This window comes from Coregonus lavaretus, assembly GCF_964263955.1.
Source record: "Coregonus lavaretus genome assembly, chromosome: 31".
In the NCBI taxonomy this organism is placed as follows: domain Eukaryota; kingdom Metazoa; phylum Chordata; class Actinopteri; order Salmoniformes; family Salmonidae; genus Coregonus; species Coregonus lavaretus.
The window spans coordinates 25,889,627-26,133,419 of NC_140018.1; the positions used below are offsets into that span (position 1 = coordinate 25,889,627).

A 243,793-nucleotide genomic window follows, 5' to 3' on the forward strand; every position below is an offset into this window, starting at 1 on the left:
CAATGACCAGGATAGTTGTGTTACCTTGGGAGAGGGGAAGATCAGTAAGAAAATCAATACTAAGGTGAGACCATGGTCGTTGTGGAACTGGTAAAGGTTGTAGCTTACCCGCTGGGAGGTGCCTAGGTGCCTTACTCTGGGTGCACACTGAGCAGGAGGAAACATACACCCTCACGTCCTTAGCCAAGGTAGGCCACCAGTACTTCTCGGTCAGGCAGCGCATTGTACGTCCGATACCTGGATGACCAGAGGAGGGTGACGTGTGCCCAGTAGATCAGACGATCACGGATAAGCGCAGGCACGTACTGCAGCCCAGCCGGACACTGCAGTGGAGATGGATCTGTGCATAATGCCTGCGCTATATCCGCGTCCATCGCCCATACTACCGGCACCACAATGCATGAGGCCGGGAGTATGGGAGTGTTGTCTCTGGGCCTCTCCTCTGTGTCATACAGCCGAGACAGTGCGTCTGCCTTCACGTTCTTCGTACCTGGAATGTATGAGAGTGTGAAATCAAACCGGGTGAAGAAGAGGGCCCACCTGGCCTGGCGAGGATTCAGCCTCCTCACTGCCCGAATGTACTCCAGGTTACGGTGGTCTGTCCAGACGAGGAAAGGGTGTTTCGCCCCTTCAAGCCAATGCCTCCACACTGTCAAAGCTCGGACAACAACCAGCAGCTCCCGATCACCAACGCCGTAGTTCTGCTTCGCCGAGCTGAGCTTCTTCGAAAAGAAGGCACAGGGGCGGAGCTTGGGTGGTGTGCCCAAGCGTTGGGATAAGACAGCGCCTATCGCTACCTCGGACGCATCCACCTCCACTACGAACGGTAGTGATTAATCTGGGTGAGCCAGTACCGGGGCTGAGGTGAACAGACCCCACAATCTACTGAAGGCCAAATCAGCCTCAGCAGACCAGCGGAGCCGGGACGGCCCACCCTTCAACAAGGAGGTAATGGGAGCTGCGACCTTGGCAAAGCCAAGGAAGTGCTGCACCTCCTTTACCGTGGTTGGAGTCGGCCAATTACGCACGGCTGAAATGCGATCTCCCTCCATCTCCACACCTGTGGTAGTAATGCGGTATCCGAGGAAGGAGATTGACTGCTGGAAAAACTCACACTTCTCTGCTTTGGCATAAAGATCATTCGCCAGCAGTCAGACCAGTACCTTGCGAACCAGGGACACATGCTCGGAGCGCGTAGCGGAATACACCAGGATGTCATCGATGTAGACCACCATACCGCGACCAAGCATGTCCCGAAACACCTCGTTCACAAAGGACTGGTAAACGGATGGAGCATTCATCAAACCGTAGGGCATCACCAGGTATTCATTATGCCCCGAGGTTGTGCTGAATGCTGTTTTCCACTCATTCCCTTCCCGAATACACACCAGGTTGTAGGCACTCCTGAGGTCTAATTTGGTTAAAAAAACGGGCCCCATGCATTGACTCAATCACTGAAGGAATGAGGGGAAGAGGATAACTAAATCGTACCGTCACCTTATTCAGTGGTCGATAATCAATGCACGGGCGTAAACCGCCATCTTTCTTCTTCACAAAGAAGAAACTTGAGGAAGCAGGTGAAGTGGAGGGACGTATATACCCCTGGCGCAGGGACTCGGTGACGTATGTTTCCATAGCCTCCGTTTCAGCCTGCGACAGGGGATACACCAAAGGTTTATCGCGCAATCCCCCTCCCGGTGAGGTGGTAATTTAGTGGCTTGCGTCTTGGAAAACGCGAGCGCCAGATCATGGTATTCGGGGGGAATGCACACGGTGGGGGTACCGTCTGGACTTTCCACCGTGGTCGCACCAACGGAAACACCTAGACACCTACCCGGACACTCACGCGACCACCCCGTAAGAACCCTCTGCGGCCATTAAAATGTGGGGTTGTGAAGGGCTAACCATGGAATACCTAAGACTACAGGGTAAGCAGGAGATTCAATAATCAAAAAAGTGATCTGCTCAACATGCGTCTCCTGTGTAATCATGGTGACTGGTACAGTAACCTCCTTAACTAACCCGGACCCTTAATGGTCGACTATCAAGTGTTCTGATGGGGAGTGGAATGGATAGGGGAACCAATGAAATGCCTTGACGGCGTGCAAATGCCCTGTCCATAAAGTTCCCAGCTGCGCCTGAATCGACTAGTGCCTTACACTGGGAAACTACCAGGAGATCGGGAAAGGAGATAGATAAGGTACAGTGCGCCGCAAAGGGCTCTGAACAAGTTTGGGTGTTCGTTACCTGGGGTGATGTGTGAGTACACTGCCTACCGCCTCCAGACCCAAAGGAACATTGACTGCGACGTGAGGTGGATTGTCCCTTCATGCCACCAGAGTGGCACTGTCGCTGTCCTTCTGCGCTCTCTCGACCGGCGGCTCCCCCCAGCTCCATCTGCTCGGGGTCAGAGTCGTCCGGAGTGGGAACGGGCAGACCCCTACCAGGACGTCCTCTGGCTGCTAGCAGATCGTCCAGCCGGATGGCCATGTCCACCAGTTGGGAGAACGATAGCATGGCATCACGGCAGGCTAGCTCCCGTCGGATGTCCTCCCTTAGGTTGCACCGGAAATGGTCGATCAGGGCCCGCTCGTTCCACCCAGATCCCGCTGCCAGCGTCCGGAACTCCAGTGCGTAGTCCTGTGCGGTCCTCGTCCCCTGCCTCAGATGGACCAGTCGTTCGCCCACCTCTCGACCCTCAGGCGTGTGATCGAAAACGGCCCGAAAGAGGCGAGCAAACTCCCTGTAGTCCTCCAACGAGGCACCTCCCTCGTTCCACACCGCGTTGGCCCACTCCAGGGCTCTCCCACAAAGGCAGGAAACGAGGACGGATACCTTCTCCCGCTCCAGTGGCGCCGGCCTGATGCAGGAGAAATACAACTCTAGTTGGAGCAGAAATCCCTTACATCGCGCTGCCGTCCCATCAAACGCCGGTGGCCGGGATATCTGGATCCCTCCAGGCGCTGGGGTGTAGGTGGCTGAATCCGGATGACCAGCTGGTCTCGATAGATCGAGTCCTCTCTTCTCCTGGTGTTGTACTATGTGTACTTACTATAGATTTGTTGTAATATACTGTAGAATGCTTATACTACACACTGAAGTATCTCTTAATCATGTACTGTAGTGCTTAGTTAGCACAGGGCAGGGTTCAGACCCATGGCCCCGAGCTTAGTGATGAGCTTGGATGACACTATGGTGCTGAAGGCTAAACTGTAGTTGGTGAACAACATTCTTACATAGGTATTCCTCTTGTCCAGATGGGATAGGGCAGTGTGCATTGCGATGGGGATTGTCACGCTCGTCGGGAACAGAGGAGGACCAAGGCGCAGCGTTGAATGCGAACATATTTATTTATATAATGATCACACGATCAAAAACAACAAAACGATGACGTGACAGTCAATGGTCAAACACAAACCAACACGAACAAGAAACCACAATGAATGAATGCCTAACGGCTACCTAAGTATGACTCCCAATCAGAGACAACGAGCTACAGCCGTCTCTGATTGGGAGCCACCCTGGCCAACATAGATATACAACAACTAGAACCAACACACATGAAAACTCACACCCTGGCTCAACATACTAGAGTCCCCAGAGCCAGGGCGTGACAGTACCCCCCCGGACTCCGACCGCGCCAACCAAATACCACAGGGGAGGGACCGGGTGGGCACTCCGCCTTGGCGGCGGATCCGGCTCCGGGCATGATCCCCACTCGCTCTCTAACCCCCCAAAGTACCCCTGGTCCGGTCTGGCCCTGCTGACCGGAGCTGGACTGCACACTGGTGGAGCGGATTGCTCTAGCTCCGGCGTGAAGCAGCTGACCCGTGCTGAACCAGGCACCAGTGGAACAGGCACGGGCTGTGTCGGACTGACGACGCACACCACTGGCTTGGTGTGGGGAGCAGGAACGGCCCGAGCCGGGCTGACGAAACGCACCCCTGACTTGGTGCGGGGAGCAGGAGCGGGCCGAACCGGGCTGACGAAACGCACCACTGACTTGGTGCGGGGAGAAGGAACGGGCCGAGCCGGGCTGACGAAGCGCACCACTGACTTGGTGCGGGGAGCAGGAACGGGCCGAGCCGGGCTGACGAAGCGCACCACTGACTTGGTGCAGGGAGCAGGAACGGGCCGAGCCGGGCTGACGAAGCGCACCACTGACTTGGTGCGGGGAGCAGGAACGGGCCGAGCCGGGCTGACGAAGCGCACCACTGACTTGGTGCGGGGAGCAGGAACGGGCCGAGCCGGGCTGACGAAGCGCACCACTGACTTGGTGCGGGGAGCAGGAACGGGCCGAGCCGGGCTGACGAAGCGCACCACTGACTTGGTGCGGGGAGCAGGAACAGGCCGGACCGTACTGGGGACACACACCACTGGTCCTACGCAGGGATCTGGAATGGGCCGGACCGGACTGGTAACACACCCCAGTACCTCTCGCCGTGCCTCTACACCTTCCATCCCCTCTTCGACCAGTGGCCCCCGTAACCTGGCGGCCTCCTCTGCCAACCCGCTGGGCCGCTCTGCCGCGGTCTCCTGCTGGCCCGTCGTCCACGGCGTTAGCCCCCCCCCCTAAAAAATTTCTGGGCGTCTCTCCTACCCGTGGACCAGGTCTCCATGTCCCTCGCCAGCCTTTCGCCCTTCTGCCTCCATGTCAAGCCCTTCTCTTCCTCACCCGGCTTGACCCAGTCGAGGAGGCGAAGGAGATCTGCTAGAGATCTCCCTGGCGATGGCTCCTGGACACGCTGCTTGGTCCAGTCTTGGTGGTTTCTTCTGTCACGCTCGTCGGGAACAGAGGAGGACCAAGGCGCAGCGTTGAATGCGAACATATTTATTTATATAATGATCACACGATCAAAAACAACAAAACGATGACGTGACAGTCAATGGTCAAACACAAACCAACACGAACAAGAAACCACAATGAATGAATGCCTAACGGCTACCTAAGTATGACTCCCAATCAGAGACAACGAGCTACAGCCGTCTCTGATTGGGAGCCACCCTGGCCAACATAGATATACAACAACTAGAACCAACACACATGAAAACTCACACCCTGGCTCAACATACTAGAGTCCCCAGAGCCAGGGCGTGACAGGGATTGCGTTATCAGTGGATCTGTTGGGGTGGTATTCAAATTGTAGTGAGTCTAGGGTGTCGGGTAAGGTGGAGGTGATATGATCCTTAACTAGCCTCTCAAAGCACTTTATGATGACAGAAGTGAGTGCTATGGGGCGATAGCCATTTAAATTAGTTAACTTTGCTTTCTTTGGCACATGAACAATTGTGGACAACAGACTGGGATAGGGAGAGATTGAATATGTCCGTAAACCAGCGGTACCCAAACTAGGTATGGAGACCCCATGTGGGGTCGCCTGATATGAAAATGGGGTCACGGATGAATTTCCAAAATCCTGCTAAAATATATATATATATATATATATATATATACAGTGGGGAGAACAAGTATTTGATACACTGCCGATTTTGCAGGTTTTCCTACTTACAAAGCATGTAGAGGTCTGTAATTTTTATCATAGGTACACTTCAACAACTGAGAGACGGAATCTAAAACAAAAATCCAGAAAATCACATTGTATGATTTTTAAGTAATTAATTTGCATTTTATTGCATGACATAAGTATTTGATCACCTACCAACCAGTAAGAATTCCGGCTCTCACAGACTTGCTAGTTTTTCTTTAAGAAGCCCTCCTGTTCTCCACTCATTACCTGTATTAACTGCACCTGTTTGAACTCGTTACCTGTATAAAAGACACCTGTCCACACACTCAATCAAACAGACTCCAACCTCTCCATAATGGCCAAGACCAGAGCGCTGTGTAAGGACATCAGGGTTAAAATTGTAGACCTGCACAAGGCTGGGATGGGCTACAGGACAATAGGCAAGCAGCTTGGTGAGAAGGCAACAACTGTTGGCGCAATTATTAGAAAATGGAAGAAGTTCAAGATGACGGTCAATCACCCTCGGTCTGGGGCTCCATGCAAGATCTCACCTTGTGGGGCATCAATGATCATAAGGAAGGTGAGGGATCAGCCCAGAACTACACGGCAGGACCTGGCCAATGACCTGAAGAGAGCTGGGACCACAGTCTCAAAGAAAACCATTAGTAACACACTACGCCGTCATGGATTCAAATCCTGCAGCGCACGCAAGGTCCCCCTGCTCAAGCCAGCGCATGTCCAGACCCGTCTGAAGTTTGCCAATGACCATCTGGATGATCCAGAGGAGGAATGGGAGAAGGTCATGTGGTCTGATGAGACAAAAATATAGCTTTTTGGTCTAAACTCCACTCGCCGTGTTTGGAGGAAGAAGAAGGATGAGTACAAACCCAAGAACACCATCCCAACCGTGAAGGATGGAGGTGGAAACATCATTCTTTGGGGATGCTTTTCTGCAAAGGGGACAGGACGACTGCACCGTATTGAGGGGAGGATGGATGGGGCCATGTATCGCGAGATCTTGGCCAACAACCTCCTTCCCTCAGTAAGAGCATTGAAGATGGGTCGTGGCTGGGTCTTCCAGCATGACAACGACCCGAAACACACAGCCAGGGCAACTAAGGAGTGGCTCCGTAAGAAGCATCTCAAGGTCCTGGAGTGGCCTAGCCAGTCTTCAGACCTGAACCCAATAGAAAATCTTTGGAGGGAGCTGAAAGTCTGTATTGCCCAGCGACAGCCCCGAAACCTGAAGGATCTGGAGAAGGTCTGTATGGAGGAGTGGGCCAAAATCCCTGCTGCAGTGTGTGCAAACCTGGTCAAGACCTACAGGAAACGTATGATCTCTGTAATTGCAAACAAAGGTTTCTGTACCAAATATTAAGTTCTGCTTTTCTGATGTATCAAATACTTATGTCATGCAATAAAATGCAAATTAATTACTTAAAAATCATACAATGTGATTTTCTGGATTTTTGTCTCTCTCACAGTTGAAGTGTACCTATGATAAAAATTACAGACCTCTACATGCTTTGTAAGTAGGAAAACCTGCAAAATCGGCAGTGTATCAAATACTTGTTCTCCCCACAGTATATATATATATATATATATATATATATACACATACACACACACACTGTATATATATATATATGATATCGTCTTTGTCTCTCAAAACCATTGTAAAAAAATCTAAATGAAAATTATTAAAATCTAAAAGTCAACCAGAGAGCCCCCTTAAAAAAGTCTGCACTTGAATCAGTCTCATGATGAATAGCTAGGCCCGCTACTCTATGAAACCACACACTATTGCACAGACTTTGATATCACCGGCCGCAATTGATATGGTGAAAACAATGTGTGGGGAGGCAGAGGCACAGAAACTCACATCAATACCTTTGTCAGATAACACAATACACACACTCACACCAGGGCTGGCGTTACGGGCCCTACTGTACCTCCTTGAATTGTTGATCATTTATTTGAACGAGACGCGCGCAGACAGAAAAACACATCAATCTCAGATAAAGCATCGGAGCGAGCGCCCCTCCGTCGAAATATGTGTAGACAATGTATATGATGCTGTCTGGACCAAAAGAGTATGGCATGTCATACTATTTCTGGCCAGACAGCATCCGATACATGGGCTTATATAATTTATTCCGCCACTGTGTGACAGTTGTCTTTTTGTAGTCACACTCATTTCAGGGTTTTTCTTTATTTTTACTATTTTCTACATTGTAGAATAATAGTGAAGACATTAAAACTATGAACAGTAGGGCACTCCTGAGTGGCGCAGTGGTCTAAGGCACTGCATCGCAGTGCTAACTGTGCCACTAGAGATCCTGGTTCGAATCCAGACTCTGTCGCAGCCGGCCGCGACCGGGAGACACATGGGCGGCGCACAATTGGCCCAGCGTCGTCCAGGGTAGGGGAGGGAATGGCCGGCAGGGATGTAGCTCAGTTGATAGAGCATGGTGTTTGCAACGCCAGGGTTGTGGGTTCAATTCCCACAGGGGGCCAGTATAAAAAATAATAATATATGTATTCACTAACTGTAAGTCGCTCTGGATAAGAGCGTCTGCTAAAATGACTAAAAAATGTAAAAAAATGAAATAACACATATGGAATCATGTAGTAACCAAAAAAGTGTTAAACAAATCAAAATATATTTTAGATTCTTCAAAGTAGCCACCCTTTGCATTGATGACAGCTCAAATAAACAAAGAGAAACGACAGTCCATCATTACTTTAAGACATGAAGGTCAGTCAATCCGGAAAATGGCAAGAACTTTGAAAGTTTCTTCAAGTACAGTCGCAAAAACCATCAAGCGCTACAGTGAGGGAAAAAAGTATTTGATCCCCTGCTGATTTTGTACGTTTGCCCACTGACAAAGAAATGATCAGTCTATAATTTTAATGGTAGGTTTATTTGAACAGTGAGAGATAGAATAACAACAACAAAATCCAGAAAAAAGCATGTAAAAAATGTTATGAATTGATTTGCATTTTAATGAGGGAAATAAGTATTTGACCCCCTCTCAATCAGAAAGATTTCTGGCTCCCAGGTGTCTTTTATACAGCTAACGAGCTGAGATTAGGAGCACACTCTTAAAGGTGAGAAGGTGACAACAGTTGGTGCGATTATTCGCAAATGGAAGAAACACAAAATAACTGTCAATCTCCCTCGGCCTGGGGCTCCATGCAAGATCTCACCTCGTGGAGTTGCAATGATCATGAGAACAGTGAGGAATCAGCCCAGAACTACACGGGAGGATCTTGTCAATGATCTCAAGGCAGCTGGGACCATAGTCACCAAGAAAACAATTGGTAACACACTACGCCGTGAAGGACTGAAATCCTGCAGCACCCGCAAGGTCCCCCTGCTCAAGAAAGCACATATACATGCCCGTCTGAAGTTTGCCAATGAACATCTGAATGATACAGAGGAGAACTGGGTGAAAGTGTTATAGTCAGATGAGACCAAAATGGAGCTATTTGGCATCAACTCAACTCGCTGTGTTTGGAGGAGGAGGAATGCTGCCTATGACCCCAAGAACACCATCCCCACCGTCAAACATGGAGGTGGCATTATGCTAAGGGTGTGTTTTTCTGCTAAGGGGACAGGACAACTTCACCGCATCAAAGGGATGATGGACGGGGCCATGTACCGTCAAATCTTGGGTGACAACCTCCTTCCCTCAGCCAGGGCATTGAAAATGGGTCGTGGATGGGTATTCCAGCATGACAATGACCCAAAACACACGGCCAAGGCAAAAAAGGAGTGGCTCAAGAAGAAGCACATTAAGATCCTGGAGTGGCCTAGCCAGTCTCCAGACCTTAATCCCATAGAAAATCTGTGGAGGGAGCTGAAGGTTCGAGTTTCCAAACGTCAGCCTCGAAACCTTAATGACTGCAAAGAGGAGTGGGACAAAATCCCTCCTGAGATGTGTGCAAACCTGGTGGCCAACTGCAAGAAACGTTTGACCTCTGTGATTGCCAACAAGAGTTTTGCCACCAAGTACTAGGTCATGTTTTGCAGAGGGGTCAAATACTTATTTCCCTCATTAAAATGCAAATCAATTTATAACATTTTTGACAAATGCGTTTTTCTGGATTCTTTTGGTTGTTATTCTGTCTCTCATTGTTCAAATAAACCTACCATTAAAATTATAGACTGATCATTTCTTTGTCAGTGGGCAAACGTACAAAATCAGCAGGGGATCAAATACTTTTTTTCCCTCACTGTATGATGAAACTGGCTCTCATGAGGACTGCCACAGGAAAGGAAGATCCAGAGTTACCTCTGCTGCAGAGGATAAGTTCATTAGAGTTACCAGCCTCAGAAATTGCAGCCCAAATAAATGCTTCACAGAGTTCAAGTAACAGACACATCTCAACATCAACTGTTCAGAGGAGACTGCGTGAATCAGGCCTTCATAATCGAATTGCTGCAAAGAACAAACTACTAAAGGATACCAATAATAAGAAGAGACTTGCTTGGGCCAAGAAACATGAGCAATGGACATTAGACTGGTGGACATCTGTCCTTTGGTCTGATGAGTCCAAATTTGAGATTTTTGGTTCCAACCGCCGTGTCTTTGTGAGACGCAGAGTAGGTGAATGGATGCTCTCCGCATGTGTGGTTCCCACTGTGAAGCATGGAGGAGGTGGTGTGATAGTGTTTATTTTTATTTTTTGGTATTCTTTCTTAAAACGGCATTGTTGGTTAAGGGCTTGTAAGTAAGTATTTCACTATACCTGTTGTTTTCAGCGCATGTGACAAAACATTTAATTTGATTTGTAGTTCCCGCTGTGAAGCATGGAGGAGGAGGTGTGATGGTGTGGGGGTGACACTGTGTGGGGGTGACACTGTCTGTGATTTATTTAGAATTCAAGGCACACTTAACTAGCATGGCTACCACAGCATTCTGCAGCGATACGCCATCCCATCTGTTTTGCGCTTAGTGGGACTATCATTTGTTTTTCAACAGGACAATGACCCAACACACCTCCAGGCTGTGTCAGGGCTATTTGACCAAGAAGGAGAGTGATGGAGTGCTGCATCAGATGACCTGGCCTCCACAATCACCTGACCTCAACCCAATTGAGATGGTTTGGGATGAGTTGGACAGCAGCGTGAAGGAAAAGCAGCCAACAAGTGCTCAGCATATGTGGGAACTCCTTCAAGACTGTTGGAAAAGCATTCCAGGTGAAGCTGGTTGAGAGAATGCCAAAAATTTGCAAAGCTGTCATCAAGGCAAAGGGTGGCTACTTTGAAGAATCTAAAATGTAAAATCTATTTTGACTTGTTTAACACTTTTTTTGTTACTACATGTGTTATTTCATAGTTGTGATGTCTTCACTATTATTCTACAATGTAGAAAATAGTAAAAATAAAGAAAAACCCTTGAATGAATAGGTGTCACCAAACTTTTTGTCAGCTTCCTGCTTCTCCTGTTTGTCTCCGGGCCTCTAGAGGTCAGCTGTGTTCCCCTCTGCCTTAGTTCTTCCTCGTGTGTCCTCATTAGTTTGATCCAGGTCACCTGTGCCTTGTTTTCCCTTTAGTATTTTAGCTGTGTGTTTTCCCCTTGTTTCTCACTTGGTTATTGCGTCCTGACTATGTGTCTCCTGCTTTGTCCCACCGTGTCTGTCCTAGTAAGCTGTTCGAAGTTATCTTTAGTTTGTTTTTCTCCCCTCGTGGAGTTGTTTTGTTTTGCCTCCTGTTTTGGAACATTAAATCAACTTACCTGGAGTATTGCCTTGGGTGTTTCATTTGGGTCCTACAACACCTCCTCTGTGGCTAAGGGGTAGTACCCCCAGCTTTCCACATCTGAGACCGGAGTTCTAGCCCGGCTTGTGACAGAATAACCAAGTCCCTCATGGACCCAGAAACACTCAGTTCCCAGGACCTGTTGGCGGTGATCACTCAACATGAGGCTTCTTTCCAGCGCCATGAAGCCGTTCTCAGCCGACAAGAGGAGCTGATGGCTAGTCATTCTCAACTCCTGGCCGAAATGATGAGTTCCCTCCGCCAGCTCTTTGAACGCCTCCCTGGTCCTCTCCCTTCCCCCAGGTCACCCCCCAGTGACGACAGGCCTTCTCGGTTGGCGGAGCCCCGACTACCACCTCCCACGCCCTTTTCTGGGGATCCAAGCTCTTGCCAGGGTTTCCTCACCCAATGCTCCCTCACCTTCGAGCTCCAACCCTCAAGTTTTCCCACAGACCGTTCCAAGATTGCCTACATCATTACCCTTCTTTCAGACAAGGCGCTCGCCTGGGCTTCTGCGGTGTGGCAGTCCCAGGAGGCCTGTTGTGACTCCCACGCTGCATTTGTAGAAGAGTTCAAGCGGGTGTTCGATCATCCTGTCAGTGGGCGGGAGGCTTCCAAGCGCCTACTGTCTCTCCGTCAGGGCCCCCGAAGCACGGCAGATTTTGCCATTGAGTTCCGGACCATAGCAGCAAGGAGCGGATGGAATGATGAAGCGCTGAGGGTCTGCTTTCAGGGAGGGTTATCTGAGCCCCTTCAAGATGAGTTAGCCACCCGGGAACCAGCTGGAGATCTCGAGTCCCTCATAGCCTTGGCCATCCGCCTGGACAATCGTCTAAGAGAGCGGAGAACGGCTCGCCGTCAGGTGTCTCAGTCCCAAGTTCCTCTGAGCAGCTCTGTTTCTCCTGTTTGGACTCCGTCATTCAGAGCTTCCCCGGCTCCTGAACTGCTCCAGGATTCCCCGGAGAGCATGCAGTTAGGCCGTTCCAGGCTTTCTCCCAACGAAAGGGAACGTCGCATGAGGGAGCGTCGGTGCCTCTACTGCGGGGTTGCCGGCCACTTCCGCTCCACTTGCCCCGAGCTTTCGGGAAACGCCTGTCCCCGCCCAGCTACAGGAGGGCTGTGATGGGGAGAATTAGAGCGCCTCCTACTAACGCTGTCCTGGCTATTCCAGCCACTCTGTCCTGGGGGGGCCACCAGCATCGGGTCCAGGCTATGATCGATTCCGGTGCCGCAGGTGATTTCCTGGATGTAACCTTGGCTAAGGAACTTAAGATCCCTACCCAACTACTTCCTCAACCCCAGGCAGTTACAGCCTTAGATGGCAGACCTCTGGAACCAGGAAAGGTTACCGAGGCGACTCAGTCCCTGCGACTTACCATCTCTCAACACCAGCAGGAGGAGACCTTCTATCTTATTGACTCTCCCGAGTATCCTATTATCCTGGGTCACCCTTGGCTATGCAGACATAATCCCCAGATCGACTGGCCTACTGGCACCATTCTAAGCTGGGGTCCCACTTGCCAACTCACCTGCATGCTTCAGAGTCCCTCAGCCCCTAGTACCCAGTTTCAAGAGTCTGTTGACGTCTCCCGAGTCCCCAGTGTTTACCATCGGTTCAAGGCAGTGTTCAGCAAGGCCCGGGCTACTGCCTTACCGCCTCATCGCACGTATGACTGTGCCATTGATCTACTCCCTGGGTGCTGCCCTCCTAGAGGTCGGATCTTTTCCTTGTCCTCCCCCGAGCACGCAGCTATGGACACCTACATTAAGGAGTCCTTGGCAGCCGGCCTCATCTATGCCTCTACTTCCCCGGCTGGGGCGGGCTTCTTTTTTGTTGAAAAGAAAGACGGGGGTCTTAGGCCTTGTATTGATTACCGGGGACTCAACAAGATCACGGTTCGGAATCGATACCCCCTTCCTCTCATGGCCACTGCTTTTGAGCTGCTTCAAGGGGCTTCCATTTTTACTAAGCTGGATCTCCGCAATGCTTACCATCTCGTGCGGATCCGGCAAGGAGACGAATGGAAGACGGCGTTCAACACGCCCACGGGGCACTATGAATATCGGGTGATGCCGTTCGGGCTCACCAATGCCCCCGCAGTATTCCAAGCCCTGATTAATGATGTTCTCCGGGATATGCTTAATCTGTTCGTCTTCGTGTACCTGGACGATATCCTCATCTTCTCGAGGTCACTGAAGGAGCATGAGGGGCATGTTAGCCGGGTTCTCAAGAGGCTCCTTGACAATCACCTCTACGTTAAGCCTGAGAAGTGTGAATTTCATGTTTCTCAGACTCAGTTTCTCGGGTTTATTGTCACTCCCGGGCACCTAGAGATGGATCCCAAGAAGGTCAAGGCGGTCCACGATTGGCCCACACCTGCCACGGTCAAGGAGGTTCAACGGTTCATTGGCTTTTCTAACTTCTATCGGAAGTTCATCAAGAATTTCAGCTCGGTGGTAGCCCCCTTGACGACGCTTACCAAGGGAGGAGGGACCAAGATTCACTGGGGTCCGGAAGCAGCAGGGGCCTTCGAGGATCTCAAGCGCCGCTTCACTTCTGCTCCGATTCTGGTGACCCCTGACCCAGAAAGACCTTTCGTGGTGGAGGTGGACGCCTCAGAGGTGGGGGTGGGAGCCGTCCTGTCACAGAGGGGTGCGGATGGGAGATTACACCCTTGTGCCTTCATGTCTCGCCGCCTGTCTGAGGCCGAGCGCAACTACCACGTGGGGGATCTAGAGTTGCTTGCGGTAAAACTGGCCTTGGAGGAGTGGCGCCATTGGCTTGAGGGGGCTCAGCACCCTTTCCAGGTTCTCACGGACCACAAGAACCTGGAATATCTCCAACAGGCTAAGCGGATGAACCCTCGGCAAGCACGATGGTCCCTTTTCTTTAATCGATTCCAGTTCCTCCTGTCTTACCGACCTGGCACCAAGAACGTCAAGCCGGATGTCCTGTCTCGAGTCTATTCTCCCGAGGTACGAGAGAAGCCCTTGGCATCGATTATTCCGAGGTCTAGGATCGTCGCACCTCTTCAGTGGGAACTAGAAAGAGGGGTACGAGAAGCTCTTGTCCATGAGCCCGATCCAGGCGGTGGTCCTGCCGGTCGCCTGTACGTTCCTCTCTCTGTTCGGGCCCGCGTCTTGCAGTGGGGTCATGAGTCGCCCTTGACATGCCATCCAGGCAGTGCTCGCACACTGGAGTTCCTCCGACGGCGGTTTTGGTGGCCGTCCATCAAGAAGGACGTGCAGGTTTATGTTGAGGCCTGCCCTGTGTGCAACCAGGGAAAGTCGACACGCCAGCGACCCCAGGGACTGCTCCATCCCTTACCTGTTCCTCGAAGGCCATGGTCACACCTTTCTCTGGACTTTGTTACGGGACTTCCTCTATCCCAGGGCAACACCGTCATCCTAGTGGTGGTAGACCGTTTCTCTAAGGCTGCCCGGTTTATTCCCCTGCCCAAGCTGCCCTCGGCTAAGGAGACTGCTGAGCTCCTCATGAACCATGTCTTCCGGATATTTGGTATTCCCCTGGACGTGGTCTCTGACCGAGGTCCCCAATTCTCGTCCCGGTTTTGGGGGGCCTTCTGCAGGCTTGTTGGGGCCACAGCCAGCCTATCGTCGGGGTTCCATCCAGAGTCTAATGGTCAAACGGAACGGATTAATCAGGATCTGGAGACCACCCTGCGGTGTATGGCGGCCAGTAATCCCACGTCTTGGGCCACCTATATCATTTGGGCTGAATATGCCCACAACACCCTCCAGTCCTCAGCCACCGGATTGTCCCCCTTCGAATGCCAGTTCGGTTACAACCCTCCATTATTTCCAGAGGAGGAGGCGCAAGTTGGTGTTCCCTCGGCCCAGCGCTTTGTCCAACGCTGTAGGCGGACCTGGAAGAAGGCCAGGCGTGCCCTCCTTCGGACCTCCCAGAGATACCAAAGTCAGGCTAATCGCCACCGCCGGACGGCCCCTAGTTTCCGAGCTGGTCAGAGAGTTTGGTTGGCCACTAAGAACCTGCCCCTCCGGGTCGAGTCCAAGAAGCTTTCCCAGAGATACATCGGCCCTTTCCGCATTGCTAGAAAGGTTAACCCTGTGTCTTATCGTTTGGTTCTCCCTCGTTCCCTTAGAATTAACCCCACTTTCCATGTTTCACTTATTAAACCTGTCTTGTCTTCTCCCTTTGCCCCCCCACGCAGACCCCCGCCACCTCCCAGGATCATTGACGGCCAGCCAGCCTACACAGTCCGCCGGATACTGGACTCCCGGAGTGTCCAGAACTCTCTGCAGTATCTGGTGGACTGGGAGGGCTACGGGCCAGAGGAGCGCTCCTGGGTTCCAGCCAGGGACATCCTGGACCCAGGGTTGATCCGAGATTTTCGCACCCGGGGGCCAGGGTGTTCTGGAAGGAACGTCAGGAGTCGTTCCTAGAGGAGGGGGTCCTGTCAGCTTCCTGCTTCTCCTGTTTGTCTCCGGGCCTCTAGAGGTCAGCTGTGTTCCCCTCTGCCTTAGTTCTTCCTCGTGTGTCCTCATTAGTTTGATCCAGGTCACCTGTGCCTTGTTTTCCCTTTAGTATTTTAGCTGTGTGTTTTCCCCTTGTTTCTCACTTGGTTATTGCGTCCTGACTATGTGTCTCCTGCTTTGTCCCACCGTGTCTGTCCTAGTAAGCTGTTCGAAGTTATCTTTAGTTTGTTTTTCTCCCCTCGTGGAGTTGTTTTGTTTTGCCTCCTGTTTTGGAACATTAAATCAACTTACCTGGAGTATTGCCTTGGGTGTTTCATTTGGGTCCTACAACACCTCCTCTGTGGCTAAGGGGTAGTACCCCCAGCTTTCCACATCTGAGACCGGAGTTCTAGCCCGGCTTGTGACACTTTTGACTGGTACTGTATATCTATACATCTATACATGCATATCTATCCTGAAAAAAATCTTTAAAACGCAACATGCAATAATTTCAACAATTTTACTTAGTTACAGTTCATTTAAGGAAATCAGTCAATTGAAATAAATTCATTAGGCCCTAATCTATGGATTTCACATGAATGAGTTTTTCCCACAAAAGGGCTTTATTACAGACAGAAATACTCCTCAGTTTCATCAGCTGTCCGGGAGGCTGGTCTCAGACATTCCCACAGATGAAGAAGCCGGATGTGGAGGGGCTGGTGTGGTTACCCGCGGTATGCGGTTGTGAGGTCAGTTGGACGTACTGCCAAATTCTCAAAAAAAAACATTGAGGCGGCTTCTGGTAGAGAAATTAACATTAAATTCTCTGCCAACAGCTCTGGTGGACATTCTTGCAGTCAGCATGCCAATTGCACACTCCCAAAAAATTTAGACATCTGTGGCATTGTGTTGTGTGACAAAACTGCACATTTTAGAGTGGCCTTTTATTGTCCCCAGCATAAGGTGCATCTGTGTAATGATCATGCTGTTTAATCAGCTTCTTTATATGCCACACCTATCAGGTGGATGGATTATCTTGGCGAGGGGAGAAATGCTCACTAACAGGGATGTAAACAAATTTCTGCACAAAATCGTCTGTGGTGGTCAGCAAACCCTCAATCTTTTGGCCCGTAGCCCTGCGTGGCATCGACCGTGCCACAAAAGTATGCTTAAGTGGCAAAGTCTATATCCAGGTTTATAAACACAGGGTCACTACAGTTATTGTTATTTGTGGGCGTAAACATTATTTTGAGTTCATTCTTTGAGGGGGGAGGGGGTTAATTTATTTTACAGTACACTTTCGTTTCTCTGCAAACATCTGAATAACAGAAGCGAAGGAAAAAGGTGTTACCTTAAATTTCAGTCCAAGGACGTCTAATGACTGTAAAACACCCTCAGTACTTTCCCATACTTGTTGGCAATACGTCACAACGATCGTACTCCTCACCCATCCTCCCTTTGTCTTCCCTATTCACATCTTCATCCCTCAGTCTTTCCTCCTTCCTCCTGCCCATCCACCTCTCAATCAAGGCTCTGAAGCATCCCTCATTCTTCTTCTGCCTCTCTTGGTTGATGTCCAGACCGTCATTGTCTTCAGGCCTTCCTTCAGGTCGAGCTCTATGTAGGCCAGTTTTTCCTTCAGCTATACAGGCTCTCCTCATAACAAATACCCATCGCAAAGAGCAAATATGAACACGCTGATTTTGCGGGTTTCATAAAAATGTGGGCTCATATCACGTACATTTCATAACGTACAATATTGGGATTTTTAGACATGGTTAACAACTTCCACATTCCATTGCATAGGCCTAGACTAAAGGCCAATTTATGCTTGTTCCAAAAATGTGGTCAGAGGCTCCATATGGAGGGTGTGACACAATTGCGGAGCTTCCAGAGGCATGCAGAGGCCAAATTGAGTTCCTTACCGCATCGCCATGCCCCTCCCAAATTTTGTAACAATGTGGAGAGCTCTGTATAGCTCCGCATTGACATGATTGGTTGACGGTAGGTGGAGGCAGTACATCCTGTAGAAAACACAAACTCACTTCCTTCACAACAGCTCTGCAGTGCTCCGCGAAGCACAAGAAGTATGAATGCCTTGACTTCTGCTGAGGCCATATCACTGTAAATGCTGCATGGCCAATGCAGACGTCGGATTGACCATGCGCCCATATGCACTTCTCTTTCCAGAATGCTCTCTCTCCTGCCAATTTGTGCACATTAATTGTTTAATATATTCATTGTGTAAATTGTTTGCCTTTGATTGTTAGTGTATATCAATTCCCCATTACATATATCAACAGTAGTACATTTATAATTAATTCCTATCATTTCTAATCTACACTGTTTGCAAACAATGATACTGGGAAGAATGGAATAATAATATTGAATGCATTAACAGGAATTACTGTAACCAAAGTAACAGAGCGCACAACCTATGCTACACTTATGAGAAACAAGTTTTGGTTTATTTCATTCCATTTACAAGTTTTGTCAATTTAGTCATTGTCTTTTGTTTAGAGCGCCACGCACGCATAGAAGTAGGCCTATAGGCTACCTGGCCTGCGCGCAGATGTAGGCATATAAATGTGCCCATTTGGGAATCTGATAGTATTTCTGATTGGCTTAGCGCACCACCACTGTGGAGCTTCTGAAAGTAATGTTTTCTTCTCCTCAAACAGCAAGCAAACAAAGTCTGTTTTTACATCCATTGAGAATAACAATAGTTCTTCAATGTATTTGAAAAATCTTTCCAGCTCTCTCCCTTTCGATAACCACTCAGCGTGAAAGGGAAAAATGTCATGCTCTGTTCCAGTGGAAACGTCATAAAATAGGCCTACCTGATTACTTCTTATCAGTGCTTGACTTGGACTGAAATAGGTTCCGGTACTCATTTTGGGTGCTGGTACTGTTTATATTTAGGTGCAGGAGCTCCACAACACTAATATTCTATAAGAGGAACAGGAGCTCAAGCAGTAGAAAATGTGAGGTGCCGGTCCTGCCCAAGTCAAGCACTGCTTCTTATCCCTTGCGCAAATAGCCTACAGCTGTGTCTGTCCCGAGCTCACTGGCACAGGAAACTCTGAGGGCCCAGAATATTTAATACAATGTTGCAAATTCGCTAGTGCAAGCTTCTTCGGGCCAGACCGAAGTAATAGTTCATAAGATGTTTCAAGTTTGTTGCAGAAAGGCCATGTGTACCCAATGTGATTTATAGGATATTTATTTTCATCAGGACATTTTCTACCTGCAGGCTGCAATGTTTTTATTTGTTGGCTTTATGTAGGCTATTTTTACACAGTTGGCAATGGCGATAGAAGTTACTTTTTCGGTTTGTATCATTTTCATTTAGATTTGGATATAATTTTGATTAACCACATGACAATGATTTTGAGATATGAAGACGTTATTATAAATTAAATGAAACTGTTTCACGGAAATGTGCATATGAAAACCATAACTGGCAAGCAGATCTGTAGAAATGGTAAGATAAATTGGCATACCACATGAGAAAGGTTGCCGACTCCTTGTGTAGCCTATTACCGGCAACTTCAGGAGAGGAATGGCAGAATCTGCGAAAGCCAGCAGGAGAATAGTTGGTCAGGTTACGTTTTCTTTCTTCTGGTTATCTAGATCTCTGGCGCCCTCTTGAGGCATGTCTTATTTCATTAAACCGTAAGTTTTAACCATTAGACCACCTTATTGCATTTAGCTGATTTTATTTAAACACATAGGGTGTCTATATATGGAAAAATACACTTTAAATATTTTGACCAGTCCGTGTTTCAGAGGATGCATGGCTCTCGACCTTCGCCTCTCCTGAGTCCGTAGGGGAGTTGCAGCAATGGGACAAGACTGTAACTACCAATTGGTTTTTGGTCGGGGACAGCCCTACTGTTAATACATCTCCCATCTGATGTCGACATCAGCAAACGATTTGAGGGCACAACTCCAAAAATGGTTAGTAGCTTTGACTGCATGCTGACAGTGAATTCAGACATCATTTTACCAGATTCCTATGAAGCAATACCCTATGAAAGTCCCGCCTACTTGCTGGTGCAAGTCCCATTTTCCTGAATTTGATGTCTGAGGTTTCAATAGTAACCAAGGGGGACGGGGCTTAGCGAAGGGTGAATTCCATCCAGGTCATCAGGAGGGATCAGCCTTGAGCAAACATTTCATAACTGCAGGTGGCAGTAAATCGCCAACCATGGCTTCATACCTGTTCAAATAATACATTACAGGTGGCAGTATGCACCCTTTTAGTTTGTTTACCAACTCATAGAAATAGTAGAAGAAAATTGACTACTTCAAAATGGAGATAGCCTCAATGGCGCTTCCCATGCTCTCACAGACGCCATAATGGAACACACACAATGGTGTGTCCTCTAACTATCTCTATGGGGCATCCCCTAAGCCAGGGGAGGCATAGCTCTGCACAAAACCTATTCTTTGGCATGGAATACTATTTGTAGATCAGTGATTCTACACCTCACTTTGCTCAAGCTGATCCTCCCCAATGCTTGGAAAAATTTAAAATTGGGTCAATTAGGGGCAGTTAAAGGGGAGAGTCGATGAAACCAACCATGGAAGTGTATTGTAGCAAGTTCAGGAGTAACCCCGACCGCGACTCGAACCTGGGTCCAGCGACTGTCAAGCCAAAACCTTTCCCATTAGGCCAAGAGGTCCAAACTCTTGGTTGCTGTAACAGTTACATTTTTGGCTTGACAGTTGCTGGATCCCGGGTTTGAGTCCCGGTCGGGGCTACCCCCCGAATTCACTACATTGACGTCAGAAGTGGGATGGCGCCCATCTGAGAGGCGAGTACATGTGAGGGGGCACGCTCTCCCGAAGGAAGGGGGTAGTGTCGTGACCTTAAGCCAACACCTAGCAAGCTCGTCAAGAGGTTCGGTCCTCTTGGCGTAACGGTTAAGGTGTTGGCTGCACCTGGGTTTGAGTCCCGTTCGGGTTTACCCCCCGAATTCGCTACAATATACTTCCATGGTTGGGTTCATTGACACTGCCCCTAAGGCTGCGTTTAGACAGGCATCCCAATTCTGATATTTTCTTCCACTAATGCAGATCAGCTCTGAAAAAGTTCTGATATGCTGCCTAATTGACAATTTTGTTTGCTGCAACTTCTGAGTCCATTAGAAAGGATCAGCTTGAGCAAGGTGAGGTGTAGAATCACTGATCTAGAAATACAGTGTGCTCCAAAAGTATTGGGAGTGTGACAATTTTTGTGTGGTTTTGGCTCTGTTCTCTACAACTTGGATTTGAAATGATACAATGAATCTTAAGTTAAGGGTATATTCATCCATATCGGGTGAACCGTTTAGAAATTACAACACTATTTGTACATAAGTCCCCCCCCCCCATTTTAGGGGACCAAAAGTATTGGGACAAATTACCTTATATGTATATTAAAGTAGTACAAAGTTAAGTATTTGGTCCCATATTCATAGCACGCAATGACTACATCAAGCTTGTTGGATGCATTTGATGTTTTTTTGGTTGTGTTTCAGATAATTTTGTGCCCAATAGAAATGAATGGTCAATAATGTATTGTGTCATTTTGGAGTCACTTTTATTGTAAATTAGAATAGAATGTTTCGAAACACTTCTACATTAATATGGATGCTATCATGATTACGGACAATCCTGAATGAATCGTGAATAATGATGAGTGAGAAGGTTAGACGCACAAATATCATACCCCCCAAAGAATGCTTATCACCCCTCGCTCTTATTGTTATGATGAGAGGTTAGCAAGTCTTGGGGGTATGATATTTGTGCGTCTGTAACTTTCTCAAATTAAATACCCTTAAATTAAAGCTGACAGTCTGCACTTTAACCTCATAGTCATTGTATCATTCCAAATCCAAAGTGTTGGAGTACAGAGCCAAAACAACAATAAATGGGTCACTGTCCCAATACTTTTGGGGCTCACTGTAGTATTCCCTGCAAAATAATAGGCTTTGTGCAATTTGCAGAGCTATAATAATATATAATAATAATATAATATAATAATAATAATAATATGCCATTTAGCAGACGCTTTTATCCAAAGCGACTTACAGTCATGCGTGCATACATTTTTTTGTGTATGGGTGGTCCCGGGGATCGAACCCACTACCTTGGCGTTTCAAGCGCCGTGCTCTACCAGCTGAGCTACAGAGGACCACACCTCTACCAGCTGAGCTACACCTCCCCTGGCTACACCTACCCCTACTAAACACACACGCACAACCAAACATTGATTGATTGATTGGAGACATCTTCTGTCAATTAAATAACATTTCCTAGAATCTTTTACCTCCACCAACACTAGTGCATAACGTTGGAAATAGCGGTAAAAGCAAAGTGCCTCAAAAAGTGTTTAAAAAGCATGGCTCATGACATCATCTTACTATCTATCATAGCGTTGTACATTAATTTAACATACAGATGTAAATCATGTAACCTATCGTAACTGGTTGTCAGCCTGTAAGGGGGTGTGACCAAAATATCCCTAGAGTATATAAACACCATCCTTCTAAGAAGACTGTGCTTGATTCAGCACCACTCTCACACCTGCACCTGTGACTACAGTAGCAACTGATCCGCTCTAACTTGAATGTCTTTTTGTTTTGTTTTTGGAAATGGATATCTCATCAAAAATGTTATCCAATGCTGTTCTGTTACCCAGAATATAATGCTTCCTGCACCTGAGAATCTTCAGTGAAGGAGCTCAAATGGCTTTAAAATCTTTTTGTTTTTGTTTTTGGTATGCTGGTCACCATTCTTGGGAATGGTGTGGTTATTATCTCCATTGCTCAGCTACACAGGCCAACTAACATGCTTATGTCTCTGGCACTTGTAGACCTAATGCTTTGAGTGACTGTGATGCCTTTTAGTACAATAAGAGCTGTCAAGGGCTGCTGGTACTTTGGAGATGCTTTTCGTTTGCTGCATTCTAGTTTTGATATGTATCTCACTTCTGTTAAAATTTTTCACATGGTGTTCATTGCCATAGATCGATATCGATATGATATTGTGCAATCCACTTCGCTATTCCACCAAGATTACTATACCAATTGCATGGCTCATGGTTTTTGCCAGTTGGGCCGTTGCTGCATTGTACTCCTATGGCCTACTATATTCAAAAGCAAATGTAAGAGGACTGGATCAATTCATTGTATCCATATACAGTGGGGGAAAAAAGTATTTAATCAGCCACCAATTGTGCAAGTTCTCCCACTTAAAAAGATGAGAGTGGCCTGTAATTTTCATCATAGGTACACGTCAACTATGACAGACAAAATGAGAGAAAAAAATCCAGAAAATCACATTGTAGGATTTTTAATGAATTTATTTGCAAATTATGGTGAAACTTCCGAACACTCGCGGCACAGTACGTGGCTCCGCATAACACGGAGCCTGCCCAGTCACACGCTTCCTAGCATGAGTACGGGGAGTTGGCTCTGCTCTAACCCTAGGCTCCGCCAACCACCCTTTTAGCCCCCCCAAAAAATTATCTTGGGGCTGTCTCTCGGGCTTCCTCCTCGGCCGGCACCCTCTGCGTTGCCGCTGCTCCTCTCTATAGCGCGCCTCCACAGTCTCCTCTCAAGGACGGCGATCCATTCCGGCCTGAATCTCCTCCCAAGTCCAGGATCCCTTCCCGTCCAGGATCTCCTCCCAGGTCCAGGCTGTCTACTCCTGGACACGCTGCTTGGTTCTTAGTTGGTGGGATCTTCTGTCACGATCGTTTAAAGATTCGTGGAACCAAGGCGCAGCGTGATAAGCATACATTTTATTAAACGATTAGACACACGACAAAACAACAAACAAACGATACGTGAAGTCTTAAGGTTACACCAAACAAACCTATACAGAACAAGATCCCACAACTGACTGGTGCCAAAAGGCTGCCTAAGTATGGTCCCCAATCAGAGACAACGAACTACAGCTGCCTCTGATTGGGAACCACCCTGGCCAACACAGATCTAAACGATCTAGAACTAAACATAGAAAAACACAACATAACCCAGAATATACACACCCTGACTCAACAAATAAACGTCCCCTGAGTCAGGGCGTGACAACAACATATCAGTCATAGCAAGAAAATATTATTTCTGTAACTGTTACTGAGAATGTTATTGTAAACTAAACTAAATTATAAACGCAACATGCGTTTAAAGATTTTACTGAGTTGCAGTTCATATAAGGAAATCAGTCAATTTAAATAAATGCATTTGGCCTAATCTATAGATTTCACATGACTGGGAATACAGATATGCATCTGTCACAGTTAACTTTAAAAAAAAGTAGGGGCATGGCTTGAGCAGGGGGACCTTGCGTGCGCTGCAGGATTTTAATCCATGACGGCGTAGTGTGTTACTAATGGTTTTCTTTGAGACTGTGGTCCCAGCTCTCTTCAGGTCATTGACCAGGTCCTGCCGTGTAGTTCTGGGCTGATCCCCCACCTTCCTCATGATCATTGATGCCCCACGAGGTGAGATCTTGCATGGAGCCCCAGACCGAGGGTGATTGACCGTCATCTTGAACTTCTTCCATTTTCTAATAATTGCGCCAACAGTTGTTGCCTTCTCACCAAGCTGCTTGCCTATTGTCCTGTAGCCCATCCCAGCCTTGTGCAGGTCTACAATTTTAACCCTGATGTCCTTACACAGCGCTCTGGTCTTGGCCATTGTGGAGAGGTTGGAGTCTGTTTGATTGAGTGTGTGGACAGGTGTCTTTTATACAGGTAACGAGTTCAAACAGGTGCAGTTAATACAGGTAATGAGTGGAGAACAGGAGGCTTCTTAAAGAAATACGAACAGGTCTGTGAGAGCCGGAATTCTTACTGGTTGGTAGGTGATCAAATACTTATGTCATGCAATAAAATGCAAATGAATTACTTAAAAATCATACAATGTGATTTTCTGGATTTTTGTTTTAGATTCCGTCTCTCACAGTTGAAGTGTACCTATGATAAAAATGACAGACCTCTACATGCTTTGTAAGTAGGAAAACCTGCAAAATCGGCAGTGTATCAAATACTTGTTCTCCCCACTGTATGTACATGACTGGGCATTCAAACATATCTGTATCTATTCATCATCATCATCATCATCATCAATAGCTTATACCAGATCTTTCTCATATTTTTGTTTTACATGTTTTGTGTCATCGGGAAAAGCCTATATCAAGCCTTGATACAGTTTGGAAATCAACTTTAGAGGTTTGTCAGACTGCCTTAAAATAGCATCTGGCTTGTCCAGTGTTTGCTGCACAGAGAGAAAAGTGTTGTATCTGCAAAAACTCACCTCAGCGCCGTCACAGACTGGCCTTCCCTGGCTGCCTGACCCTGCTGAGACCCCTGTCACCATCTGATCCTCCTAAGATGAGGCATGACAAAGAATTACCTTGGTGTATATTTATACATTATATTATCCAAGAATAGAATCAATGGTTTCATAATTGAAATTATCATTATTCCCAGATCCCAGACTGTAGCTTTAAGCTTAAAATGCTGTCCTGTAGCTACTGTAGGTCTACCCATCAATTCAAGATGGAACTTTGTATTATTAATATACTGCTCACATGAGCTCCGTAGACTGGTCTTCCCTGGCTGTCTGACCCTCCTGGGACCCCTGTCACCATCTGATCCTGCTAAGATGATGAGTTTAGTGTTGTATACTGACTGTGCACTAGAGGGCTGCATTCCCGCGGGATGCCTGCGGTACCTGCGGGTCCTGACAGAGATCATTTGGGCGCGGTCCGCATTTTTCATTCTGCGGGCGGTCAGACAAATTATTTGGAAACAGTCCTCTTTCTGCGTTAGCCTACCTATTGTATTAAAAACATATATTTTTCGCATTATTCACACGCTTCAACTTCAGTATCCTACCTCTCCAAGTTGGGCATGAGAGTTCAAGTGCGCCTAGTATGTGTGGTCTCATTGAAATAGAGTAGGATACTGAATGGGCGGAGAATCACCCAGAGAATCACGTGACAGTTAACTTAAATATGAAATTATCTTAAATATGATTAGACTGTAGTTTACTACAGTGTCTGTAAATAAACATTGATAATGGAAAGAAGTGGAGGGCGCTCAACCAACGTGAGTCGAAGTGCAATCAAAAAATGTAACCATTGAAAAGGAAAAGGCACAACGCACACATAGGTTAGGCTACTATGGTGAGCGAGCGTTGCGCCTTTTCGTTTTCAATAAGTATTGATTACCCATTTATTTGTCTCTGCCTGCAAAGCGTCCTCCTAAAAGGTAGGCTATATCATATAGGCCTATGCAAAACGTAGCAAGTGTCGCTGTCATTATTCTTGCTGCTTCAAGGTCAGTAGCCATACCTGCGAGATCAGGTGCGCGTGTGCTCTCAATTAAATAGAGTAGGCTATAGCCTATGAATGGGCGGAGAAGCACGGGGCAGTTATCTTTCCAAGGAAATGTACTTCCTAAATAGGCCTATGATTAGGCTATAGTTGAACAAATTGCCTAGAAATAAATATTGATATATTTCTCCATCTGAAAATCTTCCCACTCCTAAAAGGTAGGCTATAAAAATTGCTCAAGAGAAAGTGCAAGTCTCTCCAACTCTGCTCTCTTCAAACTACATCTAGCATATTGGCTGATATAGCCAGTAATACAGATAGCCTAATATACTGTTAGATGCATGTGAGAATCTCAGGTAATTTAACCTTATCTTTGCACATTTGACATTGCCAATAGGACGCAAAATTGCTGGGATCATGGCTGGCAAGTGAGGTGCGTCACATACGCCTAAAATAACATTGCGGGGCTGCGGTTGGGTTTGGGACCAGTACTAGCCGTAGCGGGTGGGAGAAAGCCAGTGAGTGCTGGCAGGGTGCGGTATGAAAAGCTGCAGGTGCAGGCGGTATGAGGAAATTGGTCCCGCTCAGACCTCTACTGTGCACCATGACAGTGAAGCCTGTAACGTTAGAGCTGTTTATTACTGTGTCAGTGTGAAAAGTAGGGAATTAGCTAGGGAAACTGACAGCTCAATAACATTACATGCAATACTGACTAATAAAAACTCACATTGCGCTGAACGTTTTTTGGGGGCCGATGGTTTCATCGTTTGATTCAGGTCGAGTGTGATTTAGGTAAAAATAATAGCTAACATTAGCCAACTTTTGGCCAGCTCTCTCTAACGGTACATCAACTGTAGCTCAGTTGTAGGGCGGCAGGTAGCTTAGTGGGTAAGAGCGTTGTGCCAGTAACCGAAAGGTCGCTGGTTCTAATCCCCGAGCCGACTAGGTGAAAAATCTGTCGATGTGCCCTTGAGCAAGGCACTTAACCCTAATTGCTCCTGTAAGTCGCTCTGGATAAGAGCGTCTGCTAAATGACCAAAAATAAAAATAATAATAATAAATAGTTGGTAGAGCATGGCGCTTGCAACGCCAGGGTTGTGGGTTCGTTTCCCACGGGGGGCCAGTATGAAAATGTATGCACTCACTAACTGTAAGTCGCTCTGGATAAGAGCGTCTGCTAAATTACTCAAATGTAAAAGTTAATTTACTTCTGTTGAAACGGGACTAACCAAAGGCTACAAAACATTTCCATACAAACAACAGCCATTAGATAGTAATAATAGCCACCTGACAGATACAGTAGCTAGCTAGAGGATAGAGCTGACCTGGCTGCGGTAGCTACTAGCTATCGTAGCTAATTCATTCACCTCAGTCAAGAGGGGATGAAACATTAGCTAACGTTACTGTACATGTCAGTTACAATAATAGCTCAGCACTGCGAATAAACACTAGTTTCGTTTTCTGTTAAGTTAAACAGCAGTTACATCAGCATACTCTGCTTGCTTTTACAACTTGTGGAAAGAGCGCAACACATACACACTTAACTATTTTCAACTCTCCTGTGCTAGTCCAGCCAGCCTTCCATCTATCAAAATGGCTCTGATCTTGCGTTTAGCCTCCAGCCGCTCTGTGGTGTCCACGTGGTCCTAAATCCAGCCAACCGCTCGGAGGCATCCGCATGGTCCTAAAGCACACAGCAGCCACTTATTTGTATCACATTGCAATGATAAAACTGGGGGGGACTACAAAAATGCAATTTCAGAATGTGGGGGGGACATGACTCCAGTGAAAGTTTTGTCCCTGCTGTTTTATCATTGGTTCCAAAAATGTCTTAATCTCATTGTCACATTGAAAATATTTAATACAACTCCTCCTATATAAAATGTATTTACTACTACTAGGACATTGTAAAGCTACATCACTAGTATGTGTGAACAGTATGTACCTAATTTATTGCAAACAATTTACAATGTTTCATGATGGCCCTTTTTGGGAATTTACTTCCCAGATAATTGCTTTTATTGGATTAATGTCAATAACATGTACTGTATGTGGTATAGTGGTATATATATATATATGACATTGCCCACCTTTGATAGTGTGTTCAAGCAGGCAAACGATGAGACGCATTTGAGAAACTTATTCTGCACACTTTCATTCTACTGCTGTCAATGTTTGCCTGGTCTTTTCTGTCTAACAGTGTTTGACTTATAAATCCTTAAACTATTTTATTAACCTTTTAATGTACCGTAGAATAAAGTGTAAAAAAGGTCATAAAATGTTTTTTTTTCCTTCTTTTTTTTTTACTCAATCTTCTTTGGGTTAATAGCTGATGTTGAACCTAACAGTTGCGGGTACCCTGTAAAGCAAAGCAGAGCAGATCATGTGACTGAAAAGCATGACACACAAATAAGGAAGCAGAGTGCAGGCGGGGCAGACTGTCAAGACAGAACTAAGGTAAACGAAACATGGAAAACAAGTATTTAGTCTACCCCGAAATTTACCAAAAGTAATGTTTGGGCATGTAATGATTTGGAAATGTCAACAAGCGACAATTAAGCTGTACCCATGCGACCTTAAAGGAACGCTAATGTTTATAGTCTGCGTTCACAAACAGTTGCCAGCAGTTGTGCAACTGAAGAAACAATGTATTTTTACCTCTGTATGGGGAAGTATTTACTTTATATAAATTCACATGGCTACTTTACAATTAACGTCTATTGCGTTTGTTGAAATGTATATGATGACATAAGTCGCAAAAAGAGAGGTTATTCAGGGTTCTGCATTTCCGCATTTTTCTGGCCTTGTTAATCAGGTTGATCACCCACGTGGGTATGCTCCTAGAAAACAATGAGGAGGCGGGACTTGCAGTGCATCAAGAGTAAAACATAGATGCGCGCAAGCAGTTTGGATGAAATGATTGAAATACATGTATGTGCCAGTATATTAGCTTGTGCTATAGGTGCCCTCCCACTGTGCAAAAACGTGTTGAATCAACGTTTCCACATCATGTATACCCAAAAGTCTATGTGATGATGTTGAATCAACGTGGAAAACATTGGATTTGTAAAAAGTTGTCAACGTAAGGGCATTTCGTCTTTTCACCCAAACTTTTCAACCAAATCCAATGACATGGTGACATTTTTTATTGTGTTCACTTTAAATTCATGTTAGTTGACAACTCAACCAAATATAGGCTTAATCAAAATTAGACTTTGAACTGAGTCTGCGCCTTGCCTCTTTTGAAGGCCTATCTAATCTGAGTGGAAGGCTGATGAACTTAAACTAAAACCTCTTGCAGACTGTACCGTGTACATTAATTTGTTTCTCTTACAGACAGCCTATTATTAGTATGTTAAATATTCATGAATACAATATGTAGGGTTATTCATTTTAAAACAATTTGATACAAGCAAGTAGGATTTTTACCACTTTGGTGACAGCACTACAGTATGTCTAGGGGAATGAGTGTACATAATACATAAAGCAGGTGGAGTGAACTGAAGCTGTGTGAGTGACTAACCTACAACAATACTTGTAACATTTTATATTTCAAAGTCTTAGGGAGACTCCCAATGCGTCAACCATGGCCTACCAGTACGGAAAAGTGCAGGACCCAAATGTGCTTACTCAGACGATAATCTCCAACATCCAGAAGATAACACAACAAAGTAATTGATACATATGGGCAAACTGTGCACACAACATGTAAATCAGTACACAAGTTTGGTCATATCCTCTGAATTTAGTAGGCCTGTAGGCTACTATACCTCTCATATGAGGCCTGGTGATTGACTCAAAAGTATTAAAATACCTGTACATCATATTTTTCTTTTGATAGAACTTTCGAATTGAATAATTTTCCTATGGAATGAACACACATACTGTCATTGTTTTGTGTCACAATATTTGTGCCCTGTTTCTACCAGCATCTGAAATACAGAAAATAGTGAATCAGTTGGGAACACCACAAGACACAACTGAGCTCAGACAGCAACTGTGAGTTCCGTTCTAATCAGAAGAGGGCTCTTGTAGTGTGTAGCTTTTACATTTTATTACATGCTGGTATGTGTATTTCTATGGAATGTTATCTAAATGAGGCTTTTGACTTTTCAAATGTAGGCAGCAGAAACAGCAAAATGTCAACCACCTTGCCAAAGAAACAGACCGATGTATGAAGGAATTTGGCGCATTGCCTGTCACAACTGAACAGGTACCGGTAATCAACTTTTTTGTATGGTAGCTTCAACTTAATTTACAACGAGCAACAAAATGTATAATAATTGTGTGCACTGCATGGAACTTGTAGTGTAATGCCCAATAGCAGACATAATGTTATTCATACAGTAATGTGAAAACAGCCAGGTGAACAGCACCTCAGTGCTCATTGGTCACATGTTAGGTGGGCGGGCCTGTGCTGTCCAAGCTGGTCCCTGGATGACCTGTTCCTGTTAATCAACACAAAAAAATTGCAATAGTGCCCTCTGTTCACTTGTTATGAATGCATGTCATTAAACAGCACATGTCGCCATCTACAGGCAAGCATTTAAACCCTGCAATATAAAATAAATGTACATGCTGTTTTTGCATCTTTTATCTTAGCCACCTGTCTTCAAATTTACCCTGCATAATCAATGTTTTACTTCTATGACACATTTGAGATTTATAAATTGGATAAGAATTTATTCTCAATGTAATTCTTTAAATAATTAACACTTTTTCATTACATTGTGTAATGATCTATAACAGGAAAGTTTAAGGTACCCTGTTTTATTTATATATTCAGCTGGTGCGCTATTCTTAAGCACATTAGGCCTTTATTTCCTGTTTTTGTAGTTGTGGCTTCTTGTTCAAGGAAGGCCCAAGGCACACATCATGAGCAGTTTTCCTGACAGCACATATCCCACAATGTTGAAGGAATTTGTGCTTGTGTGTGGTAAAGAAATAAATTATTGCATTCTTGTAAAGCTCATATGGCTGGAACGCAGGAATAATTCAGTTCTTACAAACATCCACAATGTTTTTCAATACTGTCTTGGATGATTAATTTCGACAATGGAAAGAAAAGTCTATGTTTAATTGCAAACACATTCTAGTTGTATTTCTTGCTAAAAAAATGAATATAAATGTGTTTAATAAGATGTTAGTATTTCACTTCTGTTTATGTAAAGTAGGGCATAAGGGTCTGAGACGGAAGTCCTAAGAATAATTCTCAATCGGTTTAAATTAGAGTGCTATGACACAGTATCATGTACACTGTACAGTATGTGATGTTTACTCATTTGTTTACCTCTCTTCTAGCGCCAGAGAAAGATCCAGAAAGATCGTCTTATCAACGACTTCTCCAATGCACTGGCCAATTTCCAAAAGACACAGAGACAGGCTGCTCAGAAAGAGAAGGAGTTTGTTGCTAGAGTCCGTGCCGAGTCCAGAGTGTCGGTTAGTAGTCAATGCTTTACACAAACAAATCAAATTGCACCTGAAATGAGAGCGCATCAGGCTGACTGTTCTGTCCCCCCTTCAGGGTGGCTTTCCTGACGACAGCTTTGGAGGAAATGGAAACCCCTTTGAAAGGTCAGAGTTCAGCATTTCAGTCATCTAGGTCTTTTGAGTCACGTAGTGCACAGACATGCTGCACTAAACATACTGTGCAAGCTGTCTAAATACAACCCAATGTTTGTCCCCACATAAAACTGCATGCCGACAACAGAGGAAAGAACCGCTGTAGACACACATAATCCTGATTCAATTATTGTTGCCTACAGTTGTGGAGGATGTAAACATCCTCTTTTCTCAAAACCACAACAGTCGAGATAATATTTATTTGGTCTATTAGGGTTTAGCTCTATTTTTAATGTCCTATTTTGTGACTATATAGGGTCAACCTCTTGTTCTACTATGAATTGCTCCTCTGTACCCCCTAAAGTCGATTGAAGCGCCACAGCTTCAAACGGTGACGTCAGTTTTAATCTTGAATAGCTCCCTGAATGCTTATGCTAGAGACTTACCGTTTCTTGTAGAGCCTGCAGCTCAATCCCCTCTTTCTGCCATTATAACGTTTTCGCCTATTCCATGACATGGGGCTTGTGAAAGCGGCCTTTTTCTACACATGAGCGGATCCAGACAAGAAAATCATAATGAAATCGGCTGTAAAACCCGAACCATGTGAGCTACAAACTAATGCCGCATTCAAAACAACTGGGAACTCGGAAATCTCTGACTTCCGACTTCAGTGCATTCAAGACAACTGGGAACTCAGAAAAAAAACTAGCTCCAACTGGGAAAAATACTCGGGAACTCTGACCTCTTTCTACACCACTATCGAAAAGGTAGACTCTCACGATCACGACAGTGTTGGTTGTTTTGCTCTACGACATCCACACGCTTTACGGCAGTTGTCTGAACCTTTTGTCGCGGACATCCTGACTTCGAAGAGGTCTTCTCACAAAACCGACTGTCCAGACGGAACCGTTGGAGCTACAAACTAATATGTCACCAATAAACGAAAGGGGAGACTCTCATGAACACAAAGGTTCTGTTGATCTGCTCTAAGGGGGGAATCTGAAGGTAACCCATGACCGGGCTGTACAAATTGCAAAAAGTGAATATGGGGTAAAATAAGTTTTGTTATCTCTCTCTGACACTTCAAAACCTTGTTCCTTTATGGTTTATTTTTTATCTGTCTGTTTAGCCATTTATGAATGTGTTATTCAATGCGTTGAGGCCAAATTAAATGTTTCATCAAATAATTATATATATATATATATATATATACCTACAGGGGTCCTAAAATTCCAAATCAAATGGCTAAATTATACATTTTATGACCATCTTAAAACAATTCCATATGTTAGCTTAGTAGATATTGTGATCTAAGGGCTTAGACCTACAGGGGTTTTAACCATCAAATGAATGTTCAATAAGAAAAACCCACAGTTTACTATTCTCTGACTACTACTAGTCTGCTTGTTTATCTAACCATCTACTTTAGTGTTATCATGTCAGTCTATACAGGCCCTTCAGGCCCATCTCTCTGGCCCAGCCTGACAGTGGGAGGTGAGTGTTTGCTTTGGGTGGTTGACCACGTGTTTCCCATGTCTGACTCTGCAGTGGAGGGCAGGTCCAGGTCCAGTCACAGTCCCAGGAGGTGGCCATCACCGAGGAGGACCTGCAGCTCATCCAGGAGAGAGAGACTTCCATCAGACAGCTAGAGGTGACAGCACTCACCTATTGTTACTCATAAACAATGTGCAAGATTCAGGGTTGAATTAAGATTTTGTAGGAGGTCTATCGTTCCTCCAAATTACATTGGTTGCCTTTCAATTAATGTATACAGGAAGCCATACAGTAAGCACACCTTATGCTATCCTGCAAATCACACTTACATAATGGATTTATATCCAGTCTATTTAATTTGTTATGTTGTCTGTGTATTCAATGCTTGGTTTTACTTTTTTTCAGTCTGATATTACAGATATAAATGAAATATTTAAGGACTTGGGAATGATGGTCCATGAGCAGGGTGATATGATCGGTAAGCATCCATGCAGTCATTTACACCTCTAGACTTCTGAATACATCAGAAACTCTTCCACTTTCAAAACATTGACAACATTCTGCATGTTTAGGAGTCTTATTGGAGAAGAGTCTAACGAGTGTTCTGGGAACAGAGGATGACAAACAGCTACGCTACGCTACACACACACACACACACACACACACACTGAAATATGTCCCACAACACTCAGAGGATCAATTCAAGGTGTTAAAACTGACATCCTCTGAGAGTTGAATCATCGTCATGGTGTACAACAAGTCAAAAGTAACAGTGTTCTGAAGTAAACATCCAACTTGTCTGCAAAGTTAAGAAAACATTAAACCTAAACTGTGAACTTCTGTGAGAGGATGACCCTTTCACTGTATTTTCTTATACCCCTAGACAGTATAGAGGCCAATGTCGAAACTGCCGACCTTCATGTTCAGAATGCCACCCAGCAGTTAACACAGGCTGCAGACTATCAGGTAGGTAACATGAAAATCATTCTTGAATAAATACATAATTATTCAATGAAATTAGTTAAATAAATTATTACAATGCTGAATCAAATCAATTTGCATATTACATGAAGTGTTTCTTCTGACCCTTTCAGCGCAAATCTAGAAAGAAGATCTGCATTCTCATTGTTGTTCTGGTTGTACTTGCTTTTGTCATTGGTTTAATCATCTGGGCATCAGTCAAAGGATGATGATGCTTTTCACACACTCTTTGGTCCTGGCATTTTAATGATTCGTTAGGACTAAGTTTGAGTAAGTCTAAGTCTCAAGGCCATTGCTTGTAAAATGAAGACAAAGACGACAGATGTTTCGTACATACTGTCACTTTACTATACTGAACAAAAATATAAACGCAAAATGTAAAGTGTCGGTCCCACTTTACAGAAATAAAATATCCCCGAATTTTTCATTAGGCACAAAAAGCTTATTTCTCTCAAATTGTGTACACAAATTTGTTTACATCCCTGTTAGTGAAAATGTTTCCTTTGCCAAGATAATCCATCCACCTGACAGGGAGAGTGCAATTGGCATGCTGACTGCAGGAATGTCCACCAGAGCTGTTGCCAGAGAATTTAATGTTAATTTCTCTACCATAAGCCGCCTCCAACGTTGTTTTAGAGAATTTGGCAGTACGTCCAACCGGCCTCACAACCGCAGACCATGTGTAACCACACCAGCCCAGGACCTCCACATCCAGCTTCTTCAGCTGCGGGATCATCTGAGACCAGCCACCTGGACAGGTGATGAAACTGAGAAGTATTTCTGTCTGTAATAAGGTGGGGAAAAACTCATTCTGATTGGCTGGGCCTGGCTCCCCAATGGGTGGGCCAGACTCCCAAGTGGGTGGGTCTATGCCCTCCCAGGCCCACCCATGGCTGCGCTCCTGCCCAGTCATGTGAACTCCATAGATTAGGGCCTAATTAATTTATTTCAATTGACTGATTTCCTTATATGAACTGTAACTCAGTAAAATCGTTGAAGATGTTGCATTTATATTTTTGTTCAGTATATGTAGATTATATTGAAATTAAAATAGATTACTTTTTAAGGGAACTTTGTGTCAATGTGCCATTGTTGGCTGCTATTTGCTAAAATAATCAATCAGTAATGAATTAGTAATGTATAAACTCCTTAAATTGTATATGATATAAAGAGTATGTTATTTTGGCATCTAAATACTGTATGCTATCTGCAGACACACACTGAGTAAATAAAACATTAAGAACACCTGCTCTTTCCATGACATAGACTGACCAGGTGAATCCAGTTGAAAGCTATGATCCCTTATTGATGTCACTTGTTAAATCCACTTCAGTCAGTGTAGATGAAGGGGAGGGGACCGGTTAAAGAAGGGGGGGGGTGTGTAACTGTTCCTTGGACCCATGCTTTTGTGTCCAGGCTATTGCCGTTGTCATTCCTGACTGTATCCTGAGATATTGAAATCATGTTTTCATTGATTGTGAACTAACACTATAGTAAAAAGAATACACACAGAATAGACCCGGAATAGGCTTGTGTGATACCTGCTGATTATTATGGACCGTAGCCTTGTCTATGCACTAGAGGTCAAGGTTTGTGCAATACTAAACAATATCTTGCATCACTTTCGCTGTAAGGTTCCTCAAAGGAATGCTGCCTCATTCTTCACTTTATGAATTTGTGTTTAATCTCACAAAGACTCTCACTGAATGATTAAATATGTATGGATTATACACGTTTTTTGGACCTTTGAATGTTTTTGCTGCCTCAAAAATTTTATATTTTTTTTATACAGCTGTTTCCGTTTTCACTTTCTTCAATAAAAAGCAGTGCACCACTAGATGCAATGAACTCTTAAAGCTAGAATACGTAGTTGCTACATCCATTTTTGGACTTATAAATTAATGACATACCCTTTGATTCTTGAAGAATATAACTTATAAATGCCTAATGAGATTAGTTCAACTGTCATACCCCATCAGAACCCAAAATGTAAGCTTATTTTACTTTTTAGTTGTTGTTGAAAGAATGTAAACGTAAACATGGTTAAAACTATATCATGGATGGTCAGTCCTTGCATCCATACCTCTGTCTATTTGAGAGTGGTTACATTTCTCCAGCCCCATCCCTCAGCTTTTTTACCAAAACTGAGGCAGGGTGTCCGCTTTGTTATTGTTTCAATTAAGGATTCTAGCTTTAATTCCTGGCTTCCCTTTTCCCCCTTCTGACCTTCGCATACTATATTAATTCAGTGTGTTTTGGTCGTACTTTAGGCTACAAAATGTTTTATCTGCCTTAACGTTTTAATGGTAAAGGTAACAATCAAAAGTTGAAATTATGTTTTTGAACTTTTTGATTCTTGGTTATGTCCATTTGTATATTTGAATATTTATTTCTGAAGAAGGAAGCTTTACTGTACAATATACTAATTAAACCTGATTAACGAGCTATATAAGTGAGAATAAAAAACCTGATTTGTGTACTCAATCTCATATGCTTAATTGCATTATTCTTGTTGAACGATTTTTACTTGGCTACTTATTTTTTTAAATTTGCATATAGGAATTCCAACACATTTTCCATTTTATGCAGTGGGTGATTTCATTTCCTCTCCTCATCTTGCATGTAGGTGTGTTTCTGAAGGAGGGACAGTTCCTGGAAGTTTTGGCAGCTTCTGCTTGTCTCACTGCAGTCAGTCTGTTGACTGATGGCTGCTTTTCTAGTTCACCAAACACCAGGCCTACAGACTGGATGGCACTGATACATTTAGGAGAAGTTCAATTTAAGAGACTTAAACCACAAAATATATGACATGGTGAGATACGAGAAACACAGGCCTTCTGTATCTTGTATTATTTTGTATTAATGTAATACTCTTGTTTTCCTTCCTCTGTAGACCTATTCTAATTTAGCCAGAGTTTTTGCTTTGAGTTTTTTAGATTTTTTTAAAATCTCAGGTTGGTATTTAGGCTAATAGTCTATTATGTCCTTACATGTTCAGAGATTATCCATCCAGTGTCTAATTAAGCAATAAAGGCCGAGGAGGTGTGGTATATGGCCAATATACCATGGCTAAGGGCTGTTCTTATGCAGGATGCAACGCAGAGTGCTAGGACACCGCCCTTAGCTGTGGTATATTGGCCATATATCGCAAACCTCTGAGGTGCCTTATTGCTTTAATAAACTGGTTACCAACGTAATTAGAGAAGTAAAAATAAATGTTTTGTCATACGCATGGTATACGGTCTGATATACCACGGCTTTCAGGGCTCGAACCGCCCAGTTTATAACTATACATTGTGACCAGGCACCCTGTTGCAGCCATACGTAAAAATGTATGCACACATGACTGTAAGTCGCTTTGGATAAAAGCGTCTGCTAAATGGCATATTATTATTATTCTGAATTGATGTGCTTGTCACGCACCCATTCTGTACGCTCTGTCCTGTAAATACAGGCAGTTAAATGTATGTATAGCCTCTATCACGGTCCTATGCTGTACTGCCGAAAGCCATAGCCACCTGTATGTACAACAAACACCTCAGGTAAGGCCTGACCACAGAAGTAGCCGTGTGGGACGTGTCTCTAAAGATCAAAGGGGCCAGCACAAGTTTCGACAGTTGTAGTGAGAGAATGAGAGAAGCGCTGCTTCCTCGCAGATGGGTAAGCGTGCTAGGTCGCCGCGCACAACTGGCAAACCAAACACATAAAGAAACGTCAATTTATCTAAACGACATTCAAGGAGACATTTTATTTTGTTTGTAGTTGTTTTTTTTCGTCAATGTTCACAATGTTACCCGCGAAATATCGTAGTGCCCTAGTTTTCTTCACAACGTTTTGGTTTTACGGAACTTTTTCCCACGGGACCGGATTTAGACATTCAACTATCTTGGACCCTCATGGGAAATACCATCTAAAGTGGAGGTTTGACCGGAGAACAATTACTTTTGAAATAGAAGTGGAAACGAGAGGATATATAGGATTTGGTCTATCTCCCAATGGTGCAATGGCGTTGTCGGATATTGTCATTGGTGGAGTCACAGATGGAAGACCCTATCTACAGGTATGCACCTGGGTTTTACAGAATGAAAGTGACGCAGCTAGGCCTATACCTTGCTTTTTATCACGAGGTGGGCTACTTTCACTGAAATTGTAACATTGCATACATAGGCCCTACTTCAGTTGTGCTGCTATAGGAAAATAATGATTTATATTACATTTATGTTGAACTATTTCCCCATGGCTATTTGGGTATACTGTGGGTGTTGAAATAGTCCTATCTAAATCCTGATTAAAATAGATGAAATAGTCATTGAGGGTCTCCAAATTGAACTTCTAGTGACATCTGTTATTGGTTAGGTGTAACTAGGTATGGTAAACTGTTGTGATGCACAGCCAGCCACTCATGGCTTAACTCCAACAGGGTAAGGGGTCTGGATATTGCTACACATCACAGGAAGCTCGCTCTGCCTCAGGGATCAAGGATCACATTTCTGGCAATGATGCCACACAATCTAAAAGAACCCCTGTGGGTGTTGAAATAGTCCTATCTAAATCCTGATTAAAATAGATGAAATAGTCATTGAGGGTCTCCAAATTGAACTTCTAGTGACATTGTGTTACCAGAAGGAGACGGCAGCTGTAGTTTTGTGCCAATGTTGTTGTTGTTTGCCCACCGTAGTGGAAAATTGACATACATATTTACATGCTAGGCTTGGCAGTGACTGCCAGACACTTTCCAACAACAGCCCCGTTTATACCTGGTGCTAACATGGGTCCTGTGTCCTGAGATCTTGTCAAATTTCTGATTGTGCCCACATTTCCAGATATATGTCTACACATGGTATTACAATGTGTCTCATATCTGTCCACTGTGTCCGCATTGTGACCAGAGTTCCTGGTCCATCCCTGTATGCAAATTATTTCACAGCTATTCTTTCGAAATAATATTTATTTATTTATTTATTTTAAGACACATAGTCAATGATGCCACCTGTCAATGATTTTAGATGTTTCACTGTCCAGATCCGTCTACACTTGTAAGATATCCAGACACAATTCCTGACTACCACCGGAGGTGTTCAATGCCTGACTAATGCATGCCTGACTACCTCCGGATTTGGACAGGAAGATCTGATCACAATCAGATCACAATGCGTCTTTTAATCGACTACACCTGTCTAAAAATGTGGGGACAATCAGAATGTGGACAAGATCAGGACAAAAGACGCTACTACCAAGATGTTAGTACCAGGTATAAACGGGGCTCAAGACAAATTAAGTATAGTAACTATGGTAACAGTCGTTATCCTAGCTACAGTAATAGTACAGTATTAAGCAAAGTAATGCACATTTGTTGTTTACAGTGCTCTTTCAATTGTGTCATAAGAACACTGGTTTTCCCCAAGTTTAGTGATTTACATCTATGTATGTATATTTAAATTGAAGAGCTTTCTTATCCCCTCCTTAATTTTTTGTTCATTACAGTATTATTGCAGCCAAAACAGTTCTGTTTTATCCGGCATGCTTTCTACAGGATTACTTTGCAGACGCCAAGAGAAAAGTGCAAAGAGATGTTCAGCAGAACTACAGGCTGGAATATGGCAGGGAGAACAATACACATACTGTACTGGCTTTCAGCAGGGACCTCCTGACCTGTGACACAAATGACAAGGACATCACGGTACGTGGGTGGTGGAAGTGTTTTATCTATGGGAAATGTGGGTGTTGTTTGTGTGTTTAAATGTGTGCTTGTGTATGGGGTAAGGTGGGTGGGCGTTTTAGTTTAAATGTCAGTTCATGCCCGAGGTGTCATAGTACTTCTTACAGAATGTTAAAATTGAAATTAATTTATAGATAATAGATGTGTAATATGTGCTGCCCAGGAAAGCACAGTGAGAGTGATATGGGCCTACCACATTGAAGATGTGGGACCGTCAGGACCGATGTATCATGGAGTGAACAGGGGGAGGAAGAGTATGCGGCTACTCGACCCAGGAATGAAAGCTAATATTCCCTCTGGGGCCGACTTTTTCAACTTGCAAAACATAAACGTAAGTGTGACAGCTGGAGAAGAAATCACCATCTCTTAAACAAACCTGATACCACTTCTAGCTTTTATTACTTCAGAGGGACTTTTCCAACTCTGAGACCATATTTGCACTGTGTGAGATTTAGTCACATTTTATGACGAGTAAATATCAGTCTCGCTGTCTGTTTGTTTCTCTCAAGATAGGTGCCAGTGCCATACAAGGACACTACCTACTGGTGTCAGATATTTAAGATCCAGGAGGTACAGAAGAAGCATCATATCATTAGAGTAAGTACACACTTGGAAATCATTGAGCTATATTAACAACACAGCAGAAAAACAATAGCAAATCGACAACAGGCTTTCACTTGAGGAAGTACTCGCCTATAGTTCAGTCATCGCGCAGCCATCGTGTTTACCTTTCTCTAAAGGCATCTCACCTGGATAATTGGAGTTTTTATTAGTCTGCCTGCCTCCGTCTTTCATTGCTGTCGTCTGAAGTATGTTCTCCCCTGTGGGGAGCTTTCTCTCACTTCTGAGGTGAACCTGCAGCTTGTTTTCAACTTGAAATTGCTAATGTGTATTAAAAGAGCCATTGTTTTAATTATATACCCCAGACATAATTGAACAATTATGAAACCAAAAGGCTTCAAAGCACACTTGATTAAAGGAGGTAGCGCGTACAATTTAGAATCAAAGGTATGGTACGATGACACATTGATCTGTCATAAATACCAAATGTGCTCTTAAAACTAAAAACCAAATGTGCTCTTATGTTTAACTACACTGCCTTAGCTATATAATGTAATATGGAATAGTGGTACTGTATCACGTTATCATTTGTCACATCACTTACAGTAGGGCTATTCTGTCAAGTCAAACACTGTTACACACAACAACAAAAAAAGGCAAATATTGAGAGCAGTAGAATGTGCAAAATATATTTCTCAAATGCTTCCATTAAGTTATCTCTTTGAACACAGTATTCAAGGTAAGCATGTCATTGCTTCTTTTGATGTTTCCATGGCTATGGCCTCTTTGACTTTAGAATGCTTGGACGGAGCAAGAGTTCAAAACAAAGAGTCTTCAGTCATTAAGTGAACCAGAGCCAGAAAGATATAAATAGAGCTACCTCCCTGTTCTCTTACTCCCCCTCCAGCACACAGCTTACTGTACTGTACATGGAGCTGGCTCTTCTCTTCTGTTCTCCACTCTGCCACTCCGATGATGACAATTAGAGCATAGACTGAGAAACACCAGCACCATTCTAGCTGAAAAATATGCTCCAGTGGAAAAAAAAGTGTGGAAAATCCTAGCCTTATTAACAGCTGTGTGGCTCAGAGGGTCTCTGATTCCACTATACATAACACACGCTGTTGTTGTAAGATAGCCCATATATTGTCGTGAACTCTTATTTTAGAGAGATCATTGCATGACGAAATAATGTAAGATACTAAAAGTGTTGCTAGGACACAATTAGAGTGAAACTGAAATCATTTGGTTATCCAAATGCCACGTGGGAGTCAGGCTGTTGTCATTAAACATATTTTTCCATCCCAGATGTTTTCATGTGCGTGTGCATGATGTGTGAGTCAGCGAGTGAGATGCAGTATGTAAGACATCTGTTTTTATGTGTGTTATGAATAGGACTGTCTCATCCAATTCATCTGTGGTCTGTAAAGAGACATTACTGTTGTTCTTTTTTGGGTTTTAAAGCATTTAAACAGAAGTTTAAAAGAGCCAGTCTCATTTTCCCTGTGCACGCCTATCCTGACACTTAAAAAAGCCCCCATTCCCATGATATATTCTCAGTCACGGTTTCTCTCTCTACCCTCTGCTCCACCTGCTTCGTCCCTCTGGGGGATTTGGTCTTTTACCACTCCACCCTCTATTATCTTGGGCACCGCAACCTCAACTCCTGTTTAGCTGACTCTGACTTTCAAGACTTCCTGAAAACTGTCTACTTGACATGCGTATTCTAGTTTGATAGATGTATTCTATTCAATAACGTCCTCTATTCAGAGAAAGCGGCCTATAAAGTGTTTTATAAAGGCAACATTTGTTACACAGTGTAACAAATCGTCTAACAAGAGATACGCTTTCCCCCCTCTTTCATGGCAAAATCTCAACCTCTGACTTAGACTACGACGGCTGCTTCCACCCTAAATAATAACATTTGAGAAAAAGTAAAAGGAAGAATGTCTAAATATTTATATGGTGGTCATAGGCCAAGCTTTGGTCTAATGTCCTGCTGATTTGAAAGGAGGCCTCACAGTATGATGTCACAGTTTGCCCAGCAGGCAGCAAGCTGCTTTGCTCCGAATCGCAGTCCAAACTAGAGGCCCCCATTGAGGAACAAATATTATTTTTCACTACTTTCATCCTAAGGTGAGCAGGGCCAACCCAATCCTGTTTATCCCATCTCATGTGTATCCTACGGTTAAGAGCAATAGAATTGAGGTCTTTTAAGGCAAGTGTAGGCAATTAAAAAGAAGCCAACTGTGGTTAGAATACATTAAAATGTACAACTTCCCCTCTTTCTGTTTACAGATTGAGCCTTTGATTCAAAGGGGCCACGAAAACCTGGTTCATCACATTTTGTTGTATCAATGTGATAGCAACTTGAATGAGAGTGAGCTCGATGCCAGCCATGAATGTTACCATCCAAATATGCCTGACTCATTTCTCACCTGTGAGACGATAGTCTTCGCCTGGGCCATTGGTGGTGAGGTGGGCAATTGTTTTCTATTTGTAGTGGTTTTAAATTCAGTGTTGTAATACATTTCATAAGCTACATGTATTTGCATGTATCAGAGGGATCATGTAAGCTTCCTTATCAACATGTTCAGTATGCCTCTCAATCTACCCTTACAGGGGTTCACCTATCCACCCCACGTTGGTCTGTCCATTGGCACAGCAATAGACCCTGTCTATGTCCTGATGGAAGTCCACTATGACAACCCAGCCCATCAACAAGGTATAATACACCAACAAGGACGCATCATGTTACATCATGTTACATAAACAATGAATGTGGCTTGTCTGCCTTGGCCATTGTATTTGTCCCTTTCACCCATTCACAGCATACACATTTGTGTGCCAAAGTGATATCTACAGCACTTTACAGTGCAACAGTCAATTACTCTGTTAATCATAATGTTACTGTTTCCTTGTCAGGAGTGGTGGACAGCTCTGGCCTGCGTCTGTTCTACACCCCAGAGCTGCGTCAGTATGATGCAGGAGTGATAGAGACAGGTGTGTGGGTCAGTCTGTACCACATGCTACCTCCAGGCATGCAGGAGTACGTCTCAGAAGGACACTGTACCCGCGAGTGTCTGCAGGAGGTAAGACAGCCAGCTCTGGTGGTGTTTTTCAATCTGGTGCGATGCCAGACATTCCCATTTCACTAGGGAACAACAGGAGTCAAACATCCACTGTTAAATTACTGTTATGCTAGATCACCTACAGTGACAAGCCTCTGTTTTAGTCTTGCTACGTTCCCAAAACAGTGATCATCCAAAAGTGCAATTTAACTAAAAAAGCACTGACTCTTTGCTCCCCCTTCAGTCCCTAGGCAAGGAGATGCCCAGCGGAGTGAGGGTGTTTGCTGTTCTGATGCATGCCCACCTAGCTGGCCGCGCCATCAGAACCAGACACTTCCGGGAGCAGGAGGAGCTGCAGCCCCTGTCACATGACGAGGAGTTTGACTTCAACTTCCAGGAGTTCCAGCTGCTGAAGGAAGAGAGGCTGCTGTTACCTGTTGGTACACTGCTATACTGTTTACCTGACATGTTAAGTAGTGAAGGAAACATGGGAATATAAATCTACTGCTTGAGCTTCCCCTGCAGGTCTAAGCATGTTTACCTCACCCTCTGATGAACAGTAAATATTGATTATCGCATTACTTTGATCCACCTACATAGATACAGGACATAAGTGGAGGTTCATTTAGTTTTTTCTTGCTCACTTATTATGTGAAAAAGATTTCATACAAACGGCTGTTGCCTACAGCCGTGCTAAAACCACAGTAAATCGCACCTCGTGTACTATTGCTTTAGTGTTATATTGATGTTGTACTTTATGACAACGCCATTCTGTTTGATGTGGGGTTCTAAATTCACAACCAAAGAAGAGCCTTGATTTCAATCTGCTTTCCTTTCAGGGTGACAATTTGATCACAGAATGCAAGTACACCACAAAAGGCAGACAAAACATGACCTGGGTAAGAATGCACTACTCACAATCCACATGGATAAATGAATACTTATTTTCCCTGCTGTCTCTTTTTTTGCTTTTTTGAAACTGACCTGTCAGCCCTGAAATGGTGAATGCAGCACATCCTTAAGATGTGGCTTCTTCCTAATGATCTGTTTTTATGAGTTTACAGAGATCACAACATTTTTCCATGTGTCCTATTTTTCCTCAGGCTGAGCCTATTTGAGTCTATTTGAGCTCATGTTTCTCATCTGTCTGCGTGTCTCTATGAGTTGATGATTTGGTTGATTGCAGGATGGGACAATAGTGATCATATTCACGCTGACTTTATTACACAACCCTTTAGGATAGAGCTATGGGATTATTGCTTTGACTTCAACGTTGCCATAAAACAGACACAAAGCACATTGTTTTGAAACATTCTTATCTTGAAGAATAATTATATTGAAGAACACTATCATTCATATTTCTCAGAATTAAGGCAGATAATTTATCAATAGAAAGAGTGTAGGCTACTTGAATGGCATGGAATGGAATGGAATTTAGTTTTATGTATTTACCGGTTATAGGAATGAGTTGTGTTTCCCTTGCATGAACCTCTTGGTTGATACTTTCAGACGTATGTGTTAAAGGCTGTCTGTTCTTGGCTGAACAATCTGTCTGCAAATACAGCCCCAGGACCACAGATGGAGGATCTTGGTTATATCGCTGTTTGCAGCTACTGGCACTGTTTCTTACAGACACATCAAACGAACAAATTACTGATGACTACAGTCGTAAATCGGGGCTCGTTTTCTTCTACAGTTACTCTCTACTGTTCAGGAGAAAAAATGCTAACTCGTTATTCTGGAACAATATCAGACAGAATTTTTATCCATTGTTATGATTTTGTGAATTCTGTGAATTCGTGCCAATTATTTTCCCCGAAATACACATTGCTTGCCATTACGACTTTGTCCAGCACATGGCGCCACAAAGCAATGCTTTTGTGTCTGCTCCGTGTTAGAAATAATACACCCTGAAGTGGTACTTAAAGGGATAATTCACCCAAGTTACAAAATGTCATATTGGTTTCCTTACCCAGTAAGCAGTCTATGCACATGCTATGACACTAAACCATGCTTTGGACATTGGATATTTTAGCATTTGTGGCACAAATGGGTAAACTATCTACATAGTCTCATTCTCATTTTTTCAGAAACAGATTTTCATGATTTCTTAGTGGCTGTTAAAGCTGATGATTGTTACAAAGATATAAATGTATTTGTTGACAAATGTTTCTGTGGAGCTAAATAATATAAAATAGAAGTGTAACGTGGTAGTAGTAAAGCATAGTAAATGTTACCTTTAATTTAGCTGTTGTATTGGCGTTTAATATTGAGCAAACTGATTGCCTCCCAGGCTTGATTTCTTGACTATCTTCCTCTGGTTGTTTCCCCAGGGTGGTTTGACCACCAGGGATGAGATGTGTCTGTCCTACCTGCTCTACTATCCCAGAGTGAACCTGGCTAGGTGTGAGAGCCTCCCTGAGATCACCGGGCAGCTCAAGTTCATTGGAGTCAAAGAGATCCAGGTCCCTGTCACGTAAGTATAGGGCTGTATACTGAAACTGCAAAACCCATGTAGCGGTTGAAGTTGGAATCTGCAACAACAATTGGGGAAGATACTTTTGAGGTGAATCGTTTCTCTGCCTGGAGCACCTTACAAAGGTCAAAGGTCATACAGCATGTGTTTTCAGGGAGAAGTGATGTTTTCAATTAGTTACTGCATGTTATACAGAGAGGACATACATACATTTGCTCAGGCCTGAGATAGAGATTGCAGGCCTGAAAAAGAGATTGCAGGTCATTAGAAGGAAGGAATATGGGATATAATCCTGAAGAGCTCGTAGTCACACTAGCCCAGTGGGGTCAACATGTGGAACTGAGCTGCAGCTGAGAACAGTGATACTCATTGTCCTGTTTTAGGCTGTTGTGTTTTGCTTTAACAGTTAGCATGCTGGAATTTGACAGCAAGATATACAAAACAATAGTTTTCCACACTATGTTTTTGCTCTTGCATTCCATTCATTTTGTTCAAAATAACATAGTTTTCATCCAATTAAATTAAACAATGCACAATAGTTGCTGTGAAAATAATTGTTTTGCCATTAACTTTGAATTTGTTTGCTTTATGCGCAATAAAATGAAATCCTGAAACATAACGTCATTCTACTTCATATAATGATTACATGACATAGAAGTCAGTTAACAGTATGTCAGTAAATACAGTAAACACAGTTCAACATGTTCCTTAACCTGATACTACGTATTGTAATGTGTCCATGTTGTCTCCTGTTCCTATGCCCCTGATTGGTAGGTTGTGTAAGGGAGACCTTGGCCCTGAGAATAATAAGAGGCCTGGAAATGAGAGCCTATTTGATGGGTTGGGCTGCTGGAGTGCGTTTACTCCTCCTACTACTACATCGGGGCGCACCTCCTTTTTATAATAGTTTTTGTTATTTTTACCCCTTTTTCTCCCCAATTTCGTGATATCCAATTGGTAGTTACAGTCTTGTCCCATCGCTGCAACTCCCGTACGGACTCAGGAGAGGCAAAGGTCGAGAGCCATGCGTCCTCCGAAACACGACCCTGCCAAGCCGCACTGCTTCTTGACACACTGCTCGCTTAACCGGAAGCCAGTCGCACCAATGTGTCGGAGGAAACACAGTACAACTGGCGACCGAAGTTAGCGTGCATGCGCCCGGACCGCCACAAGGAGTCGATAGAGCGCGATGGGACAAGGACATCCTGGCTGGCCAAACCCTCCCCTAACCCGGACGACACTGGGCCAATTGTGCGCCACCTCATGGGTCTCCCGGTCGCAACCGGCTACGACACAGCCTGGGATCGAACCCGGGTCTGTGGTGACACCTCCTTAGACCACTGCGCCACTTGGGAGGACAAGGAAGCAACTCCTTTTGTTCTCATCTACAGGAATGAGGAGGTTTTGAATAGGTCAGACTGGCTGCTCTAAACAGATTAGGTTACACAGCTCTTTTTTCCATCCGAGAAAGCCTATGTGCTCTCCAAGAAACCTTGACGTGAAGATGAACGCTAACCTTCTGTAAACACAAACAGGCCTTAGCAGGAAACTACTAAATGTCCCACTTCCCGTAACGTCTACCTCATTGAAATGCTTTGGGAATGATTTGGTTAGCAGCTTTGCTCTTTATCCTTCTGACCATACGTTTTGAATAATGTACATGTATAGTTGAAGTCGGAAGTTTACATACACCTTAGCCAAATACATTTAAACTCAGTTTTTCACAATTCCTGACATTTAATCCTAGTTAAAAATTCCCTGTTTTAGGTCAGTTAGGATCACCACTTTATTTTAAGAATGTGAAATGTCAGAATAATAGTAGAGAGAATGATTTATTTCAGCTTTTATTTCTTTCATCACATTCCCAGTGGGTCAGAAGTTTACATACACTCAATTAGTATTTGGTAGCATTGCCTTTAAATTGTTTAACTTGGATCAAACGTTTCGGGTAGCCTTCCACAAGCTTCCCACAATAAGTTGGGTGAATTTTGGCCCATTCCTCCTGACAGAGCTGGTGTAACTGAGTCAGACTTGCTCGCACACACTTTTTCAGTTCTGCCCACACATTTTCTATAGGATTGAGGTCAGGGCTTTGTGATGGCCACTCCAATGCCTTTGTTGTCCTTAAACCATTTTGCCACAACTTTGGAAGTATGCTTGGGTTCATTGTCCATTTGGAAGACCCATTTGCGACCAAGCTTTAACTTCCTGACTGATGTCTTGAGATGTTGCTTCAATATATCCACATAGTTTTCCTTCCTCATGATGCCATCTATTTTGTGAAGTGCACCAGTCCCTCCTGCAGCAAAGCACTCCCACAGCATGATGCTGCCACCCCCGTGCTTCACGGTTGGGATGGTGTTCTTCGGCTTGCAAGCCACCCCCTTTTTCCTCCAGACATAACGATGGTCATTATGGCCAAACAGTTCTATTTTTGTTTCATCAGACCAGAGGACATTTCTCCAAAAAGTACGATCTTTGTTCCCATGTGCAGTTGCAAACTGTAGTCTGGCTTTTTTATGGCGGTTTTGGAGCAGTGGCTTCTTCCTTGCTGAGCGGCCTTTCAGGTTATGTCGATATAGGACTCGTTTTACTGTGGATATAGATACTTTTCGCACCAAAGTACGTTCATCTCTAGGAGACAGAACGCGTCTCCTTCCTGAGTGGTATGACGGCTGCGTGGTCCCATGGTGTTTATACTTGCGTACTATTATTTGTACAGATGAACATGGTACCTTCAGGCGTTTGGAAATTGCTCCCAAGGATGAACCAGACTTGTGGAGGTCTACACTTTTTGGCTGATTTCTTTTGATTTTCCCATGATGTCAAGCAAAGAGCATTGAGTTTGAAGGTAGGCCTTGAAATACATCCACAGGTACATCTCCAACTGACTCAAATTATGTCAATTAGCCTATCAGAAGCTTCTAAAGCCATGACGTCATTTTCTGGAATTTTCCAAGCTGTTTAAAGGCACAGTCAACTTAGTGAATGTAAACTTCTGACCCACTGGAATTGTGATACAGTGAATTATAAGTGAAATAATCTGTCTGTAAACAATTGATGGAAGAATGACTTGTGTCGTGCAAAAAGTAGATGTCCTAACCGACTTGGCAAAACTATAGTTTGTTAACAAAAAATGTGTGGTGGTTGAAAAACGAGTTTCAATGACTCCAACCTAAGTGTATGTAAACTTCCGACTTCAACTGTACATCGACTGATATATTGTGCATCAGCAGGTGTACGGGAAACATTCTACCTACTTTCATGTACTTACTGTACATTCCTCTTCTGTCAAAGGACCTGGCCTTTCATGATCAAGAGCCCAAAGAAGTACAGCAACCTCTCCTTCACAGAGGCCATGGACAAGTACAGGTGGTCAAAGAAAAGAGGGAAGTCCTTCAATGAGATGGTTCTACAGCTGCCCATTAACGTGCGCTGCTCCAAGTGGGGTCAGGACGAGTGGTCGGTGAGTGTTCTGTCAGAGCTGGGGCTGAGGATCAGACGGCTGGGGCTGGGGCTGATCTGGTGCTATCAATTATTAGTCACTGACGGCAATATGTCATCCACAGGGAACCAATGAAATTGTGCCCTTTCACTCTTTTGGGATGTTGATTTATATTAATTTGGTTAAGTTATTTGTTTAATTTGACTGTATAATATAGTGAGGGAAAACAGTATTTGATCCCCTGCTGATTTTGTACGTTTGCCCACTGACAAAGAAATGATCAGTCTATAATTTTAATGGTAGATTTATTTGAACAGTGAGAGACAGAATAACAACAAAAAAAATCCAGAAAAACGCATGTCAAAAATGTTATAAATTGATAAATTGCATTTTAATGAGGGAAATAAGTATTTTTCCCTCACTGTATGTATTGTGATGTATATGCTTGAATGTGCTTTGGATAGTCATCTTCCTCACTGTATTTCATAGTTATTCATATTTCCCTCTCTTTCTTTTCCCCTCCAGATTCAAGGGACGATAGTGTCACCACCAGAGGTGAAGTCTGAAGTCAAGCCTCCCTCCATGGTGTGCCGTTCTGCCTCAGAGCCACACAGTGGAGTGGCTCTACTCTTTACAATGTGCCTCACATACTCCATGGTCCAGACCTGTTTAAGCCTATAGCCATTCCACTGTGTGAATCACACCACACACTCTCTCTCTCACACTGGCTGTGGAACGATATAGCCTTGGTCATCCATCAGATGGGCTAATGTTCACATTGTGGATTGTTGGGGGGTTATTGTCTAAATATATATAAAACATACTTTTTTATATTCTGTATGTCCAAGAGTTAATAAATAACATTGTTTAAAGATTTGTATTTTGGAGGTAGTAGTATTAACTATGGTCAAGATGGTCAAGTTTAGGTTGGTAGTTATTTATGTTGAGTATAAGAACCCTTTTGCTAGTATTGCCCATGACATATTCTCAGTGGTGGAAAAAGTAGCCAATTGTCATACTTGAGTAAAAGTAAAGATACCTTAATAGACTCAAGTAAAAGTGAAAGTCTAAAGTCTAAAAAGTATTTGGTTTTAAATACAGTGCATTTGGAAAGTATTCAGACCCCTTGACTATTTCCACATTTTATTACATTACAGCCTTATTCTAAAATGGATTAAAGAAAAATAATCATCATCAATCGACACACAATAGCCCATAATGACAAAGCGAAAACAGGTTTTTAGAAATGTTTGCTTATTTATATACACTACCAGTCAAAAGTTTGGACACACCTACTCATTCAAGGGTTTTTCTTTATTTTTACTATTTTCTACTTTGTAGAATAATAGTGAAGACATCAAAACTATTAAATAACACATATGGAATAATGTAATAACCAAACAAGTGTTAAACAAATCAAAATATATTTTATATTTGAGATGTGGGGGGGGGGGGTATACAGAAGATAGCCCTATTTGGTAAAAGACCAAGTTCATATTATGGCAAGAACAGCTCAAATAAGCAAAGAGAAACGACAGTCCATCATTACTTTAAGACATGAAGGTCAGTCAATCCGGAAAATTTCAAGAATTTTGAAAGTTTCTTCAAGTGCAGTCACAAAAACCATCAAGCGCTATGATGAAACTGGCTCTCATGAGGACCGCCACAGGAATGGAAGACCCAGTGTTACCTCTGCTGCAGAGGATAAGTTCATTCGAGTTACCAGCCTCAGAAATTGCAGCCCAAATAAATGCTTCACGGAGTTCAAGTAACAGACACATCTCAACATTAACTGTTCAGAGGGGACCCTGTGAATCAGGCCTTCATGGTCTAATTGCTGCAAAGAAACCACTACTAAAGGACACCAATAAGAAGAAGAGACCTGCTTGGGCCACTTAACACGAGCAATGGACATTAGACCGGTGGAAATATGTCCTATGGTCTGGAGTCCAAATTGGAGATTTTTGGTTCAAACCCGCCGTGTCTTTGTGAGACGCGGTGTGGGTGAACGGATGATCTCCGCATGTGTGGTTCCCACCGTAAAGCATGGAGGAGGAGGTGTTATGGTGTGGGGGTGCTTTGCTGGTGACACTGTCAGTGATTTATTTAGAATTCAAGGCACACTTAACCAGCATGGCTACCACAGCATTCTGCAGCGATACGCCATCCCATCTGGTTAGGGCTTAGTGGGACTATCATTTGTTTTTCAATAGGACAATGACCCAACACACCTCCAGGCTGTGTAAGGGCTATTTTACCAAGAAGGAGAGTGATGGGGTGCTGCATCAGATAACCTGGCCTCCACAATCCCCCGACCTCAACCCAATTGAGATGATTTGGGATGAGTCGGACCGCAGAGTGAAGGAAAAGCAGCCAACAAGTGCTCAGCAAATGTGGGAACTCCTTCAAGACTGTTGGAAAAGCATTCCAGGTGAAGCTGGTTGAGAGAATGCCAAGAGTGTGCAAAGCTGTCATCAAGGCAAAGGGTGGCTATTTGAAGAATCTCAAATATAAAATTTGTTTAACACTTTTTTGGTTACTACATAGTTGTGATGTCTTCACTATTATTCTACAATTTAGAAAATAGTAAGAATTAATGAAAAACCCTGGAAGGAGTATGTGTGTCCAAACTTTTGACTGGTACTATATATATATATATATATATATATATATATATATTATTATTATTATTATTATTATTATTATATATATTTTTTTTACCTCATTATATAGGTATTCAGAACCTTTGCGATGAGACTTGAAATTAAGCTCAGGTGCATCGTGTTTCCATTGATCATCCTTGAGCTGTTTCTACAACTTGATTGGAGTCCACCTGTGTTAAATTCAATTGATTGGACATGATTTGGAAAGGCACACACCTGTCTACATAAGGTCCCACAATTGACAGTGTATGTCAGAGCAAAAACCAAGCCATGAGGTTGAAGGAATTGTCCGTAGAGCTCCGAGACCGGATTGTGTCGAGGCACAGATCTGTGGAAGGGTACCAAAAAATGTCTGCAGCATTGAAGGTCCTCAAGAACACAGTGGCCTCCATCATTCTTAAATGGAAGAAGTTTGGAACCACCAAGACTCTTCCTAGAGCTGGCCGCCCGGCCAAACTGAGGAATCAGGGGAGAAGAGCCTTGGTCAGGAAGGTGACCAAGAACCTGATGGTCACTCTAACAGAGCTCCAGAGTTCCTCTGTGGAGATTGGAGAACCTTCCAGAGGGACAACCATCTCTGCAGCAGGCCTTTATAGTAGAGAGTATCTCAGACAATGAGAAACAAGATTCTCTGGTCTGATGAAACCAAGATTAAACTCTTTGGCCTGAATGCCAAGAGTCACGTCTGAAGGAAACCTGGCCCCATCCCTACCGTGATGCATGGTGGTGGCAGCATCATGCTGTGGGGATGTTTTTCAGCGGCAGGGACTGGGAGACTAGTCAGGATCGAGGGAAAGATGAATGGCGCAAAGTACAGAGAGATCCTTGATGAAAATCTGCTCCAGAGCGCTCAGGACCTCAGACTGGGGCGAAGGTTCACCTTCCAACAGGACAACGACCCTAAGCACACAGCCAAGACAACGCAGGAGTCTCTGAATGTTCTTGAGTGGCCCAGCCAGAGCCCTAACTTGAACCCGATCGAACATCTCTGGAGAAACCTGAAAATAGCTGTGCAGCAACGCTCCCCATCCAACCTGACAGAGCTTGAGAGAATCTGCAGAGAATGGGAGAAACTGCCCAAATACAGGTGTGCCTAGCCAAGAATAGTCGAGGCTGTAATCGCTGCCAAAGGTGCTTCAACAAAGTACTGAGTAAAGGGTCTGAATACATATTTAAATGTGATATTTCAGTTTTTTATTTTGTATACATTTGCAAAAAAATCTAAAAGTCTGTTTTTGCTTTGTCATTATGGGGTATTGTGTGTAGATTGATGAGGGGGGAAAAACAATGTATTCCATTTTAGAATAAGGCTGTAACGTAAAAATGTGGAAAAGATCAAGGGGTCTGAATACTTTCCGAATGCACTGTATATCAAAAGTAAATGTAATTGCTCAAATATACTTAAGTCTCAAATGTTAAAAGTATGAATAATTTAAAATTCCTTATATTAAGCAAGCTAGACGTCACCATTTTTCTTCTTTTTTAAATTTACGGATAGCCAGGGTCACACTCCAACACTCAGACATCATTTACAAACAAAGCATGTGTATTTAGTGAGTCCATCAGATCAGAGGCAGGAGGGATGACAAGGGATGTTCTCTTGATAAATGTGTGAATTGAAAAAAAATTCTGTCCTGCTAAGCATTCAAAATGTAATGAGTACTTTTGGGTGTCAGGGAAAATGTATGGAGTAAAAAGTACATTATTTTATTTTACAAGGTAGTAAAGTAAAAGTAGTCAAAAATATAAATAGTAAAGTACAGATACCCTAAAAATCTACTTAAGGAGTACTTTAAAGTATTTTTACTTAAGTACTTTACACCACTGCATATTCTTCATAAAGCCTATGATTTGTGGATACATCGCCCTGAATTTAGGCCTACAATATAGTCCAAATACCAGTAAAATTCTCCAGACCTGATTTAAAATAATTGACAAGGCTACATAGAAACATAGAAATAGATGGTTTCCCATTATCCTGTGGCAGCTCAGGGTAGTTTCAGTACTGTACGGCCACTGTTACAGCCTTGGTCTCCCTGGTACCGCTAGGAACATCTCTCCTTAAGGCCGCAGGGCTGCCAGCACCACTAGTCCGACTTACAGCGATTATTCTGACTGAGTAACTCCAATGTGCCAATGTCCCATACAGTCGCAAACAGTGCGAAAAGGAAGGTCTCGTTCTTGCTTTTCTGTTAGGAGTAGTTGGAGAGAAGAGTCATGGAAGATGGAATATTGTGTTATTTCCAGACCATGTGGATGACATTGGATGAATGGATGGACATTTCATCTAATGGATACAGCAAGATACATCAGTGGGATAGGGACAGGAAAAAAAGGTATGTGAATTATTAGATTACATGGGACATTTATGAAAATGTATTACCATCATTGTCTTTTAGTAAGTTATTGAGTGTTTTGTTTCTCTTTGTGCCTCTAGTCAGGCGTGGATTACTATGAAAAGGCAGTTTTCTTAATGGGGATGGACTTTGAATTTGCCACCATCTGCGGTGTGGGACTGATGTGTATTGTTTGAGAGAGTCATGGGTGAAAACATTACCTTTTTCCCTGATGGGCTACCTCTCTGTCTGACAGTTCTTCTATCTGTGTTGTTCTATGAGTCTGTGTCAACTTTCCTTTCTGTGTCTGTGGTGCATTACATAGAGGTGATACCATAGAATACTGACAGTATGAGATAGTATCCATCCACCCTCTCTCAAAACTGGCAAATCAAGACCACCCATATTTAAAAATGGATTTTATTTATTTATACCAAAACCAGAAATCCAAGTTAATTGATGATTCCCTGATAGTCATAATGGTCTGTATGCACTGAGGTGACCTTTTTTAATGTTTTCACCCCACGGCAATCGAATTAGCATAATAAGAACATCTCCATCAAAATCCGTCTGTTTAAGCAGTCCTTGACATTTTTAACAATGGTACATCCACAGCTGAGAATACTGCAGAAATGTGAGAACATTTAACAGTTTGAGGAGCCTTTCAAGAGCAACCTGTTGCATAGTCCCCTGTAGCTCAGTTGGTAGAGCATGGCACTTGCAACGCCAGGGTTGTGGGTTTGTTTCCCATGGGGGGCCAGTATGAAAATGTATGCACTCACTAACTGTAAGTTGCTCTGGATAAGAGTGTCTGCTAAATGACTAAAATGTAAAGTGAGAAGCCATGTAAGAGCATTGCAAAGTTGTTTGGTTTTCCTGACCCTAAGTGCCCTTGTCAAATGCCATGGGACATGAAAGAGGCACTCTAAAGATGAGCATGTTTAGAATAAAATATGTGGCTGTGGTGCATCAGAGTAGTTTGTGTAATCTGTCCAATGATGTTGTTAGATCAAATTCAATTTACTCCTTAGGCTACTTCCTCTGTTGCTACAACTACTATTACTACTATGACTACTATGACTACTACTACTATTACAACTACTACTACTACTACTATACTGAATGTCAATATGTCAATGTTACACAAATATAATTACCAGTAGCTGATTATTTTCATTCACATGACATCAAAGCTAGTCCTGCTTGGGTAGCAACATAATGCTTTTTTGCGTCCATATTTTCAAGATATCAATTCCATTCGCATCCAGCAGAGGTCAGTATTCACTAGCAAATTGCTGCATCTCGTTCTCAAACCAACACAGAAATAGTGTGAGCATGTGAGGACATCCCTATGACTAGTATCTCAGTGTGATACTGTGATCTTGTAACATTAAAACATTGCAGACACTGATTTTCCATAGTAAGCCTTGTAATGTATGTATAATTTAAATCCATTATCAAAAGTATGAAATCTCCTTTACGTCAGACTGTGTAATACAAGGATCACTGCCACATTTCTTTTTTATTAGGAGCTCTATCCTGCACTGGGTGTGACTTGCTGACTAACCTTTGGATATGAACACACTGATCCCTCATAACATATCCATCCTGTACAGTATGTCTCAGCCCAGTCTCAGACACAGACAGACACAATCTCTCTGTCTGGGAGCTGCATGGAAGCTTTTGTTTCAAATTCGTGGTCAGTCTGCAGGGGCAGGAACCCTCCGCTGAGTCATCTGAACCTGTGAGGTCGTCACTCATGTTTGGGAGACCATTGGTTCCTCTTCCTGTAACAGAGAGATTATTATTGAGCCCAGAGGAGGGTAGTGAGAGAGACTCAGACCACTGTCATTTCTCAAGGCCTCACAGGCTGCTGTGGGTAGTGTGTAAACACACCCATCTGGCCAAACCACTTGGGAATGACCTTTTCCCATCCTACCCCCCTCCTTTCTCCTTCTCTCTTCCTCTCCTCCTGTCCTTCAACCTTTTACAGCAGCAGACTCACAGTCAACAATTGGCACTCCCCGCAAACGGCATTCAAGCCGCGGAGACCTGCTTATATAAGACAAGAAGACTGCACAAGTCTCCTACTACAGAAGGTGCCATTTTCTCCTGGCTGGCTGGAGGATATGGATGGAAACGAATGTCGAGGCCTTTCTGAGGCCTGTTATGTAAAGTCCTGCTTTGATGCTGCTCAGCACAGGATGAGGCAGAGGCAGCAGGGGAATTGAAAAGGACATAAAACTCATTCCTCACTCAGGCAATATGAGGCCAGGAGAATGGCAACACAAGCTATGTATTTACTACAGACTTAATCAAAAGCACACAGTGTAGGCTATACTAGAGAATATTTATTGTTTGTTTGAATATCCATCTGACAACACATATAACATTAGGCTTTTGGTGTTGTTTATCTAATTCAAACAAACAGTAAATAAAACTGTCATAATTGCACATAATAATATTTCACTTCTGACCAAAGCAGACTCCCAAGACCGTGTCTGATGGATTTATAGATAACATTGAAGCCCTTGAAGTGGGCTTTCTAAGAATCTGATTCGAGTCCTCAGAAAACCTTGATTTTTCTGTCCTCCGCCCCTGGTCTTTGTTGTCTCTGTACATTGCTATGGTTTTTGTCCAGAGACTAGAGTCTAGTCTGGGTACCATGGTTTCCTCATTACTGGAAGCATGCCATCCTGCTATATAAATAGGATATGATGGTCTGACAACACATTGACCTACATTTTATTGACAAAAAACAGAAGCCAAACCATCTTTAGTTGTCCCAACACCAGACACTATCACCTAATACTGGCCCTGTAAGAGTACTTACATATTCTCAGCCACTAGCTAATAGCTTTCAGCGCCACACTCCACATCTGCAACAAATACGCTCCAAATAAAACTCTGACTACAGAGCTGTGTAAAATCATAAATGTTGATTTAGATTTTACTTGATAGGACTATTTTAACAAGAATGCCCCAAAGGAGATTCCCATACATGTATGTTTATGCAGGTGGTATATCATGAAACAAGCACATAGGCTGAGGTTCAGCTTTTCCACTCACTTCTCTATAAAGTAAACTTAGCAAACCTATTTTTGATACACAGCTGCCCTTAACTCAAAGACAAGAGATGTAACACACAATGGGCATGGTCTTTTCCATAGCCAGAGGGTTTTATATTTGGGTTGGCTGATAGGATACAAGCCACACCAATAACTGGCCAATGGGAAGAAAGAGGGAGCTGGTTTAACCAACCACCAGTCTCTTGGTTGAGCTGGGTAAGGCTAAGGATCCAGGCCCAGGGCCCAGAGAGGGGTCTCCTTGGGAGTATCTCAATTACATACTCCTCGCGCCTTTCTCCTTTCTCCTTCACAAAACCCATTGGATGAGAAAGCCAGAGGTCCCTCCCCTCTGACCTTCTCCAATGGTTTTTGAGGAGGCAAGAGAGAGTAGAGAGGACGCAAGGAGTGTGCAATTGCGATTATCCCCTTGTAAATAGAGGGTTCTGGTTGAGTACCACACGTGAGTAACAAAAATACTCCATGTCTAAACTGAGTTATATTCACTTCCATCATATATCTCACTTTCAATTGATGAGCATAGGGAAATAGCCAGGTGATTTATTGTATATTCCAATAGAAAATAATCTCCATTCCTAAGCCAGATGACCTGAGTGTGTTATGCTGACAGTATTTTTAGGCCTTGCTAAAGCCCACGGGAAATATATCTCTTTATTTACCTTTTCACAAGCGGGAGGAAATAGCTGCAGACCAGCAGCTACAACTGTGTTGGCATCGTACATTCCTGCTCTGCCCAAAAAAGTGGCCCCCACTGGTAATACCCATGGCCCCATGAAAATAGAGCCTCGCAAGAACACATTCCGACAGATTCATCGAACTCCCAAAGGAATGTAAACTTTACTTTGGAGCTGGTCTGTTGTTCATGCTGTACTAGATCTATGTACCAAGGAATGTTGTATTTGCTATGAAAGTGTGCACTGCGATGGCTGCTCTGAGAAGGCATATTTGAAAAAACGTAATAAATAAAGATGAGATCTCTCTGTGCAACTGGCAAGTTTTAACATAAAACCACTTTATAGGAAGGCTTCGGTATACCAGTAAATATTGATGTTTTGCAACGTCTTCTAGCGATTTGTGGCTGTTGGCCAATAGTTAAATATGGCCCTGGTGTTTTTCAACTGAAGTCACTCTCCCAGGCAGTCTTTGAAGTTGTTGGTCTGCTCTCAAAATCGGACAGAATATTTCATTTGGCGGGTGCGGTTTTGGGCTAATATATTTGTTTCACGTCAATTGCACGCCTGGCCTGACAGCCATCACGGTGCAATTGGCGGTAATGAAACGCTGGAGAGCATTAGGACAGAAAACATTCCCCGACATACCCCATATTGCCTTCTAATGCATGACAGGGACGCATATTTGTTTTCTAAAATACACAGACAAATGTTTGCACAGGACCAGTGGTATTTTGATACACGTGAACAGCAGAGAGGCAGTTAAATATTCAATGAGTACTATGGGCCTCCAGTCATCACAGGACACAAACAACAGCCAGGCAGCCAGCCACTCACTGTCCAGAGCATTTTCCATGTCCACCATGATCAAAAGTGCACAGCAAGGTTGACCACATTCCACTGTAGTCTGTGAAAAACCAGAAACATTTGATCTGCCAGTTGCGCACAACATGGCTACATTGTGTCCTGTCACGATCTGCAACAACAGCTTTCCTCTCTACTCCCTACCCAGGACCAGCCTGGGTGAGTACTCTGTACACCGTTGGCAGCTGTGTTTTCCCCTTCCGTTAGCGACATTGAAAAGTGAACTGCTTTAGTTGAGTTAGGGTTAGATGTGTATTTGAAATTCATATTTGCAGGACAAGGTGCACTCTTGAGTAGAGTCCCATGTTCCTACTTCCTCCTATAAAGGTTGGATGTGGCTAAAATGTGGTTGAGACCACACAAATGCCACAGGATGCCAGTGGTATACAGGATGGTGAAAACACGGTGAGGCGAAGGTCTCATAAACAGACGGTTGTAGTTCAGCACTCCTCCCCAGTACGTTCTCAACCGACGTTGCCAAAGAAAATGAACTAGACTATTACGAGTTATCTACATGGCCTGAGTCTGTTACCGTGACGACAGACTGTGTTTGTTGTTGTAATTACACGGTACAGTAAGGAAGGGAAAACATTGATCGTCGTATAATTGGAAACTTCACCCTTGACCCTGTACTTCGGTTGTACAGGAACCACTATTGAGCAACCACACAAGGTTGGTCTCACAAATCATTTCCACTGCAACCAGAGAGAGACCCTGAAATACAGGAGTGATAAAACATTTAATTGTGACAATAAGATTTAAGATTACGTGGGCCCCTTTATAAAGCTATAAAGCAGGACTGTGGGTACATTGCTTGTACATTAAGCAGATCCCAGACCATTCCTGACTGCACCATGAATGCAAACCTACAGGGGTGGGTGGGATAGGGGTGGGGTGGGACAGGGGTGGGGTGGGACAGGGGTGGGTATGTTGGATGAGTGAGAGGCCAGGGGTCAGGCCATGGTGTCTGGTCTGGGCGGATGAGGAAGGGAAGAGAGTTCCAGTGCGTCCTCCCATCTAGTGCACATCCGTAGCACCTAGCCGACTGTAAACACCACGGCTGCAGCTGTCAAAATGAGACCCACAAAACATCCCCCTGGTTGTACACCCTCTATTTGTTCACAGGCCACCGTTACTTTCGTCATGTCACACTCACTGAGATACGCAGACGTTCTTGAGTTTTTCCACCTGTGTGGTTTGAGGGGATATTCTGTACTATTATAGTGGCAGAGGTGATCAATGTTAGATTTCCACTGGATTTGGTTATTTTACAACCTAGCTGTGGAGGGATAAAAAAACGTCAGTTACCGACACTAGGACTTCAACCTACTGTAACCCAAAACTATTTACAACAGGTATGTTCATTCACCAATAGGTTGTTGCTCTTCTCAAACCAGTTTGAGCTGACCCTCTGCAGGACATAGCCCCACATCATCAAAATATATTTTTAATCAAGTGGTCAAAAGCAATTGCACAAACATTCTAAAGTAGCTTACGAAAACACCCTCCCAGACCCAGGGAAGAGAGAGGCCTTCTTCTGTCGGCTGGAATTCATACTAGGCCTTCTTTCCACATTTGCCATAACACAGGATCTCTTTGTAACTGCCCGGCAACCATGCGGTATGGTGGAACTCGCAGGAATTTGGGCTGTTTTTTATGAGGAAAGCACAAGTTGTTTGTTTTCCTTACAATGTTTCAATATAGTTCACTTTAGGTATATACTGTATGTGTAGATTGCATGTATGTTTGCATTAATATACATTGACCACACAAAACATTAAGAACACCTGCTCTTTCCATGACATAGACTGACCAGGTGAATCCAGGTGAAAGCTATGATCCCTTATTGATGTCACTTGCTAAATCCACTTCAATCAGTGTAGATGAAGGGGAGGAGACAGGTTAAAGAAGGATTTTTAAGCCTTGAGACAATTGAGACATTGATCGTGTATGAGTGCCATTCAGAGGGTGAATGGCTCAGTTGGTAGAGCATGGTGCTTGCACCGCCAGGGTCGTGGGTTCATTTCCCAGGGCCACCCATATGTAGAATGTATGCAAGCATGACTGTAAGTCGCTTTGGATAAAAGCATCTTCTAAATGGCATATATTATTATATATATTACAAAATATTTAAGTGCCTTTAAACTGGGTATAGTAGTAGGTGCCAGGCGCACCTGTTTGTGTCAAGAACTGTAACGCTGCTGGGTTTTACATGCTCAACAGTTCCTGTGTGTATCAAGAATGGTCCACCACCCAAAGGACATCCAGCCAACTTGACACAACTGTGGGAAGCATTGGAGTCAACATGGGCCAGCATCCCTGTGGAATGCTTTCGACCTTGTAAAGTCCATGCCCCGACGAATTGTAGCTGTTCTGAGGGCAAAAAGGAGGGTGCAATCAATATTAAGAGGATGTTATTAATGTTTGGTATACTGAGTATATAGCTCCCTTGTACATGTGCACATTTTAAGCAAACACCAACTTCACCTGTTTGAACTGGGATCAAGTATAAATAGGAATGAGAGACTTTATGAACTTTTTTTAATCAGTAAGTGGTGTTTATGTTTCATTTAAGATTCCAAATGAAGCTATTGGAACGAATGAACTTCTCCTCCAACTGGCTGGCACACGGATGAGAGTAAATTATAGCAAATTTTAAGTCATGACTGAATTTAAAATAGCACAGGTTATTTTCAAGGTATGAGGGAACATTTTACTTCTCATCAGTCGTGTGACATAGGGCCTACTTTCGGTAAAGCGCTTATGTGTACCCCTATATTGTTGATGTGCTCCTGCCATGCAATTAAACAGTGGTAGCTGAATTCAAACTGGAGAGTGGGCACATCAGAGTGTTGGGTTGCAGGTTTAAGTTCAGGAGTTAAGATTCAACAAATGTTCTAATGAAAAACAGCATATAAGCCCAGTTTCTCAAACTCTTATTTTTTATATTTCTATTAAATCGTCTTAAAGTTCCACCATAATCTGCCCCTCTTTCAATCATATAGACATTGCCTAAATAACACATGGAATGTTCCAGCTTTCCCCCAAAGTAGCAATGATGCCCGTTAACTTACAGAGGCTTAACGAGAGTAATTCAGACTTATCCCCGCTAGGGGTTTTAATGCTCTGTTTCCCTGATCTAACACTGCAGGACCAGAACAATGTGGCTCTGTCCCAAATGGCACCCTATTCCCTATAGTGCACTTCTTTCAATCAGAGCCCTATGGGCCCTGGGAAAAAGTAGTGCACTACATAGGGAATAGGGTGCCGTTTGAGACACAGCCTAGCCTGTAAATCTTGGACACGAGAAAATGATTAGCGGCGCCTGACATGCTTAATGCGGATCACTCACTGCCAACCAGGGCATTTACAGGCCTGGGCAATAGAGGCCCTTTCAGAGATCAATGCTCTGTAGACGCTCATTAGCAGCACCATTAGCAAACAGTAACCCCAAATGAAGGAGCACCATGAGGTAGCTACTTATGGTGCTCTCATAAATTAGATTGGGAAATATTGTCTCTGCTCGATTGAGAATGTACAGAATATACAATGTGGTCATATATACATTGGCCATGTACTGTATGTGGTCATATAGCTTTATGCCCATATGCTTTTTAGGTTGCTGGGTTTTTTTCTTAAATGCAGCAGCTCTGTTGGGAAGCCTGCATAGTGCATACTGTAGCTTGGACACTCTGAAAGAGGTTTGGCTCCCTATCAAGTGGCCTCAAATTGCCAGTTTCTTGAGTAGAACATTTCGCAAATCAAATAACATCACTCTTAAATGATCAGCCAGCTAGACTAGTCTAATGATTAACTGCCCATCAGGGCTGGAATATGCATGCACTCAAAAGTAAACAAGGTGAACTTCTTCAGTTTTCAGAAGAGCTAACATATTGAAGAGATCCCAAAAGTTTATATAAGAGGCTTCCTCCCCACATTTGTTTGGCTTGTGCAACGCGGTACCAGTTCCATGGACACTAACAATGACATCACTGCCATTATCTTTGGGTTCATGATGAGGGAACAGTAGAGAAATTAGATGAGGTAAACAAGCTGTCCCCAGGGCGCTGTAAGACAGCTCTGTTTACAGTACTGCACCGGGATGATTACTAGGGGGCTAGTAATGCTTGGCTCAAATAAACCATAATGCATCCAGAGGAATTCAAACCTTGTCTTCTTCTGAGGTGAGGCAATGTCTTGGTGAGCTCATCCTCTGAGTTTTGATGCAGTGTTGCTATTAGAGACTGGCTGGCTGGCTGCACGTTTCCTCTTTATCTTATCTCCGGGCCCCAGTCCTGTGGCTGTGTTGTGCTTGTGTTACACTGTATTACCTGAAATACCAGTCATAGTCATAAACAAGGCCAAAGTTAGACTAGACTTCATCACTGGCACACGTGAGACTCTGGCCACCACATGAGCTGCATTCGACCCTCATTTGTGTGAAGAGAAAACACTTCATATAGGATAAAGCCCTCTTTAGAGGTTGTTTTTCTCTTTTCAATCCATTGAGAGTGACCTGATGTAAACTGGCCTTATGGCAGGGCAGTTAATCCTGTGAACAACGTGGGGCAGGAAAAGACAGTGTTGACCCCAGGCAAACACCAGCGGGCTACACAGCCCCTGACCCAATGTTGAAACATCCCATTCTGTACAAACAGTTCACACTTTTACAGAGAGAAAACAAATTCTCCCCAGTCTACCGTTTCGTTTTCCGAAGGGGAGGAATTTATCATGCTGAAAACATATCCTTCAGCCTAGGGTCCGTTTGCACATAGGGGTCATGAGTCACTCACGACTGGGGTCATTGGCAACAGAAGAGTATCTGGACTGGCCAGGCAGCGCAGCCATTTATCCTGCTACTCAACGTTTGGGGGGATATAAATGTCAGTGCGAGCCACAGAGCGGCTGAAGAGCTTTTGTCAGATTGATATGTTGACATATAGGTGGTGGGCCGAAGCCAAAAAACGTGAAGTTGATCGATCCCCGTCGAGGGAGGAGCAGATTTTTTGTATATGACAGTCAAACATTCTTGTGATGACTATATAATTTGTTGGCACCTTCAATTCTTGTACATTTTCTCATAAAAAGTATATTTCAACATTGTCTGCTCAGGAAAATTTTACGAAATGCTATATAAGACAAATAACTGTTTTCAAGTGCACTTGAAATATGCAGCATGTAATACAAATTGTCTTTATCATATGAAGAGTAACTCCATTGACCATTTAGCCAATTTATTGAAAGCTATCCAATGTTACAGTTTGACAACCCAGCCAGCTACTGTAAATGTCCATTTGTGTTTCATTAGCTATCTCTCTGTCAGTGAATTACATTTTTGAATCATGTTTTGGCATGATTATATGTCTCATTTCAAGTAACTAGCTGCAGGCTTAAAGAAACATTCAATCATATACTTTGCATAGAAACCCAAATAAAAGCGTGTAGATGTGTGTGTGTGTGTGTCATGTATGCTAGAATGGAGGTTTAAAAACGACAGCTGCATATACAGTACCAGTCAAAAGTTTGGACACACCTACTCATTAAAGGGTTTTTCTTTATTTTTACTATTTTCTACATTGTAGAATAATAGTGAAGACATCACAACTATGAAATAACACATGTAGTAACAAAAAAAGTGTTAAACAAGTCAAAATAGATTTTAGATTTTAGATTCTTCAAAGTAGCCACCCTTTGCCTTGATGACAGCTTTGCACACTATTGGCACTCTCAACCAGCTTCACGAGGAATGCTTTTCCAACAGTCTTGAAGGAGTTCCCACATACGCTGAGCACTTGTTGGCTGCTTTTCCTTCACTCTGCGGTCCGACTCATCCCAAACCATCTCAAATGGGTTGAGGTCGGGTGATTGTGGAGGTCAGGTCATCTGATGCAGCACTCCATCACTCTCCTTGGTCAAATAGCCCTTACACAACCTGGAGGTGTGTTTTGGGTCATTGTCCTGTTGAAAAACAAATGATAGTCCCACTAAGCGCAAACCAGATGGGATGGCGTATCGCTGCAGAATGCTGTGGTAGCCATGCTGGTGAAGTGTGCCTTGAATTTTAAATAAATCACAGACAGAGTCACCAGCAAGGCACCCCCACACCATCAAACCTCCTCCTCCATGCTTCACGGTGGGAGCCACATATGTGGAGATCATCCGTTCACCTACTCTGCATCTCACAAAGACATGGCGGTTGGAAACAAAAATCTCAAATTTGGACTCAGACCAAAGGACAGATTTCCACTGGTCGAATGTCCATTGCCTGTGTTTCTCCTCTGAACAGTTGATGTTGAGATGTGTCTGTTACTTGAACTCTGTGAAGAATTTATTTGGGCTGCAATCTGAGGTACAGTTAACTCTAATGAACTTATCCTCTGCAGCAGAGGTAACACTGGATCTTCCTTTCCTGTGGTAGTCCTCATGAGAGGCAGTTTTTGATGGTTTTTGCGACTGCACTTGAAGAAACTTTAAAAGTTCTTGACATTTTCCAGATTGACTGACATTCATGTCTTAAAGTAATGATGGAATGTCGTTTCTCTTTGCTTATTTGAGCTGTTCTTGCCATAATATGGACGGTCTTTTACCAAATAGGGCTATCTTCTGTATAGCATGCATGAGAGCATCAGCTGTTCCAGATTACTATGTGATCACGCTCTCCGTAGCCGATTTGAGTAAGACATTTAAGCAGGTCAACATTCACTAGACCGCAGGGCCAGACGGATTACCAGGACGTGTACTCCGAGCGTGCGCTGACCAACTGGCAAATGTCTTCACTGACATTTTCAACATGTCCCTGACTGAGTCTGTAATACCAACATGTTTCAAGCAGACCACCATAGTCCCTGTGCCCAAGAACACTAAGATAACCTGCCTAAATGACTACCGACCCGTAGCACTCACGTCTGTAGCCATGAAGTGCCTTGAAAGGCTGGTCATGGCTCACATCAACACCATTATCCCAGAAACCGTAGACCCACTCCAATTTGCATACAACCCCAACAGATCCACAGATGATGCCATCTCTATTGCACTCCACACTGCCCTTTCCCACCTGGACAAGAGGAACACCTACGTGAGAATGCTATTCATTGACTACAGCTCAGCGTTCAACACCATAGTGCCCTCAAAGCTCATCACTAAGCTAAGGACCCTGGGACTAAACACCTCCCTCTGCAACTGGATCCTGGACTTCCTGACGGGCCGCCCCCAGGTGGTAAGGGTAGGTAACAACACATCTGCCACGCTGATCCTCAACACGGGGGCCCCTCAGGGGTGCGTGCTCAGTCCACTCCTGTACTCCCTGTTCACCCATGACTGCATGGCCAGGCACGACTCCAACACCATCATTAAGTTTGCAGACGACACAACAGTGGTAGGCCTGATCACCGACAAAGATGAGACAGCCTATAAGGAGGAGGTCAGAGACCTGGCCGTGTGGTGCCAGGATAACAACCTCTCCCTCAACGTGATCAAGACAAAGGAGATGATTGTGGACTACAGGGAAAAAAAGAGGTCTGAGCACGCCCCCATTCTCATCGAGCCTATTCCCGCAAAACACCAGTCTCAACGTCAACAGTGAAGAGGCGACTCCGGGATGCTGACCTTCTAGGCAGAGTTGCAAAGAAAAAGCCATATCTCAGACTGGCCAATAAAAAGAAAAGATTAAGATGGGAAGTCTGAGATATGGCTTTGTCTTTGCAACTCTGCCTAGAAGGTCAACCTCCCAGAGTCGCCTCTTCACTGTTGACGTTGAGACTGGTGTTTTGCGGGTACTATTTAATGAAGCTGCCATTTGAGGACCTGTGAGGCGCCTGTTTCTCAAACTAGACACTCTAATGTATTTGTCCTCTTGCTCAGTTGTGCACCGGGGCCTCCCACTCCTCTTTCTATTCTGGTTAGAGCCAGTTTGCGCTGTTCTGTGAAGGGAGTAGTACACAGCATTGTACGAGATCTTCGGTTTCTTGGTTATTTCTTGCATGGAATAGTCTTCATTTCTCAGAACAAGAATAGACTGACGAGTTTCAGAAGAAAGTTATTTGTTTCTGGCCATTTTGAGCCTGTAATCGAACCCACAATTGCTGATGCTCCAGATACTCAACTAGTCTCAAGAAGGCCAGTTTGATTGCTTCTTTAATCAGCACAACAGTTTTCAGCTGTGCTAACATAATTGCAAAATGGTTTTCTAATGATCAATTAGCCTTTTAAAATGATAAACTTGGATTAGCAAACACAACATGCCATTGGAACACAGGACTGATGGTTGCTGATAATGGGCCTCTGTACGCCTATGTAGATATTCCATAAATAATCAGCCGTTTCCAGCTACAATAGCCATTTACAACATTAACAATGTCCACACTGTATTTCTGATCAATTTGATGTTATTTTAATGGACAAAAAAATGATTTTCTTTCGAAAACAAGGACATTTCTAAGTGACCCTAAACTTTTGAATGGTAGTGTACGTTTCATGCATATACATTCGAACAAAGAACACAATCACAAATAGTGTTTCACCATTTATTGTGTAAGTAGACAAATAGCAAAGGTGTCTCAGGCAGTATTTGAAGTATCTAAATATAGTGTAACCTACCAATCAATGTATATCAAGTGCCGTGGAGAACACAATCTCACAATGTTGCAGTCCAGAGATGAGAGCTTTACCATCTATGCCAAAAGCCTGGACCTCTGATGTCATCAACTCATGCTTTAGTATTCCCCTTTTTCTCTAGGAGCATATCAAAAGGATCCCACCCTGGTCACTAATGTAGCTGACCGATGTAGAGAGAGAGAAGTGCCTTAGCAAATTGCAATCTAAGGCTTGTGTAGTATAGAGACGAGAACTCTACCATCTATGGCAAAAGCCTGGGCTCCTGATGGGGACAATAGAATTATCCCCACTGCATGTTACAATAGTAAAATGATCTGTTTGTCACGTTAAACTGATTCTACATTGAATTTAGTCTTCGAGATGGATTCTACATTGAATTTAGTCTTCGAGATGCTCAAACAAGCATGTGTGTCTGTAGTTGGTGTTCTTCAACTCTAAAATGCACTAAACTGTGTAAGACAAACCCCACAAAGAAAAGACAACAGGCAAATGCATATGTCGTCTCAATGTGTACAGTACCTTCAGAAAGTTTTCGTACCCCTTGACTTATTCCACATTTTGTTGTGTTACAGCCTGAATTCAAAATTGATTAAATATACTTTTTCTCTCAGCCATCTACACACAGTACCCCATAATGACAAAGTGAATTTTTTTTTTTTAGAAATGCCTAGACTTGAATCCCATTGAAAATATGTGGAAAGATTTGAAAATTGTTCTTCACCGCCACTCCCCATCTAACGTAACAGAGCTTGAGAAAATCTGCGAGGAAGAATGGGAGAAAATCCCCAAATCCAGATGTGCAAAGCTGATACAGACATAACCAAGACGATTCAAAGCTGTAATCGCCGCCAAAGGCACTTCTACAAAGTATTGACGCAGGGGTGTGAATACTTATGTAAATGTGATATTTATTTGCTAAAATGTCATTATGGGGTATTGTGAAGAAAAAAAAGTATATTTAATCCATTTTGAATTCCGGCTGTAACACAACAAAATGTGGAATAAATCAAGGTGTATGAATACTTCTGAAGGCACTGTAAATAGTGACAGCAGGGCTAGTTCAAACTGCAGGACTTGGTGAATAGATCATGGGAGACAAAAGTGAGAGACAACAATGAATAAAGATGCTCAAACAAGCATGTGTATCTGTAGTGGGTGTTCTTCAACTCTAAAATGCACTAGACTGTGTAAGACAAAATCCACAAATAAAAACGACAACAGGTAAATGCATATGTCGTCTCAATGTCTAAATAGTGACGGCAGGGCTAGTTCAAACTGCAGTAGAATGGGTCTCACAGGTGAGTGAATCAGCCCATGCTTGCTGAATATCACTTGGTTGATCTCTTGGAGCAGGACACAGGAGAGCTGAAGAGATAATCTGAGACAAAAGTGAGAGACAAGAATGAATCAAATAAATCATCACAGCAAAGGAATGTAGTTTGTGATCTAGAAAATGAACATCCTGACAGTCTGAGGCAGTGTGCTCTGCAATCATCCTACTCCAACAATTGACAGGGATAATGTGGGATAATGTATTATTTGTCAGTATGAATGAAATTAGTGGGTCCTGCCTTGATGACTGTATTATATTTTCACTACTTTTGTAGTCTTAAATTATCACAATAAATTGATAGCTAAAACGCTCCTTGTCCTGGAATGACATGCTAGCTAGTGATAAAGCTATCTACTCCTGCTAGCTAGAAACATATCTACTTGTTGTAACTAGCTAGCAAACTAGCAAACTAGCAAGCTAGCAAGCTAGCTACATTACTAAGGTTACTGTGTTCTAAGTTGGGAGTCATTTTACAGCTTGCATTGATGGTATCACGTTTCTATAACTAAATAGTTAGATTACAAATAAATAAAAAAGACTTTACCTGATAGTTTGTCGGACAGAGATCTCTCTCTCTCTCTCTCTCTCTCTCTCTCTCTCTCTCTCTCTCTCTCTCTCTCTCTCTCTCTCTCTCTCTCTCTCTCTCTCTCTCTCTCTCTCTCGAGTTTTGGTCTAGACTCTGGCCTTTACAATACTTTTTCCATCACAGACTTTACAGTGCATTGCTTTTTTCCTTGAAAAATCTTGAAAACGTTTTTGGAGTAGTCTATTTTGTTTAGTTTTGTGTTCATAGTCGAAAGCATCGAGAGATTAGAGAGAGACCAATGCACATTCTACCCCACAATCTATTGTGCAATCCGATAGAAAAACAGTATGCTTATGACGTGGTCAGGGGGCTGTTACAACTGAGTCTTTATGTCTTGTCATTCATTTTGGTGTATGACACACCACATAAATCACAACTATAAAATGCAACATATGCAGGGTGATTTCCGCCTGACCCTAATGATCTCATCAGAATACCCACTCCATGACATCACAGATGTTTAAAGAAGCGTCTTAATCTACTTCTGATACTGTCCAATATAGATGCTAGGCTACCATTATTCTGGCCACAGCTGCTCCAGAGAGCTGGTCTTACAAAAGGGCCATACAACTCTGAACTATATTTATAACTAGTCAGGCTTGTTTGGTATCCAAGACACTCTTCAGTGAGGTCCGCAGGATGGCTCCATGCAGGGTGCTCATCATGAATGCTGTTTTTACTGAAGATCGTGAATGTGTGTGGCTGGCATGGGAGGGCGAGACACTACTACCTCCATGCTTTGAGACCTCCGTGCTTTGTTTACAGTACCTGTTGCTTGGTGCTCATAGGCTGCTATAGAACATAGTCAATAATAGGATAACATAGAGCAGGCCCCCCGGGAACCAATAATACATTTGGAGAGGATGATGTAAAATGGATTTATGCTCCTTATTGATGTAACAGCCCCTTCTCTTTGTTTTCTCTCATATTTTTATCTTCCACGGTCTTCATTTAGAAGCACATCTCCTGGATGGTCCTTGCAGTCTCATTTCCGCAGACCACAGGGGCCTACGTCAAAACCCACACATACATACCCTCGCAGCCCCACATTCACACACCCTCGCAGCCACACACAGACACTCACTCAGACACACACACACACACTCACTCTTTGCGCAGAAACACTTGTCTCCCTGCGCTAGCTGGCAGTGTGGAGACCAAATCTCCTTTGCGTCATCATGCCACACACAGACTGACCCAAAATGATGTAGGGCCCGGGCCGCGAGCAAGGCAGACAGAAAGACAGCCCTGTAAAGCAGGGCAACCCAAACACACAGGGTGTGGGCGTACAGTCAGTGGTGTTCCTCTCTGCCAAGGACAGGCTGTTCACCACAATCAGGATGTAGAAAGGTGGTATTATGGACATTGTTATTTGAATTTGTACTATTAGCCTCATACACAAGTTGTACATGCACTCTTAGAAAAAAGGGTTCGAAAAGGGTTCTTCGGCTGTCCACATAGGAGAACCCTTTTTGGTTCCAGGGAGAATACTTTTTGGTTCCACGTAGAACCCTTTTGGGTTCCATGTAAAACCCTCTGTGGAAAGGGTCCTTACATGGAAACCAAAGGGGTTCTACCTGGAACCAAAAAAGGTTATTCAAAGGGTTCTCCTTTGGGGACAGCCAAAGAACCCTTTTAGGTTCTTGATAGCACCATTTTTCTAAGAGTGTACTGTATCGATTATGATGTACAGTAGCTAATAGTGAAATAACCTGCAACAGCAGCCCTTGTAGTTTACTTCTGTTGATTAAGTTCATCTCTAATGCAACAGCTGCCAGGGAGATAAGCATCATTAGAGTGTGCAATATCAGAAGGGGCTGTACATTATGCAAGAGAGAGAGGCCACGCATAACAGGCAGGTGGGGGCTCTGATCCAAATGCTGCCGCTGACCACTGAATCGCCTCACACATTGAGTAAGACTGAGCCACATTTCTATGACCTACATATTTAAATTATAATGGTAAACCTGCCACCTGCTTTGAACATCAAGACAGGCATAATGAATTGTATTCTTAATGCAATAAAGGTCAGAGGTCATTATTGTATTCCCTCACTAGAGAACCGTTAGTCTAATCAACATCACCTTGCTCTATTGCTCTGTCCATAACTTATCATACACAACCTCCTTAAAACTGTTCTAGGAATGTTCTCCAACTGGTTTGACATTGGGAATGTTCTCAAATAGTTCAGAAAAACTGTTTTTTCCTGTGGTTTTAACAATATTTCCACACTATGAGGTCAAAATAACTCTCTGAAATTGTGAAAATGTTGATAATGCACTTTTTGTGTAAGAGCTGTTAAAAAAAAACACCTGGAATTTCAGCCTGTTCGGGTGGGATGTAATTTTTGTCTGCCACATGACGTCACCCGGCAATCTGATTCTAATAGACCAATGAATGTTAATTGTTTATTTACATATTCCTTCCTAGTTTTGGTGCTGGTCCCGCCCAAAAGCAACAGAGATTGTGCAGTATGGCTGCCTTTGCACTGTATTCCATCCAAACAATCACTTTGTTTGATTTGGCATTGATTTATTTTTCATAATCAACTGTCATTCTGCTAATTTTCTCATCGATGAAACATCTGAATTGAGTTTGTGACCACGCATACTTCACAGAAGAGGCGTTTCCTAACAGAAATATACAAATACATCCTACAACAAGCCAATAGGATCTCACTAGCTCTTGCTTGGCTTTGCCCACCTCCTTGCTTGTTATGCCCACTATGCTTAATTTGCTCCCGCTGTAAATGACACAGATTAACTAACAGGTTAGTTATAAATATCTTTGGTTCTACTTGTTACTCAATGGCATTCTCTGAGCCGTCATGTGCTGATAAAGATTTTGTTTAATGTGCATTATAGTGACTTGGAAAAATGATTACATTTCATTAGTAGGAAAACCTTTTGTCATGTTGTCAGTTTGACTTTAGATGGCGTATAACTTTAGCTAGCTAGCTAACATTGAGGTACAGGACCGGATTTGAACTAACTAACGTTAGCATTCCTAACTAGACATTTTTGACTACATTTTCTAGCTATGGCAATTAACATATCTCTAAAGTAAATTTGACGACATAATAATGATGGCAAAGTTGTTTCCTACTAATGACTTGCTTACTTTAGCAATGTCATCGTATTTCCAGGCCAATATAGTGTCTCCTCAGTTAATGTTAGCTAAATTGCTAGCTACCAAAGTCTGCAAGCTAACTAATGGTATTTAGCCTGTTGATTGTTGTTCAAGCTGCAGTCAGAGTCAGTCACCCAAAAACGGACCAACGGTAGCCTACTTGATTTAGCTTGTGTCTTGTCTTTTTTATGTTCATGTTTTCTTTGATGACTGTACAAAATAAAATGCTCAAATTGACAATCTGAAGAGTAATTGTCATTAGGTATTAGTGCAAAAATGAACTGACTTGTGATTGGATTTGTAGCTACTAGCCAGCTGGAACAAGAGAGAGGGTAGCTATTATTATTATTAGCTAGCTAGATAACTCATTAGCTGTATGTTTATCTGTGATATAATTCCTAAAAAATAGTAAGCCTTCTGGCTGTTGCATGCAAGAATGAATGTATAACTCTTATGATAGATCATATGACTTATGAAAGCTCAGGGTGGAGGTCTAGCTGGTTTGACTTTGCTACAGGCATACATTATTATATTATTTCAGTTATGGACTATCAGATATGAAATTACGTTACGTTTTCTCAAATGTTAGAGTAGAAACCTTTGGTTTATAAAATGTAACGAATTCCCGTCCATTCATGATCCCGTTTCTTATGTGCTAAAGGGTCATCGCTGACGAAGGCCTGCAGGATGAGAAGGACCATTAGGTCATGGACTTCTTGGAGGAAGATGCTTTGATGAAAAGCTACTTGGTGAAGACTAGGACAAAGAGTATGAGACACAAACACATATACACACACACACACACACACACACAGAGACAGCACATACAGGTGAACATCGACTGGCAGAGAAGCAGCTGAACTGGTTCCCCCCCTAACCCTCTTAGATTGCTGCTGGTGGCTGCTGTACATAACAAGTTGTTGGTGCAGGTTGTAGAAATGCTAAACCCTGGTCCCAGATCTGTTTATGCTGTCTTGCTAACTTTTAATGTACAGTGCATTCGGAAAGTATTCAGACCCCTTGACTTTTTCCACATTTTGTAACGTTACAGCCTTATTCTAAAATTGATTAAATAAATGTTTTCCTCATCATTCTACACACAATACCCCATAATGACGAAGCGAAAAGAGGTTTTAAGATTTTTTTGCACATTTATAAAAAATAAAAAACAGAAATACCTTACTTACTCTGGCTTGAGAAAGTATTCACCCCCCTATGGCATTTTTCCTATTTTGTTGCCTTACAACCTGGAATTAAAATGTGTATCATTTGATTTACACAACATGCCTACTACTTTGAAGATGCAAAATATTTATATATGTGAAACAAACAAGAAATAAGACAAAAAAACAGAAAACTTGAGCGTGCATAACTATTCAACCCCCCAAAGTCAATACTTTGTAAAGCCACCTTTTGCAGCAATTACAGCTGCAAGTCTCTTGGGGTATGTCTCTATAAGCTTTGCACATCTAGCCACCGGGATTTTTGCAGATTCTTCAAGGCAAAACTGCTCCAGCTCCTTCAAGTTGGATGGGTTCCGCTGGTGTACAGCAATCTTTAAGTCATACCACAGATTCTGAATTGGATTGAGGTCTGGGCTTTGCCTTAGCCATTCCAAGACATATAAATGTTTCCCCTTAAACCCCTCAAGTGTTTCTTTAGCAGTATGCTTAGGGTCATTGTCCTGCTGGAAGGTGAACCTCCGTCCCAGTCTCAAATCTCTGGAAGACTGAAACAGGTTTCCCTCAAGAATTTCCCTGTATTTAGTATGCGTGTCAGGAAGGATGGGAGGCCACTGGTGCTAATCTTAGAATAAGTATGTGATGGAATCTCCTGACTAGGGGGCAAAATGATACCATATAGGGTGATACTATTGTGGTTAGGAGTGACACTCAATAATGGTTGGCAACTGTTGGATATAATTAGCTTGCCTAACAGTATATAAACTGAGAGATTTTCTATGTATGTCATTCAGATAACGAGGGGCAACTCACGTGCCGTTCGTTATGCTGAATCCGGTACTGTATATTAAATACATTGTATCAACTCTCCATCTAAGTGTTTAACTATCTTATTGCATACTGAATTACTTGATGCCAGATAAACTCATCATAACAATATGTTTGGGGAATCTTCCACATGCCTTTTGGTGAACACCAAACGTGTTTGCTTATTTTTTTCTTTAAGCAATGGCTTTTTTCTGGCCACTCTTCCGTAAAGCCCAGCTCTGTGGAGTGATTTAATGGTGCTCCGTGGGATGTTCAAAGTTTCATATATTGTTTTATAACCCAACCCTGATCTGTACTTCTCCACAACTTTGTCCCTGACCTGTTTGGAGAGCTCCTTGGTCTTCATGGTGCCGCTTGCTTGGTGGTGCCCCTTGCTTAGTGGTGTTGCAGACTCTGGGGCCTTTCAGAACAGGTGTACATATACTGAGATGTGACACTTAGATTGCACACAGGTGGACTTTATTTAACTAATTAAAGGTAATTGGTTGCACCATATCTTATTTAGGGGCTTCATAGCAAAGGGGTGAATACATATTCACACACCACTTTTCCATTATTTATTTTTTAGAATTTCTTGAAACAAGTTATTTTTTTATTTTCACTTCACCAATTTGGACTATTTTGTGTATGTCCATTACATGAAATCCAAATAAAAATCCATTTAAATTACAGGCAACAAAATAGGAAAAACGCCAAGGGGGATGAATACTTTTGCAAGGCATTGTACATATTCATGCACCACTTTTAGAATTTAGAACCTTTGCTATGAGACTCGAAATTGAGCTCAGGTGCATCCTGTTTACATTGATCATCCTTGAGATGTTTCTACAACTTGATTGGAGTCCACCTGTGGTAAATTCAATTGATTGGAAATAATTTGAAAAGGCACACACCTGTCTATATAAGGTCCCACAGCTGACAGTGCATGTCAGCGCAAAAACCAAGCTCTGAGACAGGATTGTGTCGAGGCACAGATCTGGGGAAGAGTACCAAAGAAATTCTGCACCGTTGAAGATCCCCAAGAACACAGTGGCCTCCATCATTCTTGATTGGAAGAAGTTTGGAACCACCAAGACTCTTTCTAGAGCTGGCCGCCTGGCCAAACTGAGCAATCGGGGGAGAAGGGCCTTGGTCAGGGAGGTGACCAAGAACACGATGGTCACTCTGACAGAGCTCCAGAGTTCCTCTGTGGAGATGGGAGAACCTTCCAGAAGGACAACCATCTTTGCAGCACTCCACCAATCAGGCCTTTATGGTAGAGTGGCCAGACGGAAGCCACTCCTCAGTAAAAGGCACCTGACATCCCGCTTGGAGTTTGACAAAAGGCACCTAAAGACTCTCAGACCATGAGAAACAAGATTCTCTGGGCTGATGAAACCAAGATTGAACTCTTTGGCCTGAATTCCAAGTGTCACGTCTCGAGGAAACCTGGCACCATCCCTACGGTGGCAGCATCATGCTGTGGGGATGTTTTTCAGCGGCAGGGACTGGGAGACTAGTCAGGATCGAGGGAAAGGTGAACGGAGCAATGTACAGAGAGATCCTTGATGAAAACCTGCTCCAAAGCGCTCAGGACCTCAGACTGGGGCGAATTTTCACCTTCCAACAGGACAATGACCCTAAGCACCCAGCCAAGATAACGCAGGAGTGGCTTCGAGACAAGTCTCTGAATGTCCTTGAGTGGCCCAGCCAGAGCCCGGACTTGAACCCGATCGAACATCTCTGGAGAGACCTGAACATAGCTGTGCAGCGACGCTCCCCATCCAACCTGACAGTGCTTGAGAGGATCTGCAGAGAAGAATGGGAGAAACTCCCCAAATACAGGTGTGCCAAGCTTGTAGCGTCATACCCATAGACAACTCGATGCTGTAATCGCTGCCGAAGGTGCTTCAGCAAAGTACTGAGTAAAGAGTCTGAATAGTTAATGTGATATTTCCGTTTTTCATTTGTAATACATTTGCAAAATTTCAAAAAAACTGTTTTTGCTTTGTCATTATGGGGTAATTTGTGTAGATTTATGAGGGGGAAAACTACTTAATCCATTTTAGAATAAGGCTGTAACATAACAAAACATGGAAAAGGTCAAGGGGTCTGAATACATTCCGAATGCACTGTATGATAGTTACCATAGCAGTTGGCTTGGCTATACATTGGAGTTGGCTATATAGCACAAACAGATCAAAGACCAAGCTAACATTTAGCTGATTGTCAGAACCGAAACAATGAAACTTCTAAAAAACTACTAAAAAAAATCATTGCTCCCAGAAAAACTTTCAAGCATAGTAAAACATTCTCAGAACCTCCCTGCAACCTCAAAATGAACATTCTCAGAATAGGCAACATTTTCCCTTCCGTTTTCAGAACGTTTAAAAAACGTTCAGTTGTACCGGTCAGTCAACGTAAGGCTTCGTTCCCAGAATCAATGGGAAACCAAAAACACATGTTCTCACAACTGTCAATGAACCAAATGTGGAAGCTAGGATAGTTCTGTCTGTGTGTCTTTTTCTTTTGGAAGCAACAGGTGCACAAGACTAAAGGCAACAAACACCCCAAGGTATTCTGCAGTGCACAAACAAAAGTCTGCAGTAGTATGCTTCCCTGCTGAACAGGCCCTCCCTTGTGCGTGTCATGCCCCCTCTTGTTTTCTTCAAGAACAAGGAGCCAGAGCCAGGCCAGCAGACAGGAGATGTGTCCTGTGTGGACTTTTTTATTCAGAACATACTGTTGCAAAGAGAGCCAGATCCTGGCTGGCTCCCAAGAGCCAGGGTTAGTATATTTTAAAAATAGCTAAGTTTAGATTCACCCCCTCACATAGAACTAGCCGTTTATTTTTCTCTCTCTCTCGCTTGCCATCTTTTGCGATAATTCGAGGAGTGGTCTCTTTTGGTTTTTACACACAGCATGATTGGCATACATTACACTGTATTGGACGAATTAGCTCACACAAGCTAGTCTTTGATGTATATGATGTGTTAGAGGGTGTGGAGAGCTAAGCTAGATGTTTTTAAGGGTCTCCGCCAGGGTAATGCTTTGTAATCTCATATCTCAGTGTTGACCCCATTGTAAACCTCCCTCCCTGAGCAAAGCTCTGCTACTGCCTGTCTGTCATAATTGCAGTATAGCGAGCTCTTGGGTGGACCTTGAACTGCACAGTTCCCGTAAAAGGAGGAAATACCACCTATGGGCAGTCCCACTCAAAATGCCCCGCACCTGCAAAAACATAATGTGCAATCCGCTGAGTGCAGACGCCCTGTGAATACCGGCAAATCACTTGTGCATAATATACTTATTTTGGGGGGGAGCACAATTTGCACACACACACAAGCACAGAGAGCAAAACTTTTTAGTCTTTCACACATTCACACATCTTGTTTTCTTTGCCTGAAATCAAAAAGCAAATCTACAATGTCCCTTCTCCCCCTGCCCCAGACTCTATAGGCAAGGCAAAGGGATAGGCTAATAAGCAAAATGGTGCTTCATAGGCAAACATCTCTGGTGGTGGCCTCTGGACTGCCTTGTCTTGCTGTAAATGCCAACATATCTGCACCTCAGCACCTGACCACACATGTTTTTCAGGCCCAGTCTGCCAACTGCTGCCTGGCCTTCCGGACTCATTTACACTACCTACAGTCACATCAGAGACAGAAGAAAACATCCATTAAGAAGAATACACCGACTACCAGGATGAATGAAAGAGGAAATAATTGGAACAACATACTGTAGCTGAAGCATGTGGCATGAAATAAAAACTTGTGGACCCATTAATGCCCAACAACTCAACATGGTCCTTGGAAGCAGTTCTTTTCGTTGGTTTACTTCCTCACCTTTTAACACTGAGATGCTTGATCAAACCATGGCTGAATATTTTAGCAAGAAAAGAATGATCTGTAGTTTGTTAAATGAATCCTGACTCCTGAACTAGGAGGTTAGGGTGTTGTTTTATTTAGATGTTTTCATTTTTATAGTGTGGAATATATGTATGTTTTATAGGGTGAAAGCAGGTGTGAAGATACACATAAGCTGTCTATGTTTGTTCATGATTCCTTTATGAAGGAGAGGGTTACAGTATAGCCAAATGTGTTCTTAAGAATGTGTAGTGAAATGGAGCACAAAGAGCTACAAAATACATAAGCTTGCAATTACCATTCCTTGGCAGACCTGCACTTTTAATGTCTGGAACCTCGACATAAAATTAAAAGTGTATTACTTTTTTTCATTGATTTGATCATGCTTTGCTTTTGTTTTCTCTTATGTCTTTCTCCTCAAGGCCCACTGTGACCAATTAAGGTACTTAGGTCTGTCTGGTTTTATTTCCAAAGTCTCCTTTCTCTCTTACAGCTGCGATTGGAAAACTCCCCACTGCTCGCAACATTGCCAAGTAACTTCTTTATTTTACTCATGGCAGTGGGAGGACTGGAGGAGGCTGTGCTCCGACAGGTCTGGAGAAGCATACAGATTGAGGTGGGATTCTGGGGGAAGGCGTTCCCCCACTGAGCGCCATGCAGCCAGCGCTGCTATGGGACGTTCTCACCCACCCAGAGGAAACCAGTGCATGTACCAGACCTCCAGAACCACCTTTGTCCAAATGATCAACCCCTGGCTGACTGTGTCTGTGATACTTTCTCTGGGACCTCTTTCCCTCCTCACCATTTCTCCTTCAGCAACACCTCGCAGGGCAGGGAAGGGTAGCTAGCTAGTCGTCCCTTTGTGGCAGCTGGTGGGTTTATGGTGAAATAAGTCAACATGGCTTGGCGAGTTGGGAAAAGGGTTCAAAGAGCCTTTTGTGTTTGCGCCATGACTATCGTCATACCGCACGTCACTGAGGAGAAGTTAAAGAGAGGCTGAACCCCTAAGAGAAGTAGCACCCTCTGGGGAAAGGGTTCTACATGCAACCCAATAGGGTTCTACCTGGAACCGAAAGGGTTCTACCTGGAACCAAAAAGGGTTCTTCAAAGGGTTATCCTATGGGGACAGCCGAAGAACTCCTTTAGGTTCTAGATAGCACCTTTTTTTCTAAGAGTGCACAATATTTGGTGAAGGGAAAACCAAAGACCAAAATGACTGCAGTTGCTACAGTGACAATACACATTGGCCTTGGTCTATAGTAACAACAATACATCTGAAAATGGACAATGAAAATTCATCATCGCAGCATGTAATTATCCTTTTGTCACTCCAAAGGAAGTAGGATAATTTATCAATTGAAACTGAATATGAGGATAGTTTCCAAGACCCTCTTTAAAGCCTCTATTAAGCTCATTACCCAAAAGCCCTTATGTCCATTCCTCCACTCAAGCGTCCAACATGGTCAGATAAAGCACTGTACCAAGAGCGGTTTCTAATCTCAGCTCCTCCAGTTCCAGAGCATTCCTTCCTGGGCATCCCCAGTGTTTCCCTTTCTCCTTTGACATCATGACCCTTGAGAGAGTGGAGTGGAGCAGGCTGGAGGCTTCAGACCTGAACTGCCCCTGATGGACAGCTATGTGCCTCCTGCCTACTGTCTCCTGGAAATTCCTCCCTGGATTAAGAGTTCTCCAGGTCCCCTAAACAGAGCAGCCACCGTCGCCGCAGAGTTCATGTGAGAGAGGTGTTGGAATGCCTGTCACTTTAGCTGCATTCACACGCCAAACAGGACACCTCTCATGGCATCGGTCCAGCGAACAGTCCCTCACTGTGCAATCCCAGAACACCCCACAATCAGGCCTGTATTCCGCATACCAAGCCAGCACAGGCACGAGCTAGCACAGGAACGCTGAAGCAGAAACAGTTTAATTATCACACTATTTGAGGTATTTTGGCTAAAAGAAAACGGTTTGTGGTTTTGATCGTTAGTAACCTGGACTGGTCTAAGGACTTCAAAAGACTAGCGTGACCTAGGCCAAGATTCAATCAGATCAAGCATTAACCGGCGATAGCCGACACCCGCATAGCTGATGTTTTGGCAGTGTCCGAGGTGGAACTGCATTGGAGCTGTCAAATCGTTGAGCAGCTGCTCTTATGATCATTGTGACAAAGCCACACCCAGAGCGAGAAACTTCAGAGCGAGAAAGTGTAGGCTATATAGAAATAATGATGCTCAAATTGAAAATCAGCCTAATCGAGGTGTAGATTACAGCTCACATTCCAGTGTTCGAACTTGTAAACAAGGCTACATGGGATTTCTGTTCATGCAACTACTTGAAGCCAATGGCAATGTTAGCTTTAGGTATAATACCGGGAGCCGCTTGTGGATTTGACAGCTCTAACATTAGCTATGTGGATGTCAGCTAAAGCGGATCTGATTGAATCGGGCCCCTAGAAGAATTTAAGAGTTTATTTCCAATACGCTATATCCACAATTTTTTTACATTTGTGTTTTTTCATCAGAAATGATTGCTAATGAATAACTTCATGTGTGTGTAAAATATTACTGTTCTCAGATTTTTTATTAATACATTTTAGGTGTGTATGAATTTATTTAATTTTTTTGCAAAATGCTATATATCTATTGTTTAGCTGGATGTTCATATCCTATATATTTGACTGTGATATGTGGTTGTCTCACCTAGCTATCTTAAGATAAATGAACTTACTGTAAGTCGCTCTAGATAAGAGCATCTGCTAAATGACTAAAATGTCAAATGTTTTACATACAGATCTCATATTACTGTATTGAATTGTTATTTTAAACATTTTTTAAATTGTGATGTCACAAATGTATAATTTGTACATTTCTTAAAATTAAATAAAAAGCTATTTGTTACATTTAACTGTGTAAAACCTAGCAGTACTACTTACAGTGGGGAGAACAAGTATTTGATACACTGCCGATTTTGCAGGTTTTCCTACTTACAAAGCATGTAGAGGTCTGTAATTTTTATCATAGATACACTTCAACTGTGAGAGACGGAATCTAAAACAAAAATCCAGAAAATTACATTGTATGATTTTTAAGTAATTAATTAGCATTTTATTGCATGACATAAGTATTTGATCACCTACCAACCAGTAAGAATTCCGGCTCTCACAGACCTGTTAGTTTTTCTTTGAGAAGCCCTCCTGTTCTCCACTCATTACCTGTATTAACTGCACCTGTTTGAACTCGTTACTTGTATAAAAGACACCTGTCCACACACTCAATCAAACAGACTCCAACCTCTCCACAATGGCCAAGACCAGAGAGCTGTGTAAGGACATCAGGGATAAAATTGTAGACCTGCACAAGGCTGGGATGGGCTACAGGACAATAGGCAAGCAGCTTGGTGAGAAGGCAACAACTGTTGGCGCAATTATTAGAAAATGGAAGAAGTTCAAGATGACGGTCAATCACCCTCGGTCTGGGGCTCCATGCAAGATCTCACCTCGTGGTGCATCAATGATCATGAGGAAGATGAGGGATCAGCCCAGAACTACACGGCAGGACCTGGTCAATGACCTGAAGAGAGCTGGGACCACAGTCTCAAAGAAAACCATTAGTAACACACTACGCCATCATGGATTAAAATCCTGCAGCGCACGCAAGGTCCCCCTGCTCAAGCCAGCGCATGTCCAGGCCCATCTGAAGTTTGCCAATGACCATCTGGATGATCCAGATGAGGAATGGGAGAAGGTAATGTGGTCTGATGAGACAAAAATAGAGCTTTTTGGTCTAAACTCCACTCGCCGTGTTTGGAGGAAGAAGAAGGATGAGTACAACCCCAAGAACACCATCCCAACCGTGAAGCATGGAGCTGGAAACATCATTCTTTGGGGATGCTTTTCTGCAAAGGGGACAGGACGACTGCACCGTATTGAGGGGAGGATGGATGGGGCCATGTATCGCGAGATCTTGGCCAACAACCTCCTTCCCTCAGTAAGAGCATTGAAGATGGGTCGTGGCTGGGTCTTCCAGCATGACAACGACCCGAAACACACAGCCAGGGCAACTAAGGAGTGGCTCCGTAAGAAGCATCTCAAGGTCCTGGAGTGGCCTAGCCAGTCTCCAGACCTGAACCCAATAGAAAATCTTTGGAGGGAGCTGAAAGTCTGTATTGCCCAGCGACAGCCCCGAAACCTGAAGGATCTGGAGAAGGTCTGTATGGAGGAGTGGGCCCAAATCCCTGCTGCAGTGTGTGCAAACCTGGTCAAGACCTACAGGAAACGTATGATCTCTGTAATTGCAAACAAAGGTTTCTGTACCAAATATTAAGTTCTGCTTTTCTGATGTATCAAATACTTATGTCATGCAATAAAATGCAAATTAATTACTTAAAAATCATACAATGTGATTTTCTGGATTTTTGTTTTAGATTCCGTCTCTCACAGTTGAAGTGTACCTATGATAAAAATGACAGACCTCTACATGCTTTGTAAGTAGGAAAACCTGCAAAATCGCCAGTGTATCAAATACTTGTTCTCCTCACTGTATATCTCTGCGAGTGAGGCAGATATATAGCCTTTTGCAAAAAAACATGATTATGAATCTCTCTAATGAAACCATCAAGTGACAGTTTTTAAACAAATACATGTCTGTCATTGAACAACACCATGCCATGATTAGATAGTGAAAAAAACACACCAATCTCTTTCATAATTTCTTTAAACAATAAAAGCTAATTTACCAACATTTCTGAAAGCGTTTTGGATTACTCCTTTGTATGACCATAGGCATGACTTTCTAAGAATGCATAATTTCACACATTGTAAAACCCAACTGTAATTAATCTGTCTGTGAAGGAATTTCAGAATATCTGCTGTCTGCAAAAGTGTAGTCTCGTGTAGCAATACCTCCAAATTCACATCGTTGTCACGCCTCCATTGGATTAGAGAAGCCTGGTTCTTGACGAGGCTAGCAAAAATGTTATGTAAGTTAAATGTTCATCCTAATAATGATCAACCAAATGACTTCACTTTTATCTTGACCAAGTTTATTGCTGATGATGCTAGCTGCAGTTACGCCATTTGTTTTTACTCTAGTGATTAGTCTGTACTGACTTTTTTAGTATCTGTCTGTATATCTCCTTGTTCTTTTTTTGTTTGTCTCTCCACTGGGACTGAGCCAGCTGTCTGGTCATCTCTGGACTTGTACCCCATTCCTCCACCATCACCTCTCCACTTGGCTGTCTGCACATCTGGGCCTAGTGCCAGCGTGTCTCAGGGGCAGGATCAGTGCCACAGGCCGGCAGGCCAGCACAGGGCGTATTTCGTCTGCTACCCACCCCTGGGCCTGGGCCAATCCCGCATTCTGCTTCCTCCTGCCCTGGAGGTCCCCTGCCATTCAGTAGTATGTCCTCTACTGCAGGGTCACTTTATCCTACCTCTTATCTAACTTATGATATATTGTAACTCCTTTGTGTTGATTTCTCCAAGGATTTTAAGCCTGTCTTAAGGATTTAAGCCTATCTTGAGTGGGCATGCTGGGGAAATGACATAAATCTCATCCATGTGTGGCTGACTGTGTGCGAAATAAGAATTGTTTTGGAATAAAACTTTGATATAACTGCAAACATTCCATGGCAATGTATTCTTGTCCGGGTGACGATTGAACGTCCTCCACCACAGTTCTAACTGCTGTAATTAAAGAGCCATTGCAGGATGGCTTGTCTCTAATCATGAACAGAGAAGTCTGTAGATATACATATAAAATACAAGACACATGGAGAGTCAGGAATAGAAAAAGCCTAGAAAAATCCCAGTAAATGCATACTTCTATCATATTTTTTGTTATTTGTGATAATTAGTAAGTAATTATTTAATTGGGATAAATTAGCTGTCTAATTAGATATTGGGTCTGCCTTGGATATGGTTTTCTTTGATCCAGATCGTGTGCAAGTGCTGAATGGTGTGTTTATACTGCCGGTGCAGCAGGGCTATCAAGGGCCTCCTCAACTTTCAGGACTAGATTTGTGGGGGCCTTCTGCGTGCCCTTTGACTAACAGGTGATGTCATATACCTGCTCCCTGAAACCAAAGCATTTAATTCAATCCTGTGGACACACTGAGTATTATTAAAAGGCATAAATTGTATAGTTTCTCCGGGCCTTGCAGAGAAAATACCTGTCAAAATATGTTGTGGTCAGAAAGTAGGTCTGCCACATAGGACAGACTCTCTTTTAACACACTATCTGTCACACGACACGCACAAGTTACATAAGCCTGTCACACGAGGCCCATTGATAAAATTTACTGCAGGCAGAAAGTGTCCGTTCAGGCCTGTCACATTAGAAAAACAGTGCGGTTGAAACATTGTTTTAAAAACGACCAGTGGATGGGCCCAGTGTCTGTACAGCATGACTTCTCCTAACCGAAACCACATGGTTTATAGTAAATACTCTCCATGAAATAAAGGAGGCCCTCCGCTCTGATAGTCTGGGTCCCACAGGCTGAACAGTGGAGCTATTGTTAAATACATGAGGCAGACTGGCTGGGGTAGGAGTATGACAGACAGGTGACAGACACTCACCATGTGTTGGGCAGTTTTAAGCTCAGACCCCCAAGTGAATCACTTCCAGACAGATGCGTTTCAGTGGTTCATTCATTACCCCAGCAGCCAGACAATGAGACATCCAGGTCAGTGTCCGTTAGACTCATCAGGCTTCTACCTCCGTGGTTCTCCCCTGTCTGCCAAGGATGTCCAGATTCCAAATAGGACATGTCATTATGTGCAGCTATTTAACAGCTCTTTTCTTATCACAGATAAGCAAACCATGTCATTCAAATCCATCCTTATGTTCAAGTTCATTCCTGCTCTTATCCTTAATGGAAGTGCCACAGGTAGTTTAGTGGGGAGGATTTGATTGTACCCACCGCATAGGGTGAACGTTACAGTTGAGGTAGAGGTATTGTTCCTGTCTCAGGTGATGCATGTTTATTTTATAGTTCAGTGTATCCAACCATGTCTCTGAATGACAAAGGCCCTTAAAATTACAGGCTAATTTTAGAGCTCAACTGGTGCATGAGCTTCCTGTCTAATGAGAGATGAGGGAAAGAGTTACAGTATTTTTACAGTTCCTAGGGGATGGAGACTGACAGAGCCGAGGATAGCAGTACTATGTATTGTCTCTGTGTTACTGCCTGTCTACTGGTGTGGTCTCATGGGTTCTTTATATAATCCTCCACCACATGACTCCTCCGGGCTCAGGGGGAAGTAGAGGAGCATCGGAACAATTCATTTATATCTGGTTAGATCTGTTTATAACACTGTCTGAAGACTGCCCAGATCCCCTGGGATAGAGCCAGGTTGCATCCCAAATGACACCCTATTCCCTATATAGTGCCCTATGGGCCCTGGTCAAAGGTAGTGCACTCTATAGGGAATTGGGTGCCATTTGGGACACAACTCTAGTTAATGTCTCCATCAGAGCTATAGGGACTGTATCAGATCATCTGGATCATATGATCTGTACCACTCTACCGTGCCAGAGCAGCAAGGCAGCCTCAGATGACCTAGTTTTTTTAAATTATTTGTTTTAGTTCTAGTTCAAGTGTTAGTCTGGATATTCCACTGATATGTTCCAGATATCACACTGTAGTCTATTCTGCCTGACAACTGATCTTTTTAAACTTTTCTCCTCTTTAATCACAATGTTCTGTGCCCGTTTCACGAACGTACTGCAGCTGCTGGCGAACAAACGTAACAGAAAACATGACCTTCTTTTCCCCCAAAATGTACAGTATATTACAGATGTGAACACTTTGCACAGTTCACAGTCATTTTAAAGTCAGGCAGGCAGTGAGTTTTCATCTCCTAAATGATTTCCTTTCATTTATCTATGACCCAATTATATAATGAGCCTTCAATTGTGTGATACACATCAACATCTGAGAGCAGCTCATGTTATTCCAGGCCGTTCCAAGAAGGAACACAGTATTTCTCATTCACATTCCCATCTTTCAAGTGTAGTGGAGGAATGTAATATATATAATTATGCAGGGAGTGGTTAGAGTATGCCTGCTCCACAGTTCATACATAATTTTCCGCTCAGAATAACGTTGATTAAATGTCAAATTCATTTGGGTATGAAAAGGAAGATGGATGGGGATTATTTTTGTGTGAAATACAGAATCCAGATTCATTCAATTTTCTGGGTAATTTAGTCTGAAATATGGAAATAATGACAATTACAGTAGGAACCACTTCCGGCTACCTTATACTTTTTATTCTAAAATAGGTCGTTATACACAGACTTATGCAAGTCTGTATTAATTTTTCTGGTTGCAGGCATTTGACTATGATGTTGACTATACAGTATTTGAATATAACAAACAACTGAACTAAGCTTTCATTGCTATGTTATGGCTGACAAAAATAATATTTCTTGAGAAAGAATGAAACATGAATGTATTTCATGTAACATCCAGAAGTTTCAGACTAAATGTTTTGGCCTGTAGTTGCAATCCTGATCATAGTTCTGAGGAATTTGAGCAAAGTCCAAAAATGTTCGACTTTCTAAACACCCTTTGAAAACTGTGTCAGATGCCCTGTTTTTGACAGATCATTTTGACAGCTTTTTTTCCTCGTCATGACTTCCTTCTCATCCCACTGCAAGGTTCCAGCTGGAAAATGGTGTGTTTTCCTTTGAGCATAGAGTTCTGAAATATTTCCATTGTGAACATTTCCATGTTTTTGAGTGCTGGAATTGCGAGAAGGTATGTTTTCCAAAATATCACTGTCTGTGGCAGAGCTTTTATGATCTACCATTTACCATGTAGCAAATGGTGAATAGATAGGGCTTTGGTTATTTCTATCATTTGTTGACGGAAACCAGTTTGGCAATCCTAAAATAGCCTAAAATAGGCCTACATCTTGAATTTGGGCAGATTCTACATCAAACCGAAAGTTGATTTTAATGTAATAAGCCCTTTAGTACAGAGTATATCACAAAGCCTGTCACTTCAAAGTAGGCCCCAACAGCTGTTCAAAATCACATCTGATGGAAAAATTGGGGGGAAATAGTGGCGCATTAATGCCTTTAGTTTGCATATACATCCATTTTACAAGGTCTGGATTTCCCATATATTATTGGTCTAAGGTTCTCCAAAAGTATAGAGGAAAAATACTTGAAAACACTTGGACTATTAGGTCATCTCCATTTACTGAATGTCATAAATCACATTGAGTCAGTAAAGGCTCCCATGGAAAATATAATTGAATAGTACAGTAAGTGAACTGTGGAAAGCAATCTACATTTTGAAAATGGAATTCAGCTAAATTCACTAATAAAGTGTTTGCTCAATGTCTACTTGTTACTGGTCTAAGTGTGTCTACGTGTTATTTGGCATTTGACTTTAAAAACCTTTTGGGTGATGTTTAGTTCATTCCAAAAAATATAACTGTTATTCAGTGATGGAAACAGACCATTGTTCTTTTCTTTTCCAATCCACCTCTCTCTCTTTTTCCACATTATTTTAAACAACACCTGATACCAATAAAATGAGATGTGTTCCTCCCCATGCTACATAAAAGGGAGAACTGGACATTTCACATCCACAGTTCAACCAAGTGAACTGGGAGTGGTCCACACTGGTATGTGAGTCTGGCAACAATTAAAACACATAACAACAACCCAACTATACCACAACCCATACCTCTCAGACCTTGTCCTATATGGCACTGACTAACTGCATTATGAAAAATAAAGTTTGGCCTTGAAACTTCAGTGAGATGGAGTTAAGTTCCTGGAGCATGCTTAATTTGTTTGTGCCCCTGAAAAGGGGGGTTATTCTCATTGAAAAATTCATTGGCATGTTGGAACTCAGATATCACCAATCCCAGTAAATGAAAGTTTATTTGAACCACTGGGAAAGTACCAAGTGTTCAGAAACCTCAAGGAGCCTGTGTTTCACTGCAGGAGCCAAAGGTATGACTTTAATGAGAAAAGACCACAGCACACTAGTTTTGTACAAGTCTGCTTTGGACAGATCTTTAAGTAAGTTAGCATATTCCAATAGCTAGATAGCATGACTACCCAATATTATGGAGATTATATGGGGAGTTTTTTCCATATCTTTCACTGAGCAATAATAGCACTTTGGTATTGTCACAGGTGTGATAGATGATCAATCCCAGTCACTTTCTGTGGGTGGCCTGGTAGCAAGTGTAGTCAGTCATGGTCTTCTGCTGGCGCCTCCTTTGGTCATGGCAGGTTATTACAGTAAAACTGTGATAAACCCACATAACCATATTATGTTTCTTTATCCGAATAGCGCCTATGAAGTTGGTTACCTTTATACATTCGTTATACAGTAGGCCTACTGAATTATTTTTTTATACCAAACATATCAAAAATGCATACAGGCTATCAAAACTGCACACACAAATATTACTGTACCAAAATGAGTCATTGGATTACTAAACTGGCAAAGATTTTTATTCTAACGCCCAATAATGACATGAATGTGCTTAAACCAGAAGCTACAGTAGTGTGAATGCTGTTGTTCAAGACTAGAAGAAAAAGTAATGATCCCAGACAGTATTAAGGATCAGCAGGTTTTTCTCCTGATGTTTGATATTTGCTGAAAACCGTGTCTTGCTGAGATTTGCTGAACTGTTCTTCACAAGTCTCTTGATTAACCAAGGCTATTGTGACCACATTGAAGGTTTGCATTAACACCTTACTGGTACCACCCTCAAAACATACAATCAGTCTGTCTGAGAATTTCTCTTCAGACTCCAAAGCCCTGTTCAGCTCTATGAGGCCATAAGGTCTCCCATGTCTCGCTCACACCAACGCCTACTGACTCAGCTCCTGTGAGCTGGGGCCTGGATTCTGCTAATCAAAGAAGTCCAGATGGGTTGGTATAACTGAAGTAGGTCAATCAAAACTCATTTGCCCTACATTTAGGTCTTGAGGCTCTGCTGAAAAGTTGGATGGAGGGCTGTTTTTCCATCTGCTCCTGATAATCTTACGTTGGATATTTTTTCTCTTGGGTAAAATAAGCAGAGCTGGTTTTCTTTGTCTTGCCTGACGCATGATGTAATGGTGTTGTCGTGATGGCAGCTGTGATTAATGGCAGAAGGCTGGGGAGCCTCAGACATGTGGTTCCCTGGATCCACACCAGGACACTGTATCTATCCTGTAGGGCCCTGAATAGTAGACATAAATCTGGGGATCAGGCCATGTTCTAATTGCTGACCTCCAGTGTTATAAGGACTTTTAAATATGGGCCTTATTGTGAATATTTACATTATCTCATTAACCGTACCTAATCGAAAACTCCAAAACGGTCAACATTTTTACAGAAATCCAACCCTGACCTGTCAAAGGTCCTAATAGCCTGCATAACATTCCAAGGATTAAAGCCCTTCAACAGATAGACACTTTTGTAATAACTAATTTAGCCAAATATAGCTCAATCTGCCTGTGTTTATTGGACATGCTTATAAGTACAGCCCTTTAATACCGCAAGCAGCTGATTAGCAGGACATGTTTTGACCACAGAGAGTTGGAAATAAACAGGAAGGTGAGTAGCCAATGCCATTGCATGATATGCACTGTAATGCTTCCCGTCTTAGAAAATATGTCTGCCACAAAAACAGTGTGAAGCGTGACCAAGAATTCTAATCTAAGCCATTATCTGTATCCACTAGCCAAAATGTCTTCCTCTTGAGTTTAAAGTGCCACCTCAGAGAGGGCATGTTACAGCCTGATAAGAGTTTCAAAAACTTCCTTGTACTTGACTTCTTATTAGACTCCAAGGACCACTGCACATGCCACATTCTCCCTCTCACTAAAACAACACAAAGCATATCCCTCCCAATCAGAGGTATTACAACTGAACTGACAGACTTCCATTCAGTTCAGTTATAATAACTTTCATTGGGAGGGATAGAAAACAACTTATTCCCCTCACTTCATTAAATATTTCTTAGAAATATATACGTCTCATCTCTGCTGAGGGTATACATCCCAACGAGAATACCTCTTCCAAAGTACAGTATGCCCTAAGTATACGGGTGAAAGTTCCTAGTAGTTGTTGGCCCTACTAATTTACCTCACAAAAACACTACGCAGACTTTGGCTCCCTGAGAAGGCATTTATGAGAATGTCCCCAGGCGGGTGGAACTTGACAAACAATTTGAAACAGCACTGTTAATACATCTGTCAGGTCACACTGAGACCAGCTCCCGTAGGTGGAACTCGACGTCCAGTCTCCAGACAGAATCCCCTCTGTAGTAGAGGTGTCATTTTCCCCTGCTAGCCACAGCCAGCAGCATGAGGTCATCCCTCCAGTGCCAGGAATTGTGTGGCTATGATGTCACGGGGTGCTCCTAAGGTGGCCAGTTAGACACCCCCGGAGCATGCCTGTCAGGCAGAGGATGACCACTGTTTACTGCTCCAAGTTGAATGCCTTGTACTGGTGTTTTGGAGAGTAGATGTGGTTGGAGGGAAATATTGGCTGGTTGGTGAGACACTGAAACGTCAATGACCAACAGACACACTGGCTACTTCACAAGCTACGGGCTACTCTCTTTCCTTCTAAATACTGTAGTTTAGACATGAAAGCTGTATTTTATTTGTTCTACTACAGTATACCAGTATGCAAAATATTACATAAAACGTATGTTGAATAATACATCACGCGGATGTTCAAATACTGGTAAATATTATTTAAAAACATCAGTCATGGTCTATTGGTGACCATTTAGCAAATAAATATGAATGTCCTTAGGTCCAGCCTGAGACTTGCCGGCTGATACAGGAAGGGAAAAGCCACATGAATTTACTAGATATATGCAAAGCTTTGCTTTTAAAAGTCTAATGAAAGAAAAACACTAGGTTTATTTGAAGTTTGAGGAGAAAGTGAGGTAAAATTGGACAGGATGGCAACCTATCACGCTAGCATGCAACACCTGTTTTCGAAAAAAGGAAAACTGTAAAGCAAAGTTTTAGTGGTTTCTCTATGAGTTTAGGTCAAATTGACCTTGGCACTATATCAGACAAACTAAACCCATTTCACTAACACCAATCTTTGTATTCAAAGAGTTTAGCAGGAAACCAATTAGTGAAGGAATGTAACTACTTGCCAAGGCATGAGGAGGAACTGACATTCCAATTGAACCTGCTCAATGCTGCGTATCACTGTTGGCCCATGAAAGATGTTTAATTGCTGTTTGGTTTCATGGCTTCCTCTCCTTTTCAGAATTGGGGAAAATTAGCAGAATAAATAAGAGGAAATGGTTCCGTCCTTAGCCACCTCTGTTTACGTAGCCCCACCACCAGACTGAAGTTTACAGCCGGTCAGACATGAAAGTGAGAGCCTTGTGTTTACCGCTGCCTAGCTGCCTGTTGCTAGCCTGGGAGAGTTTGTGGAATTGTGCCCTGGGTTCTAATCCAGCAGCTGAGACTGACGGGTATGAGTGCAATCAGGCAGAGCAAAGCAAAGCAAAGCAAAACAGAATGCTGTTTGATTCCTGGGGACAGGGGAATCGGACAGGGGCCAACTTGGATGACTTGTTAGTGGGTCAGTGTGCTGCAGGGCCAGGCAGCCGTCTGGCAAACATCTCCCTTGTTGTCACAGGAGGTTAAGTTACTGAAGGGGCCTAATTAAACCTGGGTACTGTCTTCCATAACACAATTAGCAGAGTACAAACAGCAGCAGCACCATTTGAGTGATAACATGATGATCTGTGTGTGACACAGGGTCATCTGTGTGTGACAAGGACTCTTACATATAAAAGTCTGCTGTACTGTATACTTCAGCCATCCTTGGTGATGAACACAATGTCCTCATTAGTGGTCTGGTGAGGACATTGCAAAAGACAGCTGGTTTCCACTCAAACTTCCTTTTAAAGGAACGTGACAAGCTTGTTGGAAATTGCAGAACCTTTGAATGCGATTTAATAGCCAGTGTGGAACAGATATTAAAATGTAATAGAATTTTTGAGGTTTGGTTTCCCTGCCTCCCAATGTCTCTAGCAGTGGTCCAACTGATGGGACAAGGCCAGACTCTGGGCTGGTTTCAGCCAGACCAACCACAGAGAGAGCCTGGTGGAACAGTGTAAACAAGACACAAAACAGAACATCTGGGGTAAACAGAAACTTTTGCTGTTGATCTGCGTACCTACTTAGTTTTTACCTTGGGTTATTGGAAATCTATTCATACAAGTACATGTATTGATTATAATAATAATAATAATAATATGCCATTTAGCAGACGCTTTTATCCAAAGCGACTTACAGTCATGCGTGCATACATTTTTGTGTATTGGTGGTCCTGGGGATCGAACCCACTACCTTGGCGTTACAAGCGCCGTGCTCTACCAGCTGAGCTACAGAGGACCACTATTATGGACCACTATTATGATCATTCTCAAGTATATTCTCAAAAAGTATAGGTACTGTTGTTTTGGCATCTTCTTTAACATTGGTTGCTCAATGAAAGCTATTGATTCAATCTTTCCATTTTGTAAATTCAGTGAACTGTGCACAAGTTGTGAATGCTGCAGATGAAAACAGCTAGAGTAGTGTTGTGTTTATTCTGCCTCTTAGGTAATGGCCTAATCTGATTGGGTCAGTCTGTGCTGCAGGAAAGACATGAGTCATTAATGTAATATTCCTCACTGAGGACAGAGACTCAGCCCACTTCACCACCAGACTAGATAGTACGCACAGACAGGACACTGATTACTATACGCTCTAGTTAACTGTTTGTTTGCTATAGTTTACCTCAAATTCATAATTATTTTCTATGTTGTTCACCTCTTGTTCATCTTTTCAGAATAATTCCTTTTATATATGGTTGCGATGTCAAAGGTCTCCCTATTAATATCATGTACAGTTGAAGTCGGAAGTTTACATACACTTAGGTTGGAGTCATTAAAACTCGTTTTTCAATCACTCCACACATTTCTTGTTAACAAACTATCGTTTTGGCAAGTCGGCTAGGAGATCTATTTTGTGCATGACACAAGTAATTTTTCCAACAATTGTTTACAATTTACTGTATCACAATTCCAGTGGGTCAGAAGTTTACATACACTAAGTTGACTGTGCCTTTAAACAGCTTGGAAAATTCCAGAAAATGATGTCATGGCTTTAGAAGCTTCTGATAGGCTTATTGACATCATTTGAGTCAATTGGAGGTGTACCTGTGGATGTATTTCTAGGCCTACCTTCAAACCTAGTGCCTCTTTGCTTGACATCATGGGAAAATCAAAAGAAATCAGCCAAGACCTCAGAAAGAAAATTGTAGACCTCCACAAGTCTGGTTCATCCTTGGGAGCAATTTCCAAACGCCTGAAGGTACCACGTTCATCTGTACAAACAATAGTACGCAACTACAAACACCATGGGACCACGCAGCCATCATACCACTCAGGAAGGAGACGCGTTCTGTCTCCAAGAGATGAATGTACTTTGGTGCGAAAAGTGCAAATCAATTACAGAATAACAGCAAAGGACCTTGTGAAGATGCTGGAGGAAACAGGTACGAAAGTATCTATATCCACAGTAAAATGAGTCCTATATCGACATAACCTGAAAGGCCTCTCAGCAAGGGAGAAGCCACTGCTCCAAAACCGCCATAAAAAAGCCAGACTACGGTTTGCAACTGCACATGGGGACAAAGATTGTACTTTTTTGAGAAATGTCCTCTGGTCTGATGAAACAAAAATAGAACTGTTTGGCCATAATGACCATCGTTATGTTTGGAGGGAAAAGGGGGTAGCTTGCAAGCGGAAAAACACCATCCCAACCGTGAAGCACGGGGGTGGCAGCATCATGCTGTGGGGGTGCTTTGCTGCAGGAGGGACTGGTGCACTTCACAAAATAGATGGCATCATGAGGAAGGAAAATTATGTGGATATATTGAAGCAACATCTCAAGACATCAGTCAGGAAGTTAAAGCTTGGTTGCAAATGGGTCTTCCAAATGGACAATGACCCCAAGCATACTTCCAAAGTTGTGGCAAAATGGCTTAAGGACAACAAAGTCAAGGTATTGGAGTGGCCATCACAAAGCCCTGACCTCAATCCTATAGAAAATGTGTGGACAGAACTGAAAAAGCATGTGCGAGCAAGGAGGCCTACAAACCTGACTCAGTTACACCAGCTCTGTCATGAGGAATGGACCAAAATTCACCCAACTTATTGTGGGAAGCTTGTGGAAGGTTACCCGAAACGTTTGACCCAAGTTTAACAATTTAAATGCAATGCTACCAAATACTAATTGAGTGTATGTAAACTTCTGACCCACTGGGAATGTGATGAAAGAAATAAAAGCTGAAATAAATAATTCTCTCTACTATTATTCTGACATTTCACATTCTTAAAATAAAGACAGGGAATTTTTACTAGGATTAAATGTCAGGAATTGTGAAAAACTGAGTTTAAATGTATTTGGCTAAGGTGTATGTAAACTTCCGACTTCAACTGTAGGTTGCCCTATTTTGTCTGTTCTATATGAAGAAGTAATCTAGGTTAGTTGTACGTTTAGATGTATTGAGTTAAGCTGTCAGTTAATGCTCTGACATGGTCTAGTGAAGTACACTAGACCAAAAGCTTGGCCCACATCTCAAATTAAATATGGTCCCATGTTTATCAAACCATTCTGTGATGACAAGTTCACGGTATTGTTATCGCCTGGGGCCTAGTCCTCCTCTCTAACCCTATCCCAGTAGGGGGTGTAACCAGCCGTGAATAGATGGTTTAGCTGACAACGTCACGAAAACGGTGTTTATGCTTTAATGGGGCAGAAGTCTGGATGGCCAGATCGCTAGCAACAATGATAAGAAACTGCCATGTGGGGAATCGTAAGTGGCTCGTTTCAGCTAGTTTCATCTTGTTCTTGATACCATGTCTTGTTTTGAGGTGTTTTGATGGATTTCATGTCAATGCTAATATGGCAAAAATTCGCTAGCTAGCTAACCAACAGCTGTAACAATGTATTTGAGAGACAAGTGCTCATTGTGCAAATGTATTTATGTTTTCAATAAACATTGGAGACAAAATATAGTTTACATGTTGTCAAAAATCTAAGCCAATCCTGTCTGTTTTGCCCCATAGTTGCGCACGCGTCAGTTTTGTTGCTAAACAACCAACCCGTCTATTCTCTTCTTTTTTGTTGAAAACTGCTACTGAGCTGTCTCCTGCGGCTCAGCTTGGTTGCCATGGCGAGTGTGATGTGGGCATTCCTGGGGTGCTTGTCTTGGCAGTGGGGCGCTGGCCAACTGCAATCCAATGAATGAGTGCTTTTCAGGGCCCTCAGCCGTTAGACTATACCCACCGGCCACAGGTATCTTCAGGAATGCGTGCAGTGGTGATAAAAATATAATTCAACTAATAAAGACAGCAGCTGTTGATGGAGAGGTTGAAATTGAGTCCTCAGTTGGCTGGCTTCAGATTCCTCATTCTGCTGCAGGTGGTATTCATCCACACCGCAGGTATTTCACTAGCTGGCCTACTAAGGCCATACACAAACTTATGAAACATCAAGGGACTAACTGTTTATTTTATCACATTGCATTGTAGAAGAACTAATGTACTGTGGGGTCATAATAATCAACTGTAACACCAAGTACTGTAATGTATTAGAAAAAAGTGATTGCCGATTTCAGACAGGTCACTCTTGGCTCTAAACTAGGCCAAGCACTGTTAATACACTACATGACCAGAAGTATGTGGACACCTACTCGTCGAACGTCTCATTCCAAAATCATAGGCATTAATATGGAGTTGGTCCCCCCTTTGCTTCTAAAACAGCCTCCACTCTTCTGGGAAGGCTTTCCACTAGATGTTGGAACATTGCTTCCATTCAGCCACAGGAGCATTAGTGAGGTCGGGCATTGATGTTGGGCGATTAGGCCTGGCTCGCAGTCGACGTTCCAATTCATCCCAAAGGTATTCGATGGGGTTGAGATGAGGGCTCTGTGCAGGCCAGTCAAGTTCTTCCACACCGATCTCTACAAACCATTTCTGTACGGACCTCGCTTTGTGCACGGGGGCATTGACATGCTGAAACAGGAAAGGGCCTTCCCCAAACAGAATCGTCTAGAATGTCATTGTATGCTGTACCGTTAAGATTTCCCTTCACTGGAACTAAGGGGCCTAGCCCGAACCATGAAAGACAGTCCCAGACCATTATTCCTCCTCCACCAAACTTTACAGTTGGCACTATGCATTCGGGCAGGTAGTGTTCTCCTGGCATCCGCCAAACCCAGATTAGTCCGTCAGACTGCCAGATGGCCAAGCGTGATTCATCACTCCAGAGAACGTGTTTCCACTGCTCCAGAGTCCAATGGCGGCGAGCTTTACACCACTCCAGCCGATGCTTGGCATTGCACATGGTGATCTTAGGCTTGTGTGCGGCTGCTCTGCCATGAAAACCCATTTCATGAATCTCCCGACGAACAGTTCTTGTTCTGACGTTGCTTCCAGAGGCAGTTTGGAACGCTGTAGTGAGTGTTGCAACCGAGGAGAGACGATTTTTACGCGTTACCCGCTTCAGCACTCAGCGGTCCCGTTCTGTGAGCTTGTGTGGCCTACCACTTTGCGGCTGAGCCGTTGTTGCTCCTAGATGTTTCCACTTCACAATAACAGCACATACAGTTGACCGGGGCAGCTCTAGCAGGGCAGAAATTTGACGAACTGACTTGTTGGAAAGGTGGCATCCTATGACGGTGCCACGTTCAATGTCACTGAGCTCTTCAGTAAGTCCATTCTACTGCCAATGTTTGTCTATGGAGATTGCATGGCTATGTGCTCGATTTTATACACCTGTCAACAACGGGTGTGGCTGAAATAGCCGAATCCACTCATTTGAAGGGGTGTTCACATACTTTTGCATATATAGTGTATGTTTACATGCTGTCGTGAGGTAGTGGCTGTTAAGCTTATTTTGTTGTCAAAAATTATTTCCACTTCACACTTGAAAGGTCCAAAACCTCTCTGCATAAAGGTAATCATGTTTCAAGTGAGTCTCTCGGCACCACACCCCGGCCTTTAATGACCTTCTTAGTTCTGCTATGATGTCTGCTGTGTAAAGATGGGCAGAGACGGAGACAGATTCATGGACAAAGCCCTCCTAATGACCTGAGTCCTGGCCAGGAGACAACAAACAGCAACCTGCATAAAGGGGCTGTGGAATGTTCCATTAACTCCTCTGAAAGACAAAAAACATACAGCAGAGTAGTCTGGAGAAATGCTAACATTGGGAGTGTAGGGGTGGGGGTTGGGGAGAAGGGGTGCCAGAGTGTGGGGTGTCTAGGCCTATATTTAGAACTCTGTACTTTGCTCATGACACTGTTCAAACCATTCTCTCTTTGGATTCAATAAAATCGTGGACTTCCAGGTCCCCATATGGGTTTCACAGACATTGGTAGGAGGCCAGACGGAGAGAGACAGAGAGATGCAGCAGACCAAGGCTCCTCATTCCCTGTCATTACCATGGTAGCCCCCTCAGATGGCATGTGTGTGGCAGTAAATCACTGTGGATGAAAATATTTTCTGCTTTTTGTTGAATAAAGTTCAGCACCCTGGCACTTCCCTGGTTTGGCCTTTCTAGTCTAAATAGCCCGTAATTTTCCACAGCTTTTTATAGACAATCACATTTATCAAATCCATTTCCACTTTCCAGCCACTGTCTTTCAGCTGGATCCTTTAGCCCCCCAATTATATTAATTTGTTTCATGCTTTCAAAGGAAATTTGATTTAGCCATTTCTAGTCTGTGATTTTGCTCCATGACACGAATGATGTAGTAAGGTCCAACGGTCGGCGAGAGTCTGGGCTATGAATTACCTCAGTCAGCCTTGGTATTTCAAAGAGCCAGAAACTGTAGCCCTCATAATTAGCAAATTTTGACATCTCTGCCACATGTTCAGTTTAAATAGTGGTGGAGGGATGGTCAGTTTGAAGTTTCAAAGCAGGGAACATTCCAGGAGCTCACTGCCAACTGCCAATTATAGAATTTTAGGTGGAGATGGTGAGGTGGATATGGATATGAAGGCAAATAATCTTTGTTCTTGTTTGCTTTAGTGTTCAGTAAGTTTAGCGTATAGTTGTTCCCAGACACTTTTGGATGATCAACCTTTCAACTAAAATAGCATGTCTGATTCTTTTCATCTTTGATCAGATTTTTCAGTGAACAGTAATGCTATGTACTGTAGGTCTGAAAATGCATAGGCTACTTATACTAGGACAATCCCTGAAAAATGTGGTTAAGATTAATACCTTCCCCTTCTTTTTGCTGAATAAATGACATATTCATCAGAATCATCTTGTGTTCTATACTCAATCATATTCTCACTAATGTTGGCCCAGTGTACACCTTAACTTGTAATATTTAACTCATGTTTATAACTCACTCATTACCCTTAGTCAGTATTATGGTGCTGTGTGTAAAGTACACTGGGTGTTGGAATATTAGACATACAGGCTGTAGCCTTTCCATCTGCACATGTTGATGTTGGTAAAGCACAACAGGCTTCTAGCTACCTGAGCACTTGGAAACTGAGCTGAGCAAGGCCCCACCTTGCCTAAATGGGGAAACTGGAAAATTCAAATTAAAAACATTGCCTAGCTATTCCATGTTTAGAAGTAACTGTAATGGATAATGAATGATGGCAATGAAGAGGAAATGCTGAGTTAACCTGTGTGTTCAGAGGACAGAGGCACTGTACAGGGCGTTCTGTGACATCACCTCAGCTTACACCATGGCCAGAGAGCTACCTGTAGAAAACTCTCCAGTCTCTCCCTATGAGGAGCTTCTGTGGAGCGTCTTTGGGGAATTCCATCGTCACAGGGCCCATTCTGGCCTCTGGTGAGGTCATCCTATTCCTTACTGGGAGATGATCGGAGAGGACGAAGACGGCTTGAGGCAAATCCCATGAGGAATGCACTGCAACAATCTCACAGGAATGCTATGCTGCTGTGGCTGAAAATACACCCTCTCTGAAAAACAGAAGGGATTCCATCATGGGGCGCTCCGCCCTCACTCCGCCCTCCAGTCAGAGGGAGACCCAGTCCAACTGGAGGCTCTCCATACCACTATAGCAACACGTGGGTGTCCATTTGCTAATGTGTTTATGTTATTATTGCAGTATTATTCCGCACAACCACTGAAACAATTGTAATAATAGGAGGGAAAGCAATTGGGGGCTATAGTGTGTGACAGTAATCAATGAGTTTCCCCCATCTCTAGAAGACTTACTATGATTGCACTAAGCTTGAAATAGGTTTTGTTTCCCGGCAGCAGAAACAGAAGCTCAGTTGTTATATGAATCATGAACAGTATGTTTTACCCTAAAGTAAGTGAAAGCAGATTAGTGTCTTATTAAAGGAATCCAAAGAACATCTGGGTAGGGTTACTGCAGTGGGGAACTGTGAGGGCCTTCTAGGCCTTCAGAGAAGGATATGTAAAACATTTATATTTTGTTTAATTAAATTTGGTTTTAAATTCTATTTAATCTTTTCAATAATTTTTATGATCATCTGATTTCATCTTTTCAGTTTGTGTTGGAAAGAGAAGGGTTAATACTGAAGAGAAAAAAATATCCAATCAGGATTTTTCTGTGGTGGCTAGGCCTTCACAAGCTGGACAGAAGGCCTCCGCCATTCAACTGTATTAGAGCAGAATTTTGGAGAGACAGTGGAATGAACCAATCACATTTTGACTTGCAATGGGTGGGACCGTTTAAAAAAGTGTAGGCCAGTGGCAGTTTTCCCACGCTAGTAGCTAGCTTGTGTTGTAGTAGTGTGCCAATGGCGATGACGGCTGCAGCAGGTGTTATCAACTTCAAGGTGGATGCTGTTGCTAAATTGTTAGCATCACCCTTTTCAAGATTAACTTTCAAACTTTGTTTTCAAATTATCATAATCTGTAGCCTCTATGAATCAGAGAGTGGAAGACTCCTCTCTCTTCTCTAACATGTAGGCTCACTTTTTGTGAACAGTCCCATCACGTCAGACTGTTGAATAAACTTCATTTGAACGTACTTTACCTGTTGTCCGCTGATTTTGTCCTTATGTAGGAGGTAATCTGAGAAAAACATATCCACAGATATGTCGGTTTGTATTTTCAGTTTGTATTTTCAATGCTAACGCAGTTCGCATGCAACTTGCGCAATATGTCAACAATTTAACCGAAGCACAGACCATACGTTGTCCCACGCAATCAGCACTTCCAGATGTTTGCAAGGGAACGCGCTTTGGTCGACAACGTTCGGTTACATTCGGCTATTGTTTGCATATTGTGCATCATGTGAAATGCATCAGGAGATGGAAAATACAAGCAACAGAACCTACCAGTGCCGCAAAAAGTCAGATAAACAACATTTTCCTGTGGTTACCCTATCTCCACTTCCTACTGCTAAAACCAACAGCACGGACAACCGGTAAAGTATATTTAAATATCATTGGATTCAACATTATGGCTTTTGCATCTTTTTTACAGTGACTTCTTTCAGAGTGATATCTAGAGAGCAACCATGGTAACAGTCTGATGTTTAGACAACATCATCTGGTGAGTGCTATCTCTGAAAATAATGAGTGTGAAACATTGTTGCATTTCCTTTATGTCACTGGTTAGTGTGATGAACGTGATAAAAGATTTGCAATGGGAAGTAATAGCTGATTTGCTCATTTCATTTTGGAAATAAAATGGCTGTGTTTTTGTATTGTTATGATTGGGGCCTACTGGAGTGAATGGGCTGCTTATTCTTGAACATTATTTGATGCTGTGTGTGACTTAAAATCAAATCAAATCAAATTGTATTTGTCAAATGCACCGAATACAACAGCTGTAGACCTTACAATGAAATGCTTACTTACAAGCCCTTAACCAACAATGCAGTTTTAAGAAAAATAAGAATGAAATAAACTAAAGTAAAAAATAAAAGAGCAACAATAAAATAACAATAACGAGGCTATATACAGGGGGTACCGGTACCGAGTCAATGTGCGGGGGTACAGGTTAGTCGAGGTAATTGAGGTAATATGTACATGTAGCTAGAGGTAAAGTGACTATGCATAGATAATAAACAGCGAGTAGCAGGAGTGTAAAAAAAAATGCCAATGCAAATAGTCCGGGTAGCCATTTGATTAGCTGCTCAGCAGTCTTATGGCTTGGCGGTAGAAGCTGTTGAGAAGTATTTTGGACCTAGACTTGGCGTTCCGGTACCGCTTGCCGTGTGGTATCAGAGAGAACGGTCTATGACTAGGGTGGCTGGAGTCTTTGGCCATTTTTAGGGCCTTCCTCTGACACCGCCTGGTTAAAATGTCCTGGATGGCAGGAAGCTTGGCCCCAGTGATGTACTGGGCCATACACACTACCCTCTTTAGCGATAGACTTCTGTCTATCGGCCGTGTCTATGTGTTTGACCAAAACTGTGCTCTCCTTCAGCGCCATGGAGTGCACAGGTATTACGGTTGCTGTCCTTTCAGCACCAGGAGCCTGTCACCTTTGATGTGTCTCTGCTGCTGTTGCTATTGGTCATATGTGATTGTGGTGTTAGGCTACCATAGGTTATGTAAACAGTGGTTTTTGTTTTGCTGATCACATTATTTTATGCTGTGTGTCACATTTGTGTCCGTGCCAGTTCTATCTATGTGTGAGCGGCAGCCTGAAGTGTGGCCAGGCCTGTTTGATTCATTCATAATGTCATCAAAAAGTATTGCTCCTCCTTCACTAGAACTAGAATGGTCTGACTATAGAAGATACAAAGTAGGCTATTGGAAGATGTTTGGTACCTCAGAAGGCCTAGGTCCTATAGTCACGGTTCACCACTGGGTTATTGTAGATGATCAAACTGTTGCTTTTAAGCTTAAAACAGATTCTTAGGTATTTGTGAGTCAGAAATTCAATTTTGTACCTACGTCTTCTACTGTGTTGGGCCCACCTATTTTTAGTCCTAGTCATCCATTCATGGTGGAATTCAGGACAATATTTATAATAAAGGGCAAAGGAAATGCTAGATGGTAAGATGGTAATAAGCTTTGACTAGTACGCTACTTGTTTTCTCACAAGTTTATGTCTATAATTTACCAAGATAATTTTGCAGTTGTTTAAAAAACACATATTTCTGAATAATGTGGAGAGCTGGCACGGCTTGTCAAAGACATTCCATTATTAGAAGGCAATAGTCCATTATTAGAAGGGAATAGTCATTACCTTTCCTCATATCATTGATAAGACAGCCCAGTCCTATTTCAACTAACTGTTTAGTTGACATTCTTCTTTTGAATTTCAGATGAGAAGCTAGGGACATTACTAATAGATACAGTGGCTTGCGAAAGTATTCACCCCCCTTGGCATTTTTCCTATTTTGTTGCCTTACAACCTGGAATTAAAATGGATTTTTGGGGGGGTTGTATCATTTGATTTACACAACATGCCTACCACTTTGAAACAAACAAGAAATAAGACAAAAAAACAGAAAACTTGAGTGTGCATAACTATTCACCCCACTCCCCAAAGTCAATACTTTGTAGAGCCACCTTTTGCAGCAATTACAGCTGCAAGTCTCTTGGGGTATGTCTCTATAAGCTTGGCACATCTAGCCACTGGGATTTTTGCCCTTTCTTCAAGGCAAAACTGCTCCAGCTCCTTCAATTTGGATGGGTTCCGCTGGTGTACAGCAATCTTTAAGTCATACCACAGATTCTCAATTGGATTGAGGACTGGGATTTGACTAGGCCAATTATGTGACTTCTGAAGGTAATACATATGCACGCACCACTTTTCCGTTATTTATATTTTATAATTTTTTGAAACAAGTTATTTTTTTATTTTCACTTCACCAATTTGGACTATTTTGTGTATGTCCATTATATGAAATCCAAATAAAAATCCATTTAAATTACAGGTTGTAATGCAACAAAATAGGAAAAACGCCAAGGGGGATGAATACTTTTGCAAGGCACTGTATATAAAGGCATAGATTACTGTTTTCAGAATGTTCTCATATGCAATAAGAATGATTCAATAGAAATCCAACCACACACTGTCACGTTCGTTTAAAGACGGGTCGGACCAAGGCGCAGCGTGATATGCGTACATGTTTATTAACGATAAACACACGACAAAACAACAAAGGAAACGAAACGTGAAGTCCAAAGGTACAACACAACAAACCTTACACGGAACAAGAACCCACAACTAGACAGTGCCAAAAGGCTGCCTAAGTATGATTCCCAATCAGAGACAACGAGCGACAACTGCCTCTGATTGGGAACCACACCGGCCAACATAGAAATACAAATCTAGAATATTCACACCCTGACCAAACTAGCTAGAGTTCTGTAGGCCAGGGCGTGACACACACTGAATACAATTTGACTTGAATATATTATAAATACAAAATAATCAGGCACACAAATACTATCATTCACAATGTAGAAATACAAATATAAAGCCCCGGGGCCTGCCGAGTGGCGCAGCGGTCTAAGGCACTGCATCACAGTGCTAGAGGCATCACTACAGACCCGGGTTCGATCCCGGGCTGTATCACAACCGGCCGTGATCGGGAGTCCCATAGGACAGCGCCCAGCGTTGTCTGGGTTAGGGGATGGTTTGGCTCATTGCGCACTAGTGACTTCTTGTGGTGGGCCGGGCACCTGTAGGCTGACCTTGGTCGTCAGTTGAGCAGTGTTTCCTCCGACACATTGGTGCGGCTGGCTTCCGGGTTAAGCGGCGGGTGTTAAGAAGCGCGGTTAGGACGCATGACTCGACCTTCACTTCCCGAGACCGTTGGGGAATTGCGGCAATGAGACAAGATCGAAAATGGGGGTAATAAAAAATAAATAAATAGAAAGCCCCCAGGTATTAGAGTCCTAAAACATAGCTTAAACATTGGCGTGAATTGTAGCTCAATTAATGTAGAATGATTCAGCAAATGATTGGGAAACCCAATGTTACTCACGGTACTGTAGCAAACCCCTGAATTAATCATTCCAAGGTTGATGCCTATTTGTAATCCATGGCGGAAAATGCCCTGCATTCAACAGAAGAGATGTCCAGTGTCATGAAAGAAGTCCTCGGGTCGTCTCAGAACAAAGCCTTCCTCTACAGCTCCCAATCTGACAAGCTAGGCTAGCTCCCGTTGAAGCAAGGATGCCATACACTCTCCACAGCAGGCAAATTCAGGTAAGTTTGATAGATACAGTGGGGAGAACAAGTATTTGATACACTGCCGATTTTGCAGGTTTTCCTACTTAAAAAGCATGTAGAGGTCTGTAATTTTTATCATAGGTACACTTCAACTGTGAGAGACGGAATCTAAAACAAAAATCCTGAAAATCACATTGTATGATTTTTAAGTAATTAATTTGCATTTTATTGCATGACATAAGTATTTGATCACCTACCAACCATTAAGAATTCCGGCTCTCACAGACCGGTTAGTTTTTCTTTAAGAAGCCCTCCTGTTCTCCACTCATTACCTGTATTAACTGCACCTGTTTGAACTCGTTATCTATATAAAAGACATCTGTCCACACACTCAATCAAACAGACTCCAACCTCTCCACAATGGCCAAGACCAGAGAGCTGTGTAAGGACATCAGGGATAAAATTGTAGACCTGCACAAGGCTGGGATGGGCTACAGGACAATAGGCAAGCAGCTTGGTGAGAAGGCAACAACTGTTGGCGCAATTATTAGAAAATGGAAGAAGTTCAAGATGACGGTCAATCAGCCTCGGTCTGGGGCTCCATGCAAAATCTCACCTCGTGGGGCATCAATGATCATGAGGAAAGTGAGGGATCAGCCCAGAACTACACGGCAGGACCTGGTCAATGACCTGAAGAGAGCTGGGACCACAGTCTCAAAGAAAACCATTAGTAACACACTACGCTGTCATGGATAAAAATCATGCAGCGCACGCAAGGTCCCCCTGCTCAAGCCAGCGCATGTCCAGGCCCATCTGAAGTTTGCCAATGACCATCTGGATGATCCAGAGGAGGAATGGGAGAAGGTAATGTGGTCTGATGAGACAAAAATAGAGCTTTTTGGTCTAAACTCCACTCGCCGTGTTTGGAGGAAGAAGAAGGATGAGTACAACCCCAAGAACACCATCCCAACCGTGAAGCATGGAGGTGGAAACGTCATTCTTTGGGGATGCTTTTCTGCAAAGGGGACAGGACGACTGCACCGTATTGAGGGGAGGATGGAAGGGGCCATGTTTCGCGAGATCTTGGCCAACAACCTCCTTCCCTCAGTAAGAGCATTAAAGATGGGTCGTGGCTGGGTCTTCCAGCATGACAACGACCCGAAACACACAGCCAGGGCAACTAAGGAGTGGCTCCGTAAGAAGCATCTCAAGGTCCTGGAGTGGCCTAGCCAGTCTCCAGACCTGAACCCAATAGAAAATCTTTGGAGGGAGCTGAAAGTCCATATTGCCCAGCGACAGCCCCGAAACCTGAAGGATCTGGAGAAGGTCTGTATGGAGGAGTGGGCCAAATCCCTGCTGCAGTGTGTGCAAACCTGGTCAAGACGTACAGGAAACGTATGATCTCTGTAATTGCAAACAAAAGTTTCTGTACCAAATATTAAGTTCTGCTTTTCTGATGTATCAAATACTTATGTCATGCAATAAAATGCAAATTAATTACTTTAAAATCATACAATGTGATTTTCAGGATTTTTGTTTTAGATTCCGTCTCTCACAGTTGAAGTGTACCTATGATAAAAATTACAGACCTCTACATGCTTTGTAAGTAGGAAAACCTGCAAAATTGGTAGTGTATCAAATACTTGTTCTCCCCACTGTAGATCGAGTTCTTCAGATAGATAGTTCTTGAGATGTAAAAGTTCAAGCTCATCAACATAGTGTCCGTCTCTCACAGCTCGAGCAGAATGACCCATTTGAGTGACTCAAAAGTCCCATGCAACAGCAAACCCCGAGTTCCCATGATTGGCCCAAAAACTTCACATGGCTTCTTTTTGGCTAAACCAAAGCAGTTTACTTAAGTTCAGAGCAATGCAAAGGTCAAAATAATTAATAGGATGGCCCATTAAAGAATGATTAACATGTCGTTTCTTAGAAACGTACACATGAAAGTAACACAAGTGTTTGATGCACTGCAAAACAACATAGGCTCAGCAACTAAAGCTGTATTAAAGGTAGTGTTTTTAATACACGGTTTTAACAGGGTATGACACACATAAATTGTCTGGAGGCAATATGAATTGCTTCTATCCAATCCCATTTACATTTTACATGGCGTGTCTTTTCTGGAAGGACACAAAAATAAACATTGGGAAAATGAAAACAGAGGGGTTTTAGACCACAGAATGTCCAATTCCATTTTAATCATAGATAAGATCTCTGGTTTGGTTAAAAATACAATCATCACATAGATGGAATACCTCAGAGAGAACATTTGTCATATGAACACAGTCACGTCAACTGCAGACAGAACAGGGCTTTGTCCCAAATAACACCCTATTCCCTTTATAGTGCACTACTTTTGACTAAGGCCCACAGGGTGCTATTTGGGACAAAGACTTGAAGTGGAAATGGAAATGGAGAGAACTGAAATAACACTGCACAGACAATTACTCCTTGGCAGAATGTTTAATACACTGATGTAGCTAGCTATGTGTGTTAGTTTTTTTTGTACTGGGAACAATAAACCACAGCAATTCTTTTAACCACAACACCCTCTTCCATTGACGGAATGGGAAAGTTAGTCACATGGTCAGCTCTGCTACATCCCACAGTGAAGTACATATCTACTGGGTACTTTATTTACACTGAATGTGGAATCCTTTCCATTACGTCACCAGTTCTTGACCTTTGACCCTAGCTAACTTCTTCCTGTCACTCCAACATTAGCACCCAATCACTTATCCCAAATTGGACCCCAATTGCACCGCATGTGGAATGTTGAATTTGGAATACTTGCCATGCCTAAGCTTGAGTTTCAGACCCCTTTTAGCCACCAGTGAAAACCAGAGAGCATGACATTAAAGGTTAACAGACCTTAAAGTATTTACCTATGCTCCATTGAGTGAGGAATGTCTTGGGGAGAAAGGTGCACACCAGCAGGCTGAGGGGCTGAGAGAGAGAGAGAGAGAGAGAGAGAGAGAGAGAGAGAGAGAGAGAGAGAGAGAGAGAGAGAGAGAGAGAGAGAGAGAGAGAGAGAGAGAGAGAGAGAGAGAGAGAGAGAGAGAGAGAGAGAGAGAGAGAGAGAGAGAGAGAGAGAGAGAGAGAGAGAGAGAGAGAGAGAGAGAGAGAGAGAGAGAGAGAGAGAGAGAGAGAGAGAGAGAGAGAGAGAGAGAGAGAGAGAGAGAGAGAGAGAGAGAGAGAGAGAGAGAGAGAGAGAGAGAAGAGAGGAGAGAGAGAGAGAGAGAGAGAGAGAGAGAGAGAGAGAGAGAGAGAGAGAGAGAGAGAGAGAGAGAGAGAGAGAGAGAGAGAGAGAGAGAGAGAGAGAGAGGAGGAGAGAGAGAGAGAGAGAGAGAGAGAGAGAGAGAGAGAGAGAGAGAGAGAGAGAGAGAGAGAGAGAGAGAGAGAGAGAGAGAGAGAGAGAGAGAGAGAGAGAGAGAGAGAGAGCACTAATGAGAGCTCCAGGACAACAGCCTAAGACAGGGAATCTGATGCTAATACACAGCTAAGTCTTACCACACACAGTGGTTTATTAAACACTGCCCTGTGGAGGGGAGTTCAGTTCATCCAACACTGCAATGGAAAGCCACACCACACTGTTATTGATTCAGGAAATCGAGCGCATTTTCAAATACGAAATTGCGATAAGCTGCAACTATTTGACACAACGGGGTTAAGGAACAGGCAGCCTCTGCTTGGCCACAAATTAATCTGTGTTGACAGACAGGGTACATTACCATTCCACACACCGTCCAGCGAGAACATTTACAGACAGTACAGACCCTGAGGAGCGCATACTGTACTTTCTGCTCAAACCACGGTGGAAAAAAGGGAAAGACAGATGCTGCTAGTGAAGATTCCCATATAAGGCCACGCTTCCTCCCAGTCGGTGTATGCATGCAGTAATAGTATGTCTGGCGCAGCCGCACATTCCTCCAGCTCTGAGTTTTCTCTTGGAGTTTTTCATTTCCGATTCGGTGGCTGGTGAGGAGCAGGGCTGCCTTTCATAAGACTGAGGTGGAGAGTCTGGGGCTTGTGTGATCCTTTCTTCAAAAATATACAAACCCCAGAGTCTAGCCGCTTTCCTGCAATCCTCAAGTCTGCTCAGTGTCTAGATACTGATGGAGCAAAATAGAATCCCACACCAGGAATGTGGCACAACTATGCTTTAAAGTCCATAGACTAAACCTTATTAGTGAGGTGAAAGCACAAAAAGTATGTGATTAAAACCAATGAATAGAACTTATGAGAGTCTGTTAACTAGACATGATGTGGTTTTATACTGTACAAACCCCCTTTCTTAAGGACTTGTTGATTAAATCCCAATACCTATGACTTATTAGACTTAGGAAGGCTATATATATCATACATCTGTTTTTCTGTGCAGTATGTTATTTTCCAAATAGAAAAACAGCCCTGAAGGTGTAGAGGGATTTTATAACGGTACTCTTTTGTAACGGTGACTAAATCTAGCCCTGAACTACACTACAGCCCTTCCTTTCATAATAAAATACAACTGTAATAATAGGTATTTAAAGTCTTTGAAGTCACTAAGAGAACAGTGAGGCAGCTATCCCAATAACATGGGAGGTTTACGGTCTCTCTCCGGGATAGAACACAACCGCCGATTACACATAAAAGGGAAAGTTGAGGGATAGTGCCAAGAATGCACTTTTATTTTGATATGTGACAGCACTTTGGTTTCAGACAGGAGGAATGAGATATGTCGGGGGGGGGGGCAGGAAACTAGGAAAGAATGCCAAGAATGTCCATGTTTGTCCAGGACTCCATTCAGCCATTGGCACGTCACTGCAGCCCTGGGTGTATAAAGGCAGGGAGAGCTCCTAGCTTCAGACACAGAACAACTCCTCATCCAAGAGAGAGCTACAGCAACAGCTCTACTACTGAAGCTAAACTCTAGCTTTAACCAAGATAACTACGAGAACTTAACTGTGAAAGAACCAGAACGAGAAACTTCTTAACAACGAGATCTACTCGATCAGACGACAAGCTCCCTGACTACTCGCAAGAGACTAGGGAAGACTTTTGAACAACCTGAAGACTTATTTTTGTCTAAGACAGAAAAAAACAAAGAAAAGCAAAATGTCTGCTGGAATGAACATGAGACTGATTTCTTTCTTCTGCTTCACTCTCTCCTACCTGGTAAGTGCAAGACCCTTTTACTGAGACTGTCAAGTAATATGGGAACTGTATTGCTATGTCTATGTACCATGTACCAGACAGACAGCCACGAGCTATCAGCATGTCTAGCCTATTACAACAGCAGTTGAAATGTAAATAGATATATTTTGTTAACACAGTTACAAAAGGCTGTATGATGCCCTAGCTCTTGGGGCTGATGAACTGTAACGTTAGTAGTTGTTGTTACCATGTGCTCAGGGTCTAACCGGACTCCTATCTCTTTGTCCCTTAGGCTGTGGCTCAGGAGTGCAGTGGGCAGTGTAGTTGTCCTGATGTGCCCCCCCAGTGTCCCCCTGGTGTGAGCCTGGTGCCCGATGCCTGCGGCTGCTGCAGGGTGTGTGCCAAACAGATGGGCGAGCTTTGCACAGAGAGGGACATGTGCGACCCCCACAAAGGACTCTTCTGTGAATTCGGCTCCCCCATCAACCGCCGCATAGGAGTCTGCACAGGTGAGTCACTCTCAACAGGCTTCTTTGTGGTTTGAATACACTGACTCTTTGATTATTTTCCTCTGCTGATGTTTGTGTGACTGGAGATGTGACAATCTCTTCTCCTCCTCTTCCTCCCACAGCTAAGGGTGGTGCCACCTGTGTGATGGGAGGGATGGTGTACAGGAGTGGAGAGTCCTTCCAGAGCAGCTGTAAATACCAGTGCACGTGTCTGGACGGTGCCGTGGGCTGTGTGCCCCTGTGCAGGATGGACATCCGCCTGCCCAGCCCTGACTGCCCCATGCCCCGCCGCGTCAAAGTGCCTGAGAAGTGCTGCGAGGAGTGGGTGTGCGATGCCCCCCAAAACTCAAATAGCTTTGTGGGCTCTGCTCTCGCTGGTGAGTTTCAATCTTAGACACATACAGTTGCCTACATTCTAATTATATAATCTGGTCAACTTTTGAGTTTAGAGATAGAGAGTCTAATGTCACTTCCCCTTCTTTGCCTGCAGCTTACAGAGAGGAGGAGACCTACGGGCCTGACCCCTCCATGATGAGGGAGAACTGCCTGGTCCAGACCACTGAGTGGAGCGCCTGCTCTAAGACCTGTGGCCTGGGCATCTCCACCAAAGTAACCAACGACAACCGCGAGTGCCGCCTGGAGAAACAGTCCCGCCTGTGCATGGTCAGACCCTGCGAGTCCCACATGGAGCAGAGCATTAGGGTAAGCACATTCTTCAACCACTACCCAACCAACCCTTTCACTACAACAGACAAACCTCCTCCAATCAATAGTAAAGGAATGGTCACTAATTCTTGTTTTTTTTACGCTTTGCTTTGCTCTTACAGAAAGGAAAGAAATGCATCCGCACTCCAAGAGTGTCCAAGCCCATGAAGTTTGAGATCTCTGGCTGCACCACCACGAAGTCCTACCGCCCCAAGTTCTGCGGAGTGTGCACCGATGGTCGCTGCTGCACCCCCCACAGAACCACCACCCTGCCCATGGAGTTCAAATGCCCCGACGGTCAGGTCATGAAGAAGCAGATGATGTTCATCAAGACCTGTGCGTGCCACTACAACTGCCCCGGCGAGAACGACATCTTTGAGTCCATGTACTACAAGAAGATGCTGGGAGACATGGCGTAAACAATTACATCACCAAAAAGCAAAAACAACGAATGACTCTTAACTTGAATCCAACAGATATCCATCTCATCTCGCAGCACAACATTTGTTTGTCTTTTGGGTTGTAATTTTCTATATGCGTATATTCAATATGTATGAGTGTATTGATGGATGTTTAGGGCCACTTGCCCTAAAGAGGGGGGAAAGACAGGGGGCTGCTCTGCGGCCCCAAAAAGAATACTGCACTATAGTTCTACTATGTGACAACCTATGTTGTTGTAACTAATTGGCTGATGCCATGTTCCCCTCCCCCTAAACTGTGGTGGGCACCTAATTAACTGGGCTGTTTCCAACCTCTGAGCACTTGCAGTAACAAAGGGTGAAGACTTTCAACCCCAGTAGGGAAACTTAAATCCTTTACCCACCAGAATACTGGTTGAATGTGCCCTTGTGTATAGTTCACTGTTTGCAGAGCCTAACTGTTGCAGTGTTAATGACAGGTCATGGTTCAGACCATGCTGAAAAACAGCCGTCCTTCCAGACAAGGAGCGTAGTGTGCATGCTTTGAGGGTTTGCCACAGCACTGAGAAAAGAGGTGTTTGACTTTGACTGACTGATTCAGGTTGCAAGGAAGGAATCAGTATTTTGTCAAAAAAAAGATTTGTAGCTTCATTCCTTTTTATATTATTGATGCTGTAAATATTGTACATATTGTTGTACAGTTGTTTAAGTTAATTTAAACGTGTTTTTCTCTTCCTTCAATATGTTTAATGATAGCTTATTTGCTGGGTTTGACTGTTCCTGTGACAGTTTTGTGTACTATTTTATTGAGAAGTGTGACAACAAATTTACATGTTTTCACTTTTGTAGTTTGGAATAAAATATATTTTTTATATAAACATGATGTCTTCCTCCCTTTCTTTGTTTCACTCTTTCGGCTTTAAAAGGTAGCCTACCCTACAGAACTTCATCTACTCCCCTCATCACACCCAAATTATATCCTGAACTTTACCATATGAAATCAACCACTAATAAGTTAGCACATGTTTACACAGAAGTTAGGTGTTCCCACGTTCAGTTCAACAACAGCAGTCAAACCACTGAAATTCCACTCCATTTGATTGTGTGCGTTCCAGGTCCAAGCTTTGTCAGGCCACCCAGTCTCTAGTAAGGTGTAGTCTATGTGTCACTTTTTAGCCACAAATAATACCAGCAGAAGACTGCCAGCCCGTCCAACACGTTTTTCTAAAGCCCTCTTTTCTCTGCCCTGTGATGCGTGGATGGAGCGGTGTGCTGCCTGTCCATTTACACACTAACCAGACAGCAGACTAAGGAAACAGACTCTGGCAGGGTCTGAGGAAAAGAGCAGTCTAACTGGCAGCCTTGTGCTTTAACACTCACTATCAGTGTCCCGCCACTGGTAAAACTCACACCACACTGAACTAGGCCTGGTTCAACATCAAAGACAACACAGACACATATATGATGGGGATCGAGAAACGGGACTTACCTCACACCAAAGGATAAGCCACAAAAATATATACAGTAATTGGCTGATTAACACAGTGTAAATCATTTTCCTGTCACTGAGTAGCAGGGTCTTTGGTTGTTTTCCAGACGAAATGAAAGAGCCATTGGGTCTAAAACCTGTAAATCCACCCAGACGCTCCACAAAGGGCTCTTTTCATCTGCTTTTTTTCATCATAAGTCTTGACTGAATTTAGACTTAGTCTGGCTCATGTTGTTGTTGGGGGGTGACTACAGTGTGAGACATTCATATCAACAATATAGTGTGATATGTTTTATTAATGATATTGAGGAGGCTTTAACTAGTTGAATGTGCCTCTGAAGTTATGCCGGGTTGGTCCTGGTCGGGCCCTGGATGGGAGACCAGATGCTGCTGGAAGTGGTGTTGGAGGGCCAGTAGATGGCACGCTTTCCTCTGGTCTAAAAACATATATATCACAATGCCCTAGGGCAGTGATTGGGGACATTACCCTGTGTAGGGTGCCGTCTTTTGGATGGTACATTAAATGGCTGTCCTGACTCTTTGTGGACACTTATACTAAGAATAGGGGTATTAACCCCAGTGGCCTGGCTAAATTCCCAATCTAGCCCTCATGCCACCTAATTATCCCCAGCTTCCGATTGGCTCATTCATCACCACCTCCTCTCCCCTGTAACTATTCCCCAGGTCATTGCTGTAAATGAGAATGTGTTCTCAGTCAACTTACCTGGTTAAATAAATTACTTTGAGAACATAGGACATAAGCTACTTAGATTATCAGATATCACATCAGGCCAGATGTGTACTCTACAACTGGTCACTGGTTGATAAGCAAAAGTACCCACATCCCTTTAATTGTACCTCATGATTTGAATAAAGTGCTTCACCTGTAGTAAACGTTTTCCCTCCAGAATTATCTTCCTTGTACACTGCCTTCTACACTTCCTACATTGTCCCTGGATGCTGGGTTTAGAATGAACCTGTACTGCCCCCCAATGTATATCCAATGACCTGGTGTATTCATTTTGACACATGCAAGGTTCTTCAGTTTTTGTCTCAGTTGTGATGATGACAGAGTCAACCGTTGTAATAAAATGCTACCACCAAACTGTTTTGTTTCAAGGGTCTCTTTGAAGCTGAATGCAACTAAGGTAGCAACATTTGACAGGGGAGCTATTTTCAAATCTTATAATAGTACCACACCAGTAGGCTACTCTGACCACAAGGGGTCCCCCTCTGCCTACATGAGGGTATAGCATGAGGAAGAAACTAGTCTAAGGGAAGATTGAGGTGCAGGGAAATAAAGTAATTAATGGAATGTAATACAAAACCAAGTCTGTTTATTTGTTGCTCTCAATACGTATATTTTGCGGGAATTTCTGGTTGAAATTAAGTGTTATTATACATTATACCAGTTTAATTTTATTGCATGAGCTATTGTCATTTCTATCAAATCTAGTTAGGCCTAACACATTAAAAACGTATAGGCCGACACATTGGTGCGGCTGGCTTCCGGGCTAAGCGAGCAGGTGTTAAGAAGCGCGGCTTGGCGGATCATGTTTCGGAGGACGCATGCGCTCCCGAGCCTGTTTGGGAGTTACAGTGATGAGACAAGATCGCAATTGGATATCACGAAATTGGGGAGAAAAGGGGGTAAAATTACACACAAAAAATACAACGTATAGGCCTACACATATAGACATCTGAAATCTAGCGTAGGGCAGGCTATAACAAATTCTAATTTCACAGCCAGTGTGCCTCCGCCATAGAGCTACACACAGCTATAACCAAACCAAACCTTATCTGTCCCAAATTAACCTCTAGATGGCGGCAGCATGTAGGAACCAAAACATTGGGAGGCTTTATTGAAGAATTACATTAGGTACCCACAGAAGCTGGCCAATTTATGTCAAATACAAAAGGGTTATATGCTTGAAATTGTTATCACTGTATATAGTTGAGATTATTGAATAGGTTCTCTATACAATCTATAGATTATCTATATCATGGCATGAGTCCTTGGGAGCCCAGTGGTTGCTCTACAGATCCTAGTGTTATAACGCCTCTGGGACCTGTTTGTGATTTGTGTATTAGCCAACACATCAAAAACTTCAATCTGAGTTATAGGCCTATTACCATTTTGAGATTAATTGCAAATCATTGACACTGCGCATGCTGTAAACAGCTGTCATAGTGGTTAGTACTACTATTACATAATGTAACATGTTGGTTTCAGGCCACACAATGTAAATTGGGAATTTCCCAAAATGATGGATAGGGCCTATTCCCCAAAGGTCAGGACAAAAGGGTAAGGGCAACATTATGTGGATTGAGCCTATGACCATGTTGTTGTCTCTTTAAAGCCACACTGTAAGATCTGCATACCGTCAAAGAGTGGGCCACCAACAAAATACAAACAATGGAGCAAGTGTAATGTTCACATACAATGCAAATACTGTAGCACTAGATTACTGTGATGTACAGTAAAGACATCCCATGAGGGCAGAATTGTTTTTTTTTGTTTTTTATGATTTTAAGCTGCAATTTGTTTACAGTACCCATATGACAACAAATACATGAACAATTGATGGATGACAAAGTCAGGGTTGGCCTATTTTTAAGTAATGTACCTTCAATTCAGAGGGAGGAGCATAGGGGGACAGGCTCATTGTAATGGTTGTAATGGAATCAATGGAACAGAGTCAAACACGTTGTTTCCATGTGTTTGATTTGTTTTTTTCCATTGATTCCATTCCTTCCATTACAATGAGCCCGTCCTCCTATAGCTCCTCCAACCAGTCTCCTCTGCTCAAAATCAATGAGTATGACTCATTAGTTAAAATTACTGGAAATATTTCTTACTGGAAAATTGCAGACTGTGGCTTTAAGGGGAAATACGCTCCAACTGTTCCAAATATGGTCATGTCACCACCCCGTAAACAAGGCTCAACCGCCAGCTACTGTGCGTGAGCCTGTGCTGGAAAGATAATAGTGGAAATAGGGCAGGGTCCAGTGACTGGACATAATATTCGCGTTGGCATTAATTATTCTATGTGCATGATTTCTAAATTATAGGCTATTCATTTCGCGGCTGCACAGATTTGGTCAGCAACCCCGATCTGCTTTCTAGGGCGATGGATCAACCGAAAACAAGCTCATGAGGAATTTGTAACGACTGAAACCTGTGTTCCTGCGCAACTTCGGAAACCATGTGGAGTCGATCTAGAGACGCGCAAGAATGTCGCAATTGAGTGGTAACTGTTCCTTTCCATAGGATCGTTAGTTGTATATGAGTAGCCTATGTGTCGTGACTTCACAGTAACAGTGTCTGTCAATGGTGGTAGTGCGCACTATCTTGGTTCATGATCATTGCAGATTGCACAATTTCATGCGAAACCAGAAATAATTTACGGGAGGTGGACCCATATCACCAGACTGTTGTTTACCTGTGTTGAAATACCTTCAAATATTATGCACATTTTCTTTGCGTGACTTGTGCATAGAATGTCTGTGAGGAAACGTGCGTAATGTTGACTTTGGGTGTTTGGAGATGTCGGGCAACTGAGCATCTATAACAACACAGAGGGATTGTCAAACAAAACAGACTTTGAAAAACAATGAGTCAAGATGAAGGGATATCCTTGTCGGTCCCCTCCTTTGGTCCTGGCTCGAACACAGAGGGTGCCCGCGGGGGCTCTGCTGGCTCCAGGGAAGAGAGTGGCAGCAGTGACCCCATCCCCGCAGCCGGGACATTCTGGCACGACTCCGTGGTCAGCGGAAGCATCAGTCCTAGTACCCTGAGCTGTCCGATGGACAGTGGCTGCTTGTTGTCAACGGGGAACTGTAAAAACAGGGCTGTCACCGTGGCATATGTCGTCAACAGCGAGCTCACTCAGCTGCACACCGCAGAGAACATGGCCCTGCATTGCCTGAAAGACGCGTGCGAGTCCGTGGGAAGTAAACTGGAAATCATACACTTCGGGAAGATCGACTTTGGAGAGACGTGTGTGCTTGACCAGTTCTATAATGCAGGTAAGCGGTGATGATGACATGCAAAGTGCATGAGATGGGTTATTGAATATGTTGCCCTCAAACTATCAGAACCAAACCATATTGACTTTTGTCACTGTCTTTTCTTCTGAATCAAACCCTAGACATCAAATCCCAGCCTACAACACATGACATAGGGGACATTCATATATTCACCAAAGGTAAAACAGGTTCACTACTGTTCAATAAACATTCCTGTGGATGGGAAAGGGGCTACGGTGCACATTAATCCACATGCCACACCACTTGACTCACTCTAATGGGGCTTCCATTGTGGTTGCAATGAGCACACAAAAAACTGCAGATAAGATTTTTACATGTCATGGTTTAGAATCATTACATTAACCTCCCCAGTTTACATATTTATTTCCACTACCTAGCCTATAGCCTACCCATTTGTGTTAATCTGGAACACATAGGGCACTGGAGAGTCTCAACAGGGGAATTTCTAATTTGCTCCACAAATGTGCCTCTAGAAGTGAGCCTCCTGAGCGTCATGGATTGTTCTGCTCAGTGTGAGCAGAGGTTCGAGTTTCCATTAGACTCCAGAAGTGAACTGAACCTTTTGTCTAAAGCACTTTTCCTCCTTTTCCCATATATCTAAAAATGTTCTCTTAATCCCAAATGGAAATGTGTTGTTGCCTAGTGGGGCTTCTTAAAAGTCAGGTTTTCCACACCTTGTTATTGGATTTTCAACATTGCAGAACCATTTTTATTTTTGTAAAGATACGGCATGGACAAAATTATTGGCACCCCGGAGCTAGTACTTGGTTGCACAGTCTTTGGCCAAAATAACTGCCCAAAAATGCTTCTTGTAGCCATCAATGACCTTGCTGCACGTTTCTACTGGCAATTTGGCCCACGCTTCAGCAGATAACTGCTCTAATTCTCCCCTCCACCGACTGCTGTTTTCAGCTCTCACCATAGGTTATGGATGTGATTCAGATCCGGACTCTTCGCTGGCCACTCCAGAACAGTATTTTTTTCCCTCTTGAACCATTCCAGGGTGCTTTTGATGTGAGTTTGGGGTTATTGACTTGCTGGAAGACCCACAACCATCAACAGATACACCGTTTTTGGACACCGGGTTGAACATTGCACTCCAAAACACCTTGATAATCTGCTGATTTCATGATGTCTTGCAGTACCAGAGGCAATAAAGCAACCCCACAGCATTATCGAACCCCCCCCCCCCCCCCCCACCCCCCATGTTCTTTTCGTTGAATGCTTCATTTGGTTATTGGTAAACATAGGAGACCCCACTGCTGAAGGAGACACAATAAAGCCTGATTGAACTTATCAGAAACCCACCTAAATAAGACTAAATCATAGCTCTTTGGCAATACAGATCAGCACTGTGTTTACTGACGACCAAATGAAGCATTCAATGAAAAGAACACCCTCCCTACAATCAAAGATTTGGAAGGTTTGATAATGCTGTGGGGTTGCTTTGCTGCTCTGGTACTGAGGGCTTTGAATGTGTGCAAGGCATCATAAAATCAGCAGATTATCAGGTGTTTGGGATTCCAATGTTCAACCCAGTCCAAAAACATGAGTAACCATTGAAGGTTGTTGTTCTTCCAGCAGGACAACAACCCCAAACACACATCAAAAAGCACCCAGGAATGCTTCAAGAAGACATTTTTTTATTTGAGTCATTTAGCAGACACTCTTATCCAGAGTGAATTGCAGGAGCAATTAGGGTTAAGTGCCTTGCTCAAGGGCACAGCGACAGATTCTTCACCTAGTCAGCTCTGGGATTCAAACCAGCAACCTTTCCGTTACTGGCCCAACACTCTTAACTGCTAGGCTACCTGCTGCCCCAGAAGAGATGCTGGAATGTTCTGGAGTGGCCAGCAAAAAGTCCAGATCTGAATCACATCCAAAACCTATAGCGAGAGCTGAAAACAGCAGAATTAAAGCAGTTTGCTGCTTAAAAGTGGTCAAAATTGCCAGTAGAAAGGTGCAGCAGGCTCATTGAAGGCTACAAGAACCGTTTGTCTGCAATTATCTTGGCCAACCCTGTGCAACCAAGTACTAGCTCTGTGGAGCCAATCATTTTTGTCCATGCCATTGTTCTTTATTTAGTCAATTAAAATCGTAAACTTAAGTTTACAAAAATAAAATTGGTTCTGCAATGTTGAAAATCCAATAACATTGTGTGGGGACAAAATTATTTTTTGTCAACTTATTTAAGAAGAAATAGGGAATGATTTAAGAAAAGTGCAAGGGTGTCAATATTTTTGGCTACAACTCTATAGGATGATAATGCAGTTGTATCCCTGATATGCATAATATACACTGTAATAACACTAATTACATATTCTCCATGATAATATTCCATAATAAAATAGGGCATGTTCTATGTGTTGTATAGACTTAGCTGACATCACAGCTAAAAAGCTTGTTGGTTGTCATAACATAACATTGTTGGTTGTGTAATCAGAACTCAACTTTTTTTTGGGCTATTTTCCACAGGGCGCCTCTGTGGATTTTCAGTATAATACACACGGGAGGTGGAAAGCAGTTCCCAGAAACCCCTTTTGTATCTGTTTAAATAAACACAAGCTTTATTGAGATGACTGACAGAAGCTCCCTATAGATTGCCAACTTCTTTATCGTGTTCCTACAACAGGACATTTTAGGCATGGAATCATGGAACACAAGGAACGAGAAAAAACGAAAACTGTTGTATACAATGAACTAGATGTCTGTACGCTTTACTCCTTATTTGGGAAAGTTGAACTACCATATTACCACATTCTGAATGACAGTCCTGACCTCATAAGAAGGGAGCATTCACAGAACATGTAAATAAGTGCATCAGGAATGTGCAGGTGGAAGCACATTTTCACAGTACATCAAATAGCTGTTCAGATTCGCATAAAATGTTCACATGTTGTGACCTCGCTGAGTAAAAGCAGCAGTGGCTATTGACCTAACCCCATCAGCTCAATAGATAAAGGTCAAAGCACACGTTCATCCTAATGAAGTGAGCCAGTGGTATTGACCGGTGTTTCCCAACTCCTCGAGTACCCCCAACGGTACACATTTTTGTTGTAGCCCCAAACAAGCACAGCTGATTCAACTTGGCAACTAATGGTCAAGCCTTCAATTAGTTAAATCAGGTGCGTTTGTCCGGGGCTACAACAAAAATGTGTGCTGTTGGCGGTACTGGAGGACTGGAGTTGGAAAACACTGGGGTAGGCTACTGTTAAAAAGGGGTCATGGTTTTAGTCTTTTTAGGGCATCAAAAAACAAATGGATAATGTTTTGCCTTTACTGTATGTTGATACCCAGAGGACAACACTCTTGCACTGACTGCCACCTGTAACTGTGCTGGGAAGCAGTATAAGTCATAGCTATGGCATGCAGGAAAGTACCGTCATGCTTGATCATTATACCACATTTCAGTGTAATTTGGATGGAGCACAATAGTGTTTAAGAGTCCATGGTAATTCCCGAGAACAGTATTACCATGGTATAAGTGTTTGTTTACCCCTCAGCTAAAGTGGCTCCGCTGTGAGCTGAACTGAACCATTGACTGTCTGACTGTGCAAACTAGATGACAAGCCTGTACACAGTGTCTTCTCACACCAGGGACGCAGTGTGTCTTCCATTCAGTTGCTCTAGTGTTTGTCCTTTTGAGAGTCTGTATCCATGACATCCCAAATCCCACCATGTAAATCTCTGTAGAAGAAAGTCTGGACGTTTCACCCACAGTCTCTCCTCATTTCAGTTTGTCCCAAAAGGAAGTACTGAACTGCAGCACCATATCCCTGGAGGCTCTCATAAAGGAAACAGTTGGACTGTTGTGATGTACAGAAGACCTCATCTGGAGGGAACAACTCTCCCCAAACGCTGTGGTATCACATGAGACAAAAGATTGAATGTAAAATCAAGAATGTGTCCTTTGATAGAGAATTCTATTTTGGAGATTTGTCTATAGAGTATAGACTGGATTCAAATGTTATCAGTCACTCAACATTACAGTATAGGCCTACACACACCACGTTCAGCATTGTTTTGATTGTCAAAGGATTCCAGCACAAGATCCCACATGCACTCTGGTCTGACCTGAAAGCTGGCTGGTAGCTGTCATTGTCTGCTCCTATTGGTTGTCTACTAAGTTGTTTATCCATACTCATGTGTACGCTGGCTGCCCATGTGAGCTAGAGAGCATCAGATCAGGAGAAATTGGATCACCAACCACACTACTTTCCAGGGAATCCAGTCTTTACTGGAAAGGAAGAGAAAAATCCATATGTTCCTCAGAAAAAGTGGTGTAGAGTGTTGGTTGATCAAAGCACTCTGTCAGGTTTTATCAGCAGTTTTGGTATGTGGTGTTAGGTGTGCCAGCAACAGTTGGCAGTAGGGCATGGGAGTAGTTCTGACCTGTAGACGTTGGCAGGGTGTGAGATTGATTCAGATTAATGGCGGCATGATTAGGCAGTCAGCATCTACTCTGGCTGGTCATGGCCTCCTATATCGATATTCACACGGAGATAGGGATTATCTAGGCACAATCTACAAAGCATGAGGATTCATATGAATGTATTGCATTTAGCACTTTTCCAGGTGCTTCAAACAACTATTGCGTGACCTCACAAAGGTGGATTGGTGCTGTATTTCGTTATTGCCAGGTGATCTCTTTCTATATTAGTATCCTTCATGTTAAATAGGATTACGTTGAGACATCATTCATTTGACAGAAAACAAACCCCTCTAGTTAAAATAAAGTGCTCTTGTTAAAAACAAGTTCTGTTTTGTTTGTTTCTTTAACAAGAGGCCAATCAGGAAGTTTAAGGCAAATCTTGGCAACGGGCACTGTAGTGACCAGGCAGCTCCTTGTGTTTGTCAGATTTGTTTCACATTCTGTTCTTACACTTTCCCCCTGGGCCATGGCACTCACTACTCACTCTCTGAAATATGCTAGTGTGAACAGAAACTAAACTACCAGAAGCCGAGGATTCCTTCTACCAAAGGCCCTGGTTCTACTGACAAGTTACTCTCCTCTCCTGTCGGGCTGAGGTTTGTCTCTTTCCTGCATATTGCACTCATTTCTAAAGTAGTATTTCTTATTTTTGGGCAGGGCTTCCAAACTGCTGATTAACCATTGTAAAAGTGCCCTGCATGCTTTCCTATGGCTGGGTGTATTTATAGAAGCATGCACGGCATGCACTCTCAATTTAAACACCAATATGGTGTCTTATTCCTTGGATTGTTTTTGTATAACAACACTGAACCTAATTTGGTCACTTAAGCCTCTTTTAACTGTTTTGGTTTCATGGGCAAACAAACCTGATATGAAAATAACAATACACGTCTGAGTGCTTGAATTACTTCCTAGGAGCAGCTAGCAACACTGGATGCTGTGTGAATTCAATATTAGTCCCATTGATTTTTCTTGACTGACTGTAGGACATCATGATGCACTGATAGTTCCCTCTTCAAGTCCGCTTCAATTTGACTGCAGGGAAACATAATGGCATGTGATTGGAGCACACTCGGCAGATAGAGGTCTCCAAGAACATGAACTCTGCTGTTCTTGGAATTTTGGCAGAGGATGTTCACATTTCTATGGGCTTAAGTCACCCCTGGCCCCTTCTTGCACGGTCATTACCAGACACAAGGTCCTATTGCGTCTTTGGGGAAATGAAAACTGCAGTCTGGGAAACATTCATTTCCAGTGGAGACTAGGGACCGTCATTCTTCCGATATGGGGTTGTTCCGTCCTGCGTCCTCCTCAGTACGGCTGAGCTCCAGGGAAATCCATTTACACTGGTGCGCTAGTAAACGCTTCTCTTTCCTCCTGAGTGATAACGGGAAAGTACACATCATGGATGGCTAGACAGTGATGTCTTCACTCAACACTGTCATAGTTTGATAATAGATGGATTATCAGTGAGCGGAATGTGCTGAGAAATGAATGATTAAGCTTCAGTCATTCAATCATCCATCCAACATGGTGTGATGCCAAATGCTCGAATTCTCAGCAAATGCCTGAGAATTTTCTTACTACAATCTGAAATAAGTATGATTACATTCTCAAGTGTTCTCATCTTGTGTATATCTCGCTGGCATTTATTCACTGTGGGTGGTCAAAAGATATGCTTGAAGTAGAGCTACAGGAAGTTAAATATGTGAATGAACTGTTACAGTTTTCTTGCCTGTCAACATTATTAGGTACACCCATTTAGTACCGTGTCAGACCACTCTTTGGCATAGAGTAAAAGAGGGAACCTAATCCCTCTGGCCTTTTTCTGATTGACCAGTAACACTCCTACAGAGGTATAATAGCCATGGGTGGAGGCCACAGTGACAGGCGGAGTGTCTATAAACCCAGTCTAATAATGACCCCAGCAGCTCCAGGTAGCACATAGCATAGCTTCCCCTCTAAATAAACCTTCCTTCATTCCCCCCCCCCCGTCACTGCTACTACTCTGTGAGGGCTACTGCTGGAGTCAATTTAGTTTTGTCCGCAGTGGCGGTGATTCCACCAGTAGTATAAACTGGATCAGAAAGCAATCAGAACGCATACTAGCCTACTTCTGTCTTGTTTAGTTTTTCCCCACCTCATTTTGGTCCAAAGGAGAGTTGTATAGGCACAGTATAGTCAAGCCAGAGGTGACTGATCACTCTCATTGTGTGTTTACGAACGACAGGCAAGGGGTTACAATGGGTCAACATAATTGACAAAGCAGCAGGTCCCCAAGAGAATGACTAAAAAGGACTAAACTAGAGTGCCTCTGGGGCACTGTTATTAAAACACCCATCATCAGAAGGACATTTAGGAGGCTGTTTTTCTTTTCCAGCTGTTTTTGTGTATCCTCTCTGGCTAGGTTAGATTTTTTGTCAGTTGTTGGTGATTTTCTTTTGGGTTCGCCAAATGATTTAGTGTTGTTCATCAGAATAAGTATCAGTAAATGTGCTTGGTAAGAAGAAGAGGAGCATCAGTCTCAGTCTCAAGTATATGACGGTAGGCCGTCATTGTAAATAAGAATTTGTTCTTAAAGGTTAAAAAAAAAAAAAAAGATTTTTACCGAGAGTCACGACTGCAGCAGTAGCCATCAAGTTCAAAGAACAGTTAAGGACACAGTGTATGAATAAGAGCTGCAGTCTGTTCTCACCCCATTGTTGTGTCTGTGCGTTGTTCTGAGAAGTGAAATGAAAAGTGATCATTTCTGTCAGTAAATGGATAGACGTCAGAGAATAGTACTCAGTAAAAGGCAAGGGCACCAAGAACTCACACATTGTTCCTCCACTATTCCCAGAGCCTCATTTCCTCCTTCTGTTTTGTTGTTCACTGTTCTGTTCTTTGGAAAAGATAAGCAGTGGGGGAGATGTGAGAAATGGGCAGTGCCAGCAAAGGGGGGGAGGGGGGGGGGGGCAGATTATGACATCTCATGTGTCACAGTTGAGGCACTCAGGTTTTCTACTTCCAACCTTGTTTTGAGGATTCAGATACAAGGACTTACGTACATGGCCCACATCGCTTTTGTGTGCAGAGTTGTTTATCACCAGCTATTCATGTTTGGAGAGTTGGCTTGTGATAATTGGCTAGTTTATCACCACTAACACTTATAACCAACCCATTAATGCTACATCTATTCACTAAACTCAAATCAATATTTACTATCTTATCCCAGCACTCTTAAAACAGTACTTTTAAAACACACAGTGCCAGTACAACTGTGCATAATGGAGTCACGTGTTCAGTACTGTATCATGCCTCACCAGACATCTCAGTGTTGGAACTGAGGAGCTCTTTAGTCAAAGAGGCCACTCATGTCTCCTCTTACTCTCTACTACAAGACTCTCATTCTCTGTGTCTACCACATTTTCCATATGTCTATATTTTCCTAAATCATCATTCAAAGAAGCCCTGCCCTATGTACGCTAATATTTTCCCTGGCTCATACCTAATCCTATACAAAGCAGAAGTTTCCAAGGATAGCGCTGTATGTTCCCCACCCATTTCCTCATAGTACTCCAAAGACACCTATAACTTCTGTGCAGATGGATGGCTACACTACTGGTATCAAACATTTGCACTTCTCTGGCCTTTTCACATGAACATATCTCTCAAATGTAATATTGATGGGGCCCCTCTGCTAGCGGATAAATGAGTCCCATAATATATTATTAAATTTCCTATTGCGTATGTCTGTATCAGGGACTCAGTCTCAATCTTTTTCGGCACTGAGCAAATTTCTGGTCTGCTGAGCGCAAACTTGAACCTTGTGAAAATTCTGTGCAACTTCCAGCATGCGTTTACTGTGAACACTGAGGCTGTACCCGCTTTAAGTTACAGTTTTAACAGTGGCCATGTAGGCTACTGTGGCTATTTGATCATAATGTAGGCCTACCAGAGTGGCCTATCATAAAAAACTATGGAGAAAATGCATCCCATAACATTTTAACACAGAAATAGCTGTTCTATCATTCAGCCTACAGTAGCAGCCAATGTGTGGTGTTCAATGTAGGCCTACATTTCATGAGACTTTTGAAAAAAACATGCAGGGCTTGACATTAACCTGTTTATGAACTTGTCCTTCAGACAAGGAGGTGACGGAAAATGTTGTTGTGTTGTTTGATGCAAGAAACCACTTTGCAAAATAAAAAGCATTATTATTCCCATACCATTATTACAGATAATCAGACAAATTATGCTACCCACTGCCTATTGGCTACTTAGCTTATTCAAGCCTGTCTCAAAATACAACACTGCCCCTTTAAGACAAAAAAAAGCTCTTTACCTGACTGTCTTTTCAAAGATGTCTAGAAATGTACACGTGTTGTGCTCTTGTAGGAAGCAATCACTCCCCTATTGCTGACTTCAAATGATCTATAACTGGGCTAATCACTCACTAACTAGCAAAGGGTATGAACAAAATATACACGTGGCTATTGCTTTGCTTTGATCTCAAAACAAGCGCATCTACTCATGACCACAGCTGTAAACACAGTCCAGTTCAAAGTAAATGGCACAGATCCATATATGGCAATGGTCTATTTGCATATAGGCCTACTGCAGCTCTGATTGGTTATGTCGCACCGGTCTGTGTAGAGGGTTCATATCTAGGTTTCCCTCAACGTCAAGTAGCTCCACCTGTTGGGAGACAATACTGAATTACTGTAGGCCTACACACGTGTACAGTACCAGTCAAAAGTTTGGACACACCTACTTATTCCCGGGTTTTTCTTTATTTTTACTATTTTCTACATTGTAGAATAATAGTGAAGACATCAAAACTATGAAATAAAAAAAAAAGTGTTAAACAAATCAAAATATATTTTATATTTGAGATTCTTCAAAGTAGCCACCCTTTGCCTTGATGACAGCTTTGCACACTCTTGGCATTCTCTCAACCAGCTTCATGAGGTAGTCACCTGGAATGCATTTCAATTAACAGGTGTGCCTTGTTAAAAGTTAATTTGTGGAATTTCGTTCCTTCTTAATGCGTTTGAGCCAATCAGTTGTGTTGTGACAAGGTAGGGTTGGTATACAGAAGATAGACCTATTTGGTAAAAGACCAAGTCCATATTATGGAAAGAACAGCTCAAATTAGCAAAGAGAAATGACAGTCCATCATTACTTTAAGACATGAAGGTCAGTCAATACAGAACATTTCAAGAACTTTGAAAGTTTCTTCAAGTGCAGTCGCAAAAACCATCAAACGCTATGATGAAACTGGCTCTCATGAGGACCGCCACAGGAAAGGAAGACCCAGAGTTACCTTTGCTGCAGAGGATAAGTTCATTAGAGTTACCATCCTCAGAAATCGGCAATTAACTGCACCTCAGATTGCAGCCCACAATAAATTCTTCACAGAGTTCAAATAACAGACACATCAACTGTTCAGAGGAGACTGTGTGAATCAGGCATTCATGGTCAAATTGCTGCAAAGAAACCACTACTAAAGGTGTTGGGGTGCTTTGCTGGCGACACTGTCTGTGATTTATTTAGAATTCATGGCAGATTTAACCACCATGGCTACCACAGCATTCTGCAGCGATACGCCATCCCATCTGATTTGCGCTTAGTGGGACTATCATTTGTTTTTCAACAGGACAATGACCCAAAACACACCTCCAGGCTGTGTAAGGGCTATTTGACCAAGAAGGAAAGTGATGTAGTGCTGCATCAGATGACCTGGACTCCACAATCACCCGACCTTAACCCAATTGAGATGGTTTGGGATGAGTTGGACCGCAAAGTGAAGGAAAAGCAGCCAACAAGTGCTCAGCATATGTGGGAACTCCTTCAAGACTGTTGGAAAAGCATTGCAGGTGACTACCTCATGAAGCTGGTTGAGAGAATGCCAAGAGTGTGCAAAGCTGTCATCAAGGCAAAGGGTGGCTACTTTGAAGAATCTAAAATGTAAAGTATATTTTGATTTGTTTAACACTTTTTTGGTTACTACATGATACCATATGTGTTATTTCATAGTTTTGATGTCTTCACTATTATTCTACAATGTAGAAAATAGTAAAAATAAAGAAACACCCTGGAATAAGTAGGTGTGTGCAAACTTTTGACTGGTACTGTACATCACTTCCTCTTAGATTGTTATGAAAGTGTGTGACAACAACGTGATCTCCCGGGGCCAGAACAGAGCCTTTAAGACGCAGTAAGAAGAAACCACTTCCTGGTGGCATTTATATGTCCTTGCTGAGTGGGAGGGACTGCTCTGTGCTCTTGCCTGGGGGGACTGGCCCTATGATAATTAACATTTAGCTAAAACAAGACAGGCTGTCTCCACTGGGACCTTGTTTTTGAATCACTATACGGCAGCACACACACCAGAATGCACATTAAAATAGATTGCCTGTTTGCTTTGATTATCCCTGTGGCATTGGCTGTCTGTGTGGATGTTTGGTTCTTAGTAAGTGAGACTAGTGTTGGGTTTGTAGTGGACTGGAACCCAGGTATTACAGTGAAAGGGAGCTCCATTGGAAGGGATGAAAAGCTCTATGCTAAGCTATATGTCATGTGTATGTTGACATGGAAGGGGAAACTTGGAAGCACATGAAAAGGTGGGGTGGGTCTGTTAAATGTTATCTCTCTGGAGAGCTCTGTCATTACAAAACGCTGCAGCACTGTTCTAGCTCAGTTTTGTTTGTGCAGTTATCAGTCAGTGGGAGCTACCAGAGGGACTTCTGGAAGAACCCCACCCCAGGCTTACTACCAGACAATGTTATTTTGGCCTTTTCTTTTGGAAGATTTAGTGATGTCTCACAGTCTGGTCTAAGAAGGACCATTTGGGAAAATGAAGTCCAAAATAATTGTACAGGCCATTATCGTCTCATCAATATGATTTTATATGAAACCTAAACAAACTGTGGTAAACTAGACTTAAAATATGTTATACTACAGGCCTAGGTACAGTTGTTCAGTGTTAAAGGACCAGTGCAGTCAAAAATGTGATTTTCCCTCTGTTTTTATATATATTTCCAAACTATGAGGTTGGAATAATACTGTGAAATTGTGAAAAGGATGATAATGCCCTTTTAGTGTAAGAGCTGTTTGAAAAGACCGCCTGAAATTTCAGCCTGTTTTGGTGGGATGGAGTTTTGGCCTGTCTGGTGACATCACCAGGTGGTAAATTAGTTAATAGACTAATAAGAAAGAGTTCCAAACCTCTCTGCCAATAACAGCTAGTTTTCAGTTTTCCCCTCCCCACTCAGACCACTCCTAGACAGTCCTAGCTAAATTCTTGCTTGAGAAATTGCTCTTTGCTAAGAAGCAATTTTTGTTTGACCATTTAATTGAAAACAGTCACAGTAAGGTACTTCATTGTTACCCAGAAATGATTTGATATTGAGATAAAAACGACTACATTGGGCCTTTAAGCCTACTAACAGGCCATCTCTGTCCCTCCCAGACATAGCTGTGGTGGAGATGACGGATGCTTTCCGCCAGCCCTCCCTGTTCTACCACCTGGGTGTGAGGGAAAGCTTCAGCATGGCCAACAACATCATCCTGTACTGTGACACCAACTCCGACTCGCTACAGTCCCTACAGGTAAGCGGTGTGGGCATGCTTGCGCGCACACACACATGCCTGACATAAACATATCTGCAGCCTGTTATTTTCTCATCACTTTGTCCACACATTAATCATTCATGTTCCCACAATATATTTAATGTAATAAGGCTCATCAGGTTAATGACATTTTTTACATTTTAGTCATTTAGCAGACGCTCTTATCCAGAGCGACTTACAGTTAGTGAGTGCATACATTTTTCATACTGGCCCCCCGTGGGAAACGAACCCACAACCCTGGCGTTGCAAGCGCCATGCTCTACCAACTGAGCTACAGGGGACTACGGTATATGTAAAGGAAATGCTCCTTCACTAGACATTGGACTCTTTTAAATGTATATGAAGTTATTTATTTAGAGGGAGTCATGTCTGAGAGGTTGATTTTAGAACAGGGGTGTCAAACGTACGGCCCGCGGGCCGGATCAGGCCCGCAAACGGGTTTAATCCGGCCCGCGAGATGATTTAAAAAAAAAAAAAAAAAAAAAAATGTTTTATTTTTTTATTTTTTATTCAATAAAATAAACTGCTGTTCCAATTGCGTCCACTGGATGGCGCAATAGCAATTGTGTTAAGCAAGCAAACTGTTTATACCGGGGCAGAGCAAGTAGGTCAAGCACGTGCAGCCAATGAGCTACTTTGTTTTGCCCGCGATATTTATTACGGCTTCTACTTTTAACATTATGTGCTTTGGCACCCTCATTGCCCCAATATGTCTCTGTCAAAAAAGAGAAAAGTGGACGCAGAGTGTTCCAAGAAAAATGGTCATCCTATTTAATCACGGAATTGAATGGGAAAGCTGTATGTTTGGTGTGTTCAGAGCATGTTGCAGTGCTGAAAGAATATAACCTTCGTCGCCACTATGTGAGTCTTCATGCCGACAAATATGACAACTTTCAAGGACAGCGGAGATGAGAGAAGGTGAATGAACTGTTGGCGGGTCTGAAGAAACAGCAGTCTGTGTTTACTCACAGCCGAGACATCAGTGACGCTGCAGTGAAAGCTAGCTACCTCATTGCTAATGAAATCGCAGTTGCTTCAAAACCATTTAGTGAGGGTGAATTTGTAAAAACATGCATGATGAAGGCAGCGGAGATTGTGTGCCCTGAAAAGCGGCAGGCTTTTGCAAATATCAGCCTGACAAGAAACACAGTTGCAGACAGGATTTCCGATCTTTCAGTGGATTTGGACAGCCAGTTGAAGCAAAAAGTAAAGTCATTTATTGCGTTTTCGGTTGCAATTGATGAAAGCACGGACATTACAGATGTTGCACAACTGGCCATTTTTTCATCCGCGGAGTTGATGACACATTGACCGTCACCGAGGAGTTTGTGGAGTTGGTGCCGATGACAGATACAACGACTGCAGCTGATATTTTTACCGCACTCGTCGGTGCGCTGGACAGGGTCGGAGTGGACTGGTCCCGCGCTGTCAGCCTGGCTACAGATGGTGCGCCCTAAATGATCGGGAAAAAAGCAGGCGTTGTGACAAAGTTCAGAGAGAAAGTGCAATCTGCAAATGGAGGACGTGATTTTTTGACTTTTCACTGTATTTTGCACCAGGAGGCTTTGTGTTGCAAGTCATTAAAGATGGATAACGTCATGAAGGTGGTCATCCAAACTGTTAATTTCATCCGATCCAGAAGCCTGAATCACCGTCAGTTTGACAGCCTTCTCAGAGAGAAAGACCACATCTATGGCCTGCCATACCACACTGAGGTAAGATGGTTAAGCCGAGGTGCTGTGCTGAGGCATTTCTTTGATTTACGAGAAGAAATTGAACAGTTCATGGAAGAAAAGGGCAAACCAGGGTTAGAATTTCATTCCGCAGAATGGATGCCGGACCTTGCATTTATGGTGGATGTTACAGAGCACCTGAATAACTTGAACAAACAGCTGCAAGGGCGCAACAAAGTTGTCACGCGGTATTATGACAGCATACGTTCTTTCAAGTTGAAGCTGTCATTGTGGGAGACGCAACTTGCCGGTGGTGATGCAGCTCACTTCCCCTGTCTGAAAAATGTGTGTGCGACCCAACATGTGGCAGACATGAAGCGGTTCAAAGATAAAAATAACGGGACTGTTACGGGAGTTTGAGCAACGCTTTCAGATTTATGTATATGTTTTTATGTTGATGTGCTATTGTTTTTAATTGTTTTTATTTTATTTGTATATTTAACCTATTCTTGACTCTGTGGTTCTTGCACTTGTTTGGGGAACAGGATTTCATTATTTTTATCTACATTTCTGCCTGAGAAATGACACCCTGATATAGTTCTGTGATCTGTGATATACTTCTGTGAATCACTGAGGCATTGTGTGTTTGTGTGTTCTTTGTCCTCAGAACTTTCAAATAACTTGAGGTGTTTTATGATTAATAGTGATGTTGTGCTTTTGGACACTGTCCTCAGGCTCCAGCTTTATGTTTATATGTTTTTATGTTGATGTGCTATTGTTTTTAATTGATTTTATTTTATTTGTATATTTAACCTATTCTTGACTCTGTGGTTCTTGCACTTGTTTTGGGAACAGGATTTCATTATTTTAATCTACATTTCTGCCTGAGAAATGACACCCTGATATAGTTCTGTGATCTGTGAAACAGTTCTGTTAATCACTGAGGCATTGTGTGTTTGTGTGTTCTTTTTCTTTAGAATTTTCAAATAAACTTGACGTGTTTTATGATTAATAGTGATGTTGTGCTTGTACTATTTTGGACACACTGTCCTCAGGCTCCAGCTTTATGTTGTATGTTGATCGTATTAAAACAAAGAAAACAATCTGAAGTTGTTGTTTTTAAGTTATATATACCATGATTTTTCCGGTCCGGCCCACTTGGGAATAGATTTTCCTCCATGTGGCCCCTGAGCTAAAACGAGTTTGACACCCCTGTTTTAGAACCTTTGAATTGCCAAACCGTTTTGTTGTTTTATCTTGCTCATTTTGCACAAATGTAGTTTTTTATTCTCTGTGTACTTTTTAAGCCTTTAAGTGCACAAGGTCACAGTCTATATTTAGAATATGAGTGTGTGGGGAACATGTAATAGCTGTAATTGCTGTTGTGTTGTAGTGACAGGTAAACACATTAGTGATTTGTTGGTAGGAGATGCATTAGCACCTAGACAGGGTATGGTGTGTTTCATAAGATATTAGGGCTATGTAAAAATAGCATTTGACTGAAGAAAAAAATCAACACACACAATTTGGTTTAATATTGCACCCCTTTACCTCTGTTTAGCCCTCTAGTCTTGTAAAAGAGAACATTGATGACAGGGAAAAGTGTTTATGACCAACTGACTCATATCCTGGCAATTAAAGGCCCAGTGTACTCAAAAATGTGATTTTCCTGTGTAATATCTATACTGAACAAAAATATAAATGCAACATGTAAAGTGTTGGTCCCATGTTTCATGAGCTGAAATAAAAGATAATAGAAATGTTCCATACACACAATCATTACACAGGTGCACCTTGTGCTGGGGACAATAAAAGGCCACTCTAAACAACTTCAGTGGGCAAATGCTCACCTTCAGTGGCCACTGGCACGCTGGAGAAGTGTGCTCTTCACAGATTAATCCCGGTTTCAACTGTACCGGGCAGATGGCAGACAGCGTGTATGGCGTTGTGTGTGCAAGCGGTTTGCTGATGACAACGTTGTGAACAGAGTGCCCCATGGTGGCAGTGGGGTTCTGGTATGGGCAGGCATAAGCTACGGACAACGAACACAATTGTATAGCGATGGCAATTTGAATGCATAGAGATACCGTGACGAGATCCTGCGGCCCATTGTTGTGCCATTCATCCGGAGCCATCACCTGATGTTTCAGCATGATAATGCATGTCCTCATGTTACAAGGATCTGTACACATTGACTGATTTCCTTATATGAACTGTAACTCAGGAAAATCTTTGAAAGTGTTGCGTTTATATTTTTGTTCAGTGTATATATTTCCACACGAGGTTGGAATAATACTGTGAAATTGTGAAAATTATGATAATGCCCTTTAAGTGTAATAGCTGTTTGAAAAGACCGCCTGAAATTTCATTTTGCTAAAACCTCTCTGCCAATAACAGCTAATTTTCAGTTTTCCCCTCCCCAGTCAGACCACTCCCAGACAGTCCTAGCACAATTCTTGCTTTAAAAATTGCTCTTAACTAAGAAGCAATTTGTTAGTTTTTGATCATTTTAATTGAAAACAATCACTGTAAGGTACATAGTTGTTACCCAGAAATGATTTGATATTGCGTTTTTTGTTTTTTTACGGCTGCAATGGACCTTTAACCTTCGGCCCTGAGTCTGTCAGGCGATGGATGCATAGTCGAGTTAACATTAGCCTAAACTGGTTTGAAAAGTGAGAGAGCCTTGCAGCCACATGGGAATCCCCTATCAATGACCACCAACAACAACACACAGGCATGCAAGTAAGAGAATGGGGAGATTATGGTTTCCTGTGGGTATAAATGCAGAAACCAAGACACCCCACACACTCCTGTAACCTGCTATGCTCTGCTCTGACACTGTCATTGACATAAAAAAGCATTGCAATCTTTTGAAATTGTCGTAAATTCCTCAAAGAATAAGTAATATTTTACAAAGTGTACCCTAACATAAATATTCTGCCTGTAATCTTGATAAACTATATCCTCCATCTCCACCCACCTACATACACCCTGCAGTAATAAAAATAGGACTTTCTGTAGTGGTTTTAACATATCACTATCAGCCTGCAGTCTTCAAACTGAAGGTTAAGAGTAACAATGGCTGCTGTGTTAACCGTTATAGATTGTTTAGAATAGCATAGGAACCTTCATTAAAGATACTCCATTGTGTACAAGTGCTGAGGTTCAACCTCTTTTTAAAGTGCCTTTTACCATATCTAAAATGTCCATGGTTGTTTGCTGGCCCTTAGCCTACACACTATGGCACTGCAAAATGAAGTGCTAGTGCTAATGTATCCGCATTTCTACTGGTTTTGTTTGCAACTGCAGGAGTCCAATTATAGCTTGACTTAAGGATGGCTCTAGTAAACTGTGACCAATGTAATGTTTGTGATTTTCTACATCAGCCCTGCGAACTCACTTACTCACCACAATGCAGTATTGACATTTCTCTTTTTCTCTTGCAGGAGATTGTTTGCCAGAAGAACACTGTAAGTACACAAACTAAACACTGTGTCTCTCTAGTTCTAAGTTGTTAATGGCACACCTCTCTTGTCTCTTCTTTCTTTCACCTTTCCTGTGTGAAAGTAAATGCAGTTAACAGATTTTTACTCACGCCAACATTCAACAACACAGCCATCGCTGCTACTATCAAACACTTTTCATTACCCAGCTCAATATCCCTCTAGTTTGTCTTTGTGCATTCTGCTGCGTGTACAGTAAACTAAAGCATTTTCCCTTACTCAGAGAGTTTTCCAGAATAGCTGTACTTGGTTGACAGGCAGCCTTATTACCAGGGTGACTTGGGTGCTGTGGAAAGCATAGAGAAAACGAGAGAATGAGTTCACTCTCATTTCCGTTTTCCTGCCTCCCTGCCGTCTGCAACACAGTGTCTGCCACTCCTTCTGCCTAGTGATAGCCAGGTCAGACAAGGAGGCACCACACCGTCTGTGTCTGTCTGGCTGGCTGGCTTTCTTATACAGAATAATATGATATGGTGACATTGATGTACTGTGGCATGAAGGGGAAAAAGCTGTGAGGTTGAGGCAAGGGCATGGACAGGGAGCCTCCTGAGCAGCTATGGGCTGCCTTCAGAGCTGGTGCTGCCTGTAGGGCTGGTGCCGCCTGCAGGGCTGGTGCTGCCTGTAGGGCTAATTGGACCGGCAGGGTTACCCTCCTCAGGCTTAGCTGGCGTAAATGACTTCACGGAGTGGAATAAGGTGGCTTGGTGCTCCAGGAAGCAGGTTGATGGCTGATCTGTGTGTGGCGACAGAGCTTGATTACTGCATTAGAGTGAGAGTGCACTACTGCCATCCGTGACTGACTGTCTTTCTCTAGTTGTATCTACACATCACTTCCCTTCTCTCTGCTCTGAGAGAACAAACACACCACGCCCCAGAAGGATATGACACATTAGTGGTACTGACCAAGGGGTTGTATCACATGGTACACCACTAATCAGGAAAACTTCCTGGATTGTTTTATGGCTGCAGCCACCCGGGCGGTCATACAGGTATTAGGGCTAATGATTAATGTCAAGTCATTACTCACACACACTACTTATTCCCGTCTAACCCTCCCCCTTCATGAATGGGGTTAATCCTATGCTGCCTGACTGATATTTAACTCCTTATTTACTGTAACGTGCAAATACCCTGGCTACGTCCCAAATGGCACTGTGTGTATTCCCTATAAGGGACCGAAAACTGGGACTGTGTCCCAAATCACCTCCTATTCCCTACATAGTGCAATAATTTTGTCCAGAGAACTATGGGCCCTGGTCAAAAGTAGTGCACTATGTAGGGAATAGGACGTGATTTGGGACACACCCCCAGTTTTCGGTCCCTTTCTGCTTCTTAAAGGTATTGATTTTGGGACCTGCGTGCCACCTAAATAAAAACCATGAGCTGGCGCACACCCATAGAAAATGATTTAGTGTAGAGGTGCTGACTAACGGTGAATAACCTGTAAGCTATAAAAACAAAGCGAGTCGCACACTCTATGTATAAACTCCCAGTAATGTATTGGGTAAACCACCTGCGTGCCACATACCATTACCTAATACTGTCACAAACAACAATCTAATGAGACTAAGAGACAGGTGCAGCTGGGGTTGCCGGGGAGAAGGATGGCTCCTAGCGACTAAAACATTTATTATGATGTGTTGTCGTCATGTGATCAGCCGGGCCATGAATCACACAGTGTGTGTGGCTCAATATAGGACAGGAAGGATGTTGTAATCTGTGGCTGCACGTAGCCATGACAAGCCGCCACAGGTTATTTTGGAAAGTTATGGCATGACTAGTGATGTCATTTAAAAGATATGATTGCAGAAGAGGAAGCAGTTTTACTGTGGATCATTCCAATTTCTAAAGGCAGAAATTTAGCCTCTGTTCACTTCCTTTTGTTGCAAGTGTGAGTAGCAAGCATCCCGGGTGTGTTCTTGAAGATGGAAGTGAACCAGAGAGATTAAAATATCCACTGACTGTGCAGACTCAGGATGCATCTGGGCAGCACAACAGATGTGGATCAGCATAATCCCTTTTTTTCACTGTAGCCTACATGTTCAAGTATAATTTGGTCAGGATCCATCAACTTTTCTAGTGCTGAATGTTGAGTATACTGTGAATAACAATGATAGTTTTACTGGTACGCTCTACACCACATGCAAATACAGCTGGACAAGAGTAGTAAGACAGACCTGGTTTGAATGAATTTCCATGAGCAACATGAATGGGAGTTTTAAGGGCAGCTCTGCCCTGAGGGCAGTGTGAGCAGTTCAGTTAAACAGATCCTAATGTCACTTGTAATTACTGATGTGGATCTGTCCCTCAGGCCACTGGCTCTTTAGACAGACTCATTATGTCCAATTCTCCATGGGTACAACATCACCATTGTCTCTGCAGATCAGATTATCTTCCTTCTGTCACAAGTGGTAAATTACTAGCACGAAAAAGGCCCATACCGCTGTCCTCTCATTGTACAGTCAGGTCCAGAATTATTGGCACCCTTGATAAAGATGAATAAAAAGATTGTATAAAATAAATAATACGAGTACTGAGCTATATTGTATGCTACATTTTTTATACTAATACAATTTCTCAGAGAAAGCGATTTTGATTACAAATAAAAAGGTATTTTCTCAAAAAATAAATTATTGGCACCCCTGTTTTCAATACCTTACAATACCTCCACTTGCGAGGGTAACGGCACTGAGCCTTTTTCTCAAATGTTTTATGAGATTGGAGAACACATTGGAAGGGATCTTAGACCATTCCTTCATACATAATCTTTCCAGATCCTTGATACCCTTTGTCTGCGGTTATTGACTGCCCTCTTCAATTCAAACTACAGGTTTTCAATGGGGTTTAAGTCCGGACACTGAGATTGCCATTGTAAAATGTAGATTTTGTGTTATATTAAACATTACCTTGTGGATTTTGATGTGTGGTTGGGGTTATTGTCTTGCTGGAAGACCCACGTGCGGCCCAGTTTCAGCCTCCTGGCAGAGGCAACCAGGTGTTTGGCTAAAATGTCCTGGTACTGGGTAAAGTTGATGATGACCTTAACAAGGGCCCCAGGACCAGTGGAAGCAAAATAGCCCCCATAACATCAAAGATCCACCATCATATTTTACAATAGGTATGGGGTTCTTTTCTGCTTATGCATCCTTATTTCAATGCCAAACCCACCACTGGTGGACCTCTATTTTCATGTCATCCTGCAAATGTAAACGCCTGGAGTTTGCTAAATGGCATTGGCACTTGGATTTGAACCAGTTCTTTGGTCAAATTGAAAATACAGCTCTTTGGCCATGTACACCAGTGGTGGGTTTGGTATCGAAATAAGTATGCATAAGCAGAAAATAACACCATACTTACTGTCAAATATGGTGGTGGATCTTTGATGTTATGGGACTATTTTGCTTCCACTGGTCCTGGGTCCTAGTCTCCGGACAAAGGATATCAAGGATATGGAAAGATTCTTTATGGAGTAACGGTCTAAGATCTCTCAAAATGTGTTCTCCAATTTCATAAAACATTTTAGGAATATACTCAGTGCCATTATCCTCGCAAGGGGAGGTATTGAAAACAGGGGTGCCAATCATTTTGACACATATCGTTTTGAGAAAATAAATATGACTTGTTACTTTATCTGAGCTATTGTATTAGTATAAAATTATATAAAAACTTTTTTTTTTTGCATATACGTTTTATTTTGCTCACTAGTTGTATTATTTATTTTATAGTATTTTTTGCTAATCTTTATCAAGGATGCCAATCATTCTGGACCTGCACATGCAGTCAACAGGGCATGTAAGGTGATGATCTGTTGCAGTTCTCAATTTCTCCGGGCTTCATGTTGGGGTAGACTCAACTGAGCAAACTAAACCAAGTATTTGTGATATTTAGCTATTTGACCCATGTCTGACTCTAACACATCTAACCACCTCTACATGCACCACAACACATCATGTTGTTTCTGCTTTTCCCCCCAGACATGCTCAGCCAACTACAGCTTCATCCCATACATGGTGACGCCCCACAACAAGGTGTACTGCTGCGAGAGCAGCCTGATGAAGGGCCTGACAGAGCTGATGCAGCCCAGCTTCGAGATGCTGCTGGGGCCCATCTGCATGCCCCTGCTGGACCGCTTCGTCCAGCTGCTCAAGGTGCCAAAGGCCAACTCCTGGTGAGTAGCAGAGAAGTGTTTTGGGTTAGGTGCTGGGCCAGCTAGCCCATAGGTCCAACACCTGGTGAATAGTATAGGTTTGGGGTAGATAGTGGCTTGGGAGTTTGTCGGTTAGACGCTGGGCCTAAGACTAGCCCAGAGGTCCACTTTCAGCCTGACATGATTTGTAGAAGTCACATGTTTCTTCTCTCACCTAGCTGTAGTGAAACAGGTGTCACCTCGCTAGGGAGGTAGGTTTGGTACTGTACATGGGAATGAGGTGTGAACACGCACGACGAAGTGATTATTACAGAGCTATTATTGCCAAAAGAGGTGTATTAAATTGACCTAGCGTGTACTGGTTTTTGTGTTGTCTTGTGTAATTTTCTGTGGTTGATTATGCAAAATGGATGACTGGCTGATGAAGTGCGATAGCCCTTTTCATCAGATATTGCACTTCATGAGTATTCCTCAGAGGACATTGTATTATACAACTCACTCGTTTTATATTTTTTACATGGTGCATTACTTTATTTGATGTGTCCCTGTGCAACATGTTGGCTTGCATAGCAATCTCCGTTTTAATGTTAGCTTAGCTTTGTTCTGTCCTAATGTTTTAGGCTTTTCTCTCTGCCAATATTCAGCATCACAACATGTCTTCCAGGAATAGTGAGTCATACTTTAGAGAGCTGAGAGAATTTGCACTTTGGATGAATGTTTTGTCTCTTGGAAATGTGCCGCTCCAACAGTGCAGTGAAGAAGACATTGAAGGGGCTTACCAGGGAACACATTCATGAGCTCCACATTCAGCTGTCACAAGGGCACATGTTTAAGAGGGTAGACTATTTATGACGGGGTCAGGCAAGACAAGATCAAAGACACTGTATATGAGAGGTTGCCTGAGAAGAATATATAAATTATGTTAAATTATCAATGGTTGTATCCCCATGTTCAAAACTCAATTCCCCATACCCATTTCCCCAGAAAGTCATACTAAGACATAACAATGGGTTCTTTGCAGAAAAGGTTGATTTCATGTTGATTTCTAGTGTGAAGTAACATATTTATGAGTCTCTCTGTTTCCCCTTCGTAGCCAATACTTCAGAGAAACCATTCTCAACGAGCTCCGGAAAGCACGGGAGTTGTTCACGGGGTCGGAGCTGGCCTCAGAACTCAGCCGAATTCAACGACGATTGGACAACGTAGAGTGCCTTTCAGCTGACATTGTCATCAACCTGCTTCTGTCCTACAGGGACATCCAGGTACATTTTACCCTCTTTTACGCTTGTCGGATGCTGTCTGCACAGTCAGTTTAGGCAGACTGCATTGCCTCAGCAGTGAGCATAAATGTTTTAGGGCATCCCTTGGCTACTAGAGGCATTTCAGAAGGACTACCTGCCTGTGGAATGCTGCAGGCCAAGCTTTTTGTCATCTTTCTGTGGCTAATCGTAAGGCTACTGCACTGCAGTCTGTTCTCTCTGCATTGCGATGCCATTCACCCTACAGCCTCCCATCCTGCCAGCCATAGGCAGCCACCAGCCACATTAATAAATTATACAAACAACCAGAGCTACAAGGAGAAACGGAATTATTGAACATGTTTTGGATAAATATATACTGGACAAGAAATGGTGGAAGAGAGGACATTTAATTATTGAAGGACTTGAATAAGCCAACAGTGTCCTTCCCAAAGTACAGTAAAGTGACTTTGTAAGGGAACATGGACATAGACATTTTAGGTTTCATGTTGACTATAGCAACCAAGATGGCTGAGTAGTAGGTTCATTATCTTTAATCCAACTATCTGTTTTTCTATGTTTGTATGTAACATAGGATTATGAATCTATAGTGAAGCTGGTGGAGACCTTGGAGAAGCTTCCGACATTCGACCCTGTGGCCAATCCCCATGTCAAGTTCCACTATGCCTTTGCTCTGAATCGGTAAGACCCCCGGTATGTCACACCTGGTTTGTCTACACATTCACACCCCCACACACAGATGCACACACAGACGCATGCATGTGCTGAACATGTGTGTCTGTGCTCTGAGTCGGAACATCACAGATGTTCAGCTTGGAAAGTATTTTACTGCTTGCACTTTAACATGCTGCCTCTCTTGTAAACGCCCACTGGTTCTCATGGTGCAACTAACTCCACCTGTAATAAAGCAAGCTGCTCTTTCATTTCGGAGCCATTGGGAAATTCCTGCATGCTACAACGCAACATTGGTGTCTAGCCAGTTAGGATAACATTTTGCTGCATTTTATACCCTCAAAGAAACATATTAAGAAACCTGTTGCACATGCTTTGCATAATTGGGAAAACATCGAAGGGCTAAAAAATGAAGATGTTTGCCATGAGTCTGTGTGCTGGTTTGGACAGCAGCCCCTTTGTTCACAATTTCCTCAACTGGAGGTGGTTCATGACTCAGCAGTTTAGTGCACCATTGCAAAAACTTGCCATTATCCTGCAACAATTAAGCATGAATGATGAGAATGAAACAGCGTTTTCTGTTGAGTAATTGGGTTAAGCTGGTGAGAAAACAGCAGCAGCAGGGATGTAAGTGCTAGGGTTGAAGCCTTGCCTGTTGCACAATCTAGGCTAGTCTGACTCACTGTTTAGCTTCGCCCCCCTCCAGTTGCCCTTCAGTGGCACTCTGGTGTGAAGTGAAAGCTGGGGAGAGGAAATAGCTGCCCGTTCTTATGCTTATTTAACATCCATCTCTATGGCTGTGTTGAGATCCATATTAGTGTGCCCATGCCAACTACGTTTTTCCGACCACTAGGCTCACACTGGGATGCTGTACGGCTGCCTTGTGAAAGAACCTGTGGAGACTTTGTTGTCCCCCTTTGGGACACAAAGAAGAGGGATAAAGAGGGGGCATAAGAAAACTGCAAGACTAATCAGATAATTATATTTGATATTCAGACAATGTATGATCAAAATAGAATGCGATCCGAGGGAGGGATAGAATTTAGCTCCCGTTCGCTTGGTAAAGCAGCATTGCAGTATGGATTACGAATGACTGCTGACAGATAGAGTGCTGATCATTACTGCCTGCATTACTTCCGTCCTTGCTAATACCATTAAACCCTGACACTCCAACACAGGAGTTAGTTGGCCAGGTCTGTAGGGAGGTAGTTGAACACACTACCCTCATGATATTTAATCTACAGCCTTTTGATGGCTTCCTCTCTGCCAAGACATAGCGCTTTGGTGTTACCTACACACACACACGCACACGCACATGCACACACACACACACACACACACCGGCTTGTTTCCTGTTTATTCATCCCCCTCTCTCAGTTTAGACCCTAAGAGAGAGAGCGACACCCCCAGACAAACTCCCAGTACAGTGCATTCGGAAATTATTCAGACCCCTTGACATCTCCACATTTTGTTACGTTACAGCCTTATTCTAAAATGTATTAAATGAAATGTTTTCCTCATCAATCTACACACAATATCCCATAATTACAAAGTGAAAACAGGCTTTTAGAAATGTGTGCAAATTGATAAAAAAATAATAATAAAAAAAATACCTTATTTACATAAGTATTCAGACCCTTTGCTATGAGATTCGAAAATTGAGCTCAGGTGCATCCTGTTTCCATTGATCATCCTTGAGATGTTTCTACAACTTGATTGGAGTCCACCTGTGGTAAATTCAATTGATTGGACATGATTTGGAAATGCACATACCTGTCTATATAAGGTCCCACAGTTGACAGTGCATGTCAGAGCAAAAACCAAGCCATGAAGTCGAAGGAATTGTCCGTAGAGCTCCGAGACCGGATTGTGTCGAGGCACAGATCTGGGGAAGGGTACCCAAAAATGTCTGCAGCATTGAAGGTCCCCAAGAACACAGTGGCCCCCATCATTCTTAAATGGAAGAAGTTTAGAAACCACCAAGACTCTTCCTAGAGCTGCCTGCTGGCCAAACTGAGCAATCGGCGGAGAAGGGCCTTAGTCAGGGAGGTGACCAAGAACCTGATGGTCATCTGACGGAGCTCCAGAGTTCCTCTGTGGCGATCGGAGAACCTTCCAGAAGGACAACCATCTCTCCAGCACTCCACCAATCAGGCCTTTATGGTAGAGTGGCCAGACGGAAGCCACTCCTCAGTAAAAGGCATGACAGCCCACTTGGAGTTTGCCAAAAGGCACCTAAAGGACTCTCAGACCATGAGAAACAAGATTGTCTGGTCTGATGAAACCAATATTGAACTCTTTGGCCTGAATGCCAAGCGTCACTTCTGGAGGAAACCTGGCACGATCCCTACGGTGAAGCATGGTGGTGGCAGCATCATGCTGTGGGGATGTTTTTCAGCGGCAGGGACTGGGAGACTAGTCAGGATCGAGGGAAAGATGAACGGAGCAAAGTACAGCGAGATCCTTGAGGAAAACCTGCTCCAGATCGCTCAGGACCTCAGACTGGGACCTCCAACAGGACAACGACCCTAAGCACACAGCCAAGACAACGCAGGAGTGGCTTCAGGACAAGTCTCTGAATGTCCTTGAGTGGCCCAGCCAGAGCCCGGACTTGAACCTGATCGAACATCTCTGGAGAGACCTGAAAATAGCTGTGCAGCGATGCTCCCCATCCAACCTGACAGAGTTTTAGAGTATCTGCAGAGAAGAATGGGAGAAACTCCCCAAATACAGGTGTGCCTTGCTTGTAGCGTCATACCCAAGAAGACTCGAGGCTGTAATTGCTGCCAAAGATGCTTCATCAAAGTACTGTGTAAAGGGTCTGAATACTCTTGTAAATGTACTATTTCAGTTTATTTTCAAAAAATCCATTATGGGGTATTGTGTGTAGATTGATGAGGGAAATTAACAATACAATACATTTTAGAATAAGGCTGTATTTTGCCCTCCTCAGTCCTCACACACTTCACAGATGAGTCACATCAAACCCAGTGGCACAAGAGAGGCAGGGAAAGTGACAAGAGAATGTAGCTACCTAGGAAAGTAACAAGAGAATGTAGCTAGCTAGCTAACATACACTGCATGCATGTATTCACTAGGCAACTAGCTTTATTGTTTTTAATCAGATAATATTAAAATGTCCTACCTTCAAACTAGTTGGGAAAGAGTGTTTTTTCCTGTAAAGTCAGTTGCCCTCTCTTCTTTAGTCCCTGAAAAAAGTCATTAGCTGGCTAGCAAGTTCACCAATTCACTGCCCAGGTCTTCATAATTTACACATTCCTGAATTTACAAAAAAAATGGTTAGTTTAGTTGTTCATCTAGCTAAACAGCTGATAAACAAATTTGGACGAATGCTTGCTAGATCACGTCAATAGTTAGCTAACTTAGCCAGCTAGCAAGCTCAGTGTTGTACGAAAGTAATTTGTTGAACATTCATAACATAATTTGGTGAATAAATAAACGTAATACTCACATTTTATGAAGTTATTCCTCATTCTTCTGGAAAATCTTCTCTGAAGGGGGGACTTCCGTCCACCATTAGTTTTTGCCGGAAGTTGGGAGTTGTATCTGTGGCGCAAGGTGTTATGCGATATCTATGGAATCCCATTCTCGACACCCAATTAAATGTGAATACTAACTCAACGTTTTGAGATACTAACTTGACATTTTGAGATAGGTAAGTAAGAAGTTTGAGATGCTAAGTTTAAAAAAGGATACTATCTAAAGAAATTGAGATACTAACCAAAAAGTTTGAGATAGTAGATTGTACATACAGTGTGGAGAACGAGTATTTGATACACTGCCGATTTTGCAGGTTTTCCTACTTACAAAGCATGTAGAGGTCTGTAATTTTTATCATATGCACACTTCAACTGTGAGAGATGGAATCTAAAACAAAAATCCAGAAAATCACATTGTTTGATTTTTAAGTAATTAATTTGCATTTTATTGCATGACATAAGTATTTGATACATCAGAAAAGCAGAACTTAATATTTGGTACAGAAACCTTTGTTTGCAATTACAGAGATCATACGTTTCCTGTAGGTCTTGACCAGGTTTGCACACACTGCAGCAGGGATTTTGGCCCACTCCTCCATACAGACCTTCTCCAGATCCTTCAGGTTTCGGGGCTGTCGCTGGGCAATACGGACTTTCAGCTCCCTCCAAAGATTTTCTATTGGGTTCAGGTCTGGAGACTGGCTAGGCCACTCCAGGACCTTGAGATACTTCTTACGGAACCACTCCTTAGTTGCCCTGGCTGTGTGTTTCGGGTCGTTGTCATGCTGGAAGACCCAGCCACGACCCATCTTCAATGCTCTTACTGAGGGAAGGAGGTTGTTGGCTAAGATCTCGCGATACATGGCCCCATCCATCCTCCCCTCAATACGGTGCAGTCGTCCTGTCCCCTTTGCAGAAAAGCATCCCCAAAGAATGATGTTTCCACCTCCATGCTTCACGGTTGGGATGGTGTTCTTGGGGTTGTACTCATCCTTCTTCTTCCTCCAAACACGGCGAGTGGAGTTTAGACCAAAAAGCTCTATTTTTGTCTCATCAGACCACATGAGCTTCTCCCATTCCTCCTCTGGATCATCCAGATGATCATTGGCAAACTTCAGACGGGCCTGGACATGCGCTGGCTTGAGCAGGGGGACCTTGTGTGCGCTGCAGGATTTTTATCCATGACGGCGTAGTGTGTTACTAAGTGTTTTCTTTGAGACTGTGGTCCCAGCTCTCTTCAGGTCATTGACCAGGTCCTGCCGTGTAGTTCTGGGCTGATCCTTCACCTTCCTCATGATCATTGATGCCCCATGAGGTGAGATCTTGCATGGAGCCCCAGACCGAGGGTGATTGACCGTCATCTTAAACTTCTTCCATTTTCTAATAATTGCACCAACAGTTGTTGCCTTCTCACCAAGCTGCTTGCCTATTGTCCTGTAGCCCATCCCAGCCTTGTGCAGGTCTACAATTTTATCCCTGATGTCCTTACACAGCTCTCTGATCTTGGCCATTGTGGAGAGGTTGGAGTCTGTTTGAGTGTGTGGACAGGTGTCTTTTATACAGGTAAAGAGTTCAAACAGGTGCAGTTAATACAGGTAATGAGTGGAGAACAGGAGGGCTTCTTAAAGAAATACTAACAGGTCTGTGAGAGCCGGAATTTTTACTGGTTGGTAGGTGATCAAATACTTATGTCATACAATAAAATGCAAATTAATTACTTAAAAATCATACAATGTGATTTTCTGGATTTTTGTTTTAGATTCCTTCTCTCACAGTTGAAGTGTACCTATGATAAAAAGTACAGACCTCTACATGCTTTGTAAGTAGGAAAACCTGCAAAATCGACAGTGTATCAAATACTTGTTCTCCCCACTGTATAAAACCATTTTACAACTGATTAATCACTATGTCATACTCTACACCTACACTAGAGTTTTACCTGGTTAAGTTAGCCCTAGGAAAAAAAAAGTTTGTGCCCTAGGAAAAAATAATTCACCCGACCACTCTGGGACTTGTTGTGCCATCTTTGAAATCACCACACAATGCTACAAATGAAGAAACATATCCTATTAGTACGGCCTACTATCTCCAAATTTCGGATTAGTATCTAAACATTTTTACTTAGGTGTATCAACATTTTTACTTGCATATCTCAGAATTACAAGTTTGTATCTCAAAATGTTTACTTAGGATTTCAAAATGTGGAATTACGTATCTCTAAATTTCGAGTTAATACTGTATCTCTACATTTTGAGTTAGTATAATTTTTTTAAAATAATAATTGTGGCTTCCATAGATATCCTACCTAAGGAAACAACCAGAGGAAGAGGCGAAGTCAGTATATTCTAAAATCTTTGATAGGTCTACATTGGATGCTGACTCAAAATCGCCCAAATGAAGGTAGGGCCTACCTTAGAGAAGGAAGAATTTGAAGGTACCTTGGGAATAGTACATGGTAATTTTAACATCCTTCCTTTATGCACTATCCTTGCCGATTGATGGCACCCTGTTCCCTAAATACAGTGCCTTCAGAAAGTATTCACACCCCTTGACTTTTTCCACATTTTCTTGTGTTACAGCCTGAATTTAAAATTGATTACATTGAGATTTTGTGTCACTAGCTTACACACAATACCCCATAATGTCAAAGTGGAATTATGTTTTTAGAAATGTTTGCAAATTAATTAAAAATGAAAAGGTGAAATGTCTTGAGTCAATAAGTATTCAACCCCTTTGTTATGGCAAGCAAGCCTAAATAAGTTCAGGAGTACAAATTTGCTTAACCTTTTACTGCAATGGGTTAAATCAGGGTCACACAGAGTGTTTCTTGGTAGTCTTAAACAAATCTACTTTGAAACAAAACTATACACCTCACACACATGGTTATGGACTTTAAGAAAAGAAGACACCTGTACCATGTCAGATATAGAGTTGAAATGTATGACATTTTGAGTTTGCATCACAATATGACACTTTATATACAGTACATCGCAGAAGACTGAAATATAACAAAACCGTTTGACATAGAAACACTGGACTTTCTGTGCTTTAAAAAATTAACTTTATTTATTATGAAATTATAAAAAATATTATTAACATTCCATCCACAAGAGGGTGATTTGGTCATTTGACTGCAGGTATTAACAAGTCACATAATAAATTGCATGGACTCACTTTGTGTGCAATAATAGTGTTTAACATAATTTTTGAAGGACTGCCTCATCTCTGTACCCCACACATACAATTATCTGTAAGGTCCCTTAGTCGAGCAGTGAATTTCAAACACAGATTAAACTAGAAAGACCAGGGAGGTTTTCCAATGCCTCGCAAAGAAGGGAAGCTATTGGTAAAAAACAGACATTGATATTCCTTTTCAGCATGGTGAAGTTGTTAATTACACTTTGGATGGTGTATCAATACACCCAGTCACTACAAAGATACAGGTGTCCTTCCTAACTCTGGAGAGGAAGTAAACCGTTCAGGGATTTCACTGTGAGGCCAATGTTGACTTTAAAACCGTTACAGAGTTTAATGGCTGTGATAGGAGAAAACTGAGGATGGATCAACAACATTGTAGTTACTCCACAATACTAACCTAAATGACAGAGTGAAAAGAAGGAAGCCTGTACATAATACAAATATTCCAAAACATGCATCCTGTTTGCAGTAAGGTACTAAAGTAAAACTGAAAACATTTTGTCAAAGAAATTAACTTTATGTCCTGAATACAATGTTATGTTTGGGACAAATCCAACACAACACATCACTGAGTACCACTCTTCATATTTTCAAGAATGGTGGTGGCTGCATCATGTTATGGGTATGCTCGTCATAGGCAAGGACTAGCGAGTTGTTTAGGATAAAAGAAACGGAATAGAGCTAAGCACAGGCAAAATCCTAGAGGAAAAGCTGGTTCAGTCTGCTTTCCAACAAACACTGGGAGACAAATTCACCTTTCAGCAGGACAATAACCTAAAATACAAGGCCAAATATACACTGAAGTTGCTTACCAAGATGACATTGAATATTCCTGAGTGGCCTAGTTACAGTTTTAACTTAAATTGGCTTGAAAATCTATTGCAAGACTTGAAAATGGCTGTCTAGAAATGATCAACAATCAACTTGACAGAGTTGAATAATTTATATATATATTTTTTAATAATAAAGTGCAAGTATTGTACAATCCAGGTGTGCAAAGTTCTTTGAGACACACAGCTGTAATCGCTGCCAAAGGGTATTCTAACATGTATTGACTCAGGGGTGTGAATACTTACACTACATGACCAAAAGTATGCTCATCGAACATCTCATTCTAAAATCATGGTCATTAATATGGAGTTGGACCCCCATTTGCTGCTATAACAGCCTCCACTCTCCTGGGAAGGCTTTCCACTAGATGTTGGAACATTGCTGCAGGGACTTGCTCCCATTCAGCCACAAGAGCATTAGTGAGGTCGGGCACTGATGTTCGGCGATTAGGCCTGGCTGGCAGTCGGTGCTCCAATTCATCCCAAAGGCGTTCGGTGGGGTTAAGGTCAGGGCTCTGTGCAGGCCAGTCAAGTTCTTCCACACCGATCTCGACAAACCATTTCTGTATGGACCTCGCTTTGTGCACGGGGGCATTGTCATGCTGAAACAGGAAAGGGCCTTCCCCAAACTGTTGCCACAAAGTTGGAAGCACAGAATTGTCTAGAATGTCATTGTATGCTGTAGCGTTAAGATTTCCCTTCACTGGAACTAGCCCGAACCATGAAAAGAAGCCCCAGACCATACAGTGCCTTGCAAAAGTATTCATCCCCCTTGTCGTTTTTCCTATTTTGTTGCATTACAACCTGTAATTTAAATTGATTTTTATTTGGATTTCATGGAATGGACATACACAAAATAGTCCAAATTGGTGAAGTGAAATTAAAAAAATAATTCTAAAAAATCAATAATGGAAAAGTTGTGCGTGCATATGTATTCACCCCCTTTGCTATGAAGCCCCTAAATAAGATCTGGTGCAACCAATTACATTCAGAAGTCACATAATTAGTTAAATAAAGTCCACCTGTGTGCAATTTAAGTGTCACATGATCGGTCACATGATCTCAGTATATATACACCTGTTCTGAAAGGCCCCAGAGTCTGCAACACCACTAAGCAAGGGGCACCACCAAGCAAGCAGCACAATGAAGACCAAGGAGCTCTCCAAACAGGTCAGGGACAAAGTTGTGGAGAAGTACAGATCAGGGTTGGGTTATAAAAAAAATATCAGAAACTTTGAACATCCCACGGAGCACCATTAAATCCATTATTAAAAAATAGAAATAATATGGCACCACAACAAACCTGCCAAGAGAGAGCCGCCCACCAAAACTCACGGACCAGGCAAGGAAGAAATTAATCAGAGAGGCAACAAAGAGACCAAAGATAACCTTGAAGGAGCTGCAAAGCTCCACAGTGGAGATTGGAGTATCTGTCCATAGGACCACTTTAAGCCGTACACTCCACAGAGCTGGGCTTTACGGAAGAGTGGCCAGAAAAAAGCCATTGCTTAAAGAAAAAAATAAGCAAACACGTTTGGTGTTCGCCAAAAGGCATGTGGGATACTCCCCAAACATATGGAAGAAGGTACTCTGGTCAGATGAGACTAAAATTGAGCTTTTTGGCCATCAAGGAAAACGCTATGTCTGGCGCAAACCCAACACCTCTCATCACCCCGAGAACACCATCCCCACAGTGAAGCATGGTGGTGGCAGCATCATGCTGTGGGGATGTTTTTCATCGGCAGGGACTGGGAAACTGGTCAGAATTGAAGGAATGATGGATGGCGCTAAATACAAGTAAATTCTTGAGGGAAACCTGTTTCAGTCTTCCAGAGATTATAGACAGACAGAGATTCCAGCAGGACAATGACCCTAAGCATACTGCTAAAGCAACACTTGAGTGGTTTAAGGGGAAACATTTACATGTCTTGGAATGGCCTAGTCAAAGCCCAGACCTCAATCCAATTGAGAATCTGTGGTATGACTTAAAGATTGCTGTACACCAGCGGAACCCATCCAACTTGAAGGAGCTGGAGCAGTTTTGCCTTGAAGAATGGGCAAAAATCACAGTGGCTAGATGTGCCAAGCTTATAGAGACATACGCCAAGAGACTTGCAGCTGTAATTGCTGCAAAAGGTGGCTCTACAAAGTATTGACTTTGGGGGGCGTGAATAGTTATGCACGCTCAAGTTTCCAGTTTTTTTGTCTTATTTCTTGTTTGTTTCACAATAACAAATATTTTGCATCTTCAAAGTGGTAGGCATGTTGTGTAAATCAAATGATACAAACCTCCCAAAAATCTATTTTAATTCCAGGTTGTAAGGCAACAAAATAGGAAAAATGCCAAGGGGGGTGAATACTTTCGCAAGCCACTGTAATTCCTCCTCCACCAAACTTTACAGTTGGCACTATGCATTGGGGCAGGTAGCGTTCTCCTGGCATCCGCCAAACCCAGATTCGTCCGTCCCATTTCATGAAGCTCCCGACAAACAGTTATTGTGCTGACATTGCTTCCAGAGGCAGTTTGGAACTCGGTAGTGAGTGTTGCAACTGAGGACAGATGATTTTTTAGGTGCTTCAGCACTCAGCGGTCCCGTTATGTGAGCTTGTGTGGCCTACCAATTCGCGGCTGAGCCATTGTTGCTCCTAGACATTTCCACTTCACAATAACAGCACTTACAGTTGATCGGGGCAGCTCTAGCAGTGCAGAAATTTGACAAACTTACTTTTTGGAAAGATGGCATCCTATGAAGGTGCCACGTTGAAAGTCACTGAGTTCTTCAGTAAGGCCATTCTACTGCCAATTTTTGTCTATAGAGATTGCATGGCTTTGTGCTCAGTTTTATACATTTGTCTGCAACGGGTGTGTCTGAAATACCCGAATCCACCATTTTTGGAGGGGTGTCCACATACTTTTGTAAATGAGATATTTCTGTATTTAATTTTCAATACATTTTCAAAATTCACTTTCACTTTGTCATTACGGGTATTGTGTGTAAATGGGTGAGTTTTGAATTCAGGCTGTAACACAAGAAAATGTGGAATAAGTCAAGGGGTAAGAATAATTACTGTAGTCCACTATACCCTGTTCAAAAGTAGTTCACTATAAATGAAATAGGGTGCCATTTGGGACTCGCCCCCTGTCTCTGACCATTGGTTATTCCCTCTGATTTGTTGTTCAGGAGGAACCTCCCGGGGGACCGTCAGAAGGCCCTGGACATTATGCTGCCCCTGGTGGAGTCTGACGACCAGGTGGCCTCAGACATCTACTGCCTGGTGGGACGCATCTACAAGGACATGTTCCTGGAGTCCCACTTCACTGATACCAAGAGCAGGGACAGTGGCACGGCCTGGTGAGAGCCACACACACACACACACACACACTGGTGAGAGCCTGGCTGCTGATGAGGGTAATTACAAACCTCTCACTCACTCCTCCCCAGCTAGAGAAGTAGAGAAAGAGAAGTCCTCCACCTCTCAACTACAGCTAACGGCCAGCAGTGTCATCTGACTCGGAGCAAAGAGCCTGCAGGTTATTCTGAAAGTAGCTGATTTGAAACAGCAGCACCAGTGATATTCTAAAGATACCTGCAGTCTTCCTGGAATGGTTATGTCTCTCATCAGGCCAATTTTATGGCATCTCGTTAGAATAACTCCCCATTGGGCTGTCCATGTCCTCTGTTCCAACCCAGATGACATCTTTGGAGAGCCTTCTCATGTTATTCACACTCATTCCCTCAGTGGAACAGATTGCTCATTAAGTAAATTAGGTTTTTGTCTGTGAGAGTCAAGCTTTGTGCAATAAATGGTTCCTCTGTGCACCGTGCTCAATAATGCTGTAGTTATTTTGGATGCTTTTTACAAAAGTAGGGAGGAAGTGACAAGACTCTAAAGTTCTCACCAAGGACACATCAGAAATTACTGTAGGAGCATAAAGTTAGATTTAAAAATGAAGCATTGTGTGTAATATTGGTGATTCTAAGTCAGCTTCTCTGTCCTTCCTCTCAGGTTTAAAAAGGGGTTTGAGTCTGAGCCGACACTACACTCTGGCATCAACTACGCTGTTCTACTCCTGGCAGCGGGACACCAGTTTGACGCCTCCTTCGAGCTCCGCAAAGTCGGTAAGTATTGACTAACACTTTATTCTCCTTGATATCTGTTTTGCCTTGAGCTGCCTGATGGTGCATTGGACTTGGCTTGCTATTCTGTTTTTCATTAGAGCTGCTGATGACTAATAATAATGAAGTTACTGATCTGCATTCTCCCCACACTGCAGTTACCCTCATGTCATAAAGTGTGAGATCAGTATCTACTCATGTGACAGATACTGCTCATTCAAACGAACAGCCTGCTTATGATGAGACAGTCCCATAAAAGGTAGTCTGGGTGTGAACAGAGAGTCTGCTACTCTACTGCGGGGGTTAATATGAAACATCCGATTTTACATAACAATGACGTTTCCATTTATTTATTTTTTGCAAGGGAGTTTTGTGCTGTTTGGCTCCCAATCCTCTGTGTTTGCTGTGAAATCTGAGGCTCAGAAAGTAACTCAGGAATGTGAGAAACAGGACAGACAGGCCTGGGAATCAGCCGTGGGCCCCCTCCCAGTCCCTGCCCCCTTTCCTACCCTCCTCTACTCTGCGCTGCCCCGGGCTACATGAGTAGAACATGTAGTGGCAGCTTCCCTCAGCGAGGCCGAAAACAACCATGTTCCATTATCACTCTGCAATGTAGTAGCAACATGGCAACCAACTACATTGAATGTTAAGACTTATCCACAGAGGGCATTGAGATCCTCCAAGCTACATTTCAGGTGAAACGCCTGACATGAGGGTAGGCTACTAGGCTATACAGTGCCCAGCCCATTCCCAAACCCTTGAAATAACACACGGTATAAAAAAGAACACAAGATATGGTAAATTATGTACCTTGACAAAGACCTTGCACAATAAAACTCTGGGAGCATTCAACAGTGTTCAGTATCTTCCTTTTATATTATTACATTCTGTCCCTGACCTGACCTTGTTCTCCTTTTCCAGGAGTGAAGCTGAGCAGCCTGCTGGGGAAGAAGGGAAGCCTGGACAAGCTGCAGAGCTACTGGGATGTGGGCTTCTTCCTGGGGGCTAGCATCCTGGCCTGTGACAACACCAGGGTCATACAGGCCTCTGAGAAACTCTTCAAACTCAAGGCCCCCGTCTGGTGAGGGAGGGTGCTGTTTTCGTATATATATTTTTTTACATGTAAGGATCAACATATACACTGAGTGTACAAAACATGCTCTTTCCATGACATAGACTGACCAGGTGAATCCAGGTGAAGGCTATGATCCCTTATTGATGTCACTTCTAAATCCATTTCAATCAGCGTAGATAAAGGGGAGGAAACAAATCAAATCAAATCAAATCAAATTTTATTGGTCACATGCGCCGAATACAACAGGTGCAGACATTGCAGTGAAATGCTTACTTACAGCCCTTAACCAACAGTGCATTTATTTTAAACAAAAAAAGTAAGAATAAAACAACAACAAAAAAAGTGTTGAGAAAAAAAGAGCAGAAGTAAAATAAAGTGACAGTAGGGAGGCTATATATACAGTAAAATAAAGTGACAGTAGGGAGGCTATATATACAGGGGGGTACCGTTGCAGAGTCAATGTGCGGGGGCACCGGCTAGTTGAGGTAGTTGAGGTAATATGTACATGTGGGTAGAGTTAAAGTGACTATGCATAAATACTTAACAGAGTAGCAGCAGCGTAAAAAGGATGGGGTGGGGGGGCAGTGCAAATAGTCCGGGTAGCCATGATTAGCTGTTCAGGAGTCTTATGGCTTGGGGGTAGAAGCTGTTGAGAAGTCTTTTGGACCTAGACTTGGCACTCCGGTACCGCTTGCCGTGCGGTAGCAGAGAGAACAGTCTATGACAGGTTAAATAAGGATAAACAGGTTAAATAAGGATTTTTAAGCCTTGAGACAATTGAGACATGGATTGTGTATATGTGCCATTCAGAGGGTGAGTGGGCAAGACAAAAGATTTAAGTGCCTTTAAACTGGGTATGGTAGTAGGCGCACCGGTTTGTGTCAAGAACTGCAACGCTGTTGGGTTTTTCATGCTCAACAGTTTCCCGTGTGTATCAAGAATGGTCCACCACCCAAAGGAGATCCAGCCAACTTGGCACAACTGTGGGTAGCATTGGAGTCAACATGGGCTAGCATCCCTGTGGAACGCTTTCAACATCTTGTAGAGTCCATGCCCCGATGAATAGAGGCTGTTCTAATGGCAAAAGGGGGGGGGGGGTGCAACTCAATATTAGGAAGGTGTTTTTAATGTTTTGTACACTCAGTGTAGACAACTTATTTAAACCTATTTTGCACAATTTAAATGTCCTTTCTTTTCTTGTAGTCACAGGAGTTAAAGTTATCCGTCACTGCAATGGATTTCCGTCATATGAATTCTTTTTTGTTGTTGATATTTTAGATTTTTAGATGTATTTCCAATTTTGAAAATGACTGGAATTGATCAAACTCAAAGTTGAATACATTTACAAAATGATCCTCTTTCCCATAAAAGCATGGTCATGACTTTGCCCCGCTGACAATCAATCTGAGATCCTTATGTTTTAGTCATGGGATTGTTTTTTTTGCTTTATCCCCTGTAGTCAGTCAGTGGCCTATTTTCTTTTATGCTCAAGATTTTGACAACATATTCAAACAGATTTTGCTCAGTTTAAGTGCCTTTTCTGTTTCTGCAGTCAATGGCCTTTAAAATGTATTACAAGCTAACGTTTGTGTTGACTGCACCCCAGGTATCTGAGCTCTCTCGTGGAGACCATCCTGATTTACCAGCACTTCAAAAAGCCCTCTGTGGAGCAGCCGCAGCCCAAGCAGGAACTGGTGGACTTCTGGATGGACTTCCTGGTGGAGGCCACAAAGAAAGATGTCTCATCTGTCCGCTTCCCAGTATGTGTCCTTGGTGTGACTGCCACTGAGCCCCATGCTCACTCTGCCTTCCTTCCTGGCATTCTTCACTGTTCAGACTTGACCTTGACAGTTAGACATATACTGTACATACAGAAACCATAACAATGGCACCAACTGACGCAGTGTTCCTAGACTGTTTATTTCTCTGCTTTATTGTGAAATGTCTCGGTTCGATTGGTTGTCCTCTTTTCCAGGTGTTGATATTGGAACCCACTAAAGTCTATCAACCTTCTTACTTGTCCATAAACAATGATGTGGAGGAGAACACTGTCTCCATCTGGCATGTTGCCCCTGATGACAAGGTCAGTTACTGATCACAGGAAGAGTGTCTGACAACTGCCTTGTGCCTTTTGCTTTGTGATTTTTCTTCCACTGGAAAGTGTCTCAGAAAAGAAGTCTGTCTATGTCTGTCTCTCTCTCTGCACTGACACATTTTGCTAAGTCATCAGAGTTACATTTTGAGGTGTCAGTCATCATTATATTTTCTGAGGTTCATGTTTTTCTGATCTCTAACAGCACAGGGGGGTCCATGAGTGGAACTTCAGCGCTATGTCAGTACGGGGTGTCAGGTTAGTGATCTCACAGCTGTCCTGATCTACACATTCATTGTAATATATGGGCAGTAAGGTCACTGCTCTCGACTCTCCTTCTCTTTCCCTTATGCCAACAACATAACCGATGATAATGTGGCCTCATGGTTCTCAAGGCAATATTAGTCAGAGACGGTCCCCTATGCCTCTCCCTCCTTCATCCTCCCTGCCTCCCCCTCCACAAAATAATTCAATGGCAGACAGACAGGCCGACTGATCTTCCACTCTAGAGGGCCTCTGTGAGATGTTGCTAGGGAACGTATCTTACTTGGTGCCCACTCACCCTCCAGTGCACTAGGAGACAATGGCAGTTCCCTCTGCTGCAGCAGTGTGCCATGGTGGGCTGAATACAACCACTCATTCTCTGCTCTGCTCCACTCTGCTCAGCCCTCGCCTCGGTTAGCTGGCTTAGAATCCCTGTTCGCTCAGCTGAACACTGGTGGAGACTCAACAGTGTGAATGGGTGTGTGGGAAGGAATGCTCTGAGTTATGCTCATTCTGTCCGAGTTACTGTAACTTGTTGTATGTGTTTGAATGAAGAAGAGTGTTTGGTGGTTAGAGACTATTTTGCAGCTCTGGTGAAAATGAAAAGCTGCTGCAGTTACCTACTACTGGAATGATTTCTCAGAGGATGATGGCTACACCCAGACATCCAGTCTATGCCAGTGTCCTATGTCATGTGAATTCCCCCATCTCGTCTCTAACTGTCAACTCCTCTTCCTCAGTATTTCCAAGTTTGACGAGCGCAGTGCCTTCCTGTACGTGCTAAACAACTCAGAGGACTTCCAGATCTATTTCTGCACAGAGATGCACTGCAAAAGGTCTGTCACTCTTCTGTCTGTGCCGTGACCACTCCATCTCACCAGCATGTGAGCCTCTCTCCAAGGAAGTGACTGTACTGTAGAGATTTACACAGAGCATAACCAAAGCACAGCCAGCCAGTCTTATTAGCTCCACAGTGTGATTCAGTGAGTCAGTGCTGGTGTGATTGGTCTTTCTCTCATTGAGCTTTCACACTGTGAGTGTATGAAAGGGTGCCTGGGCTTAGTGTTCTTTCACAACTGCTCCTGTGACGTATTTGTAAGTGTGGTAAAAGTTATCTGGGGTGCTCTGTGTGTTGCAGGTTCTGTGATCTGGTCAACAGCATCGCAGAAGAAACATGGAAAGGCCCAGAAGAGGGGGAATGTGATACTGATGCCCTAGAGGTGAGGGAGAAGAGAGGAATACTCATTTTCTACACAGATTATTTTATTTATATTGTCTCCAACAGGGTTAACCTGATGTACAGAATATGTATGAAAGGTGTAGGGTGTAGTCAGCAGCGATTGTCTCTCCGATTGTTTTCCAATTCTATATAAAACCAGATAGAGGCAATGTAAAGTGGATGGATAGAGGCAACTTCCTACAGTGGGAAGATGCTGTTCATTGTATGTTTTGCAATGGAGACCATCAGAGTGTAGTGCAGGAAAAGCACCTGCTCCTCTAGTCACCTGTTCTCCCAGTGGTGCGATGGAAACAAGAATAGCCTGTGAATAATTACCCAAAACAATGTCACACCCTCTTCTAGTCAAACACAAGCATGGCCCAGATCAGATACCCCAACTGGTTTTTGAACCCTGTTTGATCTGTGCCACACCTTGTAAAACTCACATTACTCTTTGCTTAGTTAATACCATGCACCAACTCTCACTCTATGGCTCACCTGTTCTAAGATGTACTGTACCCTGTTATAACTCTACATTGTGATGGCCCTTGAAGTTAACATGCAACAAAATGTCATCTTTAACATTATTTCCTCCTCAGTACGACTATGAGTATGATGAGCACGGGGAGAGGGTGGTTCTGGGAAAAGGCACGTTTGGAGTGGTGTATGCAGGCCGGGACCTTAGCAACCAGGTGCGGCTGGCCATCAAGGAGATACCGGAGAGAGACAGCAGGTAGGTGAACATGTTAAGTGGACTTTCTCCAAAAAGACCCTACCACAAATCCTCAGCTCCTACCATTCTCCCTTACAAGTATTGCCAGATCAGATACACATGAAGTCATTACACAGGCTACTGTAGTTGACATAATAAGCATCCATGACACTTTTACGGTCTTTTACGAGGCCCTTTGCTAATGGAAGGTTGAATAGCAACAGGTCCCTGTGTCGTTATTTAAAGTGAGTGAGTGGTTATTCAGAGCACAACAACCAAAGGGGTTTCCTGAGAGTGATCATTTGATTGGCAGATCGAAAGGGGCGCCAAAACGCTTGTTGAAGTCGTGCTCTGTGTTAGCTCTGCGTTCCTGTGGTGTCCTTTCCCTGGCACACCACAGTGTTATATATACCGTACACCTGATTGAGTGACTGGGCAATGAAAATAATTGTGGGGAAGAGTGTCGCCTAGCAACTAGTGTACCAAGCACTTGCGCTGCCTTCCACAACCATTACTGGTCTGCTCATTTTTCCACCTATTCCGGTCTTATTATGGGACCCCTTCAGAGCACAATCAGCCCAGATGATTCCTCTGTCATACATTGTTCCACTCATCACATCACAAGGCATTCGAGGGCTCTCATGGGATAACTCAAAGGTGTCAAGAATGATTCTGAATCACTTAGAAGCAACTCTGGAGTATCCTCTCGGGGGGGAAAAACATTGAAAAAGTGTCTCACTAGAATAGCCAACCGTGTGATTGAGGGAGAATGTATTTAGTCTTATTTATGGTGTTCAGTTTGAACATTTCTCTCTAGAAGAAGATTGCAGTAGAGTGACATTTCATATGTAGCCAGCTGGTCTGTGTCCTTGTGGTCCTTGTCCTCTGACCATGGTGTACTGGACTGAGACTGAGTCACTCTGACATCTCTCTCTGTGATAGGTTACTGCAAGATACTAAGTGCAACAGTGCAATTTCCTGTCTCATAGTGCCCTGGTCTTTTTTTTTAGAGCGAGAGAGAGGGGAGAGAGACGAGAGAGAGAGAGGAGACATCATCCTGTCCTTTTTCCTTATTAGATGTATCAGTGGATGTTTAATCTGTTCTGTCCTAGGTACTCTCAGCCCCTCCACGAGGAGATTGCTCTTCACAAACACCTGAAGCACAAGAACATTGTGCAGTACTTGGGCTCCATCAGCGAGAATGGTTTTATCAAGATCTTCATGGAGCAGGTTCCCGGAGGTAAGAGGGCAAATACAAACACATACACTCACCGGACAGTTTATTAGGTACACCCATTTGGTACTGGGTCTGACCCCCTTTGCCTCCAGAACAGCCTGAATTCTTCGGGGCATGGATTTTACAAGTAGGAAACGTTCCACAGGGATGTTGGTCCCTGCAGATTGGACGGCGGTACACTACCGCCACCAGCCTGTACAGTTGACACTAGGCAGGATGGGTCCATGGACTCATGCTGCTAACGCCAAATCCTGACTCTGCCATCAGCATGACGCAACAGGAATCGGGATTCGTCGGACCATGCGGTATTTTTCCATTCCTCAATTGTCCAGTGTTGGTGATCGCGTGCCCACTGGAGCCAGCTCTTCTTGTTTTTAGCTGATAGGAGTAGAAACCAGTGTGGTCGTCTGCTGCAGTAGCCCATCCGTTACAAGGATCGACGAGTTGTGCGTTCCGAGATGCCGTTCTGCACACCACTGTTGTACTGCGTCGTTATTTGTCTCTTTGTGGCCCGCCTGTTAGCTTGCACGATTCTTGCCATTCTCCTTCGACCTCTCTCATCAACGAGCTGTTTTCGCCCACAGGACTGCCGCTGACTGGATGTTTTTTGTTTGTCGCACCATTCTCGGGAAACCCTAGACACTGTCGTGCATGAAAAGCCCAGGAAGGCGGACGTTCTGAGATACTGGATCCGCCGTGCCTGGTACCGTCGATCATACCACGCTCAAAGTCACTTAGGTCAATCGTTTTGCCCATTCTAATGTTCAATCGAACAGTAACTGAATGCCTTGATGCCCGTCTGGCTGCTTTATATAGCAAGCCACGGCCACGTGACTCACTGTCTGTAGGCGCTAACCATTTTTGTGAATGGGGTGGTGTACCTAATAAACTGTCAGGTGAGTGTTTATTATCCGAGTTATGTAATGGACTGAATCCACTACTGTCCTGCTGCTAGTGAAGCAGAATGTATTGATATGTATTGTACTTTGGTCTGTGGTTTGTATCCAGGAAGCCTGTCTGCTTTGCTGAGGTCTAAATGGGGCCCTCTGAAGAACAACGAACCCACCATCGGCTTCTACACCAGACAGATCCTGGAGGGGCTCAAATATCTCCATGACAACCAGATCGCTCACAGAGACATCAAGGTGAGCCTTGGCTTTTTCCTCTACCGCTGCTCGATTTCAAAGCCTTTGATTGGCCATTGTACAGTATGCGCCTGGCCAATAGGGAGGCCACATTCATGTCAGGGGTACAGAAATGATTTGATTTGTAAGTGGCGCCTGGCTCTGGTAAAAATACTTCCCCTTATCATCCTACAGGAAGGTTAATGTGACATAACTCAGTCTCAGTCATAATAAAACACACTGAGCACACTCCCATCCCATAATATAAAACATTGTTTAGGTTAGCATACTCTTCATCCTACACCCAGGACAAGATAGGCCTCTAAATTCTGCCTCATTTAACAATAGTGTCTAATAAAATGACCTCAACGGCCATTCACATCAATGTTAATAATCTTGTTTTGGATTGGAGGTTGTGAATATAGCCCACTGTAACAACTGTTGCTGATTGCCTTCTAGGAAATACGTTAGATTACCAGGCTGTTATCATAGTCATTTGGGTTAAGGTTAAGGAATGGAGATTACTTGGAATGGAGCTCTTTTCTCATCCCATCTGTTCTCTTTACATCCACAGGGTGATAATGTGCTTATAAACACATATAGTGGAGTTCTGAAGATATCTGACTTTGGTACCTCTAAACGACTGGCTGGGATCAACCCCTGCACTGAGACTTTCACTGGTATGTTCTGGTCTGCCTGACTGGGTTTAGAACTACCAACCTTCCCCTCCCTACAATGTAAACATGCCTTGATGGAACAGGATGTTTGAAAATGTGCTGGACCATCAACCCACATAGTGATCTCACTCACTGTTTACAATAACTTTAGTTTTGTCCCAAAGAAACTAGTTGTGTTGTGTGCTTGAGAATTGTTTTTGTAAAAACACCAGCAAATCAGCTCCAAGTGATTTTCATTTGGGAAATCTGTTTCAAAGTATTCGCACGCATAATAGAGAGATATATGTAGCCGTATACAAACATAAGCAAGGTTTGAGATTATTATGTTTTAATCAAATATTATATCTGTTTGGGCTTCTTTGGGTCAATTTGTGGTCTACAAATGATTTATAAATATGTTCCAGCCCCCTGAACATCCGCTCAAGAAAAAATCGGCCCGCGGCTGAATCTAGTTGATGATCCCTGCTGTAAATTATATATCTCAAAATAGCCTGACGTTTCTATTCAGAGTGCTGTTTGGTGAGAGTTTATGGTCAGGGTTCCAGGGTTATGGCAGTGTTGACATTGTGGGAGCCAATGGTAGCACAGCTTGACCTCTTTTGTTAAGATCAGCTGATTGGAGCATAGAGATACGCCTTTTCATCTTCAAACCATTCCAGTACAGTCAGTTTCTCCTGTTTAAATTGTACTCCAATGTGTCTCTCCCAGTTTCACCATAGCACTTAGCTTACCTTTTAAAAGCTCTATAAAAGCTCCTCTGACAGTAGGCTATAATTAGACTCATCCAGGTTACTATAGAGCCAAAGTTCACCCTCCCTAAAACCTGATTTGCTTGTATCAGACCTGATATGCAAATTCTACAAATGCAACTTGTAACTAGCAGCTATGATTTGTATAATTTCCTGTCTGTTTGGTGTGTTGTTGTTTTGCAGGGACACTACAGTACATGGCCCCTGAGATCATAGATAAAGGCCCTCGAGGATACGGCAAGCCTGCTGACATCTGGTCTCTTGGGTGCACCATCATTGAGATGGCCACTGGGAAACCACCCTTCTACGAGCTGGGGGAACCACAGGCCGCCATGTTCAAGGTCAGAGTTCAGAGGTCAACTAATGTTCAGTTTATTGACCTCAGTTCACTTTCCACCGGATGAATGGTGTTTTTCTCTGGCTGGCTAAAATTGTATTAGTAGCACTATCGAAATGATTAGGCTTTGAATGATGAGTCTAACCTCATTCTGTTGTTCTTTGTGATTTATGGTTTTGCTGACCTATTTCTATCAGTAGTGGAGTCAGATACGGAAATAGATAGCTATCTTTACATGCCTCTAGGCACATTTGTACCAACAAGTTGTCAAGTGATTGAATTACAGGTTAGACATAGTACCTAGAAATAGAATTTGTGTGCAGTACCGTCTATCCTTTGTGTGTTTTAAGTGTCCATTCCACTAATGAGCCCTTCTCAAGCTTTTTCCACATGTATTCATCTAAAGTGGAAATTTTAAGTGTTACCCTCATCAGCAATAGCACAAAGGCTATGTCTGGGCATATGTAGTCTATTAAAAACTGAAGCTAATGATCCAACTGGGTGGTCTGTGGAGCGTGATGGAGATCATGTTGAATGCAGGCCAGAAGCATGGACATTTCCATGCATTTTAATTGAATTACAGTAGTAAATTGCTGTGCATTCACACGTCGTAATGTGCATTTTCCAGTGTTTATAAACCACTTTTCCGTACCAGATTGTATAGATCTGTAATGTAACACATGTAACCACCTATTAAACGACATTCAGCAGCTATTCTGTCTGTCTCATCCTGTGTGACTTAAAGTGCAATCTCATCATTGGTCAATGCTTTTACTAACACTGTCATCTTTCTACGCAATGGCTTACATGAGAAACGACCATTTAGAGTAATTTCTCATCTATACTGTTGTACAGATGAGAGAACATTTGGCAACAATCCTCAAATAAACATTATTTTGGAATGTCTCCACTGGGAGGGGCATTACATTCCTAATCTCAAGCCGACATTCCGGATCAATGTTGGGAATTTCTAGAGTGCCTATTATCAGAAGTGCTACCGCATTCGTCCTTCACTGTTGCATTGACTTCCTGTACTGTGATGGCATGAGCACGCCTGCATAGTGTTACAGTGCCACAGAGCTATGGGTTACAAGAGATCAGTTTACCCACCATTAACTAAAGTCACCTCAATCAACCCAACTCTCCTCTTACTGACTTTCTTCTAAGTGACTGCCCTCTCTGAGGTCCCCTTGGTCCTGTATGCTCTTATCTTTAGCATGACTTGGCTGGGTGATTTGGTTAGGTCACTCAACTTAGCTCTGTGTTTTGAATTCAGGTTAGGCCCTTAGATCTAACATGACTGGGTTTTATCTTGGCTGTAGCTGCAGGTTAGGCCCTTAGATCTAACATGACTGGGTTTTATCTTGGCTGTAGCTGCAGGTTAGGCCCTTAGATCTAACATGACTGGGTTTTATCTTGGCTGTAGCTGCAGGTTCTTAGATCTAACATGACTGGGTTTTATCTTGGCTGTAGCTGCAGGTTAGGCCCTTAGATCTAACATGACTGGGTTTTATCTTGGCTGTAGCTGCAGGTTAGGCCCTTAGATCTAACATGACTGGGTTTTATCTTGGCTGTAGCTGCAGGTTAGGCCCTTAGATCTAACATGACTGGGTTTTATCTTGGCTGTAGCTGCAGGTTAGGCCCTTAGATCTAACATGACTGGGTTTTATCTTGGCTGTAGCTGCAGGTTAGGCCCTTAGATCTAACATGACTGGGTTTTATCTTGGCTGTAGCTGCAGGTTAGGCCCTTAGATCTAACATGACTGGGTTTTATCTTGGCTGTAGCTGCAGGTTAGGCCCTTAGATCTAACATGACTGGGTTTTATCTTGGCTGTAGCTGCAGGTTAGGCCCTTAGATCTAACATGACTGGGTTTTATCTTGGCTGTAGCTGCAGGTTAGGCCCTTAGATCTAACATGACTGGGTTTTATCTTGGCTGTAGCTGCAGGTTAGGCCCTTAGATCTAACATGACTGGGTTTTATCTTGGCTGTAGCTGCAGGTTAGGCCCTTAGATCTAACATGACTGGGTTTTATCTTGGCTGTAGCTGCAGGTTAGGCCCTTAGATCTAACATGACTGGGTTTTATCTTGGCTGTAGCTGCAGGTTAGGCCCTTAGATCTAACATGACTGGGTTTTATCTTGGCTGTAGCTGCAGGTTAGGCCCTTAGATCTAACATGACTGGGTTTTATCTTGGCTGTAGCTGCAGGTTAGGCCCTTAGATCTAACATGACTGGGTTTTATCTTGGCTGTAGCTGCAGGTTAGGCCCTTAGATCTAACATGACTGGGTTTTATCTTGGCTGTAGCTGCAGGTTAGGCCCTTAGATCTAACATGACTGGGTTTTATCTTGGCTGTAGCTGCAGGTTAGGCCCTTAGATCTAACATGACTGGGTTTTATCTTGGCTGTAGCTGCAGGTTAGGCCCTTAGATCTAACATGACTGGGTTTTATCTTGGCTGTAGCTGCAGGTTAGGCCCTTAGATCTAACATGACTGGGTTTTATCTTGCAAGTTTATCTGCAAGTTAGGCCCTTAGATCTAGAATGACTTGGCTAGGTCACTTGACTTAGTGCTGTATCGTGACCTTGCTGCAGCTGCAGGTTCTTACCTCAAGCATGACTGTGCTGTTTTATCTTGGCGACAGGTCGGCATGTTCAAGATCCACCCTGAGATCCCAGATTCCATGTCCATGGAGGCCAAGGCCTTCATCCTGCGCTGCTTTGAGCCCGACCCCGACCAGAGGGCCACCGCCCTGCACCTGCTCACCGATGAGTTCCTCACCGTCACCAGCCGCAAGAAAAGGGGCAAGAGCAGCTTCACAGGTAGCTAGGACAATGCTTCACTGGTCAATCAGTGCAGTAGTTAGTAGAATATAGAGATATCTGAATAGATAGACAATTGCTTCTAGATCCTTTGTTTTAGATACTTTTTATCTCTGTTTTATGTTTCTGCACAATCCATACTTATCATTGAATAAAAAATCTCTGTTTTTCTCCTCAGCTCTGACACCTGCAGTTTCAGGTGAGTCCATTTGAGCATCTGTCCGTGCTTCCTCCTCTTTAGAGTACACTGAGTCTGAGCCCAACGACATTAGGCTAACCATGTTGACTACCCTACCCTGAGATGATACCCTCACAGAAGTAGGACTGTAATGTCATTTCCATGTAGTGTCCCTAACAAGTAGTTTGCTCTGCTTTTCTTTGTGTAACAGTGTTGTAACTGTGCCTGTACCCGTCTCTGTGCCCTCCAGAGTACCTGCGCAGCATCTCCCTGCCAGTGCCTGTGGTGGTGGAGGACACCAGCAGCAGCAGTGAGTACGGCTCCGTCTCCCCTGAGAACGACCTCAACACCAACCCCTTCATCTTTAAGCCCAGCACCAAGTGTTACAGTGATCGGGAGGTCAAAGGAACCCGCTCCCTGTTCCTTAGGTAACACAACATACAGTCAGCACCATATGTATTTGGACAGTGAAGCTAACATTTTAAATGTGGCTCTTTACTCCAGAATTTTGGATTTGAGATCACAAAAACACACTAACACTGCACCTCTACCATCTCAATTAATCTGACAACAAACAGTTCTGGAAAAACACAAATCTGGAGGAAACTTATGGTAAGAGACAAAGACAGACGCTCTGTATATTATCTGGGCATAATGGACAACGTTGGTATGTTGTATACCCGTGGAGTACATTAGTTCCAGATTAAATCATGTTTATACCACGGTTGCCAAAGAATATCCTGTAATATTTGTGAACATTATTATTGTCCAATACAAATATGTTGTCAAAACATTTTCACTGAGGTCTCTCTAATCTAATCTGTGTTCAACCTGTGTTTTCTCTCCGCACCTTAGCACACTCACGCATACACCCACACACCCACACAGATATACACTCATCCACACACACATTCATGCTAAACACACATCACAACTGCTGCTACCAGACTCTTGTTATTATTGCTAAATGCTGGACCATTTTAAATAATAATAATAATAATAATATGCCATTTAGCAGACGCTTTTATCCAAAGCGACTTACAGTCATGTGTGCATACATTTTTTGTGTATGGGTAACACTTGCCCCCCAATCCCCCCTTCCCCAAAACACATGTAAATATTTGACTATAAATTGTGCCTTCCTGCAAGTAAGCATTTCGTTGGACAGTGTATACCAACTTGAACTTTATTATTCTCTTATACAAATATGTTCTAAAACAAATGTCACTGAGGTCTCTAATCTAACCTGTGTTCCCCACCAGTATCCCAGTGGAGAACTTTGAGGACCACAGTGCTCCTCCGTCTCCTGATGAGAAGGACACTGGGTTCTTCATGCTGAGGAAGGACAGCGAGAGGAGGGCCACTCTGCACCGCATCCTCACTGAGGACAGAGACAAGGTGGTGGCCAACCTCGTGGAGGCTCTCAAACAGGTCAGTTAGCATCTAGTCTGGTAGTGGACAGGGAAAGGGTTGGCCTTGGTCCAGTTCTGTTTTGCCCTTGTGTGTCACTTGTCATGACAATGACAGTATGAGTTGGCAAGACAGCACAAACAGATCTGGGAACAGGTTAGAAGAGGGACTGTCTCAGAGTAAAACAAACCTCTTATCAGCTGCACTCCTCTCTTCTCCTTCACCCTCCTCTCATCGCCCCTTCTCTCCATCCTCCTCTCCTGTGTGTGTGCAGGGTTCTGAGACATCCGACACCAAGTTGAGACATCAGCATATCTCCACCCTGGTGGTCAGTCTGGGGGACTTTGTGCGCATGACGGACAGGAAGATCATAGCCAACACCCTCTCCCAACTCAAACTGGAGCTAGACTTTGACAGCACAGCCATCAGCCAACTACAGGTGGTGCTATTCGGGTTCCAGGACGCAGTAAGTGCTCTTTCTTCACCTATTAGTAGGTCTCTCTATAAGCATTATAAATGGCCTATGATGATTAAAATATCCCATTGTCTATTTATCCACTGTGTATGGCTTGGAATTAAAATAGTCCTTGTATAGACCAAAGGCTCTGGAGACATTGAAGTATGATTCAAGGGGGATTCTGTGAACTGTTCACAGCTGAATTATGTCGCCATGCTGCCATAGTTTGAACAAACACATCAGACAATTGACTGTGAAACACTTTTGACCTTTAAGAAAAGGTAATAAAAGGGAAATCTGTCCGCTTAATTGCACATCATGTAAAGGGGCTGATTCTGCCCTCTGCCTCACAAATACAATTATGCAAATGGTACTGTTGCCTGTAGCAGCCTGTCAGATTTGCAAGAAGTATTACGTAACGCTCTCTGTCAATAATGAGCTCTGATGCCCCCTAGTGGATACATATGAAACCAGCTCTGGTCTATAGATAAAAAAAAAAAAATGTTTTAGTCATTTAGCAGACGCTCTTATCCAGAGCGACTTACATGAGCAATTAGGGTTAAGTGCCTTGCTCAAGGGCACATCGACAGATTTTTCACCTAGTCTGCTCGGAGATTAGAACCAGCGACCTTTCGGTTACTGGCACAACGCTCTTAACCACTAAGCTGTCTGCAACAGATTATTATCAATGCACGAAGCACACTTGTTTTTCACAGTTGGATTTTCCAGAATGCATGGCTTTTTATAAATGTCAGTCTCTCTTTTTTTCTGGGAAATGCTTGTTCCATAGGCTAAATATAGGGGGATATAATCATCTTACAAGGCAGCCACCACACGCAATGTAAGCCTGTTGTCCTTTCCACTAATGTACCATGTAGAGGATGCATAGGTGCAGTATGTGTGTGTGTGGATCAGCTGTTTATTAATTGTGTGTGTGTGTGTGTGTGTGTGTGTGTGTGTGTGTGGCCACTCCAGGTAAACAAAGTACTACGAAACCACAACATCAAGCCCCACTGGATGTTCGCCCTGGACAATATCATCCGTAAAGCGGTGCAGACTGCCATCACCATCCTGGTGCCAGGTAATAGCAGTGACTCCAGCCGCAGAGTTTTAAATGAGTTATTATGCCCCCTAGGGCCCAGGACACTGTTTGTTAATTAAAGATAGGAACTTGACTTTGAACAGAGCCCCAATTTAATCGTAACTTAAGGTTACTTTTGTAACTCTGGTTCTCTGAAAATATGAGTGAGATGTATCACTATGGGGATTCGCCAGGATCACCAACTCTCGGAAGGACCTATCAAAAGCGTCTGTTGGAGACAGACAGGTAGTGGCAAATGAGGTGAGCCCCTCACTTCCTTATAAGGAGCCACTCTCCCACCCTCTGGTCATTCTCAAGCATGCTTCTCTTCCTCTGTTTAATGAGATATGTCCCAAAAACAGTGCCCAAAAGGTAACCTCTGTAAGAGAGGGCCCTATGAGCGAAGAGCATAACACCCTTGCCTGAGCTCTTGTTCAATACAAGTAGACGTGCAAACTGGACAACGAAGGGGGCCAATGCCACAGGAAAGACGACAGGCAAGGTGCAACAATTAGAAAATGTCGACCTGGGTCAAAGTATGGCGTTAGGTACATTAACCTGAAAAAACCCTGGGCAGACTGTGGGCGCAAACAGTGGCTGGTAGTGTTGGGGAAGCTACTCTGAAAATATAGTTTACCAATGACTTCACACTGGAAGAAGTTAAGCTGCACTAAAGCTACCCTTAAGAAAAATATAGTTTACTTAACTAAAGTTACTTTTAAAAAGTAGTTCACTACATCCAAACTACTTCGTGAAAAATTATCATATGTAAATCTGAAATGTCATATACTATTTTTTTTTTTTTTTTTTTTTTTGGTCATTTAGCAGACGCTCTTATCCAGAGCGACTTACAGGAGCAATTAGGGTTAAGTGCCTTGCTCAAGGGCACATCGACAGATTTTTCACCTAGTCGGCTCGGGGATTAGAACCAGCGACCTTTCGGTTACTGGCACAACGCTCTTACCCACTAAGCTACCTGCCGCCCTACTACAATCTGCACGAATAGATCACTTTAGGGTCATATGTTAACAGAATGTGTATTTTAGCCTAATAAACACAAAAACTGTTTCAAGTGAGAATTAGCCAGATCTGATGTTGAAAAAGAAAGGAAATTATTGCCTACAGTGTGGTTCCAGTTAGTTACACCACTACATGGCAAAAAAGTAATTAACTACTGAATACTACACTCTGGGGGGAAAAAAGGGTTCCAAAAAGGTTATTCGGCTGTCCCCATAAGAAAACCCTTTTTGGTTCCAGGTAGAACCCTTTTTGGTTCCAGGTAAAACCCTTTTTGGTTCCATGTAAAAGGTTCCATGAAGAACTATTTTGGGTTCCATGTAGAACCCTCTGTGAAAAGGATACCACATGGAACCCAAAAGGGTTCTACCAGGAACCAAAAAAGGTTATTCAAATGGTTCTCCTATGAGGACAGCCGAAGAACCCTTAAAAGTTCAAGATAGCACCTTTTCTTTCAAAGAGTGTAGCTAGATTTGAATTCAGTTCAACTACCACCAAGCTACTGCAAAATGTAGTTAAATTACTAGTTGAACTACATGTAGTTCACTACTTCCCAACACTGCGCTTAGGGATGCCAAGGGCAGTAGTAAAGTGAAAGATGGAGCAATATTACATCTCCACGCTTCTCAGTGGCTAGTAGCTGCTGTGAAAGTATCTTAAGCACAATAGACATGTCCCAGGACTAGCTAAAGGCTTAGAGACGTGCCCCCCCCCCCTAGAAACTACATAACAGTTATGGATTACTGTTGGGGCCTTGGCACACTGATAAAGCGGCTAGAGGACCTTAACAATGACACAAGCACAGGACCATGGAAAGTGTAGGAAGGAACAATCTGTTAAGTCATACCACTTCTCCAAGAAAAACACAACAACCTTAAAAAGAGAGAGTGCATAAGGGGGCTGGCACTCTCTTCCAAGAGTAGGCTATAAACCCTGCATTACGATAGCTGCCAGGACTGGTCGTGAGCCGGGTGTAACTGCTGATGGAAAGTCACAGGTCATCAAGGGGCCCGAAGATGAGGTGGAGGCCCAATTCCCTTGCTCTGTGTTGATGGAAAAGGGAAGGTAGGCAGCATAGTAGGAAAAGCATACGGCATCACCCTATTTTCTAGGGCTGTGACGATACCAGTATCACAATATTTTTTCCATGGCAAAAATGTAAACACGAAGCAGACCAAACTCTTTGGCTCTTTAAAACCCTGCTGTATGTCAAATATTGTTGGGGCGAGATGCAGGAACCAGCAGGCTGCCACAGGGCCCGGGTCTGCGGGGCAGGCAGAAGTTGAAGGTTTCTGCCGCATGAACAACTCATTGGGTGTCACTGGGGCATCCAGGAGGTCCACCTTTACTTTGTCTGTTAAGCTGGATAAGCTCAGCCAAAGTGGCCTTTCTCTCACCACTGCTAGGCTCATGGTACGACCACAGGCTTGAATGGCACTATGGGAGGCACTGAGATTTAGGTCTGTAATCCTACAGATCTCCCAAGCATCTGGCCTTGGGTGTCCTGCTCCAGTTGCTTCCCCACCTCATCCAGTAGCTCAGCCTGATAAACCAACAATAAAGGTCACATTGAGAGCTTCGATTGCTTGGGCCGAGGCCTTGTACGTTTTCTGAAAAATGGAGGCAGTAAAGCGCTCCGTCTTTCTAGGGAGTGAGGTGCTGATGTTGTTAGTAACATGGCGTGAGGGGCTGAGGTGGTAAGCCAGTGACGGCTCCACCGTGGGAGGGTTGCCAAACCCAGATTCCTCCATATTTTGCATGTTGAGCATGTCCAGGCTCGGAGTGCCCCTAGCATAAAATCTTGCTAGTGAGGGTTTTGTCCCACGAGCTCTTAGCTTTCCTGAGGCAAGCAGTTGTTTTACCGGGGCTGTATGAGATGGGAGTCGCTTCCCGTCGTATAGGTCCCTTAACGGTCCCGAGCCGCTACGGGAGACAACCATTTGGGAGACGGCCACCAAACTCCAATGGAGTAGGGGGCGGCTTCACTGCTCTCATGGCCGTCAGACCTGCGGGCCTGAGAGGGCAGGCGAACCGGGTCGTTAGCCCCCATCTCCTTAGCTATCTCAAGGATAGATGTGAGATTAATCTCATTGTCATCCTCGTCACCCCCTAGCTCACTTTCCCTGACACTACATCGTCAGACAGTGAGTGGAGGGAGTCGAGTCTATCCATGATAGCCCCAACTGGGCTCGGTTATGGGGAGCTGAGCCTCAGCTTTCGCTGTTGGCTCTGAAACGAGGGGCTATTGAGATAGATGCTCATTTAAGCCTCCTCCTCTGACCTGCCCTAGTCAGCAGTTTGCAGTGCTCACAGCACTCAGGTTCGTCAAACGCCTCTTGGGTATGTTCCTTTCCCAATCAATTGATGCATTGAGGGTGGGAATCCTTCTTCGCAATCATGGAACCGCAAGCACAAAAACCTGGGGGTTCAAGTGCTAGGCTCTTCCTGGGATGGGATAGCAGTGGCCATTGTGAGGAACAAGGCTTGCTAGGAGGAAAAAGCAACGCCTGTTGAAAGAACAACGAGCAGACGGCTTGGGCTAGTTAGAAGCCTTGCGGCTGGTGGCTAGCAAAAGGTATCTTGTGTAAATGGTGTTAAAAGCTAGCTAGTTAGAAGCCTTGCGGCTAATAACTAGCGATAATGAGCACAGTAGAACGCTATAGCCGTGAAGCTAGTGGGGCCATAGCTAGCTAGCAGCTACCTTGTGGTGAAGGTGTGCCATAGCTAGCTCAGTGCTGGCTGAAGGAAACCATGTGGGGGTAGAGTTAGCCTTCGGGTAGTGTGGTCCCGCGACCGAAGGAGCCGTGAGGCTGAGACGGTCGGTCTAGTTAACACAAATGGGTGAACGTAGGTTAAGCTAGACATCCAGAAGGGAGCTAGCAATGTTACCATGTTGCAGGTAGGGAATGCTAGTGAGGTTAGCTTGCCTCTCAGCGAGCTAGCCAAGTTAGCCTTACAGTGTGGGCTAACTGAGTCTCAACAGAGACTGAGAAGTATAAAAGGAATTTCTACTCAAGCAAAAACCTTTCGGTCCGTACTCAACATCTCAAAAGGGTCTGAAGGCCTATGCTCGGTTTGCTTGTAAGCAGTTAAGCAGGAAAACAGGGATCCAGTCGTGCTGAGGAGAGCTAGAAAGCAATGCTCTTCGCAAGGAAGAGAAGCGAGAATGACCAGAGGGCGGGAAAGTGGCTCCTTATAAGGAAGTGAGAGGCTCACCTTATTTGCCACTCTAGCTGTCTGTCTCCAACAGATGCTTTTGATAGGTCCTTCCAAGACTTGGTGTTCCGGCGAATCCCCATGGTGATACATCAAAACGAGAACAGAGATTTGCATTTAACAAGAATATTGAATGACTGTATCTACTAGTCAGATGCCATTATAACAATTGCATTTGAAATATTATTGTAGTCATAGACTGATCTTTATTGAGGCTTGTGATGTTGCTGTCTTTGTTTCATGTTACCCTCTTTCAAAGTGCAGTTTAGCTGTTGCATATGAACTAGTTTTCATGCTATTGCTAGTATTGCTGTAACAGTGTAATGATGTATCATGTGTCCTTACCCAGAGCTGAGGCCCCACTTCAGCCTGGCCTCGGAGAGTGACCCAGCCGACCAGGATAACGTTGACGATGACGTGGAGCCTGAGGATACCTCCGCCCACCAGAGCAGAGCCCCTCCAAACACTGCCCCTGACGACACTGTCGCCACTTCCGGCGTGAGCACACTCAGTTCCACCGTTTCACACGAATCCAATAATGCCCAGCGCTCTGTCACCATGGAACTAGGCAAGATGAAGCTGGAAACCAACAGGTGGGTCGCTGTGCGGTCATAACCATGACAACGACTGTCAGACACAAAAGCAGAGATTTATTCCAAGAAGTCATGAACAACCTTTGCTATTACCACCACATCTGTGATGAATTAGTAACAGATATTGCCTGTAGCTTCACATTGTTTCCTCACCAATGTGAATTCTGTTATGTAGAAAGACCCCAACACAGAGGAGAAAATGTGTTTACTTTCATCATAGCTATCGTTGTGCCTGCAGTAGCCATGTCTAGTAGTATTGTGCTACCTCATTGAATGACCCGATGTCCCCCCCCCCCCCTCCTCTCTCCCTGCTGTGTCGCCCCAGGCTGATGGAGCAGTTGCTGGAGAGGGAGAGAGAGTACCAGGCCGTCCTCCAGCAGGTCCTGGACGAGAGGGAAGATGGGATCAAACTACTGAGGATCTGCTCAGAGCACATCTGTGAGCACATCTCAACATACACTACACACCTCCCAACAAACACTACACACCTCCCAACAAACACTACACAAATCCCAACAAACACTACACACCTCCCAACATACACTACGGACAAGAGCATTAAAAAGACTGCTTTTTAAAGAACTAATGGAAATATTTGTACAACAGATGCATCAGGAAATAGACAATGCATATTCTTTGCTATGTCTAATATGATTGGTTATATGGATGATACATGGTTGATGTTAAAGGGGCTATCCGCAGTAGAAACAATAACAAATTGAACTTCCCGCCACTGTTTTGGTTAAAAGGCTGGAGAAATGTATCCACTCTCAAATTCATAGACAGAGCTATGGATGCAAGGACTGACCATCCATGATATAAAAATTATAGTTTAACCATGTTTTGAGGCTATACAGTGTTTGTTTACATTCAATTTGTTTACAAACATTGGAGTAAAACAAGCTTTTATTTTGGGTTATGATGTAGTACGACAGTTGAACTAAGCTTATGAGGCATTTATAAGTTAAGATTAAATGGGTACATATCATAAATATTACATTTGAAATGTATGTAGCAACTGCAGATTGCCCCTTTAATAGTTGGACATGTACTTTTGTGTGTGACAGATATGCCTACATTATCAGTGAGCCAAAGGAGCAAGTCCACTATGAACCATGGGGACCCAGAGCTTATCAAGTGGCTGAAACTCCATGGAGCTGACGATGACGCCATGGATAGGGTAGGTCCTGAGGCAGTTCCCCTCCCCCGGCCACATCTGTTTTAAATGGGTACATTATGTAAACAAACTCACTCCCACGTAATCCTCTCGCACTATACTACAGTGTGCGTTGTTGTAAAGCTGTTAAAACTAATGGCTTGATTTATATTTGATTGATTATTGCATAGTAGGCTATATGCATACTGTATGTGTAAAGCCTTTATAACAGATACACAGTTGAGCACCATCTATTGGCCACGAGCTTAATCTATTTCATGTACCAATGATTTTACCCATGATCCATCTTCCATTTTGTAGATTTTGACCGAGGATTACACGTTGGATGACCTTCTCCACTATGTGACGAGAGATGACCTGAAGAGTTTGAGATTAAGGTATATAACATACAGTATTCTCTCCTACACTGTCAAATACCCAGCCATGTCAATGACCTGATTGAAACCCTGTAATATCGTACGTTGTGATAGTAGTCTGTCTTTATCTTTCTCATGTTTTCCTCCTCAGAGGTGGAATCCTGTGTAAGCTATGGAAGGCCATCACAGACTACAGAGAGAAGCCAGCGTGAGGAGCCTTTGTGTGGCGTTAGCCACTGCTACAGTACAGGAACTTTACCACAACAACAACAACTGAGTATTCTCCTCAACTCTTACCACTGCACTTTAATCTCAGTATTTATTAGACCAAGACTCCAGTGTAGTTGATCATGTATGACACGAGTTGTAGAACTCTCTCTGTGAGTGTGAGAGAGACCTTGTTGGGTTATGGAAATGTTTTTTGGGAATTACTATTTTCAAATGGGTTTACTTTTCCATGTAAAAGTATACTGAACAAAAATATAAACAATTTCAAAGATTTTACTGAGTTACAGTTCATATGAAGAAATAAGTCAATTGAAATAAATTAATTAGGCCCTAATCTATCGCGCTATTTTTGTGCATTCAAATTGCCAATCGATAAAATGCTATTGTGTTTGTTATCCGGAGTTTATGCCTGCCCATACCATAATGCCACCATGGGGCACTCTGTTCACAATGTTGACATCAGCAAACCGCTCGCCCACACGACCGTCATACACATGGTCTGCGGTTGTCAGGCTGCTTGGACGTCCTGCCAAATTATCTAAAACGACGTTGGAGGCGGCTTATGGTAGATAAATGAACATTAAATTATCTGCCAACAGCTCTGGTGGACATTCCTACAGTCAGCATGCCAATTGCACGCTCCCTCAACTTGAGACATCTGTGGCATTGTGTTGTGTGACAAAACTGCACATTTTAGAGAGGCCTTTTATTGTCCCCAGCACAAGGTGCATTTGGGTAATGATCATGCTGTTTAATCAGCTTCCTATTATGCCACAGCTGTCAGGAAAATGGATTATCTTGTCTTGTCAAATTTGTGCACAAAATTTGAGAGAAATAAGCTTTGAGTGCATATTGAAAATTCGGGGATCTTTTATTTCAGCTCTTGAAACATGGGACCCAATACTTTACATGTTGCATTTGTACTTTTGTTCATTGTAAATAAGCACCACTGGTTTTATATTGTTCAACAGTTATGACATGTTTTAAGCTGGTGCTCCAAGATTCACAGGGCAAACAGTGGAACATTACCTATACATATCTGAGAATGTGTTTAATCTTTTAAATGTTATTTGGTTGTAGAATTTTCTCCGTACTATCATTTGTTAACAACACATGCGACTGACCATTTTCTAAACCAAGCCTGAGAGATAAAATACAATGTTAACTGATGTGTTTGAGCTGCTGTACATTATGTTGATAAACAACATTGTTATTGTCAGTGGCTTCTTATCACTACTTTATCTAAATGTGTTTTTATGCATATTGCCTACTCTTAAGGTCGTCACTGCATGCCTGCCCTTTTGTACCTTTTTCTTTAACTGTCTGTGAAGCCTTTGAATCATCAAAACTCTTGACTTCATTTGTTCAAGTAATTATTTAACATAATTTACGTAATTGTAAGATTTGTTGTGTGTGATTTTGGGGGAAATTATGTAAATATACTTAATTACTATTTTTAGTTAAACAATTTACAAAAACATAGATGTCCTATCTAATGTGTAACACAAAGTTGCGTTGGGTAATTTTATAGATATTATGGAACAAAATTATCTAACCTACGCATTATACTTCCACATGTCCGATTTTGTATGATATTTGAAAGGAAAAAACAGATGACCCAATTGATATTTTACTCTATGAAAGATGTATTTTTGTTGTACATTTGCAGAATTATAGAGTTTCAGCCTGCCTTCATTTGTATATTATATGATCTTTAAAGCAGCAATCAGCAGTTGAAACAATAACAAAGTGGTCTCCCTGCCCCTGGCATTTATAAGTTATATTCTTAAAGAATCAATGGATACAGTGGCTTGCGAAAGTATTCACCCCCCTTGACATTTTTCCTATTTTGTTGCCTTACAACCTGGAATTAAAATTGATTTTGGGGGGGTTTGTATCATTTGATTTACACAACATGCCTACCACTTTGAAGATGCAAAATATTTTTTGTGAAACAAACAAGAAATAAGACAAAAAACTGAACTTGAGCGTGCATAACTATCAAATCAAATCTCTGGAAGACTGAAACAGGTTTCCCTCAAGAATTTCCCTGTATTTAGCGCCATCCTTCAATTCTGACCAGTTTCCCAGTCCCTGCCGATGATAAACATCCCACAGCATGATGCTGCCGCAACCATGCTTCACTGTGGGGATGGTGTTCTCGGGGTGATGAGAGGTGTTGGGTTTGACCAGACATAGCGTTTCCTTGATGGCCAAAAAGCTCAATTTTAGTCTCATTTGACCAGAGTACCTTCTTCCATATGTTTGGGGAGTCTCCCACATGCCTTTTGGCGAACACCAAACGTGTTTGCTTATTTTTTCTTTAAGCAATGGCTATTTTCTGGCCACTCTTCTGTAAAGCCCAGCTCTGTGGAGTGTACGGCTTAAAGTGGTCCTATGGACAGATACTCCAATCTCCGCTGTGGAGTTTTGCAGCTCCTTCAGGGTTATCTTTGGTCTCTTTGTTGCCTCTCTGATTAATACCCTCCTGCCTGGTCTGTGAGTTTTGGTGGGCGGCCCTCTCTTGGCAGGTTTGTTGTGGTCCCATATTCTTTCAATTTTTTAATAATGGATTTAGTGGTGCTCCGTGGGATGTTCAAAGTTTCTGATATTTTTTTATAACCCAAACCTGATCTGTACTTCTCCACAACTTTGTCCCTGACCTGCCGTTGCTTGGTGGTGCCCCTTGCTTAGTGGTGTTGCAGACTCTGGGGCCTTTCAGAACAGGTGTGTATATATATACTGAGATCATGTGACTGATCATGTGACACTTAGATTGCACACAGGTGGACTTTATTTTACTAATTATGTGACTTCTGAAGGTAATTGGTTGCACCAGATCTTATTTAGCTGCTTCATAGCAAAGGGGGTGAATAGATATGCATGCACCACTTTTCCGTTATTTATTTTTTAGAATTATTTTAAACAAGTAGTTTTTTTCATTTCACTTCACCAATTTGGACTATTTTGTGTATGTCCATTACATGAAATCCAAACAGAAATCCATTTAAATTACAGGTTGTAATGCAACAAAATAGGAAAAACGCCAAGAGGGATGAATACTTTTGCAAGGCACTGTACATATCATTCATTCACAACTCCAAAAATGTATATAGCAACTGCAGATTGCCCCTTTAAAAATGCTAATTCTCTAAATAAAAGATATATGTTTGAATGAAAATCGGAACTGAAAACAATATGATCATATTGTTATACCACCAACCTCTTTTATTTAAAATATTTATGTCAGAAATACATAAATGAAGTTTTGCTCAAATATGCCCGTTTTGTTTAATATTCATGATAGATTGATTACATTATTTGTGCAATAACATATTGTTGTGTAACAAAAAATCGTCTTCATCTTAACTGTGAAATAAAGTGTAAACTGAAATAATGTTTATTATGGACATTATATTCACACAACTGAACACAAATAATGTGCCATAGGACTATGATTTCGAAATGCAGGTCTAGTACCCTAATAATATTCAGTAAATCTACAGTTCTTAATCTTGCAGACATACAGTATATCTCTATCAGGGAGTTGCATAAAACCGAAACAGACAGGCGCGCTGCAGAAACGGTCAGTGCTATACGGGATACGTTGGACGTCCATACCCTAAACTCGAACCCTAACTTTATACCCTACCCTAACCATAACCCTTAACTAACCTTAACCATTTTACATTTCAACTTCATTGGGGTAGGGACGTCCCAAGGATTCCGGATAGCACAGATGCTGAAGAGACTGAATATGAAACATCATCCGTGACGTCAATGATTTCAGTGCGCCTCCAATCACTGGCTGGATGTTGATGTCCTGCGATACCTACAGAAGGCCTTTAGCATTGCAAAAAGAAGCAAGCAAAAGTGCTCTCCAGCGACTCGAGATTATTGGATATGAGACAATATTTTTGTTTTTCTTTTGCGTTATAGGTTTCTGGTGTGGAAATAAAGCAGGGCCTCCTCATGCGTCAGAAAATATCCGAGAAGGATGCCGTCTAACTGCGTAAACATAAGGGCTTTGGCTCAGCATCGATTTATTGTGTGTATGCTGCTTTTCTGTGTGATGACTAGCATTCACACCCGGTCCTCTCAAATATCGGATTTAAAATCTAAAATATCGGGGGTGGAGGAGCTCTTAGGAGAATTCCGCAAGCAGCTCCAACAGGACCAGACGTATACCAGGGAGGAGGAGGAGGTGGTTGATGTCTGCCTGGGTTACTTCAACGCCGTAGAGGAACACATCATCCGAGCGAGGGCCTCAATAGAGCAGGGGGCCACCTTTCTCTCGGCTCCTGACCAGGTGTACAGTTGGAAAGACTGTCTCCATGCCTGCTGCGCAGACCCCCACTGCACCGTGGCGGTGGTCCAGGAAGACCTGAGACAGTCGGACGACGGACTCAGCTGCTATTTGGTCAACTGCAGTTATAGAAATAAAAACGTCTGTTCATTCGCAGCACAGGCAGGGTTCAGCACCTACAGCCGGGCACACAATACAACAGGACACCTCACCTCTTCCAGTGGTACTGGAGGTGGGAACAAAATGAGGAGACCTGAGGAAAATCCTAGTGTTGAAGATGGCACGCCAGGTGAGGTTCTGCATCTGCTTTTATTTCTATGGGATTATAAATTATAACATACAATATACATACATGCAAGTGTTTGTGTCTAAACCACAAAAGTATATAATATGTTGCTATTGCTTATGATAAAGCATGCATACATAATAACTGGTTGCTGGTAATTCTGTTCCACAACCTCTAACAATTATCAGACTGGTGTTTAGCTTAGGTTAATCATTTGTTATTTGCCCCCTGCTTCTAAAATTAGATGTAATCTAAGTTAGTGAGTCCAGGTGCGTTTGACAAGTTTCTCACTGAATTTGCAAAAAGTAATCAATGTAAAGGCATTTCATATTTTTTCACCCAACTTTTATACTAAATCCAATGACATGGTGAAATGTTTTGTTGATTTCATGTTGAATACAGGTTAGCTGACAACTCAACTAAATGTAAATGTAAATCAAAACTAGACATTGAACTGACGTCTGTGTCCAGTGGCTTAGCTCTGCTCTGGGTTGTTTTCAGACATGGACGAGCCGCCCCGCAGTGATGCCGGCCAGGATGTGGTCATCCAGCTGCCCACTGACTGGGCCGTAGTGGACGGCCGGGACAGTGTGGACGACCATGGAGTCACTCGTTACGAATGGGCCCTGGTGAAGGGCGACCAAGACATCAACATGAAGGTAACACTGAAACAGGTGTCATTCTTCCGCATTTAAACTTTGTTTTTGCTTTGGTTATTTATTCTGTGAGTAATCTTGAATGTCATAACACTGTAGAAAGGCATTTGGTATAGTAGATCTGGGACTCACAGTTGTCTAGTTGCTATAATGCCATACATAGAATGTGGTATATACTTCAGTTAGAATGGATCCTGTGTTTGCCATAGACAACAGGTCGAATTTCGAGTGCAGACACAGTAAGCATCTTGCCTGATGCATTTGTGTGTAGTGAGTTAAGTCAACATGGTGGTTTGCATGGTGTGGCCAGAGCTCCATAATGCCCTGCTGCACAGACACAGATAAAAGGCTATTATCACCCAACCTGCCCCAAGGACAAGAGCCCTATTGTAGGCTACCCTGTCTCTCCCTGTGACGCCGCTGAGCAGTTGATGTGATATACCAGTAGCGAGTTTTTACAAGAAATCCCTCTTGACTCTTTTAATGAACGTGGCTTTGTTCATGGCATAAAATCTTCAGTACAGTTTTCTTCTGTACTATTTTCTCTCTAAAATGTTATTTGCGCCTGTCTGCAGGTGACCCATCCAGGGTTACTGAAGATCAGTGGTCTACAGGAGGGTGTCTATACCTTCCAGATGACTGTCACCGACACCGCGGGACAGAAGAGCACCGACAATGTCACTGTGACTGTGCTGGCTCCAGAACGCCAAGCTGAAGGTGAAAAACACTTCAATCTCCTCTATCACTGAGAGTTACCAGCCTGATGTTCATCTATCATTCATTAGTGGATCTTGCCTAATTTCTCGCTATTCTGTGACTAACATTAATAGCAATATTGTGTTGTTGTGGTAACATTTCTTTGTGCTTCTCTGTGGTCCTGTTCCTCATATAAGACCATTTCCACTCTAGACAAATGTCTTACATGAATCCATGCTTCCAAGGATTGAATCCATCGCTTAATGAAACAGAGCCTGGTATTTAGTACTCTAATAAATTAAGCAGTACTGCCATAGTCAAATGGCTGGCTGCCTGATAGCCATTCAGATGATCAGGCATTTTAATATATTCACTGCATAGAGGGGCCATGGATGAGATATGCCTTAAATCATCCTAGTCTAGCCCCCATCTAGAGTAATAAACATAGGAAGAGGGTGGGGATTGTTTATGTACCTGGAATATGAAGGTACTTTTCTAAACCTGTAAGTGATGAATATCCTCAAAGACAGATATTACAGCAACATAATGGGTACAATGTACTACTACTATACATTTCTCCTGTCCAATCCTGAATTCCAACAAACATAAAATGAGTGACCAATTACACAGAACAGCAGTTTAACATCCATAGAAAGGCTGTCAAGTATACCTGGGACTGTCATTGGGTGCCGTGGTGGTGGTGGCCAATAGTAGCACTTCATCACCCATTTGTGAGTGTGTAGATATGGCACTGAACTACATTGTCACCAGAGAGTAAAACAGAGGTGTTTGTGTCTCCTCTTCCCCAGTGTGCACAGGTAGCTGCTCACGCTACCAGTTCATGTGTGACGATGGCTGCTGTATTGACATCACCTACGCCTGCGATGGGAAGCAGCAGTGTCCAGACCGTTCGGACGAGGATTTCTGCCAGAGCTGTAAGTCACTCAGTCTGTCCTCCTCACACTGTCAGCCACGTGGAGGCAGTAGCTCCTGGAAATGATTGACTTCCCTGTCAAAATAAAGGTGAAATAATTAAAATGTTGATCATATTGTAATATAATAACCTAGAGGGCTGTAGGTTTCCTGTGTGGACTTTATTGTACCAGGATGATGTGTAGTTTTAGACTTTATTGTACCAGGATGGTGTGTAGTTTTAGACTTTATTGTACCAGGATGATGTGTAGTTTTAGACTTTATTGTACCAGGATGGTGTGTAGTTTTAGACTTTATTGTACCAGGATGGTGTGTAGTTTTAGACTTTATTGTACCAGGATGGTGTGTAGTTTTAGACTTTATTGTACCAGGATGGTGTGTAGTTTTAGACTTTATTGTACCAGGATGGTGTGTAGTTTTAGACTTTATTGTACCAGGATGGTGTGTAGTTTTAGACTTTATTGTACCAGGATGATGTGTAGTTTTAGACTTTATTGTACCAGGATGGTGTGTAGTTTTAGACTTTATTGTACCAGGATGATGTGTAGTTTTAGACTTTATTGTACCAGGATGATGTGTAGTTTTAGACTTTATTGTACCAGGATGGTGTGTAGTTTTAGACTTTATTGTACCAGGATGGTGTGTAGTTTTAGACTTTATTGTACCAGAATGGTGTGTAGTTTTAGACTTTATTGTACAAGGATGGAGTGTAGTTTTAGACTTGATGGTACTATCCAAGGCTTTCGACTCTGTCAATCACCACATTCTTATTGGCAGACTAAATAGCCTTGGTTTCTCAAATGACTGCCTCGCCTGGTTCACCAACTACTTCTCAGATAGAGTTCAATGTGTCAAATCGGAGGGCCTGTTGTCTGGACCTCTGGCAGTCTCTATGGGGGTGCCACAGGGTTCAATTCTCGGGCCGACTCTATTCCCTGTGTATATCAATGATGTCGCTCTTGCTGCTGGTGACTCTCAGATCCACCTCTACGCAGACGACACCATTTTGTATACATCTGGCCCTTCATTGGACACTGTGTTAACAAACCTCCAAACGAGCTTCAATGCCATACAACACTCCTTCCGTAGCCTCCGACTGCTCTTAAACGCTAGTAAAACTAAATGCATGCTCTTCAATCGAATGCTGCTTGCACCCGCCTGCCCGACTAGAATCACTACTCTCGGCGGGTCTGACTTAGAATATCTGGACAACTACAAATACCTAGGTGTCTGGTTAGACTGTAAAGTCTCCTTCCAGACTCACATTAAGCATCTCCAATCCAAAGTTAAATGTAGAATCGGCTTCCTATTTTGCAACAAAGTCTCCTTCACTCATGCTGCCAAACATGCCCTCGTAAAACTGACTATCCTACCGATCCTTGACTTCAGCGATGTCATTAACAAAATAGCCTCCAACACTCTACTCAGCAAATTGGATGTAGTCGATCACAGTGCCATCCGTTTTGTCACCAAAGCCCCATATACTACCACCATTGTGACCTGTACGCGCTCGTTGACTGGCCCTCAATACATATTCGTCGCCAAACCCACTGGCTCCAGGTCATCTATAAATCACTGCTAGGAAAATCCCCGCCTTATCTTAGCTCACTGGTCACCATAGCAACACCCACTCGTAGTCTGCGCTCCAGCAGGTATATCTCACTGGTCATCCCCAAAGCCAACACCTTCTTTGGCCACCATTTCTTCCAGTTCTCTGCTGCTAAGGACTGGAACAAACTGCATTTATTTTGCTCATTTGCACCCCAGTATCTGTATTTGCACATCTTCTTCTGCACATCTATCACTCCAGTGTTAATACTCAATTGTAATTATTTTGCACTATGGCCTATTTATTGCCTTACCTCCATAACTTACTACATTTGCACACACTGTATATATATTTTCTATTGTGTTATTGACTGTATGTTTTGTTTTATCCCATGTGTAACTCTGTGTTGTTGTTGTTTTTATCTTGGCCAGGTCGCAGTTGTAAATGAGAACTTGTTCTCAACTGGCTTACCTGGTTAAATAAAGGTTAAATAAAAAATAAAAAAATAACTAGGTTGGATTGTAGTTTTAGACTTTATTGTACCAGGATGGGGTGTAGTTTTGGACTTGATAGTACCAGGATGGAGTGTAGTTTTAGACTTTATTGTACCAGGATGGGGTGTAGTTTTAGACTTGAGTGTACTAGGATGGAGTTGTATGCATGCAGTTCAGTCTGGAATATCAGAGCAAGGAGGGCTGCAGTAAATGAATGATGAGCAGGTGAATGTCTGTTTGCACTGTGTCCGAGAGCCCAGGATGACCCTGCCCTGTCCTCTATGTCCTTTCTACAGTTGATGGGAACAGGAAGTCGGTGACCCACCCTGCAGGTGCCAGCCCACACAGGCATGTGGCCCAGCCAGAGGAGACTGAGGACCACTCCATGGCACAGGGTAGGCCACAGAAGACCATGGAGGAGGCCAGACCCCCACCACCACATGCTCCACAAGCCCCACAGACCCCACTGTCCAATGACAGGAGCAAAGCAGTGCCCCCAGTCCTGCCACAGCCAAGTCACAGTGAACAGGAGAGCCCTGTCAGTCAAGGTACTGTCATTGTGTAACTATTACCTAGCTATGTTACTACCTAGCAATAAACCAGTAGGCAATTTTAATGCACATGAATCAAAACACCATATTAACAGCTTTGGACAAAAACCTGTAATAGTTAAACTATAGATTAAAGGTTTTGGTCAGCTATGAAGGAATTCAATCCATTTGGTATGGCTGCACATTTTTTTCTGGTTGGCCAGAGTTTTGTCTGTGCTAGCAGAGAGCGGAAGGCTTTTGTGTGTTAGCTAGTAAGAGCAGACAGAGACAGATTGAACCCCTGCAGGCAGCCATTGAGCCATAGAGCTGATCTGGAAACTGTGGAGCGAGGCAGAATACAGCCCACAGGGGCACTCTGTGAGACGAGCAGGGCTGGGATTGGAGTGCAGTCCTGGGACGGGGAGTGATCCTCACAGGGGCCATTTATACCCATGTCCCCCCTCAGCGCTGGAACAAAGCACTCCTCTGTTCCCTGCCACCTGATCCCTGAGTTAGGCTAGCCTGAGATGGATGAGGCAGGGTACTTCCCATGTTACCTTATCACAGACTGAGACCACCTGACCAAATCTCTCCTTCCTTCTCTCTGTCGCACCTGACCAAATCTCTCCCTCGCTCTCTTTGCTCTCTCTCTCTCTCTCTCTCTCTCTGTTGCACCTGACCAAATTTCTCCCTCCCTCTCTCTGTTCTCTTTCTGTCCCACCTGACCAAATCTCTCTCTCTCACTCTCTGCTTTCTCTCTGTTCCACCTGACCTAATCTCTCCCTCTCTGTTCTCTCTTTGTCCCAGCAGAGCCCTGTGCAGCGCCGCCTGCTGTGGGGCCATGTAAGGGCATCTTCCCACGCTGGTTCTATGACCCTGTGGCTGAAGAGTGCAAGCACTTCCTCTACGGAGGCTGCAAGGGCAACCATAACAACTTCCTGCAGCAGACAGACTGTGTCAATGAATGTATAGAAATAACAGGTAGGATTTTTCTAGGAGATTACATTTTCTTTGTTTTTCAGAATTATTATCTGGATCCTGATGTGCATTCTCATTACATATTGAATGAGGTGTACATAATGTAGGAATACAATTATGCAAATGAATAATGGGAACAAATAATTCAGGTCCTGCTATCAAGCAAATGACCATGGCACCTCCCCCCACCACCAAACACACAGAGACGGGTAAATTAAATTATTTTAGGATTATTACTCCTGAACATGATCATTAATGAGCTGAGTACAATCTCTCACCTGTTTCAGTCTTAACCAGTGTATTTACATTTACAGCAGAGACCCCTAAAGTGACCATGAAGTGGCCAGAGACCAAACCACTATCAGAGAGTGACATGTTCCCAATATCCAAATCACATTCAGTAGTGGGAGGACACCCAGGGCCTGAGTCAGGTCTGTTCAACATCCTTACCAACTTAGCTACAATAACGCTGTACTATTAGGTTATACATGGAGAATTGAAGATAGTATATGACAGTGCCTGTGACAGTGCCTTTACCTCTCTCGTCTCCCCTGCAGGTGCAATCCTGCCATTGGTTCTGGGCCTGATCATCACGGCTCTGTTGCTGCTTATGATTGGCTGTCGTCTGCGGTTGGTCCGTCACAAGCTGAAGAAGGCCCGCCCCCTCACCACAGAGGAGTCTGATTATCTCATCAATGGCATGTACCTGTAGCAGAATAGCAGGCATGTGCACAGATATGGCTCTACCTGTGCAGAGCACATGCCCTTTGCCCTTCCAGTCTCTAAAGTGCCCTTTTGTAAACAAAACAAACAAAACGTTTTTGTTTTTTTTCCATACAGTTTTTGTCGCTGTTGTTCTGAATCCACTGCCCGCATGTCATCTTTACATTTACATTAAATATGTGTCATTTAATTAGCCATTAAGATGTGGCCATCTATTGCTTCTATGTAACTAAATCATTAAAGTCATAATTTCTCAATGAGTCTGTGACCGCAGTTGCAGAATCTTCTTTTTTTGGGTGCCCTTTTTTAGTTTGAGCACCTGCCTCCCAAAAGGTCTGTGCATGGCACTTCTATTTCTATTGGATGCATCCTCTGCACTAAAAGACCCTCATGCATAAACACCAAAACTGTCAGTCAACTGTTAGCCAGGAGGAGTCTTCATGATAACAGCCTATCAAATGTTCTATATCATGAGTGTACACCTTCTTTAGGTGCACTTGATTTATCTAACTCGCCATGCTAGGTAGGCAGAGATCACTCTTTGGAATTGTCCCATTGGATTGGTCCCAAAAGTGCAAGCTCTACCCACCCAGCACAGGGTCATGTTTGAGCTAAATCAAACCCACCTTTTAACAGGGAATACATGTTTTTGCCACTTTTGTATACTCGCTTGATGTGAAAACTGATGCTTGTCTGCTCTTTCATTATTTCTCTTTCACCCTCAAAGTTATTTTTTTATAGTACAACATTTAAATTTAATGGATTATGGATGTATATTTTCGTTGGAGATATATAGTACTTTATCCCTTACGTAATACTTCTGCCACTGAGTGGCACTGTTGTGCTATTTGTGCCATGATGCTGTATATCTGTTAGGCTTGGGCTAGAGTTTTATTTTGTACCAGACTCATTTGAAATATGGGGATAGCAAACTATGTAACTTATTGTAAATTCCAAAACTACAATCATTACTGAAAATTATTATTTTGTTATAACAGCAAGTAATTCCAGAAACACCCATATCAAGCATTCTAGGCTATCTGATATTGCAATGTGGTATGTTGGTTTTCTGTATCGTCTAGCTATGTAGTTTCAAAATGTTGATGTATAGATGTATCTCAAACGTCTGTATGCATACAGTTTGTGTGAAATTGTCAAGTTAACTCTTGATCAATATATATTTTGTGATTCTGTGCTTAAGTGTTCAGAGTATTTTGAGTGGGAATGCAATCAGAATATACAGTGTGGATTCTTCCTGCTCTTCCAGAGGTTTTTAGAGTGGTAAGGACAAATGGGAGTAGGTGCTGTCTTCAGCAGCATATACAGCTTGTAGGAATAAACGATCCATAGCACAAAGGGAGACAAAAACATAAGCATCTCTTTATTTTCATTTTTGCCATTCCAGAAATTGTGAAAGCCATGGATCATCCAAAATAAATGTGCTTTTCGACTCCATGTGTAAAAAACAACAGACATTCATTTGCTTTACATTGAGGTTTATTTTGGCAAAGCACCGGTTATTTAATTTAGTGTTGGTCATCAGTAAAGCCTGCACACGATGTTGTCATGGAAACCATGTGTTCACATGTCTATGTGTTCCACTCTTGTTGTAGAGTGTATGAGTAAATCTAGTGTCATGTGCTGCATATCAAACAACTGGATGTGGGATAGAGCGGCCATTTGTGCAGCCTACATGTGCATCTGTTTAAATACTGTGGGGGGGGGGGGGGGGGGTGGCTGATATGTTAGCAGAGCAGTAAAGATATCTACAGTCAGATCTTCAGGTGCAATCTACAGCAAGTGGGTGAATAATCTCATCAACTCCGGCTTTCCATATCAGAACAGTCTGGCAACCTCTTTACACTCAGCTTTGATGGAGCTGAAATGCATTATTGTTGAAATGGTTGATTGCAACTCACAGGTGTAACCAAAATTAAAACTAGCTCAAAATCCTGCAGAAAATCAAAAGGAAAGTTCACAACCCAAAACAATGCATACCTGGAAAAAATTATAACCCCAACACTTTCTTCTGTTAAATCTCTAACAGTCTTATTCCCAACATCAGGGGTTATTCCTCAGCATGATAAAGAAAACCAATCACCCTGGTTTGTTATGTTTTGAAAAAATTCCAATGGCTGTTGTTGGAAGCCAAAGTAGTCTCCTCCAGCCTCACACTGACATGTGGAATATGGACAGTCTGTCGCTTCAGAGTTCATCCCTGTGAGAAATAATAGGCAAGAGATTATTAGATGGACATTAAGATTAAATATACTATGTCAAATCATATCAACACCCTCTTGTCATGCAACTGAAGGTCAGTTAGACACTCCCATGCACAATCTGCTATAGAAAGCCCCACACCATGTGCAAAATCCAAATATCCCTATGGTTATTGGATTTCTCCATCTCTTCAGATTTAACCAATGAAGAAATAGGATATTATGCAGCCAAATTGATAAGATCAAATTGATAAGATCTCATGCCAGAAGTATCACAGCCAAATGCCAACCATCAAACACTTTAAACATTATTGACATGACATTTCAACTCCAAAGAAAACAATTTATAATACCAAACAGAATCCACACTTGATTGTTTGCTTCACTGCACACTTGCTTAGCTGAACAGCTCTAAAATAGCATACTAGTTTACGGGATTAAAAGTAAGAAAACGTGCAGCCAGTTGACATGGTATGGATGAAGCAATTAATGATGACAAGCAGCAAACACAGCCCCTTGGGATCCATTATCTGCTCCAGGCTACACCATTTCACCTTTGCCCATTGTGTGAAGGAGAGAGGGGGGGAGAGGGAGTAAGAAGTCACTTCCACCTGGACCACTGCTTCTCTTTGTCTGTTAAAGGCACGTAAATCACCCCCATCAGGGGCTTCATCTTGGTGCTGCCGTCCTCCAGCTTGTCGTACTGTTCCAGCATCTGGTTCCCTCCGGCCGGCCCCACGGGCAGAATCAGCCTGCCGCCTGGCTTCAGCTGGTCCAGGAGCTGAGGGAGGAGAGGACAGAAGGAGAGGAGACTCACTGGGTCAGAACCAGATAACAACCCCCCCCCCCCGGTCCAAACATTCCCAGTTCTCCACCCCATCAGACTAGACTAGTCTTCTAAGACAAGCTGTTCACATTAACAATGCAATGGCTAGCCTAGCAGCAAAATATGCTACAGTGTAGTTACACCTGAATAGACCAGGGTACACAGAGTTAATGTCAGTGCTGGTTTTGATCTCTACTCTGACCACAGCATTCCTAAGAATGATGGTGGATTGAGGCGATGTGACTCCTATTAACTGGGACCCTTTGATGCCTTCATTTGAACTTACTGCTTGTGGCACGTTGGGTGCTGCCGCGCCCACGTGAATGGCATCGTAAGGCGCCTCCTCTGGATGGCCCATCCGCCCGTCTCCCACTGTAACGTAACAAACAGGCAGCAGCTGTCACTCACACGCTGCCAGCCGCCACGCAGTGCCAGCCTTATACCCGTCAAGCAGGCCACACTGAGGCAGAGTGCCAGGGCACACATCAGAGCTGTGCGATGCCACCTCGACCTCGTCTCTGGCCTCTGACACTGATGTTGGTTGACTGCAGTACAGGCAAAAGAAGGCACTCTCCTTTCAATAATTCAGCAGACAGTGCTGCACCCACGTCAACTGAGCTGCTTTGTGTTCCTATCCCAAGGAGTGACTTTGAGTCAACACATCCATTAGACTACTTTGAAACATTCCTTACTTGACAGTCAGCAACCCTATTTTAAGCTTATATTTTATATTTGAACTGTATATTTTGTACAAGACATTTTCATAACCCAATAATACAAGTCACCAAATTGAACTTTTTTTAAAAATCCATCTTGCTTTGCTGCTTTTCAGACTTACCTATTAGTTTGATTCTACCCAATGTTATCAAGCTGGGGTCATCTTTCTTTACATTGGTTATAGAATCGTCTACCAGTTCCTTGATGTGATCAATTCCTATCACCTTCCCTTTGGGACCTACCTGTTAAAGACAATAAATTAGGAAGGTATACAAGTCTGTGCCATCAAACATTACACAGAACCCAAAATATCCCCAAAACCTGAAATGGAAAATGTACCCCAACCCTACCACCAAAATACATTACCTATATTATGTGTTTACCCTTCATCATAATATAGCTCACCATTCGTGCAAAGCACGCAGAGAGGATTCCACTGCCAGACCCCACATCCAGAGCTTTGGCCCCATCATACAGCTGATCGTACAGAAGCTCCAATGCATAGGCGTGCTGGGGGAGAGAGCAACATACAATTGCATCACCACCTGTCAGCATTGTACTTGCAAACCTCTGGTATTAGCTCAGTTGGTATACATTATAGGAGCAAGGTGATCAATGTTTGATAGTTATAATAATTGATAAGATATGCAACAATTTAAACAAATATTAAAAGTCCTAGTTAAGCCTACCATGTGTGGCGCACTGATTGTTGCTTGATAGCCTTTGGGGTCAAAGAAAGTGATAGTTAGTTTCTAACATTCATCAATGGCTGGTGTATTGAATTTGCATTACAATACTTTATTGTACTACAATAAATAAGCACACCTATTGCCTGTGGGGAGTCCATGTAGGGGTTGTTTCTGGAGAAATGGCCTCGGTCTGTGGCCAACATGACTTCATAGACCTTGTCTGACTTGATGATCCCATTTTCTGAGGAAGATAGGAGGTGTTTAACGGTACAGTGGATTTGTGGAGAGTAACACACTCACAAACACTGCAGTGTCTTCAGAGTAAAGTAATCCCTCCACAGGAGGCTCCACTGACAGGTGCTGCCAACAGTAGGAAGTGCCAGCGACAGCCAGTTGTTACTGCTCTTATTTCTCCACGAGACCCCAGGCCCCAACAACTATATTGCTGAGTGGTCGCCAGTCTACATTACACCTGCATTCCCAACAGCTTCAAATGGAAAAGTTCAAATGCAGCTATATGCACACAATAGGCTAGTAGGCTATATTTAATGTTTGAAAGACATTGCACTTGAAAGACCAACTCTTAAAGATGCACTATGTAGAAATCGCTCCGCCATTTCCTGGTTGCAAAAATTCTAAAAGTTTGCCTAATTTCAGTTTATGTGACAAAACAAGCAAGTATAGTGTAGAGAATCATTGTACCATCTAAACCGCTGTGAAATATATTTTCCATAACCGAAAATATTGTATTGTCAGCTGTTTGAAGCTGGTGTACAAAACCGAAACTTAAGGGAAACCTAGAAATAGCACACATAGAACAGATTTACCACTTGTTAGACTTGCTTTCAATGAGAATGACAGATCTATAACACACATTTCTATGTGAATTTGGTCGGGTTGTCCACAAGTTATATAACTTGATGTTCTGAACCCAGGGTGTGTGATAATAACCTTATAGATCACAGAGAAAGGCCTAAGGAGCATACAAAAAAAAAATAGAAATTCAGGAATTAGCATGCATCCTGAGTTTGACCCGTTTAAATCAGGTTTAGGCTAATTTATGGTTTGCAGTTGGTGAGTAGGCCTAAATGGGTCAGAAAGCACATGACAATGGGGGAGGATGGATGTTGCTAAAATTGACCCAGAACTCAACTTTGGTGGATGAAATATTAATCCACTTCAGCATCACGTTTTACCCCATGTTTTTGTATCCCTGGATGCAGTGTTGTACCTGCCTGCGCATATTAAAAGCTGGCCATAATCTCGCAGAAGATGTTCTCAACATAAAATAGGCCTATGTCCTTGTAGTGTAGAGTATCACAATGAATAAAGCTATGCGATTTACATTTTAACGTGAACAAGGCACAATCAAGCCCAAAGGGCTTTTGGCAAAACGCTCAGACCCGCCCTAGTACCAAAGTGTCTGCTGCAGTGCTTTGCTGGACACTGACCGTGTAAATATAGCCAACTAGGCCTGCTGGCCAACTCATGTTGGACACTGACATAGGCAAGCCAAAAAGCTGCTCTCTGCAGTCTGCACCAAGTCTTCAGGAGATCTTTCTAGTTTCGTTACAAAAATACACTATATATACACACAGAAGTATGTGGATACCCCTTCAAATTAGAGGATTCGGCTATTTCAGCCACACCAGTTGCTGACAAGTGTATAAAATCGAGCACAGACCCATGCAATCTCCATAGACAAACTTTGGCAGTAGAATGGCCTTACTGAAGAGCTCTGTGACGTTCAATGTGGCACCATCATAGGATGCCACCTTTCCAACAAGTCAGTTTGTCAAATTTCTGCCCTGCTAGAGCTGCCCCGGTCAACTGTAAGTGCTGTTATTGTGAAGTGGAAACGTCTAGGAGCAACAACAGCTCACCCGCGAAGTGTTAGGCCACACAAGCTCACAGAACGGGACAGCCGAGTGCTGAAGCGCGTAACAATCGTCTATCCTTGGTCGCAACACTCACTACGAGTTCCAAACTGCCTCTGGAAGCAATGTCAGCAAGCACAAGAACTGTTCGTCGGGAGCTTCCTGAAATGGGTTTCCATGGCCGAGCAGCCGCACACAAGCCTAAGATCACCATGCGCAATGCCAAGCATCGGCTAAAGTGGTGTAAAGCTCACCGCCATTGGACTCAGGAGCAGTGGAAACACGTTCTCTGGAGTGATGAATCACGCTTCACCATCTGGCAGTCCGACGGACTAATCTGGATTTGGCGGATGCCAGAACTCTACCTGCCCGAATGCATAGTGTCAACTGTAACGTTTGGTGGAGGAGGAATAATGGTCTGGGGAGGTTTTTCATGGTTCAGGCTCCTTAGTTCAAGTGAAGGGAAATCGTAACGCTACAGCATACAATGACATTCTAGGCGATTCTGTGCTTCCAACTTTGTGGCAACAGTTTGAGAAAGGCGCTTTCCTGTTTCAGCATGACAATGCCCCCGTGCACAAAGCAAGGTCAATACAAAAATGGTTTGTCAAGATCGGTGTGGAAGAACTTGAATTACCTGCACAAAGCCCTGACCTCAACCCCATTGAAGACCTTTAGGATGAATTGGAACACTGACTGCGAGCCAGGCCTCATCGCCCAACATCAGTGCCTGACCTCACTAATGCTCTTGCAGGTGTTATGATACAGATGACGCCATAGACATTGTATATAGGCCTAACCTTTTTTCTAACCTTAACCTCAGTCTCCTAAATTCTCCTAACCTGCCAATTTAATTAACCTAACCTGCTATATAAACAAACCATCTGAGCCGACAAATCATCTATCACCACACAGGAATACCCCGAATTGACATTACTATCATATAAACTGGCTAGCTAGCAAATTAACTAGCCATGTTTCTTTTGGTTCAACTATATAGCTATGGCTGGTAGCTAGTTAGCTACTGTAGCTAAACGAGGTTGGGGAAAAGCACAATATGACGCACATAAAATATGTAAGGATCCATAAATACGACTGCCTTTGCACTAAATGAAGCCACTACTGCTTCCATGCAATTGTTAACTAGCAAGTTAGCAGTCTATCTGTGCTAGCAGGTGCAGATTTGCAAGCATCAGCCAGATATTAGCGGACGACAGAGGATCACAGCAGTTTGCAATGTCCCAACGGCTAGCTTTAATAGCCTAGCCTGACTGTGGTCACCATGCTTTGGAGAAAGCAGCATTTCTCTATTACGCATTAGATATCTAAACCAAAACGCTTAATTATCCACTTTATATAATGAGTAAACTTACTGCGGAGGTTGTTTACAAGCTCTGCGTGGTTGGCTCCTCCAGATTTCCAGGCCATTATTAAACACACTCTGCGGAGCAGGTAGAGAGCAGCTGTTAGTGCTGCGCCTGCGCCAACTCCTTTGCCTATGAAACTGACAACCTCCAAAACAGATGGAGGGGATACGTCACGCGACATACCTTTACTTCGCAGCTTGCAGCTTTTTCCATACGTTCAGTCTCTGAATAAATTATGGTTGCATATTAGTTAGCTAATCGGAGATTTCATCTTTAATTTGGATTTTTGACCACTCAGATTTGATTGCCAGAGCAAGTATCTATCTTCCGCGTTCACCCACTGGGAGGGGCCCGAGAGTTTAACGCGCTAGTGAATTTGTGACGTTATCACATGGCGTTTGACGTTTAGTTTTGTTGAGTTTGTCCTCATTGGGCCACCGTACGAGAGCTGGTGGGATTCAAGGAAATGCATGTAGAGAGGACCTATTTGTAAATGTACAAATAAATCAAAACTAAAATTAGCTACCTTTAAGATTAATTTGATAGAGGAAATCAGTGCAAAGTACGTGTCACAGAAAATCAGCAAAACGAGATGGAGACCGGTCTCATCTTCGTCTTTACAGCAACCAGACATCTTTGCTACTGGGTCTTGAGACAACGAGGTGGGTCTGCTAGTTAGTTAGCTAATTACAGTACCAGTTAAAAGTTTGGACACACCTACTCATATTCGTCGCCAAACCCACTTCAGGTCATCTATAAATCACTGCTAGGCAAATCCCCGTCTTATCTTAGCTCACTGGTCACCATAGCAACAGCCACCCGTAGTCTGCGCTCCAGCAGGTATATCTCACTGGTCATCCCCAAAGCCAACACCTCCTTTGGCCGCCATTCCTTCCAGTTCTCTGCTGCCAATGACTGGAACGAACTGCAAAAATCTCTGAAGCTGGAGACTCTTATCTCCCTCACTAACTTTAAGCATCAGTTGTCAGAGCAGCTTACCGATCACTGTACCTGTACACAGCCTTTCTGAAATTAGCCCACCCAACTACCTCAGCCCCATATTGTTATTTATTTTGCTAATTTGCACCCCAGTATCTCTATTTGCACATCATCTTTTGCACATCTATCATTCCAGTATTATACGAAATTGTAACTATTTTGCACTATGGCCTATTTATTGCCTTACCTCCATAACTTACTACATTCGCACACACTGTATATATATTTTCTGTTGTATTTTTGACTTTATGTTTTGTTTACCCCATATGTAACTCTGTGTTGTTGTTTTTATCGCACTGCTTTGCTTTATCTTGGCCAGGTCGCAGTTGTAAATGAGAACTTGTTCTCAACTGGCTTACCTGGTTAAATAAAGGTGAGAAAAAAAAGGGGTTTTCTTAATTTGTACTATTTTCTACATTGTAGAATAGTAGTGAAGACAAACTATGAAATAACACATGAAATCATGTAGTAACCAAAACAGTGTTAAACAAATCAAAATATATTTTATATTTGAGATTCTTCAAAATAGCCACCCTTTGCCTTGACAGCTTTGCATTCTCTGAAACCAGCTTCACCTGGAATGCTTTTCCAACAGTCTTGAAGGAGTTCCCACATATGCTGAGCACTTGTTGGCTGCTTTTTCTTCACTCTGGGGTCCAACTCATGCCAAACCATCTCAATTGGGTTGAGGTCGGGTGATTGTGGAGGCCAGGTCATCTGATGCAGCACTCCATCACTTTCCTTCTTGGTCAAATAGCCTTTACACAGCCTGGAGGTGTGTTGGGTCCTTGTCCTGTTGAAAAACAAATGATAGTCCCACTAAGCCCAAACCAGATGGGATGGCGTATCGCTGCAGAATGCTGTGGTAGCCATGCTGGTTAAGTGTGCCTTGAATTCTAAATAAATCACAGACAGTGTCACCAGCAAAGCACCATCACACCTCCTCCTCCATGCTTCACGGTGGGAACCACACATGCAGAGATCATCCGTTCACCTACTCTGCGTCTCACAAAGACACGGTGGTTGGAACCAAAAGTCTCAAATTTGGACTAATCAGACCAAAATACATATTTCCACCTGTCTAATGTCCATTGCTCATGTTTCTTGGCCCAAGCAAGTCTCTTCTTCTTATTGGTGTCCTTTAGAAGTGGTTTCTTTGCAGCAAATCGACCATGAAGGCCTGATTCACGCAGTCTCCTCGGAACAGTTGATGTTGAGATGTGTCTGTTACTTGAACTCTGTGAAGCATTTATTTGGGCTGCAATCTGAGGTGCAGTTAACTCTAATGAATTTATCCTCTGCAGCAGAGGTAACTCTGGGTCATTCTTTCCTGTGACAGTCCTCATGAGAGCCAGTTTCATCATAGTGCTTGATGGTTTTTGCAACTGCACTTGAAGAAACGTTCAAAGTTTGATGGGACTGTTGTTTCTTTTTGCTTATTTGAGTTGTTCTTGCCATAATATGGACTTGGTCTTTTACCAAATAGGGCTATCTTCTGTATACCAACCCTACCTTGTCACAACACAACTGATTGGCTCAAATGCATTAAGAAGGAAAGAAATTCCACAAATTAACTTTTAACAAGGCACACCTGTTAATTGAAATGCATTCCAGGTGACTACCTCATGAAGGTAGAGAATGCCAAGAGTGTGCAAAGCTGTCATCAAGGCAAAGGGTGGCTATTTGAAGAATCTCAAATATAGAATATAATTTGATTTGTTTAACACTGTTTTGGTTACTACATTATTCCATATGTGTTATTTCATAGTTTTGATGTCTTCACTATTATTCTACAATGTAGAAAATAGTAAAAATAAAGAAAAACCATTGAATGAGTTGTTGTGTCCACACTTTTGACTGGTACTGTACCTAGCTAAAATCAAATCAAATCAAATTGTATTGGCCAAATGCGCCGAATACAACAGGTGCAGACATTACAGTGAAATGCTTACTTACAGCCCTTAACCAACAGTGCATTTATTTTTAATAAAAAAGTAAAATAAAACAACAACAAAAAAGTGTTGAGAAAAAAAGAGCCGAAGTAAAATAAAATAACATTAGGGAGGCTATATATACAGGGGGGTACCGGTGCAGAGTCAATGTGCGGGGGCACCGGCTAGTTGAGGTAGTTGAAGTAATATGTACATGTGGGTAGAGTTAAAGTGACTATGCATAAATAATTAACAGAGTAGCAGCAGCGTAAAAAGATGGGGTTGGGGGGCAGTGCAAATAGTCTGGGTAGCCATGATTAGCTGTTCAGGAGTCTTATGGCTTGGGGGTAGAAGCTGTTGAGAAGTCTTTTGGACCTAGACTTGGCACTCCGGTACCGGTTGCCGTGCGGTAGCAGAGAGAACAGTCTATGACTAGGGTGGCTGGAGTCTTTGACAATTTTGAGGGCCTTCCTCTGACACCGCCTGGTATAGAGGTCCTGGATGGCAGGAAGCTTGGCCCCAGTGATGTACTGGGCCGTACGCACTACCCTCTGTAGTGCCTTGCGGTCGGAGGCCAAGCAGTTGCCATACCAGGTGGTGATGCAACCAGTCAGGATGCTCTGGATGGTGCAGCTGTAGAATTTTTTGAGGATCTGAGGACCCATGCCAAATCTTTTCAGTCTCCTGAGGGGGAATAGGCTTTGTCGTACCCTCTTCACGACTGTCTTGGTGTGTTTGGACCATGATAGTTCGTTGGTGATGTGGACACCAAGGAACTTGAAGCTCTCAACCTGTTCCACTACAGCCCCGTCGATGAGAGTGGGGGCGTGCTCAGTCCTCTTTTTTTTCCTGTAGTCCACAATCATCTCCTTTGTCTTGGTCACGTTGAGGGAGAGGTTGTTATCCTGGCACCACACGGTCAGGTCTCTGACCTCCTCCCTATAGGCTGTCTCATCGTTGTCGGTGATCAGGCCTACCACTGTTGTGTCGTCGGCAAACTTAATGATGGTGTTGGAGTCGTGCCTGGCCATGCAGTCATGGGTGAACAGGGAGTATAGGAGGGGACTGAGCACGCACCCCTGAGGGGCCCTTGTGTTGAGGATCAGTGTGGCAGATGTGTTGTTACCTACCCTTACCACCTGGGTGCGGCCCGTCAGGAAGTCCAGGATCCAGTTGCAGAGGGAGGTGTTTAGTCCCAGGATCCTTAGCTTAGTGATTAGCTTTGAGGGCACTATGGTGTTGAATGCTGAGCTGTAGTCAATGAATAGCATTCTCACGTAGGTGTTCCTCTTGTCCAGGTGGGAAAGGGCAGTGTGGAGTGCAATAGAGATTGCATCATCTGTGGATCTGTTGGGGCGGTATGCAAATTGGAGTGGGTCTAGGGTTTCTGGGATAATGGTGTTGATGTGAGCCATGACCAGCCTTTCAAAGCACTTCATGGCTACAGACGTCAGTGCTACGGGTCAGTAGTCATTTAGGCAGGTTATCTTAGTGTCCTTGGGCACAGGACTATGGTGGTCTGCTTGAAACATGTTGGTATTACAGACTCAGTCAGAGACATGTTGAAAATGTCAGTGAAGACACTTGCCAGTTGGTCAGCACATGCTCGGAGTACACGTCCTGGTAATCCGTCTGGCCCTGCGGCCTTGTGAATGTTGACCTGCTTAAAAGTCTTACTCACATCGGCTACGGAGAGCGTGATCACATAGTCATCCGGAACAGCTGGTGCTCTCATGCATGCTTCAGTGTTGCTTGCCTCGAAGCGAGCATAGAAGTGGTTTAGCTCGTCTGGTAGGCTTGTGTCACTGGGAAGCTCGCGGCTGTGCTTCCCTTTGTAGTCTGTAATAGTTTTCAAGCCCTGCCACATCCGACGAGCGTCAGAGCCGGTGTAGTACGATTCAATCTTAGACCTGTATTGACTCTTTGCCTGTTTGATGGTTCGTCGGAGGGCATAGCGGGATTTCATATAAGCGTCCGGATTAGAGTCCCGCTCCTTGAAAGCGGCAGCTCTACCCTTTAGCTCAGTGCGGATGTTTCCTGTAATCCATGGCTTCTGGTTGGGGTATGTACGTACGGTCACTGTGGGGACGACATCATCGATGCACTTATTGATGAAGCCAGTGACTGATGTGGTGTACTCCTCAATGCTATCTGAAGAATCCCGGAACATGTTCCAGTCTGTGCAAGCAAAACAGTCCTGTAGCTTAGCATCTGCGTCATCTGACCACTTTTTTATTAACCGAGTCACTGGTGCTTCCTGCTTTAGTTTTTGCTTATAAGCAGGAATCAGGAGGATAGAGTTATGGTCAGATTTGCCAAATGGAGGGCGAGGGAGAGCTTTGTATGCGTCTCTGTGTGTGGAGTAAAGGTGGTCTAGAGTTTTTTTTCCTCTGGTTGCACATAGCTATTGAGTTTGGTGTGTCCAAACTTTTGACTGGTACTGTACCTAGCTATTTACTGTCTGTACTGTCAACGCATAACGTTACTTTGCTTTATTTTCTGTCAATAATAAGAAACCTGTCACTTAACCTAAATTACTGAAGTCCAGTATACTGCCGGCAGGGCAGCTTATGCATAGCCAGCTAGTTTAGTTAACTAACGTTACTAGCTAGCAGTGCTTCATTTGTAAATCGGGAGGTCCCGGAACACATAGTCCATTTAACTCCTGAGAGTCAACTCTTTGCTCAAAGCCATGAGCGGGCATGTGGCTGTGATGTTTAGCCTCCTTCTAAGGCTGTTCTGAAAACTCTGGCTGTAGTGTCTATTTCTATTTTATTTTGAGTGTTAACCTGGGTGTCCTCTTTAGCCTTGTCTACAAGGCTTGCTGCCACCAAATGCGCCTTGGTTCAGGCATGTTAAAAAAGACTTTTTTCAGAGGGCTCTTTGTTTTTGTTTTTTTATGTCTGATGCATAGGATGTTAATTTACTTTATATTCCACACACTCTTTTGCTAGTTTAATCCCTCAAGTCATTTCTAGACCCAAGCTCCCTACCCTTTTGCATGTTGTACAGCCCAACTTTGAATTCTGCATGACAAGCTAGGGGTTATACGTTTGCTTGTTCTTGAACTGCAAATTGCACCTGCTCCGAGCACTTCGTAGGTGGATGCACTGCCCCCCTCCCCACCAGCTCCCCTTTTCTTATCAATTTTCTATTTGGCTTTCCCACGATTCAAATTCAGTAGGGAGACGTCTAGGCTATGTGACGTGATTACGTAGGGACCTCTTCACTAGCTGACCACCACTACCAAGACCTGTGTCAAGATCAGTTACTTACCCCACTGGCCCTCCCCATAACCTCTATGTACAAATAAGAGAGCAGGTCTGGAATCAGTGTGGCAGGATAGGATGATTACATAGAAGAATCGCCGCGCTTTTACATGATGGTCTTTCATCAAATAGGTGCCGGAACAAATAAAGTCAAATCTAAGAGGTGCTGGATCCTGTTCCGGCAGGATCCGGCACAAATTAAGCACTGCAAGGTAGTGTAATTTACCATCACTCAGCTGTTGAACATTTCTGTCTGATTGCATACCTCTAGCGAAATCTCTTTTTCAGGACAACAACATTTCCATTTGGTCCATCGGAGAGAATGGGGTCTCCAGTATGGACGATGAATTTGAGGGAGACCCTCAATTAGTATGTTTATACAAACATAATGGGGATGTTCTGGACCTTCAAGTAAGTTAATATACTACTAGGTGTAAGATACTATCCTGACGTTAGACAATATTGTACTTGGTCCTGATTTTGTCATAATTGAATGTCAATCTTACACTCCTTTAGTTTCTGGATCTAGACAGAATAGTAACAGCATCATCAACTGGAGCGGTGACCATCTTTCGGCATCACCACAACAGCCAGGTATGGATGTTATTTCACAAGACATAATCATAATGAAGATATACCAACAATCATGGCTACATCAATTACAAATGTAAAGTTAGCTCTTCTCTACAAACATTGTCTGATTGTCAACTGTGGGAAAGAGCACATCATTATCCCTGCGACAACGCTCCATGTACTGGAGTTGTGTGTAACAGCCCTGAGATTGTAGCGGTCGGGGAAGATGGAAGGATCATGCTCTTCAGAGCGGACCAGGAAGGAGTGCTGCACACCATTGGTCTGAGAAGGAAACAATAGGTCCTTATGTGTTAATAAGAGTGTATATAATTGTATGCTCTCCTGGCAATGCTCATTATTTTCTTCAAGGTTGGATTTTGAACTTGCAATGACATAGCCTTCATACCCATTTCCAAAAATCAGCTGGAACTTCAAGTGAAATCCCACCCTTTAGCCAAGATGATACTGACATACTATTTTTCATTCCTGTCAGAAAAAGGCTGATAGTAGCACAATCCATGCTGTGACTTTCCTGAGGACTACAGAGATCCTTACCGTCAATTCTATTGGCCAGCTCAAACTATGGGACTTCAGGCAACAGGGCAATGAACCATCGCAGATTCTTTCACTGTGGCTAGCAGCCATTATGGAATGGAACATTGCGTTGAACAACAAAGGAGCTGATTGGCTAACACTGCCATTCCAAAATGGCTGCGATGGCTACTGCTACCTAGCATGAGGACGAAAAGGGCAGTTTCCCGCGAAAACAAGCAGCATTTCAATCTTCTCGATGGAGCAGTGTGGATAAAGGTAAAACTTTTAGTACAGTGGCATGTCCCATCCCTGCATTGAGGTACGTTTTCCGACCCATGTCTCGCGCTGGCTCCACGGTGTCTTAATGTAACCATGATTGCGTTCCGACCTCAGTGCGTAACGGTAGGGTCGTTATCTTCTGGCAATTATTTACCTAAACTGATTGTTGAAATCTTTTCCCAGTATAAGGTCCTGCTCTTGAGGATTAGATAACCTTCATCAGGTGAAAGTATTTTGTAAATTGTATGATTGTGTTTGATAGTCCTGAAGGAGGTTGAATAAATTGAAAGCATACAGAGATCTTGTATTACCACTGAAATAAAGTTTACACTCTTAATGATGAGTACCGGTTGTACAGGAACTTGTGCTCAAAACCAATCACAGATAAAGCACTTGATTTTTGGGGTAGTCATATTGGTTGTATTCATGTCATTTAACTCCTGTGTTTTGAAATAAAATGTCTTTACATAAATATGATATCACTTATCCAATTATGCATAACTTTTCATAACAGACGATATACTCAGTGCATGAAAGAACCATGATATGGACCACATTTAGGTCTAATGAGAATATAGAATATAAACTTTTGACATCCATTTGTTTTCATTTTGTTTGTATATATTGTATTTGTTTTATGTTTATGAGTAAGAATACCTTGAATCACTTGTGAAAGGCCTTTGTTTGGGGTAAAGGTGCTATCGCAGGGGATGATGGGAAAAACACATCCGGGAAAGTTGTCTCTGTAAGACAGGAATATTCAAGCGACAGGTAGGACACGGAGTAGCAGTAAAGTTCGTCACTTTCAAACTTCGACTAAGTCAGTCGATTAACTCAGTTGATTGCACTTTCTAGTTGATTTGAAGTCTGGAGATTTGATTAGAAGAATAATGCTGCTGATGGTAAATTCATTGACAACAACCTGTTAGCTAGCATGCTAACTTGGCTGGTGGTTGCTTTGCGACGCGGACAGGCCGTGGACAATCCGCAGCAGCGGGCTTTGCTAGGTAGCTAGCTGGTTAGCTATTGAACTGAAGTTGAGCTGCTTGGTAACTAGATACGTAGAATTGTATTCTTCACTACCCTTTAGCTTTGCAGCTGGCCGGATTACATATCTGCTTATTACATAACATCCTACAGTCGGTACTTTTAACCACCATATTTGGTACCTAGCTGACTTAGCTACAAGCACCATTTGTTTTCATGGTCACGTTTGCTAACCAACCTTAAGTTGTATGTTATAGATACTAAACTATTACAGTTATCTAACATAATGAATTGTCTGAATATATTAATTGACAGAAAATCTGTATTTACGTTATTTAGCAGACGCTCTTATCCAGAGCGACTTACAGTTAGTGAGTGTATACATTTTCATACTGGCCCCCCGTGGGAAACGAACCCACAACCCTGGCGTTGCAAGCGCCATGTTCTACCAACTGAGCTACACGGGGCTGTAGGATCATTTCACTGCTCATATCTGAGAGATTGCATTCATTTCTATTTGCTGCACGATGTTCATATGTTCTGTGTTTCATCATCCCCAGGTACTCAGCAGGATGCAGATGTGAAGTAATTAGAGACTTGAAGCTCCTCTTGGCCCCTGATACCCTCGCAGTGACGCACTGCTGTGTGCTACCCTGTTGTCCCCTTTGGCTGTCAACCTACATGTTCTTACATGAAGAGAGGGGAGAAACCCGAAGGATATCGACAGATGCGACCAAAGACTTTCCCTGCTAGCAACTACAGTGTTAACAGCCACCAGATGCTGCAGGAAATTCGGGAGAGTCTCCGGAACCTGTCCCGGCCTTCTGACCCCCCTAAGGTGGACATGGGGTGTGCTGGTATAGTGGTGCCTGAAGACCCCAGGCAGCAAGGGCGCTGCAGCAACCCCAGAAACCCCTACCACAAAGCCTTGCAGGAGATTCGCAAGTCCCTGATGCCTTTTGCCAATGAGCCCAGCTCTTCTGGACGGACTGCAGAGGTTAACAAACAGATGTTGCTGGAGCTGCTATCTGCTGGCTTTGAGGAGGTAAGGAGGAATAATGTAAAAGTGGAAACAGTACTTCAGCTAGGGATCTAGCAGGGGTGTGGACTTGAGTCACATGACTTTGACTCTACGTTTACACACACTACATTGACACACCCACACAAAACCCACTCAGATACACTACATTCTCCCACACACGCATACCGATACACACTTTTACACTCATCATTTGCTGCTGCTACTCTGTTCTTTATTTTACTCTTATCTATCCTGATGCCTAGTCACTGCCTTCATGTACAGTGCATTCGGAAAGTATTCAGACCCCTCAACCTTTTCTACATTTTGTTACGTGACAACCTTATTCTAAAATGTATTAAATAGTTTTTGTCCCCTCATCAATCTACACACAATACCCCATAATGACAAACAGGTTTTTAGAAATGTTTACATAAGTATTCAGACCCTTTGCTATTACATTTTAGTCATTTAGCAGACGCTCTTATCCAGAGCGACTTACAGTTAGTGAGTGCATACAATTTCATACTGGCCCCCTGTGGGAATCGAACCCACAACCCTGGCATTGCAAGCGCCATGCTCTACCAACTGAGCTACACAGGGCCACGTTTTAGACTCGAAATTGAGCTCCGGTGCATCCTGTTTCCATTGATCATCCTTGATGTTTCTACAACTTGATTGGAGTCAATCTGTGGTAAATTCAAGTGATTGAACATGATTTGGAAAGGTGCACACCTGTCTATATAAAGTCCCACAGTTGACAGTGCATGTCAGAGCAAAAACCAAGCCATGAGATTGAAGGAATTGTCCGTAGAGATCCGAGACAGGATTGTCGAGGCACAGATCTGGGGAACGGTACCAAAACATTTCTGCAGCATTGAAGGTTCTCAAGAACAGTGGCCTCTATCATTCTGAAATGGAAGAAGTTTGGAACCACCAAGACACTTCCTAGAGCTGACCGCCTGGCCAAACTGAGTAATCTGGGGAGATGGTCAGGGAGGTGACCAAGAACCCGATGGTCACTCTGACAGAGTTCCTCTGTGGAGATGGGAGAACCATCCAGAAGGACAACCATCTCTGCAGCACCACCAATCAGGCCTTTATGGTAGTGGCCAGACATAACAAAATGTGGAAAAAGTCAAAGGTTCTGAACATTTTCCGAATGCACTGTATATATTGAAAAATACAATCGATTGGTTGAAAGAACAGACGACTTTCGGTCTACCAAGATTTTTTTCCATCGGGGACAGCCCTCATTTGTTTTATTTACATTTAAGTCATTTAGCAGACGCTCTTATCCAGAGCATACATAATTTTTTACATACAGGCCCCCCGTGGGAATCGAACCCACAACCCTGGTGTTGCAAACGCCATGCTCTACCAACTGAGCTACATCCCTGCCGGCCATTCCCTCCCCTACCCTGGACAACGCTGGGCCAATTGTGCGCTGCCCCATGGGTCTCCCGGTCGTGGCCGGCTACGACAGAGCCTGGATTCGAACCAGGATCTCTAGTGGCACAGCCTTAGACCACTGCGCCACTCAGGAGATACTCACTTGAGACTTGAAAAAACTTGGCTTGACTTGCTCTTAGAATGCACAACTTGGACTTGACTCGAGACTCAACCCATTCTACTTGGGACTCGACTCGACACTCAGACCTTGAGACTTGCTTGTGACTCGAATAATAGTGGCTTGGTCCCACCTCTGTTAGCTAGTAGTACTATTGCAGAATGTTTTCCCTTTGTTGGTGGTTGACAGGAGGCTAATGTGAAATATGAAAGCTATGCAATGTGGAATTACCAGCTTTAATGGCGGCATGCTCAGGGTTTCATTTTCTCATGGGCATTTCCATGTAAAAAGTCATAGTTCATGTGAAGTTCATAGGAGCGCACAACATTTTGTGTCAAATGAAAGCTAAGCGTCTATATTTTTGAGAAGTTAAGGCATGTATACAATTTTCCATCCTAAAAATTAGGAATAAGCAAAGGCTTTGATTTCTGGTCAAACAGATTGAAAAGGGGTCTTAGAAAACATCTAGCAGAAAATAAGTGTTAAACGGTATTAGAAATACATCAAAACACAATGTTGAAGTAAAGACCCTGCCAATGAATGTCAACACTTATATTTAGTTTTTCAGAAATGAATTGCCTTCTGTAAGTTTAATAAATATTGCCTAGTGTCTTGTCATTCTGTTGCCAAAAACCCACATCTTTAAGATCTTTTTTTATTTTTCTCCCTCATCATGAGGGAGGGGAAGGAAAGTTCATAGAAGTAACAAGTAAAGGTAGACCTACCAATTAGTGTTTTTACTGATAGCAATTTGGTTTGAGGTATTAAGTGATTTAAAACGCATCATTCTGTTACCAAATCAGTAACAGAATGACTGCAACTGAATTGGCTACAATGGGAATTCATAGTAGTCACAAACCACAGTTGGGTCACCTGCTACTGGCCTCCCTTCCGCTGGCATATTGTTATGTTCAACTCTTAATTACTGTTTTCTTTCTCTTTCTGTTGCGTGGTGGTCAAAGCAAGATTGTGAACACAGTCTGGACAACCATTTTCTCTTTCTCTCTCCAGTTAATGTCACCTCTCCCGGCTCTTACTGACACCTACCCATGAGCCCCCTCCCTTTCCACTTACTGTAACCAGTAGGGATGTGCATCTTTCCCTTTCAAGGCGATTCAATATATATCTAGGTACATGTGCTCCAATACGTTTTAGTTTGAAAAGATTCGGTTTGATTAGACCACATACATTTTCCATTCTAAATTATAATCTACTGCTGATGGAGCTCATGAGCTTGGGCCTCTTTGAGCTGGATCTGTCCGAGCTGGGGTGTGTGTGGTTGTTTATGCTATGTAGGCACCTGAGCTGAGCCACAAGGGAGACTAAGCATCTACCACCCCACTAACACTATCAGATTAGGGGGGTGCAATGTAGGATAGACCTATGTTTTTTGTCCCCCCACTTTGGATCTGAAATCACCATCACCCACTAATTAACTTGTGTTTGAGCTAGTAATGTATCAATATTTATCATTATCAAATTAGCTATGACATAGCCAATTAATATATAGCACAACTTTGGATTTCACCCCCATCTCAAAATCGAATGGTTTGGAAGTTTTTAGGGAGTGAACTTCTCTTCTCTTGCTTCAGCCATGCAGTGCGCCTCGCAAAAGTGTGATAGCTGTCTTTGTTATCAACTTTACCCTGTATATCAAAAAATTACCATGCAGTGCATTCGGAAAGTATTCAGACCCCTTGACTTTTTCCACATTTTATGTTATAGCCTTATTCTAAAATTGATTAAATTGATTTTTTTTTCTCATCAAACTACACACAATACCCCATAAAGAGAAAGCAAAATCTGTTATTTTTTGAATTTTTACAAATGTATTAAAAATAAAAAACGGAAATATAACATTTACATAAGTATTCAGACCCTTTGTTGAAACACCTTAGGCAGCAATTACAACCTCGAGTCTTCTTGGGTATGATGCTACAAGCATGGTACACCTGTATTTGGGGAGTTTCTCCCATTCTTCTATGCAGATCCTCAAGCTCTGTCAGGTTGAATGGGGAATGTTGTAGCACAGCAATTTTCAGGTCTCTCCAGAGATGTTAGATCTCGTTCAAGTCCGGGCTCTGGCTGGGCCACTCAAGGACATTCAGAGACTTGTCCCGAAGCCACTCCTGCATTGTCTTGGCTGTGTGCTTAGGGTCATTGTAATGTTGGAAGGTGAACTTTCACCCCAGTCTGAGGTCCTGAGCGCTCTGGAGCAGGTTTTCATCAAGGATCTCTGTACTTTGCTCCGTTCATCTTTGCCTTCATCCTGACATCCAATCCCTGCCGCTGAAAAACATCCCCACAGCATGATGCTGCCACCACCATGCTTCACCGTAGGGATGGTGCCAGGTTTCCTCCAGACGTGACACATGGCATTCAGGCCAAAGAGTTCAATCTTGGTTTCATCAGACCAGAGAACCTTGTTTCTCATGGTCTGAAAGACTTTAGGTGCCCTTTGGCAAACTCCAAACGGGCTGTCATGTGCTTTTAACTGAGGAGTGGTTTCCGTCTGGCAACTCTGCCATTAAGGCCTGATTGGTGGAGTGCTGCAGAGATGGTTGTCCTTCTGGAAGGTTCTCCCATCTCCACAGAGGAACTCTAAAGCTCTGTCAGTGACCATCGGGTTCTTGGTCACCTCCCTGACCAAGTTCCTTCTCCCCAGATTGCTCAGTTTGGCCGGGCGGCCAGCTCTAGGAAGAGTCTTGGTGGTTCCAAACTTCTTCCATTTAAGAATGGAGGCTACTGTGTTCTTGGGGACCTTCATTGCTGCAGAAATGTTTTTGTACCCTTCCCCAGATCTGTTGCCTCTACACAATCCTGTCTCGCGCTCTACGGACAATTCCTTCGACCTCATGGCTTGGTCTTTGCTCTGACATGCACTGTCAACTGTGGGACGTTATATAGACAGGTGTGTGCCTTTCCAAATCATGTCCAATCAATTGAATTTACCACAGGTGGACTCCAATCAAGTTGTAGAAACATCTCAAGGATGATCAATGGAAACAGGATGCACCTGAGCTCAATTTCGAGTCTCATAGCAAAGGGTCTGAATACTTATGTAAATAAAAACCTGTTTTCTCTTTGTCATCATGGGTTATTGTGTGTAGATTGCTGAGGATTTTTATTGAATCCATTTTAGAATAAGGCTGTAACGTAACAAAGTGGAAAAGGTCAAGGGGTCAGGAATACTTTCCGAAGGCACTGTATAAACTGATTGTTTAAAGCAAAACTACTTACTTTTGTTCCGGTAAAGCACAATCTTCAACAGTGCATAGATAACAATAATTTTGCAAATTACATAGGTTGTCACTCAACTAATTAAGCCTAATATCACACAAACCATTTTAGCATTTGAATGCTGAATGTGCCACACAGATGTGCAAGTTCAGGAACAGGCAGCCTACCTCGCGAAGCTGGGCACATCTTAAACAGGGGTGCCAATAATAGTGGAGGGCACTGTATGCTTATCTGTGAATCATTAAATCCCTAGTAACCAGCCCTCACCCACTGAGCACCGACCATCACCGGACGTCCATAGATGTTGAAAAGTCAGTCCAAATCAAAACCAATCATAGACGTCTGTTTCACAAGCTTGGACAGTATAACGTTAGTACAGTAGTCTATAGGTCAGTACAATACTGTACTGTAGAATTTAGTACAGTATAGTAGAGCACACAAGAGTAGAGTACAGTGTAATTTACTGTACTGTGCGGCGCTCATTAGAATAATTGCCAGTGTAGAATAATACCCAAGCATTCAAAGGAGGAAATGAAATGTTCCTATGTTTGTGTACCTATTCAGCATACATCACCATGAAAAGAATGGCATTCATAGTTAAGCATTTCTGTATAGTTTAAAGTAGTTCATAGTTGTGTGGTTTGTTTAACTTTGCAATCAATGTTTTTTGATTTGGCAATTGGCATACTTTATAAAGTGAAAAGTCGGAGTCTCAGTGATTCTGTTATTGTGGAATTACCCTAATGCTAAAGAGGTTTTCAACTAGTCAGTCACATGACTCCTGTATTCAGCACTGAAGCAGAGTATAAAATATGTTCTATGAAACCATATGTCATTTAAAAAGCTACTGGAATATCTGGCTCTTTAAAAAAAATATATATATATATAATAAACATGTATGAATTACATTGTATTTGACAGTTGTTGAGTAGTTCCTGTTAACTTGATCTGACGTTCGTCTAACAGCACCTCGGGCAACCCTTTATTTATTTCAGGTATTAATAGCTAGTAAATGTGTTGTGTGCAGGAAATGGTGATCTGTGCTCTGAAGCAGACCAACAGTCGCAGCGTGGAGGCAGCCATAGAGTACATTAGTAAGATGAGCTACCAGGATCCTGTGAGGGAGCAGATGGTGGCTGCCGCCGCCCGCCCCGTTAATGCAGGCATGAAAGCCCCCGGTAGGTGTCTGTCCTCTGGGACCAAACCTCTCCTTTTTCCAGGGTTGTTCACGGGACCCTGGCTACCATTGTTGCAGGATCTAGGGCTATACTATTTGTCGCTGGAGATACAATAGATTGTCGTTGAGGGAACAAGATTCTATTGAACAACTGCTTTGGGGGAAGGGAGTGTGTTTGAATTGAGAATGCTGTACAATGCAAGGGTTTGCTTTCTTTGATATTGCAGTAACATCTATTGCAAACATAATGATTGATCTCTATATGGTGCTTTTTAACTGTAGTTTTTCTTCCCATCGTTACAGGTTCATCTAACATCCAGCAGCCTGTGCTGAGGAGGCAGAGCTGGAAGGGTTCCAAGGAGTCCCTTGTTCAGAGACATGGCCACTTGATGGTGGAGGGGATGATGTACCGTTCAGACAGCCCTGGACCCCAGGGTGACCTGGCGGGACGAGGCCCTCCCCCAGCCTTCCCACAGTGCCACCCTGGCAACAACCCACGGGTCAACCCTCCCCTACCCCCTCAAGTGCGCAGTGTCACCCCTCCCCCAAATAGGGGTGGAACCCCGCCTCCACCCTCCTGGGACAGTAACCCCTCCACCAAGCGCTTCTCTGGCAACATGGATTACCTGGTGCCCCGTATTTCTCCTGTTCCTCAAGGAGCCTGGCCCGATGGCTACTCAGCCCCAGCCCCCCATAACCAGAGGGGCATCAGCCCAGTGCCCATGGGCCGTCAGCCCATCATCATGCAGAGCTCTGGGGGGAACAAGTTCAGCTTCCCCTCCGGCTGGTCTCAGAACAGCTCCCCTCAACCAGAATACATGGGACACCAGAGTGGCGGTAGCAGACAACTCCCTCCCCCTTACCCAGTGAACCAGAGCAGTAGACAAAGCCCCACCGCTCAGCAGATGCAGGCCGGAGGTCCTGCCTCCTCCCCATCCTACGTCAACAGTGGTAACCTCCCCCAGTCCATGATGGTGCCTAACCGGAACAGTCACAACCTTGACATGTACAACATGGGCGTGCCGCAGTCCTGGTCCCAAGCACCCCCCGGCCAGCCCCAGTCCTCCCCAGGTAGCAGCAACCAGGACATGTCCCCCTCATGGCAGCCGCACAGCATCCCTGTCCGATCCAGCTCCTTCAACAGCCACCAGATGAGCAACAGGCAGGGCCACCCAGCCAGCTCCCAGCCCTCTGCCACTACAGTGACGGCCATCACCCAGGCCCCCATCCTGCAGCCCGTTAAGAGCATTCGTGTGCAGAAGCCTGAGCTACACACTGCTGTGGCCCCCACACACCCACCCTGGATGCACCAGCCCCCACCCTCTCCATCTCCCACTACCTACCAGGAGCCACTACCAGCTGCACCCATGACCCACATACCCATTACAGTAGCAGAGGTGCCCAGTTACCAAGGTCCTCCACCCCCATACCCCAAACACCTCCTCCAGCAGCCTGCTGCACTCTGCCCTGCCTATGACCCAGGGCCCAAGCCCAGTTCTGGGAGAGAGGAGGCTGCAGAGGAAGAGGAGTGTAGCAGCAGCTCTAGTGACAGGCCAGAAGGCCCAGACTCTGCTGCTGTGGGAACAGAGAAGGAGAATAAACAGATCACCACGTCTCCGGTGCCTATGCGCCGGAACAATAAAGATGAGGAGCGGCGAGGAGACCCCAGGGTGCCACTCTACTCTCCCCAGGCCTTCAAGTTCTTCATGGAGCAGCACGTTGAGAACGTCTTGAAGAACCACCAGATGAGGATCCATAGGAAGAAGCAGCTGGAGAGTGAGATGCAGAGGGTGAGAGTACACAGTTACAGCTTATAATGTCCCTATGAGTTACATTTGGTCTAAACAATGGTAGAATCTGAATTTGGTCTAATCAATTCAATTCACAGGAATACAGGGTCATTATTTATCAACTGAAAAGCCAACATTTACACCGTAATGGATTTGGCCGATGACAGTCGAATATGTCCTCACGCAGACTTACTTAGTTTTCGGTCTTTGTCTCTTTCTTACTATTTATTTCCTGTTCAAGCTGTATTTTCATTGTTTTTGAATGTTCTATTCTTTCCGTCTGCTTAGCTGTCTCTCTCTCTCTTTCTCTCCTGTTCTCTCCTTGCTGTCACTAACAGCTGATGTAGAAGGTAAAAGTATCTCCTATCAATGCTGTGACCTGAATAGCCCACACAGATCAGTGACCAAGTAAGCCACTGTTGAAAGATGGAACATTTTAATTGAACAGCATGAAGCCCTCTGCTGACTGACAGCATCACACCAACTCCTTAGGGAGAGGCATGCCTTTCCATCCACTTTCCATTTTAGTGCTCCGCTCCAGCATATATTATTAACACCTTCATGCTTGCCAAGAAAACCAGCCTTATTGAGAACGTCTGCTGTACACTATATATACAAAAGTATGTGGTCACCACTTCAAATTAGTGGATTCGGCTATTTCAGCCACACCCGTTGCTGACAGGTGTATAAAATTGAGCACACAGCCATGCAATCTCCATTGACAAACATTGGCAGTAGAATGGCCTTACTGAAGAGCTCAGTGGCTTTCAACCGTCATAGGATACCGTCATAGGATACCACCTTTCCAACAAGTCAGTTCGTCAAATTTCTGCCCTGCTAGTGCTGCCCTGGTCAACTGTAAGTGCAGTTATTTTGAAATGGAAACGTCTAGGAGCAACAACGGCTCAGCCGGAAGTGGTAGGCCACAAAAGCTCACAGAACGGGACCCCTGAGTGCTGAAGCGCGTAAAAATCATCTGTCCTTGGTTGCAACACTCATTACCTGCCCGAATGCATAGTGCCAACTGTAAAGTTTGGTGGAGGAGGAATAATGGTCTGGGGCTGGTTTTCATGGTTCGGGCTAGGCCCCTTAGTTCCTGGAAGGGAAATCTTAGCGCTACAGCGTACAATGACATTCTAGACGATTCTGTGCTTCCAACTGTGGCAGCAGTTTGGGGAAGGCCCCTTTCTGTTTCCGCATTACAATGCCCCCATGCACAAAGCAAGGTCCATACAGAAATGCTTTGTCGAGATCGGTGTGGAAGAACTTGACTGGCCTGCACAGAGCCCTGACCTCAACCCCATCAAACATCTTTGGGATGAATTGGAACGCCGACTGCGAGCCAGGCCTAATTGCCCAACATCAGTGCCCGACCTCACTAATGCTCTTGTGGCTGAATGGAAGCATGTCCCTGCAGCAATGTTCAAACATCTAATGGAAAGCCTTCCCAGAAGAGTGGAGGCTGTTAAAAAGCAGCATAGGGGGGACCAACTCTATATCATTGCCCATGATTTTGGAATGAGATGTTCGAGCAGGTGTCCACATACTTTTGGTCATGTAACGTATCTCGGTTAGTTTTTTAACATGCATTTTCCAATGTGTTTTAATGGTTACTATGTTGTTACCTTACCTGTGCCTGCATCCTAACAGGTTGAATGTATTGCTTTGCTAATGTATCTTTGGTTGTCTTATTTTATGTGCCTAATGAATGTTCTGTGGTGCTCTCTTAAATAAACAGTTTTCTGGGAGATCTCCGCGACGGGCCTGAATGTAAATTGTCTTCTTTTGCTATTTAGGTTGGGTTGTCAGGGGATGCCCAGGAGCAGATGCGCATGATGCTATCTCAGAAAGAGTCCAACTACATCCGACTGAAGCGGGCCAAGATGGACAAGTCCATGTTCAAGAGGATCAAGACCCTGGGCATCGGAGCCTTTGGAGAGGTGTGTCTAGCCCGGAAGGAGGACACAGGAGCCCTGTACGCCATGAAGACGCTGCGCAAGAAGGACGTTCTCCTCAGGAACCAGGTGGCCCACGTCAAGGCAGAGAGAGACATCCTGGCTGAGGCTGATAATGAGTGGGTGGTGCGGCTCTACTACTCCTTCCAGGACAAGGACAACCTGTACTTTGTGATGGACTACATCCCCGGAGGAGACATGATGAGTCTGCTGATCAGGCTGGGCATCTTCAAAGAGGACTTGGCTCAGTTCTATATCGCTGAGCTCACCTGCGCCGTGGAGAGTGTGCACAAGATGGGCTTCATCCACCGCGACATCAAGCCAGACAACATCCTTATAGACCGGGACGGACACATCAAGCTCACCGACTTTGGCCTCTGCACCGGCTTCCGTTGGACGCACGACTCTAAGTACTACCAGAGTGGTTAGTATGATCCATGTCTTATGATGCTTGTTGCTGCTTCAATCCAAGAGGATGTTTTGGCCTTTGGGCTAACACTGTTCTCCCCCTTTTCATTGTCTGTAAAGCCAAGCTAATCTTTGTGCCGTTTCTCTCTGTAGGAGACCATGTTCGGCAGGACAGCATGGACTTCAGTAAGGAATGGGAGCAGGACCCAGCTAACTGTCGCTGTGCAGACCGGCTCAAGCCCCTGGAGAGGAGGAAGGCGAGGCAACACCAGCGCTGTCTGGCCCACTCCCTGGTGGGGACACCCAACTACATCGCTCCAGAGGTGCTGCTCAGAACAGGTAAGCCTGTGTAAGAGAAAGTTGAATCTGCAGTGAAGTTGGAAATATAATTGGTGATGTTTGAATTACCAATGCAGGAGTGACATTTTGTGTGTAATGTATGAAAGGTTATTATTTTTGCTCTTGTGCACCATGTTATTGTCTCTAACATGTGACTGTTACACCACTCTGTTCAAGGATACACCCAACTGTGTGATTGGTGGAGTGTTGGTGTCATTCTGTATGAAATGGTGGTTGGGCAGCCTCCTTTCTTAACAACTACACCCCTGGAAACCCAGCTCAAGGTAAATTAACCAGTTCAAAACTGAGCATATCTCATGTTGGCCTGGTTTGTCAGGTGTTGTTTTCCTCCTCTCTATATTAAACGCTCCGGTTCTGTCTTGTACGCAGGTGATAAACTGGCAGACCACCCTGCACATCCCCCCTCAAGCCAAGCTGAGCCGAGAGGCATCGGACCTCATCATTAAACTATGCCGCGGCCCTGAGGACCGCCTCGGCAAGAACGGTGCCGACGAGATCAAAGTGCAGCCCTTCTTCAAGACCATCGACTTCTCTAATGACCTGCGGCAGATGCAGCCGGCCCCCTACATCCCCACCATCGCTCACTGCACAGACACCTCCAACTTTGACCCAGTGGACCCAGATAAGCTGTGGAGCAGCGACAACGAAGCAGAGGGCAAACACAATGACACCCTCAATGGGTGGTTCAGGAACGGCAAGCACCCCGAGCACGCCTTCTACGAGTTCACCTTCCGCCGCTTCTTTGACGACAACGGCCACCCCTACAGCTGTCCCAAGCCCATTGGCATAGAGTATGAGGAGGGATCTGATGGGGACGAGGCAGACTCTGAGGCCCCTGCACAGGAGGAGGGAGACCAGGAAGAGAGCAGCAGGAGGGCACAGGGCCGTGATTTGGTGTATGTGTAGTATCTTCTATGAACATCTTTGTTCTGCTGGACTGTTGGTACATAATAGGTCTGGGAAACAGGTTGCCGGTTTGTCAGAGAGCGGGTCAGGAGTTGGGTATATGACGCGCGTGTGTATTCAGCTGCTGCTTCTGTGGGGCGGAACAATTAGGACCAGATATAATTGTACCATACAGAGCAGATACGCAGTACATATAACTACACTACAGTATAGTCTCTCTACACGACAGTCTGCAGGAGGAGAGTTTAGTCTTTCACACTATAGGTGTATTCATGGGGTTGTACAGGGTACGCTTTATAGGCTGTCTGACTGAACAGACAAAAAGGAATTGAAAGCAAGAATATCAGGGTGCTTTTCGAAGACTTACAAACCCTGTTTTAAGCCTTAAATACATTAAGATATTACAGACTGGTGATGCTAATTGATACTCATAGGTATGGGATTATTATTTTTATTTTTTTACAACTATTGGCAATTGTCTTAATTTATATTTGAATAAGTATATTGCAATGGGGATATATTAGTGATATCACTGGTAGAATTTGCAGGGATAAGTCAATCTTGAATTGTTCATTGCTGTGCCTTTGATCTTCTGCTCTCTTTCACCAAATACTGTATGGGAGGGAATAATCGGTCTGGCATTTTAAACTAGACTTAGTTGATTGAACTAGGGTTTTGTGTATTTTTTAAATGTATACATAAAATCTATTTATAAATTGTTGTACACATTTGTAAATATTTTTTTCTCTATCTATTCGGTTGGTTAGTTGATATTCATTAGGGCAGGCCCTCATTATTCCCCTCATTTCTTTCCTCTAATAATTCCTACAATTGATAGCGATCATTCCACTGTCTATTTTGTTTCCTGGTTGCTGAAAGAGGCCAATCTGAAAGGTACCTTTTGCAATAATACTATAAAAAAACAAAAAACAGATGGAATGACTGGGGCCGACAGGCTCCGTTATGCTGTTTACAGTACATTTTCTTCTCTCATTCACTTCCACGGTAGCATCTGCCTTCATCACTTCTGACATTGTATCTCAACCAAAGCACTATGCTGTGTATGTATGAGCTCACTGACATGGCAAACCTGTTCATGAAGGACTGATACTGTACTGAAAAATAGAATGATAAACTGGCACTCTTTAGTAACAGCTCATAGTGGATAGATGGGTCGCCTCCCCTATCCCATACTTTGCCTTTTATTAGTGACTTGGAAAGATTTGAATGTAGTTACGGAATATGCACTGTTCTTGTTGAGATCATGTAAAGATGACTTAATGTGATTTATGGTGTAAATGTTTTTTCAGGGGTTGGGTGCAGGGAGAAGGGCTGATGAATAAAGAATGTAAAGCACTTCCCCGAATTCCATTTTATTGTCCATTTTGTTGTCCTTTTACACCTGACGCCTTGAACTATCCAACACAGGCTGCTCTATAGTACTCTCCAGGGGTATTCAACTCTTACCCTATGAGGTCCGGAGCCTGCTGGTTTTATGTTCGATCTGATAATTAATTGCCCACACCTGGTGTCCCAGGTCTAAATCTGTCTCTGAACAGTGGTGGAAAAAGTAGCCAATTGTCATACTTGAGTAAAAGTAAAGATACCTTAATAGAAAATGAAAGTGAAAGTCACCCAGTAAAATACTACTTGAGTAAAAGTCAAAGTATTTGGTTTTAAAAACACTTAAATATCAAAAGTAAATGTAATTGCTAAAATATACTTAAGTATCAAAGTAAAATTATAAATCATTTCAAATTCCTTATATTAAGCAAACCAGATGGCACAATTTTCTTGTTTTTTAAATAACATAGCCTTGGCACACTCCAACACTCAGACATAATTTACAAACCAAGCAGTTGTGTTTAGTGAGTCCACCAGATCAGATGCAGTAGGGATGACCAGGGATTTTCTCTTGATAAGTGTGTGAATTGGACAATTTTTCTGTCCTGCTAAACATTCAAAATGTAACAAGTATTTTTGTGTGTCAGGGAAAATGTATGGAGTAAAGAGTACATTATTTTATTTTAGGAATGTAGTGAAGTAAAAGTAAAATATGTCAAAAATATTAATAGTAAAGTGCAGATACCCTAAAAATCTAACTAAGTAGTACTTCAAATATTTTTACTTAAGTACTTTACACCACTGTCCCTGATTAGTTGGGAACAATGAAAAAACGCAGTGGAACTGGCTTCGTGGTCCAGAGTTGAGTTTGAGGGTACTATTCAAATCAAATGAGCCAGCATCTGTTCACCCAAATGTGTAGTCTGTTGAAGACGGTCAAAGCCACAGGCCCATGAAGTACAATTTACAGCCATATTAGTATTTTAACGTGTTAAAATAATGCTGCTGTTACTACTGCCGTTCTATTATGAATTCAGTTCAGGATATGACGCCTGAGTTGACGGCTTCAAACATTAATAGGCGGGTGTGTTGTGTATTATCGAACTTTGGTGTGGTTTTAGCTATCTTGACAGACGTGGCTACCGATGTAATTGTATATTTTTGTCATTTTTTAAACGCTTGTATCGATTTTGTTTTAGTTCCTGGGTGCGGTTCTACACTTTTTGTACCGTCAATGCAACAGGTGGGTGTAGCTAGCAAACTAGCATGCTAAAGAAGTTGGGAGTTAGTTTGCAGTTGCTAATTTTACATGAAATGTTTTATGTGCCAGTAACGTTATGTAACACATGCTTTTGCTAGTTTTATTGCTGGTATTTTCTAAATTGTGGTGTTTGCTCATTCATCTGAAACGTGTTAGTTAACTCACTAGCTGAGTTAGTTAGCAAGCTAGCCAAGTTATGCTAAGCTAACAGTCAGATATCATACAACTCCCTGTCAGCTGGCATCTTCATGTCCATCTTGTGCCCTTGATGCTTTGTTTTACAGGATCTCTGTTGTCATGCCTTCTGGAGGGAACTGCATTTTAACATCACAAAAAAACATCACTATAACCTCAAACTTTATCTAATCAAATGTTAATCTCTCTAGAATGAGTCTGCATGAGATCAATGAAAACGTGAAACTTGCTCGAGAGTACGCCTTGCTTGGGAACTACAGTTCTGCTATTGTTTGCTATCGGGGAGTACTTGAACAAATCAAGAAATACCTTTTCACAGTACGGGACAGTAGCTTCCAACAAAGATGGCAACAGGTAAAATCTATGACATTTGTCATTTTTAAACCTAAGTTTGTTTGATTGGAACCATTGGAACAGAGTTTTGGTCAGCAAATGTCACTTCCTAATGTTGCTCTTGACATCTCTTTACAGGTATGGCAGGAGATAAACGAAGAAAACAATCAGGTTCAAGAAATAATGACAACTCTAGAAAGTTTTCAACTGGAGACCACCCCATCCAAACCACCAAGTAATCAAGAAGGCATTCATGACATATGGCCCGTACAAGTAGAGCGCAGGTACAGCATGGACTACTTTCACACAATGTTCTATTCTAGTGTATATATTTAGAGGCCCCGTCATTCATTTACTGGGGAAATATATTCGAGTTGTTTTCATGTCATTGCATTAGTATCCGATGGAGTGTGCACTTTGGTTAGTAAGAGGGGAGAATAAGCCGTTTGTCTGAAGAAAATAACTTAATGATGCAGTCATATGAGTGAGATTAGTGCTCAGAGTGCCTGGTAGTGGCCTGCTCTTTCTTTCAGCACTCACAAAGGTATAGACCCACTTGAGGTCCAAATGTGATCTTTTAAGATCCAAAATAGCTGAACCTAAAAGTATTATTTGGAGTGCTTAAGCTGATTGATGTACTATTCCCTTCTTTCCTTAAAGATCCTCTCCTCTTCCGGTTAGGAGGCCCCCGGTTCCCTACAAAGACAGTAAACCACACAACAACCGCCTGAGTGTGGCTGGTGTGCGGGCTCAGCATCGCCAGTCACCACGTGGGGCCAATGGGGACCGAGCCAAACCTTTGAAGGGCAAGGAAAAGAAAGAGGCCCCAGCCAAATCAAAAGACGACAAGGTAAACGACAACGTACCATCATGGCCTCAAATATGGACTGAAAGGTTCTTTGTTACACCCTTACATAATACACACATAATCCTGCTTGCTGTAGAAGTGCTCTGTCTTTTCATTGTAAACTCACGAAAATATTAAGGTTAACTTTATAAATTATATCACTGTCCCAGGATCTGGCACAGGGGAAAAGCCTAATGCTTTGCCTGGCATTACCCAACCTTAACTTAAACTATTTGCACTGTTGACCAAACATTGTTCACTCTGTGTGTTTACCTGAAATCATCACCACCTTGTCAGTGTGGTTCCTGGCTTAGAGAGAACCTCTGCCACACAATATCATTGAGCCCCCTCAGGGCTGACAAATAATCCTCCTGAATGTTTGCCTTGCAGAACAAAGCTGAAGTCTCAGAGAAAGAGGTGAAGAGGTTTGACGGGCAAGGATATGACAAAGACCTTATTGAGGCCCTGGAGAGAGACATCATATCACAGAACCCCAATGTCAAATGGTGTGTTTGACTGGCTATCAATTAACCTCCCTAAATGGCTATCATTAACCTCCTGAACAGGATTATCCTAAATATATAACATATGTTTCTCGTTGTAAGGGTTGTCTAACAGGAAATACTTCTTTTTTTCCAATGCCTATAGGGATGATATTGCAGACTTGGAAGAAGCAAAAAAGCTTTTGAAAGAAGCTGTTGTGCTACCCATGTGGATGCCAGAGTTTTTCAAAGGAATACGAAGACCATGGAAGGTATACATCGAAGCCCAAGGCCCTCTTGATTAATAGATTATTTTGATTGGAAGAGCTGATATACCTTGCTAACATGGGGTGTATCCATGTGCAATATTTTCTTAGGGTGTGCTTATGGTGGGTCCTCCAGGCACAGGAAAGACTCTTCTGGCCAAAGCCGTCGCCACAGAGTGCAGAACCACATTCTTTAACGTCTCGTCCTCTACTCTCACTTCCAAGTACAGAGGAGAGTCTGAAAAACTGGTCCGCCTTCTATTTGAAATGGTAAGATTCTCCCTCATCAGCGCCTCTGCCCGTGCAGAAAATTAGTCTTCCTGAAAGAAAAAACTGGCAGCATCATATTACATGAGATGTGAAAATTATGATGTTTTTGAGGTGTTGTGGCTCTAGTTGGTGTTTCTTTTCTCCTCTGGACAGGCCCGGTTCTATGCCCCCACCACCATATTCATTGATGAGATTGACTCCATGTGCAGCCGCAGAGGAACGTCAGAGGAACATGAGGCTAGCCGGCGGGTGAAGGCAGAGCTGCTGGTCCAGATGGATGGTACAGTAACAGCAGCCACTCTGCTTAATTGGAAGGCCCAATTAATTACATGCGCGATTCATATCTCTACACCAATGTTTCTTGCCCAATAAATTATTGTTACCTAAATACATAGCAGTGATAATATCGATGTGATTGTTAATGAGATGTTATGCTGTTTAGGTGTGGGAGGGGCATCAGATAATGAGGATCCCTCTAAGATGGTGATGGTGCTGGCAGCCACTAACTTCCCCTGGGACATCGATGAGGCTCTGAGGCGACGTCTGGAGAAGAGAATCTACATCCCTCTGCCTTCAGGTCAACAATCACTGGAACACTGTTTTCCTGAAATATATACAGTTCAAAACCTAAAATATATTTGTATTCACAATGGTGTGTGTGATTATGGCTTGTTTTCTCTGCAGCTAAGGGCAGAGTGGAGCTGCTGAGGATCAACCTAAAGGAGCTGGAGCTGGCCAATGATGTGGACATGGCAAAGATAGCAGAGCAGATGGAGGGCTACTCAGGAGCAGACATCACCAATGTGTGCAGGTAAGGCCTTTATTTTTCAGGTTTATGTTCATTTTATTATAATAATAATATTTATTTTCTAAGCTCTTTTTCTCCCCAATTTCGTGATTACGATCTTGTCTCATCACTGCAACTCCCCAACGGGCTCCCGGAGAGGCGAAGGTCAAGTCATGCGTCCTCCGAAACATGACCCGCCAAGCCGCACTTCTTAACACCCACTCGCTTAACACGGAAGCCAGCTGCACCAATGTGTCGGAGGAAACACCGTTCAACTGTTGACCAAAGTCAGTCTGCAGGCGCCCGGCCCGCCACAAGGAGTCGCTAGAGTGCGATGAGCCAAGTAAAGCCCCACCGGCCAAACCCTCCCCTAACCTGGACGACGCTGGGCCAATTGTGCGCTGCCCTATGGAACTCCCGGTTACGGCCAGTTATGACAGTCTGGGATCGAACCCCAGTCTGTAGTGACGCTGTAACACTGCAATGCAGTGCCTTAGACCGCTGGGCCACTCGGGAGGCCGCTAGTTATTTTTCTTTTAAACAAACAAAAACCAATCGCAAGTAAACACTGAATAGATTAGTCAAGTGTATTTGTTCCAATACAGTTATTCAGCTGAGACTATCACTGATTTGAAAACGAGATGCCACTTCAATTAAGAAAAAATGGTGGAAAGAACCACTTAACCTTTTGTGATATGAGTAATGTTGTGTTCCACTGCTTTTAGTGAACCCTGTCTCCATTACGTCTGTAGGGACGCCTCTCTAATGGCCATGCGGCGAAGGATCGAGGGGCTGACGCCAGAGGAGATCCGTAACATCTCCAGAGCAGAGATGCACATGCCCACCACCATGGAGGATTTTGAGTCTTCTCTGAAGAAAGTGTCCAAGTCTGTATCAGCTTCCGATCTAGAGAAGTATGAGAAGTGGATTGAAGAGTTTGGCTCCTGCTGAGAGTTAATCAGGAAGCCTGCAGCGCCTCAAATCTGCAGGGGAATTTGTGGGAGGCTCAGTTGATATTCTGGGAACAATAATTTACCACTGTCATGGCTTCCCTTTCTTTGTAAATTATTTATATTTTAGGCTTGGTGATGCGACATGCCTTTAAAGTAGGGTAACCATATGCACCTAAGTAATCTGTTCTATAATGGCCCAGGAGTGATGAAACCAAATTATTCTCTGATTTGTGTGTTATTATAGCTCTATTTACACTAGTAGATTGGCTGTTTAGATAGTTCATTCGTTTGCACTACCAGGTCTCATGACAGCAAATCCTATGGTCCTTTCTATTTGCCTTGAACACCTTTGCTACCAAAGTATCCACTGTCTTTGGGTTTTATCTGATGATGTGCTATTGGTATCAGTTAATTGAAGTTACACTACCTGAAAACATTTGTTTTATGCACTTGATTTATTTTCTAAATGTGTATTTAGGGACCAACTGGTTCTACCCACATTCTGTGGATGTGAATTTATATACCAATCAGAACACTAACAATGTCTTAATAAAGCTATAAAAGTAAAATATGACTTGCATTGACAAGGCTTCCATGTGCTTTCTTTACATGGAACCTGGCAGTATTGTGTAGCGTGAATGTCAAGAACATTACAGAAACACATTTATTGAGCAAGATTTGGGAATTCAATGTACTGTTTGATTTGAATGAAAATACATTATGCACACAAGTCATGCTCCAGTACAACACACAATACTGAACTGGAATTGAGGCACCATAGAAGCAACAAAAAGGAAGGTAAAATAACTTAAAGTTCTTCACCCACTCACTGAAGTTCAAATCAGCATGCAGTTTCGAACTATGAAGCTGTTTCTGTGACAGCCAACTGCATTCACTACTAGGGCTTCTCCTGCAAGTTCTGCTGAGGCAGAAAGTCAATGTGCCAAGGCCCCATTCAATGCCATGCGTACGTCAACCAGGAGCCTAGTCTTGAGAATCACATTGATACAATTCTATTTTGGTCATGCCTAGCCTGCTTTGAGGCAAACCAGCCAATACGCTACTGGGAGAAGAGTAGGTTTGACAATAACTATATTCCGAGACAATAAAATGCGCTTTATAAAAAAGTTGGTCCTATAAGTGTAGCCATTTTCATTAATTCACATTGCAAAGAACATCCATTAACTATATTCATACATTTCAGTTAAGTTCAAACGCATACAAACATGCATTTATTAAAGCAGCAGGGGCTTATTCAGTGAGTGCAATGTTTCCCATGTGAACATAAATTGAATGTAAAGACTGGACATGATTCTCTACTTCAGTTCATGTCCATTCTATACTTTCTAGGTCTATCTGTATCTTCTGTGATAGAGCCAAGTAAATATGCCCCAGAGAGCGCTCCGCTATAGGAACTACCAGTGCCTTCTCTATCAATTGAAATGGTTAGAACGAGATTTCATATTTGATCATTCTTTATTCTGCACTGCACTCATGATGGGTGCAAGACTAGGCCCTCCTATCCCATTTCATGAACTTAAAACGCAGCCCAGAGTCGAGTTCAGTCAAAATCCAATAGCAACATTACATTTTTAGTTTTTATAATTTTACAACGAATGCATAGGTGAGGCCTTGACATAATAATATGCACTGGCTCTAAAACAGTAAATAAAAGCTGTTTGTCTTATGATTTAAAGTTGCATGCAGACAAACACCAAATCCTCAATTGAAACCTCCAGTCAGAATGATAAAATATTATGAAATGAGCACTAAAAAATAAACCAATAAGAAATCAGTATTAATGTATGGTATATTCACATTTTAGTCATTTAGCAGACGCTCTTATCCAGAGAGACTTACTGGAGCAATTAGGGTTAAGTGCCTTGCTCAAGGGCATGTCGACAGATTAATTGAACAGTCAGCTCGGTGATTCAAACCAGCGACCTTTCGGTTACTGGCCCAATGCTCTTAACCACTAGGCTACCTGCCACCTCGGTATATCCAAACTTCATAACACAAAGTAAAATTGTAACAGGCACTGAGGTAACACAATCATAATATGAAAAGTAACAGTGTGCAGGCCCCGTGTAGCTCAGTTGGTAGAGCATGGAGCTTGCAACGCCAGGGTTGTGGGTTCGTTTCCCACGGGGGGCCAGTATGAAAAAATGTATGCACTCACTAACTAAGTCGCACTGGATAAGAGCGTCTGCTAAATGACTAAAATGTAAAATGCAGTAGGTAGCTAGGTCCATAAGTATGATCTGCTTGCAGTATTAACATTGCACATTCATGTTTTGAGTAGAGGGTATGTTTGAAAAATAAAGTAAAAAATGTGTATGCAATGCATGTGTAATAAGTGCTACAAAAATATTGTTTCTCTAACCACATAATGCCTTGTGTTGTCAACGGCTGCAATCAGACTCACTCCACTTCATCAGTTTTCAGTCTTCAGTCTTCATTTAAGGCTTTTTATCTGCCTCTATTTCAATGTTCTCTAGCAGGGTGTGTTTCTCATCTTCCGGCATCAGAGTCGCTGGATTTAAATGGAAAATTCCCCTAGAGGAAAAAGTACAATATGAATTTTCCTAATAAGAACCACACTTAAAGGGGCAATCAGCAGTTGCTACTTCCATTTCTGAACATTAATCATTAATAATATGTACCCATTGATTCTTGAAAAATATAACTTATGAATGCCTCATGAGCTCCAATGTTTGTAAACAAAGTAAACATGGTTCAAACTATAATTTTGATAGCATAGATGTTCAGTCCTTGCATCCATACCTCTGTCTGAATTTGAGATTGGTTACATTTCTCCAGCCCCATCCCTCAGCATTTTACCAAAACAGGTGCGGGGAAGACACTTTGTTATTGTTTCTACTGCTGATTGCCGCTTTAAGAAAAGATGAGAGAACTGATGTGCATCATTAAATGGTCTTGGCAGTAATGTGTGGTCAATGACAAATCCTGCACACTGACCTGGCTATGTTTCATTTAATTCTACAACAATCATGTAAGCAGGCTCAACAGGACCTGTGTGAAAACATACTTGTGTTCACATGTTGGGAAGAGCATGTCCAGGATCTTGACAATGACCGCTGACCCAACCACACCAATCACCACCACCCACATGACCAAGAAGAACAGGGGCAACGACTCAGACCAGAAGCGTCGCAGGCGGTCCCTCACCTCCTCTACCCATCGACACATTGCCTGCAAACAGATTCAAACTTCAAAGCACATTCCGAACACATTCGGAAACATTAATTGTGTGGATTCTATTTGGATCTGATGTCCAATTTACTTACACTATAAGAGGAAATTGATTCTTTGAGCGGTGCCTCTGTCTGCATTTGATTCGACAGCCCTCCCAAGTCATCATCTTTATTATTGTTATCATACAGCAGGTCTGGGTCCATGCGGAGGGGAGTCTCTGGGAGCTTGCCTGGGGCAGCAATCTCCTCCTGGGTGGTATCAGCATGCTTCAGAGGGTAATGATTGGTGGTCTGGGACATCACTTGGTCTTCAGCTGAGAGAGAAGGAAGTGGATCATTATCATTTACAAACTAATTAAGGAACATTATTTTAGTAATGGAATTTAGTTAACCTGTCCTTTCATGTAAAAGTACAAGAAGAGAATGAAAACAGTTATTCTTGCAGACCATTTTTAGGATTTGTTGGATCTGTGATGACCACATCATTTTCCCTTGGGATCCTGAAAATCTCACTGTGTCCAATGGGGTAGGTGTTGGTATACTGAGCAAGCTTCTGGAAATTGGTGCTCATCAGTATCTTCACTTCGCACATTTCTGGCTGCTGGACCTAAATGATAGAAAAGGATACAAAGCCATAAGATCACAGATTTTCCATCATTGTACCACCCACCATGGTGAAAATATGCTCCTTTAGCTGTTACAGAAATATCCTAACACCATTCTTTTATTTTCCTTTTCTCCATCAAGCAATCTTACTTTTTTCCCCTCCATCTCAATGACCTCGCTGAACACCTGAAGAGCCACCACCTCTTCTAAATCACTCCACAGGCGATTCTGGCTCACCATCACCCGGGTGACAGTGGACACATAGTCACCAGATTCAAATTCACTGGTACCATTGATGGTATCCACTGAAAACAGAGTAGAAAGCTGTGTTAATCAGGTGCATAATGCAGTTCTGTAAATAAGTTATAAGCAGCAGAAACATTTTCACTACTCACACAGCAAGGCTTGGCAGTTCAACCTAGTCACCCCTGACAACTCCACAGGGATGTCATTGATGAGCACTTGCTCTTCATCCACTGAAATATTTAGGTTGATCTGAAAATGTACATGTATTGAGTTATATACAGTGGGGGAAAAAAGTATTTAGTCAGCCACCAATTGTGCAAGTTCTCCCACTTAAAAAGATGAGAGAAGCCTGTAATTTTCATCATAGGTACACGTCAACTATGACAGACAAAATGAGAAAGAAAATCCAGAAAATCACATTGTAGGATTTTTAATGAATTTATTTGCATATTATGGTGGAAAATGAGTATTTGGTCAATAACAAAAGTTTCTCAATACTTTGTTATATACCCTTTGTTGGCAATGACACAGGTCAAACGTTTTCTATAAGTCTTCACAAGGTTTTCACACACTGTTGCTGGTATTTTGGCCCATTCCTCCATGCAGATCTCCTCTAGAGCAGTGATGTTTTGGGGCTGTCGCTGGGCAACACGGACTTTCAACTCCCTCCAAAGATTTTCTATGGGGTTGAGATCTGGAGACTGGCTAGGCCACTCCAGGACCTTGAATTGCTTCTTACGAAGCCACTCCTTCGTTGCCCGGGCGGTGTGTTTGGAATCATTATCATGCTGAAAGACCCAGCTACGTTTCATCTTCAATGCCCTTGCTGATGGAAGGAGGTTTTCACTCAAAATCTCACGATACATGGCCCCATTCATTCTTTCCTTTACACCGATCAGTCGTCCTGGCCCCTTTGCAGAAAAACAGCCCCAAAGCATGATGTTTCCACCCCCATGCTTCACAGTAGGTATGGTGTTCTTTGGATGCAACTCAGCATTCTTTGTCCTCCAAACACGACGAGTTGAGTTTTTACCAAAAAGTTATATTTTGGTTTCATCTGACCATATGACATTCTCCCAATCCTCTTCTGGATCATCCAAATGCACTCTAGCAAACTTCAGACGGGCCTGGACATGTACTGTCTTAAGCAGGGGGACACGTCTGGCACTGCAGGATTTGAGTCCCTGGCGGCGTAGTGTGTTACTGATGGTAGGCTTTGTTACTTTGGTCCCAGCTCTCTGCAGGTCATTCACTAGGTCCCCCCGTTTGGTTCTGGGATTTTTGCTCACTTGTGATCATTTTGACCCCACGGGGTCAGATCTTGCGTGGAGCCCCAGATCGAGGGAGATTATCAGTGGTCTTGTACGTCTTCCATTTCCTAATAATTGCTCCCACAGTTGATTTCTTCAAACCAAGCTGCTTACCTATTGCAGATTCAGTCTTCCCAGCCTGGTGCAGGTCTACAATTTTGTTTCTGGTGTCCTTTGACAGCTCTTTGGTCTTGGCCATAGTGGAGTTTGGAGTGTGACTGTTTGAGGTTGTGGACAGGTGTCTTTTATACTGATAACAAGTTCAAACAGGTGCCATTAATACAGGTAACGAGTGGAGGACAGAGGAGCCTCTTGAAGAAGAAGTTACAGGTCTGTGAGAGCCAGAAATCTTGCTTGTTTGTAGGTGACCAAATACTTATTTTCCACCATAATTTGCAAATAAATTCATTAAAAATCCTACAATGTGATTTTCTGGAAAAAAAATTCTCTATTTGTCTGTCATAGTTGACGTGTACCTATGATGAAAATTACAGGCCTCTCTCATCTTTTTAAGTGGGAGAACTTGCACAATTGGTGGCTGACTAAATACTTTTTTCCCCCACTGTATTATGTTATTATTCAATAACATTCTGACAGGCTTACTAATAGACCACTTCAGAATATTATAGCTTACCTGCAAGTTGTTGGACTCCTGCACCTGTGTGTCATCCAATGTACCTGCTGTCACATTGATCAGAATGCTTTCCTGTGTGAGAATCATGAATGGGAAAGAGGAACATGATGATCATGACATACACATTAGCTAGCTAGGTAAATAACATTATTCACCAAAATATCAGGACCATTGAGTGACATACTTCAGGGCATTCTACCTTGCTAGTATTGTGACCATGCTACCTGGCTAAAAACAAACATTAGCTAGTTAGCTAGCTGCAGTGAGTCAGATAGCAACAAAGGTAACGTTAGCATCCATTAGCCAGCTAGTTACCTACCAATATTAGCTTACTAGCTAGTTAGCTAGTTAGCTGCATTCAGCACAGCAGGTAAACATAGCTACGACTAGCTTGTTGATTGGCTAGCTAACAGTTGACGTTAGCTATCTAGACTAGTGCCGTGATAAAGTCGTCTCCTACCGTGTTCAACTGTCGAGGTGCAGACTCAGTTAAAATAAATGACATAAACAGTAAAATTAGAGCATAACTTGATGTTCGTTTCATCGCCATCTTCTAGCTGTTGTTTACAAAGATTTTGCAGGAAACTTATTTTCAGTGGGGGGAAAGGAAACAACAACAACACAGTCGTCACTAGTTACCACGGCACAAAGTCATAAACCCCGCCTATTTCTAAGATGTATATTCTTAAAATGTGATTTTAAACCTAATCCTAAACTTAACCATAACCTTAACCACGCAGCTAACCTTATACCTAACCCTAACCTTAAAATAAGACAACAAAAATATTTTTGTTTTCATACATTTTCACGATACAGCCGTTTAGATTTTGTGGCGGTGGTAACTAGTGGATACCTACAACACCCCCAAGTGACACCGGAATCAAACAAGAGCGCGTGCGCAGCTGCGCAGTCACTCCGAAAACATGGCGGTTCTTCTTGAAACAACATTGGGTGATATCGTCATTGATTTATTTACAGAAGAAAGGCCTAAAAGTAAGAACATATGCACCAACACATCAAAAGGCTAATATTTGGTAACACACAGCATACATTTCATAATAATTAAAGCTTCTCAGGAAGTCAAATCTCGCCTTTTAAGTTGCTGCTAGCAAGTGCTAGCTAGCTAACAGGTAACAAGATAGCCAACCATTCATTTACCGAGCGATAGCAAATGCTGACTGTTGCTAATTTGTTAATTGGATATTTCGGCTAGCTAACAAACATTTAAAAAAATAGGATTGCTTTGGGGACACTTCATCTGATCGTTCACGCTGTGTTGATGTGGTGCAATCAATGAAACTCAGGGAAAGGAAATCCTAATGTCTTATAAATGTGATGTGTTGCTAACATAATGATGATCAGCTCGTTTTTTTTTCAGCATCCCTGAATTTCCTGAAGTTATGCAAAATCAAATTCTACAATTACTGCCTCATCCACAATGTCCAGAGAGATTTTATTGTGCAGACTGGAGATCCCACTGGGACTGGCCGTGGTGGAGAATCTGTCTATGGGTCAGTCGTCTTCCTCAGCATAAACAGCATTGTCCAAAATCATCATCACAGCTGTTGTTTATATCTTACAGGAATGTTGATAATTTATTTTCTATACCCTCAGTAAACTATATGGAGACCAGGCCCGCTTCTATGATGCAGAGAAAAACCCACGGATCAAACACAGAAAGAAGGGGATGGTGTCCATGGTGAACAATGGCAGTGACCAACATGGTTCTCAGGTTGGTAAAACTGCCATCCACCTCCTCAGTATTTAACTGCTATCAGTTTGAAAGCCACAATGTTAGCCTACTGATTCAAGTAGGACAGATGGCAAGCATCTGAAATCTTTTATTTGTGCTGTAACAATCTCCTTGCTCCCCAGTTCCTGATCACCACTGGTGAAAATCTGGACTACCTGGATGGGGTCCACACTGTGTTCGGAGAGGTGTCAGAGGGTATGGACGTCTTGGCCAAGATCAATGAGACCTTCGTTGACAAGGACTTCATCCCTTTTCAGGATATCAGGTCAGCAGATTTAATATCCTTTAATCATATTTCAATATAGCCATTTTAGAGGGAGATTAGAATATAATTTTATTAAAAAAAATATTCACTCACTGTTCCAGGAATACCTAGAGTGCAGGGTTTCCGTTAGCCGGTAACAGCCGGCTTTTGGCCGATTTAACAAATAAATAGAAAAGCCGATAAATAAAATTGGCGCCGGCCAGATTAACCTATAGACCAATAAGCATGACCAGACAAATGTATTTACATCGACTGGTATTTCAATTAATTAATAGGCTAAAAAGCATTATTTCGCAACGGGATTTTTTCATAGATAAAAATTATGCTTTTTAGCCTATTCATTGATGGAAATACATTTGACTGGTCATTCTTATCGGTCTATAGGTTAATTTGCATAATTTAGTGAAATTAAATTGGCGTGTGGGTACAATATATTTGTTATGCATCGTATTTATCACACGCGTACAGTATACAGATACAGAGCCTTTGAGTGGAAAATCTGTCAGACAGCGCGAGAGCTGCTGCTACAGCATTTCAAACAGCATGCATAGGCAACAGAAAGCAGGCTTCATCAGCGTGTCACACACCACTTTGCAATGAGCTGGAGGCAGTATGCATTTTGAAAACATATACTTAATTGTTTGAAAACTGAATGTTTTACTACATATTATGAGGCATGTCTTACCTTGCTTCAAAGTAGCCAATCCAAAATCAACCCATATCCGTGGAGGCAATTATTTTATATCAACTTTCTTTCATTGTCCAATAGCCAAAGGCACAATCCTAGTCATATATAAGCAACCCATGCTAGTTGTTGCATATTATATCTTCACTCTTTCTAAATTTCAAACAGATATTTTAATCTCTGTCACATGAAACCACACACATGTGCGGTGCACTTTGACAACGGTGTTTTCCCACTAATTGCATTGTGGAAAGAAAATGTGTGTGTAGCCTACTGCCTTGTGCGCACTGCTGCACTTATAATGTGAATAAATAATAATTTATCAACATTTAAGCTAAAGGTTCTGATCTGTTGCGTCAGACTCATTGCTTTTGAATGTTTTTTTAATGATGCCTAGTTGTATGAATTTGGGATCTATTGTCCCGCAACTGTCCCAGAGTCTGTTTGGAATAGGCTATTTCTTTCCTCGACAAGCTGACCAATAGAATAGGTCAACTTTTCTACTATGGGTGATAGTATACTGAACAAAAATATAAACGCAACATGTAAAGTGTTGGTCCCATGTTTCATGAGCTAAAATAAAAGATCCCAGACATTTCTCACATGCACAAATTTGTTTACATCCCTGTTAGTGAGCTCCTTTGCCAAGATAATCCATCCACCTGACAGGTGTGGCATATCAAGAAGCTGATTAAACAGCATGATCATTACACAGGTGCACCTTGTGCTGGGGACAATAAAAGGTCACTCTAAAATGTGCAGTTTTGTCACACAGCACAATGCCACAGATATCTCAAGTTTTGAGGGAGTTTTCAATTGGCATGCTGACTGCAGGACTGTCCACCAAGGCTTTTGCCAGAGAATTGAATGTTCATTTCTCTACCATAAGCCGCCTGCAACGTCGTTTTAGAGAATTTGTCGTTTTAGAGAACAGTACGTCCAACCGGCCTCACAACCGCAGACCATGTGTAACCACGCCAGCCCAGGACCTCCACATCTGGCCTCTTCACCTGCAGGATCGTCTGAGACCAGCCACCCGGACAGCTGATGAAACTGTGGGTTTGTAAAACCGAAGAATTTCTGCACAAACTGTCAGAAACCGTTTCAGGGAAGCTTGTCTGCGTGCTCGTCGTCCTCACCAGGATCTTGACCTGTCTGCAGTTTGGCGTCGTAACCGACTTCATTGGGCAAGTACTCACCTTCGATGGCCACTGGCACGCTTGAGAAGTGTGCTCTTCACGGATGAATCCCGGGTTTCAACTGTACCGGGCAGATGGCAGACAGTGTGAATGGTGTCGTGTGGGCGAGCGGTTTGCTGACGTCAACGTTGTGAACAGAGTGCCCCATGGTGGGGTTATGGTATGGGCAGGCATAAGCTACGAACAACAAACACAATTGCATTTTATCGATGGCAATTTTCCATTCATCCGCTGCCATCACCTCATGTTTCAGCATGATAATGCACAGCCCCATGTCGCAAGTATTTGGACACAATTCCTGGAAGCTGAAAATGGCATGCATACTCACCTGACATGTCACCCATTGAGCATGTTTGGGATGTTCTGGATTGACGTGTACGACAGCGTGTTCCAGTTCCTGTCAATATCCAGCAACTTCACACAGACATTGAAGAGGAGTGGGACAATATTCCACAGGTCACAATCAACAACCTGATCAACTTTATGCAAAGGAGATGTCGCGCTGCATGAGGCAAATGGTCCATACCAGATACTGACTGGTTTTCTGATCCACATACATCCCTTTTTTTTTTTTTTTAAGGTCTCTGTGACCAACAGATGCATATCTGGATTCCCAGTCATGTGAAAGCCATACATTATGGCCTAATGAATTTATTTCAATTGACTGATTTCGTTATATGAACTGTAACTGTAAATCTTTGAAATTGTTGTATGTTGTGTTTATATTTTTGTTCAGTGTAGATTGACATAGGCTAGATATTTTGCTGTTCATTACTCATCTTGTTGGCTGAGGAAAAGGCTGAGGGCCTCCTGTAGCTCAGTTGGTAGAGCATGGCGCTTGCAACGCCAGGGTTGTGGGTTCGATTCCCACGGGGGGCCAGTATGAAAAATGTATGCACTCACTAACTGTAAGTCGCTCTGGATAAGAGTGTCTGCTAAATGACTAAAATATAAAATGAAAAGTAAAATCTTCAAAGTGCGCATCAGAATTCGGCTCGCACATCGTTGCATCCTCGACTTGCATTTTCAGTTAATATGAATTATCGTAATCTAAATGGGATTTCTGTCTTGCTGACCACTGTGGGTGGACACCCTAATCAGGTTACGCACCCAATGCGTATGGGTCTGGTACATTTCTCAAATGTCTGGTAAATTAAGGGTGCAATATGCAGAAATCGCTCCGCCATTTCCTGTTTGCTAAAATTCTAATAGTTCGCCTAATTTCAGTTTATGTGACAAAACAAGCAAGAATAGTGTAGAGAATCATTGTACCATCTAAACCGCTGTGAAATATATTTTCCATAGCCAAAAATATTGTATTTTCAGCTGTTTGAAGCTGGTGTACAAAACCAAAAGTAAAAGACGCTAAAACGAAACTTAAGAACGGGAAGCATAAAAATAGCACACATAGAACAGATCTACCGCTTCTTAGACTTGCTTTCAATGACAATGACAGATCTATAACTCCCATTTATATGTGAATTTGGTCGGGTCGCCCAAAAAGTTGCATATTGTAGCTTTAAAATGTCCGGCGGCACATTTTCCTAACGTAAACCCTGCTAGAGTGGTGTCAATACAATGACTCAGACATCCCAGTATAAGGTGGAGAGAAAAGGGGTATGATACTTGTTTTGTCATTACAGAATAAACCACACTGTGATCTTGGAAGACCCTTTCGATGACCCTGCTGACCTGCCCGTGCCTGACCGCTCCCCTGAGCCTACCAAGGAACAGCTGGATGTGTGTGACTGGACACTTTCTGTACCATTTAATTAAAAGCAATGCATATCTCCCTTTCAGAGCAAAAGTATTGGAAACAATATTACTTTCATATAAAGTAGTAAGGTTTCAGTTATAGTTCATTATGGTCTTCAATACCAGAAAACAAGTAACTGTGATGCAACTTTTGACGTTTTGATGTTATGTACTGGGCGGCGCACAATTGGTCCAGCGTCGTCCAAGGTAGGGGAGGGTTTGGTCGGCAGGGATGTGGGTTCGTTTCCCACGGGGGGCCAGTATGGAAGAAAGAAATATATAAATAAAAATAAAATGTATGCATTCACTAACTGTAAGTCGCTCTGGATAAGAGCTTCTGCTAAATGACTTAAATGTAAAATGTACTGTACCCCATTAATTTGCAAAGTCTAACCTTACTGTCCCCGCTTTGGTGTGCAGAGTGGTCGTATTGGAGCTGATGAAGTGATCAACGACACAGATGGGAAGAAGGCTGAGGAGCTGGATGAGCTGTTGAAGGAGAAGGAGGCCAAGACCCAGGCCATCCTGCTGGAGATGGTGAGAGGGGGGGTCTTGTGGTTAGGTCTACCTAGCCTTGTAGAGGATGTCCATACTTTCAGGAGTAATGGCAGAATACATTTTGTAACACTCAACATGACCACGTATTTGTACAGATTGCTGTTGAAGAACCCAACAGTACTTCTACTGTCGTAGTTAATTAGCTAGTGAACATATTAGTGTTGTAAACAGTATATGGTGGTTTTATAAGAGTTTTGTGGTTTCAGAGACATTGTGTATGTGCATATGTGCTTGTGTAGGTGGGTGATCTCCCTGATGCGGAAGTGAAACCTCCTGAGAATGTGCTGTTCGTGTGTAAGCTGAACCCTGTAACCACAGATGAGGACCTGGAGATCATCTTCTCCCGCTTCGGACTTATTAAGTGGTAAAATAGACCCTGTCTATTTCAATATACTGGCCTCCATTACACTACGATACATATTTAATTCTAAATAGACCAAGTCCTAACCATTTTAAATATTGATTCTTGGTGAAATGTCCCTTATTAACATGTTCTTATTTTGCTACAGCTGTGAGATCATCAGAGACTGGAAGTCAGGAGAGTCCCTGTGCTATGCTTTCATTGAGTTTGAAAAGGTGTGTATTGGTTTGGTTTTCACAAGATTTCTTTATGTATCATGAGTTATCATAAAATAATTTTTGCCCTATTTTGATTATGCATGGAAATAAATGTTGAGCATTGCTCCACTCAGATTCATAAGTACACTGAACAAAAATATAAACGCAACATGTAAAGTGTTGGTCCCATGTTTCATGAGCTGAAATAAAAAATCCCAGAAATGTTCCATACGCACAAAAAGCTTATTTCTCTCAAATGTTGTACACAAATTTGTTTACATCCCTGTTAGTGAGCATTTCTCCTTTGCCAAGATAATCCATCCACCTGACAGGTGTGGCATATCAAGAAGCTGATTAAACAGCATGATCATTACACAGGTGCACCTTGTGCTGGGGACAATAAAAGGCCACTCTAAAATGTGCAGTTTTGTCACACAACACAATACCACAGATGTCACAAGTTTTGAAGGAATGTGCAATTGGCATGCTGACTGCAGGACTGTCCATCAGAGCTGTTAGCAGATAATTTAATGTTAATTTCTCTACCATAAGCCAGCTCCAATGACATTTTAGAGAATTGTACGTCCAACCGGCCTCAACTACAGACCACGTGTAATCACGCCAGCCCAGGACCTCCACATCCAGCTTCTTCACCTGCTGGATCGTCTGAGACCAGCCACCCAGGCAGCTGATGAAACTGACGAGTATTTCTGTCTGTAATAAAGTCCTTTTGTGGGGAAAAACTCATTTTGATTGGCTGGGTCTGGCTCCCAAGTGGGTGGGCCTATGCCCTCACATACCCACCCATGGCTGCGCTCCTGCCCAGTCGTAAAATCCAAAGATTAGGACCTAATGATTTTATTTAAATTAACTGATTTCCTTATATGAACTGTAACTTTGAAATTGATGCATGTTGCATTTATATTTTAGTTCAGTATACAAATCAAGACAGAGAAATGTAAAGATTGAGATTAATTTTTGAACAGTTCAAGTGCCGTTATGCACAATATCAATAGATGGCGCCAGTTAGTCAGAATTGAGGGTACAAATTCATTCACTTGAAAGGGTCATGGTTTTGTTTACTGAAATTGATTTCCTTGTTCACTAGACACATAAGGGCTCACATTACCCTCTTTAAGATGTAATTGATGTCCTTTCTGTGCACAGGAGGAGGACTGTGAAAAGGCCTTCTTTAAGATGGACAACGTGCTCATAGATGACAGACGCATACACGTGGACTTCAGCCAGTCTGTCTCAAAGATCAAATGGAAAGGCAAAGGTAAACACTTATTTAAAACAAATCACTTGGACTTTTATTTAAAGGTTTTGTGTGTTCCATAAAGTATGCATTATGTATACTTTCAGAGACTCAACTAAGCCCTAATTAGGCACTTGAGCTAAAGGATTTGCCATTCACCTTCTCTGATAAGTAGAGAACTTAACAAGGTCTTATTTTGTTTTCTAGGTGGAAAGTATACCAAGGATGACTTCAAGGCCTATGAAAAAGACGTGGGATCCAAATTAGCTCTTAAGGATAAAGTCAAACCTAAGCAAGAGTATCCTTAAATGTGTTTATATTTGCTATTCGATATGTAGAGGAGAATAGGCGTTAAAGTGTAAAATACTTCAACTCAACTGTGCACCATTTCACATAGCTATCAGGTTAGAGAGAGGTCAACTATTGTTGGAGGATATTAAATGTCTCTGAAAGACTTGGAATTACACACTTTACTTCCTAAAATGTTCCTAAACGTTCTCAAAAGCTCCAAGTACGACCTGCTTTTAGAGGAAGAGGAAGAAGGAACGAGCCATCGGCATGCTGAGAAGAAACACAAAGATAAGAAACACAATCACTCCGATGACGAGGAAACCAGGAAATCCAAAAAATCCAAGGTTGATCTAATTGTTTTCCTTGTGGTGGGCGGGGGAAGGAGCCATGTATTTTTTTTTCACACGAATGTTCAGTAAGGGCATTAGAGTAAGAATCAGAGTAAGCATGACTCATGTCATTTGGGAATGGTTTATCATTTCAACAGTTGTGACACCAGTCACTCAAGTCAGAGATGTATCTTTAACCTTTTTCAAACCTCATTCTCTCCCTATGTTACACCTACAGTGGAACAGTGAGGAGGCCAGGCCGGAGAAAAAGACAGACCGGCAGCATTCTCGCTCCAGGGAAAGAGACAGAGACAGCCACAACAAGCACAGCAAGTCCCGTGAAAAGCACCGGCCGGAGAGGAGCCGCAGTCGCTCACCCAAGAAGTCTAAAGACAAGGAGAGGAGCAGACACCGATGATGAGAGAGGGAAAGGAACAGGGTTGAGGCCAATTCCATTTCAACTCCCCATCAATATACTGAATTGGAAAATCTTCTTTGAAAATAAATGTCAGTTCCTTTCATGAATTGACTGAATTGAAATGGAATTGGACCGCCCTGATACCTGCCACTGTGGCCCCTACTACCCCACCACCCCCCATGTTTGGGAGAGTAGCACCAGGGACTCAGCCCTCATGTTACATGGAAAATATTTACCCTGGGATGTTTACCCTAATTACCTGGAAATAACACAGTGTTACATAACCTGAGAACACTGCTCATCGTGTGAGAACACTGCATGAATAATACAATTATTTTTCAGGCTGAACTGCTGGATTTCTATAGGGCAACATTCTGTATTTAGGTCTACACAGCATTTTCCGAATCAGTCTACATACACACATAACTAAATCAGTAAGGTTGTATAAGTAAATTTGTGTTTTGGTTTGACTTGTACCCCACCCCCCTTTCTCTGTTTATCAATGGGCAGGTGAATGATTTCTCCCCCCCCATGTTTGACCTTTGGACTGTAGTTGTTTTTTTTACTGCTTTTGTACAGTAAATAAATGTACCAAGCTAACAAACGTTCCCACAACTTTAACCCTCAGACACATTAATGTTCTTAAAACGCATCTAGAACATAGTATATTCTGAGAATATTGTAACCACGTTCTAAATAAGTAATTTTTTACTTTAAGGGAATGTTCTCAGCTTTAACACCAACACATGATAACATTATAAGAAGGTTTTTGCTAACATTGATAGAATGTTCCCCCAACTAAAGGAAAACTGGACACTCAAACATTAGGGTAACATTACAAAACCTTTCTCTCTACCTAGAATTGTTAGCTGGGTAGAGGGCAGGGAAAGCATTAGTTGTCTGCACTGCAGAATCCCTTTGTCATCCTCCCCACGAGTTTGAGCAGTATGTCACTGAAATAGCATGATACCCACTGTTATAGTCAGGACGGAGTCCTGATTTTCATGACTTATGACTTGAGTTGGATTCGACCATTGGTGACTCGGACTCGCCTTCTCGTGACTTGTATTTGCACTTGGATTAGATAGGGTACTATGATAAGGAGAATATTAGCAGCACTGGGTGCGCAGAACAGCAAGGGTTCTGTTATCTAGCAGTGGAAAGGACACGCCACACCCAGCACATAGCCTACATCAGCTGGTGAGCTGCATGGGAGCAAGCGATGATTGTGGACAGACAGGCAGGCTCTGCTCCGCCAATCATAGGCTACACATCGCACAAGCGACTCTCTTGCTTCCCCATAACCACCAGTCACCAGCCTACTATTTAGTTTTGCCTGGGTAAGAAACACAAACTGCTTTAAGAAATTGAAAACAATACTAGTATTGAGTTTAATGGTAAAACAACAGTCTAGCTATTTGTCTCCCTCCCCTTGTGTATAGACAAATAGGCTGTCTTTGAATTTGTCATCTAGCCCTACCCACCTCCCACTTTCCCCCGTGCATCCCATAGCCAGGTTCTGACAAGTCTACCTTTAGTTTTCACTCTGCAATAAAAAACCTACAGAAATATCAGTGGGCGATTACAAAGAAGTATCTGAGAGCCTGACTTATCATTCATATATGTAGTAAGTAAGTAGTTAAACACAGGTATTGAGTAGAACCTGTGAGGTAGTGATAACTAGTAAATTAGTTGTTTTCTCATGAGGGAGTGGCGATATACTGCCATCTGGTGGCGACTAGAAACAATTGTATAATAAGATCTATTATAAATTGATGGACATAACCATTGGTGACTTGGATTCGACTCGGACTTCAGCCATAGGGTATCATGACTCGACTCTGACTTGAGCACAGGGGACTTGACTCGGGCTCAAGGCTTAGTGACTCGACTACAACACTGATAATAACTCACCTTCCACCTCCCTGAGTGATATGAAAAGAAGTGGGAGGCAGCCATGCAGGCTGAAAGTTTTGTGAGCCACATTCATAAATGAGGTATCCTCTTTTGGCTACAGTTTTAAATGTTTTTGGTCAGTATATTGGCAGTACTGTCAGAGAGGGTATTAATGAGCCCAACGTAAATCATGTGTTGAAGTTTATTAGGTGCATGTGTGGGGAAAACCAAAGGAGAGCTAGATATAATTCGAGAAAGCCCTGACCCATAGTGTTCAGAATAATGTTTTAAGCCTTAGCCGACATAGAAGAATAGCACAGTGAGGGGTGCATGTGCAGCTAGCTAACAGTTGTTAAGTTTTACACAGGGCCTCTCCTTGTACAACGCTGTGGTTCACCACTTCTAGCCCCCTCGGAGTTCCCGGAATTAAAGTACGAGAGACCCCGGCCAACATTCACCATAATTAGTCTTTTGACATTTCACAAATCATTTCATATTAGGTTGTTTCTCAGAATGAGATGCCATTTTGAAGCTCCCTATAATGGGTTGTTTTTAACTTGTACTGAGCGAGAGAGTATGCAAGTATTGTTCTCTTTCGTTTTCGTAACGGGTCGCCCAAACGACCTATGGGAACTCCTTCACGCTATGTGATTGAGATGCTTAATATCAAAGATCTTTACAGTCACGCCACACCCTTAATGTACCCATGTGACCTGTCACTATAAAAGACGGTGTGGCGTGACATACTGTCTATTCTTCACTCACATGTGTTTTACATTACAAGATTGCTATTAATCCCCTTCGGATTACTTTCTTACGCAATTACGATTTTTCAACGACTCGAGGAGGTTGTTTCTGTATGATAAATTGGATTAAGGAATAAAGACAGACACCAACGTTCAGTTCAATAGCCTTGTTAAGCCTTGTACAAATCCCTACGCGTGGAGTCTGGGGAACAGTCCAACTAGTCGATTACCTATCAACTAGACTCCGTAACATCATCCTTTTCAATAAAAAGTGCAAACATAACGGCATAACATTGCGTTCTTAACAGTCAAGTCATAACAATTGAAAAGCATGACATTTTCTTTTTACTTCAGCTGTCATCTTCCTTTTTTAAATTTTTTAAATATTTTTTTTTTAAATTAACAGACAACAAGTTAAGTCTCTTGTTTACAGAGTAAGCCTGTCCGGTGGCTTGCACAGCCGACCCACCCGTGAGTACGTATTGGCTCTGACAGGGGTAGGATTAGGGTCACGAGCTGGAGAGTTTGGTGGGGTAGAAGCTTCACCTTCAGTTGGCTCATGTCTCAATTCTGCACCCCTTACCATTAGGCCTGGACTGTGATCCAGCTCATCTAAGTGAGTGTATGGCATGTTCTGGTTTGTCTGCTCTGCTACGCGCAGATCCACCCGATTGCGACGATAGAGGGAGCCACCAACATCCACCAGGTAAGAACGTGGTGCAACTCTCTGTAGGCATGTGCCCAGCCTCCAAAGTCCTGTGTGGTCTCCCGGCAGCGGTTTCATCCTTATAGTTTCACCCACCTCCAGCTCTGGTAGGTCTCGAGCAGTCCGGTCGTAGAAGCACTTAGCGAGCTGCTTTCTGTGACGCAGTTTGTCCGTGACGCCAACCATGACGCAGGGCTCAAGTAGCTTGTTAGCTACGGGGATAGTAGTCTTCAGACGTCTGGACAGAAGGCGTTGTGCTGGGCTGCTGTCCATGTTTTCGGTGGGTGTGTTCCTCCACTGTAAGATCGCTTTCCATGGGTCGTTGCTGTCGCGCAAGGCCCTGCTTAACAGGTTTTTTGCAATCTTGACAGCTGATTCTGCCTTGCCATTTGCTTTTGGGTGTCTTGGAGAGGAGGTCACGTGGTCAAACTCCCATTCTGAGGCGAAACGCTTGAACTGTGCAGTGAATTGTGGGCCATTGTCCGTGATTACCTTGTCAGGCTGACCTTGCCTTGCAAACTGCGCCTTGCAGCGCTTTATGACCGTCTCTGCGGACAAGTCAGGGAGCAGTTCAATTTCCCAAAAGTCAGAGTAATGATCAACGAGGAGAAGATAGTCCTTTTGTCTGTGGCTGAATAAGTCCATGCTGATGATTTGCCAGGCCCTTGTGGGCAGTTCGTGTGACATCATGGTTTCCTTTTGCTGTTCATGAGCGTACTCGTTGCATGTGGTACAGTTGCTGACAAAGTCTTTAATTTCTGCTTGCATGTTTGGCCAGTATAATGTTTCACGAGCCTGACGGTAGCATGCGTCACCTCCGACGTGACTGGAGTGTATGCGGGTAAGCATCTCTGGACGTAGTGATTTGGGAATAATGACCTTCTGACCTCTGAACAAGACGCCATTTTGCACACTGATCTCATCTCGAAAGGTCCAGTATTCTCTCACTGTGAAAGGTGTCTCCTCTTTCAGATATGGCCAACCTGCTAGAGCCATGGACTTCAGTGACTGTAGGTGTTCGTCCTTGTCAGTATGTTGCCTGATCTGGGCTAGGCGGTGATCTGTCACGTTTAAGTAGTCTGCCTGATTGATCTGTTGAACATCTTGTTGTTCCTGCTGTAGCGAACAGATGGCCTGCCGCTGATAGGCAGTGCCTCTACCTGTACATTGTGCTGTTGCCCTGCTCAGTGTGTCGCTGATGTACATCTCAGGTCCTGGCTTGTAAATGACCTTCAGGCTGTAGTTTTGCAGAGTCAGGAGCATACTTTGAAGCCTCTTGGGCGCGTTGAGGAGAGGTTTACTGAATATGGCAATGAGTGGTTTGTGGTCAGTTTCAGCGGTGACCAGCTCTCGACCATATAAGTAGTGATGGAATCGCTGGCAGGAGAAGACGATGCTGAGGCACTCTTTCTCAATTTGTGCATAGTTTTGTTCGGTGGGGGTGAGCGCTCTCGAGGCAAACGCAACGGGCTGGCCTTCCTGCATAAGGCAGCATCCAAGTCCCCTTTGGCTAGAGTCGCTCTGGATTGTGACAGGCTTCGTGACGTCGTAGTAGCGCAACACTGGCATGGATGAAGCCAGAGATTTCATCTCCTGCACTGCGGCCTCGTGCTTGGGTAGCCAGTGCCATGGTGTGTCTTTGTCCAGCAACCGGCGCAGAGGCTCACAGACTGCTGATAGGTGTGGCATGAACTTTGCAAGATAGTTTGCAAAGCCGATGAGACGCTGTACTCCTTTTGCAACTAGTCGATTACCTATCAACTAGACTCCGTAACAGAGGTGCCGTGAGTAGTTGATTTTTATCAAATCTACTCCCCCTCTAACTTGTTATTGTGCCTGCTCATACTAGCTCACTTTTATTGCTTTTTGTCGGGCATTTCCATCCTTGTGTGTTAGCTAGCTAGTTAGCTTTGGGTCAATCCTGTACCTTGGAAGTTACAGTGCCTTGCAAAAGTATTCATCCCCCTTGGCGTTTTTACTATTTTGTTGCATTACAACCTGTAATTTAAATGGATTTTTATTTGGATTTCATGTAATGGACATACACAAAATAGTCCAAATCGGTGAAGTGAAATGAAAAATATAACTTGTTCTACAAAATAAATAACGGAAAAGTGGTGCGTGCATATGTATTCACCCGCTTTGCTATGAAGCCCCTAAATAAGATCTGGTGCAACCAATTACCTTCAGAAGTCACATAATTATTTAAATGAAATCCACCTGTGTGAAATCTAAGTGTCACATGATCTGTCACATGATATCAGTATATGTACACCTGTTCTGAAAGGCCCCAGAGTCTGCAACATCACTTAGTAAGGGGCACCACCAAGCAAGCGACACCATGAAGACCAAGGAGCTCTCCAAACAGGTCAGGGACAAAGTTGTGGAGAAGTACAGATCAGGGTTGGGTTATAAAAAATATATATCTGAAACTTTGAACATCTCATGGAGCACCATCAAATCCAGTTTTTTTTTGCCTGGAAGAATGGGCAAAAATCCAAGTGGCTAGATGTGCCAAGCTTATAGAGACATACCCCAAGAGACTTGCAGCTGTAATTGCTGCAAAAGTATTGTCTTTGGGGGGAGTGAATAGTTATGCACGCTCAAGTTCTGTTTTTTTGTCTTATTTCTTGTTTGTTTCACAATAAATGTTTTCAAAGTGGTAGGCATGTTGTTTAAATCAAATGATACAAACCCCCAAAAAATCCATTTTAATTACAGGTTGTAAGGTCAACCAAATAGGAAAAATGCCAAGGGGGGTGAATACTTTGGCAAGCCACTGTAGCTCGTAGCTAGCTAGCTAAATTAGCCACATATACAGTGAGCTCCAAAAGTATTGGCACAATGACACATTTCTTGTTGTTTTGGCTCTATACTCCAGCACTTTGGATTTGAAATGATACTGTCATGGGGTCTGCACCCAAGTTTGATGAATTCAGTTCTTCAAAGACTAAGACATGCATCCCTTTGTTCAAAGACTTGTGCGTGAGCTCCAATGCACTTGGAGTATGCCAAATGACAGAACCCCTGCCATGCAAAGCATATGCACTCGCTTAGCTACAGTTCATGGAACAGATGAGAATGGTTTTGGCTATTTCCCTCATATGGACAAATAATTTGCATCACCACTTCTGCCTGCTTCTCATCACAATTCAGACCAATAGCTGCCTAACAAACGATGCAGGACATTTAAAAAGGACACATGAAAGCACTGCTTCAGCCACTAGGCTTAGCAATTCAGCAGCGATACTGGCCTTGTAGGAGCTGCAGGAACCCCTCCACAAACAAAGACGCTGAGACCATGAAAGAACTGGCTACAGTTAGACCTGATCATCCAATGCCTTCAGGGCAATGCTCAGATGGTTGGGAAATCTTTGGCAACAGTGTCGGTTGCACAACGCCACCTATGGTTAGCGCAGTCCAAGCTCCCTGACAAAGAGAAGGTTCCACTCCTAGGTGTACCCATATCACCTGGCCGGACATTGGGCAGCAGCGGCCCACATCCTCCAAGTGTTTAAGGAGGACAGAGAAACACAGATGGCGCTTCAGCGCCTCATTTCAAAGCCTAGAATGCATCAGCCAGCAAACCATTACTCCAGTCCCAGGGCCCCAACTGGGTTGGCAAGAAACCAGGCTCAGACTCACGCTGCACCTGCTCAGGAGTGGAGGAACAGACACACTCAGCCCTACCGAAGAGGTGGAGCGCGGCATCGCCCAAGAGGCAGAGGCACACCATATGCAGGCTGCGTCCCCTCTGCACCACAGCACGCAGAGCCTCGGTCCTGATGGGACCGACTCTCTAGAGCAACACCGTTTGCTCGAGCGCCACCTTTCCAGCTGGAAAAGGTCAACAGCCAACAAATGGGTGTTACGAACTGTAACACAAGGCTACGCACCACAATTTTGTCAGCGACCCCCACACTTCAGGGGTGTCTTGAAAACAACAGCTCGCAACCCTGCTCAAAAGCAAACACTCTGCTTAGAAATCTTCTTGCTGTGGCCTCCCGAGGGGCGCAGCCGTATAAAGCACTGCATCGCAGTGCTAAAGGCGTCACTACAGACCCAGGTTCGATCCCTGGTTGTGTCACAACCGGCCGTAATCGGGAGTCCCATAGGGCGGCACACAATTGGCCCAGCATCGTCCAGGTTAGGGGAGGGTTTGGCCGGGGGGGCTTTAGTTGGCTCGTTGCACTTTAGCGACTCCTTGTGACAGGCCAGGCGCCTGCAGGCTGACCTCGGTCATCAGTCTCCTCCGAAGCATTGGTGTGGCTGGCTTCCAGGTTAAGCGGGCGGGTGTTAAGAAGCATGGTTTGGCGGGTCATGTTTAGGAGGACGCATGACTCAACCTTCGCCTCCCGAGCCCTTTGGGGAGTTGCAGTGACGAGACAAGATTGAAATTGGGGAGAAAAATATAATAATAATAATAATCATCATCATCATCATCTCCTTGCTTGCAATCGAAGAGGTAGAACCAGTGCAACAAAACTGTGGGTTCTACTCAATCTATCTTCTGGTGCCTCCGTCTGATCCTGGACCTAAGGTGCCTGAATTATCATCTTTCAGCACTTCCCTTCAAAATGCTGACAATCAAAACCATCCGTCAAGTCAGTACAACCAGGTGATTGATTCACCACAGTGAACCTGAAAGATGCATATTTTCATATCCCCATTCTACCAGCACACAGAAAATACCTGACGTTTGCCCTAAAAAAACAAAAAAAAATTTGTTCTGCTTACTACCCTTCGGCCTTTTGCTTGCCCCTCGCACTTTCACAAAGTGCATAAGCTCAGCGCCAACCCCCCTTCGCAGAGCAGGAGTCAAGGTTCTGAACTACTTAGATTGGTGCAGGATCATAAAGCTAAACATTGGCACACACATCCATGGTCTCACAACACCTCTC

The 243,793-nt window shown here is 43.2% G+C and overlaps 10 protein-coding genes, 1 long non-coding RNA gene and 1 pseudogene across 17 annotated transcripts; 10 read left to right on the forward strand and 2 right to left on the reverse strand.

Annotated features, from left to right (window-relative positions):
• Positions 1-28,380: 28,380 nt before the first annotated feature.
• Positions 28,381-35,774, forward strand: LOC311106943 (syntaxin-7-like). Its single transcript, XM_084149347.1, has 10 exons — positions 28,381-28,464; positions 29,566-29,678; positions 29,937-30,006; positions 30,130-30,220; positions 31,309-31,446; positions 31,532-31,581; positions 33,118-33,220; positions 33,469-33,541; positions 33,947-34,029; positions 34,158-35,774. The coding sequence occupies exons 2-10, from the start codon at positions 29,594-29,596 to the stop codon at positions 34,251-34,253; spliced, it is 789 nt and encodes a 262-aa protein (XP_084005473.1). The 5' UTR covers positions 28,381-28,464; positions 29,566-29,593; the 3' UTR covers positions 34,254-35,774.
• A 2,048-nt stretch (positions 35,775-37,822) lies between these two features.
• LOC311106838 (DBH-like monooxygenase protein 1 homolog) lies at positions 37,823-49,997 on the forward strand (the record flags this gene model as incomplete). Its single annotated transcript, XM_084149211.1, has 12 exons — positions 37,823-38,104; positions 39,578-39,724; positions 39,927-40,094; positions 40,277-40,360; positions 42,623-42,802; positions 42,947-43,049; positions 43,250-43,416; positions 43,640-43,831; positions 44,235-44,294; positions 45,729-45,871; positions 49,169-49,337; positions 49,842-49,997. The coding sequence occupies 12 exons, from the start codon at positions 37,823-37,825 to the stop codon at positions 49,995-49,997; spliced, it is 1,851 nt and encodes a 616-aa protein (XP_084005337.1).
• An 8,899-nt stretch (positions 49,998-58,896) lies between these two features.
• Positions 58,897-78,826, forward strand: LOC311106545. Its single transcript, XR_014610337.1, has 3 exons — positions 58,897-59,095; positions 73,259-73,365; positions 78,183-78,826. It is a non-coding gene; the product is annotated as an uncharacterized lncRNA (long non-coding RNA).
• Positions 78,827-109,456: 30,630 nt separating this feature from the next.
• Positions 109,457-112,257, forward strand: LOC311107045 (CCN family member 2-like). The gene is made up of 5 exons (XM_084149500.1): positions 109,457-109,765; positions 110,037-110,253; positions 110,376-110,630; positions 110,744-110,955; positions 111,081-112,257. The coding sequence occupies exons 1-5, from the start codon at positions 109,706-109,708 to the stop codon at positions 111,375-111,377; spliced, it is 1,041 nt and encodes a 346-aa protein (XP_084005626.1). The 5' UTR covers positions 109,457-109,705; the 3' UTR covers positions 111,378-112,257.
• Positions 112,258-115,838: 3,581 nt separating this feature from the next.
• LOC311106944 (mitogen-activated protein kinase kinase kinase 5-like) lies at positions 115,839-177,270 on the forward strand. 2 transcript variants are annotated; one of them, XM_084149348.1, is made up of 30 exons: positions 115,839-116,895; positions 128,802-128,941; positions 134,085-134,108; positions 138,116-138,309; positions 139,382-139,550; positions 140,122-140,228; positions 150,930-151,100; positions 151,756-151,868; positions 152,787-152,946; positions 154,547-154,700; positions 154,916-155,023; positions 155,238-155,290; positions 156,037-156,132; positions 156,435-156,516; positions 157,115-157,248; positions 158,340-158,467; positions 159,473-159,609; positions 160,163-160,268; positions 161,198-161,355; positions 163,994-164,171; positions 164,350-164,370; positions 164,600-164,777; positions 165,612-165,780; positions 166,034-166,225; positions 167,192-167,297; positions 171,880-172,123; positions 172,449-172,561; positions 173,191-173,303; positions 173,601-173,677; positions 173,808-177,270. In XM_084149348.1, exons 1-30 carry the CDS (start codon positions 116,481-116,483, stop codon positions 173,866-173,868), a joined length of 4,101 nt encoding a protein of 1,366 aa, XP_084005474.1. In that variant the 5' UTR covers positions 115,839-116,480; the 3' UTR covers positions 173,869-177,270. The 2 variants fall into 2 exon arrangements, with proteins under 2 accessions (XP_084005474.1, XP_084005475.1); XM_084149349.1 differs by lacking the exon at positions 115,839-116,895 and adding an exon at positions 127,260-127,297.
• Positions 177,271-177,396: 126 nt separating this feature from the next.
• Positions 177,397-186,230, forward strand: lrp11 (low density lipoprotein receptor-related protein 11). Its single transcript, XM_084149351.1, has 9 exons — positions 177,397-178,479; positions 178,978-179,135; positions 179,708-179,849; positions 180,638-180,763; positions 183,101-183,352; positions 184,145-184,315; positions 184,462-184,521; positions 184,627-184,743; positions 184,870-186,230. Exons 1-9 carry the CDS (start codon positions 177,882-177,884, stop codon positions 185,022-185,024), a joined length of 1,779 nt encoding a protein of 592 aa, XP_084005477.1. The 5' UTR covers positions 177,397-177,881; the 3' UTR covers positions 185,025-186,230.
• A 165-nt stretch (positions 186,231-186,395) lies between these two features.
• On the reverse strand, positions 186,396-193,072 carry LOC311106947 (protein-L-isoaspartate(D-aspartate) O-methyltransferase-like). 2 transcript variants are annotated; one of them, XM_084149353.1, is made up of 8 exons: positions 192,737-193,072; positions 189,623-189,727; positions 189,487-189,518; positions 189,203-189,307; positions 188,919-189,039; positions 188,367-188,452; positions 187,866-188,035; positions 186,396-187,253 (listed from the first exon to the last, which is right to left on the reverse strand). In XM_084149353.1, exons 1-8 carry the CDS (start codon positions 192,909-192,911, stop codon positions 187,241-187,243), a joined length of 807 nt encoding a protein of 268 aa, XP_084005479.1. In that variant the 5' UTR covers positions 192,912-193,072; the 3' UTR covers positions 186,396-187,240. The 2 variants fall into 2 exon arrangements, with proteins under 2 accessions (XP_084005479.1, XP_084005478.1); XM_084149352.1 differs by having other exon boundaries at positions 187,809-188,035; positions 192,737-192,918.
• Positions 193,073-193,121: 49 nt separating this feature from the next.
• Positions 193,122-200,441, forward strand: LOC311107149 (nucleoporin Nup43-like; annotated as a pseudogene). Its single transcript, XR_014615869.1, has 6 exons — positions 193,122-193,133; positions 193,207-193,392; positions 199,218-199,340; positions 199,446-199,523; positions 199,647-199,782; positions 199,985-200,441. The product of XR_014615869.1 is annotated as a nucleoporin Nup43-like (transcript).
• Positions 200,442-201,047: 606 nt separating this feature from the next.
• LOC311106986 (serine/threonine-protein kinase LATS1-like) lies at positions 201,048-215,092 on the forward strand. Of its 2 annotated transcripts, none has more exons than XM_084149405.1 (8): positions 201,048-201,086; positions 201,863-202,347; positions 208,158-208,308; positions 208,611-210,097; positions 211,894-212,476; positions 212,614-212,799; positions 212,977-213,083; positions 213,190-215,092. In XM_084149405.1, exons 2-8 carry the CDS (start codon positions 201,994-201,996, stop codon positions 213,724-213,726), a joined length of 3,405 nt encoding a protein of 1,134 aa, XP_084005531.1. In that variant the 5' UTR covers positions 201,048-201,086; positions 201,863-201,993; the 3' UTR covers positions 213,727-215,092. The 2 variants fall into 2 exon arrangements, with proteins under 2 accessions (XP_084005531.1, XP_084005532.1); XM_084149406.1 differs by having other exon boundaries at positions 201,067-201,322.
• A 790-nt stretch (positions 215,093-215,882) lies between these two features.
• Positions 215,883-221,049, forward strand: LOC311107104 (katanin p60 ATPase-containing subunit A1). Of its 2 annotated transcripts, none has more exons than XM_084149580.1 (11): positions 215,883-216,313; positions 216,718-216,880; positions 216,998-217,143; positions 217,520-217,709; positions 218,097-218,212; positions 218,355-218,460; positions 218,566-218,724; positions 218,878-219,004; positions 219,167-219,301; positions 219,409-219,535; positions 220,264-221,049. In XM_084149580.1, the coding sequence occupies exons 2-11, from the start codon at positions 216,719-216,721 to the stop codon at positions 220,460-220,462; spliced, it is 1,467 nt and encodes a 488-aa protein (XP_084005706.1). In that variant the 5' UTR covers positions 215,883-216,313; position 216,718; the 3' UTR covers positions 220,463-221,049. The 2 variants fall into 2 exon arrangements, with proteins under 2 accessions (XP_084005706.1, XP_084005707.1); XM_084149581.1 differs by having other exon boundaries at positions 215,935-216,313; positions 217,541-217,709.
• A 61-nt stretch (positions 221,050-221,110) lies between these two features.
• Positions 221,111-227,128, reverse strand: LOC311107106 (glycoprotein integral membrane protein 1-like). 2 transcript variants are annotated; one of them, XR_014610401.1, is made up of 9 exons: positions 226,936-227,122; positions 226,476-226,547; positions 224,681-224,780; positions 224,436-224,590; positions 224,127-224,286; positions 223,773-223,993; positions 223,514-223,677; positions 223,249-223,357; positions 221,111-223,020 (listed from the first exon to the last, which is right to left on the reverse strand). XR_014610401.1 is itself a non-coding variant. In XM_084149583.1 (8 exons), the coding sequence occupies exons 1-8, from the start codon at positions 227,023-227,025 to the stop codon at positions 222,924-222,926; spliced, it is 1,059 nt and encodes a 352-aa protein (XP_084005709.1). In that variant the 5' UTR covers positions 227,026-227,128; the 3' UTR covers positions 221,111-222,923. The 2 variants fall into 2 exon arrangements, 1 of the variants encoding a protein (XP_084005709.1); XM_084149583.1 differs by lacking the exon at positions 223,249-223,357 and having other exon boundaries at positions 226,936-227,128.
• Positions 227,129-227,363: 235 nt separating this feature from the next.
• LOC311106925 (peptidyl-prolyl cis-trans isomerase-like 4) lies at positions 227,364-237,130 on the forward strand. Its single transcript, XM_084149317.1, has 12 exons — positions 227,364-227,468; positions 227,854-227,986; positions 228,090-228,207; positions 228,351-228,493; positions 232,021-232,117; positions 232,553-232,669; positions 232,930-233,054; positions 233,200-233,266; positions 234,416-234,527; positions 234,714-234,804; positions 235,012-235,141; positions 235,365-237,130. Exons 1-12 carry the CDS (start codon positions 227,399-227,401, stop codon positions 235,542-235,544), a joined length of 1,383 nt encoding a protein of 460 aa, XP_084005443.1. The 5' UTR covers positions 227,364-227,398; the 3' UTR covers positions 235,545-237,130.
• Positions 237,131-243,793: the final 6,663 nt, after the last annotated feature.

Excerpts from the sequence above, each read along its gene's own strand:
- LOC311107104 (XM_084149580.1), top strand. The coding sequence starts at position 216,719 with ATGAGTCTGCATGAGATCAATGAAAACGTGAAACTTGCTCGAGAGTAC. Across the intron at positions 217,144-217,519 it reads CCCGTACAAGTAGAGCGCAG|ATCCTCTCCTCTTCCGGTTA; the intron begins GTACAGCATGGA and ends CTTTCCTTAAAG. Across the intron at positions 217,710-218,096 it reads CCAAATCAAAAGACGACAAG|AACAAAGCTGAAGTCTCAGA; the intron begins GTAAACGACAAC and ends TTTGCCTTGCAG.
- LOC311106986 (XM_084149405.1), top strand. The coding sequence starts at position 201,994 with ATGAAGAGAGGGGAGAAACCCGAAGGATATCGACAGATGCGACCAAAG. Across the intron at positions 210,098-211,893 it reads TGGAGAGTGAGATGCAGAGG|GTTGGGTTGTCAGGGGATGC; the intron begins GTGAGAGTACAC and ends TTTGCTATTTAG. Across the intron at positions 212,477-212,613 it reads CTCTAAGTACTACCAGAGTG|GAGACCATGTTCGGCAGGAC; the intron begins GTTAGTATGATC and ends TTCTCTCTGTAG.
- LOC311106944 (XM_084149348.1), top strand. The coding sequence starts at position 116,481 with ATGAGTCAAGATGAAGGGATATCCTTGTCGGTCCCCTCCTTTGGTCCT. Across the intron at positions 156,133-156,434 it reads ACAGAGATGCACTGCAAAAG|GTTCTGTGATCTGGTCAACA; the intron begins GTCTGTCACTCT and ends TGTGTGTTGCAG. Across the intron at positions 173,678-173,807 it reads CTGAAGAGTTTGAGATTAAG|AGGTGGAATCCTGTGTAAGC; the intron begins GTATATAACATA and ends TTTCCTCCTCAG.
- LOC311107106 (XM_084149583.1), bottom strand. The coding sequence starts at position 227,025 with ATGGCGATGAAACGAACATCAAGTTATGCTCTAATTTTACTGTTTATG. Across the intron at positions 226,548-226,935 it reads CACCTCGACAGTTGAACACG|GAAAGCATTCTGATCAATGT; the intron begins GTAGGAGACGAC and ends ATTCTCACACAG. Across the intron at positions 224,591-224,680 it reads GAACTGCCAAGCCTTGCTGT|TGGATACCATCAATGGTACC; the intron begins GTGAGTAGTGAA and ends CTCTGTTTTCAG.
- LOC311106925 (XM_084149317.1), top strand. The coding sequence starts at position 227,399 with ATGGCGGTTCTTCTTGAAACAACATTGGGTGATATCGTCATTGATTTA. Across the intron at positions 233,055-233,199 it reads CGCTTCGGACTTATTAAGTG|CTGTGAGATCATCAGAGACT; the intron begins GTAAAATAGACC and ends ATTTTGCTACAG. Across the intron at positions 235,142-235,364 it reads GGAAATCCAAAAAATCCAAG|TGGAACAGTGAGGAGGCCAG; the intron begins GTTGATCTAATT and ends TTACACCTACAG.
- LOC311106943 (XM_084149347.1), top strand. The coding sequence starts at position 29,594 with ATGGCCTACCAGTACGGAAAAGTGCAGGACCCAAATGTGCTTACTCAG. Across the intron at positions 30,221-31,308 it reads TGCCTGTCACAACTGAACAG|CGCCAGAGAAAGATCCAGAA; the intron begins GTACCGGTAATC and ends CCTCTCTTCTAG. Across the intron at positions 33,542-33,946 it reads TGAGCAGGGTGATATGATCG|ACAGTATAGAGGCCAATGTC; the intron begins GTAAGCATCCAT and ends TTATACCCCTAG.
- LOC311107045 (XM_084149500.1), top strand. The coding sequence starts at position 109,706 with ATGTCTGCTGGAATGAACATGAGACTGATTTCTTTCTTCTGCTTCACT. Across the intron at positions 110,254-110,375 it reads CCGCATAGGAGTCTGCACAG|CTAAGGGTGGTGCCACCTGT; the intron begins GTGAGTCACTCT and ends TTCCTCCCACAG. Across the intron at positions 110,956-111,080 it reads ACATGGAGCAGAGCATTAGG|AAAGGAAAGAAATGCATCCG; the intron begins GTAAGCACATTC and ends TTGCTCTTACAG.
- lrp11 (XM_084149351.1), top strand. The coding sequence starts at position 177,882 with ATGCCGTCTAACTGCGTAAACATAAGGGCTTTGGCTCAGCATCGATTT. Across the intron at positions 178,480-178,977 it reads TGTTGAAGATGGCACGCCAG|ACATGGACGAGCCGCCCCGC; the intron begins GTGAGGTTCTGC and ends GGTTGTTTTCAG. Across the intron at positions 184,744-184,869 it reads ACACCCAGGGCCTGAGTCAG|GTGCAATCCTGCCATTGGTT; the intron begins GTCTGTTCAACA and ends TCTCCCCTGCAG.
- LOC311106947 (XM_084149353.1), bottom strand. The coding sequence starts at position 192,911 with ATGTCGCGTGACGTATCCCCTCCATCTGTTTTGGAGGTTGTCAGTTTC. Across the intron at positions 189,040-189,202 it reads CTGCGTGCTTTGCACGAATG|GTAGGTCCCAAAGGGAAGGT; the intron begins GTGAGCTATATT and ends TGTCTTTAACAG. Across the intron at positions 188,453-188,918 it reads GGGTAGAATCAAACTAATAG|TGGGAGACGGGCGGATGGGC; the intron begins GTAAGTCTGAAA and ends GTTACGTTACAG.